The 262,463-nt window shown below is 40.0% G+C and overlaps 3 protein-coding genes and 221 non-coding genes across 225 annotated transcripts; 218 read left to right on the forward strand and 6 right to left on the reverse strand.

The window, feature by feature from the left end:
• Positions 1-16,384: 16,384 nt before the first annotated feature.
• Positions 16,385-17,800, reverse strand: LOC149944895 (uncharacterized). Its single transcript, XM_090176386.1, has 8 exons — positions 17,750-17,800; positions 17,658-17,694; positions 17,197-17,329; positions 17,097-17,131; positions 16,945-17,027; positions 16,821-16,883; positions 16,560-16,761; positions 16,385-16,500 (listed from the first exon to the last, which is right to left on the reverse strand). Coding segments are annotated over exons 2-8 (633 nt in total). The 5' UTR covers positions 17,659-17,694; positions 17,750-17,800.
• An 8,463-nt stretch (positions 17,801-26,263) lies between these two features.
• dysc (whirlin protein dyschronic) lies at positions 26,264-51,959 on the reverse strand. 2 transcript variants are annotated; one of them, XM_090175618.1, is made up of 20 exons: positions 51,861-51,959; positions 50,494-50,607; positions 49,516-49,858; positions 48,365-48,605; positions 47,734-47,898; positions 46,289-46,504; positions 44,590-44,766; positions 40,911-41,036; positions 40,156-40,436; positions 38,827-39,094; positions 38,397-38,492; positions 35,347-35,406; positions 35,075-35,285; positions 33,261-33,437; positions 31,293-31,456; positions 30,980-31,228; positions 30,186-30,359; positions 28,485-28,613; positions 27,570-27,872; positions 26,264-27,027 (listed from the first exon to the last, which is right to left on the reverse strand). In XM_090175618.1, exons 3-19 carry the CDS (start codon positions 49,806-49,808, stop codon positions 27,654-27,656), a joined length of 3,246 nt encoding a protein of 1,081 aa, XP_090031744.1. In that variant the 5' UTR covers positions 49,809-49,858; positions 50,494-50,607; positions 51,861-51,959; the 3' UTR covers positions 26,264-27,027; positions 27,570-27,653. The 2 variants fall into 2 exon arrangements, with proteins under 2 accessions (XP_090031744.1, XP_090031745.1); XM_090175619.1 differs by lacking the exons at positions 49,516-49,858; positions 50,494-50,607; positions 51,861-51,959 and adding an exon at positions 48,844-48,891.
• A 358-nt stretch (positions 51,960-52,317) lies between these two features.
• Positions 52,318-52,389, forward strand: TRNAE-CUC (transfer RNA glutamic acid (anticodon CUC)). Its single transcript has one exon. It is a non-coding gene; the product is annotated as a tRNA-Glu (tRNA).
• A 23,159-nt stretch (positions 52,390-75,548) lies between these two features.
• TRNAE-UUC (transfer RNA glutamic acid (anticodon UUC)) lies at positions 75,549-75,620 on the reverse strand. Its single transcript has one exon. It is a non-coding gene; the product is annotated as a tRNA-Glu (tRNA).
• A 113-nt stretch (positions 75,621-75,733) lies between these two features.
• Positions 75,734-75,805, reverse strand: TRNAE-UUC (transfer RNA glutamic acid (anticodon UUC)). Its single transcript has one exon. It is a non-coding gene; the product is annotated as a tRNA-Glu (tRNA).
• A 301-nt stretch (positions 75,806-76,106) lies between these two features.
• On the reverse strand, positions 76,107-76,178 carry TRNAE-UUC (transfer RNA glutamic acid (anticodon UUC)). The gene has a single exon. It is a non-coding gene; the product is annotated as a tRNA-Glu (tRNA).
• A 1,326-nt stretch (positions 76,179-77,504) lies between these two features.
• TRNAE-UUC (transfer RNA glutamic acid (anticodon UUC)) lies at positions 77,505-77,576 on the forward strand. The gene has a single exon. It is a non-coding gene; the product is annotated as a tRNA-Glu (tRNA).
• Positions 77,577-77,689: 113 nt separating this feature from the next.
• On the forward strand, positions 77,690-77,761 carry TRNAE-UUC (transfer RNA glutamic acid (anticodon UUC)). Its single transcript has one exon. It is a non-coding gene; the product is annotated as a tRNA-Glu (tRNA).
• A 113-nt stretch (positions 77,762-77,874) lies between these two features.
• Positions 77,875-77,946, forward strand: TRNAE-UUC (transfer RNA glutamic acid (anticodon UUC)). Its single transcript has one exon. It is a non-coding gene; the product is annotated as a tRNA-Glu (tRNA).
• Positions 77,947-78,061: 115 nt separating this feature from the next.
• TRNAE-UUC (transfer RNA glutamic acid (anticodon UUC)) lies at positions 78,062-78,133 on the forward strand. The gene has a single exon. It is a non-coding gene; the product is annotated as a tRNA-Glu (tRNA).
• Positions 78,134-78,597: 464 nt separating this feature from the next.
• TRNAE-UUC (transfer RNA glutamic acid (anticodon UUC)) lies at positions 78,598-78,669 on the forward strand. The gene has a single exon. It is a non-coding gene; the product is annotated as a tRNA-Glu (tRNA).
• Positions 78,670-78,950: 281 nt separating this feature from the next.
• Positions 78,951-79,022, forward strand: TRNAE-UUC (transfer RNA glutamic acid (anticodon UUC)). The gene has a single exon. It is a non-coding gene; the product is annotated as a tRNA-Glu (tRNA).
• A 467-nt stretch (positions 79,023-79,489) lies between these two features.
• Positions 79,490-79,561, forward strand: TRNAE-UUC (transfer RNA glutamic acid (anticodon UUC)). The gene has a single exon. It is a non-coding gene; the product is annotated as a tRNA-Glu (tRNA).
• A 114-nt stretch (positions 79,562-79,675) lies between these two features.
• TRNAE-UUC (transfer RNA glutamic acid (anticodon UUC)) lies at positions 79,676-79,747 on the forward strand. The gene has a single exon. It is a non-coding gene; the product is annotated as a tRNA-Glu (tRNA).
• Positions 79,748-80,046: 299 nt separating this feature from the next.
• Positions 80,047-80,118, forward strand: TRNAE-UUC (transfer RNA glutamic acid (anticodon UUC)). The gene has a single exon. It is a non-coding gene; the product is annotated as a tRNA-Glu (tRNA).
• Positions 80,119-80,583: 465 nt separating this feature from the next.
• On the forward strand, positions 80,584-80,655 carry TRNAE-UUC (transfer RNA glutamic acid (anticodon UUC)). The gene has a single exon. It is a non-coding gene; the product is annotated as a tRNA-Glu (tRNA).
• An 818-nt stretch (positions 80,656-81,473) lies between these two features.
• TRNAE-UUC (transfer RNA glutamic acid (anticodon UUC)) lies at positions 81,474-81,545 on the forward strand. Its single transcript has one exon. It is a non-coding gene; the product is annotated as a tRNA-Glu (tRNA).
• A 650-nt stretch (positions 81,546-82,195) lies between these two features.
• Positions 82,196-82,267, forward strand: TRNAE-UUC (transfer RNA glutamic acid (anticodon UUC)). Its single transcript has one exon. It is a non-coding gene; the product is annotated as a tRNA-Glu (tRNA).
• A 301-nt stretch (positions 82,268-82,568) lies between these two features.
• On the forward strand, positions 82,569-82,640 carry TRNAE-UUC (transfer RNA glutamic acid (anticodon UUC)). Its single transcript has one exon. It is a non-coding gene; the product is annotated as a tRNA-Glu (tRNA).
• A 114-nt stretch (positions 82,641-82,754) lies between these two features.
• Positions 82,755-82,826, forward strand: TRNAE-UUC (transfer RNA glutamic acid (anticodon UUC)). The gene has a single exon. It is a non-coding gene; the product is annotated as a tRNA-Glu (tRNA).
• A 114-nt stretch (positions 82,827-82,940) lies between these two features.
• Positions 82,941-83,012, forward strand: TRNAE-UUC (transfer RNA glutamic acid (anticodon UUC)). Its single transcript has one exon. It is a non-coding gene; the product is annotated as a tRNA-Glu (tRNA).
• Positions 83,013-83,127: 115 nt separating this feature from the next.
• Positions 83,128-83,199, forward strand: TRNAE-UUC (transfer RNA glutamic acid (anticodon UUC)). Its single transcript has one exon. It is a non-coding gene; the product is annotated as a tRNA-Glu (tRNA).
• Positions 83,200-83,311: 112 nt separating this feature from the next.
• Positions 83,312-83,383, forward strand: TRNAE-UUC (transfer RNA glutamic acid (anticodon UUC)). Its single transcript has one exon. It is a non-coding gene; the product is annotated as a tRNA-Glu (tRNA).
• Positions 83,384-83,848: 465 nt separating this feature from the next.
• Positions 83,849-83,920, forward strand: TRNAE-UUC (transfer RNA glutamic acid (anticodon UUC)). Its single transcript has one exon. It is a non-coding gene; the product is annotated as a tRNA-Glu (tRNA).
• An 818-nt stretch (positions 83,921-84,738) lies between these two features.
• Positions 84,739-84,810, forward strand: TRNAE-UUC (transfer RNA glutamic acid (anticodon UUC)). The gene has a single exon. It is a non-coding gene; the product is annotated as a tRNA-Glu (tRNA).
• Positions 84,811-85,460: 650 nt separating this feature from the next.
• On the forward strand, positions 85,461-85,532 carry TRNAE-UUC (transfer RNA glutamic acid (anticodon UUC)). The gene has a single exon. It is a non-coding gene; the product is annotated as a tRNA-Glu (tRNA).
• Positions 85,533-85,834: 302 nt separating this feature from the next.
• TRNAE-UUC (transfer RNA glutamic acid (anticodon UUC)) lies at positions 85,835-85,906 on the forward strand. Its single transcript has one exon. It is a non-coding gene; the product is annotated as a tRNA-Glu (tRNA).
• A 650-nt stretch (positions 85,907-86,556) lies between these two features.
• Positions 86,557-86,628, forward strand: TRNAE-CUC (transfer RNA glutamic acid (anticodon CUC)). Its single transcript has one exon. It is a non-coding gene; the product is annotated as a tRNA-Glu (tRNA).
• Positions 86,629-86,926: 298 nt separating this feature from the next.
• On the forward strand, positions 86,927-86,998 carry TRNAE-CUC (transfer RNA glutamic acid (anticodon CUC)). Its single transcript has one exon. It is a non-coding gene; the product is annotated as a tRNA-Glu (tRNA).
• Positions 86,999-87,113: 115 nt separating this feature from the next.
• On the forward strand, positions 87,114-87,185 carry TRNAE-UUC (transfer RNA glutamic acid (anticodon UUC)). Its single transcript has one exon. It is a non-coding gene; the product is annotated as a tRNA-Glu (tRNA).
• A 116-nt stretch (positions 87,186-87,301) lies between these two features.
• Positions 87,302-87,373, forward strand: TRNAE-UUC (transfer RNA glutamic acid (anticodon UUC)). The gene has a single exon. It is a non-coding gene; the product is annotated as a tRNA-Glu (tRNA).
• Positions 87,374-87,671: 298 nt separating this feature from the next.
• TRNAE-UUC (transfer RNA glutamic acid (anticodon UUC)) lies at positions 87,672-87,743 on the forward strand. The gene has a single exon. It is a non-coding gene; the product is annotated as a tRNA-Glu (tRNA).
• A 114-nt stretch (positions 87,744-87,857) lies between these two features.
• On the forward strand, positions 87,858-87,929 carry TRNAE-UUC (transfer RNA glutamic acid (anticodon UUC)). Its single transcript has one exon. It is a non-coding gene; the product is annotated as a tRNA-Glu (tRNA).
• Positions 87,930-93,495: 5,566 nt separating this feature from the next.
• TRNAE-UUC (transfer RNA glutamic acid (anticodon UUC)) lies at positions 93,496-93,567 on the forward strand. The gene has a single exon. It is a non-coding gene; the product is annotated as a tRNA-Glu (tRNA).
• Positions 93,568-93,679: 112 nt separating this feature from the next.
• On the forward strand, positions 93,680-93,751 carry TRNAD-AUC (transfer RNA aspartic acid (anticodon AUC)). Its single transcript has one exon. It is a non-coding gene; the product is annotated as a tRNA-Asp (tRNA).
• Positions 93,752-94,051: 300 nt separating this feature from the next.
• Positions 94,052-94,123, forward strand: TRNAE-UUC (transfer RNA glutamic acid (anticodon UUC)). Its single transcript has one exon. It is a non-coding gene; the product is annotated as a tRNA-Glu (tRNA).
• Positions 94,124-94,798: 675 nt separating this feature from the next.
• On the forward strand, positions 94,799-94,870 carry TRNAE-UUC (transfer RNA glutamic acid (anticodon UUC)). The gene has a single exon. It is a non-coding gene; the product is annotated as a tRNA-Glu (tRNA).
• Positions 94,871-95,501: 631 nt separating this feature from the next.
• Positions 95,502-95,573, forward strand: TRNAE-UUC (transfer RNA glutamic acid (anticodon UUC)). The gene has a single exon. It is a non-coding gene; the product is annotated as a tRNA-Glu (tRNA).
• A 670-nt stretch (positions 95,574-96,243) lies between these two features.
• Positions 96,244-96,315, forward strand: TRNAE-UUC (transfer RNA glutamic acid (anticodon UUC)). Its single transcript has one exon. It is a non-coding gene; the product is annotated as a tRNA-Glu (tRNA).
• An 834-nt stretch (positions 96,316-97,149) lies between these two features.
• TRNAE-UUC (transfer RNA glutamic acid (anticodon UUC)) lies at positions 97,150-97,221 on the forward strand. The gene has a single exon. It is a non-coding gene; the product is annotated as a tRNA-Glu (tRNA).
• A 484-nt stretch (positions 97,222-97,705) lies between these two features.
• TRNAE-UUC (transfer RNA glutamic acid (anticodon UUC)) lies at positions 97,706-97,777 on the forward strand. The gene has a single exon. It is a non-coding gene; the product is annotated as a tRNA-Glu (tRNA).
• Positions 97,778-98,452: 675 nt separating this feature from the next.
• Positions 98,453-98,524, forward strand: TRNAE-UUC (transfer RNA glutamic acid (anticodon UUC)). The gene has a single exon. It is a non-coding gene; the product is annotated as a tRNA-Glu (tRNA).
• Positions 98,525-98,969: 445 nt separating this feature from the next.
• On the forward strand, positions 98,970-99,041 carry TRNAE-UUC (transfer RNA glutamic acid (anticodon UUC)). The gene has a single exon. It is a non-coding gene; the product is annotated as a tRNA-Glu (tRNA).
• A 1,041-nt stretch (positions 99,042-100,082) lies between these two features.
• On the forward strand, positions 100,083-100,154 carry TRNAE-UUC (transfer RNA glutamic acid (anticodon UUC)). Its single transcript has one exon. It is a non-coding gene; the product is annotated as a tRNA-Glu (tRNA).
• A 114-nt stretch (positions 100,155-100,268) lies between these two features.
• Positions 100,269-100,340, forward strand: TRNAE-UUC (transfer RNA glutamic acid (anticodon UUC)). Its single transcript has one exon. It is a non-coding gene; the product is annotated as a tRNA-Glu (tRNA).
• Positions 100,341-101,199: 859 nt separating this feature from the next.
• Positions 101,200-101,271, forward strand: TRNAE-UUC (transfer RNA glutamic acid (anticodon UUC)). Its single transcript has one exon. It is a non-coding gene; the product is annotated as a tRNA-Glu (tRNA).
• A 631-nt stretch (positions 101,272-101,902) lies between these two features.
• TRNAE-UUC (transfer RNA glutamic acid (anticodon UUC)) lies at positions 101,903-101,974 on the forward strand. The gene has a single exon. It is a non-coding gene; the product is annotated as a tRNA-Glu (tRNA).
• Positions 101,975-102,461: 487 nt separating this feature from the next.
• On the forward strand, positions 102,462-102,533 carry TRNAE-UUC (transfer RNA glutamic acid (anticodon UUC)). The gene has a single exon. It is a non-coding gene; the product is annotated as a tRNA-Glu (tRNA).
• A 112-nt stretch (positions 102,534-102,645) lies between these two features.
• TRNAE-UUC (transfer RNA glutamic acid (anticodon UUC)) lies at positions 102,646-102,717 on the forward strand. The gene has a single exon. It is a non-coding gene; the product is annotated as a tRNA-Glu (tRNA).
• A 652-nt stretch (positions 102,718-103,369) lies between these two features.
• On the forward strand, positions 103,370-103,441 carry TRNAE-UUC (transfer RNA glutamic acid (anticodon UUC)). The gene has a single exon. It is a non-coding gene; the product is annotated as a tRNA-Glu (tRNA).
• A 299-nt stretch (positions 103,442-103,740) lies between these two features.
• TRNAE-UUC (transfer RNA glutamic acid (anticodon UUC)) lies at positions 103,741-103,812 on the forward strand. The gene has a single exon. It is a non-coding gene; the product is annotated as a tRNA-Glu (tRNA).
• Positions 103,813-103,927: 115 nt separating this feature from the next.
• Positions 103,928-103,999, forward strand: TRNAE-UUC (transfer RNA glutamic acid (anticodon UUC)). The gene has a single exon. It is a non-coding gene; the product is annotated as a tRNA-Glu (tRNA).
• Positions 104,000-104,114: 115 nt separating this feature from the next.
• On the forward strand, positions 104,115-104,186 carry TRNAE-UUC (transfer RNA glutamic acid (anticodon UUC)). The gene has a single exon. It is a non-coding gene; the product is annotated as a tRNA-Glu (tRNA).
• Positions 104,187-104,818: 632 nt separating this feature from the next.
• TRNAE-UUC (transfer RNA glutamic acid (anticodon UUC)) lies at positions 104,819-104,890 on the forward strand. Its single transcript has one exon. It is a non-coding gene; the product is annotated as a tRNA-Glu (tRNA).
• Positions 104,891-105,356: 466 nt separating this feature from the next.
• On the forward strand, positions 105,357-105,428 carry TRNAE-UUC (transfer RNA glutamic acid (anticodon UUC)). Its single transcript has one exon. It is a non-coding gene; the product is annotated as a tRNA-Glu (tRNA).
• A 485-nt stretch (positions 105,429-105,913) lies between these two features.
• Positions 105,914-105,985, forward strand: TRNAE-UUC (transfer RNA glutamic acid (anticodon UUC)). The gene has a single exon. It is a non-coding gene; the product is annotated as a tRNA-Glu (tRNA).
• Positions 105,986-106,100: 115 nt separating this feature from the next.
• Positions 106,101-106,172, forward strand: TRNAE-UUC (transfer RNA glutamic acid (anticodon UUC)). The gene has a single exon. It is a non-coding gene; the product is annotated as a tRNA-Glu (tRNA).
• A 115-nt stretch (positions 106,173-106,287) lies between these two features.
• Positions 106,288-106,359, forward strand: TRNAE-UUC (transfer RNA glutamic acid (anticodon UUC)). Its single transcript has one exon. It is a non-coding gene; the product is annotated as a tRNA-Glu (tRNA).
• Positions 106,360-106,472: 113 nt separating this feature from the next.
• Positions 106,473-106,544, forward strand: TRNAE-UUC (transfer RNA glutamic acid (anticodon UUC)). The gene has a single exon. It is a non-coding gene; the product is annotated as a tRNA-Glu (tRNA).
• Positions 106,545-106,659: 115 nt separating this feature from the next.
• On the forward strand, positions 106,660-106,731 carry TRNAE-UUC (transfer RNA glutamic acid (anticodon UUC)). Its single transcript has one exon. It is a non-coding gene; the product is annotated as a tRNA-Glu (tRNA).
• Positions 106,732-107,027: 296 nt separating this feature from the next.
• On the forward strand, positions 107,028-107,099 carry TRNAE-UUC (transfer RNA glutamic acid (anticodon UUC)). The gene has a single exon. It is a non-coding gene; the product is annotated as a tRNA-Glu (tRNA).
• Positions 107,100-107,397: 298 nt separating this feature from the next.
• TRNAE-UUC (transfer RNA glutamic acid (anticodon UUC)) lies at positions 107,398-107,469 on the forward strand. The gene has a single exon. It is a non-coding gene; the product is annotated as a tRNA-Glu (tRNA).
• Positions 107,470-108,307: 838 nt separating this feature from the next.
• TRNAE-UUC (transfer RNA glutamic acid (anticodon UUC)) lies at positions 108,308-108,379 on the forward strand. Its single transcript has one exon. It is a non-coding gene; the product is annotated as a tRNA-Glu (tRNA).
• Positions 108,380-108,494: 115 nt separating this feature from the next.
• Positions 108,495-108,566, forward strand: TRNAE-UUC (transfer RNA glutamic acid (anticodon UUC)). Its single transcript has one exon. It is a non-coding gene; the product is annotated as a tRNA-Glu (tRNA).
• A 296-nt stretch (positions 108,567-108,862) lies between these two features.
• TRNAE-UUC (transfer RNA glutamic acid (anticodon UUC)) lies at positions 108,863-108,934 on the forward strand. The gene has a single exon. It is a non-coding gene; the product is annotated as a tRNA-Glu (tRNA).
• Positions 108,935-109,232: 298 nt separating this feature from the next.
• TRNAE-UUC (transfer RNA glutamic acid (anticodon UUC)) lies at positions 109,233-109,304 on the forward strand. The gene has a single exon. It is a non-coding gene; the product is annotated as a tRNA-Glu (tRNA).
• Positions 109,305-110,515: 1,211 nt separating this feature from the next.
• Positions 110,516-110,587, forward strand: TRNAE-UUC (transfer RNA glutamic acid (anticodon UUC)). The gene has a single exon. It is a non-coding gene; the product is annotated as a tRNA-Glu (tRNA).
• A 115-nt stretch (positions 110,588-110,702) lies between these two features.
• Positions 110,703-110,774, forward strand: TRNAE-UUC (transfer RNA glutamic acid (anticodon UUC)). Its single transcript has one exon. It is a non-coding gene; the product is annotated as a tRNA-Glu (tRNA).
• Positions 110,775-110,887: 113 nt separating this feature from the next.
• On the forward strand, positions 110,888-110,959 carry TRNAE-UUC (transfer RNA glutamic acid (anticodon UUC)). Its single transcript has one exon. It is a non-coding gene; the product is annotated as a tRNA-Glu (tRNA).
• A 465-nt stretch (positions 110,960-111,424) lies between these two features.
• Positions 111,425-111,496, forward strand: TRNAE-UUC (transfer RNA glutamic acid (anticodon UUC)). Its single transcript has one exon. It is a non-coding gene; the product is annotated as a tRNA-Glu (tRNA).
• Positions 111,497-111,793: 297 nt separating this feature from the next.
• Positions 111,794-111,865, forward strand: TRNAE-UUC (transfer RNA glutamic acid (anticodon UUC)). Its single transcript has one exon. It is a non-coding gene; the product is annotated as a tRNA-Glu (tRNA).
• Positions 111,866-112,164: 299 nt separating this feature from the next.
• On the forward strand, positions 112,165-112,236 carry TRNAE-UUC (transfer RNA glutamic acid (anticodon UUC)). The gene has a single exon. It is a non-coding gene; the product is annotated as a tRNA-Glu (tRNA).
• A 675-nt stretch (positions 112,237-112,911) lies between these two features.
• On the forward strand, positions 112,912-112,983 carry TRNAE-UUC (transfer RNA glutamic acid (anticodon UUC)). Its single transcript has one exon. It is a non-coding gene; the product is annotated as a tRNA-Glu (tRNA).
• A 631-nt stretch (positions 112,984-113,614) lies between these two features.
• Positions 113,615-113,686, forward strand: TRNAE-UUC (transfer RNA glutamic acid (anticodon UUC)). Its single transcript has one exon. It is a non-coding gene; the product is annotated as a tRNA-Glu (tRNA).
• A 487-nt stretch (positions 113,687-114,173) lies between these two features.
• On the forward strand, positions 114,174-114,245 carry TRNAE-UUC (transfer RNA glutamic acid (anticodon UUC)). The gene has a single exon. It is a non-coding gene; the product is annotated as a tRNA-Glu (tRNA).
• A 112-nt stretch (positions 114,246-114,357) lies between these two features.
• On the forward strand, positions 114,358-114,429 carry TRNAE-UUC (transfer RNA glutamic acid (anticodon UUC)). Its single transcript has one exon. It is a non-coding gene; the product is annotated as a tRNA-Glu (tRNA).
• A 652-nt stretch (positions 114,430-115,081) lies between these two features.
• TRNAE-UUC (transfer RNA glutamic acid (anticodon UUC)) lies at positions 115,082-115,153 on the forward strand. The gene has a single exon. It is a non-coding gene; the product is annotated as a tRNA-Glu (tRNA).
• Positions 115,154-116,714: 1,561 nt separating this feature from the next.
• TRNAE-UUC (transfer RNA glutamic acid (anticodon UUC)) lies at positions 116,715-116,786 on the forward strand. The gene has a single exon. It is a non-coding gene; the product is annotated as a tRNA-Glu (tRNA).
• Positions 116,787-117,252: 466 nt separating this feature from the next.
• Positions 117,253-117,324, forward strand: TRNAE-UUC (transfer RNA glutamic acid (anticodon UUC)). The gene has a single exon. It is a non-coding gene; the product is annotated as a tRNA-Glu (tRNA).
• Positions 117,325-117,809: 485 nt separating this feature from the next.
• On the forward strand, positions 117,810-117,881 carry TRNAE-UUC (transfer RNA glutamic acid (anticodon UUC)). The gene has a single exon. It is a non-coding gene; the product is annotated as a tRNA-Glu (tRNA).
• Positions 117,882-118,183: 302 nt separating this feature from the next.
• Positions 118,184-118,255, forward strand: TRNAE-UUC (transfer RNA glutamic acid (anticodon UUC)). Its single transcript has one exon. It is a non-coding gene; the product is annotated as a tRNA-Glu (tRNA).
• A 113-nt stretch (positions 118,256-118,368) lies between these two features.
• On the forward strand, positions 118,369-118,440 carry TRNAE-UUC (transfer RNA glutamic acid (anticodon UUC)). Its single transcript has one exon. It is a non-coding gene; the product is annotated as a tRNA-Glu (tRNA).
• A 115-nt stretch (positions 118,441-118,555) lies between these two features.
• Positions 118,556-118,627, forward strand: TRNAE-UUC (transfer RNA glutamic acid (anticodon UUC)). Its single transcript has one exon. It is a non-coding gene; the product is annotated as a tRNA-Glu (tRNA).
• A 112-nt stretch (positions 118,628-118,739) lies between these two features.
• TRNAE-UUC (transfer RNA glutamic acid (anticodon UUC)) lies at positions 118,740-118,811 on the forward strand. Its single transcript has one exon. It is a non-coding gene; the product is annotated as a tRNA-Glu (tRNA).
• A 298-nt stretch (positions 118,812-119,109) lies between these two features.
• TRNAE-UUC (transfer RNA glutamic acid (anticodon UUC)) lies at positions 119,110-119,181 on the forward strand. Its single transcript has one exon. It is a non-coding gene; the product is annotated as a tRNA-Glu (tRNA).
• A 1,211-nt stretch (positions 119,182-120,392) lies between these two features.
• TRNAE-UUC (transfer RNA glutamic acid (anticodon UUC)) lies at positions 120,393-120,464 on the forward strand. The gene has a single exon. It is a non-coding gene; the product is annotated as a tRNA-Glu (tRNA).
• Positions 120,465-120,579: 115 nt separating this feature from the next.
• TRNAE-UUC (transfer RNA glutamic acid (anticodon UUC)) lies at positions 120,580-120,651 on the forward strand. Its single transcript has one exon. It is a non-coding gene; the product is annotated as a tRNA-Glu (tRNA).
• Positions 120,652-120,764: 113 nt separating this feature from the next.
• Positions 120,765-120,836, forward strand: TRNAE-UUC (transfer RNA glutamic acid (anticodon UUC)). Its single transcript has one exon. It is a non-coding gene; the product is annotated as a tRNA-Glu (tRNA).
• Positions 120,837-120,949: 113 nt separating this feature from the next.
• TRNAE-UUC (transfer RNA glutamic acid (anticodon UUC)) lies at positions 120,950-121,021 on the forward strand. Its single transcript has one exon. It is a non-coding gene; the product is annotated as a tRNA-Glu (tRNA).
• A 115-nt stretch (positions 121,022-121,136) lies between these two features.
• Positions 121,137-121,208, forward strand: TRNAE-UUC (transfer RNA glutamic acid (anticodon UUC)). Its single transcript has one exon. It is a non-coding gene; the product is annotated as a tRNA-Glu (tRNA).
• A 1,020-nt stretch (positions 121,209-122,228) lies between these two features.
• Positions 122,229-122,300, forward strand: TRNAE-UUC (transfer RNA glutamic acid (anticodon UUC)). Its single transcript has one exon. It is a non-coding gene; the product is annotated as a tRNA-Glu (tRNA).
• Positions 122,301-124,047: 1,747 nt separating this feature from the next.
• TRNAE-UUC (transfer RNA glutamic acid (anticodon UUC)) lies at positions 124,048-124,119 on the forward strand. Its single transcript has one exon. It is a non-coding gene; the product is annotated as a tRNA-Glu (tRNA).
• A 115-nt stretch (positions 124,120-124,234) lies between these two features.
• Positions 124,235-124,306, forward strand: TRNAE-UUC (transfer RNA glutamic acid (anticodon UUC)). Its single transcript has one exon. It is a non-coding gene; the product is annotated as a tRNA-Glu (tRNA).
• A 113-nt stretch (positions 124,307-124,419) lies between these two features.
• On the forward strand, positions 124,420-124,491 carry TRNAE-UUC (transfer RNA glutamic acid (anticodon UUC)). Its single transcript has one exon. It is a non-coding gene; the product is annotated as a tRNA-Glu (tRNA).
• Positions 124,492-124,604: 113 nt separating this feature from the next.
• TRNAE-UUC (transfer RNA glutamic acid (anticodon UUC)) lies at positions 124,605-124,676 on the forward strand. Its single transcript has one exon. It is a non-coding gene; the product is annotated as a tRNA-Glu (tRNA).
• Positions 124,677-124,791: 115 nt separating this feature from the next.
• TRNAV-UAC (transfer RNA valine (anticodon UAC)) lies at positions 124,792-124,863 on the forward strand. Its single transcript has one exon. It is a non-coding gene; the product is annotated as a tRNA-Val (tRNA).
• Positions 124,864-125,159: 296 nt separating this feature from the next.
• Positions 125,160-125,231, forward strand: TRNAE-UUC (transfer RNA glutamic acid (anticodon UUC)). Its single transcript has one exon. It is a non-coding gene; the product is annotated as a tRNA-Glu (tRNA).
• A 113-nt stretch (positions 125,232-125,344) lies between these two features.
• On the forward strand, positions 125,345-125,416 carry TRNAE-UUC (transfer RNA glutamic acid (anticodon UUC)). Its single transcript has one exon. It is a non-coding gene; the product is annotated as a tRNA-Glu (tRNA).
• Positions 125,417-125,529: 113 nt separating this feature from the next.
• On the forward strand, positions 125,530-125,601 carry TRNAE-UUC (transfer RNA glutamic acid (anticodon UUC)). Its single transcript has one exon. It is a non-coding gene; the product is annotated as a tRNA-Glu (tRNA).
• Positions 125,602-126,086: 485 nt separating this feature from the next.
• Positions 126,087-126,158, forward strand: TRNAE-UUC (transfer RNA glutamic acid (anticodon UUC)). The gene has a single exon. It is a non-coding gene; the product is annotated as a tRNA-Glu (tRNA).
• Positions 126,159-126,809: 651 nt separating this feature from the next.
• Positions 126,810-126,881, forward strand: TRNAE-UUC (transfer RNA glutamic acid (anticodon UUC)). The gene has a single exon. It is a non-coding gene; the product is annotated as a tRNA-Glu (tRNA).
• Positions 126,882-127,736: 855 nt separating this feature from the next.
• TRNAE-UUC (transfer RNA glutamic acid (anticodon UUC)) lies at positions 127,737-127,808 on the forward strand. Its single transcript has one exon. It is a non-coding gene; the product is annotated as a tRNA-Glu (tRNA).
• Positions 127,809-127,923: 115 nt separating this feature from the next.
• On the forward strand, positions 127,924-127,995 carry TRNAE-UUC (transfer RNA glutamic acid (anticodon UUC)). The gene has a single exon. It is a non-coding gene; the product is annotated as a tRNA-Glu (tRNA).
• Positions 127,996-128,479: 484 nt separating this feature from the next.
• TRNAE-UUC (transfer RNA glutamic acid (anticodon UUC)) lies at positions 128,480-128,551 on the forward strand. Its single transcript has one exon. It is a non-coding gene; the product is annotated as a tRNA-Glu (tRNA).
• A 1,027-nt stretch (positions 128,552-129,578) lies between these two features.
• Positions 129,579-129,650, forward strand: TRNAE-UUC (transfer RNA glutamic acid (anticodon UUC)). The gene has a single exon. It is a non-coding gene; the product is annotated as a tRNA-Glu (tRNA).
• A 714-nt stretch (positions 129,651-130,364) lies between these two features.
• On the forward strand, positions 130,365-130,436 carry TRNAE-UUC (transfer RNA glutamic acid (anticodon UUC)). Its single transcript has one exon. It is a non-coding gene; the product is annotated as a tRNA-Glu (tRNA).
• Positions 130,437-130,551: 115 nt separating this feature from the next.
• Positions 130,552-130,623, forward strand: TRNAE-UUC (transfer RNA glutamic acid (anticodon UUC)). The gene has a single exon. It is a non-coding gene; the product is annotated as a tRNA-Glu (tRNA).
• Positions 130,624-131,798: 1,175 nt separating this feature from the next.
• On the forward strand, positions 131,799-131,870 carry TRNAE-UUC (transfer RNA glutamic acid (anticodon UUC)). The gene has a single exon. It is a non-coding gene; the product is annotated as a tRNA-Glu (tRNA).
• Positions 131,871-132,354: 484 nt separating this feature from the next.
• On the forward strand, positions 132,355-132,426 carry TRNAE-UUC (transfer RNA glutamic acid (anticodon UUC)). Its single transcript has one exon. It is a non-coding gene; the product is annotated as a tRNA-Glu (tRNA).
• Positions 132,427-132,725: 299 nt separating this feature from the next.
• Positions 132,726-132,797, forward strand: TRNAE-UUC (transfer RNA glutamic acid (anticodon UUC)). Its single transcript has one exon. It is a non-coding gene; the product is annotated as a tRNA-Glu (tRNA).
• A 300-nt stretch (positions 132,798-133,097) lies between these two features.
• On the forward strand, positions 133,098-133,169 carry TRNAE-UUC (transfer RNA glutamic acid (anticodon UUC)). The gene has a single exon. It is a non-coding gene; the product is annotated as a tRNA-Glu (tRNA).
• An 841-nt stretch (positions 133,170-134,010) lies between these two features.
• On the forward strand, positions 134,011-134,082 carry TRNAE-UUC (transfer RNA glutamic acid (anticodon UUC)). Its single transcript has one exon. It is a non-coding gene; the product is annotated as a tRNA-Glu (tRNA).
• A 113-nt stretch (positions 134,083-134,195) lies between these two features.
• Positions 134,196-134,267, forward strand: TRNAE-UUC (transfer RNA glutamic acid (anticodon UUC)). The gene has a single exon. It is a non-coding gene; the product is annotated as a tRNA-Glu (tRNA).
• An 855-nt stretch (positions 134,268-135,122) lies between these two features.
• TRNAE-UUC (transfer RNA glutamic acid (anticodon UUC)) lies at positions 135,123-135,194 on the forward strand. Its single transcript has one exon. It is a non-coding gene; the product is annotated as a tRNA-Glu (tRNA).
• Positions 135,195-135,494: 300 nt separating this feature from the next.
• Positions 135,495-135,566, forward strand: TRNAE-UUC (transfer RNA glutamic acid (anticodon UUC)). The gene has a single exon. It is a non-coding gene; the product is annotated as a tRNA-Glu (tRNA).
• A 114-nt stretch (positions 135,567-135,680) lies between these two features.
• TRNAE-UUC (transfer RNA glutamic acid (anticodon UUC)) lies at positions 135,681-135,752 on the forward strand. Its single transcript has one exon. It is a non-coding gene; the product is annotated as a tRNA-Glu (tRNA).
• Positions 135,753-135,867: 115 nt separating this feature from the next.
• TRNAE-UUC (transfer RNA glutamic acid (anticodon UUC)) lies at positions 135,868-135,939 on the forward strand. The gene has a single exon. It is a non-coding gene; the product is annotated as a tRNA-Glu (tRNA).
• A 468-nt stretch (positions 135,940-136,407) lies between these two features.
• TRNAE-UUC (transfer RNA glutamic acid (anticodon UUC)) lies at positions 136,408-136,479 on the forward strand. The gene has a single exon. It is a non-coding gene; the product is annotated as a tRNA-Glu (tRNA).
• An 856-nt stretch (positions 136,480-137,335) lies between these two features.
• Positions 137,336-137,407, forward strand: TRNAE-UUC (transfer RNA glutamic acid (anticodon UUC)). The gene has a single exon. It is a non-coding gene; the product is annotated as a tRNA-Glu (tRNA).
• A 114-nt stretch (positions 137,408-137,521) lies between these two features.
• On the forward strand, positions 137,522-137,593 carry TRNAE-UUC (transfer RNA glutamic acid (anticodon UUC)). The gene has a single exon. It is a non-coding gene; the product is annotated as a tRNA-Glu (tRNA).
• A 114-nt stretch (positions 137,594-137,707) lies between these two features.
• Positions 137,708-137,779, forward strand: TRNAE-UUC (transfer RNA glutamic acid (anticodon UUC)). The gene has a single exon. It is a non-coding gene; the product is annotated as a tRNA-Glu (tRNA).
• Positions 137,780-138,447: 668 nt separating this feature from the next.
• On the forward strand, positions 138,448-138,519 carry TRNAE-UUC (transfer RNA glutamic acid (anticodon UUC)). The gene has a single exon. It is a non-coding gene; the product is annotated as a tRNA-Glu (tRNA).
• Positions 138,520-138,817: 298 nt separating this feature from the next.
• Positions 138,818-138,889, forward strand: TRNAE-UUC (transfer RNA glutamic acid (anticodon UUC)). The gene has a single exon. It is a non-coding gene; the product is annotated as a tRNA-Glu (tRNA).
• Positions 138,890-140,490: 1,601 nt separating this feature from the next.
• On the forward strand, positions 140,491-140,562 carry TRNAE-UUC (transfer RNA glutamic acid (anticodon UUC)). Its single transcript has one exon. It is a non-coding gene; the product is annotated as a tRNA-Glu (tRNA).
• Positions 140,563-142,534: 1,972 nt separating this feature from the next.
• On the forward strand, positions 142,535-142,606 carry TRNAE-UUC (transfer RNA glutamic acid (anticodon UUC)). The gene has a single exon. It is a non-coding gene; the product is annotated as a tRNA-Glu (tRNA).
• Positions 142,607-142,720: 114 nt separating this feature from the next.
• Positions 142,721-142,792, forward strand: TRNAE-UUC (transfer RNA glutamic acid (anticodon UUC)). Its single transcript has one exon. It is a non-coding gene; the product is annotated as a tRNA-Glu (tRNA).
• Positions 142,793-142,906: 114 nt separating this feature from the next.
• On the forward strand, positions 142,907-142,978 carry TRNAE-UUC (transfer RNA glutamic acid (anticodon UUC)). The gene has a single exon. It is a non-coding gene; the product is annotated as a tRNA-Glu (tRNA).
• A 1,231-nt stretch (positions 142,979-144,209) lies between these two features.
• Positions 144,210-144,281, forward strand: TRNAE-UUC (transfer RNA glutamic acid (anticodon UUC)). The gene has a single exon. It is a non-coding gene; the product is annotated as a tRNA-Glu (tRNA).
• A 113-nt stretch (positions 144,282-144,394) lies between these two features.
• Positions 144,395-144,466, forward strand: TRNAE-UUC (transfer RNA glutamic acid (anticodon UUC)). Its single transcript has one exon. It is a non-coding gene; the product is annotated as a tRNA-Glu (tRNA).
• A 299-nt stretch (positions 144,467-144,765) lies between these two features.
• On the forward strand, positions 144,766-144,837 carry TRNAE-UUC (transfer RNA glutamic acid (anticodon UUC)). The gene has a single exon. It is a non-coding gene; the product is annotated as a tRNA-Glu (tRNA).
• Positions 144,838-145,138: 301 nt separating this feature from the next.
• On the forward strand, positions 145,139-145,210 carry TRNAE-UUC (transfer RNA glutamic acid (anticodon UUC)). Its single transcript has one exon. It is a non-coding gene; the product is annotated as a tRNA-Glu (tRNA).
• Positions 145,211-145,512: 302 nt separating this feature from the next.
• On the forward strand, positions 145,513-145,584 carry TRNAE-UUC (transfer RNA glutamic acid (anticodon UUC)). The gene has a single exon. It is a non-coding gene; the product is annotated as a tRNA-Glu (tRNA).
• A 112-nt stretch (positions 145,585-145,696) lies between these two features.
• TRNAE-UUC (transfer RNA glutamic acid (anticodon UUC)) lies at positions 145,697-145,768 on the forward strand. The gene has a single exon. It is a non-coding gene; the product is annotated as a tRNA-Glu (tRNA).
• Positions 145,769-146,067: 299 nt separating this feature from the next.
• TRNAE-UUC (transfer RNA glutamic acid (anticodon UUC)) lies at positions 146,068-146,139 on the forward strand. The gene has a single exon. It is a non-coding gene; the product is annotated as a tRNA-Glu (tRNA).
• A 114-nt stretch (positions 146,140-146,253) lies between these two features.
• On the forward strand, positions 146,254-146,325 carry TRNAV-UAC (transfer RNA valine (anticodon UAC)). Its single transcript has one exon. It is a non-coding gene; the product is annotated as a tRNA-Val (tRNA).
• Positions 146,326-146,439: 114 nt separating this feature from the next.
• Positions 146,440-146,511, forward strand: TRNAE-UUC (transfer RNA glutamic acid (anticodon UUC)). Its single transcript has one exon. It is a non-coding gene; the product is annotated as a tRNA-Glu (tRNA).
• Positions 146,512-146,812: 301 nt separating this feature from the next.
• TRNAE-UUC (transfer RNA glutamic acid (anticodon UUC)) lies at positions 146,813-146,884 on the forward strand. The gene has a single exon. It is a non-coding gene; the product is annotated as a tRNA-Glu (tRNA).
• A 300-nt stretch (positions 146,885-147,184) lies between these two features.
• Positions 147,185-147,256, forward strand: TRNAE-UUC (transfer RNA glutamic acid (anticodon UUC)). The gene has a single exon. It is a non-coding gene; the product is annotated as a tRNA-Glu (tRNA).
• A 302-nt stretch (positions 147,257-147,558) lies between these two features.
• TRNAE-UUC (transfer RNA glutamic acid (anticodon UUC)) lies at positions 147,559-147,630 on the forward strand. The gene has a single exon. It is a non-coding gene; the product is annotated as a tRNA-Glu (tRNA).
• A 300-nt stretch (positions 147,631-147,930) lies between these two features.
• TRNAE-UUC (transfer RNA glutamic acid (anticodon UUC)) lies at positions 147,931-148,002 on the forward strand. The gene has a single exon. It is a non-coding gene; the product is annotated as a tRNA-Glu (tRNA).
• A 113-nt stretch (positions 148,003-148,115) lies between these two features.
• TRNAE-UUC (transfer RNA glutamic acid (anticodon UUC)) lies at positions 148,116-148,187 on the forward strand. Its single transcript has one exon. It is a non-coding gene; the product is annotated as a tRNA-Glu (tRNA).
• Positions 148,188-148,858: 671 nt separating this feature from the next.
• On the forward strand, positions 148,859-148,930 carry TRNAE-UUC (transfer RNA glutamic acid (anticodon UUC)). The gene has a single exon. It is a non-coding gene; the product is annotated as a tRNA-Glu (tRNA).
• A 489-nt stretch (positions 148,931-149,419) lies between these two features.
• On the forward strand, positions 149,420-149,491 carry TRNAE-UUC (transfer RNA glutamic acid (anticodon UUC)). The gene has a single exon. It is a non-coding gene; the product is annotated as a tRNA-Glu (tRNA).
• A 299-nt stretch (positions 149,492-149,790) lies between these two features.
• Positions 149,791-149,862, forward strand: TRNAE-UUC (transfer RNA glutamic acid (anticodon UUC)). Its single transcript has one exon. It is a non-coding gene; the product is annotated as a tRNA-Glu (tRNA).
• A 303-nt stretch (positions 149,863-150,165) lies between these two features.
• On the forward strand, positions 150,166-150,237 carry TRNAE-UUC (transfer RNA glutamic acid (anticodon UUC)). Its single transcript has one exon. It is a non-coding gene; the product is annotated as a tRNA-Glu (tRNA).
• A 280-nt stretch (positions 150,238-150,517) lies between these two features.
• On the forward strand, positions 150,518-150,589 carry TRNAE-UUC (transfer RNA glutamic acid (anticodon UUC)). The gene has a single exon. It is a non-coding gene; the product is annotated as a tRNA-Glu (tRNA).
• Positions 150,590-151,078: 489 nt separating this feature from the next.
• TRNAE-UUC (transfer RNA glutamic acid (anticodon UUC)) lies at positions 151,079-151,150 on the forward strand. The gene has a single exon. It is a non-coding gene; the product is annotated as a tRNA-Glu (tRNA).
• A 299-nt stretch (positions 151,151-151,449) lies between these two features.
• Positions 151,450-151,521, forward strand: TRNAE-UUC (transfer RNA glutamic acid (anticodon UUC)). Its single transcript has one exon. It is a non-coding gene; the product is annotated as a tRNA-Glu (tRNA).
• A 303-nt stretch (positions 151,522-151,824) lies between these two features.
• On the forward strand, positions 151,825-151,896 carry TRNAE-UUC (transfer RNA glutamic acid (anticodon UUC)). The gene has a single exon. It is a non-coding gene; the product is annotated as a tRNA-Glu (tRNA).
• A 1,209-nt stretch (positions 151,897-153,105) lies between these two features.
• Positions 153,106-153,177, forward strand: TRNAE-UUC (transfer RNA glutamic acid (anticodon UUC)). The gene has a single exon. It is a non-coding gene; the product is annotated as a tRNA-Glu (tRNA).
• A 114-nt stretch (positions 153,178-153,291) lies between these two features.
• Positions 153,292-153,363, forward strand: TRNAE-UUC (transfer RNA glutamic acid (anticodon UUC)). The gene has a single exon. It is a non-coding gene; the product is annotated as a tRNA-Glu (tRNA).
• Positions 153,364-153,476: 113 nt separating this feature from the next.
• TRNAE-UUC (transfer RNA glutamic acid (anticodon UUC)) lies at positions 153,477-153,548 on the forward strand. The gene has a single exon. It is a non-coding gene; the product is annotated as a tRNA-Glu (tRNA).
• Positions 153,549-154,012: 464 nt separating this feature from the next.
• On the forward strand, positions 154,013-154,084 carry TRNAE-UUC (transfer RNA glutamic acid (anticodon UUC)). Its single transcript has one exon. It is a non-coding gene; the product is annotated as a tRNA-Glu (tRNA).
• A 114-nt stretch (positions 154,085-154,198) lies between these two features.
• On the forward strand, positions 154,199-154,270 carry TRNAE-UUC (transfer RNA glutamic acid (anticodon UUC)). Its single transcript has one exon. It is a non-coding gene; the product is annotated as a tRNA-Glu (tRNA).
• Positions 154,271-154,384: 114 nt separating this feature from the next.
• Positions 154,385-154,456, forward strand: TRNAE-UUC (transfer RNA glutamic acid (anticodon UUC)). The gene has a single exon. It is a non-coding gene; the product is annotated as a tRNA-Glu (tRNA).
• Positions 154,457-154,569: 113 nt separating this feature from the next.
• Positions 154,570-154,641, forward strand: TRNAE-UUC (transfer RNA glutamic acid (anticodon UUC)). The gene has a single exon. It is a non-coding gene; the product is annotated as a tRNA-Glu (tRNA).
• Positions 154,642-155,291: 650 nt separating this feature from the next.
• TRNAE-UUC (transfer RNA glutamic acid (anticodon UUC)) lies at positions 155,292-155,363 on the forward strand. Its single transcript has one exon. It is a non-coding gene; the product is annotated as a tRNA-Glu (tRNA).
• A 669-nt stretch (positions 155,364-156,032) lies between these two features.
• Positions 156,033-156,104, forward strand: TRNAV-UAC (transfer RNA valine (anticodon UAC)). The gene has a single exon. It is a non-coding gene; the product is annotated as a tRNA-Val (tRNA).
• A 279-nt stretch (positions 156,105-156,383) lies between these two features.
• On the forward strand, positions 156,384-156,455 carry TRNAE-UUC (transfer RNA glutamic acid (anticodon UUC)). Its single transcript has one exon. It is a non-coding gene; the product is annotated as a tRNA-Glu (tRNA).
• Positions 156,456-156,754: 299 nt separating this feature from the next.
• TRNAE-UUC (transfer RNA glutamic acid (anticodon UUC)) lies at positions 156,755-156,826 on the forward strand. The gene has a single exon. It is a non-coding gene; the product is annotated as a tRNA-Glu (tRNA).
• Positions 156,827-157,494: 668 nt separating this feature from the next.
• Positions 157,495-157,566, forward strand: TRNAE-UUC (transfer RNA glutamic acid (anticodon UUC)). Its single transcript has one exon. It is a non-coding gene; the product is annotated as a tRNA-Glu (tRNA).
• Positions 157,567-158,963: 1,397 nt separating this feature from the next.
• Positions 158,964-159,035, forward strand: TRNAE-UUC (transfer RNA glutamic acid (anticodon UUC)). The gene has a single exon. It is a non-coding gene; the product is annotated as a tRNA-Glu (tRNA).
• Positions 159,036-159,336: 301 nt separating this feature from the next.
• On the forward strand, positions 159,337-159,408 carry TRNAE-UUC (transfer RNA glutamic acid (anticodon UUC)). The gene has a single exon. It is a non-coding gene; the product is annotated as a tRNA-Glu (tRNA).
• A 113-nt stretch (positions 159,409-159,521) lies between these two features.
• Positions 159,522-159,593, forward strand: TRNAE-UUC (transfer RNA glutamic acid (anticodon UUC)). The gene has a single exon. It is a non-coding gene; the product is annotated as a tRNA-Glu (tRNA).
• Positions 159,594-160,781: 1,188 nt separating this feature from the next.
• On the forward strand, positions 160,782-160,853 carry TRNAE-UUC (transfer RNA glutamic acid (anticodon UUC)). Its single transcript has one exon. It is a non-coding gene; the product is annotated as a tRNA-Glu (tRNA).
• Positions 160,854-162,784: 1,931 nt separating this feature from the next.
• Positions 162,785-162,856, forward strand: TRNAE-UUC (transfer RNA glutamic acid (anticodon UUC)). Its single transcript has one exon. It is a non-coding gene; the product is annotated as a tRNA-Glu (tRNA).
• A 114-nt stretch (positions 162,857-162,970) lies between these two features.
• Positions 162,971-163,042, forward strand: TRNAE-UUC (transfer RNA glutamic acid (anticodon UUC)). The gene has a single exon. It is a non-coding gene; the product is annotated as a tRNA-Glu (tRNA).
• A 280-nt stretch (positions 163,043-163,322) lies between these two features.
• TRNAE-UUC (transfer RNA glutamic acid (anticodon UUC)) lies at positions 163,323-163,394 on the forward strand. Its single transcript has one exon. It is a non-coding gene; the product is annotated as a tRNA-Glu (tRNA).
• A 113-nt stretch (positions 163,395-163,507) lies between these two features.
• TRNAE-UUC (transfer RNA glutamic acid (anticodon UUC)) lies at positions 163,508-163,579 on the forward strand. Its single transcript has one exon. It is a non-coding gene; the product is annotated as a tRNA-Glu (tRNA).
• Positions 163,580-166,998: 3,419 nt separating this feature from the next.
• TRNAE-UUC (transfer RNA glutamic acid (anticodon UUC)) lies at positions 166,999-167,070 on the forward strand. Its single transcript has one exon. It is a non-coding gene; the product is annotated as a tRNA-Glu (tRNA).
• A 113-nt stretch (positions 167,071-167,183) lies between these two features.
• On the forward strand, positions 167,184-167,255 carry TRNAE-UUC (transfer RNA glutamic acid (anticodon UUC)). Its single transcript has one exon. It is a non-coding gene; the product is annotated as a tRNA-Glu (tRNA).
• A 300-nt stretch (positions 167,256-167,555) lies between these two features.
• Positions 167,556-167,627, forward strand: TRNAE-UUC (transfer RNA glutamic acid (anticodon UUC)). The gene has a single exon. It is a non-coding gene; the product is annotated as a tRNA-Glu (tRNA).
• A 115-nt stretch (positions 167,628-167,742) lies between these two features.
• Positions 167,743-167,814, forward strand: TRNAE-UUC (transfer RNA glutamic acid (anticodon UUC)). The gene has a single exon. It is a non-coding gene; the product is annotated as a tRNA-Glu (tRNA).
• Positions 167,815-169,732: 1,918 nt separating this feature from the next.
• On the forward strand, positions 169,733-169,804 carry TRNAE-UUC (transfer RNA glutamic acid (anticodon UUC)). The gene has a single exon. It is a non-coding gene; the product is annotated as a tRNA-Glu (tRNA).
• Positions 169,805-170,085: 281 nt separating this feature from the next.
• Positions 170,086-170,157, forward strand: TRNAE-UUC (transfer RNA glutamic acid (anticodon UUC)). The gene has a single exon. It is a non-coding gene; the product is annotated as a tRNA-Glu (tRNA).
• Positions 170,158-170,642: 485 nt separating this feature from the next.
• Positions 170,643-170,714, forward strand: TRNAE-UUC (transfer RNA glutamic acid (anticodon UUC)). The gene has a single exon. It is a non-coding gene; the product is annotated as a tRNA-Glu (tRNA).
• A 676-nt stretch (positions 170,715-171,390) lies between these two features.
• On the forward strand, positions 171,391-171,462 carry TRNAE-UUC (transfer RNA glutamic acid (anticodon UUC)). The gene has a single exon. It is a non-coding gene; the product is annotated as a tRNA-Glu (tRNA).
• Positions 171,463-172,879: 1,417 nt separating this feature from the next.
• On the forward strand, positions 172,880-172,951 carry TRNAE-UUC (transfer RNA glutamic acid (anticodon UUC)). Its single transcript has one exon. It is a non-coding gene; the product is annotated as a tRNA-Glu (tRNA).
• Positions 172,952-174,184: 1,233 nt separating this feature from the next.
• TRNAE-UUC (transfer RNA glutamic acid (anticodon UUC)) lies at positions 174,185-174,256 on the forward strand. The gene has a single exon. It is a non-coding gene; the product is annotated as a tRNA-Glu (tRNA).
• A 1,397-nt stretch (positions 174,257-175,653) lies between these two features.
• On the forward strand, positions 175,654-175,725 carry TRNAE-UUC (transfer RNA glutamic acid (anticodon UUC)). Its single transcript has one exon. It is a non-coding gene; the product is annotated as a tRNA-Glu (tRNA).
• A 1,397-nt stretch (positions 175,726-177,122) lies between these two features.
• On the forward strand, positions 177,123-177,194 carry TRNAE-UUC (transfer RNA glutamic acid (anticodon UUC)). Its single transcript has one exon. It is a non-coding gene; the product is annotated as a tRNA-Glu (tRNA).
• Positions 177,195-177,475: 281 nt separating this feature from the next.
• TRNAE-UUC (transfer RNA glutamic acid (anticodon UUC)) lies at positions 177,476-177,547 on the forward strand. The gene has a single exon. It is a non-coding gene; the product is annotated as a tRNA-Glu (tRNA).
• A 485-nt stretch (positions 177,548-178,032) lies between these two features.
• On the forward strand, positions 178,033-178,104 carry TRNAE-UUC (transfer RNA glutamic acid (anticodon UUC)). The gene has a single exon. It is a non-coding gene; the product is annotated as a tRNA-Glu (tRNA).
• A 676-nt stretch (positions 178,105-178,780) lies between these two features.
• TRNAE-UUC (transfer RNA glutamic acid (anticodon UUC)) lies at positions 178,781-178,852 on the forward strand. Its single transcript has one exon. It is a non-coding gene; the product is annotated as a tRNA-Glu (tRNA).
• Positions 178,853-180,269: 1,417 nt separating this feature from the next.
• TRNAE-UUC (transfer RNA glutamic acid (anticodon UUC)) lies at positions 180,270-180,341 on the forward strand. The gene has a single exon. It is a non-coding gene; the product is annotated as a tRNA-Glu (tRNA).
• A 114-nt stretch (positions 180,342-180,455) lies between these two features.
• Positions 180,456-180,527, forward strand: TRNAE-UUC (transfer RNA glutamic acid (anticodon UUC)). Its single transcript has one exon. It is a non-coding gene; the product is annotated as a tRNA-Glu (tRNA).
• Positions 180,528-180,640: 113 nt separating this feature from the next.
• TRNAE-UUC (transfer RNA glutamic acid (anticodon UUC)) lies at positions 180,641-180,712 on the forward strand. The gene has a single exon. It is a non-coding gene; the product is annotated as a tRNA-Glu (tRNA).
• An 859-nt stretch (positions 180,713-181,571) lies between these two features.
• TRNAE-UUC (transfer RNA glutamic acid (anticodon UUC)) lies at positions 181,572-181,643 on the forward strand. The gene has a single exon. It is a non-coding gene; the product is annotated as a tRNA-Glu (tRNA).
• A 113-nt stretch (positions 181,644-181,756) lies between these two features.
• On the forward strand, positions 181,757-181,828 carry TRNAE-UUC (transfer RNA glutamic acid (anticodon UUC)). Its single transcript has one exon. It is a non-coding gene; the product is annotated as a tRNA-Glu (tRNA).
• A 6,007-nt stretch (positions 181,829-187,835) lies between these two features.
• On the forward strand, positions 187,836-187,907 carry TRNAE-UUC (transfer RNA glutamic acid (anticodon UUC)). The gene has a single exon. It is a non-coding gene; the product is annotated as a tRNA-Glu (tRNA).
• Positions 187,908-188,931: 1,024 nt separating this feature from the next.
• On the forward strand, positions 188,932-189,003 carry TRNAE-UUC (transfer RNA glutamic acid (anticodon UUC)). The gene has a single exon. It is a non-coding gene; the product is annotated as a tRNA-Glu (tRNA).
• A 488-nt stretch (positions 189,004-189,491) lies between these two features.
• On the forward strand, positions 189,492-189,563 carry TRNAE-UUC (transfer RNA glutamic acid (anticodon UUC)). The gene has a single exon. It is a non-coding gene; the product is annotated as a tRNA-Glu (tRNA).
• A 113-nt stretch (positions 189,564-189,676) lies between these two features.
• TRNAE-UUC (transfer RNA glutamic acid (anticodon UUC)) lies at positions 189,677-189,748 on the forward strand. Its single transcript has one exon. It is a non-coding gene; the product is annotated as a tRNA-Glu (tRNA).
• A 298-nt stretch (positions 189,749-190,046) lies between these two features.
• TRNAE-CUC (transfer RNA glutamic acid (anticodon CUC)) lies at positions 190,047-190,118 on the forward strand. The gene has a single exon. It is a non-coding gene; the product is annotated as a tRNA-Glu (tRNA).
• Positions 190,119-191,696: 1,578 nt separating this feature from the next.
• Positions 191,697-191,768, forward strand: TRNAE-UUC (transfer RNA glutamic acid (anticodon UUC)). Its single transcript has one exon. It is a non-coding gene; the product is annotated as a tRNA-Glu (tRNA).
• A 1,210-nt stretch (positions 191,769-192,978) lies between these two features.
• Positions 192,979-193,050, forward strand: TRNAE-UUC (transfer RNA glutamic acid (anticodon UUC)). The gene has a single exon. It is a non-coding gene; the product is annotated as a tRNA-Glu (tRNA).
• A 488-nt stretch (positions 193,051-193,538) lies between these two features.
• TRNAE-UUC (transfer RNA glutamic acid (anticodon UUC)) lies at positions 193,539-193,610 on the forward strand. Its single transcript has one exon. It is a non-coding gene; the product is annotated as a tRNA-Glu (tRNA).
• Positions 193,611-194,093: 483 nt separating this feature from the next.
• Positions 194,094-194,165, forward strand: TRNAE-CUC (transfer RNA glutamic acid (anticodon CUC)). The gene has a single exon. It is a non-coding gene; the product is annotated as a tRNA-Glu (tRNA).
• Positions 194,166-194,278: 113 nt separating this feature from the next.
• On the forward strand, positions 194,279-194,350 carry TRNAE-UUC (transfer RNA glutamic acid (anticodon UUC)). Its single transcript has one exon. It is a non-coding gene; the product is annotated as a tRNA-Glu (tRNA).
• Positions 194,351-194,837: 487 nt separating this feature from the next.
• On the forward strand, positions 194,838-194,909 carry TRNAE-UUC (transfer RNA glutamic acid (anticodon UUC)). The gene has a single exon. It is a non-coding gene; the product is annotated as a tRNA-Glu (tRNA).
• Positions 194,910-195,952: 1,043 nt separating this feature from the next.
• Positions 195,953-196,024, forward strand: TRNAE-UUC (transfer RNA glutamic acid (anticodon UUC)). Its single transcript has one exon. It is a non-coding gene; the product is annotated as a tRNA-Glu (tRNA).
• Positions 196,025-196,137: 113 nt separating this feature from the next.
• TRNAE-UUC (transfer RNA glutamic acid (anticodon UUC)) lies at positions 196,138-196,209 on the forward strand. The gene has a single exon. It is a non-coding gene; the product is annotated as a tRNA-Glu (tRNA).
• A 115-nt stretch (positions 196,210-196,324) lies between these two features.
• On the forward strand, positions 196,325-196,396 carry TRNAE-CUC (transfer RNA glutamic acid (anticodon CUC)). Its single transcript has one exon. It is a non-coding gene; the product is annotated as a tRNA-Glu (tRNA).
• Positions 196,397-196,696: 300 nt separating this feature from the next.
• Positions 196,697-196,768, forward strand: TRNAE-UUC (transfer RNA glutamic acid (anticodon UUC)). The gene has a single exon. It is a non-coding gene; the product is annotated as a tRNA-Glu (tRNA).
• A 485-nt stretch (positions 196,769-197,253) lies between these two features.
• On the forward strand, positions 197,254-197,325 carry TRNAE-UUC (transfer RNA glutamic acid (anticodon UUC)). Its single transcript has one exon. It is a non-coding gene; the product is annotated as a tRNA-Glu (tRNA).
• A 114-nt stretch (positions 197,326-197,439) lies between these two features.
• TRNAE-UUC (transfer RNA glutamic acid (anticodon UUC)) lies at positions 197,440-197,511 on the forward strand. The gene has a single exon. It is a non-coding gene; the product is annotated as a tRNA-Glu (tRNA).
• Positions 197,512-197,625: 114 nt separating this feature from the next.
• TRNAE-UUC (transfer RNA glutamic acid (anticodon UUC)) lies at positions 197,626-197,697 on the forward strand. The gene has a single exon. It is a non-coding gene; the product is annotated as a tRNA-Glu (tRNA).
• A 113-nt stretch (positions 197,698-197,810) lies between these two features.
• Positions 197,811-197,882, forward strand: TRNAE-UUC (transfer RNA glutamic acid (anticodon UUC)). The gene has a single exon. It is a non-coding gene; the product is annotated as a tRNA-Glu (tRNA).
• A 669-nt stretch (positions 197,883-198,551) lies between these two features.
• On the forward strand, positions 198,552-198,623 carry TRNAQ-UUG (transfer RNA glutamine (anticodon UUG)). Its single transcript has one exon. It is a non-coding gene; the product is annotated as a tRNA-Gln (tRNA).
• A 112-nt stretch (positions 198,624-198,735) lies between these two features.
• Positions 198,736-198,807, forward strand: TRNAQ-UUG (transfer RNA glutamine (anticodon UUG)). The gene has a single exon. It is a non-coding gene; the product is annotated as a tRNA-Gln (tRNA).
• Positions 198,808-199,104: 297 nt separating this feature from the next.
• TRNAE-UUC (transfer RNA glutamic acid (anticodon UUC)) lies at positions 199,105-199,176 on the forward strand. The gene has a single exon. It is a non-coding gene; the product is annotated as a tRNA-Glu (tRNA).
• A 486-nt stretch (positions 199,177-199,662) lies between these two features.
• Positions 199,663-199,734, forward strand: TRNAE-UUC (transfer RNA glutamic acid (anticodon UUC)). Its single transcript has one exon. It is a non-coding gene; the product is annotated as a tRNA-Glu (tRNA).
• A 114-nt stretch (positions 199,735-199,848) lies between these two features.
• On the forward strand, positions 199,849-199,920 carry TRNAQ-UUG (transfer RNA glutamine (anticodon UUG)). Its single transcript has one exon. It is a non-coding gene; the product is annotated as a tRNA-Gln (tRNA).
• Positions 199,921-200,960: 1,040 nt separating this feature from the next.
• Positions 200,961-201,032, forward strand: TRNAE-UUC (transfer RNA glutamic acid (anticodon UUC)). Its single transcript has one exon. It is a non-coding gene; the product is annotated as a tRNA-Glu (tRNA).
• A 1,234-nt stretch (positions 201,033-202,266) lies between these two features.
• TRNAE-UUC (transfer RNA glutamic acid (anticodon UUC)) lies at positions 202,267-202,338 on the forward strand. The gene has a single exon. It is a non-coding gene; the product is annotated as a tRNA-Glu (tRNA).
• A 1,049-nt stretch (positions 202,339-203,387) lies between these two features.
• Positions 203,388-203,459, forward strand: TRNAE-UUC (transfer RNA glutamic acid (anticodon UUC)). The gene has a single exon. It is a non-coding gene; the product is annotated as a tRNA-Glu (tRNA).
• Positions 203,460-203,573: 114 nt separating this feature from the next.
• TRNAE-UUC (transfer RNA glutamic acid (anticodon UUC)) lies at positions 203,574-203,645 on the forward strand. Its single transcript has one exon. It is a non-coding gene; the product is annotated as a tRNA-Glu (tRNA).
• Positions 203,646-203,943: 298 nt separating this feature from the next.
• Positions 203,944-204,015, forward strand: TRNAE-UUC (transfer RNA glutamic acid (anticodon UUC)). Its single transcript has one exon. It is a non-coding gene; the product is annotated as a tRNA-Glu (tRNA).
• A 671-nt stretch (positions 204,016-204,686) lies between these two features.
• On the forward strand, positions 204,687-204,758 carry TRNAE-UUC (transfer RNA glutamic acid (anticodon UUC)). The gene has a single exon. It is a non-coding gene; the product is annotated as a tRNA-Glu (tRNA).
• A 485-nt stretch (positions 204,759-205,243) lies between these two features.
• Positions 205,244-205,315, forward strand: TRNAE-UUC (transfer RNA glutamic acid (anticodon UUC)). Its single transcript has one exon. It is a non-coding gene; the product is annotated as a tRNA-Glu (tRNA).
• A 485-nt stretch (positions 205,316-205,800) lies between these two features.
• TRNAE-UUC (transfer RNA glutamic acid (anticodon UUC)) lies at positions 205,801-205,872 on the forward strand. The gene has a single exon. It is a non-coding gene; the product is annotated as a tRNA-Glu (tRNA).
• Positions 205,873-206,170: 298 nt separating this feature from the next.
• TRNAE-UUC (transfer RNA glutamic acid (anticodon UUC)) lies at positions 206,171-206,242 on the forward strand. Its single transcript has one exon. It is a non-coding gene; the product is annotated as a tRNA-Glu (tRNA).
• Positions 206,243-206,913: 671 nt separating this feature from the next.
• On the forward strand, positions 206,914-206,985 carry TRNAE-UUC (transfer RNA glutamic acid (anticodon UUC)). The gene has a single exon. It is a non-coding gene; the product is annotated as a tRNA-Glu (tRNA).
• Positions 206,986-242,221: 35,236 nt separating this feature from the next.
• On the reverse strand, positions 242,222-243,047 carry LOC149945118 (uncharacterized). Its single transcript, XM_090176388.1, has 5 exons — positions 243,028-243,047; positions 242,897-242,966; positions 242,537-242,837; positions 242,297-242,479; positions 242,222-242,236 (listed from the first exon to the last, which is right to left on the reverse strand). The coding sequence occupies exons 3-5, from the start codon at positions 242,711-242,713 to the stop codon at positions 242,222-242,224; spliced, it is 375 nt and encodes a 124-aa protein (XP_090032514.1). The 5' UTR covers positions 242,714-242,837; positions 242,897-242,966; positions 243,028-243,047.
• Between the last annotated feature and the right edge of the window lie 19,416 nt (positions 243,048-262,463).

Genomic DNA, 262,463 nt, shown 5'->3' on the forward strand with positions numbered 1-262,463 from the left:
ATGACTTTGAAACCAAAGAATTTTCTTGTTAATTTCTCATTGTACGAACATTTTCTATTTAAAATTGTTACATCTTAGTTTTAATTATAATTTTAACAAACGAGTACAATTGACAAATTGTTTCTTCTATTAAAAATTCTGGATCATTTATTTTCATTAATTTTGTGACTATGGGATGTTGAAACGATATTGTACTGGCACAAAGTCTTATACAGATTTTCGATACATAACATTTCTGAAAACTTCGATGGATATAATTTATTTAAAAATTGGTAATTTTGAACGAAATCAATTAAACATGCTGCTTTATCTTTTTTTGTACTCGAGATATATTCTCGGCTGCCAAACGCACAAAGGATAGATGGGGGAAAGATTATAAAAGTGAATTTTGAATTGTAATATTTTTTACTGATTTAACAACACTCGAGCATTCCCTTGACATTTTTAATCTTGTTACGGCAAAATAAGTATTGCTTGAAATTATTCTAATTTATCATCCTTTATCATTTTGTAAATATCTCTCTAGGAACTTTTAATTTGGGTTTTAAGTTTGTGAACTATTACTGCGCTGGTTTCTTTGACAGGTAATTTCAATTTGCCTTCAGTCGATACCCGCAGTAAAATAAAACAAATTACTAAAGATAATTAAATCATTGGCAATTTGGAAATTACAGAAATATATAAACTAGGAAATTATTTTAACAAAATCATATATTGGTATTTTATTAAAATAAATTTGTGTACTGTTTCTCATGGGTAAAATTAACTGTACCTGAAGTGAAATAATTCAAGTTTTTATTAAATGGTGGTGGTATTCCTCTCTGTAGGACTACATTTTCCTCAAAATATTTTTGTGCAAATTTGTTTCCTCCTCGTCAATTTCCTGTTGGTGTGTTAATTGTGTATATATTATAAATATAAAAATTTTTGTTAATAATTAAAGGTGCTTATAAAAAAATCGAACATTTTATTTGCAAACAATGTGAGAGATATGACAAAATGTGCAGTTCGATGTGACTGTCAGTGCCCATGTTTCCCTATCATAGTTGTGAAAATGCAAATGTAAGAAAGATTTTTAAATACAGTAATTAAAATGTTATGCTTCATAATATGTTAATTTACTATCAGTTCCATAAATAAATTATTATTGCTCCTCAGACAATTATGATTTTTCAATTTTTTTAATGATTATTTTGAGAAAAATAAATCATATTTTCCCAAAACAAATTGAAACAATCATAATTGGCAGTTTCACTATTATCTTAAAGGGAATACAACCTCTAGTATTCTTGTCACCCTCTAATATTGGGTGCTCCCTCTTATGGCTTATGACATTTGGGATCTTACATAAAGAATGTGTTAGAGATTATATTCCCTTTAATTAAAAATTGATTACTACATCTTAGCTTTACATGAACTGATGAACTAACTACAAGTCCATGTTCTGCTACTAGAGTGTGAAACGTTTCCAGCGCCAGGTTAATAAATTAACAGAAAACATCACGAGAGGTATTTGTGAGATACTAGCTGAAGCTTACATGAGCTGGCAGTGTAAAGGATACAGCAAAATTAGGTTTTTAAATCAGAAAATAGAGGGATAATGTTTTATTGTTAATTAGATTTCTTCAAACTAGGTGAAGTGAACTACAGCGGCCTCATTGAATTTTATATTAATTTAGGTGGCGCCTGATTGACCTTGTCACGTAGATGCCGAGGTTATTTTTTATTTTGACCGCAAATTATTATTTACTTTTTTAATTTTAAAAATTTCTCATTTTCATTGAATTTTATTTTAATTTTGGTTGCGCCTGATAGACCTTGTATTGGAGTTTTAAATCCAATGTTAATCAGCAGAGCTACCCTACACTAACTAACTAATGAAACTAGTAAGAAATCATAACGTAGTAATTTAAAATGACAAACGTTTATTAAGAATGAATATTTTACAAGATGAACGACATATTAGGAGTGACGATAATAATAAACGCTGTAAGCGAATATATATACACATAAGGTTAAAAAATAGTAATATAAGATTAGTGATTAAAAATATATCTTATTTACAATAAACATTTTTTTAACCTATTAAAAAAACTAAACGAGAAAAGCCGATAACGATTTTTATCTTCAACACTCGCCCTCGTTGACGACTTTCTCGTACTGTCGTAAACTGAGATTCTGACGGTGGCGGGTGAAGACTTCTTTAGGTAGTGGCTTAGTGAAATGTCGGCCAGCTGTTCTTCACTCGGGACATACATAACGTCGATGACGCCCTCTTCGACCAGTTCACGAATGTAGTACTGACGAATACTGATATGTTTCGTTCGGCGATGAAACTCAGGATTTCTGATGAGTTTAATGGCCCCTGCATTGTCGACTCGGAGTACGGGTACATCATCGTCTACGTTGAGACCCAGGAAAGACTTGATTCGTTCAATCCAGACGACATCTTTCGCCGCTTCAGTGGCAGCTACCAGTTCAGCCTCCGTGGTTGACAAAGCAACAGATTGTTGCTTTCTGCTCGCCCAAGTAACTGGAGTTGAGCCAATTAGGCATACGATCCCAGACGTTGAACGTCTTGTTTTCTCACAACCACCGTAATCAGCGTCGCTGTAGGGGATGGTTGTCATGGAATTCTCGGACTTGAATAAGAGACCCAGTGATTTGGTCCCTCTGAGATAACGAAAAAATTCGTTTAACTCCATTCCAGTCAGCGACCTTTGGATTCGCCATTGCTTGGGACGCTCGATTGACTGCGTATTCGATGTCAGGTCGTGTTCCTGTCGCTGCGTATCTGAGACTTCCAATGGCCGAGGCATATATGGTCGTTGACTCGAAACTCTCCTGACTTTGGTTGGTCGTGTCTGGACTGCCGATAGGAGTGCTCACTGGTTTACAGTCTTGCATGTTGAACCTTTCAAGAACCTTCTCGATGTAGGCGCTTTGGTGTAAGAGTACGGAGCCGTCGCTTAACTGATCGATTTTCCGACCAGGCGGAGGATCGACCATCTCGTAGACATCGTGTTTCTTCATTGCTGAGAGCTCGTCTGCCATTGCCTCCTGCCATTCTGTGGACTCGTTACTGGAACGTGCTTCGCTGGCAGTCTGTGGTAATGTGTCGCAGATCAGGAAGGCTTTATTTGTAGGATGACAGGTATGACACGACTGAACTTTCTTGAGAGTTGAGCGATCTCTGAGTACCGGACCACTCTTCTCAGAGCGGTTGTCTGACATTTCGTCAGAGACTGTTGCCTCATTGTGTCCGGTAGCCACGTCTTCCGACGCTTCGACGGATTTGGTTGTCTCGTCGTTTGAGTAGTCGGCAGCTCTGGTTGGCATGCCCGATGGTGCATTAGTGGCTCTGGCTGGTCCGTCTTTTGATGAGTTGGTGGCTCTGGTTGGTCGGTTTTCGCAAACGAAATCGTCGGTCAATTGCTCGCCCTGGCTGGACAACTCCTCAGAGACAGGAATCCAGGAATCAGGAACGCACGTCTCGGGATTGAATTTGACATCTCGAGATCTTAGTACGTCGTCCAGCTCTGGAACATAAACTCGATATCCGTCTGCATTGTCTTCATAGCCAACAAGGAAACCTTTATACGCCTTCCGAGACAGCTTCTTCCGCTTCTCTTTGGTTATGTGGACAAAGCACTCAGTGCCAAAGACACGCAGATGCTGGATCGATGGATTTGACTTCCCCGTCCATAACTCGTATGGGGTCTTCCCAGTAATGCAAGTCGGAGCTGTTCTATTCAGGACATAGACAGTCGTGTTTACCGCTTCAGCCCAGAGTTTCGGTGGTAGGTCTGATCTGGAGTGCAACATGGCTCGTACGGATTCCATAATTGTCCTGTTCTCTCTTTCAGCAACCCCGTTTTGTTCTGGCGTATATGGCATTGACTTGCGATGGTTGAGACCTTCTTTGGAAGTCCAACGATGAAACTCTTCATTGACATATTCGGTTCCATTGTCAGTGATCAGCTCTTGTACTGTGTGGTTTCGGGTTCGACAGAAAGCAAGGAATTCTTTGAAACAGTCAATGACTTCGGATTTCTTCGTTATGAAGAATACGGCTCGAATACTGGAATACTCGTCTTTGAATAGGACGTAATATCTCTTCCCCTTCATGGACGGGGTCGGTGATGGTCCCCAGAGATCTGAGTGAATCCTTTCACCCGGTTTCGTTGCCTTTTCCAGCCGAGTGCCGAAGCTGTGCCTGGTCATCTTGCCGTAGATGCACCCTTCACAGAGCTTATCAGAGCTCTGGTTGAGGACTGCATATCCGAGTCTTCTCAAGGTTGCTGCTACATGACGTTTATCCTGATGACCCATCCGCTCGTGCCAGACTTGTAAATCTGCTTTTCGGTCATTTCGAGGATCTGCTGCGATGTAAGCTGATTGGGATGGCTGCTTGACCATGACGTCCAGACGATACAAGTTCTCGACCCTACCAGGGACACAGAGGTTTCTCTTACCCCCGAGGACTTCATAGAGACCACAAGAATTTGCTGTAACTTTGAACTCCAGATTCTTGTTTCTCTTCATGGCGCTTTTTAATGAGAAAACGTTGCAGGCGAAATCTGGAATGTGCCAGACATTGTGGACGACATCTTGATATAGTTTCTTTCCGATCCGGAACTGAAACTTGATGTGTCCTTCACCATCCGCTGTTAGGGCTCGGTGTCGGTAAACTTTTAACCGTAACTAAGACACAAACGAATTTTTTCGAAAAATATTTCTTTGAATAAAAATGTTGTTAATATTTTTCGATCAATTTTATTCGTATAATTTGATTAATACGTATATTTTTTTAAATAAAGTTATCTTTTGATGTAATTATTAGCAAATATGTTCAATAGTTTTTTTCTTAGTTCAACTATTATCCAATAATCTAAAATTCACCTAAGGTTTTTTTTTCAACCAAAAAATTAAATTATTCTATCACTTTTTGGCCAAAACTTTATTTGATTATCTTCCGTGAGTTTTTCATTATTTATAGATGGTAATATTTAAAAAAATCATATTTATCAATTACCGGAAAAAAAAATCTTTAGACTTTTGGTTTCTTATCGTACTAAAAAAAACCATTTTTAAAACTTATGCGCAAGGTAGTTGAAATAAATATTTCACGTTTAATTGTTGCGATTAACCATGGCTGAAACGTATGGGGCGCCAAACCGGAAAAAACTAAATAACATTTCTAGAAATATTTTAACACTTCTAGGAATATTTTAACACTTCTAGTATAGGAATATTTTCAAACTCTAGGAATATTTTCAAACTCTAGGAATATTTTCAAACTCTAGGAATATTTTCAAACTCTAGGAATATTTTCAAACTCTAGGAATATTTTCAAACTCTAGGAATATTTTCAAACTCTAGGGATGGTTCTTGTACCATTGATGGAATGGTTCTTGTACCGTTGATGGGATGGTTCTTGTACCATTGATGGGATGGTATTTGTACCATTGATGGGATGGTTCGTGTACCGTTGATGGGATGGTTCTTGTACCATTGATGGGATGGTATTTGTACCATTGATGGGATGGTTCTTGTACCGTTGATGGGATGGTTCTTGTACCATTGATGGGATGGTATTTGTACCATTGATGGGATGGTTCTTGTACCATTGATGGGATGGTTCTTGTACCGTTGATGGGATGGTTCTTGTACCATTGATGGGATGGTACTTGTACCATTGCAGGGATGGTTCTTGTACCGTTGATGGAGAGGTACTTGTACCGTTGATGATAAGCCTCCACTGAAAGATCTAGTGTCCGAATCTGCATCCTTCAATTGAACTCGGATGCTTGAGCTCTACGTGTTCTCGCCTCAAGAAAATTTATGGTCAACGGTACAAGTACCACTCCATCAACGGTACAAGTACCATCCCATCATAGCTAGCCTTTACAGTGTTCACACTCAACTCTCCGATTGGAAACTACAAGCGCTGCTTTCTCTCCCGCGTTTTGCCGAAAAATATATTATGTCCGTAAAATATGTAGGAAACGTCTCTCTTAAAATAACTAGGAAACGCTTTAAAATATATAGGATTTTTAAAATTGATAGGTAATTTTAAAATATTCCTAGAGTTTGAAAATATTTCTAGAGTTTGAAAATATTCCTAGAAGTTTGAAAATATTCCTAGAATTGTTAAAATATTCCTAGAAATGTTATTTAGTTTTTCCGGTTTGGCGCCCCATATATAAGCCAATAAATAATATAACAATAATTACCAGCGGCAACTTTTAGGAGTGTATACAGTAGCGTAACTAGGAACTCCGGGGCCCCCCTTGAAAAACGACTCGGGGTCTTTTTAAAAAGCATCAATTTCAATCATAAACGTTTGGGGGCCCCCTAGTTCACGGGGGTCCCCCCGCGCCGCGAGGTCTGCGGGGGCGCTATTTACGCCACTGAGTGTATATCGTATAGCTTTGCTGTGTGCAACCGACACCTGTTTTCTTTGAAGGACTATGAAGAACTCCTTTCTACGTGTAACTTATTTGTCTACGACAACGTCTGCTACTGTTGACATTATCTATACGCACACTATGGAAGTTAAGCGTAGAAAAAATTAACTTGGGAGAAAATGAGTAAACTTGTAAGACTATAACTCCTATATTTATTCACCCTACACGTTTACTAGTCCTTACTTATGTTGTCTATTAAGGAAGTAAAATTTCCATAGCTTACTAAAAGGATATTATTTCAGAAGTGGAGAAAGAAACGTAATTAGCCTTTTCAGTTTACATAGAGCCACATAGTGGCAAATGCGAGAAGCTCATGAAATGCTGGATTTTCGTCTGCTAAGCAGACAATTTTTCCATAAAGCGTCTGCTTAGCAGATGAAAATCCAGCAGTTTATGAGCTTCTTGCATTTGCCACTACGTGGCTCTATGTAAACTGAAAAGGCTGATTATTGAAAGTGCGATACTTGTACCCGGGTGCTTGTAAGGACTGGTCACTCAATCGCGTTGTGGGGGCATTGAGGACCAAAAATGCCCGTCTCACTGAAACGTCGCTCCGTATTTTAGTAAACTGCGCAAACGACACAGGTTATATTGCGCTCTGGCCAGATGTCTGTAGACTTCCGCGGCCCAGATTAGAAAGGGAATTTTATGACCAACTTTATCCATTTTGTTAAAATAAAATGTATTTCACCGTTTCATTAGTCAGCATTGACACTTCAGTTTATTTCGTGATTTATCTATCCATCCTTTTCGGAATTAAGTGTAAGATACTAGCAGCACCAGATGAAAACATAGTTATATTATTTGCTAAACCATGGTTTTTATTATAAAAATAGATAAAGTAGTTGACTATTATCCATGGGTAGACTAATACGAGTTTTCCATTAGTGTTTTATTACATTTTAGTCGAGGCACATCGCAACCGGAACAACAAATATGATTGATTAACGAAGAAATATGGTCTATATTTCCAGAAAAAAACTATTTGCTTTTTTTCGGTAAATATTTAATTCGTAAACATTTCGAAGAGTTATAATTTGATCTTATTTCTCTTAAAAAAAACAAGTGTGTACAAATTTATTTAAATAAAAGTTCATATCGGCTTCATGATAAAAAAATACATTCGGGGAAAGTAAGGCGGCGGTGAATTTATTGCGATCAAGATAATGTTTTTTTTTCAAACTATATAATTAGTTGATAAACAAACTCGAGATTTTACCGTTAAATTATCTGGAAGTTTTCCGATTAATCATGGTTAACTGAATTTACCGGTTGAAACGATCAGAAAAATCCGAGCCCTATCCGCTGTCATCTGCATTTTGTTTCCGATCTGGAGAGTTGCTAGTGTAGCAAACCTTCGGGAATTCAGGAACTTCGTGGCGTCGTTCGTAATATGCTGTGTAGCACCCGAATCAAAGTACCAGGCTTCTTCAGATGATGAACGTGCCACGAGACCATCAGCTGCAATCAGACCCCCAATGCTTGCGTGGTTGCTGTCGTCATTACACGTCTTTCTAGAGGCTCGTTTCTGTCCCCGACAGTCTTCAGCAATGTGACCAAGCTTCCGGCAATTAGTACATTTTTGCTTACGTCTTACGGTTTTCTTCTCATTTGAGGTGCCAGAGTAACTTCCGTTACTGCGTTTTACCATAAGACCAGAAGAATCTCCAAACGCGTCACCCTCTCGAGTTGCACGGCCGATTAACAGACGTTCTAATTCTGCGACAGTCTGTTTCTCTGTAGGCATCGTATCCCAAAGCATACCAAATTCTCGGTATTCGTCCTGCGGTAGGGACTCGAAAATACATGCAATAAGGATGCAATCGTCGAACGTTACGTCCTTTTCTGTCTTTGCCGTTGACAAGATATCTGTCCAGAGAGAGCACATCTGGGCCATGTGGGTGGCCATGTCGACGTCCGGTGACTTCGTAGTTCGCATGAGCTGCGCCAGAAGCTTTCGAAGACGATTTGAAGACTTCTGCTCGAAGATTTCGAGCAGCTTGTCCCACATTTCCTTTGGTGTCTCGCAATTGGTAATCATGTTTTGGACCCTCTTGGATAAGGTTGACCAGAGGATACCACGGACCGTGCTGAACGCCACTCGGTACTTCTTCTTGTTTGAAGTGTATTCAGACTTCTCTGCTGCTGTTGCTCCAGGTACCGGTTCCGTAGGTTCAATCCATTCGCCAGTAAGAATCTCGTATACGTCTCGAACGGTAGGAATGTCGACGATTTGTCTTTTCCAACTCCTCCAATTCTATTATCCTCCTTGGTTCCGTTACTATAGCGGGAGATAGGTGACGTCATTCTCTCCGGTGACATTAAATTCTTGGCAGAACCGCTCTTTGAGCTCTGGGGCGTGATTCTACTCTTATCGTTAGGAGTTAACGAAAGAAAATTTTCGTTGGCTCCATTGAAATTATATTAGCTAACGAATAATTATTTTCGTTAAGTAGCTAACGATAAGAGTAGAATCACGCCCCTGATTGGCTGAGATCTGGCTTCGTCTGCCACGGCGTTTGGGCCATTTGCCAGTTACACGGCAGCATTCTAGTTACCTATGAGATTTCTATGTGTCACGTAGATGCCCAGGGTATTTTTTTTATTTTGGCCGCAAATGATAATTTAATTTTTTAATGTAATTTTAAAAATTCCTCATTTTTGGGCATTTTCACGTGTTTCGTTGTACTTATTTCCGTCGTGTGTTCGTCGACACCACAGTTTCGATGTCCTAATAATTTCCAAGTGATATTCCCGTACTTTATAAAATCAATTACAGTTTTTGTTCATTTTCTAGGTGTTTTGTGTTTTTGGACAGCAAAGTGATATTCCCGTACTTTATAAAATCAATTACAGGTTTTGTTCATTTTCTAGGTGTTTTGTATTTTTGGGCCACAAACGCTTTTTTCTGGTTGATATTAAAAGTATATACTTGATGCGTAAGGCTTGGTACTGTCCTCTAGGTCGCGTTATACATGGTCCATCGTTTTTTTAGTATGGGGTTGAGGAGGCGCCGCGTGCCCCCAGCGCTTGAGCGAAGTGAGTGCGCGGCGCCGTCAGGCGCCAATACGGGGAATTTAGTAACGTGTTTTGGAAGCAAACCTGTTCTCATTTTTGTTACTATTTAAGTTGATACGATTTCACTAATTACGATGACACAGGGCCGTAGCCAGGACATCGATATAGAGCGGGCGAACCATATTTTAGGAGGGGCGAATTGTCCCAAAAGGGGGCGTCGGAGTTGAGTTGTAGAAAAGGCTAGGTCGGGCGAAAGAGATCCCCCCCCCCTGGCTACGGGCCTGCGATGACACTAGGTACGATTACAGAAGGCCCACTAACGCTTACTGGATATTTCACACCATGGAGGAATAGTAGAGGAGGGGAAAGGAAAGAAGGCGCTAAATCCGACAGCGTAGTGCCAGTTCGAGGCGGGGGGGAAAGGGGGGAAAGTCGAGGTAGACTTTTTAAAAGAATTCAAACCCTAACCGGTAGATGGCGCCATGATCGCGCTGCCTTTGTTGGAATGTATGAATAGATAAAAGTCTACCTCGACATACCCCCCCGTTTCTACATCCCCCTTTACGCGATTTCTGAAGAGGAATGTCAGTGCTTAGCCCAATCAGAACTATCAATACCACTCCAGGGCTATTCCTCTATGTTCACACGTACCTTCGTCAACGCCAAAGACTATATAAGCGGTAGCTTATATAGTCTTTGGTCAACGCATTCGCGGGCGTCTCTCAAACTTTGGAGAAGACGGTGGGTTAGCGAGGGGAGGGGGAGACAATTTAGTGGGACAAGCTTCACGGCGCGTGCGCGAGATTTCAAAAATAATTTAAATAACGGCAGTTTGAAATTTGAATCCGGTTTTCGGCTTCGTGTGGAATCATTGTAAGCTATTACTTATTAACTAAACGGTATAATACGGTACAATAATGTTATAAAATGGGAAGAGTCAAACATTGTTTATAGCCAAATTTTTCTTTGTTTTCACAATTTGTCACCGAAAGTTGATTCCAGCCACTGAAACTCATATCTAAAACAATAAATAATTAATACTTACGTAAATAATAATAACCATAATATCTGGTACGTAAAAACTCCAAACAATAATAACTTATATACAAGAGAGAATAACATAGGGTAATAATCCACCACGTGGAGAAACACGTGCGCCCTCCCAAAGCTTGTCCCACCAAATTGCGAAAAATCGACAGATGGCGCGGTAAGCAATTCCAAAGTTTGGTGGAAAACCGAGAGTGAAATATCCAGTAAGTGTTAGCTTTTATTATTCATCCAAGCTGGAATGGTCTTAATGGACGGATTTTGAAATGACGTTTTAGCGCGCGACACTACAGGTACATGTCTTGGGCACACAGCCTTCTTTGCGTGCTTTTTTGAGGTATTTTCACGCGCAAAATGAATTTTATAAGCCGTCAATTGACCCTATATTCTCCAACAAATAGTGAACACAGTGCAGGGAAGTGGAACCAAATACAGTTTCCAACCATTTTTTGCAGATAAATTTAGGAATTAACAGGTGGCAGATCCAAATACATATTGATTTACAGAAAAAAAAACATTGAAGCATGACACTAAAAATTAAGAAGTTTACTCTCAGACATAGCTGCATGGGCTTGATGCCTTAAAATATGTGTAAAAACCATGAACCTAGCGGGTTCCTTAAAACATGATTTACAATTTATATCCCAAAATCAAAGTTTTTGGTGTGAAAGAAATCTTTCACCCTTAAACGTCTAGGATCTCTTTATATTGGCTGTTTTAATGTGGTGTGATTGTGTGGAAAAATGATTTTCTTCTGTTGTTATTTTGCGAGAATATTTTTACAAGCTAGCCAAAAAATGTCAACAAATCCAACTGAGGGCTTCATAGAAATTGATTAGATTCTGAGCCAGAGGATTCCATTTTATTGTATTAATGATACGATAAATGTATTATTTTTAATGTTCTAATTATGTCTGAAACAGGGAATAAAATAGTGGGCAGTTCTGGCATTTTTGGGCAGTTCTAAAATAAGATTTGGGCAGTGCTATATTTATTGTTAATTTATCGCAATTATTATGTAGATATTGTTAATTTTTAACAAGATGAACTAATTTCAAGGTTCCAACTGCTCTTATACCCCTGTAGCACAAAGAATCGATTTCAGGTCGAACTTTGGTCAAAAAGGCGCTTTTGGGTCTTGGTCTAAATACCGACTCTAAAAGTCCCAAACGTTTTTTTGAGATAAGTATGTTTTTGTTAGCTTTTAAAGTCGGTATGGTGACCTAATATTTTGTAGCACTTGCCGACTCTAAAAGTCTTAAACGTTTTTGAGATTCCGCGTAAGTACGTTTTTGGTCGCTTTTCAAGTCGGTATGGCGACCTAACATTTTGTACCACTTGCCGACTCTAAAAGTTTTATCATTGGAACTATTTACAGTCCGAACGCCGATGTTAAATTGTAATAGCTGTCTTGAATTGAAAAAGACATGACACATTTATAGCCCGACCAACGACCGACATATATCCGACATTTTATTTGCCAATTACTTTTTTCTAAACCCCAAGAAAATATAGAACTCCATACCCTAGAGGAGCTTTCCGATTGACGGAAATAAATTCATAGTTTCACTACCGTTCATGGGACTACACCAACTAAATATATAGCTAATTTATTAAGCTATATTTACAACTTTACGTGGTCAAATTTCAGTCAGGTAAAATATCAAAAAGGAAGTCTGCCAGACGCCATTAGGCAGTCAGTCTAGCGCCTTTTGGAAGTCAGCTCTGGGTCAAACATTTAAGGTCGATCGACCAGTTTACGCCTAGGACATTTCGACTCTGAAAAGTCTAATTGGTCGGCCAACCTTGCTGTCTGGAGGTATTTTCGACGTTGGGCTGACCCGTTTGTGCTACAGGGATTATGTTTTTGGGGTTTACTTTGTATATAGAGGTTCGCTTGCCATTATTTTTTTGGGCAGTTCTAAAAAATCATTATTTTAGCCCCTGGTCTGAGACAAATTTTTTAAATTTTCTTTGTGCAATTGAAGCAGAGGCAAGCTCAAAAACCCTTCAACTAAAATTGTAGGGTGAGCTACTGGGAAGGATGTTCCAGCCTTCCCAGTAGCTAGCTTAAAGGAAATCAAATCAACCATCTCTTTCAGAAACAAAATTTTAACGTATTTTAATGACTAGTACTTTTTATTTTTATTATTTTTGTTGTGTAACTTAATTAAATTATATGGACTCTATTGAAAACCAGTTTGTACTGAATGGATGATTTGACTTTAGTACTCCAAGACTAGTGTAAAAGTTAGTTCTAGTAATTATTTAGAAAAAACCCACCAATTTCTTTTGTACACTAGAAAACTCATTTAATTTCCCTTAAAGAGGTGCGTAACATGTTTGGCGATGGCGATTACGCCGCCGTTCTCAAACGCGTATAACAAATCGAATGAATTTGAATTCATCGTTGTGTTTTTTTCTAAATAATTACTATAACTGAATGGATGATACGAATAAAGCACTTATTTATTTATTTAAGTGCGACTCTCCCAGGTTATAAGTTTTCTTGATGGTTAAATGGCTAATGGTTACTTTGTTAGAAAAATAACTACGCTTAAATTACGAAAACTATTAAACAGTTTATTTAACAACTTTACAATAGTAATGTTTTTTAAATTTATGTTGTAGAAAATCTCACAATGATATTTTTTTCACAGTATATACCTACACATATAAACATTTTCAATAAAAACTTTTCACATTTTAATTTGCTACTAGTAACATCACAAAGATCCCAATATTGGAGATTGGTTGGGGCTTACTAATTGTTTAATTCCCTCTTCTGACACCATGTTTCGTTATTTATATGTTACCTTAAATAATATGAAAGTAATCCACAGCAAAGGTTTTAATGTTAATGATTGAAATTTACCAGACTCATACCACATTGGTGAAATTTTCCCCAAAGTAAGGTTGCAATTAAATATTACTATAGCTACACAGTTATTGCTATTTAGTATTAGAATAAATTTTTTGATACCTCTTATTTAAAACACCGCAGGGCATATGAAAAAGTTTCTTAAGGGATAAAATATTTTAAACTCGTATGTAAACAATAGTTATATTTAAGCTAGAGGTAATTGTTTTAATATAATTACCATCATGTAGCAATAAGTGAATTAAACAATTCGCTACCTCATTTTACACTGTAAACTTGTAGTCGAAATCACTAAAAATAACAGTGTTTCGTATAAACCTAACACTATCTATTGCAGAGAAACAGGACTGAACTGTAGCCCAATTAAAATTATCTGCTATTTGAAATTGTTTTGACTAATGCAACAAAATAACACTTTCCTTACTTACTTTGGGATACATTTTATCATTACCTTCGAAAGTTTCTTAACACTTTGCTACCCTATAAGATGATATAGGAACCATTTGAAAACCATAACTAAAAGTTGATTTTATTAGCTGGAAACTGTTGCCATCAACGTCACTGTCTAGCTTTAACAAGTCTATACGAGCGCGATATAGAATCGAGAGAGATCTCGAATTTTACCCTGCTCATGTAAATTGCACATGCCAAGAATATTCTAAGAAAGCTCTGTCTTCTGACGTAAGAACAACATTTTAACAAGTTGGCTTAGGCCACAAGTTATTTATAAAATTATAAATATATATATTGCCTCAAAATAAAATAATTCTAACACATTTAAGTTAAATTAGGTATTATTTAAAAATACTGTTTTGGAAAACATGGATTTATGAAGTAATATTATGCTGAACAAAATTTAATGTGGTTGAGAGACAAGTCAATTAATTTAAAGTTATTTTAATTAAATATTGGGCAGTAAAGCGGATAAATCAATAATTGTCCATCAAGGCAGTTATTGATTATGCTTCACAAATGTATTTAAGGACCTAAATAAGTTAAAGCATACTAATTTGAGTCTTAAAAGAATTGATTCACTTGACAGACTTCATACAATCTATAATAATTATACTATACATAGTAACAAATACATTTTATAATTATGGTACTTATTAGTTTCATACGAATATTTAAATACATTCCATTACAAACACGTATTTTTTTACATATATAAATAAATACCCTTTGATAGGGCCCTAAAACAGTTTTCTTTGATATTTAACCATTATAAACTATCACATCAACATTCATGTTCAACACTTACAGATTCTATAAACACTTATAACAGATTTATATATATAAAATACTATATCTATGCTCATTAGATTGTGTAAATTTTACTCTCTAATCTTAAGTGTATATGTAACAACTCTTGCCAAATTTATCACTTTTTTAGGGTATTTGAAAACTTAAAAATACACAGAATAAAATGGAAAATAACACTACAAAAAAATCACAAATATTGAGATGTTTGATCTTGAATCTTGTCTAAAACAAAATATTTTTACATTTCAACATTCAAAATTACCTTCCTTTGCCATTCCATTTTGCTGGCGGAATTGACTTGGGGTTGATGCAAAGTTGTTTTATTGCCGCCAATTAGTTGACGTAGTTCATGCCAAAATTACTAATTACTACAACTTGCTTTGTATCATCCCCAGAATGGTTGCTCTGGTTTTGGTTTACCTGGTCACCCGATAATAAACTACCCCTTACCAAAAAATAAGCTGGTTTTTTAAACTAGTTGCCCACTTATTTACCATCACAATACAAGTTAATATGCTCCATGTTAATAGCTAGTTTTAACCTTGTATTTGTCTCAAACGACATGTTAATACTATGTACATACAATCTTCATAACCAGGTTCATACCAAATTGATTTTCGCAAAAATTAAATAGCTTTAACAGCTGTTGGAAACTAGGTCACTACCGATGTATTACCAGGCTTGTTCCAATCAGAAACTAGGTCGGTACCTCTATAATACCAGCTGTTTCCATATTGAAACTAGGTGACAAACCCATGTAATACCAGGTTAGTTCCAATTGGAAACTAGGTCACTATCCATTTAAGACCAGGTTTGTTCCCTTCGGAAACTAGGTCACTACCCATTTAAGACCAGGTTTGTTCCATTCAGAAACTAGGTCAGTACCGATGTATTACCAGGCTTGTTCCGTTTGGAAACTAGGTCACTACCCATGGAAGACTAGGTTTATTCCATTTGGAAACTAGGTCACTACCCATTTAAGACCAGGTTTGTTTCATTCAGAAACTAGGTCACTACCGATGTATTACCAGGCTTGTTCCGTTTGGAAACTAGGTCACTACCCATGGAAGACCAGGTTTATTCCGTTTGGAAACTAGGTACCAACCCATTTAAGACCAGGTTTGTTCCATTCAGAACCTAGGTTACTACCAATGTATTACCAGGCTTGTTCCATTTGGAAACTAGGTCACTACCCAATTAAGACCAGGCTTGTTCCGTTTGGAGACTAGGTCACTACCCATTTAAGACCAGGTTTGTTTCATTCAGAAACTAGGTCACTACCGATGTATTACCAGGCTTGTTCCGTTTGGAAACTAGGTCACTACCCATGGAAGACCAGGTTTATTCCATTTGGAAACTAGGTCCCAACCCATTTAAGACCAGGTTTGCTCCATTCAGAACCTAGGTTACTACCGATGTATTACCAGGCTTGTTCCATTTGGAAACTAGGTCACTACCCAATTAAGACCAGGCTTGTTCCGTTTGGAGACTAGGTCCCAACCCATTTAAGACCAGGTTTGTTCCATTCAGAACCTAGGTTACTACCGATGTATTACCAGGCTTGTTCCATTTGGAAACTAGGTCACTACCCAATTAAGACCAGGCTTGTTCCGTTTGGAGACTAGGTCACTACCTATTTAAGACCAGGTTTGCCCACAACCCCACATTAGCTTATTCAATTAATAATTAAAGTACTGTTGCTAGGTTAGACAGTTTTATTTTTCTTTAAATATCTTCTAACTGAAGCACACTTTTCATTAATGATACATGTAACTTTTTCTAAAGTAAGTTCCATGTCATTACATTTTCTTCTGACGTAAACTAAAAAATTACATATTTATTTATCTGTGTACGTTGCAGGTTGTTATATAAAATTATACCTGTAACTGCCTGCAAAAGTTGTTTTGGTATCCCTTTGTTGCCCCTCTTGCCCTGGGCGGTCATATTGCTCAACTCTTCTGAGGTGAAAAGCGTTGTCAATATTATTCGAATAACTTTTCCAGGGTCGTCATTAGGAGTCAGGTCAAAGATAGCTTTTTCTTTATCTTTGACTCTGACTCCTAATCCCTGAACTAATTCCACCTGCAAAAATTAATTAAGGTTAGTAAAATGCCTCCATATTGACAAGTTTCCTTAAATACCAAAACTGCAGGACTGTCTGTAATTTTAAATTTTGGTGTGTCTACATCTAGCTTTCTAACAGCCTGTAAATTTACGTAAAGGTATATATATTAATTACATTGACTATATTGTATGAAAACTAACCGTAGACTGTTGACCACAGGAGCCAGGGTTTCCTTTCAAACAATCAACCAAAAGTTCTAGAAACTCCATTTTGGATGGAGTAGCTAAAAGTACAAAATGAGTAAATATTTAGTACATGCATAATATATAAATCAAATTGCTTATTCGCAAACCCAATTCCTTCAGTCGTTGAAACTTAGTGGTAAAACTACGGAAGAAAAAACTTTTAGGGATAATTAAAAAATATCTAAGAATTAGGTTTAAATAAAATACTTCAATCCATCAGATGATGATTCATCACAATTAACATTTCTTCCTGGACCTTCTAGTTGATCAGGTGCTATTCCATCTCCAACTTCTGCTTGATCAGGCGCTATTTTGTCTCTAGCTCCTGCTTGATCAGGCACTAAACATTTTGGAACCAATATTTAATGGTCTCGATTATAAATAGCTTAGAGGGCTCTCTGCCAAATATAGATTGCCAGTGGAAAACAAAAAAATCTTGACGAAAGCTCTTCGCTTAAAATAAAAGTGAAGCGATGTTGGGGTGCAGCTATTACTTTTTAATGAGGCATTATTAAATACTAACTCTGACCCTAATGTTTGGGGTTAAGTCTACCACAACCCTGATATAATTTGGACCTCATACAAACACCAGTAGAGGTTGAGCCAGCAAGTTAAAGAAAAATGATTTTAGATATACCTTCTGTCGTTGGTTTTGAGTTAATACTTACTAACTCCTTTACAGCTACTTTCAGCTGTTTAGGCCTCCTAAAAAATATAATTAGCATGTAATATTAATTTTCATACCTTAAGTCATATTTACCTGTTACTGATATCTTCTATCTGATTATTACCGAAGACGTACTGAGAGGTGTTACTGTAGAAAAAAATTTTAAGTTTCTTATTCTTATAAGATAACATATCAGTCATTTACCCAGCCCTGTCCTCTAAATTTTGTGGATACGCTACTCCTGCACCTGGTTCCTGAAGAAACTGAAAGCATTTGGCTTGTAATTAAACTTGTATTTATTAAAAAATTGACTTACATCTGATTGATGGTCTGCCAGGACCATTTGCGTTTCCCGTATTAAATCACCAAATGTCGTTTGCTGACCTAGGGATCCGCCAACAGCATGAATTGGCTCTATGTAAAAGTTCGAACCATTATGGAAATTGTTAGTATCTGCACCAGTTATCTCTAATGGAACACTATAGTTGTCGAGTGGCTGGGCATCAGAGTATCCATCATTGATGTTATCTTTCTCGATTTGTTCGGGGATATATGTCGAGTTTTCTTTGTTTGGTGGTTCGGCAAACTTCTCTGGTGTTGAGACACTCGAGGTTTGACTAATGCAATTTTGTGAGGTGCTCGATCCATTTTCCGCATTAGCTTTTGCTGGTGGAGAAACTAACTCCCATGGGTTTTGTAGCCTTTCAACAGCCAGGCAGCTTTTAATTGTGGTGTTATTTTTGGCTGCTTTTATTACTTTTGCTGTAATTTTTTGTTTTTTAGCCATTTTCTTTTTTTCAACCTTATTTTTCCTTTTTGTAGTGTTTGTTGGCTCTACAACAGTTGGTAGTGCAAGAGCAGACAGTTCAATTTTTTTTGTGTAACTAATTTGCAAATTTTCCAAAAGTGGACGGTCTGAAAGTTTGATAGTTATATTAAATTTTGGATGTATAAGTATTTTAACCATAGAACAATTTAAGTTTATCAAGCACCGCTAACTCAATCATAAATGGCAACGCTCATGTCGGAAAATGTTGAAACCAACATGAGCGAACACACGCTAGGTCAATTTTGTTCCAAGGCATGCAGTACTAGCTTTACAAAATTTAATTCAACGCTAAGCTTGGAATGTGAAAGATAACCGCATTAAATTGTTCAGAATATTTCTCAAACTCTGTCAGTAATGTAAAACTTACCAGGGTCAATTTTGATTATTGTGGCCTGGTAACGCTGGTTCTTCCATTGCACTTCGCACACTTTTCCATCAATTCTATCTTCTAGCCTAATTTTTGATATTGGGACAATGCTTGTTTTTACCTCTTTATGCCAAAAAACCAAGGCCATTAAATTCTTTTGTTTAGTTATTGCCAGATTGTTCCTTTCACAACTACTATTCAATAGAGTTTTCAGTTCTTCATCTGTAATATCAATTGACATTTTTACCCTCAGCAGCCTCTGTCAGCAGATATAAATTGAATATAAAATGGAGACCGATAGGATTAGGACGCGCGTTTTTCAAGACAATGAAACTAATGCTTTCACAAGGTTGTGCAATACCAAGGAAACACGTTGGTAGTGTAGGGCTGCCAGATCTAGAAAAAGTGTATTTTTCATTATATTTTTCAGATCTGTAATGCCATAAAATTGTAAACTTTTGAGTACTATGAGGCGTATTCCACAATTTTATTAACCTTTTTTGGTTAATTTTGGTAGTATATTTTAATGGTTGTCCATTTTTATGGCACTGGGTTTTGGTTCATTTTCCATAAATCTATGGACTGGCAACCTCCATTATTTAAACCCCACCGTTTTTTCTTAACTTGCCGATTTGCTGTATTATATATTTGAGATAAAAATTTGGTTTTACCATGAAAATTTCCAACAGAATAAAAAGGTGTCCAAGTTATAAAGATGGAAATATTTCAAGAGCCACGCGTTATCGTATGATTTCAAAGTTAAAAGCCCAAATGGGTACAAAGCTTAATCTGCCTAAAACAAAGAAAGCGCCTGGTAATAACATTACTGATTTTATTTTTAGCCTAATTTTACTAAGACTTTTTCCCATAACTATAGTATTAACTGAAGCTGAAGAACATGCTCTAAGAGAGCCTATGGAGCAGGTGTACCACAAAAGAGATAATGAGAATGAAAGACATGTTATTGAGGTGCCGATAGCTAATGAGATGCAAGAGCAAGGTGGAGTCGAGTCACCGAGCGACAGTGAAGGAGGAGATTCACCGAGCGACAGTGAAAGAGGAGAGTCACTGAGCGACAGTGAAGGAGGAGATTCACCGAGCGACAGTGAAAGAGGAGAGTCACCGAGCGACAGTGAAGGAGGAGAGTCACCGAGTGACAGTGAAGGAGGAGAGTCACCGAGCGACAGTGAAGGAGGCGAGTCACAGAGCGACAGTGATGAAGAATCCGACGATGAACCCACTGATATTTTTTTAAATAATGAGGCTGGACCAATATACAATGGTGCTTTATTAACGCTAGTTGAAAGTGTATTGGCCATTTTTCTCTTTGCCTCAAGGCATTCATTAACTAACGAAGCAATAGGAGACCTTCTATTGTTAATTAAAATGCATTGCCCAAACCCAAATATATGCATAAAATCCCTCTATCATTTCAAAAAGTACTTTGAACATTATAATCCTTCAATGAAGCACCATAAGTTCTGTGCCAAATGTTTACATGAGTCAGTTAATAACCAAAAAAATTGTGAAAATTGTGCTGAAGATTTGAGTATTGATAATAATGTTTGCCACCAAATGGACCTATCAATAAAACACCAACTGAGGGCAATGATGAAAAGACCTAATTTCTATAATTTGCTGCAGACACGATTCGATGAGGTTGAAACTGGAAACATAAATAGCATTTTCAATGGATCTTTGTATAAAAAATATTATGACAACAATGGATTCCTTTCAAATCCAAATAGTATTTCATTTACTTGGAATACGGATGGTGTGCAGTTATTCAACTCATCAAAAAAAAGCATGTGGCCATTATATCTTTCCGTAAACGAGCTTCCTTATAAGGAGAGAATTCAACAAAAAAATGTTATTGTGGCAGCAGTTTGGATTGGTATGACGCAACCGGTTATAAATTGTTTTTTTACTCCATTGAACCAAGCTATCAAGAAGCTTTCTCAAGGTTTTCAAGTAACTTCGCCAGATCGAAATGAACCCTTTATTATTCGCAGTATGGTGCTTTGTGGCACTTGTGATGCACCGGCGAAAGCTAAAGCATTAAACATAGTTCAATTTAATGGAGTCCATGGCTGCTGTACATGCACCCAAAGAGGTGAAACGTTTTTTATTACAGAAACATCTCATGTCCAAGTATACCCATTCCAACATGCCATAAATGAACGTACCCATGATGAAACTATAGTTCTAGGGATCGAAGCAAACACTTTGGGTAGGCCTCTCTTAGGTGTTAAAGGCCCCACAATTTTAAGTAAAATAGTTCCTGATATCATTAAATGCACATCAGTAGACGCTATGCATGCTGTATTTTTAGGAGTAATGAGGAAACTTCTTTCTCTCTTGTTAGACAGCCAGTTCTCAGCGTTTCCATACTCACTAAATAACATTAGGGCATTAATTGATCAAAGACTACTTTCTATTCATCCACCGTCATTTGTTGAACGTCTCCCACGTTCAACCCTAGATTTAGCTTATTGGAAAGCTTCGGAATACAAGTTCTTTTTATTGTATTATTCTGTACCAATATTGCACGACATATGGCCACAAGTGTTTTTCCAACATCATTTACTTTTGGTCTACGCAATGTTTATTCTATGGAAGTTTGGTGCAACAATCGATGAATTACAAACAGCCAAATCACTGTTAATAGAATATGTTTCAAGCTTTGAGCAACTGTATAGTAGAAGAAATATGTCATCCAACATTCATGGGTTACTACATTTGGCTGACACATATTCTACCTTGGGTCCAATTATTGAAACTTCATGTTTCCAATTTGAAAATTTAAATGGGAAACTTACAAAAATGTTTCATGGAACACAATCGATTCACAAACAGATTGCATCATCGGTATCTGCTTTTGTAAGCATCCCAATTTGGTATGAAAAATTAACAGTGGGCTCAAATGCTCAAACCTTTTGTAAAAAAATGATGGAAAAGGGGAAGAAACATAAATTGTGTGATCAAATTGCTGAAAATGTGACAGTTGTCGGTCTTGCTAAAAGGGTTGAAAACCTACCATTTTATGTACGACAATCATTACTTGCACATATGGATATTATCAACACTTGTTATGTTTTCAAGCGACTTAAAATTAAAAATATTGTTTTTGAAAGTGAACAATATACAAGATGTAAAAAACGAAACACAATGTATATCAAGTGTTGTTTGCAAAATGAAAATATATATGGAAAAATCAAATATTTTGTTAAGCACATTCCTAGATGTACATGCCCAGCAAATTGCACATGCGTAATTACGTATTATGCCATTATTCAAATTTTTAAAATGTCGACTCCATTTCAAAGTGGCCCACTTAGGGAAAGGTATTTTATTCGTCACATAAGAAAAATTGATAGGGAATTGCGAATCCATGCATTCAATATTGCTAACAACTGTTTTTTGCCTTGTTTTTTTGTTACTCCTGAAAGAGAAGGAACAATGTTTTTAGTTGAGCCTGCTAATTTAGTAGAAGCAAACTGATAATTGTAATAACTGAAAAAGTAGTAAATTATCTTCAATTTAATTAATTGTCATTCATTATTTTGTAATCAATTGCCATTGCTTATTTCTATCTTAATCAATTAACCATTATTTTGTAATACAGCTAGACGAGCTAGACATGTATGATAATTTTCCCAGAAATAAAGATTGAAACTAATAAAGCATGTATCTTAATTATTAATAAAATAAGGTAGATCTCTCTACACTGATTACGCCAAATACCTTAACAACATCTTGACCAGGTAGAAACTCTGTTATCACCTTATAATTGAGTAATAGATTGTGTTTTGCACCTTTGGCTGTATTAGAGTTTAATAAGAAGAAACATGGGATTGACCTGGTACTTTTGGTTTGAAATTCTCCAGGTGTAAACTACCTTAACCAGTTTAAAACCAAATTACTACCATGTTAAAATCAACAAGAAAAACATGGGGGTGACCTGGTCCTTTTGGTTTGAAAATCTCCAGGTGTAAACTACTTTAGCCAGTTAAAAACCACATAATAACCATGTTATAATCAACAAGAAAAACATGGGGGTTACCTCGTACTTTTGGTTTGAAAATCTCCAGGTGTAAACTACTTTAGCCAGTTTATAACCACATTATTACCAGGTTAAAACCAGGTAGATTATGACCATAAATCTTAAGTCAGCTTTATACCAGGCTAGTACCAATTTATAAAACGTTAAAAATAACAGGCTAGGTTGTACCAGGTTTATACTATTAAAAAAACATCTTATTTTAAGAAAACCAGGTGAAACCCACACTAAAACCAGCTTATTTTTTGGTAAGGGACCTCTGTCATTCCCACCAGCAAGGTTTCAGTGCCCCTTTAAATTCCTTTATTAATCATTTAAAAAAACACTCGTCTGACTTTAATTTGTTAGGTGTTTTTACTCTTAATATTTTGTCCATCATGATTTTTTTAAATATTCAAATAATTTTGTTGCCTCAAGTTGCCCATTTAAAGTAACACAAATAATTTCTTAATAATGTGTAGTTTTTTTTAAACACCTTAGGCCAAAGTTATCATTCTATTCCAATTTATTTGTGGCTACATGTATATTTTTTTGCTGTAATCCAAATACTTTGTTTGTGTAATTGTTAGCAACACAATTAAAATAAGTATGATACTTGTAGTTTTTAATTTTGAAAGGTTTTAAATATCAATAAATGAAATTCCATCCCCTGAACTATAGTTGATGAAGTCATTGGCCCTGTTTAATTGATATGATTCGGTATCACTTTGAAGAACACAAGTGTCATACTTATTGCTATTATTTTACTTAGTTAAGTAGATTAATATTATTTCAGTTGTAGATCTAGCACACTGAAATAGAAACACAATTTTCTTTATCCAAATTAATAAATTAATTATTCTCCTAGTTTAAGTCTGTAATATCAATTTCCTACAGAGAATGGTTTCAGTGACAGCTACTGCCTACTTTGAAATTTTGAACATTAACCATCAAGCTTAGGATGTTAACTTTTCACTTCGAATTTTTTCGAGCATAAAACAAGTGTTCAAAAAACTAAAATTAGGGACTACAACCACAAAAAATACTGCTATTGCCAACATGTTTTTTTTTCTTTTTTTGCAAATTTGCATATTTCCTCTACCTCAAAAGACTTAAGATCAGAGAGTTAGTTCATACAACACTCATATTACTTGCCTGAGATAAACTATCATTCAAGTATATTTGGTGTTAATTTATAACTTTAAATCCACATACCTATCAACGTATAACCATAAAACGACATTTCTGTTATGATTTAACAAAGAGGCACATTTGATATAAGAAACTAGCTCTATATAAATGTAATTTTTCTTTTAAAACAATAGGATGCTTTTGGATCATCAACAATTCTATTTTGAAAAGGAACAATTATCATGAGTGAACAGTTCATGTATATATAAAATGCACTGCGTGTATTTTCATATTTTTCAGGATTGTCAGATTTTTTTGCCAATCTTTGGGGGATGTACATAGATTTCTGGATAAGTCCATAAATCTGGCACAACGTTTACATCAAAATTACTAAATATACAACAAAGACTTACTTTCAGACTCACTTTGATATTCGTAGCGATACAACTATGTTTACCATAAATTTTGGGGGGAAAATACCTACAATATTATTTGAGTGATGGAAATGAATACAGGAAAAACAATTTCCAAGATTACGCATTCTCATACACAAAAATACAATTTAGATAGCAGTACACATAAGCAAGTTTCAATACTCATAGCATCATCCACTGACAATGTAATGACATTTTGAAGTGTCAACAACTTCATTAACACCCATGTCTGTAGGCTGAGCTTCAATATCCTTAGTCTTCTATCAAACCATTTGTTTCAATCAAAAGTAGGTGGAAATATTTGCACAATTTTTTTTTTTTTACATTTGGTCAACGAAAATTTTACTTTAGATGAACCAATGAACACACCACTGCCACTATTTTTTTTTTAATTTTCAGAAAAAATGCTGATTGAATTTAGCCAGAAACTGCACCTTGACAGGCAAGTTGAAGCAAATTGTTTCAAACCTATAGACTCATTAAGTCTTTAAAAGCAATTGCCAACCCCTCTCATCACATTGAATTAAATCTATAGAATAAAGTTAAAGTTAAGTTTTATGTCTCATTATACTATGTGGAATTTGTGCAAATGTATATTTATATTTGTTGGAGCGCATTTAATTCAATGTGCTTAACAAGTTGCTTATCACTCACTGTTCCAACAGAGTTGGACACAGGGGCAAGTCCCTCTTGAAACAAATTTGTAAGTGGAACTCTTTTATTTGCAGTTGTGTATACCTCCAAAACAAAATCCTGGCTTAGCTACTGCAATCAACTGAATTTGTAATTGTTCCACGAACAAAGGCCCATGTTCATGAAAAAGGAACAACGGGTAAATTTCAATGTTAAAAAATAAAAGCACACATTGAAAAAATGGTAAGGCCATGCATGTTCAGGCATACAAGTGGGAACTTACCACTCTACTTTGGGTAAAAAAATAAAGAACCTAAAATTTAACTCCGTTACAATTAATGCATAATCAATTCAATAGCACATTCTTAATTTTGCATAAAACCCTAAACCCCCGTAAGAGCTTGTTCATCATCAAATCATCCTTGTAAAAATCAGATGCCATCTGCATATTCAACAAGAAGTGGGAATAGTATCCTGTACTACCTCTGACGATGTGGTATAAATTATTTTAGAAAATCAAGCTGTTTTACATAAAATATTTTTTCTCTAGGCACTCAGCTCGTTGGTGAACCCATCATTGACTTTTGATGTGTGCTTTTTTTGCTTTATCTCATGTGGCTGTTGCGTATTTCTTTGCGCAAGACATTATACATATGTTTATAATATACACTTTACTGCCAAGATATGTTGATGCTGATCATTGAAACTGGCTTATTGTACAATAATTTCTATTCAGTAAATTTTAAATAATATTTTTCAGAAAGCAGGAATATATACTGGTATTTGGAATGTTTATCTTCCATATGTTCCTATGGTAAGAGTCTGTGAATATTTGAAGTACTAGTTACTCTAACAAGGAGACAACCCGAGGTGATAATCACCGATTTTGTTCAAAGTCAGGTATAATGTACACCTCCATGTAACTTGAAAAACCTGCAAGGGAAACGTTGCGACAGGCTTTCGTTTTGCCATGGCAACCGAAAACGTTTTTGACAACATGATTTTGAATTATTTCCATTGAAAATAACATGGGACTCTGAAGGATTACAGGGTCCCCCAATTGTCCAAATTGCATTTAAACTTGATCAAATAAAATTTTTAAAATCAATTTAAAATTTTTTTAACGTTTTTGAAATTTTCTAATTTTTTCACTTTTTAAAAGGTTACCCAGGGGGGACCCTTAAAATCCTTTAGATTCCCATGTTATTTTCAATGGAAAAATCCCAAATCATGTTGTCAAAAACGTTTTCGGTTGCTATGGCAAAACGAAAGCCCGTCGCAACTTTTCCCTTGCAGGTTTATTAAGGTACATGGAGGTGTATGCTATACCCGAGTTTGAACAAAATCGGTGATTATCACCTCGGGTCGTCTCCTTGTAAGTAGTATTATGAGGTAAATATTTCACTTAAAAAAGTTTTTCAGTTCAGTTAAAATTTTCAATCGGTGAATACTTTTCGCCTGTTCTCAGACTAAAGGGGTACTCTTTTAACACTAAAATGAACTATTAGCCTGTTTCGGGGTTGAGAATTCCTCTACACCATAAACTATTCGTATGTTCCAGATTTTACAGGTTTTTAGGGCTACTCTTTTTACTCCTTCTGAAAGGTGGTGTAAAGAGAGTAAACTGATAAAATCATCTGCTTATCTTCTAAAATGACTCAAGCTATTGGCCACCACAGAATCTGAGTATAATGACTCTTTTTAAACTACCCCGAAATACCAGAACAAGCGAAAAGTATACATGAATAGTATCAACTTTATCATGGATTTATTAGTAAATTTTTGAATAAAGAAAATACATTTGGAAGAGATGGATTAAAGGTAATCAATTAAAATTAGTGGAAAGTTCCCCTGAGATGGAGGAAGACATATCTGTCCAGATAACATTCCCAGTACGTTCTATGCATTCCTGCAGAAAATGAATGCTACCAAAAGTTCCTTTAAATAAATGATTGTTAATTAATAAACTATAAAATAATCGCTGATCAATCTTAAGCTACCCAATATTTCATAGTATTCAAGGAACCAGATATTACCAAGTACTGGTAACTAGCATTATTTAGTTGATAAAAACTTGAAACCCTATAGTTCTTCTCATACAGCTTCAGGGGGGGGGGCATGGGGGCTTTGGAGCTGCACCTGGTACAAGTATCCAATTTATAAAAGTAATAATCATCAAGGCTACTACCCAAGTCATCTGGTGACTTATAATGCCTTTAAACAGGTGGCCGGGTTACACTAGCTGATATGAAGGGTAGACCCGTTTTAATTAAATAAAACAATTCTCAATACCTTGATATTTTCAATTTTACCCAATTACATGTTATCATTACTCATTTCTAGCTGAAATTGGCTGGCCCGGCCCATAATAAAATTCAAATTTGAAATTATTAACAGTACTATTTAAAACTAATTAATTTAAGAATAAATTAATTAAAATTCGATCATTAGTGCCAGCCTAGGACTAATAATAATAATACCTTAACCTCTTTGTACTTCTCCAAAACTGACAAATATTTAAGCTCATTAAATGTGCAGGCCAAAGTTTTCATGGTCTTTTTCATTTAATCGAACAGAAGGCAAGATGAACGCCTTAAATCCAACAGAGTTCTAGCTTTTTCTGTGACGAGGAATTCTACCTGGTCTCTTTCACTCCCATAAAATGAATCTGCGATAAATTTTGCAGCATCTTCATGTCGCTTACGGTTCATCTTTATACCATCCACTTCTAAAATTATGTGGCCGACCTTTAATCCTCCAGCTTCAAATGCTGCACCACTTGCCTGAAAATAAAATATGATTGCCCTTACCAAAAAATAAGTGGTCTTGTAACTTTTTAAGTTGGTTTTAAGTTGGTATTTGGAACAAATGCCAACTAAATACCAACTAAAAACCTACTTAAAAACCACTTTACACCAACTTAAAACCAACTAAAAGCTTTCTTAATAAAGACCACTTAAAACCAACTTAAAACTTACTTAAAAAGACCTCTTAATAAAGACCACTTAAAGCCAACTTATAACCTACTTAAAAATTATAAGTAATTATCTGACCACTAAAAACCAAATTAAAACCAACTTCAAAAAATGAGCCAACTTAAAAACAACTTATTACCTCTTTAAATAGTTTATTAAAATATGCTGGGAACTTGAACCTACTTAAAACCAACTTAAATGTGAAAACCTACTAAATACCAACTAAAAACCAACTTAAAACCAACTAAATACCAACTAAAAACCAACTTATTTTTTGGTAAGGGTGGACCGTTTGTAATTAATTTGGTCTAGAAATAGCCCTGCACTGCCATTTTGTAATCATCATGAGAATATATGAGCCTTGACGAGATTTAACTCAACGTGTTAATAGGGAGCTAAAACTCTATTAAATCAACTTACGTGTATACTTATAATTCGGGGAAGTGGTTGGGTGGTATTCGCTCCTCCTTCAATAGCAATCCCTAGTAATGGGCGTGATTTTTTAACAATCACTCTAAAATTGTTTCCTTCTGGAACTGTTCTGTGACCCTAAAAAAAAAGTTTAAATATGAATACCATCATAAGTAACATATTATCAATAAGTATGACACTTCCTATTGTTTAAATATGTGACTGACATTCTAGCCAAGCTCTGACTTGAACTTGCACTCTAACTGAGTAGCATGTTATCATCCTGGGTAGTAGTAAGTTTCCGTTTCACCATATTTAGACACTAGGGTACTCAGCACTGCATTTTAGTACAATTTTATTTAAACTATCTATTAAAACCATTAGATAAATTTTTAAGTACAAAAAGCTTTAAAAGGGATGACCAAGGCCTAGAAGGCATATTAGTCTTACATTGAGGTTTTGCTAATTTTGACTTGACATGAATAGAAGATTAAAATCTAACTTGTTTACAAATGGAGATACCCCTTACCAAAAAATAAGTGGTCTAAGAACTCTTTAAGTTGGTTTTAAGTTTGTATTTGAGACAAATACCAACTAAAAACCTACTTAAAAACAACTTAACACCAACTTAAAACCAACTAAAAACAACTTAACACCAACTTAAAACCAACTAAAAACTTACTTAAAATGTTACTTAATAAAGACCACTTAAAGCCAACTTAAAACCAACTTAAAAAATAATATGTAATTTTCTGACCACTAAAAACCAACTAAATACCAACTTAAAGAAAAAGGCATTTTCCCACCAACTTAACTAGTTTACTGAAATATGCTGACCACTTAAAACCAACTTAATATCAACTTAAATGTGAATACCAAATACATTTTTACATTATAAGGTGGATTCTTAGTGATTGAACTTTTTTCAATCGTGTATTTCATATTTTTTATTGCAACTTAATTTTAATTTACTGCAAATAGTAGTAGGAACCCACTTGGAAATCAGCTATGCTGAAGAGGATATCCCAAATAAAGAATTTATAACTTGAATTTTCATATTTTTTAATATTCTGAAGAATCCAAACATATAATAATATTTAATCTACATGCCTAGAACGTTGGCAAGAAACCGCCTTTATAAACACTGTAGAGATCACTTTTATTTGAAAAAGGCTTTACTGACAACTAACAACTTAAAGCGCAACATGGTCCTTTTATCCACTGTTGTGTTTGAATATTATTTTTGGGAGCTCAAGTTTACTTTTTACTAGTATTGACGGATATTTTGTAATTTAAACTGATAATGTATCCAGAATGGATGCTTTCTTTAAATTAGCCCTTAGATCATTGATGTGAAAATAAACCGTAAGCCATACTGATGGTTAACAGTAATAGAAAGTGTAGGGAGCTGTTGCCACGCATGGCATGAAGGGCTTGCCACCCCCATCCTATGCCCCCTTTACATTTACTAAGATTTTGTTATACACACAACTTCCAAGTTGCATTGCTCTTTAAGTGGTAATTTGCCTCTAAGTGCTATTGATTGAAGTACCACTTTAAAACTAATAAAGTATAATGTTCTATATGGATAGAATGATTACAACATCTTTAAAAAATTAGAGTAAAGGTACAAATCGATACACCATCTGGTTATACTCAATTTTACATATTAATAACAATGGAAATTTAACAGTTGCTAAATTGACTTACCGGCAACCGTACAGAAGAGCTTCTATGTTGTTGAGGTTGCGACATGTGACTTTTGTCAGTATGCAAATTCTGGGAAGTGGTATAAGTAGAATCAAGAGAATTCTTAAATCTTCGAGATTCAGTTCGAGGAGAATTTATTGTGTGAGGATCTGGTAATGACCTATGTCTTCGTACCTATGTTAATATTTAGAAAGGTTTAAGAAGGGCATTCTCTAGCTTTAATTAATGCTAAAAAATCTTACATAGTTTAATCTGTGTAAGGTTTTTTAGGCATCTTCTACAGTATGACCCTCCACAGGGAGTATTGAGAAAATTAACGAATCTCAGCCATAAATTAACATTAAAATGGAGGAAAATTTAAAAGCGTTTAACATCTCAACTGGAATACAAATACATTTGTGTAAAATTGATGCATTGTCTCAAAATGAAGTAATGTAAACTAAAATTAAATAATTTTTAAAATTACTGGGTTGCTTTTTTGATTATTATTATCATTTTGATACTTTTTTGTACTTCAAAAAAGGTAAGACATGTTTCATACATTAGCCAATTTTTGTTGTATCACATTTTTTTTTACTAAAAGAGTTCCACCAGCCTAGTAAGACAAAAACACGTGCCCCTCCAAAAGCTGTCCAAGGAAAGAGAACCAAGAGAAATCACAGTAATACACGATAAATTTGTGTGGTCTAAGAACCATAGCCTATTGAGGTTAGATACAGAAACTAACTAAGTTGGACAGGGTTGAATCCCCTATCGTGGCTGGTGGAACGAACCCTTTAAAGTGTAAAACATACCAATGGATGAGTAGGAGAGGGAATTTGAAGCCAAGAATTGTCTTCATTTCCTGCCCCATTATTATCAACTGATGCAGATTCTTCAGTAAATGATTCGTTGCAAACTGGAAGACCAGAATTCAAATGATGATCCATTTCTGGCACTACATTTGATACTCCTTTTTCGTTGCTTAAGATCACAGAAGGTGGCATTAAAGAAGGCACAGCAATGGGAACTGGAAGAGGCGCTGGCAGACAAGGACTTTCTTCCTATTGTAATGATTAAATAAAACTGTTTAGCTAAAAGTTATCCTAAAAAATGAGGAGACCATACCCTGGTATGAACCTGATCATCAAATGTAACAGTAGGTACATCTGGTCCTAAAACCTGACCATTATCTCCAGTGTAGTCTGGTCCATCTTGAAATGGAACTTCACTTCCTATGCTCCATCGTCTATCCTCAACTCCTGAGCCCCAAGTTACAGTATTTTGATTTCCTAATTTAAAAAAAAAACATAAATTACAAATAAAAAAATATAATATTTGAACTAGCTTGTGGTGATAATGGCAAAAGCTTATCAAAGAGTAAGTACGAATGGGTATGAGAAAGAATAAAACTAGGATGTCTCTTGCGACCCAATACAAAAGCAAAGGATACTGTTTAACCAGGGTAACAGATCAGGATGACAATTAACTTTACTCCCTAAGCCACTAGTGTTAGTAGCACACTCTGATTTTACAAAACGTGAAATGAAAAATAGTTTGTCAAAAGGGGAAATATACTGAGACTAGCCTACATGGTATAACAAATTGCCTTGAATGTGCAATTGAGTTCAAAGAAATAGCTCTAGCTGTTTTTCTGGATATTGACCCTTACCAAAAAAAAAGTTGGATTTCAGTTTGTATTTAGTTTGTATACACATTATTAGTTGATATTGAGTTGGTATTAAGTAGGCTCAAGTTGTCAGCATATTTCAAGTTACTATTAAAGGGGTAATAAGTTGTTATTCAGTTGGTAGGAAAGTACTGCTTTTGCTAAGTTTGTAATTAGTTGGTTTTTAGTAGTCAGGAAATTACATAATATTTTTAAGTTGCTTTTAAGTAGTTAAATGTAAATGTTGATTCTGGTTTAGTAGGAAATAAGTTGATTAATAAAGATGATTTAAGTTATTTTTTAGTAGGCATTTGTCCCAAATACAAACTGAAAACCAAGTTGAAATACAAGTTGTCCTAAGTGGTTTTTAGCCAACTTATTTTTTGGTAAGGGGAGGGGGCTTAATTGAGTTGCTCTCCCTCTCTAAGAGCAGTATCACATTGGTTACGGGCCTACTCTTAGGTAGGCATCAATGCTCGGTAGGCATCAATGCTCAATAGGCATCTCGATCTATGTGGAGGGCATGCCTTGAAGAGGAGGAGACTTCCTCTCATGTCATTTGTGTCTGTGATTTTTATGCGGTTTGAAGGTTTGAGCATGTTGGAAGGCACAGGTTAGAAATGAGAGCTCTTTCCACAATCTCACTTCCAAGATGGGGCTTTTTCAGGACTAAATGGCCAGGTTAAAATGCGTAGGAGTGGTGGCAAGCCCTTCATGCCACGCGAGCCAACAGCTCTCTACACTTACTATTAAAATTAATCTTATTAGGTTTTTATGGAAAGGGGATACCAAAGAACTCGGAGGAAAACTTCTTTAACCAGTGGGGAGAGAACTGGCCAACTCAACACAGAAGGAATTGTTCCGAGTTTTCACCCAGTACCACAAGCTGGGATCGAACCAGGCTAGCCACCCAACCTATTTCATTTTTATCAACTTAACCCCAAATATTAATGCACTTTCATGGACTACACTTAAAATACAAGTTTGAAAAAGTATATATTAACTGGTTGATTGTTTAAAGAACCTATATTATTAGCGACTGCACATTCAATTTGCTCTGGTGCCTGGCTCCAACCCCATTCTCTCTATAATCAAGGTGGCTGGTATGCATAAAAATTCCACCTACTGACATTGTAACTAGTGAAATTGTACATACTGACATAAAACCATTAAACTTAAACACAAAAAATATTTTAATTTTTGGGGGATACATATTAGCACAATGGTTAGGTGGGCCCAGCCACACAACCCTACTAATAATAATAAATACACAAATTTTGAGCTGGGATGCATTGTACACGCATTTGTGGTTTGATGAGCAAATTGAGAAGTTTGAAAACCAAGTTTATTATTATTTTTGTTATTATTATATTTTAACAACTACCAGTATACAAATGAGTGACGTAAAAATTACTGGACAAACTAACCATAGTTTTGTCTTTTATCATCATGGCTACCACCTTCTCCTCCACTACTGTGTCTCCTAAGCATAGTTCTTCTTTTGGCAGTGGCAGCATTGGTTACCATCCTTGACCCTGTAGCTCTTAAATCAAAAGAATGGCGTGGGCCACAATAAGATGGCTTCCAGTTATTACTTAATGTTCCTAAACAAAATATAATTTAATGCATACTTTCGCAAACTTTCATAATTCAAGACTGAGAATTTTCCATGGAAAAAAACGTTTGTTTGGTAGAGGCGTAGCAATTTTTTCAATTGGGTCCCCATCCCCTCCAAACCAAAAACCTGGCTAAGCAACTTGGTACTGGATTTTGATTATCATTAGCATGAATGTAAAATGTGAAATAATTCAGGTTGATGGCACTACCCCTCTAAAACAATGTAATCCAACTCATGATGTTAAATTTTAGCCACATAGACATATATATTTTCATGTATTCTTTTGCGCTGAATGAATCCTTAACAGACATTATATACTCTTCAACGTATATATGGTCGAGGTAAAAGTGATCACCCCCTATTATTACCCCAAATATTATTATAATAAAATATTTGATGAACGGATATTGAAATATACTTATTTATACATTTTGTATATTTTCAATATTAATTTAAATTAAATTTAGTTTTAAAAAACATTTAGTTGAAAAAACGTTATACTCTAGCTTCTACTTGCCCAAAGAAATGTTCTGTAACTTTTTTCCTAACTGGCAAACTGGTTTCATATTTTGGTATTTTGTAGTCTGCGTAATTTTTTGTCTGCTGGGAAAATTTTGTATTTGTGATAATAATTTGAGGTTTTCAAAATTTAGAATGGAATTTGCAGTGTGGAGTAAGTATGATCAATTAATCAATGTTAAATTTTGGTAAAGTAATTTATGGTTTATAAGACAACTTTTTATAATTTTCTTGATGGAAACTTACTAAAAAGGAAAGGTTAATCTTTAGCTAGCTATTTAAGTATCTGAGTACTTTGGTTTAAAAATAAAGCTTTATTATTTATTTATTAAGTGTGATCAGTTAAATTAAATAATTAATATTTAAATAACTATTTTTTTATACTAAATTTGATTGCGTAGTTGTTTTGGATAAAGTAATCATATTAATGGTACCAATTCTTAAGAGGGTGCTATTTATAGTTTAGGAGTAATTTCAAGTAAACTCCCAAAAAAAAATTTTGATCACACTTACTTACATTGACCATAACTAAAAATCAATTTATTTTAGGTTAGTTTCATGAAAGAAATTAGCGTTGTCTATAATTGAGAAGCTGGAACAACAAATTGTATTATTATTAGTTTGTTGGTGATTCATACTCTATCCTTGTCTCTAAATTCTTAGATCACCTTCTAATTGTATGTGTACAGATTATAGAATCTCTTGTAGGATTCTTAAAATAATATGGATGGCAAAATCCCACAGTTTAATGACAATTTTTATTACCGACCATTGCTCTTAATATTTAAGGTTACGACACTGCAACACTCGCTGTATGAATATGTATTGTTTCTACTTATGACAATTTAAGTTATCAAAGGGCTTCAAGTGTTCCACCGGCTGAGTAATAGAAACATGCCCCATAGTCAGTCTGAATTTTAGTTTCGATAACACCTATTAAAAGAGAATGGCCCTGTATTTTGCATTATCTAACTATCCTATTTCACAGCCTGGTGGAACCCTGCATGTGTTCACTCCTCGGTTTTTGTCAGTGTGTGGCAAAATAAATTTGGGTCAACACAGACTAGCGGATGAAGTTGAACATAAAAAGGGTAGCCACTATACCCGACTTCAAATTCCCATTGCGTCCAATTCCTGTTATTCCATTTGCCAGATCAACACCACTATCTTCACTTGGGGTGTTTAGATCATTACGATCACCTCTCATCAAAAATTCAGGAGTCTTTTCTTCGTGCATACCAGTATTGTGAAAGTGTGACTCAGAAACATGACCAGGAGAATGGTGGAATTTTCTCAGACTTGATCGAGGCGATTTCTAAAAAACAATCTTACTCAATGATTTTTAAATATAATAGTTCAAACTTCGTAATACTTACACACGGTGAAACAGATTGATCAGCAATGTCCTCAGCAACATACTTCACAGCTTCTTTGCTCTAAGAAAGAATACAAATGTGCTTAATTCACAAAATAAAAATGAAAATATGAAACCTTAAAACTAGGGAAGTGGGGACAATACTTTTTGGTACCAGTTCGGAATCGATATCGAATAACAGTTAAATTTCCAATGATAGTTCAGTTTGGTTATCGGTTCATGGAAACTTTGAAAATTCTTATCGGTTTCAATTTTGAGAAATTTCGGTTTCTTAATAGATTAATAGTTTATTTTCGAATACAAATAGATTAATCGTTTTTATTAGGAAACTAAACAATTAGATAACCTAAAAAAGAAAATTGGTTAATTGATAAAGCCTTAGATATTGTCTAGTATTTGCTATTAAAAAAAAATTACCATAACTTTTAAAATTGAACAAATATTTATTATTAACTAACCCTGCTCACTATCTTTATTCAAACAATTAACTGACTTTTGTTTTGTAAAACTACAATAAATTCATGCGATCCAATTCTGTACTCTGTCTGCACGGAACTAACCAGAGTGTTAGAGAGGAGAAAGTAAAACTAGAACTTCTCTTTGAAAGCTGGCTGCTTCTCTCCATCAAAGCAAGTGGCTTCCCCCCTCTAATCGGCTCAGAAAGCAGCTGCCCAATGTGTTTTCAAAAACATCTGACATCACTTTGGATAGGCTCCTTCTTTAACTCTCTGCTCCCAACCTATCCCCCAACAATTTGCAGTTGGAAAAGTGGCTTTAGGTGTTAAAATAACTTCAATACTCTATTTTTTTTATTCAGATATATAGTAGAAAATTCAAATAATCGATAAGACAATCCAACCAAATAAAAAATAATAATTTTCAAGTAATAAATCAATAACCAAAATTATAAAATACTTCAAAAAAAGTATCTGAAAATTAACCGAACCGATAAGTCTTGGCGAACCCTTATCCGCACATCCCTACTTAAACCTTAAATAAAAGTATAACTAATAAAGTATAGATCCTGTAACCCTTACCAAAAAATAAGTTGGATTTCAGTTTGTATACAAATTATTAGTTGATATTAACTTGGTATTAAGTAAGCTCAAGTTGTCAGCATATTTCAAGTTACTAGTTGAAGGGGTAATAAGTTGTTATTCAGTTGGTAGGAAAATACTTCTTTTGCTAAGTTTGTAATTAGTTGGTTTTTAGTAGTCAGTAAGTTAAATATTATTTTTAAGTTGGTTTTAAGTAGTTAAATGTAAAAGTTGATTCTGGTTTAGTTGGAAATAAGTTGATTAATAAAGACGATTTAAGTTATTTTTTAGTAGGCATTTGTCCCAAATACAAACTGAAAACCAAGTTGAAATACAAGTTGTCGTAAGTGGTTTTTAGCCAACTTATTTTTTGGTAAGGGAAAGGTTATTACATCTAATATTTATGGGAAATAATTTCGATTTTAGAACTGAAATTATATTATATTCTCGGATATCTTTAGGGATGCACAGGTGTATAGTCCATATATCAGCCAACCATAAATATAGGCCGATATTAACAAAGTTACCTATCATAATAGTACTGTATACGTTAAAATCATTAAAAAAGACAGTTCAGTGCACTTTCATATCATTTTATTATAATTTTTCATTAAAAATGTTTGCAAGAGCACATCCGAATATGTTTCTTGTAAGTTTGCGGCAGTTTATCAAGAATTTTCTTATTTTTAAAAGTTTTCATGGAAATATTTTTTTAACGATATTAGAAAAATAGGTAAATATGTCGGTGCATCCCTAGATATGTTCGAAGCAAATTTTTACTAACACTATTCCAAAACATGATGGGCAATTAACCAATTTTAAAATTGATATAAGATGAATAGATGGAATTGGTTTTATTTTGTTAAATATTAGTTTGAGTTTATTTTCAATATAGGCCCTAATTACTTAAAAAAACTACATTAAAGTTTTAAGTCCCATTTAAACTATTTCGGAAATATTTACACATCCTAGTTTAAGCCGTTTTTATATTACCTACTAGGATTTAGTATTTCCCAAATAAAAACTTGGTTTTACAGTGACTTCAGAGAAAAATCCTTTGAACTTTTTTATTTTACCTCATTTGATAATTTATTAATTATGCCTATGAAATATTTGGAGTGCAAGCTAATATTTATTTTACTACCAAATGATGTTGAAGCTAATATTTGAAATGAACTATTCAGGTTTCAAAAGAGTATTTCTGAATTTCTAAAGAAACCTAGCCCTTGCATTAATCAACATTTTTAATGTCCATTCATGTTGACATGTCTCATGTTTTGTGTATTTTATACCATGTAAATGTTTGTTTTATAATCTTTTACCACCAATGCTAGCTCATACAAATATAGATTAGTGTCTTGTTGAACAGTGTGAAATAAGCAGTAATATTTTTCTAAGTATTGTAAAAACTTTTCTTTTCTAGTATGTTTAATAATACTTCTAATAAATAAAGGGTTCCACCAGCCATGATACTTCCCTGCCCCACAAATTAGGATGTTATCTTCGGTATTTCCCACCAAAGGAGAATGGTGCTGCATACCAGACTGTATCCATGTCCAGCCTTTAAATCACTATTGTGCATATGGTGGTTGGCAACTCTGCCAGGAGAGAGGCAGTAGCAGAGAGAAAACAGTGATACTGGCAGAAGTTGAAGGGTGAAGTTTATCAAAGCCAGAACATGGCTACTTAATTGCTATTCTACACCAATGACCTCGACAATTGTGATCTCAAGAGTTAGTTGGTTCTCATTTAAAGCCTAAGCCAATGATAGTTTAAGTTTATGGGTTATTGTGTAGCTATAAAAGTTGAGTCCCTAGTCAACTGTGCTGGAGCTACGTCACAAGGCCAAATAGGTGTACTTCGTCCTTGGACAGGTTTGGGAAAGCACACGTGTAACTCCCCCTTATGAGGCTGTTGGAACCCTTTAAGCAAATGGGTCTATGTAACCGGCCTTGATTGTATTATAGCGCACAATACACTTGGCAGAATTATAGTAAATTTTACATCATCTCACTTTCATGGCTTGGACTTCCCTCCGATAAATTAATTCATCAAACTTGTCAAGATCTTCAGGTCTGATTAAATTTCTGATTTCTGTCATCAAGGTGTACTGCACATAAAAAATGTTAAGGATATTAATATATTAAGCTACAATGGTACAATATAAAACAAATCAAAGATTTTGTGAAGCATGTTTGATGGGCATTTTATAGATTCAGGGGCGTGTCTATGTTTTTACAAGAGTGGGGGCAAAAACAATATGCCTAAAACGAAATTTAAAAAAAAACGAAATATTTTAGTTCCAAAACTTTTTAATTTAATGTTTTACACACAAAACCATGACATACTTGTGCCAAGAAAACCAAACACAAGGATGTCGCATGTTCAGTCAAACTATCAGGTTGACTAAACATGCGACACTGTAAGTATACTGAGTGACTTACTTTTTCAGGTGTTTCTAAGAGTTCCAGCAACACTGCAACAAAGGCATCAATGGTCATAGATTTAGTTTCATATTCGTTGTGGTAGTAAGAAAGAGTAAGAAGTTCTCCTTGGCTTAAAAGCTGAGCAGCTTTAGCATCAACTCTTTGCTCTGCTAAGATACTTTCTTCTGATTCTTGTGTAGCTGATGCTGCATTTTGAGGAACTACTTTGTCTAAAATACTATCACTGCACTCAAGTTTCTTTCGTGAGCTACTATGTCTTGATAACCTATAACCAAGTAAATAATAAGTGGGGTCACAAAATCCTCCAGTTTTCAATTCATAACAAGAAAAAATATGAAAAAAAAAAATTAATATATCCGAAGGATTGTCTGTCTGCAAAAGACATCAGTACCCTTCGATCGCCTTAAAGCACCTACACTTTGTAAATTGTTCTAAACATAAAAAGTGAGTGAATCGCACTATGAATATATGTCCACTCTTCCAGCCTGAGATGCAGAGGTCCCTATGGTTTAACTCCGTGGTACTCCTACGGTTTACATTTAATTTAATTTTTTCATTAATAGAGAAAATAAAACAAATTAAACACGTGAAATTGGTAACCATAGTGATCGGTATTCAAAATGGCAAGCGACAATATAAGACACTTTTATAAAAACCCAGGTGGCTCGATTTTCTTTGCGGGTGCCAATACACACCCTTCAAGCGTTATACTTGTAGTGTATTAAGCTTGCAGATTGTCTCTTTGTGTTTCGAATTGTGTCATACAATCGTGGATCAACTCTCACACTAAGAATTGTACAATCAACTCAACTAGCTGGGGGCTTAGAGGAAGGACGGACTTCCCAGCTTTAATTAGGAAATTAGGTAAACTTGCTCTGTATTTCGATGTTTGTGATACAGAGATATACACTCTTTTATATCCTTATTTGTGACAGCTGCCATTTTATTACAGGTCTGATTTCAAATAGTGCAAGCAAGGCCGCTTCACGCGGTCAAGTGCACGCGACGTCTCGAGCTGATGAGCACGTGCAGGCGCCCTTGCCTGTACTATTTTAAATTAGGCCTGTAGTGAAATGGCCGACTTCGTAAAAGAGTGTATAGTTCTCAAAGAAGTTTTGGTTGGAGATTGGCTAATACTTATATTATATAATTATATTTAAATAAAAGAAAGCGAGGTCAACACAAAATATTGGCCAATAGAACAATCAGATAAGAACAACAAGACAAACATTTGCTACTCAAATTATTTGTGAACTAGGGCGCAATAAACGCCATCAATATGTTATTAAGAAAAATTAAGTTTATACAAAGTAAGTTAACACACACCTGTTAGGGTTATTTTCTAATAGTGATGTGAACTGGTTCCCAATATTTGATAAAGGATTGAAGGAAGAGTTATTAGTTGGTGAAAGGTTTTTTGGTGTTAGAGAGGAAGTAGTAGCAACAGTAACTCCAGATTTGTCCGCAGAGACAAAAGATTGAGGTACTTTACCAAGTGGGCGAATAACAATTCTCATTTTAGGACTATGCTGAAGAGTTTCTGCCGCATCTTGGTGGCTAATATTTCGAAAATCAACATCATTCACAGATAAAATTTGGTCACCCACCTAAAAACATTTCACATTCATTACATTAAAGTAAAGAAACAGTCATAATAAGTTAACATGGGCAAAGGTTTAATCTATTTTGTAATTAGTGTTATACTTTCAATTATTTTTAATTGCTTAAAAGATTTGACCTCTAAAATGTTCTTCAAGTAGAGGCTATTTACAAATACTTAACACAATATAGCGGAAGTGGTTTGTAAAAGCATTAGTAAATGTTACACATCATACAGTTTTACAATTTAACCTAAATTGTTTACATTTATTTGTTAATTTGATTTTAAGGTTCATGGCACTATTATAATTGAGGGCGGGATTGAGTGCTGAATGGCCAGATATAAAATATTATAAACCTATCGCTTTTACAGAGTGAAATGATACATTTAAGTATTCATTATGTTAAAAAAATTCAAGCTTTTAGCAATAATTTTACTTGTGACCTTGACTTAATGAGTATCACAATCCAATGAAATTTACCTGCAGTCCAGCTTTTTCAGCCACAGAGTGTCGCTCAATTGCAGATATAAAAATTCCAAGTCCATACTCGGAGCCTCCTTTAATGGTTAATCCAAAACATTCACCTTTTCGAACCTCAAAACCGACCTGTTTGAGAAAAATGTAAATAAAACGAGAATGTGTCACTCTAAAAAATTATACAGAGAATAGGACTATTGGTCTAATGATGCTGCCGATACTTTATCTAGCGCCAAACTGCCTCTACCAAAAAAAGTTGTTCGCAATGCCACAAAGGTATTTTATTTTTTAAGTAAATGTAAATTTCATTTTCTTCTGCAAAAACATGTAATAAAGGTTTAAGAAAGGAGAGGAAATCTATTTCGGATAAGAACGTCATGAACTCGAGGGCGTGTTCTTTGGGTCCAGATGACGAATGTGGTTTTTACATGATGGAGCACAATCCCATTTCAGTCGAGATGTAAGACCTCACCTGGATGTGACATTCCCCTTGAGGTGGATAGGACGAAGTGGACCAGTTGTGTGGCTGGCCCGATCTCCCAATTGAAACCTGTGCGTTTGTTTTATCTGGGGTCATTTGAAAGACTTAAAGGGGCTCCAAAGTTCGGTGGCAAAATGTGTGTAAAGTCAGTAAAGTGCGAAATTTACGGTTAACTCTGCCCGCCTCTGCCAAGGCCGAGTGAGGGGTTGGGGGGAAGGAAAAGCATGCTCAATTTTCTTTTTTTTTGCCACCGAACTTTGGAGCCCCTTTAAGTCTTTCAAATGACCCCAGATAAAACAAACGCACAGGTTTCAACCTACTTTTACCCTTTCTCGCCATAAACTAAATAATAAGAAAATGGACACTTCTCTTAATCCGCTAAAATGTTTGGATTGGCCAGAACTCAGCTCCTCCCATGACCATGGCACGAGATTTCATGCGCCGAGACATCCAAAAAAAGAAAATAAAACCAGAAGTTAGACATCCGACGACTTTAGCCTGGGAGGCTGGTTTTTTCTCATAGGCCTGGGAGGCTAGAGTTTTATAAAAATAAGTTTGAACAAGACTTCGTTTCCGTTCATCAAGTTTAAAAAGAGTATTAACTTAAAAAGAGACAAATCTGTCCAAATCGGGAAAGTGCGAAACTCTTCATCGAAGTCATCGTCCACCATCACCTTCTATCTACTAACCTACACCTGTGGCCAAACTTTTCACTAATCTACGTTTTTCCGCTTCCGGAGGAGTGCATCGGTGTATGGTACCCAACGAAGAGATAAGTACTTTCGTCTAATACATGGCTGGGCTTTAGCGAAAATAAGGGCAGAACTCGTCACAAAACGGTGGCAGTGGCAAACAATTCCTATTAGAGACCAAGGTTTTTAATTGAATTTATTTAGTGTAGGGGAAAAATATGTATTTAGTGGGAGGGTAGCTTGAAGATATTTGGGGCAGGAATAGATTGGGGATTGAAAGTGTACGGTTTTGATAAAGGAGTCAAGAATTCCTAGTGTATATTTTCCTGTATTGTAATGGTGTATTCATTTGACCATTGGCACGATAATTCTTGCGAATAAATTTTAAACGTTAACCTGGACCCAGAACAATTATTTTGATTCACAGGAGCTCTCCTTCCGCATGTTTTATTTTTAAATGTTACAGCTATCTAGAGAACCCCTAGGAAGAATTTAAAGTACGATAAATATAGCGTAACAAAAGGTGCCAATATGATTTTGAAAACATAAACAACATCCCATGATGCACAAACTCCAAATTATAAGTATGCTGAGCCTAGAAATTACATATCCACACCAAAGTCTAAGGAAGACTGAAATAAGCAAGTTGTGCTTGGCTCAAATAGAAGTATACTTACCACTTTTGCTCTATTTAACAACCTTAATAAGTGTGTTTATACACAATTAGACCAGTTTCTAGATGAAAATTACAAACACTCCGAGATAATTTATTTTTTAGATTGCACAAATCCATTTTCTGGCAAGTTAATTTTCAAATAGAACATAGCCCTTTTTTGCGGTTCGGCTTCTATTCAATGTAGATTAAGCTCCTCCTGCTTCCTTAGCACCATAGCAATGGTACCTTATTATACATATAATATCCTGGCTCAAGGAGCTCATCACCATTAGATGATGATTAGAGATAATAGCAAAAGTAAAAATTGAGATAAAGTCTAATACTATCGCCTCGACCTGTGACATCTTATTTGAGAGGTAAAAAATTCTTGGCTTTGTTGATGCCTTCCCCCTTGCCACTTTTCAGGAACATTAAGTGTATCGATGTACTCTGCCGCGGTAAAAATAGTTCGCTTTAAAACACACAGATATCAAACTATCGCTTGCAATAATTTCATAATTCATTGTTGTAATTTGATTTGTTTATTTTCAAATATCCCACCATTAACAGCCAATCATCGATAGTGAAGTTACACTTTTTACCGGTGATTAAAAATTTGGGCTGTTTGCTATTTTTGTATTTGGCTTGCTCTCACGCGGAATGTCACGCTGTTCACGAGTGTTATAAATAATGTACTTATGTTTTATTTTAGTTATATTAAATCAGTTATATTGTTTGTAACGGATCCGGTCACCGGATGGCGTCCGGGTCCGTTACAGTGAACCCTCCTATTTTTTATACAAACATTTTTTAGTTATTTTCGCTATCAGCCGCTAGAGGTATAGCAGTCTAGCGTGGGCAGTATAAATGTCCTGCGCCACGGGATTTTATTGTCTCTTTCTCCTTGTCTCGCCCGGAGATGGTTGCCCATGAGGATTCCGGGTCAACGTTTTGTATCCCCTCGTTGGTATGTTTTTAATCTTTGCCCTAAGAATTTCCTTCTGTATTATAAAGATTTCCCCGAGATATATTATGGCTGAACGAGGTAGTTCCGATGTTATTGTAAGTGTGATTATATTTCTGAATATTGAACCTGTTTTTGACTGAATCAACTCCTGTGGTGATTTTCACTTATAAGACTGGCTTAGCCCGAACCTTAACTTGTAACCGCTTACCCTAATCGTGTTACATCCTTAATGGGATACTATTTGGGAAGGCGAAATGGTTACATGTTTATTGAGCTATGATTGTTTTATTGCCATAATTTGGGTAACAATTTTTCAAAATAAAGTATATAAAGTAATATGATTGAACCTAAAATACGACATTTTAAATACAATAATACGACTTTTTTCGTGGTTTTTAATTAGTTGACATTCAATTTTATAGCTAGGAAAGGAACATATTAATTGGTTTCATGAAAAATGACTAGCCAAAGGTTAAATATTGAAGAATTATGAAGTGATTTTTTCGAACTGGATGTAACCTCTAAAGCTATTGGCGAGTAGTTGTTGAGGGATGGAAGTCTTCACTTAATTAAAATCTTTAAAAGAGGTCTAAACAAAACCAAGTGCGAAGTAAAATACTAGGCTAGCGTTTCTGAAACAGAAGCGGATGATTAGAGACGTCGAAAGTGAGGACCGAAACAATGTGTCCCAAAATTCCTCGGAATGCACTACTTTTTGCGGGAAAATATATCTACTAAAGTGCTTTTCTATTGGTGGAAAAGACCACATGATCGATAGCTCTTTAAAAAGGATGTACGTCAAGCATGGTCCATGGAAGGTAAAATCTGAAGGCACTATAAGACTTTATCTCAATATTTTCTTTTGATAATAGTACAAATTGTATTACCACTTTTACGCAGCTCTCATTTGACTTTTTTGACTTCTTCCACGCAGCATGATGACTAAAACTGAGATGACGATCATGTTTTGAAGGTGAATGAATTGAATCACTGTGATCAAAAGATGACCCAACTGGAGACGTGTCATTAGATCCATATTTAAGAACTTCAGAATCAGCAATTTCCTAATATCATATAAAATAATGGAGGTATTTAAAAGGTGATGAGAGCTACTGGAGAGAGAACTATATAAAAAGGGGAAGAAGCTATAAGAACCTATGTTTTTTCTAGAAAATATGGTGATAGGAATAAAATTGTGCAGTTTCTAGAGGGCTAAAATTTCTTTTTAAGAAAGAAAATTCATTTCCTTTTACAATCAAAATTTCTTAATTTATTGCTACATGGTCAGTTTAGGATAACGGAAGTAAAAGTCTAACGTTTCATAAAAAAATTCACAAACTGCTGTCATGGTAACCAGAAAACGTGATCAGGCAGCAATAAAATTCAATTGTGTAAGGAAGGGTGTTAATTTTCTTCCTTAAAAGCAAAGGTTAGTCCCATCATCCCATGTATGGATAGCTAAGTCAATTTAATTTTCCCAAGTAAAGTTTTGATCAAAAACTGTTAAAGTATTGTACAAATCACGAAAACCAAGTCTACATTAAGTTGCCTACAAATCACGAAAAGCTAGCCTAAATTGAGTCTTCTACTAATCACCAAAGTGAGTCTAAATTTAATCTTAAAAAAAGTGACCAACAGTGGGTCTTAAAACCAATAAAAAAAGTGGGTCTAAATTGAGTCTCAAATAAGCTCAAAAAAAAGAAGTCTATATCAAGTCTTACATAAATCTTAAAAATTGAGTCTAAAGCAAATCTTATTTTAAGTTGTTTTTAATACATCTAAATCAGTCTTAATACATTCAAGTATATTTTAAGTTTGGTTTTTGAACTGAGGTTGACTTATTCAGGACCATAGGACTATTAAGGCCCCCCCTAAGTTTGAAACGAGTGGGATTTTAACGTTAGGCTAATGACTGGCCAAACTGGCAACATGAATCCATCTGGTGGTGAAAAACTGAAACTTATACACAAATCCCCCAAATGCATTTTACCAGATGGTAAGAGGTAGTATAGGTGGTAGGGGCTTAAAAATTCTAAAGACCCTCTACCAGATGCGTATGTCTAGCAAATTTTGATACACTAGAATGAGTACATTTAGAGTTATTAGCCCTTCAACGTGGTCTCTGGTACATTATTTTTATCACAAACTTCTTGTTTTGTCTATAATTCCTCGACTTGTTATTCATCAAATTAGGTATGGTCAAAGCTGTTTAGACTTAAAATAAGACATGGAACACTTTTCATATCGTTAATGGTTCTCGAGATAAATTTTGAATGACCTTGAAGACATCGTTCAAGGTCATGCAAATTTCCATTGTCAAGATACAACCTGAAATTTCAAATTCGTAGTTAAAACACATTTTTAGTTATTAGCACTGGATTGTTTTTTTACACCTTGTATAATAGAGCAAATTTTATTTCAGCAGTCAAACGAGTGCAATATGGTCAGTTAACTTAAGAGTGGCTAGCTCTCAGTTAGCCCTGGTTAAGAGCTAGTGATTAGCTAATTGGTAGTAGCTATCTAAGCTATATTATCTCCTTTTATTAGGTATTATAATTGTAAATTGATCTAGAGAGCTTATTATACCTGTTGTAAGTACTTGGGATTCGGAGGTGATGCGGGTCTCCCAGTAGGGTCAATCCAGTAATGATGCATTGAATGCGCACCCGGGGAGGGAGAGTTTGTTGATGGTCTGTGTATTGTAGTGCTTCCTGATAAGTATGGCGGCAAAGTTACTGGAATGTTTTGAAATGGACTTGGTGGTAGAACAGTCAATTGTATAGTTTTATTGGAATGAAGAATCTGAAAAGTAGCATTTGTCTAATAAAAACTCTTCTCCGCTAAGAACATTTCACCAATTAATGTTAAAATAAAGCTTTGCAATAACTGAAGAGCAAAACGGAACAATCCTGAATCCAGTGGCGATAATAAGGACCCCACAGGCCCTGCAATGCAGGACCGCCACAGGGCTTCAGGGGGCCCCTAAATTCCTATCAAATAATATGCTAGATACCAAAACCCAGAAAAGAGTTTCGCGGTGGGCTAGGTTGTCTTTGCTGCTCCACTGCCTGAACCTAAACTAATGTAAACAGCAATTAGTTCAGTTTTAGTTCCTCACTCTTCATCTAATAGAATGGTTACAATGCGGATGCTTCTTTGCATTCCATATTGAGAAATGACCAAAAGTTAAAAATGGCAAAAAACTTGAGTAAGTTAAAAAAACTCAAATCTCAACCTGAAACTTGACCGGTACCATAAGTGGATAATAAACATAAGTATGGCAAAGAACAAATTCGGTTAATGATAGCCTGTCGGGGAGTGATTGCGAGATAGGAAGTTTCCGAACAGAAAACTCGTTCCTTCCTACTCTTTAAATTTGCAAAATAGTTGGTTAGTTTGATGGCGAGAAATACGAGCGTACACGAGTTTAGGTTTGAAATTCGAAAAAAAATATCTTCAGAAATGGAGCCAGTGTTTATAATAGTTATGTTTATCTTCCGATTCAATAATTCATCATTATTTTTGAAATCATTTCAATTTTTAATAGTCCTTGGCTGATCCGTATAAAAAGCTGCCAGGGGACTGGCGGCAATTTTCCGGGCTTCCTCCAAATACTAGGAGCAGTTCGTGGACAGTTATCAGTCCGTCGGTACATAACGGTTTACGTTGTCATAGGCGAAACAGACTATCATTAAAAATTTGCATTGAATAGGAAGTGTCATACTTATGTTTATTATACACTTATGCTTAAACTTATAGAAGAATATCATAGGATTACACTATACAAAAAAGTTTTACAGCAATTATATACCCTATCAGAAAGAAATATTAATACTAAGTCTGCCTGGCATAACTTGCAGTTGGGCCAACTAAGACCAATATCCCACTGACGTGTTTATTTATTGGACTGGAGAGGGAGTTGAGATTTGTTTCTTGGCTTAAGAAATAAATATTTAAAATGGTATGTATGATATTAAAATAAGTTACCAGTATTATAAGTCTAATTGATAATTGCATTTTCTACACCATACCTCTAAGGCTTCATCAAGGCTAACATCAAGGAATGATAAATGGTTAGCCGCAAGTATCTGGTCGCCTCTTTTGAGACCAGCTTTATCAGCAGCACTTCCTCGCTCAACCCGGTGTACGTATATGCCTCCCAACCTGCTTTTTCTTCTACTAGCTGAGCTTCCAACCTAAAAGTGTGGAGTACCACTTTTAAAGGTAATAAAAAAGAGTATACAATCTTACGAGAGTAGTATCCATACAGGCCATTAAAACATGTACCTTTGCAGACTCAACGTACGGATTTCCTGGCAAACCAATACACTTCATCACGGCTTAACACAATAATAATAATAATAATGATCAGCTAAGCTAATACCATAGGCCTAAGTCAACTAGTGACTTGTAAAGCCAATTACCAGTGGCCGGGTTACCCACAGTATTATTCCAAGTATCGATGGTTGGTATGACGAAATTACAATGAATAACCAATATTTTTTAGCTGAAAGCATAAGAAAAACAGATTTTTTCAAGTATTTTGGAAAATCAGCGGAAGCCTCCGAAGGTATATTTCATGGGAGAAGGATACTTCTCTCATTAGATACATATCATATTTCAGATAGTAATTAATAATTAATTAATTATTAATAATAATACCTTGATTGTGAATCCCAAAGAATCTTTTTCTGGTAAAGATCTACGAATGGTCAACTTTCTGATGAGCATATTTTCATTCTGGTTCAAATCTTCGGATGGAATATCATCAGAATGTCCCATCAAGCAATCCATTTCTTCGTAAGAGCCCAATCCATTAGGTGAAGTCTCATTACTGAATTTATAACTTGAATGCCGACTAGGTGAGGCCTTCGGCTTGAAAGTTGGCAGAGGAGATGATGACCTTAAAAAAAGCATCACAGAAAAGTTTATATTTTAATAGCAACATATTCTTAGAGCAAAGAGAACAACCCACACAAGAAAAAGAAATTAACTAACGAGCTTGAAAAAATCTATAAATTTTAATTCCAACCCCTCAAAGCCAACTGAATTTTCATCTGTTACCAGGAATAATTTTTATTTATTTTGTATCAAAAATTGCCTGGTACAACTTTTGGTTATTCCAAATATTTTCAGCTTACCATGAGTGTCTGTTATGTCGATTAAACTAAGCCATGACACTTTTTAGAGTTTTCCATTGGGCTGCTCCGAGTGGTCTAGGATCTCCCCGAAAAACGAAACGTATTCCATTAGGGAAAAAGGAGCGGCTCTGAGACGGATTCACGTTATCCATTGACCCTGTTGCTCCCTCGTGGATTGATCTGAGGTACCCCGTCTCTCGAGACAGAGCGAAATTTTCAGATTGCTCGTATCGCCAATGGAATACGAACTTCAAAACACTTTTGTTTGACTTTCAGGAGATAGCAGACGTTACCCCTCTCTCTTAAAAATTTGTATTACATTGGGAGCAATTTAGATCAGTCCTCCGATCTAGAGCGATGACATAGGAGACAAAATCGGGTCACTCTCGGAGTGGTTTCAAATAGTGTATCGTTATATGCAAAATATTTATGCACCGAATAAAAACCATGGCCTGAGATTCCGCATTTTAACCAGAATGAAAACCACTCGTTTTACATGGCTTGATACCAACAAAGATAGTATTAATTTTTATTACTATCTCAATGGCCAAAAAAGATATGAGAGTTAAGTTACATAATAGACGTAAACTATGTTAAAATAGCCTAAGGCCAGGAAATTTGCCCACAGCCTCGGAATAAAATTTAAACCCATGTTAAAAAGATACTACAAACCTAAATCTAGTCCCACCATCAGAGATCTCATCATTATACACGGTTTGTTGGTAACTTGCTAAGGTAGTAGATGCCAATGCAGGCTGTAGAGCATTCAAGGATCTTCCATTTAGATCAGGCAAAAGTTGAGATGACGATGCTGATGACGAAAGTGAGGTTCTACGATAAGATCTATCATAAATACTATCAGAGCTCGGCACTTTTAAGTACGTTCTGTCACTACGTATAGGCCTTCTTTCTCCATGTGTTTGAATTAGGCCATGCTTTGTAGCATGCCCCATTTCATTCCACATGTTGTTCGCTCAATGATGGTAGTGATGATGATGATTAAATGACGATGAATCTACAAAAATTATATAGAATTATATCGTTAGGCATGATTAAACTCTAAAAATAAAATATGGGGAAACACTAGTGCTCGAAATGGACTCAAAACGTACCGGAACGCAGATCCGTTTAAATTTTTCCTCATATCATTCTGGTTTGTATAGATTATTTTTTAATGCACAGCTCCCGCTTTTCAGTATAAACGGAAGTTTTGAAAGAAAACACGTTCCATTTCGAGCACTGGGAAGCACATAATAACACAAATTTAAAAATTGAGATTGGAATATTGAAAAGAACTTTTCACATAATTCTGAAAAGCCACCAATACAGAGGCTTCCTCGATAGCACATGGCTAATCCTTGTTTCATAAAAATCCAACAATGTAAATAAGAATTAGTATTCATACATGATCAGAAAAATTCTAAGCGAGGGGTTTGCAAGTAGTTAGCCTAAAAAAAAAGGTCATACCACTTCAGCAAAACTAAGTGCAAATGTAAACAATTTTAATGAGACTTTATGTATATACACTGATTAAAGTTCTCAATTTTTAATATTTATGGCATTAAGTGGAAAATAGGTTTCTTCAAAGGATTCGACTGATATTCATTTGCTTCAGAGTTATTTAACTATAGAAAAACAAATTTAACTTACACTTTTACTACTGTTTGCATCTACAGCATGATGTTTACTTTAAGACATTTCTTAGTTGATAGTTGAATTTCATTTTATGCTTGAACTCTTACAAAAATATAGAAAATGATGTAGCTAAAAAATGAAAAAAATATAAAATTGAAAAGGCAATGTGTTTGAAAAACTGCAGTTTCAAGCATTCTAAGCAGTTTTCCTAGTTTCTCTTTACGAGATGATTTGAAATAGGAATATTAACTATATCTTTGAAACAAAGGATACTTCATAGTTTAAACGTAAAAGTTACATTGAATCATGACATTTCTCTATTTATAGAGAGAAACTACTCTGTAAGAACTAAGCATCTAGAGATGCATTTGCTACTTTCTGTCGTTTATGACATATGTAATAACATCTCCGTTGAAACATTTTCAATGAGATCTTGTTTCACACAAACATAGAATAAATGGACTAAACAGGTTCATACGGTTATGGTTATATTTCTTGTTTATTCGAAACATATATTTCTTTATAAGACCAATCAAAAAAGAAAAAAACAGGGTAAAGGTAAACGTGTTATCACAATATCAACCCACTAGATAAACTTGGCATATCAAAGACACTAGCATGAAAAATTTAACTTGCATTCCGACACCGTTATAATGTGGGGCTTCCCTAATTTCCACTTCACATCTAAAATGTTGATGTACATGTATAGTGTATTTTCTTATGAACTTAACTTACATCCTTTGAACTAGGTGTCATTACAGAAAAATACTTTTTCGCATACTTATGAGTTACTATATTACATACACCAATAACTTTCAGTAACATTGACAAATTTTTTACGCATGCATCCAAATAAGGTTAAAAATGTATTAAAGTTAAAGCTACAAGATAGCAATAGTCCCACTCAAAATATATTTCTATGTGGAACAAAAACCATCCCTCGTTTACTCCACTGGTCATTATTGCCAGGTAGCCATCTAATGGCCCTCGATTTAATGAGAAAAAATATATGGATATTTTAATTTTTTAGTTAGTCAGTGTTTTATGGTGATACACAGCCTTAAGTTACTTACTAAGTAGACCTATAAACATTTTGTAATCAAAGTGTACTAATAGGTTTCGTAAAAACGGATTTCTTCAGGTTCTTGATTTGGTCAGCCACCGAAAATAACTGTTTTATTTTAATATAGGGGGGAAAATCATTGCATTAGCAAAGTTAGAAAATTAGGACTATCACTGTTCACCAGACAGAGCACCCTTTCAATTTAAAAACAGCTAATAATTTAAAATCCAAGTAAAAACATAACATGGCAAAACTTTATGTTAAAAGGATAATGAGTAAACCAACAACCCCAAAACATTAAAATTTCCTGAGTAATTACCATTGAAATTTCCATATTCAACACTACCATTTTTAATTTTCTAAGCCTTTGTTTGTCAAACGAAAAAATTGAGAAGATAATTATGCGACTAGTCCAACAGAAGATACTGAGATCCGGGGACAGTAAAGGTAGACGTTGAGGTATCTGGTATATTCTACGGTACCGTTCGCAACCTAAGCCTATTGGAAACGTTTGGTCCAAAGATTTATATTAAAGAGGACTATTTGCTTCAAATTGAAATTTAGCTATATAGTGATATTTTTAAAATTGGTTAAAATATCCTAAATTCACAAACCTATATAGTTTTATGGGAACTTTATTAACAAAAAGGCTATAAGCCAAACAAAAAGGGAGCGTAATTTTAAATTTCGTTTTCCTTTCAGTCTGTGTACGTGCGCACATGCGCATAACTTAAAGTACATAGTACTTATATTTGATTATGAAGAGGCGTGTATATTCCGATATGGTCTAGTGGCTAGGATATCTGGCTCTCACCCAGAAGGCCCGGGTTCGATTCCCGGTATCGGAGATTTATTTATGTTAATTTAAACTTTTTTACCGAGTTTATCCACGTTTTTAATGCTGTATCGTAAAGGTGTAAACAGAAAATCAAATTTCGTGAATATTCTTTTTTAATGCAAAGTTGATTAAATAGATGTCTGCAGTGGCTTAAGTGCAGCGATTGAAAAATCGAAATTTGCTTCATCTTCCTCCCAATATAACAAAACTCGATTCCCGATATTGGGCTAGCTTCTCTTATTCATAATTTTGAATTATCTAATTTAATTGTATTTGCCATTTATACCTCAATTACATAGATGGCAGCATAGGCTTCTTTCAACGCGCAAAATTTGACTGATATTTGATATTTACATACAGCGTTTTCAGGGCCGGCTTGGTGTTTTGCGGGGCCGGGTTCGAAATATACTTGCGGGGCTCTCGACTTTCGGATTTCATAACCCCTATAGCTTTACCCTCCAGTTTACACACCCCCGTTTTACCCCCCGTCGTTTTATTGATCAAATATTGCACTATTTTAAGTTTCTAACATTGGGAGACATTAATTTTATTTTTCATAGTTCATTTACAGTTGTAACAGTTACTTGTTACCTTTACCCTTTAAAATGACATCTAGATCTTTTGGCAGAAAAATCTTTTATTACGCCATCAAACTCTAAGGGTTTCGCCACTTTATTTTCGATTGACAATAAGGTTAATGATGACAGTCTCTCTTGCCTTATAGTTGATCTTAGATAGTTTTTAATTAATTTCAATTTTGAAAAAGATCTTTCTACTGAGGCTACTGAAACTGGAGTGGTCAACAAAATTTTCAAAGCTATTGCAATATTGGGGTACAACCATGTTATTTTTAGTTATATAATTTGAAGTATCAATAGCTGTCAAGACTGTTACAGGAATAACATTTTTAAACAACTGAAACTCTTCAAATAATTCTTCTCTGTCTACATCGTCAATTAACGTCGTTTCAAGATTTTTACAAGAATTTTGTAGATGTTCTTCCGAAATGTTTTTTATTGCACCCCCTCCATATAAGAAGCCAAATACATCTTTGTGCTCTCTGTACAGTTTAAATCTATTTTAAATGGCGGATAACGCATTATCAACTAATTTTAAAAAATAATTCGTTTTAAATTGAGCCTCATCATTGTAAACTGTTTCATCGGGACCTTCATAACTAAACATTTTTTTTTCGTGTCCTAACTTCCCTAAAAATGGTTGTATATCCAATTCAACGATAATTTAAAAAAAAATTACAATTTCTGCTAAAATGTTTAGTCGCTACGTCCATTGTCACTTTTTGGTTTTGCTGACTATATTAACTTTGGTCAACATTTCGTACCAAATAATCAAACTAACGATGAAATCAAAAGACGTAAGTTCTTGAAATAAACCCTGAGCCTCGATCCAAATTTTCACATCTGAAGCTCTTTCTGAAATCTCGCTTAGGGCTTTTAAAAAAGCCGGAATTTGAAATCTAACAGCTCTAACCTGGCCACTACCCTCCTACGCATTGTAACCCGGCCACCTGGATAGATGGCTTTAAAAGTCACTTGTTGACTTAGGCCTAAGGTGGTGCCTTGGGTATTAGCCTAGCTGATTATTATTATTATTGATTGGTGACAAAGTTACGCGTTCGAACGATGATTCAATCGCGCACACCCGATGACTGAACGAAGTTCTCTCTTAATTCTTCGTTAACCCTACAGATTTCGTTGCTTATAAATGTGCTTTTTTCGAAAAATTTTGAAGGCGCATCCTTCTATTTATCGGCAATTTCTTCATGCTTTCTTTTCTGCGCCGCTCGTATACTTTCTTCCCATATATTGGATATTGGAAATAGACATTGGACACCTGCATTTTTGTTACCTTATCTTTAACTGGGTTTTCCAGGAATTTCCCGTTAAATGCTTGAAAGTGTGAAAAACCGAGCGGGGGGCCCGCTGGCCCACTACGCTGCGGGGCCGGTTTATTACAAAAATAGTCACCCGCTTCGTTTAATGGTTTCTTAGAAATTTTAGATGCATAATAAAATAGGTGAAAGGGTCCCACAATTTATTTGAAAATGAAAAAAAAAATGGTCGTCAAAATTAAATAGAACTCCAAAAGGTTCTTTAAAATATGGATTTATTGAAAATTTCAATGGTTTTAATTTTGGTTGTTAGAGTATATTACGTTTCCTTAATGGTTTATGCCAAAAGTGTGACAATCCCTGTACTCTCGTATGCTCGACTCGAGATCGACCACATAAAAGACTATTTATTGTCGCCCTTTCTGGCTCATTTTTTAGTCTATGGTATTGTATCATAGGTAGATGGCGATAGCATCTCCATAGAACGACGATAAATCATAAAATACTAGGGATGTTAATTTTCCGCAAATCGGAAAAATAACAAGTTGGCAAGCCAAAATATACCTCTCCTCGGAAGAATGGTCCCTAGTGGTATTAATTTCTCGACACGACCCCCAAAGATATCTCCGCAATTCAGAGTTATTTACGAAAAACGTATTATCGGTTCAAACCCTGCCCGGTATAAAATTTTAATTTTAATTTAAATAATTGAGACGAAACAATCGAGTTTAATTTATTCAGAATATTATGAATTAAGTAGTTACAACAGCGAGTTAGACTTACTAAAACAATGCACAATTGAATTTAACCCTTTTTACAGTACATGTTTATCAGTTGAATATAATACTAAGCAAATTTTAATGAAAGAAATATCTACAGATGGTATTTGTATTTTCTCGCTTACGAAATACTTGCCGCATCTTTAAGGCTCATTTTATTTCAACGCTCGTAGACTTCCAGTTGACGTTGTGACACATACCGCATGAAAAAGACCAATGCCGTCCAATTTCCAATATCATATAATGACTCGCACACCCAGGAAATCATTGACTGCGTTAGAAATCGTAGATATCCAAATATCCACACCAAATATATTTACAAGAAGCAAAAACCTTACCACCAACAAAGCACAGAGAGCCACTTGACTAACCGCCAGCTCTTAAAGCAATTAACGTTAAATTATCTCCTTTGAATTAACACAACTATATATAGGTCGTTAATAATACCCGTAAATAAATACCAAAAAAAACTAACAAAGTGGACCACCCACAGGGTCTACCCTTTAACCCTCTAATCTCGGCTAACTGCGCTAAAACAAGATTAAACCTTTAAAATTTCATTCGTAAAAAAACCAGATTAGGCCTTCATAAATTCATTAATAAAAAAAGACTTTATTACCTATTATGCTTACGATGCGTGTCTTAATTTCATTGAACTTAAGAAGTTATCGGTGGTTCTGTGGTAGAGCGCTCGACTGCCAAGCCGAATGGCCTGGGTTCGAAACCTGGGTGACGCATTTGTTTTTAATTAATAGAGAAACGCTAAATTAGAATTTCTTCGATGCAATAATTTCAATTTCAATTCTATTTCAATTAAACCAAAATTTCGTACTCTATTAAATACGCTTCCGATAAAGCTGAAGGTCTAATTTTCAATGAATCGTAACAAGTGTCGGTGGTTCTGTGGTAGAACGTCCGCCTGTCAAGCAGGAGGTTTCGGGTTCAAATCCCGCCCGATGCGATCGCAAATTGATACTAAGACGAATACCGTGTACAACTGGTGGAAACCCTGCCATTGGACGTTGAGAGGTAGCATTACACTCAGCACTCGGTCCGTCCCAAAGTCATTATTAAGAAATTGGAGAGAAAACTTCATACAAACACAACAGACTCAACGTGCACAACCATCAGAACACAAACTCAACACTCACAACCTACGCATAAACATTACAAAAACGTCATGACGGTGAGCGAAAAAACACCAACCAAACCGCAAATTAATTCGTTAACGCTCACCTTCACACGGTGGTTTTGCCAACCCTTCGAGGAACTGCGTACGCAGTGATTACACTTTGCACCGAAAATGCGAACGCGTTCGCAGGCCTGACAGACCCACAGACCCACATACAGACACGGTGGTTGTATAACCCCTCCTAGGGGACTTTGTCCCCTCGGAGAGGTAAAAATTTGAAACATAAATTACCTTTTAAGGGTTTTTAATGTTTTTAACTTTTTATCGATATAAAATGTCTAATATCAGTAAACATACTACAAAACATTAATAGCGTTACATTGTTAATCAGTTTAAACTAGTCTAGAGGTTTCGTTTTACTTTAAGATTCGACAAAATGAGGCGAAAATACCGCTTTATTTCAATTTGCAAACAATATATTAGACTAATCATGGAATGAAAACTTTTTTTTATTTTTTTCGGAAAAATACGGAAAATTTTCCGACTTACAACACTATAAAATACGCTAGCTTTGACCAGTGCTACTTACAAGTTAGTTCCTCCGTTCCTCACTACTTGGCGTTAATTCTTTGTTTTAACTTCTTCCCTCCCAACTTGTACTTCGTTCGTAACTTTCATTACGAAATAGGTCCGATTGACACACTTTTGGTAATTATGTCACTTTTGATTATATTAAATACACTGTATACTACTTTAAAATATCTAATATATAAGTTTCTATAAAACGCCTGGCAATCTTCGTACGCTACTAGAGTTACATTTACTCTGTTCACTTCGGTGAGTTCAGTTTACAGACTACAATGGCACACGATATGAGAAGAATGTTTCGTGAAGCCGAAGTGTGGTGCACTCTCGTAATCCAAAGCGTCTGGGAGGGAGATAATGAGAATGACCGCTAGAGGACGACCACCAATTACCGAACTGGTGGTTGTTATACTTCCGCCACCGGTATCCCTTCCTTATCCCCAAATCTAACCCCGTTTGCGTGGCCCTGACATATATCTCGAACTTGATTAATTGCATAGCGGTATAGTGGAATATTGTCATATCTACGCTAAAAACGTTTCTCTAGACACCGTGCTCTTCGCTCTTGACTAATGGATCTTTAACATGGAAATTTACAGTCTCTGTGGAGCTATTTATTAACGTTAAATATAACTTTAAAAAGATTTTGGTAATAAATGAAAGCGGAAAAGATTTAATTGACCGCACCTGACGAGAAGATCTGCGCACGCTTATGAAATAGAGACCCCGGGAGGGCAAAGAGCGGTTGAAATGTCTTGAAGCTGACCGTTGTTTCCCTTTCGTTTCAAAAGGAAATCCTTTTTTTTACCTCTCCGAGGGGACATAGTCCTCTAGGAGGGGTATTGCAATCACCGTGTCTAAGAGGGTGTGTGTGTCTGTCTGTCTGGGCTGCGTAAACAGTTTCTTAGAATAAGGGAAAAGGTTTTTCCAAAAACACTCTCTTCGTGTCATTGGGTGTATTACAATTTTCTTTTGCGAATTGTGATTTTACGCGAAGAATCTTCGACGTTTGATACGGACCAATTGCTGACGGTAATGATTAACATCTCAACGTACAAATGGCAGTGTTTCCCCCAATTGTTTACGGTATCAATTTGCGATCGCATCGGGCAGGATTCGAACCAGAGCCCTCCTGCATGACAGGCGAGTGTTCTACTACAGAACCACCGATACATTAAGCGGAAGAGTATATTAATAGTTTTTAAAGTCTACATTTTTTAACGTTTTAAAATTTAAAGGTCAAATCTTGTTTTAGCGCAGTCAGCAGATAAGATGGTTAAAGGGTTAGTTTTTTGTAATTTATTTAGTTTTTTCAGTCGTGTATTTTTTATCTATTGTGTGTTTAGCGTATTTTGTTTTTAAGCGAAATGCTTCATTTATGAAGAAAATTTCGAGCTGTATACATCGTGCCCTTACATTTATGTTGGTCTGGTTTTTAACTGGGTCGTCATTACGACGGATTAAGATGTTTAATGCAGTTCGTCAATTGGGTTTGTTTGTTTTTTTTTTAAAGAGCCCTAACTATTCCGTCTACCGTCATTTATTGTACGTTTTAAGCTGGTTTCACACTCGACGGAAAATGAGCAGCGTAAAGTTGAACGTTAGCGGTATATCGAATGGGAATCAATTTTCAGCTCGGCGTTTATTATCGTCTTTCCGTCATATTTTCGGTCGAGTGAGAAACCAGCTTTGCCGTGTATTGCTAACGGTAAGGCTTTTTTTCGTTTTCCTTTCACACAGTTTTTTCAACTTTCCGTGTTTGGGTTTATTTATTCTTGATTTCGAAGTATTCGGATTAACTTGTTTCTTGGTTGAATATTCTTTTATATTTTTCTATTGGTTATTTTTGTTCTTGTTTCGTACGTCTAACTCGCTGTTGTAACTACTTAATGTATATTATTCTGAATAAATTAAACTCGGTTGTTTCGTTTCAATTATTTTAATTAAAATTAAAATTTTATACCGGGTGGGATTGAACCGGGATTACGTTTTTAGTAAATAACTCTGAATTGCGGAGATATCTTTACGGGTCATCTCGAGAAATTAATACCACTATAGGGACAATTCTTCCGAGGAGACGTAAATATGACTTGCCAACTTGTTTAATTTTTCTCGTGTCCAAATTCCCGTCTACGGTCTACCATTTTTGTTTCGCGGTTTTTGTGTACAGTTAGATCGGCTCAGCGGCGTTTAAAGATGGTGAAAGAATTGAGGGGACGAAGAAGCATTTTCTCCTACGAGGTAAGTAATTTCCTTCAAATCAAAATTTTTAAAATCAACGACACTAGGGCTAAACAAGCAGAAACTATAGTTGGTCTTGAACTTATTTTAATACTGTGCGAAATAAAGTACCGTCGATTTTCAAACTTTTAAAAGGGACTTGGCAAGTTGGCAGCATGACGTCACACCTTTTGCTATGGCCGCCATGCTTGTTATCTTTTTTTTCTTCAATTGAAAAAAGCAAAGGTGACCTACGTCATGCTGCCAAGTCCCTATTAATAATTTATGCACAAATAGCCGCAACCAATTTTTACCTCTCCGAGGGTACAAAGTCCCCTAGGAGGGGTTATACAACCACCGTGTCTGTCTGTCTGTGGGTCTGTCTGTCAGGCCGGCGAACGCGTTCACATTTTCGGGGAAAAGGGTAATCATTGCGTACGCATTATCTCGAAATTCGCGTTCGCAATTGCTTGGAATTAGGGCACGAAGTCGAAAGATTGGCAAAACCACCGTGTGACGGTGAGCGTTAACGGATAAATTTGCGGCTGGGTTGGGTTTGGTTGTTGCTTTTCGTTAACGCTCACCGTCGTGGCAGTTTTAAATCAGTTTGATTGGATATTTTTTTGTAATGTTTATGTGTTGGGTGGGAATGTTGAGTTTGTGTTATGACGGTTGTGTTTGTTGTGTTTGTGTTTGTGTTTTGATGCTCTTGGACCTTTGAAAGCATCCGCATTGCCTGGTTTACATGCAATATCTGGCTCAGATGTTACTGGTTGTTTTGCGGGTAAAGCAAAAACACCTTTTGGAATAAGTTTCTAATGGCCGAAAATAATGTCTGGTAAGCATTGGCACTTATTGGACATGGACCTAATACATCGGAACAAGTAGTTTGTGGAGGAGAAAAATTAATTCGCTAGTCTGTTTACTCCAATTAAAACCAAGTATCTACAAAAACTAGTCTCGCAGAACTTCGATGGTGGTTTTTCTCTAAGAAGAGTACCCAAGGAGAAACGCTTCCCCCAACTCTTGGCGCTCTGATGCCAGCTATTCGTCGAGCTCACTTTCAAAGCGTGGAATGGGGAAAAGATCACCTGCAACAACCGAATTCGCCTCCAGCTTCAGAAAACGGAGCCTATAAGCCAATGCTTTGCGATTTACCATGTGCTCCTGAACAAGTCCTGAATTTCGTCAAATGCAATTGCCAGCGTGGACATTGTAGGCCTCCTAGCAAATGTACAAGTATGTGTTGCACTTAAATGTGTATGTGTGGAGCGGATGAAGAAAAATGTGATAATGACTTTGTTGAAAATGATAATGTAGAATGCGATTCAAGTGGCACTGAAGACAGCGATTTGGATATGTAAAACAATTCATTCAAGATATATTCATATATTACAAGAATTATCAAAATTTAACATTAAAGCTCTATTTTAAAATTAAAACGATTTTCTTATTAGGCGAAAATTATTCGTTTATCCCGGGAAATTATTCGCGTCCCAATTTTACTCGAAATACTCTACACCGTAAACTATTGGTAGAGTTTCGCTGTATTTGGGACTTTTGGTGCTACACCTTTTACCCCTCCTCGGTAGTAGGGACACCACCTTAGGCCTAAGTCATCATGCGACGTTTGAAGCCCTTAATACAGGTGGCCGGGTTACAATGCGTAGGAGGGTGGTGGCAAGTCCTGCATGCCACGAGATCGAGCCAACAGCTCCCTACACTAACTATTACCGTTAACCTAGACAAGTTTTTATGGAAGGGAAACCGAACAACTCGGGGGAAAACCCCTTAAACCAGTGGGGAGAGAACTCGCAAACTCAACGCAGAAGGAGTCGTTCCGAGTTTGCACCCAGTGACACAAGCTGGGATCGAACCCGGCTCCTCTGGCTGCGAGGCGAAAGTGCTAACCACTCCGCCACCCCACCTGTAATCTGCTCCGACTAATTCGGCTGCTACAATGGAAGCGTCTAGCGATAACTAAAACACGGAAGTGTTTCACGAATTTAATGATCAGAGACCAACTATTAATTTTTTCCAAAGACTGTTAATGGTTTTATTTACATTGAAAACAATAATCATCTTATCATTGGAGAGGGTAATACGTTTTGCTTAGCAGTTTTTCTGAATTATTGTTAAGGGGATAGTAATTCCAACTTAGATGGAGAAACCTATATTGTTCCGATTACCACGACTGATATCAATGAATTACCCGTTGAGGTTAAAGGTTTTATTTTGGCCATCAAAAGACAACCTTTTGAGTTCCTGCTTTCAATGGCCAAAATTTATCCATGAAACTGATTCATCGAAACGGATTGATAAGCTTTCGAATACGCGAAGCTTAACATGAAAAAAGGTTTTAAACTCTTAAGAGGTATAATTTTTAACTACATTTGCTTCGTAATTTAAAAAAATCATACTAAATTTTGCGGGAAATTATAAAAATTGTATCAATTATTTCGTTTTCTTCCTCAGGTGATAAATATGAGCTTAAAAATTCCATTAACGTGTCAAGTTCCGCCACTTTGGTTTTAAAAATGATCCCCGAAATTGTACTTTTACGAATCATTCGATTGAACGTTTTAGGGTACACTCTGACGTCATTTTCGAAATTCAATTTACACCTTTTGCCCTATGCTGTATACCCCGGATAAACGAATAATTTTCGGATACTACTTCTAAACGTTATAATTTCATTTAAGCCCCTTAAATACCTCACACGACATATTTTTGGAAATATTAACGAAGTTCAATGAGGGCGGGCGGGGTTGGTGGCGAAATATGTTACATATAAAGCTAAATTTCTTAAAGATAGGTCAAACCGGCATTAACATATTTATGAGTTAATATAAATAAATTTATTTAATCATAGAATCTAAAATAAACTAAAAGTTGAAAAAATCATTGAGGTGGGTTAGCGTCCACCTGTCGCTTCCCACGAACTAGTACCATCAACATTCTGATTAGGCTCATTTTTCCGAAGAAAATGATACCAGACACAGTATTCTATCATCAAAACGATAACTTTTTTTTAAATATAACCACACTGACTATTAAGCATATAAAAATACAAATAGTTAAATAATCATCGCAAAATTTATGGAAATTTTCTTAAGAAAAGATACTACACCTTATAATACAAATATTCATAATTCCCCGGGAAATAACGGGTATCCCGGCTAGTATAGTAATATATGTAAAATATTCTTTCTATAATTTTTTCAAAAAGCAATGAATCTGAAAAGTTTAAATTTTAAAGGGGCTCCAAAGTTCGGTGGCAAAAAAGAAAAGAAAATTGAGCATGCTTTTCCTTCCCCCCAACCCCTCACTCGGCCTTGGCAGAGGCGGGCAGAGTTAACCGTAAATTTCGCACTTTACTGACTTTACACACATTTTGCCATCGAAATTCGGAGACCCTTTAAATGGAAATTCTATTTACTGTGGGGGCGGGGGGATAATTGAAGAAATTCCAGGGGACTCGAGGGAGAATGCTTGCCATGGGGCAGGGGCGTAGCTAAGGGTTGTTTGGGGAGGGGGGGGAGCTATCCCCACCAACTTTTTGGATAGTTGGAAAATCGCAGTTGACTTGGCGAAACCCTCCTTGACTAGAGTTGGCAAACGTTCATATCCTTACCTTCTGAGACCATTCGCTACGCGCCTGCCTAGGGGCCCTTTTCGATCTTTGCGGGGCCCCAAGATCTGTCGCTACGCCACTGTAGATGGCGTGAGAGGTGGGAAATAATTGACTGGTAAAAATTTCACCCCTCAGTACCTTGCTAAATGTATGAAATACTAGACAATTCAAAATGAGATAGAAGAAAACTAAACCCTACAAATTCTTACTTGAGGGAAATCTATCCTACATTAATGAAGAGGAAATAAGAAAATTCTATGGCATTTTTATCTAGGATACTACAAAATTCTAGAGATGTGCAAATACCATTTTTAGGGGATCGAATCGAATATCAAATATTTTTTTCAAGGCACGTCAAATACCAAATCGAATATTTATAAAGTCAAATAATAAAAAGTTACTTCAACCTTACTCCCAGTTTTTAGTTTATTTTGAATTTGGTTTACGTTTTAGTTTTACTTTGTTATTTTAGAAAATTCCATAACAAAGAAAACGCGAATAATCTAGCCAATAGGCGCTAGAATAAACAGCTTCTGCCTTTCGCTAAGAAGTTTTAATACACACGGTATGAATAATGGACGTGCAAGTTACTCTTTATATGGTCCTTGCCGCAGTGGCTTAAAGAGAGGTGCCAGAAATAAGCACTAGTTCGGAAATTTCACAGCGTTCTCCTCTGATGGCCTTGAAACTCAACAAATTCGATAAAGACCCGCTGTTATTCGACCAGTTTGCAAACTATTTGTAAATACCAAATACTTTTTCCTATCTTTTCGAATATTCGACTATTTGGTCAAGAAAAACGAATATTCGCGAACTTTTCCAAGTGCTATTCGATTCGACGAATCGAATATTCGATCGAATTATTTGGTCTAACCAAATATTTTGCACACCCTACAAAATTCACTTTTTTCCTGGACACAAAACATTGCTTTACTCGATTAAGGACAAACAAATTACATTTTTGTCTATTCCAGTAGGCATATCTTTTTAGATTTAAATACTCCAAATTATAAACTTAATTAAATAAAGTTAATTGGTTTAATGTTATCGATGTAAGATTGAATGGCGAAATAAAAAATATATGATTAAAAACTGATCATGATTAACTAGATTTAATCATGATTAAAAAGATTAGCTTATGATTAAGCCGATTTAATCTTGATTAAATCAAGATTATAATATTTAATCTTGAGTAAGTCGGATTAAAAATTTAATCATGATTAACTTTATTTAATACATTTAACATTGGCACTGTGACTGCGCAGAAACGACTTCTTAGACGCTAAATTCACATAACACCGTTCTTGTCAAGAACGAGCTCAGAAATATTTTTGTAATTGACAGTATAGCTGTAAAAACAGTAAAAATAATAATATCGGAGGCATTTTTTCCGAAGTTAAATCTTAAAGTTACTAGACTATAGAAAATCATCCGCAAAAACGAGCTACGACTGTTTTTTACACACAATCCTTAGGGATTTGTGTGTATTACGATCACCTACTGTGTAGCCGCCGCCGCTGCTGCTGCCGCCGCCGCTGCCGTACACACGATTGCTCGCGGTACGTTAGTGGTACAAAGGCGATTGATATCTCAATCGGTAGGCACTATTATAGCCTCGACGGGATTTTCGTAATTTTTGGGATCGGAGCCCGAGAAGTGGGTCATTTGCCACCAGGTAACTCGAAAAACTTGGTTTTTATAACAATTAATTTAAATGAACGTGTTCGCGTTTCGCCACCTTATTTCCAAAACCAGGGAACTCGGAAAACTTGGTTTTTATAAAAATTAATTTAAATGAACGTGTGCGCGTTTCGCCCCCTTATTTCCAAAACCAGGTAACTCGAAAAACTGGTTTTTATAAAAATTAATTTAAATGAACGTGTTCGCGTTTCGCCACCTTATTTCCAAAACCAGGTAACTCGAAAAACTTGGTTTTTATAAAAATTAATTTAAATGAACGTGTTTTCGTTTCGCTACCTTATTTCCAAAACCAGGTAACTCGAAACGCTTGGTTTTTATACAAATTAATTTAAATGAACGTGTTCGCGTATCGCCACCTTATTTCCAAAACCAGGTAATTCGAAAAACTTGTTCGCTACCTTATTTCCAAAACCAGGTAATTCGAAAAACTTGTTCGCTACCTTATTTCCAAAACCAGGTAATTCGAAAAACTTGTTCGCTACCTTATTTCCAAAACCAGGTAACTCGAAAAACTTGGTTTTTAAAAAATTAATTTACATTAAAGTGTTCGCGTTTCACCACCTTATTTTCAAAACCAGGTAACTCGAATAATTCTTTTCCCATAACATTCCTCTTGGGTTTATTAAGTTAATACATCAGTGGGATTGTGTGTACTTAAATGTCCGTGACATCTTGTTAACGTAACCCTAACTTTATCAGGCCCGGCGTTAGAACGTGCGGGGCCCTAAGCAACAAGATTGGCCGGGCCCCCTCTCCCTCCAAGAATGTATTTATTTATATTTAGGAAGAATGAACATTTTTAATTGAGATTACATTGAGCCTCTTTCCCACTTGTATCGCGACTTGGGGTTGAGTATAAATAAATACATTCTTGTCCATACTAAATGGATAAAATTAATTTAATTTATTTCACGATAACTCACAATTTTTAGTTATGTTTTATTTTTTTTTAAATATTTTACTTCACAATAAAATAGTAATATAGATGCAAAATCTGAAATGAATTCAGAATAGTCCAAATCGTTCGCAACAGCATTCTCAATTGACAAAATTGTTAAGTTTGTGAGACGTTCTTGTAGCATACATGTACATGTAGTTGATCGGGTGTAGGTTTTAATCAGTTTTAGCTTAGAAAAACTTCTTTCTCCAGAAGTAACAGTAACGGGTAAAGTTAAAAGTATTCAAAGCTTATTTATAGTTAAGAATAGCAAAAACTGAATGGTGTAATTGGAGATCGTTACAGGTATTAAGGAACTTAATAGTTGCAGCTCTTCAGCGAGCATAACCGTAAATATCCCTATTATCCCCATTTGTAAGCTTTTTTTTCTTTTTGTAACTCTTGAAATTTATAAAGAAACCCAAACAACTGATGAAGAATTGGGATTTGTTCAAAGCGGCTCTCCATTGCCATACCAAATATCTGGTGGAAATAATTAACGCGAAATTTTTTTCGAGCGTCAACAATTACTACATCGTCACCTTCACAGGTAAATTGTGTTTTTCTTTTGGGCAATCTCGTCACTTTGAAAACGGGGTCCACTTCTAAGTCCGTGGCTATTTCCTTTGCATTTGTTCATGCAGTTTCTGTAGGACTTCAAACATTTGCAAGTATTTTCCACCCTGGTAATAGCAGTGGCTAGATCGACTGAGCTATTTTGTAATTCTTTGCTGAAATAATTACACAGGAATAATATGTCGTATCGAAAAACTATTGAAACGATGAAGTTGCACAATGATTCTGCCTCACTTCGAGCTATTGGATCACTAGTTTGCTCCGCAACTTCATAAATTTCGGCTGCTTTATATCGCACTGCCTTTACACTTTCCACGCGATTTTCCCAACGTGTTTCACAAAGTGGTCGCACTGAATTATTTCCAACAAACTTAGAAAATATAGCCCAGGGCTTTATTGAAGCGGAAATTAATACATAGATTCGTTGTATCACACCGAACAACGTCATTGCGTCAGGGCTTGTTTTCGCCATATCACATAGAAGCACTTTGTAGCTATGACATGCGCAAGGGGTCAAAAAGCAATGGGATTTATTTGTAAAAGACGTGCTTGTACACCGGACTTGTACCCCTTTATATATGACCCGTTGTCCTAGCCTTGGTGCCGAATATCTGCAACATCTAAATCTAATCGTATCAATTCCAATAACAATACATCCAACTATTAGCAACAAACACAACACGGTCAGCACCCCACACAAGGAGTACGCAACCCGTCAAAAATCGTTCATTTTCTTGCGTACAGTTTTCATTGGTTAGACGCTTTAGCGCCTGCTGCCGTCGGAAAGGGAAAATTCGGAAATTGTCTTCCCCCTTTCAGCGTAAAGGTTCGTCCAATGAAATTTGCACACAACTCGGCGTTAGCGTGCTTAAAGGCTAGCTGCGTTCTCCTTGTGTTTGTTGCTCCTAGCATGAAATTTCTGAAGTGCTCATGAATTACTTCAGCATGTTTTTCTAATGGGTTTGCAAATCGAATTGTCAATGACATCTGTTCTCGGTGACTTTCGTCCGGAGTGCAATCAAGAATTATTTCACTACTTTCACTCGTTCTACAATAGTTTAACTCACCTCACTTTCTTTCCCAGCCTTTTTCAAGGCTAATAAGCTATTGTAGCTTAATTTTCCAAACAGCCTTTTTCAAGGCTAATAAGCTATTTGTAGCTTAATTTTCCAAACAGCCTTTTTCAAGGCTAATAAGCTATTGTAGCTTAATATTCCAAACAGCCTTTTTCAAGGCTAATAAGCTATTTGTAGCTTAATTTTCCAAACAGCCTTTTTCAAGGCTAATAAGCTATTGTAGCTTAATATTCCAAACAGCCTTTTTCAAGGCTAATAAGCTATTGTAGCTTAATTTTCCAAACAGCCCTTTTCAAGGCTAATAAGCTATTGTAGCTTAATTTTCCAAACAGCCTTTTTCAAGGCTAATAAGCTATTGTAGCTTAATTTTCCAAACAGCCTTTTTCAAGGCTAATAAGCTATTTGTAGCTTAATTTTCCAAACAGCCTTTTTCAAGGCTAATAAGCTATTGTAGCTTAATTTTCCAAACAGCCCTTTTCAAGGCTAATAAGCTATGTGTAGCTTAATTTTCTAAACAGCATTTTTCAAGGCTAATAAGCTATTTGTAGCTTAATTTTCCAAACAGCCTTTTTCAAAGCTAATTTGCTATTTATAGCTGATTTTCCCACTGCCTTTTTGAAACCTAATTAGCATATACATATACTATAGCTCTGCTTTATCCAAACAGTCTTTTCGAGACTACTAAGCTATTACAAGCTTCGTTTAGAATAGGTGTTAAATTAAGTTTTAAAATATGAGCACCCGAAAGTGTTTATCTGGGGCCCAAAAACGCCAGAAGCGCAAGAGAGAAGATGGTGTTGTAAGTAGTCAGAAAGGCGCAATGGAACGTTTTTTGAAATCGTCAGGCAAGAGTCATAATGATAGTCCCGGGGAAAGCTTGGGAAATAAAGAGGGTTTAGAATTCGAAGGTGGTAATATTTCTGAGGTTCTTCCAAACGTCAGTTCTGCTTTAGACATTGCACTAAGTAATGAAGCCGAAATTATTAGAAACCCTACTATATCTGCCGATGTGCAAGATTTAACTAATTTAACAGAAGTGCGCTTACACGAATTGGATATTAGTTTAGATAAAGATTGCCTTCCAGTTCAGCCTAAACTCAATCCTTTTCCTAAAACTTTAATGGGTGGTAAAAATCGTGGTTTCATTTCTTCTTGGTACGACAAATATCGAATGCTTGAGTATTCAGTTGCAAAAAATACAGTTTACTGCTTTTGTTGCCGTCATTTTCTAGGCAGTAGAAATACTGGATTTGTGAACGGATTTTCGGATTGGAAAAATATGGCGAAAAAATTCGAAGAACATTTCACTTCGAATAAATCTTCCCACCAACTAGCCTATAGAATGTATTTAGACTACACTGAATTAAAATCTCGTGGATCAATAGCGTGTCAGGTTAATGGCCACCATAGACTTGACGTAATTAGAAATAGAGAGGTATTATCTGCACACGTGGAAGTCATAATGTTATGTTCTCAACAAGATTTAGCACTTCAGGGGAATACATCTGCCGATAAAATTGGAAACAGAGGAAATTTAATTGAAATTTTAGAACTTCTGAAAAGAAAATGTCCTGATTTGAAAGCCAAATGCGAGAGTATGCCCAATAATGCAAAATATATTCACAGCACTGTACAAAATGAAATAATTGACATTTGTGCAAATTTAGTAAGGAAAATGATTGTCGAAGAGGTCATCGAATCCGGTGGGTTTTACTCTGTCATTGCCGATGAAACCCGAGACAATGCAGGGGTGGAGCTGCTAAGCGTTTGTATTCGATATACTAGAATAGAAATAGGTGTCGTAGAAAGATTTCTAGGTTTCACTGATTTACATAAGTTCGATTCTGAGAATATCAGCTTGGCAATTATAAATCTTTTGACAGAGGGTGGTTTAAAAATGGAGAATTGCGTTGGACAGACATATGACGGGGCAAGTGTAATGAGCGGACACGTAAAAGGAGTGAGGGTGAAAGTAGAAGAGGCAGTAGGCGGACATTGTCCGTACGTGCATTGCTACGCGCACCGCTTAAATTTAGTTTTGGTTGACTGTTGCTCCAAAATATTGGCAGTTAGGGAACTACGTAGCCATATACAATTTTCAAAGCAATTCGGTTATTAGAAGCGAATATTTTGAAAACTCCCAAAAAGATCTGGGCTATGAAATACTTAAAATGCCACAAAGCTGCACACTCGGTGGTGGAGTAAAAAAAAAAGGTGTTAGTTATTTCGTAGTTTTAACGTTAGAGAATCTAATTGAAAACGGAAAACCAGAGGAAGCTGCTGAGTGTCGTGGGTATATATCCCAATTACATAACTTTAACAACTTAATATTAATTGTCGCACTAGACGAAGTATTATGCGTAACGAATTCCCTGTCGGAATACTTGCAAAGTTCGGAAATTATTTTAACGGAAGCCGTTGCCATTTGCCAAGCTACCGTTAAGACCTTAGAAGAATGTAGGAACTCGGAACGTTTTGATTTAATTTGGGTAGAAGCTACTAAAATCGCAGAATCTGCTTTTATTGCAATACCTGATCGTAACAGCGAACCAATAGCTTTACGGAAACGTAAAATAATCCCTAACAAGAGATTAAAACATAGTGTGGTAACGAGTACAACAGGGAAACGGAAGCAAAAACCCTGATTGACCAGTTGAGGTCCACCTATTTCGAATTAGTTGATAAATTTATTTCAGAAATGAAAATTCGACTATTGGAAAACTCTGGCTTATTCAAAGGTATAATGGCGTCTGACCCTAACTCGGAAAACTTTCTTAACGAAAACGATATCGTAACCTATTGTAACACTTATAATCGGTTTCAATTCGACCTGAATTCGTTAAAAAGCCAAATTAAAATAGCCAGAAATGTAACTATCCCCAAGAAATTTACCAGCGTAATCGACTGCTTCCACTATTTAATTAAAATGGCAAGTGGGTTCCCAATTTTTAAATATAAGGAGAAGCTCCGATACCGGGAATCGAACCTGGGCCTTCTGGGTGAAAGCCAGATATCCTAGCCACTAGACCATATGGGATGAAAGGATCTGCGACTCTCTCGCCAATGCGCGCGTTTATAAGGCATGAAAACATGGTTTTTTCAAAAATCGAGATATGGAAAATATAACCAATTTTTAAATATAAGGAGAAGCTCCGATACCGGGAATCGAACCCGGGCCTTCTGGGTGAAAGCCAGATATCCTTTTTTTTTATTAAGACCAAAAGTATTATTTACATTTAAAAAACTTTTAAATAAAACAAAACTCAAGCAGTTATGAAAAATCGAAACACAATAAAACTTTTGACACCAAATAATCAAGCAGTCATAACATTAGCATTGAATAAATTCACTTAAAAAGTCCCAATAAAATATTTTTTAACACAGTACAATTCTGAGAGGTATCCGGCTTTAAAAGTTTCAATTGGTTAATAGTTTCTTCGCGAACACATGCTTTAATACGACTTGTTAGCACCGGAACCCGTGTTATTTTCCCGACACTTTTCAAATTACGACTCCGCCATATTTCGTCTTTAAGGACCGCGGAAAGCAATTTCGCCACCGACCAGAAAATTGGAGGTCTCTTAATGGTGGACGGAACAATCGAAAAAACGATAAACTGGGCACGAGGCTCAGATATAAAACCGAAAATTGAAACTGGGAGCTTTAAAATTGTGATAAAAAGCCAGGTCCACCACTCCTGAACTACGGGACACGTTACAAAAAGATGACTGACTGTTTCGCACCGAGAATTACAAAATAAACACATATTGTCCGCGACAAGACCAGCATGGAGTAACCGTTCTTTGATCGGAAATGCTTGGTGGATGAGACGAAAGTTAATGTCCGCGTACCGCGTGGCCATTAGAGGGCAGGACACTTTTCCCCAATGCACTTGCACAAGTGGCGCGGAGAAAAAACCTCTCCAACGTTCTTCGCCTCGAGACTCCATGGAACACGCTTGCTTTACCAAAGAACGGTAAAAGTCGGATGATTTGAGCTCGCTGAAAACGACAGCCTCTTCTTTAGAGTTGATGACCCGAACCAATTCGGAAACCGGTGGCTCATGAACCAGAATATCCAAAGAATCCACAAAATGAGCCCAGGCCGGTGGAATGAGCCGCAACATCTTATGATAGAGCGAAAGTATTGACCGGTCCAGTAAACGCGGTCGAACCGATGAAACCATGTCCAAGATGACGGTATGAGGGAGGAAACCTGGGATGACCTCATACGTTATATCTCTCACGAGAACGAGCCCCGCGCGCGCGAAAGTAGCTCTCTCTTGCGCCGACGCGGAAAAACCGGTAACTCGCGGGTTCAGAAAAATCGCCTCAAAGACAGGATTCGCGTGCGGTAAAACAGTCCATTCATTGGCGACAAGTAATCTGTTCCACGCGCTAACAATACTGCGATACCGGGGAACCATCCTTGGTAATAGTTTCTGGTCGAACTGAAGCCGAAAGACTTGAAAGCCAATGCCCTCATAACCGCCATAAAAGGAGAGCAAAAACCGTGAGACGTCCTTCATCGCGGAATCAGAGGAGTCGCCGATAAAGCCTTTAATTTCTTTTAAACGGAACGCGAGGTTTTTCAGCTGGAAATCGACGAGGACGTACCCCCCTTCAGATTTCGGACGAATTAATGTTTGGTAATCCACGTGACGCATGCCAGGACCCCAAATAAAATCCATCACCGCCGTTTTAAATCTTTGTGCCCAGGCTAATGGCAAATCTACCGAGCTCAGAGTATGCCAAAGCGTGGAAGCCGCCAGCACGTTAATGACGACAATTTTGCCCGTTAACGTAAGACGACGTTGTTTCCACGAACGTAAAGTGCCGGTGAACTTGTCCATTCGGGGGTTCCAGTTAAGACGGAGCAATTCTTGACCATCGTTCGTTAAATAAATCCCCAAAATCTTCAGTGGGTCGCCACTTATGGACACCCCAGAGATCACCATCGGAAGGCGATTGCGATACGACCCAAGCCACTGCGCCTGACATTTCTTTACGTTTAATTTGGCTCCGGACGCTCGACCATACCGCTCGTATTCATGAATAGCCTCGACCATACCATCAGTTGAACTGGTTAGAATCGTATTATCGTCCATGTGCGCAAACAGCAAAGGTAAGTGGCCGGTACCAAACATCGGGAGCCGTGGAATAGCCGGATTGCGCAACAGCGCAGCGAAAAGTGGTTCTGTTGAAAGGATATAGAGGAGGGGACTAAGCGGGCAACCCTGGCAAACTGAACGGCGCAGGGGAAAAAAATCCGTCAAAAAGCCATTGACCCGGACACATGACTTGGCGTGGACTAGAAAGGCTTGAATCCATTTGAGGAAAAAAGCACCAAAGCCCATACTGCGAAGCACTTCAAACAAAAAGGACCAGTCCACTTGATCAAATGCCTTCTCCAAATCCAGTTTTAACAAAACTCCTGGTGCGTTTGTTGCCGATACAAGGTCAGACGCATCCAGCAAGAAGCGAGGCGTCTGCGATATGTCCCGGCCTCTCACCGCTCCCGTCTGGCATGGAGAAATTATATCCGGCAAAAGAGGTGCCAGCCTATTAGCAAAGACCTTCGCGAGTATTTTATAGTCTACATTGAGCAGCGATATAGGACGCCAAGACGCCAAAAAAGTGAGATCGCCGGACTTAGGGACAAGCAAAATCAGACCCTCAGTCATTGTACGGGGCAGTACACCATCCCGAGCAATCGTGGCCAAAACCCGAAGAAAACCTTCCTTGACTAAAGGCAAGAGAAATGACCAAAACTCGACTGTGAAGCCATCGCGGCCAGGGCTTTTCCCCCGCTTCATTGATTTTAAGGCCGTAACAATCTCCGACCAGACAATGGTATTGTCCAGGCTCCGCCGTTTGTCCTCTGATACTCTTCCCTGTACCAAGGAAGAAAAAATCCCGCCAGCTACGGGATCTACCGGTGCCTTAGCATAGAGCCTCGCATAGTATTCAAAAATATTCTGACGAATAGCGGTACCGTCGCGGGTGATCTCGCCACTGGACAATGTAAGCGACTGAATCGTTTTTTTCCTCTGCCGAAAATTTTCGAGGCGCAAAAAAAAAGCAGTAGGTTTTTCGTCGGCTAAAAGGTGCTGGGCTTTCGCACGAACTGCGGCACCAACGAACTCATGGGCGGTAACTTGAGAAAGGGATTCCGTCAAAGCAATAAGTTTGGTTTCTTCATCAACTGACAAATTCCGACGAGCAAGGTAAGCATTAATCTCTATTTGCAATTTGGTTTTATGCGCGCGACGATGCGAGGCCAAATGTTTGGAGTAAAAAATAGCGTAATCACGCAAAGATATTTTCAAATCTTCATACCACCGAAAAATATATTCCCGGTAGTCAAGTGAGGTTTGGCTTCGTTCCACTATACGAGTACAACCAGTGAGAAAGTTATCATTCTCCAACAAAGAGGAATTAAAAGCCCAAGTTCCCGGCCCTCTCGGAGAACCAGACAGATCATTTGCACTATGAGGGCTTTATGATCAGAAAAAGGAGAAACCATGTAAGTGCAACGAGATAAAAGAGCTAGTTCGGGCCGCCGAACGAAAAAGTAGTCTATTCGGGAGAATAAATATCGCCCAAAAACAAATCCAGCCCGCGAATATTCAAATTGCGAAGGATGGTAGTGACGCCAAACATCGACCAATGAAAGTTCGCCAGACATGGTTGGTAACGAATAATGCGGGTCCCGGCGAAAATTTGCCGGGCGCCGGTCCATTGAAGGGTTCATGACATCATTTAGATCGCCAAAAATAAAAGGCCGATGAAGCGTACTACAAATATTGGCGATTTCTTTAAAAAAGGTCGAACGGGAGGCTGCGTAAACATTAATATAGTCGATACAGGTATCATCTATTTCCAATGAGGTCAATAAAAAACGCCCCGTATTTTTATGTACCACCCGGCGGGGTAAGACGTCTATTCCTGGCCGTATTAAAGTTGCAACACCGCAAAAACCTCCATTATTTAAATCCAGGTCAATAAAAACTTTACCTCTAAAATACGTTTTAAAAATAGCTACATGTTCCGGGAGCCAGTGGGTTTCTTGTAAAAAAACGAGATCATAGTCCTTTATAAAAGCTATTACATGTTCCATTTTCGTCTTATCACGCAATCCATTAACATTTAGCGATAAAAAACGTAACGCCATATTAATTATGCCATGTTGTGATCTTCCAAAACTCCATCAGACTGCTGCCCTCCAGACCCCATGGGGTCAGAGTCGTCACCAGGAGGCAAATTGGGCGTAGAGGCAAGCTTACCGGTCAGGCGGGAGGACTTAAGAATAGAGGAACTCTTTCGGCGATACGGAAACGAAATGACGTCACCGTCGTCCGTTGAATGATGACGCTTGCTGTTAGGCCTACCGCTCTGTTTAAATTTAGAAGAACGATTAATTATCGCAGCATCCGGTTTACTAACACCCACGTCAGCCGTATCCTGTGGCGCAACGCCCTCAGCCTTATCAGCGGAATTATCATTACCAGCCCGCTGAGGACAATTACGAACGGTGTGGCCCTGTTGCTCGCAACCGAAACAAACAAACTTAGGACAGTCCTTGTATATGTGATCGGAAGCCAAACACCCGTTACAGACCCGGCCTTGGCGATCATGCTGGACTTCGTAAAAGGACTCCACCCCCATCATGTCCTTAAGTTTAATGCGATAGGGAAGTGACGAAACCCCTTCCGGTAACGCCACCTTCACACGTCGAACTCCCGTGTAAATATTCTTCTTATTATTCGCCCATACGATCTCTCCCTTTAAATCACAGCCCATACTACGCAATTTCTCCATCAAAGCCTCGTCAGCAACAAATTCCGGTAAACCAAAAAAAGAGGCTACCACTACCTTAACAGCAACATTCGACACGGCATAGACTTCTTCATTAATATCAATTCCCTGCAAAACGCAGTCCTCGGCGTCCTTGACAGTGACGAACGTAACAAAAAAACCTCCTGTAGTTGAAACAACCGACGAGATGGCCTCCAACCCAAAAGCCAGGTGGATCGCCGTAATAACATCATCTTCTGTTATATCTTGGTTAGCGCAGGTTAAAAAGTTAGAGCGTTTAAAAATATCCATCCTGGATTTCAGACGAAAACCCAGGAGGGCAAGGAAACCGAAAAAAAAACTGCGCGGATTAGTAAATTATGAATTAAGCAAACAAATTGTAAGAAAAATAACCGAAACTAAGGCTTAGCGAGCAGGCGAGGAGAGCAAAAAAAACGAACCGCACTCTCCCAAAAACCAAACGCGAATCGAAGCCAGATATCCTAGCCACTAGACCATATCGGATGAACGCAATTTCTACTCTCTCGCCAATGGGCGCGCTTATAAGGCATGAAAACACCGTTTACCTTGCAAGTTAAGTCAATAAATGACCTCAACAGCTTCTGAATTGGTTTGCCCACCCGTGTATCCTGAGGGTGGGCGGTGGCCTCTCTTTAACATAGGATGGCAATTTATATATCCAACGATAAGAAATCACAAAGCCTCAAAAGCTTTGTATTAGTTTGCCTACCTGTGTCTACTAAGGGTGTATGGCTTTGCCCGTTCGAATACACTGATGTGGAACTAATATTACGGCCTGGGCCGACTTGTTAAGAATCGTGATAAGGAAAATATAACCAATTTTTAAATATAAGGAGAAGCTCCGATACCGGGAATCGAACCCGGGCCTTCTGGGTGAAAGCCAGATATCCTAGCCACTAGACCATATCGGATGAACGCAATTTCTACTCTCTCGCCAATGGGCGCGCTTATAAGGCATAAAAACACCGTTTTTTTAAGAATCGTGATAAGGAAAATATAACCAATTTTTAAATATGAGGAGAAGCTCCGATACCGGGAATCGAACCCGGGCCTTCTGGGTGAAAGCCAGATATCCTAGCCACTAGACCATATCGGATAAACACAATTTCTACTCTCTCGCCAATGCGCGCGCTTATAAGGCATGAAAACACGGTTTTTTTTTAAGAATCGAGATAAGGAAAATATAACCAAATTTTATATATGAGGAGAAGCTCCGATACCGGGAATAGAACCCGGGCCCTCTGGGTGAAAGCCAGATATCCAAGCCACTAGACCATATCGGATGAACGCAATTTCTACTCTCTCGCCAATGCGCGCGCTTATAAGGCATGAAAACACGGTTTTTTTTAAGAATCGAAATAAGGAAAATATAACCAATTTTTAAAGATAAGGAGAAGCTCCGATACCGGGAATCGAACCCGGGCCTTCTGGGTGAAAGCCAGATATCCTAGCCACTAGACCATATCGGATGAACGCAATTTCTACTCTCTCGCCAATGCGCGCGCTTATAAGGCATGAAAACACCTTTTTTTTTAAGAATCGTGATATGGAAAATATAACCAATTTTTAAATATGAGGGGCTGTCTTCGCTTCCTTATCGCTTACGGGTATCCGATGCTCTCGGTCGGGAGAAGTTTTACGCTGTGAAGCATGATTCCCAAATCAAGGTGTGCAACAAATTTTATTCTATCGATCATATATATCGTCAGTGTCCGGAATTCAAGTGTTTCCAGTGCCGGGATTGTCCTCTAAGGCCCCGGAAGGCGCCCCATGATTTTGAAGCGGAGTCTGGCGGTGGGGATGACGGTGAAGCGATGGTCGTCGATCCTGCTTCAGTCGCTATTCCTCAAATTCTCCGGTCCGGGCCGGTAGCGGTGAGTCTTCAGTCGTCGGTGCCGGTCTCAAGTCTGATCCGCGTCGGAGTGCTAAGCATTCGTTGTCGTCTAGTGATGGTGATTTCGGTAAGGAGTTGTCTTCTAATTCTGGCTCTGCTTCGAAAGTTTCCAAGGTTCCCGTTGCGATGCGTCTGTACCCTTTCGAGGGTCATCGCCGGCCTGCTTGGTGGCCTAAGGAGGTAGTGTGGCCTCCATCTTCGGAGAACGAATTTTATGCTCGGGCGTGTCGGTATCAGGGGCAGGCTAATACCAGTCATCTGTATAGGGACTATGTGATCCCGGACGATTACGACTTTAAAATGTGAGACTTGCCTATTTCCTCAGGTATCTCGGTAGTTGCTTTTCTTGTACGGATTATCGTTGTTCATTTGATTTATAGGCCATTTTGTTTCTGCCAATTTTTGTTTTTTTAGTTATTGCAGTACTTGTTTTTGCCTGCTGTTACTGCTACTATTTTGCCTTTTCTGCTTTTTCCTAAATTTTTCGGTTGTCGATAAATATTAATATCCGTTTCGTTTTTTATTTCCAATGTTCATTATTATCTCGGTTATGTTGTTACTTTACCCGCCATGCCAAAGGTCACGTTGCGATCATTGTACCCTTTCTAACCGTGGTAATTAAGTATTTTTTTTGGTTTTTTGTACTATTATTTAATTTTTTTGTTAATTCATGTTATTTATTTCGATTGTCTATACCATACACTACCAGTGTACTTTTAATGAAATAATTAAAAAAATATATATCTGGCTTTCACCCAGAAGGCCCGGGTTCAATTCCCGGTATCGGAGCTTCTCCTTATATTTAAAAATTGGTTATATTTTCCTTATTTCGACCCTTAAAAAACGGTGTTTTCATGCCTTATAAGCGCGCCCATTGGCGAGAGAGTAGAAATGGCGTTCATCCGATATGGTCTAGTGGCTAGGATATCTGGCTTTCACCCAGAAGGCCCGGGTTCAATACCCGGTATCGGAGCTTCTCCTCATATTTAACAATTGGTTATATTTTCCTTATTTCGACCCTTAAAAAAACGGTATTTTCATACCTTATAAGCGCGCGCATTGGCGAGAGAGTAGAAATTGTGTTTATCCGATATGGTCTAGTGGCTAGGATATCTGGCTTTCACCCAGAAGGCCCGGGTTCAATTCCCGGTATCGGAGCTTCTCCTTATATTTAAAAATTGGTTATATTTTCCTTATCTCGATTCTTAAAAAAACGGTGTTTTCATGCCTTATAAGCGCGCCCATTGGCGAGAGAGTAGAAATGGCGTTCATCCGATATGGTCTAGTGGCTAGGATATCTGGCTTTCACCCAGAAGGCCCGGGTTCGATTCCCGGTATCGGAGCTTCTCCTCATATTTAAAAATTGGTTATATTTTCCTTATCTCGATTCTTAAAAAAAACCGTGTTTTTCATGCCTTATAAGGGCGCGCATTGGCGAGAGAGTAGAAATTGCGTTCGTCCGATATGGTCTAGTGGCTAGGATATCTGGCTTTCACCCGGAAGGCCCGGGTTCGATTCCCGGTATCGGAGCTTCTCCTCATATTTAAAAATTGGTTATATTTTCCTTATTTCGACTCTTAAAAAAACCGTGTTTTCATGCCTTATAAGCGCGCGTATGCCGAAAGAGTAGAACTTGCGTTCATCCGATATGGTCTAGTGGCTAGGATATCTGGTTTTCACGCAGAAGGCCCGGGTTCAATTCCCGGTATCGGAGCTTCTCCTTATATTTAAAAATTGGTTATATTTTCCTTATTTCGACTCTTAAAAAAACCGTGTTTTCATGCCTTATAAGCGCGCGCATTGCCGAGAGAGTAGAAATTGCGTTCATCCGATATGGTCTAGTGGCCCAGAAGGCCCGGCTTCGATTCCCGGTATCGGAGCTTCTCCTCATATTTAAAAATTGGTTATATTTTCCTTATCTCGATTCTTAAAAAAAACCGTGTTTTCATGCCTTATAAGCGCGCGCATTGGCGAGAGAGTAGAGATTGCGTTCATCCGATATGGTCTAGCGGCTAGGATATCTGGCTTTCACCCAGAAGGCCCGGGTTCGATTCCCGGTATCGGAGCTTCTCCTCATATTTAAAAATTGGTTATATTTTCCTTATTTCGACTCTTAAAAAAACCGTGTTTTCATGCCTTTTAAGCGCGCGCATTGCCGAGAGAGTAGAAATTGCGTTCATCCGATATGGTCTAGTGGCCCAGAAGGCCCGGCTTCGATTCCCGGTATCGGAGCTTCTCCTCATATTTAAAAATTGGTTATATTTTCCTTATATCGATTCTTAAAAAAAAACCGTGTTTTCATGCCTTATAAGCGCGCGCATTGGCGAGAGAGTAGAGATTGCGTTCATCCGATATGGTCTAGCGGCTAGGATATCTGGCTTTCACCCAGAAGGCCCGGGTTCGATTCCCGGTATCGGAGCTTCTCCTCATATTTATAAATTGGTTATATTTTCCTTATTTCGACTCTTAGAAAAACCGTGTTTTCATGCCTTTTAAGCGCGCGCATTGCCGAGAGAGTAGAAATTGCGTTCATCCGATATGGTCTAGTGGCCCAGAAGGCCCGGCTTCGATTCCCGGTATCGGAGCTTCTCCTCATATTTAAAAATTGGTTATATTTTCCTTATATCGATTCTTAAAAAAAAACCGTGTTTTCATAACTTATAAGCGCGCGCTTTGCCGAGAGAGTAGAAATTGCGTTCATCCGATATGGACTAGTGGCTAGGATATCTGGCTTTCACCCAGAAGGCCCGGGTTCGATTCCCGGTATCGGAGCTTCTCCTCATATTTAAAAATTGGTTATATTTTCCTTATCTCGATTCTTAAAAAAAACCGTGTTTTCATGCCTTATAAGCGCGCGCTTTGCCGAGAGAGTAGAAATTGCGTTCATCCGATATGGTCTAGTGGCAAGGATATCTGGCTTTCACCCAGAAGGCCCGGGTTCGATTCCCGGTATCGGAGCTTCTCCTCATATTTAAAAATTGGTTATATTTTCCTTATCTCGATTCTTAAAAAAAACCGTGTTTTCATGCCTTATAAGCGCGCGCTTTGCCGAGAGAGTAGAAATTGCGTTCATCCGATATGGTCTAGTGGCAAGGATATCTGGCTTTCACCCAGAAGGCCCGGGTTCGATTCCCGGTATCGGAGCTTCTCCTAATATTTAAAAATTGGTTATATTTTCCTTATCTCGATTCTTAAAGAAAAACCGTGTTTTCATGCCTTATAAGCGCGCGCTTTGCCGAGAGAGTAGAAATTGCGTTCATCCGATATGGTCTAGTGGCTAGGATATCTGGCTTTCACCCAGAAGGCCCGGGTTTGATTCCCGGTATCGGAGCTTCTCTTTATATTTAAAAATTGGTTATACTTTCCTTATTTCGACTCTTAAAAAAACCTTGTTTTCATGCCTTATAAGCGCGCGTATGCCGAGAGAGTAGAAAATTCGTTCATCCGATATGGTCTAGTGGCTAGGATATCTGGCTTTCACCCAGAAGGCCCGGGTTCGATTCCCGGTATCGGAGCTTCTCCTCATATTTAAAAATTGGTTATATTTTCCTTATTTCGACTCTAAGAAAAACCGTGTTTTCATGCCTTATAAGCGCGCGCATTGCCGAGAGAGTAGAAATTGCGTTCATCCGATATGGTCTAGTGGCCCAGAAGGCCCGGCTTCGATTCCCGGTATCGGAGCTTCTCCTCATATTTAAAAATTGGTTATATTTTCCTTATCTCGATTCTTAAAGAAAAACCGTGTTTTCATGCCTTATAAGCGCGCGCTTTGCCGAGAGAGTAGAAATTGCGTTCATCCGATATGGTCTAGTGGCTAGGATATCTGGCTTTCACCCAGAAGGCCCGGGTTTGATTCACGGTATCGGAGCTTCTCCTTATATTTAAAAATTGGTTATATTTTCCTTATTTCGACTCTTAAAAAAACCTTGTTTTCATGCCTTATAAGCGCGCGTATGCCGAGAGAGTAGAAAATTCGTTCATCCGATATGGTCTAGTGGCTAGGATATCTGGCTTTCACCCAGAAGGCCCGGGTTCGATTCCCGGTATCGGAGCTTCTCCTCATATTTAAAAATTGGTTATATTTTCCTTATTTCGACTCTTAGAAAAACCGTGTTTTCATGCCTTATAAGCGCGCGCATTGCCGAGAGAGTAGAAATTGCGTTCATCCGATATGGTCTAGTGGCCCAGAAGGCCCGGCTTCGATTCCCGGTATCGGAGCTTCTCCTCATATTTAAAAATTGGTTATATTTTCCTTATCTCGATTCTTAAAAAAAACCGTGTTTTCATGCCTTATAAGCGCGCGCATTGGCGAGAGAGTAGGAATTGCGTTCATCCGATATGGTCTAGCGGCTAGGATATCTGGCTTTCACCCAGAAGGCCCGGGTTCCATTCCCGGTATCGGAGCTTCTCCTCATATTTAAAAATTGGTTATATTTTCCTTATCTCGATTCTTAAAAAAAACCGTGTTTTCATGCCTTATAAGCGCGCGCATTGCCGAGAGAGTAGAAATTGCGTTCATCCGATATGGTCTAGTGGCCCAGAAGGCCCGGCTTCGATTCCCGGTATCGGAGCTTCTCCTCATATTTAAAAATTGGTTATATTTTCCTTATCTCGATTCTTAAAGAAAAACCGTGTTTTCATGCCTTATAAGCGCGCGCTTTGCCGAGAGAGTAGAAATTGCGTTCATCCGATATGGTCTAGTGGCTAGGATATCTGGCTTTCACCCAGAAGGCCCGGGTTTGATTCACGGTATCGGAGCTTCTCCTTATATTTAAAAATTGGTTATATTTTCCTTATTTCGACTCTTAAAAAAACCTTGTTTTCATGCCTTATAAGCGCGCGTATGCCGAGAGAGTAGAAAATTCGTTCATCCGATATGGTCTAGTGGCTAGGATATCTGGCTTTCACCCAGAAGGCCCGGGTTCGATTCCCGGTATCGGAGCTTCTCCTCATATTTAAAAATTGGTTATATTTTCCTTATTTCGACTCTTAGAAAAACCGTGTTTTCATGCCTTATAAGCGCGCGCATTGCCGAGAGAGTAGAAATTGCGTTCATCCGATATGGTCTAGTGGCCCAGAAGGCCCGGCTTCGATTCCCGGTATCGGAGCTTCTCCTCATATTTAAAAATTGGTTATATTTTCCTTATCTCGATTCTTAAAAAAAACCGTGTTTTCATGCCTTATAAGCGCGCGCATTGGCGAGAGAGTAGGAATTGCGTTCATCCGATATGGTCTAGCGGCTAGGATATCTGGCTTTCACCCAGAAGGCCCGGGTTCCATTCCCGGTATCGGAGCTTCTCCTCATATTTAAAAATTGGTTATATTTTCCTTATCTCGATTCTTAAAAAAAACCGTGTTTTCATGCCTTATAAGCGCGCGCTTTGCCGAGAGAGTAGAAATTGCGTTCATCCGATATGGTCTAGTGGCTAGGATATCTGGCTTTCACCCAGAAGGCCCGGGTTCGATTCCATGTATCGGAGGTTCTCCTCATATTTAAAAATTGGTTATATTTTCCTTATTTCGACTCTTAAAAAAACCGTGTTTTCATGCCTTATAAGCGCGCGTAAACCGAAAGAGTAGAAAATGCGTTCATCCGATATGGTCTAGTGGCTAGGATATCTGGCTTTCACCCAGAAGGCCCGGGTTCGATTCCCGGTATCGGAGCTTCTCCTCATATTTAAAAATTGGTTATATTTTCCTGATCTCGATTCTTAAAAAAAAACCGTGTTTTTATGCCTTATAAGCGCGCGCATTGGCGAGAGAGTAGAAATTGCGTTCATCTGATATGGGCTACTGGCTAGGATATCCGGCTTTCACCCAGAAGCCCGGTTTCGATTCATGGTATCGGAGCTTCTCCTCATATTTAAAAATTGGTTATATTTTCCTTATATCGATTCTTAAAAAAAAACCGTGTTTTCATGCCTTATAAGCGCGCGCATTGGCGAGAGAGTAGAGATTGCGTTCATCCGATATGGTCTAGCGGCTAGGATATCTGGCTTTCACCCAGAAGGCCCGGGTTCGATTCCCGGTATCGGAGCTTCTCCTCATATTTAAAAATTGGTTATATTTTCCTTATCTCGATTCTTAAAAAAAACCGTGTTTTCATGCCTTATAAGCGCGCGCTTTGCCGAGAGAGTAGAAGTTGCGTTCATCCGATATGGTCTAGTGGCAAGGATATCTGGCTTTCACCCAGAAGGCCCGGGTTCGATTCCCGGTATCGGAGCTTCTCCTCATATTTAAAAATTGGTTATATTTTCCTTATCTCGATTCTTAAAAAAAACCGTGTTTTCATGCCTTATAAGCGCGCGCTTTGCCGAGAGAGTAGAAATTGCGTTCATCCGATATGGTCTAGTGGCAAGGATATCTGGCTTTCACCCAGAAGGCCCGGGTTCGATTCCCGGTATCGGAGCTTCTCCTCATATTTAAAAATTGGTTATATTTTCCTTATCTCGATTCTTAAAGAAAAACCGTGTTTTCATGCCTTATAAGCGCGCGCTTTGCCGAGAGAGTAGAAATTGCGTTCATCCGATATGGTCTAGTGGCTAGGATATCTGGCTTTCACCCAGAAGGCCCGGGTTTGATTCCCGGTATCGGAGCTTCTCCTTATATTTAAAAATTGGTTATATTTTCCTTATTTCGACTCTTAAAAAAACCTTGTTTTCATGCCTTATAAGCGCGCGTATGCCGAGAGAGTAGAAAATTCGTTCATCCGATATGGTCTAGTGGCTAGGATATCTGGCTTTCACCCAGAAGGCCCGGGTTCGATTCCCGGTATCGGAGCTTCTCCTCATATTTAAAAATTGGTTATATTTTCCTTATTTCGACTCTTAGAAAAACCGTGTTTTCATGCCTTATAAGCGTGCGCATTGCCGAGAGAGTAGAAATTGCGTTCATCCGATATGGTCTAGTGGCCCAGAAGGCCCGGCTTCGATTCCCGGTATCGGAGCTTCTCCTCATATTTAAAAATTGGTTATATTTTCCTTATCTCGATTCTTAAAGAAAAACCGTGTTTTCATGCCTTATAAGCGCGCGCTTTGCCGAGAGAGTAGAAATTGCGTTCATCCGATATGGTCTAGTGGCTAGGATATCTGGCTTTCACCCAGAAGGCCCGGGTTTGATTCACGGTATCGGAGCTTCTCCTTATATTTAAAAATTGGTTATATTTTCCTTATTTCGACTCTTAAAAAAACCTTGTTTTCATGCCTTATAAGCGCGCGTATGCCGAGAGAGTAGAAAATTCGTTCATCCGATATGGTCTAGTGGCTAGGATATCTGGCTTTCACCCAGAAGGCCCGGGTTCGATTCCCGGTATCGGAGCTTCTCCTCATATTTAAAAATTGGTTATATTTTCCTTATTTCGACTCTTAGAAAAACCGTGTTTTCATGCCTTATAAGCGCGCGCATTGCCGAGAGAGTAGAAATTGCGTTCATCCGATATGGTCTAGTGGCCCAGAAGGCCCGGCTTCGATTCCCGGTATCGGAGCTTCTCCTCATATTTAAAAATTGGTTATATTTTCCTTATCTCGATTCTTAAAAAAAACCGTGTTTTCATGCCTTATAAGCGCGCGCATTGGCGAGAGAGTAGGAATTGCGTTCATCCGATATGGTCTAGCGGCTAGGATATCTGGCTTTCACCCAGAAGGCCCGGGTTCCATTCCCGGTATCGGAGCTTCTCCTCATATTTAAAAATTGGTTATATTTTCCTTATCTCGATTCTTAAAAAAAACCGTGTTTTCATGCCTTATAAGCGCGCGCATTGCCGAGAGAGTAGAAATTGCGTTCATCCGATATGGTCTAGTGGCCCAGAAGGCCCGGCTTCGATTCCCGGTATCGGAGCTTCTCCTCATATTTAAAAATTGGTTATATTTTCCTTATCTCGATTCTTAAAGAAAAACCGTGTTTTCATGCCTTATAAGCGCGCGCTTTGCCGAGAGAGTAGAAATTGCGTTCATCCGATATGGTCTAGTGGCTAGGATATCTGGCTTTCACCCAGAAGGCCCGGGTTTGATTCACGGTATCGGAGCTTCTCCTTATATTTAAAAATTGGTTATATTTTCCTTATTTCGACTCTTAAAAAAACCTTGTTTTCATGCCTTATAAGCGCGCGTATGCCGAGAGAGTAGAAAATTCGTTCATCCGATATGGTCTAGTGGCTAGGATATCTGGCTTTCACCCAGAAGGCCCGGGTTCGATTCCCGGTATCGGAGCTTCTCCTCATATTTAAAAATTGGTTATATTTTCCTTATTTCGACTCTTAGAAAAACCGTGTTTTCATGCCTTATAAGCGCGCGCATTGCCGAGAGAGTAGAAATTGCGTTCATCCGATATGGTCTAGTGGCCCAGAAGGCCCGGCTTCGATTCCCGGTATCGGAGCTTCTCCTCATATTTAAAAATTGGTTATATTTTCCTTATCTCGATTCTTAAAAAAAACCGTGTTTTCATGCCTTATAAGCGCGCGCATTGGCGAGAGAGTAGGAATTGCGTTCATCCGATATGGTCTAGCGGCTAGGATATCTGGCTTTCACCCAGAAGGCCCGGGTTCCATTCCCGGTATCGGAGCTTCTCCTCATATTTAAAAATTGGTTATATTTTCCTTATCTCGATTCTTAAAAAAAACCGTGTTTTCATGCCTTATAAGCGCGCGCTTTGCCGAGAGAGTAGAAATTGCGTTCATCCGATATGGTCTAGTGGCTAGGATATCTGGCTTTCACCCAGAAGGCCCGGGTTCGATTCCATGTATCGGAGGTTCTCCTCATATTTAAAAATTGGTTATATTTTCCTTATTTCGACTCTTAAAAAAACCGTGTTTTCATGCCTTATAAGCGCGCGTAAACCGAAAGAGTAGAAAATGCGTTCATCCGATATGGTCTAGTGGCTAGGATATCTGGCTTTCACCCAGAAGGCCCGGGTTCGATTCCCGGTATCGGAGCTTCTCCTCATATTTAAAAATTGGTTATATTTTCCTGATCTCGATTCTTAAAAAAAAACCGTGTTTTTATGCCTTATAAGCGCGCGCATTGGCGAGAGAGTAGAAATTGCGTTCATCTGATATGGGCTACTGGCTAGGATATCCGGCTTTCACCCAGAAGCCCGGTTTCGATTCATGGTATCGGAGCTTCTCCTCATATTTAAAAATTGGCTATATTTTCCTTATCTCGATTCTTAAAAAAAAACCGTGTTTTTCATGCCTTATAAGCGCGCGCATTGGCGAGAGAGTAGAAATTGCGTTCATCCGATATGGTCTAGTGGCTAGGATATCTGGCTTTCACCCAGAAGGCCCGGGTTCGATTCCCGGTATCGGAGCTTCTCCTCATATTTAAAAATTGGTTATATTTTCCTTATTTCGACTCTTAGAAAAACCGTGTTTTCATGCCTTATAAGCGCGCGCATTGCCGAGAGAGTAGAAATTGCGTTCATCCGATATGGTCTAGTGGCCCAGAAGGCCCGGCTTCGATTCCCGGTATCGGAGCTTCTCCTCATATTTAAAAATTGGTTATATTTTCCTTATCTCGATTCTTAAAAAAAACCGTGTTTTCATGCCTTATAAGCGCGCGCATTGGCGAGAGAGTAGGAATTGCGTTCATCCGATATGGTCTAGCGGCTAGGATATCTGGCTTTCACCCAGAAGGCCCGGGTTCCATTCCCGGTATCGGAGCTTCTCCTCATATTTAAAAATTGGTTATATTTTCCTTATCTCGATTCTTAAAAAAAACCGTGTTTTCATGCCTTATAAGCGCGCGCTTTGCCGAGAGAGTAGAAATTGCGTTCATCCGATATGGTCTAGTGGCTAGGATATCTTGCTTTCACCCAGAAGGCCCGGGTTCGATTCCATGTATCGGAGGTTCTCCTCATATTTAAAAATTGGTTATATGTTCCTTATTTCGACTCTTAAAAAAACCGTGTTTTCATGCCTTATAAGCGCGCGTAAACCGAAAGAGTAGAAAATGCGTTCATCCGGTATGGTCTAGTGGCTAGGATATCTGGCTCTCACCCAGAAGGCCCGGGTTCCATTCCCGGTATCGGAGCTTCTCCTCATATTTAAAAATTGGTTATATTTTCCTTATCTCGATTCTTAAAAAAAACCGTGTTTTCATGCCTTATAAGCGCGCGCTTTGCCGAGAGAGTAGAAATTGCGTTCATCCGATATGGTCTAGTGGCTAGGATATCTTGCTTTCACCCAGAAGGCCCGGGTTCGATTCCATGTATCGGAGGTTCTCCTCATATTTAAAAATTGGTTATATGTTCCTTATTTCGACTCTTAAAAAAACCGTGTTTTCATGCCTTATAAGCGCGCGTAAACCGAAAGAGTAGAAAATGCGTTCATCCGGTATGGTCTAGTGGCTAGGATATCTGGCTCTCACCCAGAAGGCCCGGGTTCGATTCCCGGTATCGGAGCTTCTCCTCATATTTAAAAATTGGCTATATTTTCCTTATCTCGATTCTTAAAAAAAACCGTGTTTTTCATGCCTTATAAACGCGCGCATTGGCGAGAGAGTAGAAATTGCGTTCATCCGATATGGTCTAGTGGCTAGGATATCTGGCTTTCACCCAGAAGGTCCGGGTTCGATTCCCGGTATCGGAGCTTCTCCTCATATTTAAAAATTGGTTATATTTTCCTTATCTCGATTCTTAAAAAAAAAACCGTGTTTTCATGCCTTATAAGCGCGCGCATTGGCGAGAGAGTAGAAATCGCGTTCATCCGATATGGTCTAGTGGCTAGGATATCTGGCTTTCACCCAGAAGGCCCGGGTTCGATTCCCGGTATCGGAGCTTCTCCTTATATTTAATAATTGGTTATATTTTCGTTATTTCGACTCTTAAAAAAACCGTGTTTTCATGCCTTATAAGCGCGCGCATTGGCGAGAGAGTAGTAATTGCGTTCATCCGATATGGTCTAGTGGAGAGGATATCTGGCTTTCACCCAGAAGGCCCGGGCTCGATTCCCGGTATCGGAGCTTCTCCTCATATTTAAAAATTGGTTATATTTTCCTTATCTCGATTCTTAAAAAAACCGTGTTTTCATGCCGTATAAGAGCGCGCATTGGCGAGAGAGTAGAAATTGTGTTCATCCGATATGGTCTAGTGGCTAGGATATCTGGCTTTCACCCAGAAGGCCCGGGTTCGATTCCCGGTATCGGATCTTCTCCTCATATTTAAAAATTGGTTATATTTTCCTTATCTCGATTCTTAAAAAAAACCGTGTTTTCATGCTTTATAAGCGCGCGCATTGGCGAGAGAGTAGGAATTGCGTTCATCCGATATGGTCTAGTGGCTAGGATATCTGGCTTTCACCCAGAAGGCCCGGGTTCGATTCCCGGTATCGGAGCTTCTCCTCATATTTAAAAATTGGTTACATTTTCCTTATCTCGATTCTTAAATAAAACCGTGTTTTCATGCCTTATAAGCGCGCGCATTGGCGAGAGAGTAGAAATTGCGTTCATCCGATATGGTCTAGTGGCTAGGATATCTTGCTGGGTCTCGCTTGAGCTTTTGTAGAGTGCGGTTGCCGATTTTTCCGCTCCGTTTTTCTAGACTCTTCCTGCGTTTAAGCCTAGGCTTAGTGTTTTTTTAATTTTATTTAGTATTCTATAAGCCCAGTTTATTGAGTTGTTAATTAATTTTTAATCTTTGACCCTGCATTGCAGGGTCTTTAACCCCTTTAACTAATTAAAATTATGGAAGTTTTAAGACGGCCGTTAATTTGGTAGAAGATGATTTGAAAGCGCATTTTGGTTTGGATTCATATTCGTCAGTGGTCGCTACTTTGGGTGGCTTTTTTGTCACATTTATAACATTGGAAGATGCGGATACTTGCGTTGAACATGGTATGGAGATTGGAGGCGTTGAATGTGTCGTTGCAAAGGTTGGGAGCCGCGAGGTTTTGATGACGTTATCTGGTCTACCGGAATTTGTCACTGATGAAGCGGTGAAAGATAAGTTTGTCAGCATGAAATGCGAGGTAAAGTCTGACGTGATGTGGGCGCGGGAAAATGGAAAATATTACGGTCAACGGTCGATAAAAGTGTCTTTACCGGAGGGCGTGTCAAGTTTACCTTATACTATTCGTATTCGTGATGTCTTGGGTTTTGAAACTAATTACCGTCTCCGCCACGACCGTCAGGCCAAGGTCTGTAACAAATGTTTTTCCACATCTCATTTATATCGCCAATGCCCCGATTTTCGTTGTCGAAAGTGCGACCTTCAAGGTCACGGAATCCGTCAATGTCCGGATTGGGAGAAGGGCACCCAAGGCCAGCCTGCTCAAGTCAACGAAAAAGTGGGCCACGCTATTGTTCATGAATTGCCGATGGATCAGGGGGAAGCGGTGAATCCACAACTTCCACCCGACGTGGATGCGGTTACTCCTAAAGAAATGCCTGATAAAGAAACCTCCCCAAATTTATCGTTAAGCGCAGCTAAGAGACCGATTTCTACTTCCACTGGTAGTGATGATGGTGTCCGCCACACTGGTAATTTGTCTTTGTCCGCTTCGACTAGTAAATCGTCATATTCTAAAAGGCTCCGTGACAATAAAACTTTTGAGAAGGCCATAGCTATCAGGCGTTTTGGTTCGTGGGAAAAGCTTCGGATGGAGGCTCCAGAGAACGGGGATCAGTTGGCGGCGACGGAGAAAGTGGATGGTGGTGGGACCTAAGTCACTATGATGCGTTTGGCCAGTTGTAATATTCGTGGACTGCGGGATGATCAGAAGATTTTAGAGTTTTTGGAACTTAGTAAGCCGTATGACATTATTTGCCTTCAGGAGACGCATTGGTTAGCGGAGCACGCGCATCGGTTTCAGTCTCTATGGCGTGGTCAAGTATTTTTTGACAATGATTCGACGACCGGATTTCGCGGCGTGGCAACGCTTGTTCGGCCGGGTTTGTCTGCTATCGCTTCACGCGTGATCGTCAGTAATGAGGGACGGTTCGTTATTGTGTCGCTTAACTTCGATGATGTGTCGATAGATATTGTTAACGCGTATTTACCTAATGACGCGAATGATCGGGTTCCTTTTTACGCGCGGCTCCGAAATGAGGTTTCTCGTTTGCAGCGTCCAGTAGTCGTGGGAGATTTTAATGATGTCGTTAGTCGCACCCGGGACCGTTATCCTATTCCGCTGGCAGCATCTCGTTTACGCCCTACAGAACTCTTCCACTTCATAAGCTCGCTCCATCTCGTTGATGTCTGGAGGGTCACGCATCCCCACGTGTTTGACTGGTCATGGGCTGGTTATGTTTTCGGGAAGTATGTACAATCGCGTATCGATTATATTTTTGTCCCCGAGTCGGAACGTAAAAATGTCCAGATTTGTCAAATTCTGCCGTGTTCGCTATCGGATCACAAACTTGTGGAACTGCGTTTTCATCTCGACGGGATAGCCATAGGACCTGGTACGTGGTCTTTCAACGCAAGCTTTCTCGAATCGGATTCGTATCGTGACGCTGTGAGTCGCATTATTCGTCGTAGTCGTACTTGGCCGGAATTCTCCACGTCGGTCATTGCCTGGTACGAGAGGTTGAAGACTTCGTTGCGTGATCACGCTATGTTTTTTGGAAAATTACAAGCTACGCGTTGTCGCGAGCGTCGTACTGCGTTACGGTTAGCGGTAGACCAAGCTCATGTTGATTTCCGTAATGGTCTCATTGACGCGTCGGAGTTGACTTCTAAGATCGACGATCTTAATTTCTTTGATCGGAATTCCCTCCGGGGGGCCGTGATCCGTTCCAATCAATTGTGGCGGACGGACGGTGAACAGCTGACAGCCTATTTTTTACGCTTAGAAAAGTATCGCCAATGTAAGAAAAATGTACGGTATATCTATTCCGCGTCGCGCACTCTACTAGTAGATCCGTCGGATGTTCGTCATAGAATTTTCGAGCATTTTAGCGATATGTACAGAAGTCAACCTGTCAATCGCTTTTCGGTGGAGGAATACGCGGCGCATCTTCCAACTCGGTTATCGGACGACGCAAGTGCTATCTGTGATAGCCCGGTGACTTGGACGGATGTTACGTTAACCCTGGGGCAGCTTCCCAGTGGTAAGAGTCCAGGGAAGGATGGACTTACCAATGAATTTTGGAAATTCGTTCTTCCGCAAATTAAGGTTGAGTTTCTGGCGCTGATCTCTTTTTGCCAGGCGGAGGGTTGCTTGCCTCCAAGTATGAAAGAAGGTATGATCGTGCTGCTGCCTAAGAGCGGCGACTTACGCTACGTTTCAAACTGGCGTCCCATCACGCTCCTCAATGCTGATTATAAGATTCTCGCGAAGATCCAGGCGATGCGGCTTTCGGCGGTTTTGCCGACGATAATTTCGGATCGTCAGACCGGCGCGATTAAAGGTCGTGGGGCAATAAGTACCCCTTCACTTTTACTTGACACTATCGATTACCTTCAAGGTGTAGACTCTGGTGGCATCCTGTTGAAGTTGGACTTGTCCAAAGCGTTCGATTGCGTGTCTTGGCCGTATCTCTTTGCTGTCTTGCGGGCTTTTGGATTCGGGCCAACTTTTTGTGGGTGGATTCAAACGTTTCTCATCGGTAGCAGGTCATGTTTGAAGATTAATGGCTATCTAACCGATTTTTTCCAACTCGGACGCTCGGTTCGTCAGGGTTGTCCGCTTAGCCCCCTTCTTTACGTTCTAACATCCGAAGCCTTAGTTTTCGCGTTGGAGCGTCGACGGTCTATTGTCCGAGTTTCGTGGCCGGGCATCCATTCGGCTCCTCTTTTGCGCATTCACGTTGACGACAATACGGTAGTCGTTCGCGACCGGCAGTCGGTGGAGGAGGTTGTTGCTGAATATAACCGCTTTTCGGAAGGTTCGGGCGCAGTTTTAAATTTGGCCAAGTGTCGCGGTTTATGGCTTGGCTCAGATCGTTCCAATGTCCCTGAAGTAATATCAGGGATAACTATTTCTTCGGATCCGCTAGAGGTTCTTGGCGTCTATGTTGGTTCGTCTCACAATGATACTCTGGAACTTAATTGGTCTTCGCGTTTAGAAAAATTTAAAAAAGTTTTACGAACTTGGCAAGCGCGGCATTTAACGGTTACCGGCAAAGTTATTTTAGTTAACACTTTGGCTATGTCCATTTTGTGGCATACTCTTCGATCGGTTCCGTTTCCTGACCGTTACGCGGCGGAGTTCCGCAAAGTGGCGTTGGCGTTCATCTGGGGTTCTAAGGCCCATAAGGTTTCGTACGATACTCTTACTCGCCTTAAGCGTTTGGGTGGCTATGGACTGATTGATTTGAAATGGAAAACGTGCGCGTTCCGTTTGAAGGAGTTGCAGGCGATTCTGTGCGCGGATTGTCCTTCTTGGCAGAGAGATCTTGCCGTGGCACTCTTGAATCCTTTTGACGGTACTTCCAGCCCCGGAATTAATGTTTTACGGTGCCAGTTAACTCAGCCGTTATTAAGTCGTCTTTCTCCGCGTTATCGCGAAATGTGGATTGCCTGGCAGACATTTCTCACTTCGCAGAATTTACGTCTACAGATGGCGGCCGATCCGTTCCACGAGCCGGTGTTTTATAGTCAGCGTGTTGATCTATCTACTCTGACTTCGCGGTCACGGCTTCCGTTTCTTTCGCATGGCCTACTATGTCTCCGCGATTTTTGTTACGAAGTCATACCTGGTTTTCTTCCAGAGGACAGTGTATTGGAACTATGCGATATTGATGCCTCGATGCAGCGGGCTCTGGATGTCAAACGCGTTTATTCCGTTATTAAAGAATCTTTGCCGAAATATTTTTTCGACCGCGTGTACGCTTCTTCGTCGCGGGTTCCAGTCGAGAACGCAATACGTGTTTTTTCCAAAGACAACACCGAATTCGATTATTTGGCGGCCTCGGCTAAAGAACTATATCAGCGCTACCTTTCGGTTCGAAATTACGAGTCATCCGGTGAGCTTCAGTGGCGGGAATATTTAGGAGGTCCCTTACCGAAACCAGGATGGAGTTGGTTAAAAGGACGAGTTTTAAGTCCCGAACAACGCGATAATAATTTAAGAATTGTTCATCACGCGCTATTTCTTAACAAACGTATTCATTTGTTCGATCCGCAGATCTCTCCCATGTGTACTTTTTGTAAAAACGCAGAAGAAACATTATCACATATATTATTTGGGTGTAGCATTGTTGAGGCCTGGTGGTCATGGCTATTTAATGATAAACTTGGTTTAAAAGTCGATTATTTTACCAATCCCGGCTTTGTTCGAAATTGTTTTATTGTTTTTCAAGGTAAATGCCCGATATCTTTAAATTGTCACGAGTTAAAAATAATACATTTCATGGTATCTCTTTTAAAGTATCTTATTCTGGACTGCCGTTCCTTTTCTAATTTCAATCAAAACATACCTCTCGTAGTAGTTCAACATAGATTTTATGCAAAAATTAAATGCGAAATACGTAAAACCATTAAAATTTTTAAAGATAAAGATAAAGAATTTACTAACATGTTGTCAAAACTATTTTATGAACTCTAATTTAACAGTGTCAATAGTCTTTAAAAAGCACTCCAGTCTGTTTTAAGGGGTTAACTATTGTTCTTTAATTGCATTCATATATATATATATATATATATATATATATATATATATAGCATTCCAAGAGTTGTTTTTGGGTTAGAATTCCTGTATTTTTATGACTGTTGTTATTCTTTTGTTAATATTGGTCTCGCAACTTTTGTAATATACACTAAATTTGTATTTTTTAATGATATAATTAAAAAAAATATATCTTGCTTTCACCCAGAAGGCCCGGGTTCGATTCCCGGTATCGTAGCTTCTCCTCATATTTAAAAATTGGTTATATTTTCCTTATCTCGATTCCTAAAAAAAACCGTGTTTTCATGCCTTATAAGCGCGCGCTTTGCCGAGAGAGTAGAAATTGCGTTCATCCGATATGGTCTAGTGGCTAGGATATCTGGCTTTCACCCAGAAGGCCCGGGTTCAATTCCCGGTATCGGAGCTTCTCCTTATATTTAAAAATTGGTTATATTTTCGTTATTTCGACTCTTAAAAAAACCGTGTTTTCATGCCTTATAAGCGCGCGCTTTGCCGAGAGAGTAAAATTGCGTTCATGCGATATGGTCTAGTGGCTAGGATATCTGGCTATCACCGAGAAGACCCGGGTTCGATTCCCGGTATCGGAGCTTCTCCTCATATTTATAAATTGGTTATATTTTCCTTATTTCGACCCTTAAAAAAAATGGTATTTTCATGCCTTATAAGCGCGCGCATTGGCGAGAGAGTAGAAGTTGTGTTAATCCGATATATTCTAGTGGCTAGGATATCTGGCTTTCATCCAGAAGGCCTGGGTTCGATTCCCGGTATCGGAGCTTCTCCTTATGTTTAGAAATTGGTTATATTTTCGTTATCTCGATTCTTAAAAAAAACCGTGTTTTCATGCCTCATAAGCGCGCGCATTGGCGAGAGAGTAGAAATTGCTATCATCCGATATGGTCTAGTGGCTAGGATATCTGGCTTTCACCCAGAAGGCCCGGGTTCGATTCCCGGTATCGGAGCTTCTCCTTATGTTTAAAAATTGGTTATATTTTCGTTATCTCGATTCTTAAAAAAAACCGTGTTTTCATGCCTCATAAGCGCGCGCATTGGCGAGAGAGTAGAAATTGCTATAATCCGATATGGTCTAGTGGCTAGAATATCTGGCTTTCACCCAGCAGGCCCGAGTTCGATTCCCGGTATCGGAGCTTCTCCTCATTTTTAAAATTTGGTTATATTTTTCTTATCTCGATTCTTAAAAAAAAACGGCGTTTTTATGCCTTATAAGCGCGCGCATTGGCGAGAGAGTAGAAATTGCGTTCATCCGATATGGTCTAGTGGCTTGGATATCTGGCTTTCACCCAGAGGGCCCGGGTTCTATTCCCGGTATCAGAGCTTCTCCTCATAGTTAAAATTTGGTTATATTTTTGTTATCTCGATTCTTAAAAAAAAACCGAGTTTTCATGCCTTATAAGCGCGCGCATTGGCGATAGAGTAGAAATTGCGTTCATCCGATATGGTCTAGTGGCTTGGATATCTGGCTTTCACCCAGAGGGTCCGGGTTCTATTTCCGGTATCGGAGCTTCTCCTCATATTTAAAATTTGTTTATATTTTCCTTATCTCGATTTTTAAAAAAAAAACGTGTTTTCATGCCTTATAAGCGCGCGCATTGGCGAGAGAGTAGCAATTGTGTTTATCCGATATGGTCTAGTGGCTAGGATATCTGGCTTTCACCCAGAAGGCCCGGGTTCGATTCCCGGTATCGGAGCTTCTCCGCATATTTAAAAATTGGTTATATTTTCCTTATTTCGACTCTTAAAAAAACCGTGTTTTCATGCCTTATAAGCGCGCGCATTGCCGAGAGAACAGAAATTGCGTTCATCCGATATGGTCTAGTGGCCCAGAAGGCCCGGCTTCGATTCCCGGTATCGGAGCTTCTCCTCATATTTAAAAATTGGTTATATTTTCCTTATTTCGACTCTTAAAAAAACCGTGTTTTCATGCCTTATAAGCGCGCGCATTGCCGAGAGAACAGAAATTGCGTTCATCCGATATGGTCTAGTGGCCCAGAAGGCCCGGCTTCGATTCCCGGTATCGGAGCTTCTCCTCATATTTAAAAATTGGTTATATTTTCCTTATTTCGACTCTTAAAAAAACCGTGTTTTCATGCCTTATAAGCGCGCGCTTTGCCGAGAGAGTAGAAATTGCGTTCATCCGATATGGTCTAGTGGCTAGGATATCTGGCTTTCACCCAGAAGGCGCGGGTTCGATTCCATGTATTGGAGGTTCTCCTCATATTTAAAAATTGGTTATATTTTCCTTATTTCGACTCTTAAAAAAACCCGTGTTTTCATGCCTTATAAGCGCGCGCATTGGCGAGAGAGTAGAAATTGCGTTCATCCGATATGGTCTAGTGGCTAGGATATCTGGCTTTCACCCAGAAGGCCCGGGTTCGATTCCCGGTATTGGAGCTTCTCCTCATATTTAAAAATTGGTTATATTTTCCTTATTTCGACCCTTAAAAAAAACGGTATTTTAATGCCTTATAAGCGCGCGCATTGGCGAGAGAGTAGAAATAGTGTTTATCCGATATGGTCTAGAGGCTAGGATATCTGGCTTTCACCCAGCAGGCCCGAGTTCGATTCCCGGTATCGGAGCTTCTCCTCATATTTAAAATTTGGTTATATTTTCCTAATCTCGATTCTTAAAAAAAACGGTGTTTTCATGCCTTATAACCGCGAACATTGGTGAGAGAGTAGAAATCGCGTTCATCCGATATGGTCTAGTGGCTAGGATATCTGGCTTTCACCCAGCAGACCCGGGTTCGATTCCCGGTATCGTAGCTTCTCCTCATATTTAAAAATTGGTTATATTTTCCTTATCTCGATTCCTAAAAAAAACCGTGTTTTCATGCCTTATAAGCGCGCGCTTTGCCGAGAGAGTAGAAATTGCGTTCATCCGATATGGTCTAGTGGCTAGGATATCTGGCTTTCACCCAGAAGGCCCGGGTTCGATTCCATGTGTAGGAGGTTCTCCTCATATTTAAAAATTGGTTATATTTTCCTTATTTCGACTCTTAAAAAAACCGTGTTTTCATGCCTTATAAGCGCGCGTATGCCGAAAGAGTAGAACTTGCGTTCATCCGATATGGTCTAGTGGCTAGGATATCTGGTTTTCACCCAGAAGGCCCGGGTTCAATTCCCGGTATCGGAGCTTCTCCTTATATTTAAAAATTGGTTATATTTTCCTTATTTCGACTCTTAAAAAAAACCGTGTTTTCATGCCTTATAAGCGCGCGCATTGCCGAGAGAGTAGAAATTGCGTTCATCCGATATGGTCTAGTGGCCCAGAAGGCCCGGCTTCGATTCCCGGTATCGGAGCTTCTCCTCATATTTAAAAATTGGTTATTTTTCCTTATTTCGACTCTTAAAAAAAACCGTGTTTTCATGCCTTATAAGCGCGCGCATTGCCGAGAGAGTAGAAATTGCGTTCATCCGATATGTTCTAGCGGCTAGGATATCTGGCTTTCACCCAGAAGGCCCGGGTTCGATTCCCGGTATCGGAGCTTCTCCTTATATTTAAAAATTGGTTATATTTTCGTTATTTCGACTCTTAAAAAAACCGTGTTTTCATGCCTCATAAGCGCGCGCATTGGCGAGAGAGTAGAAATTGCTATCATCCGATATGGTCTAGTGGCTAGGATATCTGGCTTTCACCCAGAAGGCCCGGGTTCGTTTCCCGGTATCGGAGCTTCTCCTTATATTTAAAAATTGGTTATATTTTCGTTATTTCGACTCTTAAAAAAACCGTGTTTTCATGCCTCATAAGCGCGCGCATTGGCGAGAGAGTAGAAATTGCGTTCATCCGATATGGTCTAGTGGCTAGGATATCTGGCTTTCACCCAGAAGGCCCGGGTTCGATTCCATGTGTAGGAGGTTCTCCTCATATTTAAAAATTGGTTATATTTTCCTTATTTCGACTCTTAAAAAAACCGTGTTTTCATGCCTTATAAGCGCGCGTATGCCGAAAGAGTAGAACTTGCGTTCATCCGATATGGTCTAGTGGCTAGGATATCTGGTTTTCACCCAGAAGGCCCGGGTTCAATTCCCGGTATCGGAGCTTCTCCTTATATTTAAAAATTGGTTATATTTTCGTTATTTCGACTCTTAAAAAAAAAGTGTTTTCATGCCTTATAAGCGCGCGCTTTGCCGAGAGAGTAAAATTGCGTTCATGCGATATGGTCTTGTGGCTAGGATATCTGGCTATCACCGAGAAGACCCGGGTTCGATTCCCGGTATCGGAGCTTCTCCTCATATTTATAAATTGGTTATATTTTCCTTATTTCGACCCTTAAAAAAAATGGTATTTTCATGCCTTATAAGCGCGCGCATTGGCGAGAGAGTAGAAGTTGTGTTAATCCGATATATTCTAGTGGCTAGGATATCTGGCTTTCATCCAGAAGGCCTGGGTTCGATTCCCGGTATCGGAGCTTCTCCTTATGTTTAGAAATTGGTTATATTTTCGTTATCTCGATTCTTAAAAAAAACCGTGTTTTCATGCCTCATAAGCGCGCGCATTGGCGAGAGAGTAGAAATTGCTATCATCCGATATGGTCTAGTGGCTAGGATATCTGGCTTTCACCCAGAAGGCCCGGGTTCGATTCCCGGTATCGGAGCTTCTCCTTATGTTTAAAAATTGGTTATATTTTCGTTATCTCGATTCTTAAAAAAAACCGTGTTTTCATGCCTCATAAGCGCGCGCATTGGCGAGAGAGTAGAAATTGCTATAATCCGATATGGTCTAGTGGCTAGAATATCTGGCTTTCACCCAGCAGGCCCGAGTTCGATTCCCGGTATCGGAGCTTCTCCTCATTTTTAAAATTTGGTTATATTTTTCTTATCTCGATTCTTAAAAAAAAACGGCGTTTTTATGCCTTATAAGCGCGCGCATTGGCGAGAGAGTAGAAATTGCGTTCATCCGATATGGTCTAGTGGCTTGGATATCTGGCTTTCACCCAGAGGGCCCGGGTTCTATTCCCGGTATCAGAGCTTCTCCTCATAGTTAAAATTTGGTTATATTTTTGTTATCTCGATTCTTAAAAAAAAACCGTGTTTTCATGCCTTATAAGCGCGCGCATTGGCGATAGAGTAGAAATTGCGTTCATCCGATATGGTCTAGTGGCTTGGATATCTGGCTTTCACCCAGAGGGTCCGGGTTCTATTTCCGGTATCGGAGCTTCTCCTCATATTTAAAATTTGTTTATATTTTCCTTATCTCGATTTTTAAAAAAAAAACGTGTTTTCATGCCTTATAAGCGCGCGCATTGGCGAGAGAGTAGCAATTGTGTTTATCCGATATGGTCTAGTGGCTAGGATATCTGGCTTTCACCCAGAAGGCCCGGGTTCGATTCCCGGTATCGGAGCTTCTCCGCATATTTAAAAATTGGTTATATTTTCCTTATTTCGACTCTTAAAAAAACCGTGTTTTCATGCCTTATAAGCGCGCGCATTGCCGAGAGAACAGAAATTGCGTTCATCCGATATGGTCTAGTGGCCCAGAAGGCCCGGCTTCGATTCCCGGTATCGGAGCTTCTCCTCATATTTAAAAATTGGTTATATTTTCCTTATTTCGACTCTTAAAAAAACCGTGTTTTCATGCCTTATAAGCGCGCGCATTGCCGAGAGAACAGAAATTGCGTTCATCCGATATGGTCTAGTGGCCCAGAAGGCCCGGCTTCGATTCCCGGTATCGGAGCTTCTCCTCATATTTAAAAATTGGTTATATTTTCCTTATTTCGACTCTTAAAAAAACCGTGTTTTCATGCCTTATAAGCGCGCGCATTGGCGAGAGAGTAGAAATTGCGTTCATCCGATATGGTCTAGTGGCTAGGATATCTGGCTTTCACCCAGAAGGCCCGGGTTCGATTCCCGGTATTGGAGCTTCTCCTCATATTTAAAAATTGGTTATATTTTCCTTATTTCGACCCTTAAAAAAAACGGTATTTTAATGCCTTATAAGCGCGCGCATTGGCGAGAGAGTAGAAATAGTGTTTATCCGATATGGTCTAGAGGCTAGGATATCTGGCTTTCACCCAGCAGGCCCGAGTTCGATTCCCGGTATCGGAGCTTCTCCTCATATTTAAAATTTGGTTATATTTTCCTTATCTCGATTCTTAAAAAAAACGGTGTTTTCATGCCTTATAACCGCGAACATTGGTGAGAGAGTAGAAATCGCGTTCATCCGATATGGTCTATTGGCTAGGATATCTGGCTTTCACCCAGAAGACCCGGGTTCGATTCCCGGTATCGTAGCTTCTCCTCATATTTAAAAATTGGTTATATTTTCCTTATCTCGATTCCTAAAAAAAACCGTGTTTTCATGCCTTATAAGCGCGCGCTTTGCCGAGAGAGTAGAAATTGCGTTCATCCGATATGGTCTAGTGGCTAGGATATCTGGCTTTCACCCAGAAGGCCCGGGTTCGATTCCATGTGTAGGAGGTTCTCCTCATATTTAAAAATTGGTTATATTTTCCTTATTTCGACTCTTAAAAAAACCGTGTTTTCATGCCTTATAAGCGCGCGTATGCCGAAAGAGTAGAACTTGCGTTCATCCGATATGGACTAGTGGCTAGGATATCTGGTTTTCACCCAGAAGGCCCGGGTTCAATTCCCGGTATCGGAGCTTCTCCTTATATTTAAAAATTGGTTATATATTCCTTATTTCGACTCTTAAAAAAAACCGTGTTTTCATGCCTTATAAGCGCGCGCATTGCCGAGAGAGTAGAAATTGCGTTCATCCGATATGTTCTAGCGGCTAGGATATCTGGCTTTCACCCAGAAGGCCCGGGTTCGATTCCCGGTATCGGAGCTTCTCCTTATATTTAAAAATTGGTTATATTTTCGTTATTTCGACTCTTAAAAAAACCGTGTTTTCATGCCTCATAAGCGCGCGCATTGGCGAGAGAGTAGAAATTGCTATCATCCGATATGGTCTAGTGGCTAGGATATCTGGCTTTCACCCAGAAGGCCCGGGTTCGATTCCCGGTATCGGAGCTTCTCCTTATGTTTAAAAATTGGTTATATTTTCGTTATCTCGATTCTTAAAAAAAACCGTGTTTTCATGCCTCATAAGCGCGCGCATTGGCGAGAGAGTAGAAATTGCTATAATCCGATATGGTCTAGTGGCTAGGATATCTGGCTTTCACCCAGAAGGCCCGGGTTCGATTCCCGGTATCGGAGCTTCTCCTCATATTTAAAAATTGGTAATTTTTCCTTATCTCGATTCTTAAAAAAAACCGTGTTTTCATGCCTTATAAGCGCGCGCATTGGCGAGAGAGTAGAAATTGCGTTCATCCGATATGTTCTAGCGGCTAGGATATCTGGCTTTCACCCAGAAGGCCCGGGTTCGATTCCCGGTATCGGAGCTTCTCCTTATGTTTAAAAATTGGTTATATTTTCGTTATCTCGATTCTTAAAAAAAACCGTGTTTTCATGCCTCATAAGCGCGCGCATTGGCGAGAGAGTAGAAATTGCTATAATCCGATATGGTCTAGTGGCTAGAATATCTGGCTTTCACCCAGCAGGCCCGAGTTCGATTCCCGGTATCGGAGCTTCTCCTCATTTTTAAAATTTGGTTATATTTTTCTTATCTCGATTCTTAAAAAAAACGGCGTTTTTATGCCTTATAAGCGCGCGCATTGGCGAGAGAGTAGAAATTGCGTTCATCCGATATGGTCTAGTGGCTTGGATATCTGGCTTTCACCCAGAGGGCCCGGGTTCTATTCCCGGTATCAGAGCTTCTCCTCATAGTTAAAATTTGGTTATATTTTCCTTATCTCGATTCTTAAAAAAAAACCGTGTTTTCATGCCTTATAAGCGCGCGCATTGGCGATAGAGTAGAAATTGCGTTCATCCGATATGGTCTAGTGGCTTGGATATCTGGCTTTCACCCAGAGGGCCCGGGTTCTATTTCCGGTATCGGAGCTTCTCCTCATATTTAAAATTTGTTTATATTTTCCTTATCTCGATTTTTAAAAAAAAACCGTGTTTTCATGCCTTATAAGCGCGCGCATTGGCGAGAGAGTAGAAATTGTATTTATCCGATATGGTCTAGTGGCTAGGATATCTGGCTTTCACCCAGAAGGCCCGGGTTCGATTCCCGGTATCGGAGCTTCTCCTCATATTTAAAAATTGGTTATATTTTCCTTATTTCGACTCTTAAAAAAACCGTGTTTTCATGCCTTATAAGCACGCGCATTGCCGAGAGAACAGAAATTGCGTTCATCCGATATGGTCTAGTGGCCCAGAAGGCCCGGCTTCGATTCCCGGTATCGGAGCTTCTCCTCATATTTAAAAATTGGTTATATTTTCCTTATTTCGACTCTTAAAAAAACCGTGTTTTCATGCCTTATAAGCGCGCGCATTGCCGAGAGAACAGAAATTGCGTTCATCCGATATGGTCTAGTGGCCCAGAAGGCCCGGCTTCGATTCCCGGTATCGGAGCTTCTCCTCATATTTAAAAATTGGTTATATTTTCCTTATTTCGACTCTTAAAAAAACCGTGTTTTCATGTTTTATAAGCGCGCGCTTTACCGAGAGAGTAGAAATTGCGTTCATCCGATATGGTCTAGTGGCTAGGATATCTGGCTTTCACCCAGAAGGCGCGGGTTCGATTCCATGTATTGGAGGTTCTCCTCATATTTAAAAATTGAATATATTTTCCTTATTTCGACTCTTAAAAAAACCCGTGTTTTCATGCCTTATAAGCGCGCGCATTGGCGAGAGAGTAGAAATTGCGTTCATCCGATATGGTCTAGTGGCTAGGATATCTGGCTTTCACCCAGAAGGCCCGGGTTCGATTCCCGGTATCGGAGCTTCTCCTCATATTTAAAAATTGGTTATATTTTCCTAATTTCGACCCTTAAAAAAAACGGTATTTTAATGCCTTATAAGCGCGCGCATTGGCGAGAGAGTAGAAATAGTGTTTATCCGATATGGTCTAGTGGCTAGGATATCTGGCTTTCACCCAGCAGGCCCGAGTTCGATTCCCGGTATCGGAGCTTCTCCTCATATTTAAAATTTGGTTATATTTTCCTTATCTCGATTCTTAAAAAAAACGGTGTTTTCATGCCTTATAACCGCGAGCATTGGCGAGAGAGTAGAAATTGCATTCATCCGATATGTTCTAGTGGCAAGGATATCTGGCTTTCACCCAGAAGGCCCGGGTTCGATTCCCGGTATCGGAGCTTCTCCTCATATTTAAAAATTGGTTATATTTTCCTTATCTCGATTCTTAAAGAAAAACCGTGTTTTCATGCCTTATAAGCGCGCGCTTTGCCGAGAGAGTAGAAATTGCGTTCATCCGATATGGTCTAGTGGCTAGGATATCTGGCTTTCACCCAGAAGGCCCGGGTTTGATTCCCGGTATCGGAGCTTCTCCTTATATTTAAAAATTGGTTATATTTTCCTTATTTCGACTCTTAAAAAAACCTTGTTTTCATGCCTTATAAGCGCGCGTATGCCGAGAGAGTAGAAAATTCGTTCATCCGATATGGTCTAGTGGCTAGGATATCTGGCTTTCACCCAGAAGGCCCGGGTTCGATTCCCGGTATCGGAGCTTCTCCTTATATTTAAAAATTGGTTATATTTTCCTTATTTCGACTCTTAGAAAAACCGTGTTTTCATGCCTTATAAGCGCGCGCATTGCCGAGAGAGTAGAAATTGCGTTCATCCGATATGGTCTAGTGGCCCAGAAGGCCCGGCTTCGATTCCCGGTATCGGAGCTTCTCCTCATATTTAAAAATTGGTTATATTTTCCTTATCTCGATTTTTAAAAAAAAACCGTGTTTTCATGCCTTATAAGCGCGCGCATTGGCGAGAGAGTAGAAATTGTGTTTATCCGATATGGTCTAGTGGCTAGGATATCTGGCTTTCACCCAGAAGGCCCGGGTTCGATTCCATGTGTAGGAGGTTCTCCTCATATTTAAAATTTGGTTATATTTTCCTTATCTCGATTCTTAAAAAAAACGGTGTTTTCATGCCTTATAACCGCGAGCATTGGCGAGAGAGTAGAAATTGCATTCATCCGATATGTTCTAGTGGCTAGGATATCTTGCTTTCACCCAGAAGGCCCGGGTTCGATTCCCGGTATCGGAGCTTCTCCTCATATTTAAAAATTGGTTATATTTTCCTTATTTCGACTCTTAAAAAAACGGTGTATTCATGCCTTATAAGCGCGCGCATTGGTGAGAGAGTAGAAATCGCGTTCATCCGATATGGTCTAGTGGCTAGGATATCTGGCTTTCACCCAGAAGGCCCGGGTTCGATTCCCGGTATCGGAGCTTCTCCTCATATTTAAAAATTGGGTATATTTTCCTTATTTCAACCCTTAAAAAAAACGGTGTTTTCATGCCTTATAACCGCGAGCATTGGCGAGAGAGTAGAAATTGCATTCATCCGATATGTTCTAGTGGCTAGGATATCTTGCTTTCACCCAGAAGGCCCGGGTTCGATTCCCGGTATCGGAGCTTCTCCTCATATTTAAAAATTGGTTATATTTTCCTTATTTCGACTCTTAAAAAAACGGTGTATTCATGCCTTATAAGCGCGCGCATTGGCGAGAGAGTAGAAATTGCGTTCATCCGATATGGTCTAGTGGCTAGGATATCTGGCTTTCACCCAGAAGGCCCGGGTTCGATTCCCGGTATCGGAGCTTCTCCACATATTTAAAATTTGGTTATATTTTCCTTATCTCGATTCTTAGAAAAAACCGTTGTTTTCATGCCTTATAAGCGCGCGCATTGGTGAGAGAGTAGAAATTGCGTTCATCCGATATGGTCTAGTGGCTAGGATATCTGGCTTTCACCCAGAAGGCCCGGGTTCGATTCCCGGTATCGGAGCTTCTCCTCATATTTAAAAAAATTGGGTATATTTTCCTTATTTCAACCCTTAAAAAAACCGTGTTTTCATGACTTATAAGCGCGCGCTTTGCCGAGAGAGTAGAAATTGCGTTCATCCGATATGGTCTAGTGGCTAGGATATCTGGCTTTCACCTAGAAGGCCCGGGTTCGATTCCCGGTATCGGAGCTTCTCCTTATGTTTAGAAATTGGTTATATTTTCCTTATTTCGACTCTTAAAAAAAAACCGTGTTTTCATGCCTTATAAGCGCGCGCATTGGCGATAGAGTAGAAATTGCGTTCATCCGATATGGTCTAGTGGCTTGGATATCTGGCTTTCACCCAGAGGGCCCGGGTTCTATTTCCGGTATCGGAGCTTCTCCTCATATTTAAAATTTGTTTATATTTTCCTTATCTCGACTCTTAAAAAAACCGTGTTTTCATGCCTTATAAGCGCGCGCATTGCCGAGAGAACAGAAATTGCGTTCATCCGATATGGTCTAGTGGCCCAGAAGGCCCGGCTTCGATTCCCGGTATCGGAGCTTCTCCTCATATTTAAAAATTGGTTATATTTTCCTTATTTCGACTCTTAAAAAAACCGTGTTTTCATGCCTTATAAGCGCGCGCATTGCCGAAAGAACAGAAATTGCGTTCATCCGATATGGTCTAGTGGCCCAGAAGGCCCGGCTTCGATTCCCGGTATCGGAGCTTCTCCTCATATTTAAAAATTGGTTATATTTTCCTTATTTCGACTCTTAAAAAACCCGTGTTTTCATGCCTTATAAGCGCGCGCATTGGCGAGAGAGTAGAAATTGCGTTCATCCGATATGGTCTAGTGGCTAGGATATCTGGCTTTCACCCAGAAGGCCCGGGTTCGATTCCCGGTATCGGAGCTTCTCCTTATGTTTAGAAATTGGTTATATTTTCGTTATCTCGATTCTTAAAAAAAACCGTGTTTTCATGCCTCATAAGCGCGCGCATTGGCGAGAGAGTAGAAATTGCTATCATCCGATATGGTCTAGTGGCCCAGAAGGCCCGGCTTCGATTGCCGGTATCGGAGCTTCTCCTCATATTTAAAAATTGGTTATATTTTCCTTATTTCGACTCTTAAAAAAACCGTGTTTTCATGTTTTATAAGCGCGCGCTTTGCCGAGAGAGTAGAAATTGCGTTCATCCGATATGGTCTAGTGGCTAGGATATCTGGCTTTCACCCAGAAGGCGCGGGTTCGATTCCATGTATTGGAGGTTCTCCTCATATTTCAAAATTGGTTATATTTTCCTTATTTCGACTCTTAAAAAAACCCGTGTTTTCATGCCTTATAAGCGCGCGCATTGGCGAGAGAGTAGAAATTGCGTTCATCCGATATGGTCTAGTGGCTAGGATATCTGGCTTTCACCCAGAAGGCCCGGGTTCGATTCCCGGTATCGGAGCTTCTCCTCATATTTAAAAATTGGTTATATTTTCCTTATTTCGACCCTTAAAAAAAACGGTATTTTAATGCCTTATAAGCGCGCGCATTGGCGAGAGAGTAGAAGTAGTGTTTATCCGATATGGTCTAGTGGCTAGGATATCTGGCTTTCACCCAGCAGGCCCGAGTTCGATTCCCGGTATCGGAGCTTCTCCTCATATTTAAAATTTGGTTATATTTTCCTTATCTCGATTCTTAAAAAAAACAGTGTTTTCATGCCTTATAACCGCGAGCATTGGCGAGAGAGTAGAAATTGCATTCATCCGATATGTTCTAGTGGCTAGGATATCTTGCTTTCACCCAGAAGGCCCGGGTTCGATTCCCGGTATCGGAGCTTCTCCTCATATTTAAAAATTGGTTATATTTTCCTTATTTCGACTCTTAAAAAAACGGTGTATTCATGCCTTATAAGCGCGCGCATTGGCGAGAGAGTAGAAATTGCGTTCATCCGATATGGTCTAGTGGCTAGGATATCTGGCTTTCACCCAGAAGGCCCGGGTTCGATTCCCGGTATCGGAGCTTCTCCACATATTTAAAATTTGGTTATATTTTCCTTATCTCGATTCTTAGAAAAAACCGTTGTTTTCATGCCTTATAAGCGCGCGCATTGGTGAGAGAGTAGAAATTGCGTTCATCCGATATGGTCTAGTGGCTAGGATATCTGGCTTTCACCCAGAAGGCCCGGGTTCGATTCCCGGTATCGGAGCTTCTCCTCATATTTAAAAAAATTGGGTATATTTTCCTTATTTCAACCCTTAAAAAAACCGTGTTTTCATGACTTATAAGCGCGCGCTTTGCCGAGAGAGTAGAAATTGCGTTCATCCGATATGGTCTAGTGGCTAGGATATCTGGCTTTCACCTAGAAGGCCCGGGTTCGATTCCCGGTATCGGAGCTTCTCCTTATGTTTAGAAATTGGTTATATTTTCCTTATTTCGACTCTTAAAAAAACGGTGTATTCATGCCTTATAAGCGCGCGCATTGGCGAGAGAGTAGAAATTGCGTTCATCCGATATGGTCTAGTGGCTAGGATATCTGGCTTTCACCCAGAAGGCCCGGGTTCGATTCCCGGTATCGGAGCTTCTCCACATATTTAAAATTTGGTTATATTTTCCTTATCTCGGTTCTTAGAAAAAACCGTTGTTTTCATGCCTTATAAGCGCGCGCATTGGTGAGAGAGTAGAAATTGCGTTCATCCGATATGGTCTAGTGGCTAGGATATCTGGCTTTCACCCAGAAGGCCCGGGTTCGATTCCCGGTATCGGAGCTTCTCCTCATATTTAAAAATTGGGTATATTTTCCTTATTTCAACCCTTAAAAAAACGGTATTTTCTTCCTTATAAGCGCGCGCATTGGCGAGAGAGTAGAAATTTCGTTCATCCGATATGGTCTAGTGGCTAGGATATATTGCTTTCACCCAGAAGGCCCGGGTTCGATTCCTGGTGTCGGAGATTCTCCTCATATTTAAAAATTGGTTATATTTTCCTTATTTCGACTCTTAAAAAAACCATGTTTTCATGCCTTATAAGCGCGCGTATGCCGAGAGAGTAGAGATTTCGTTCATCCGATATGGTCTAGTGGCTAGGATATCTGGCTTTCACCCAGAAGGCCCGGGTTCGATTCCCGGTATCGGAGATTCTCCTCATATTTAAAAATTGGTTATATTTTCCTTATTTCGACTCTTAAAAAAACCGTGTTTTCATGCTTTATAACCGCGAGCATTGGCGAGAGAGTAGAAATTGCGTTCATCCGATATGTTCTAGTGGCTAGGATATCTTGCTTTCACCCAGAAGGCCCGGGTTCGATTCCCGGTATCGAAGCTTCTCCTCATATTTAAAAATTGGTTATATTTTCTTTATTTCGACTCTTAAAAAAACGGTGTATTCATGCCTTATAAGCGCGCGCATTGGCGAGAGAGTAGAAATTGCGTTCATCCGATATGGTCTAGTGGCTAGGATATCTGGCTTTCACCCAGAAGGCCCGGGTTCGATTCCCGGTATCGGAGCTTCTCCACATATTTAAAATTTGGTTATATTTTCCTTATCTCGATTCTTAGAAAAAACCGTTGTTTTCATGCCTTATAAGCGCGCGCATTGGTGAGAGAGTAGAAATTGCGGTCATCCGATATGGTCTAGTGGCTAGGATATCTTGCTTTCACCCAGAAGGCCCGGGTTCGATTCCCGGTATCGGAGCTTCTCCTCATATTTAAAAATTGGGTATATTTTCCTTATTTCGACCCTTAAAAAACGGTATTTTCATGCCTTATAAGCGCGCGCATTGCCGAGAGAGTAGAAATTGCGTTCATCCGATATGGTCTAGTGGCCCAGAAGGCCCGGCTTCGATTCCCGGTATCGGAGCTTCTCCTCATATTTAAAAATTGGTTATATTTTCCTTATCTCGATTTTTAAAAAAAAACCGTGTTTTCATGCCTTATAAGCGCGCGCATTGGCGAGAGAGTAGAAATTGTGTTTATCCGATATGGTCTAGTGGCTAGGATATCTGGCTTTCACCCAGAAGGCCCGGGTTCGATTCCATGTGTAGGAGGTTCTCCTCATATTTAAAATTTGGTTATATTTTCCTTATCTCGATTCTTAAAAAAAACGGTGTTTTCATGCCTTATAACCGCGAGCATTGGCGAGAGAGTAGAAATTGCATTAATCCGATATGTTCTAGTGGCTAGGATATCTTGCTTTCACCCAGAAGGCCCGGGTTCGATTCCCGGTATTGGAGCTTCTCCTCATATTTAAAAATTGGGTATATTTTCCTTATTTCGACTCTTAAAAAAACGGTGTATTCATGCCTTATAAGCGCGCGCATTGGCGAGAGAGTAGAAATTGCGTTCATCCGATATGGTCTAGTGGCTAGGATATCTGGCTTTCACCCAGAAGGCCCGGGTTCGATTCCCGGTATCGGAGCTTCTCCACATATTTAAAATTTGGTTATATTTTCCTTATCTCGGTTCTTAGAAAAAACCGTTGTTTTCATGCCTTATAAGCGCGCGCATTGGTGAGAGAGTAGAAATTGCGTTCATCCGATATGGTCTAGTGGCTAGGATATCTGGCTTTCACCCAGAAGGCCCGGGTTCGATTCCCGGTATCGGAGCTTCTCCTCATATTTAAAAATTGGGTATATTTTCCTTATTTCAACCCTTAAAAAAACGGTATTTTCTTCCTTATAAGCGCGCGCATTGGCGAGAGAGTAGAAATTTCGTTCATCCGATATGGTCTAGTGGCTAGGATATATTGCTTTCACCCAGAAGGCCCGGGTTCGATTCCTGGTGTCGGAGATTCTCCTCATATTTAAAAATTGGTTATATTTTCCTTATTTCGACTCTTAAAAAAACCATGTTTTCATGCCTTATAAGCGCGCGTATGCCGAGAGAGTAGAGATTTCGTTCATTCGATATGGTCTAGTGGCTAGGATATCTGGCTTTCACCCAGAAGGCCCGGGTTCGATTCCCGGTATCGGAGATTCTCCTCATATTTAAAAATTGGTTATATTTTCCTTATTTCGACTCTTAAAAAAACCGTGTTTTCATGCTTTATAACCGCGAGCATTGGCGAGAGAGTAGAAATTGCGTTCATCCGATATGTTCTAGTGGCTAGGATATCTTGCTTTCACCCAGAAGGCCCGGGTTCGATTCCCGGTATCGAAGCTTCTCCTCATATTTAAAAATTGGTTATATTTTCTTTATTTCGACTCTTAAAAAAACGGTGTATTCATGCCTTATAAGCGCGCGCATTGGCGAGAGAGTAGAAATTGCGTTCATCCGATATGGTCTAGTGGCTAGGATATCTGGCTTTCACCCAGAAGGCCCGGGTTCGATTCCCGGTATCGGAGCTTCTCCACATATTTAAAATTTGGTTATATTTTCCTTATCTCGATTCTTAGAAAAAACCGTTGTTTTCATGCCTTATAAGCGCGCGCATTGGTGAGAGAGTAGAAATTGCGGTCATCCGATATGGTCTAGTGGCTAGGATATCTTGCTTTCACCCAGAAGGCCCGGGTTCGATTCCCGGTATCGGAGCTTCTCCTCATATTTAAAAATTGGGTATATTTTCCTTATTTCGACCCTTAAAAAACGGTATTTTCATGCCTTATAAGCGCGCGCATTGCCGAGAGAGTAGAAATTGCGTTCATCCGATATGGTCTAGTGGCCCAGAAGGCCCGGCTTCGATTCCCGGTATCGGAGCTTCTCCTCATATTTAAAAATTGGTTATATTTTCCTTATCTCGATTTTTAAAAAAAAACCGTGTTTTCATGCCTTATAAGCGCGCGCATTGGCGAGAGAGTAGAAATTGTGTTTATCCGATATGGTCTAGTGGCTAGGATATCTGGCTTTCACCCAGAAGGCCCGGGTTCGATTCCATGTGTAGGAGGTTCTCCTCATATTTAAAATTTGGTTATATTTTCCTTATCTCGATTCTTAAAAAAAACGGTGTTTTCATGCCTTATAACCGCGAGCATTGGCGAGAGAGTAGAAATTGCATTAATCCGATATGTTCTAGTGGCTAGGATATCTTGCTTTCACCCAGAAGGCCCGGGTTCGATTCCCGGTATTGGAGCTTCTCCTCATATTTAAAAATTGGGTATATTTTCCTTATTTCAACCCTTAAAAAAAACGGTATTTTAATGCGTTATAAGCGCGCGCATTGGCGAGAGAGTAGAAATAGTGTTTATCCGATATGGTCTAGTGGCTAGGATATCTGGCTTTCACCCAGCAGGCCCGAGTTCGATTCCCGGTATCGGAGCTTCTCCTCATATTTAAAATTTGGTTATATTTTCCTTATCTCGATTCTTAAAAAAAAACGGTGTTTTCATGCCTTATAACCGCGAGCATTGGCGAGAGAGTAGAAATTGCATTAATCCGATATGTTCTAGTGGCTAGGATATCTTGCTTTCACCCAGAAGGCCCGGGTTCGATTCCCGGTATCGGAGCTTCTCCTCATATTTAAAAATTGGTTATATTTTCCTTATTTCGACTCTTAAAAAAACGGTGTATTCATGCCTTATAAGCGCGCGCATTGGTGAGAGAGTAGAAATCGCGTTCATCCGATATGGTCTAGTGGCTAGGATATCTGGCTTTCACCCAGAAGGCCCGGGTTCGATTCCCGGTATCGGAGCTTCTCCACATATTTAAAATTTGGTTATATTTTCCTTATCTCGATTCTTAGAAAAAACCGTTGTTTTCATGCCTTATAAGCGCGCGCATTGGTGAGAGAGTAGAAATCGCGTTCATCCGATATGGTCTAGTGGCTAGGATATCTGGCTTTCACCCAGAAGGCCCGGGTTCGATTCCCGGTATCGGAGCTTCTCCTCATATTTAAAAATTAGGTATATTTTCCTTATTTCAACCCTTAAAAAAACCGTGTTTTCATGACTTATAAGCGCGCGCTTTGCCGAGAGAGTAGAAATTGCGTTCATCCGATATGGTCTAGTGGCTAGGATATCTGGTTTTCACCCAGAAGGCCCGGGTTCAATTCCCGGTATCGGAGCTTCTCCTTATATTTAAAAATTGGTTATATTTTCCTTATTTCGACTCTTAAAAAAAACCGTGTTTTCATGCCTTATAAGCGCGCGCATTGCCGAGAGAGTAGAAATTGCGTTCATCCGATATGGTCTAGTGGCCCAGAAGGCCCGGCTTCGATTCCCGGTATCGGAGCTTCTCCTCATATTTAAAAATTGGTTATTTTTCCTTATTTCGACTCTTAAAAAAAACCGTGTTTTCATGCCTTATAAGCGCGCGCATTGCCGAGAGAGTAGAAATTGCGTTCATCCGATATGTTCTAGCGGCTAGGATATCTGGCTTTCACCCAGAAGGCCCGGGTTCGATTCCCGGTATCGGAGCTTCTCCTTATATTTAAAAATTGGTTATATTTTCGTTATTTCGACTCTTAAAAAAACCGTGTTTTCATGCCTCATAAGCGCGCGCATTGGCGAGAGAGTAGAAATTGCTATCATCCGATATGGTCTAGTGGCTAGGATATCTGGCTTTCACCCAGAAGGCCCGGGTTCGATTCCCGGTATCGGAGCTTCTCCTTATATTTAAAAATTGGTTATATTTTCGTTATTTCGACTCTTAAAAAAACCGTGTTTTCATGCCTCATAAGCGCGCGCATTGGCGAGAGAGTAGAAATTGCGTTCATCCGATATGGTCTAGTGGCTAGGATATCTGGCTTTCACCCAGAAGGCCCGGGTTCGATTCCATGTGTAGGAGGTTCTCCTCATATTTAAAAATTGGTTATATTTTCCTTATTTCGACTCTTAAAAAAACCGTGTTTTCATGCCTTATAAGCGCGCGTATGCCGAAAGAGTAGAACTTGCGTTCATCCGATATGGTCTAGTGGCTAGGATATCTGGTTTTCACCCAGAAGGCCCGGGTTCAATTCCCGGTATCGGAGCTTCTCCTCATATTTATAAATTGGTTATATTTTCCTTATTTCGACCCTTAAAAAAAATGGTATTTTCATGCCTTATAAGCGCGCGCATTGGCGAGAGAGTAGAAGTTGTGTTAATCCGATATATTCTAGTGGCTAGGATATCTGGCTTTCATCCAGAAGGCCTGGGTTCGATTCCCGGTATCGGAGCTTCTCCTTATATTTAAAAATTGGTTATATTTTCGTTATTTCGACTCTTAAAAAAACCGTGTTTTCATGCCTCATAAGCGCGCGCATTGGCGAGAGAGTAGAAATTGCTATCATCCGATATGGTCTAGTGGCTAGGATATCTGGCTTTCACCCAGAAGGCCCGGGTTCGATTCCCGGTATCGGAGCTTCTCCTTATGTTTAAAAATTGGTTATATTTTCGTTATCTCGATTCTTAAAAAAAACCGTGTTTTCATGCCTCATAAGCGCGCGCATTGGCGAGAGAGTAGAAATTGCTATAATCCGATATGGTCTAGTGGCTAGAATATCTGGCTTTCACCCAGCAGGCCCGAGTTCGATTCCCGGTATCGGAGCTTCTCCTCATTTTTAAAATTTGGTTATATTTTTCTTATCTCGATTCTTAAAAAAAAACGGCGTTTTTATGCCTTATAAGCGCGCGCATTGGCGAGAGAGTAGAAATTGCGTTCATCCGATATGGTCTAGTGGCTTGGATATCTGGCTTTCACCCAGAGGGCCCGGGTTCTATTCCCGGTATCAGAGCTTCTCCTCATAGTTAAAATTTGGTTATATTTTTGTTATCTCGATTCTTAAAAAAAAACCGTGTTTTCATGCCTTATAAGCGCGCGCATTGGCGATAGAGTAGAAATTGCGTTCATCCGATATGGTCTAGTGGCTTGGATATCTGGCTTTCACCCAGAGGGTCCGGGTTCTATTTCCGGTATCGGAGCTTCTCCTCATATTTAAAATTTGTTTATATTTTCCTTATCTCGATTTTTAAAAAAAAAACGTGTTTTCATGCCTTATAAGCGCGCGCATTGGCGAGAGAGTAGCAATTGTGTTTATCCGATATGGTCTAGTGGCTAGGATATCTGGCTTTCACCCAGAAGGCCCGGGTTCGATTCCCGGTATCGGAGCTTCTCCGCATATTTAAAAATTGGTTATATTTTCCTTATTTCGACTCTTAAAAAAACCGTGTTTTCATGCCTTATAAGCGCGCGCATTGCCGAGAGAACAGAAATTGCGTTCATCCGATATGGTCTAGTGGCCCAGAAGGCCCGGCTTCGATTCCCGGTATCGGAGCTTCTCCTCATATTTAAAAATTGGTTATATTTTCCTTATTTCGACTCTTAAAAAAACCGTGTTTTCATGCCTTATAAGCGCGCGCATTGCCGAGAGAACAGAAATTGCGTTCATCCGATATGGTCTAGTGGCCCAGAAGGCCCGGCTTCGATTCCCGGTATCGGAGCTTCTCCTCATATTTAAAAATTGGTTATATTTTCCTTATTTCGACTCTTAAAAAAACCGTGTTTTCATGCCTTATAAGCGCGCGCATTGGCGAGAGAGTAGAAATTGCGTTCATCCGATATGGTCTAGTGGCTAGGATATCTGGCTTTCACCCAGAAGGCGCGGGTTCGATTCCATGTATTGGAGGTTCTCCTCATATTTAAAAATTGAATATATTTTCCTTATTTCGACTCTTAAAAAAACCCGTGTTTTCATGCCTTATAAGCGCGCGCATTGGCGAGAGAGTAGAAATTGCGTTCATCCGATATGGTCTAGTGGCTAGGATATCTGGCTTTCACCCAGAAGGCCCGGGTTCGATTCCCGGTATCGGAGCTTCTCCTCATATTTAAAAATTGGTTATATTTTCCTAATTTCGACCCTTAAAAAAAACGGTATTTTAATGCCTTATAAGCGCGCGCATTGGCGAGAGAGTAGAAATAGTGTTTATCCGATATGGTCTAGTGGCTAGGATATCTGGCTTTCACCCAGCAGGCCCGAGTTCGATTCCCGGTATCGGAGCTTCTCCTCATATTTAAAATTTGGTTATATTTTCCTTATCTCGATTCTTAAAAAAAACGGTGTTTTCATGCCTTATAACCGCGAGCATTGGCGAGAGAGTAGAAATTGCATTCATCCGATATGTTCTAGTGGCAAGGATATCTGGCTTTCACCCAGAAGGCCCGGGTTCGATTCCCGGTATCGGAGCTTCTCCTCATATTTAAAAATTGGTTATATTTTCCTTATCTCGATTCTTAAAGAAAAACCGTGTTTTCATGCCTTATAAGCGCGCGCTTTGCCGAGAGAGTAGAAATTGCGTTCATCCGATATGGTCTAGTGGCTAGGATATCTGGCTTTCACCCAGAAGGCCCGGGTTTGATTCCCGGTATCGGAGCTTCTCCTTATATTTAAAAATTGGTTATATTTTCCTTATTTCGACTCTTAAAAAAACCTTGTTTTCATGCCTTATAAGCGCGCGTATGCCGAGAGAGTAGAAAATTCGTTCATCCGATATGGTCTAGTGGCTAGGATATCTGGCTTTCACCCAGAAGGCCCGGGTTCGATTCCCGGTATCGGAGCTTCTCCTCATATTTAAAAATTGGTTATATTTTCCTTATTTCGACTCTTAGAAAAACCGTGTTTTCATGCCTTATAAGCGCGCACATTGCCGAGAGAGTAGAAATTGCGTTCATCCGATATGGTCTAGTGGCCCAGAAGGCCCGGCTTCGATTCCCGGTATCGGAGCTTCTCCTCATATTTAAAAATTGGTTATATTTTCCTTATCTCGATTTTTAAAAAAAAACCGTGTTTTCATGCCTTATAAGCGCGCGCATTGGCGAGAGAGTAGAAATTGTGTTTATCCGATATGGTCTAGTGGCTAGGATATCTGGCTTTCACCCAGAAGGCCCGGGTTCGATTCCATGTGTAGGAGGTTCTCCTCATATTTAAAATTTGGTTATATTTTCCTTATCTCGATTCTTAAAAAAAACGGTGTTTTCATGCCTTATAACCGCGAGCATTGGCGAGAGAGTAGAAATTGCATTCATCCGATATGTTCTAGTGGCTAGGATATCTTGCTTTCACCCAGAAGGCCCGGGTTCGATTCCCGGTATCGGAGCTTCTCCTCATATTTAAAAATTGGTTATATTTTCCTTATTTCGACTCTTAAAAAAACGGTGTATTCATGCCTTATAAGCGCGCGCATTGGTGAGAGAGTAGAAATCGCGTTCATCCGATATGGTCTAGTGGCTAGGATATCTGGCTTTCACCCAGAAGGCCCGGGTTCGATTCCCGGTATCGGAGCTTCTCCTCATATTTAAAAATTGGGTATATTTTCCTTATTTCAACCCTTAAAAAAAACGGTATTTTAATGCCTTATAAGCGCGCGCATTGGCGAGAGAGTAGAAATAGTGTTTATCCGATATGGTCTAGTGGCTAGGATATCTGGCTTTCTCCCAGCAGGCCCGAGTTCGATTCCCGGTATCGGAGCTTCTCCTCATATTTAAAAATTAGGTATATTTTCCTTATTTCAACCCTTAAAAAAACCGTGTTTTCATGACTTATAAGCGCGCGCTTTGCCGAGAGAGTAGAAGTTGTGTTAATCCGATATATTCTAGCGGCTAGGATATCTGGCTTTCACCCAGAAGGCCCGGGTTCGATTCCCGGTATCGGAGCTTCTCCTTATGTTTAAAAATTGGTTATATTTTCGTTATCTCGATTCTTAAAAAAAACCGTGTTTTCATGCCTCATAAGCGCGCGCATTGGCGAAAGAGTAGAAATTGCTATAATCCGATATGGTCTAGTGGCTAGAATATCTGGCTTTCACCCAGCAGGCCCGAGTTCGATTCCCGGTATCGGAGCTTCTCCTCATTTTTAAAATTTGGTTATATTTTTCTTATCTCGATTCTTAAAAAAAACGGCGTTTTTATGCCTTATAAGCGCGCGCATTGGCGAGAGAGTAGAAATTGCGTTCATCCGATATGGTCTAGTGGCTTGGATATCTGGCTTTCACCCAGAGGGCCCGGGTTCTATTCCCGGTATCAGAACTTCTCCTCATAGTTAAAATTTGGTTATATTTTCCTTATCTCGATTCTTAAAAAAAAACCGTGTTTTCATGCCTTATAAGCGCGCGCATTGGCGATAGAGTAGAAATTGCGTTCATCCGATATGGTCTAGTGGCTTGGATATCTGGCTTTCACCCAGAGGGCCCGGGTTCTATTTCCGGTATCGGAGCTTCTCCTCATATTTAAAATTTGTTTATATTTTCCTTATCTCGACTCTTAAAAAAACCGTGTTTTCATGCCTTATAAGCGCGCGCATTGCCGAGAGAACAGAAATTGCGTTCATCCGATATGGTCTAGTGGCCCAGAAGGCCCGGCTTCGATTCCCGGTATCGGAGCTTCTCCTCATATTTAAAAATTGGTTATATTTTCCTTATTTCGACTCTTAAAAAAACCGTGTTTTCATGCCTTATAAGCGCGCGCATTGCCGAAAGAACAGAAATTGCGTTCATCCGATATGGTCTAGTGGCCCAGAAGGCCCGGCTTCGATTCCCGGTATCGGAGCTTCTCCTCATATTTAAAAATTGGTTATATTTTCCTTATTTCGACTCTTAAAAAAACCGTGTTTTCATGTTTTATAAGCGCGCGCTTTGCCGAGAGAGTAGAAATTGCGTTCATCCGATATGGTCTAGTGGCTAGGATATCTGGCTTTCACCCAGAAGGCGCGGGTTCGATTCCATGTATTGGAGGTTCTCCTCATATTTCAAAATTGGTTATATTTTCCTTATTTCGACTCTTAAAAAAACCCGTGTTTTCATGCCTTATAAGCGCGCGCATTGGCGAGAGAGTAGAAATTGCGTTCATCCGATATGGTCTAGTGGCTAGGATATCTGGCTTTCACCCAGAAGGCCCGGGTTCGATTCCCGGTATCGGAGCTTCTCCTTATGTTTAGAAATTGGTTATATTTTCGTTATCTCGATTCTTAAAAAAAACCGTGTTTTCATGCCTCATAAGCGCGCGCATTGGCGAGAGAGTAGAAATTGCTATCATCCGATATGGTCTAGTGGCCCAGAAGGCCCGGCTTCGATTCCCGGTATCGGAGCTTCTCCTCATATTTAAAAATTGGTTATATTTTCCTTATTTCGACTCTTAAAAAAACCGTGTTTTCATGTTTTATAAGCGCGCGCTTTGCCGAGAGAGTAGAAATTGCGTTCATCCGATATGGTCTAGTGGCTAGGATATCTGGCTTTCACCCAGAAGGCGCGGGTTCGATTCCATGTATTGGAGGTTCTCCTCATATTTCAAAATTGGTTATATTTTCCTTATTTCGACTCTTAAAAAAACCCGTGTTTTCATGCCTTATAAGCGCGCGCATTGGCGAGAGAGTAGAAATTGCGTTCATCCGATATGGTCTAGTGGCTAGGATATCTGGCTTTCACCCAGAAGGCCCGGGTTCGATTCCCGGTATCGGAGCTTCTCCTCATATTTAAAAATTGGTTATATTTTCCTTATTTCGACCCTTAAAAAAAACGGTATTTTAATGCCTTATAAGCGCGCGCATTGGCGAGAGAGTAGAAATAGTGTTTATCCGATATGGTCTAGTGGCTAGGATATCTGGCTTTCACCCAGCAGGCCCGAGTTCGATTCCCGGTATCGGAGCTTCTCCTCATATTTAAAATTTGGTTATATTTTCCTTATCTCGATTCTTAAAAAAAACGGTGTTTTCATGCCTTATAACCGCGAGCATTGGCGAGAGAGTAGAAATTGCATTCATCCGATATGTTCTAGTGGCTAGGATATCTTGCTTTCACCCAGAAGGCGCGGGTTCGATTCCCGGTATCGGAGCTTCTCCTCATATTTAAAAATTGGTTATATTTTCCTTATTTCGACTCTTAAAAAAACGGTGTATTCATGCCTTATAAGCGCGCGCATTGGCGAGAGAGTAGAAATTGCGTTCATCCGATATGGTCTAGTGGCTAGGATATCTGGCTTTCACCCAGAAGGCCCGGGTTCGATTCCCGGTATCGGAGCTTCTCCACATATTTAAAATTTGGTTATATTTTCCTTATCTCGATTCTTAGAAAAAACCGTTGTTTTCATGCCTTATAAGCGCGCGCATTGGTGAGAGAGTAGAAATTGCGTTCATCCGATATGGTCTAGTGGCTAGGATATCTGGCTTTCACCCAGAAGGCACGGGTTCGATTCCCGGTATCGGAGCTTCTCCTCATATTTAAAAAAATTGGGTATATTTTCCTTATTTCAACCCTTAAAAAAACCGTGTTTTCATGACTTATAAGCGCGCGCTTTGCCGAGAGAGTAGAAATTGCGTTCATCCGATATGGTCTAGTGGCTAGGATATCTGGCTTTCACCTAGAAGGCCCGGGTTCGATTCCCGGTATCGGAGCTTCTCCTTATGTTTAGAAATTGGTTATATTTTCCTTATTTCGACTCTTAAAAAAACGGTGTATTCATGCCTTATAAGCGCGCGCATTGGCGAGAGAGTAGAAATTGCGTTCATCCGATATGGTCTAGTGGCTAGGATATCTGGCTTTCACCCAGAAGGCCCGGGTTCGATTCCCGGTATCGGAGCTTCTCCACATATTTAAAATTTGGTTATATTTTCCTTATCTCGGTTCTTAGAAAAAACCGTTGTTTTCATGCCTTATAAGCGCGCGCATTGGTGAGAGAGTAGAAATTGCGTTCATCCGATATGGTCTAGTGGCTAGGATATCTGGCTTTCACCCAGAAGGCCCGGGTTCGATTCCCGGTATCGGAGCTTCTCCTCATATTTAAAAATTGGTTATATTTTCCTTATTTCGACTCTTAAAAAAACCATGTTTTCATGCCTTATAAGCGCGCGTATGCCGAGAGAGTAGAGGTTTCGTTCATCCGATATGGTCTAGTGGCTAGGATATCTGGCTTTCACCCAGAAGGCCCGGGTTCGATTCCCGGTATCGAAGCTTCTCCTCATATTTAAAAATTGGTTATATTTTCCTTATTTCGACTCTTAAAAAAACCGTGTTTTCATGCTTTATAACCGCGAGCATTGGCGAGAGAGTAGAAATTGCGTTCATCCGATATGTTCTAGTGGCTAGGATATCTTGCTTTCACCCAGAAGGCCCGGGTTTGATTCCCGGTATCGAAGCTTCTCCTCATATTTAAAAATTGGTTATATTTTCTTTATTTCGACTCTTAAAAAAACGGTGTATTCATGCCTTATAAGCGCGCGCATTGGCGAGAGAGTAGAAATTGCGTTCATCCGATATGGTCTAGTGGCTAGGATATCTGGCTTTCACCCAGAAGGCCCGGGTTCGATTCCCGGTATCGGAGCTTCTCCACATATTTAAAATTTGGTTATATTTTCCTTATCTCGATTCTTAGAAAAAACCGTTGTTTTCATGCCTTATAAGCGCGCGCATTGGTGAGAGAGTAGAAATTGCGGTCATCCGATATGGTCTAGTGGCTAGGATATCTTGCTTTCACCCAGAAGGCCCGGGTTCGATTCCCGGTATCGGAGCTTCTCCTCATATTTAAAAATTGGGTATATTTTCCTTATTTCGACCCTTAAAAAACGGTATTTTCATGCCTTATAAGCGCGCGCATTGCCGAGAGAGTAGAAATTGCGTTCATCCGATATGGTCTAGTGGCCCAGAAGGCCCGGCTTCGATTCCCGGTATCGGAGCTTCTCCTCATATTTAAAAATTGGTTATATTTTCCTTATCTCGATTTTTAAAAAAAAACCGTGTTTTCATGCCTTATAAGCGCGCGCATTGGCGAGAGAGTAGAAATTGTGTTTATCCGATATGGTCTAGTGGCTAGGATATCTGGCTTTCACCCAGAAGGCCCGGGTTCGATTCCATGTGTAGGAGGTTCTCCTCATATTTAAAATTTGGTTATATTTTCCTTATCTCGATTCTTAAAAAAAACGGTGTTTTCATGCCTTATAACCGCGAGCATTGGCGAGAGAGTAGAAATTGCATTAATCCGATATGTTCTATTGGCTAGGATATCTTGCTTTCACCCAGAAGGCCCGGGTTCGATTCCCGGTATCGGAGCTTCTCCTCATATTTAAAAATTGGGTATATTTTCCTTATTTCAACCCTTAAAAAAAACGGTATTTTAATGCCTTATAAGCGCGCGCATTGGCGAGAGAGTAGAAATAGTGTTTATCCGATATGGTCTAGTGGCTAGGATATCTGGCTTTCACCCAGCAGGCCCGAGTTCGATTCCCGGTATCGGAGCTTCTCCTCATATTTAAAATTTGGTTATATTTTCCTTATCTCGATTCTTAAAAAAAAACGGTGTTTTCATGCCTTATAACCGCGAGCATTGGCGAGAGAGTAGAAATTGCATTAATCCGATATGTTCTAGTGGCTAGGATATCTTGCTTTCACCCAGAAGGCCCGGGTTCGATTCCCGGTATCGGAGCTTCTCCTCATATTTAAAAATTGGTTATATTTTCCTTATTTCGACTCTTAAAAAAACGGTGTATTCATGCCTTATAAGCGCGCGCATTGGTGAGAGAGTAGAAATCGCGTTCATCCGATATGGTCTAGTGGCTAGGATATCTGGCTTTCACCCAGAAGGCCCGGGTTCGATTCCCGGTATCGGAGCTTCTCCACATATTTAAAATTTGGTTATATTTTCCTTATCTCGATTCTTAGAAAAAACCGTTGTTTTCATGCCTTATAAGCGCGCGCATTGGTGAGAGAGTAGAAATCGCGTTCATCCGATATGGTCTAGTGGCTAGGATATCTGGCTTTCACCCAGAAGGCCCGGGTTCGATTCCCGGTATCGGAGCTTCTCCTCATATTTAAAAATTAGGTATATTTTCCTTATTTCAACCCTTAAAAAAACCGTGTTTTCATGACTTATAAGCGCGCGCTTTGCCGAGAGAGTAGAAATTGCGTTCATCCGATATGGTCTAGTGGCTAGGATATCTGGCTTTCACCTAGAAGGCCCGGGTTCGATTCCCGGTATCGGAGCTTCTCCTTATGTTTAGAAATTGGTTATATTTTCCTTATTTCGACTCTTAAAAAAACGGTGTATTCATGCCTTATAAGCGCGCGCATTGGCGAGAGAGTAGAAATTGCGTTCATCCGATATGGTCTAGTGGCTAGGATATCTGGCTTTCACCCAGAAGGCCCGGGTTCGATTCCCGGTATCGGAGCTTCTCCACATATTTAAAATTTGGTTATATTTTCCTTATCTCGATTCTTAGAAAAAACCGTTGTTTTCATGCCTTATAAGCGCGCGCATTGGTGAGAGAGTAGAAATTGCGTTCATCCGATATGGTCTAGTGGCTAGGATATCTGGCTTTCACCCAGAAGGCCCGGGTTCGATTCCCGGTATCGGAGCTTCTCCTCATATTTAAAAATTGGGTATATTTTCCTTATTTCAACCCTTAAAAAAACGGTATTTTCATGCCTTATAAGCGCGCGCATTGGCGAGAGAGTAGAAATTGCGTTCATCCGATATGGTCTAGTGGCTAGGATATATTGCTTTCACCCAGAAGGCCCGGGTTCGATTCCCGGTATCGGAGCTTCTCCTCATATTTAAAAATTGGTTATATTTTCCTTATTTCGACTCTTAAAAAAACCTTGTTTTCATGCCTTATAAGCGCGCGTATGCCGAGAGAGTAGAGATTTCGTTCATCCGATATGGTCTAGTGGCTAGGATATCTGGCTTTCACCCAAAAGGCCCGGGTTCGATTCCCGGTATCGGAGCTTCTCCTCATATTTAAAAATTGGTTATATTTTCCTTATTTCGACTCTTAAAAAAACCGTGTTTTCATGCCTTATAAGCGCGCGCATTGCCGAGAGAGTAGAAATTGCGTTCATCCGATATGGTCTAGTGGCCCAGAAGGCCCGGCTTCGATTCCCGGTATCGGAGCTTCTCCTCATATTTAAAAATTGGTTATTTTTCCTTATCTCGATTCTTAAAAAAAACCGTGTTTTCATGCCTTATAAGCGCGCGCATTGGCGAGAGAGTAGAAATTGCGTTCATCCGATATGTTCTAGCGGCTAGGATATCTGGCTTTCACCCAGAAGACCCGGGTTCGATTCCCGGTATCGGAGCTTCTCCTCATATTTATAAATTGGTTATATTTTCCTTATTTCGACCCTTAAAAAAAATGGTATTTTCATGCCTTATAAGCGCGCGCATTGGCGAGAGAGTAGAAGTTGTGTTAATCCGATATATTCTAGTGGCTAGGATATCTGGCTTTCATCCAGAAGGCCTGGGTTCGATTCCCGGTATCGGAGCTTCTCCTTATGTTTAGAAATTGGTTATATTTTCGTTATCTCGATTCTTAAAAAAAACCGTGTTTTCATGCCTCATAAGCGCGCGCATTGGCGAGAGAGTAGAAATTGCTATCATCCGATATGGTCTAGCGGCTAGGATATCTGGCTTTCACCCAGAAGGCCCGGGTTCGATTCCCGGTATCGGAGCTTCTCCTTATGTTTAAAAATTGGTTATATTTTCGTTATCTCGATTCTTAAAAAAAACCGTGTTTTCATGCCTCATAAGCGCGCGCATTGGCGAAAGAGTAGAAATTGCTATAATCCGATATGGTCTAGTGGCTAGAATATCTGGCTTTCACCCAGCAGGCCCGAGTTCGATTCCCGGTATCGGAGCTTCTCCTCATTTTTAAAATTTGGTTATGTTTTTCTTATCTCGATTCTTAAAAAAAACGGCGTTTTTATGCCTTATAAGCGCGCGCATTGGCGAGAGAGTAGCAATTGCGTTCATCCGATATGGTCTAGTGGCTTGGATATCTGGCTTTCACCCAGAGGGCCCGGGTTCTATTCCCGGTATCAGAGCTTCTCCTCATAGTTAAAATTTGGTTATATTTTCCTTATCTCGATTCTTAAAAAAAAACCGTGTTTTCATGCCTTATAAGCGCGCGCATTGGCGATAGAGTAGAAATTGCGTTCATCCGATATGGTCTAGTGGCTTGGATATCTGGCTTTCACCCAGAGGGCCCGGGTTCTATTTCCGGTATCGGAGCTTCTCCTCATATTTAAAATTTGTTTATATTTTCCTTATCTCGACTCTTAAAAAAACCGTGTTTTCATGCCTTATAAGCGCGCGCATTGCCGAGAGAACAGAAATTGCGTTCATCCGATATGGTCTAGTGGCCCAGAAGGCCCGGCTTCGATTCCCGGTATCGGAGCTTCTCCTCATATTTAAAAATTGGTTATATTTTCCTTATTTCGACTCTTAAAAAAACCGTGTTTTCATGCCTTATAAGCGCGCGCATTGCCGAAAGAACAGAAATTGCGTTCATCCGATATGGTCTAGTGGCCCAGAAGGCCCGGCTTCGATTCCCGGTATCGGAGCTTCTCCTCATATTTAAAAATTGGTTATATTTTCCTTATTTCGACTCTTAAAAAAACCGTGTTTTCATGTTTTATAAGCGCGCGCTTTGCCGAGAGAGTAGAAATTGCGTTCATCCGATATGGTCTAGTGGCTAGGATATCTGGCTTTCACCCAGAAGGCGCGGGTTCGATTCCATGTATTGGAGGTTCTCCTCATATTTCAAAATTGGTTATATTTTCCTTATTTCGACTCTTAAAAAAACCCGTGTTTTCATGCCTTATAAGCGCGCGCATTGGCGAGAGAGTAGAAATTGCGTTCATCCGATATGGTCTAGTGGCTAGGATATCTGGCTTTCACCCAGAAGGCCCAGGTTTTATTCCCGGTATCGGAGCTTCTCCTCATATTTAAAAATTGGTTATATTTTCCTTATTTCGACCCTTAAAAAAAACGGTATTTTAATGCCTTATAAGCGCGCGCATTGGCGAGAGAGTAAAAATAGTGTTTATCCGATATGGTCTAGTGGCTAGGATATCTGGCTTTCACCCAGCAGGCCCGAGTTCGATTCCCGGTATCGGAGCTTCTCCTCATATTTAAAATTTGGTTATATTTTCCTTATCTCGATTCTTAAAAAAAACGGTGTTTTCATGCCTTATAACCGCGAGCATTGGCGAGAGAGTAGAAATTGCATTCATCCGATATGTTCTAGTGGCTAGGATATCTTGCTTTCACCCAGAAGGCCCGGGTTCGATTCCCGGTAGCGGAGCTTCTCCTCATATTTAAAAATTGGTTATATTTTCCTTATTTCGACTCTTAAAAAAACGGTGTATTCATGCCTTATAAGCGCGCGCATTGGCGAGAGAGTAGAAATTGCGTTCATCCGATATGGTCTAGTGGCTAGGATATCTGGCTTTCACCCAGAAGGCCCGGGTTCGATTCCCGGTATCGGAGCTTCTCCACATATTTAAAATTTGGTTATATTTTCCTTATCTCGATTCTTAGAAAAAACCGTTGTTTTCATGCCTTATAAGCGCGCGCATTGGTGAGAGAGTAGAAATTGCGTTCATCCGATATGGTCTAGTGGCTAGGATATCTGGCTTTCACCCAGAAGGCCCGGGTTCGATTCCCGGTATCGGAGCTTCTCCTCATATTTAAAAATTGGGTATATTTTCCTTATTTCAACCCTTAAAAAAACCGTGTTTTCATGACTTATAAGCGCGCGCTTTGCCGAGAGAGTAGAAATTGCGTTCATCCGATATGGTCTAGTGGCTAGGATATCTGGCTTTCACCTAGAAGGCCCGGGTTCGATTCCCGGTATCGGAGCTTCTCCTTATGTTTAGAAATTGGTTATATTTTCCTTATTTCGACTCTTAAAAAAACGGTGTATTCATGCCTTATAAGCGCGCGCATTGGCGAGAGAGTAGAAATTGCGTTCATCCGATATGGTCTAGTGGCTAGGATATCTGGCTTTCACCCAGAAGGCCCGGGTTCGATTCCCGGTATCGGAGCTTCTCCACATATTTAAAATTTGGTTATATTTTCCTTATCTCGGTTCTTAGAAAAAACCGTTGTTTTCATGCCTTATAAGCGCGCGCATTGGTGAGAGAGTAGAAATTGCGTTCATCCGATATGGTCTAGTGGCTAGGATATCTGGCTTACACCCAGAAGGCCCGGGTTCGATTCCCGGTATCGGAGCTTCTCCTCATATTTAAAAATTGGGTATATTTTCCTTATTTCAACCCTTAAAAAAACGGTATTTTCTTCCTTATAAGCGCGCGCATTGGCGAGAGAGTAGAAATTTCGTTCATCCGATATGGTCTAGTGGCTAGGATATATTGCTTTCACCCAGAAGGCCCGGGTTCGATTCCTGGTATCGGAGATTCTCCTCATATTTAAAAATTGGTTATATTTTCCTTATTTCGACTCTTAAAAAAACCATGTTTTCATGCCTTATAAGCGCGCGTATGCCGAGAGAGTAGAGATTTCGTTCATCCGATATGGTCTAGTGGCTAGGATATCTGGCTTTCACCCAGAAGGCCCGGGTTCGATTCCCGGTATCGGAGATTCTCCTCATATTTAAAAATTGGTTATATTTTCCTTATTTCGACTCTTAAAAAAACGGTGTATTCATGCCTTATAAGCGCGCGCATTGGCGAGAGAGTAGAAATTGCGTTCATCCGATATGGTCTAGTGGCTAGGATATCTGGCTTTCACCCAGAAGGCCCGGGTTCGATTCCCGGTATCGAAGCTTCTCCTCATATTTAAAAATTGGTTATATTTTCCTTATTTCGACTCTTAAAAAAACGGTGTATTCATGCCTTATAAGCGCGCGCATTGGCGAGAGAGTAGAAATTGCGTTCATCCGATATGGTCTAGTGGCTAGGATATCTGGCTTTCACCCAGAAGGCCCGGGTTCGATTCCCGGTATCGGAGCTTCTCCACATATTTAAAATTTGGTTATATTTTCCTTATCTCGATTCTTAGAAAAAACCGTTGTTTTCATGCCTTATAAGCGCGCGCATTGGTGAGAGAGTAGAAATTGCGGTCATCCGATATGGTCTAGTGGCTAGGATATCTTGCTTTCACCCAGAAGGCTAGGGTTCGATTCCCGGTATCGGAGCTTCTCCTCATATTTAAAAATTGGGTATATTTTCCTTATTTCGACCCTTAAAAAACGGTATTTTCATGCCTTATAAGCGCGCGCATTGGCGAGAGAGTCGAAATTGCGTTCATCCGATATGGTCTAGTGGCAAAGATATCTTGCTTTCACCCAGAAGGCCCGGGTTCGATTCCCGGTATCGGAGCTTCTCCTCATATTTAAAAATTTGTTGTATTTTCCTTATTTCGACTCTTAAAAAAACCGTTGTTTTCATGCCTTATAAGCGCGCGCATTGGTGAGAGAGTAGAAATTGCGGTCATCCGATATGGTCTAGTGGCTAGGATATCTGGCTTTCACCCAGAAGGCCCGGGTTCGATTCCCGGTATCGGAGCTTCTCCTCATATTTAAAAATTGGGTATATTTTCCTTATTTCGACCCTTAAAAAAACCGTGTTTTCATGCCTTATAAGCGCGCGCATTGCCGAGAGAGTAGAAATTGCGTTCATCCGATATGGTCTAGTGGCCCAGAAGGCCCGGCTTCGATTCCCGGTATCGGAGCTTCTCCTCATATTTAAAAATTGGTTATATTTTTCTTATCTCGATTCTTAAAAAAACCGTGTTTTCATGCCTTATAAGCGCGCGCATTGGCGAGAGAGTAGAAATTGCGTTCATCCAATATGGTCTAGCGGCTAGGATATCTGGCTTTCACCTAGAAGGTCCGGGTTCGATTCCCGGTATCGGAGCTTCTCCTCATATTTAAAAATTGGTTATATTTTCCTTATTTCGACCCTTAAAAAAAATGGTATTTTCATGCCTTATAAGCGCGCGCATTGTTGAGAGAGTAGAAGTTGTGTTAATCCGATATGTTCTAGTGGCTAGGATATCTGGCTTTCATCCAGAAGGCCCGGGTTCGATTCCCGGTATCGGAGCTTCTCCTTATGTTTAGAAATTGGTTATATTTTCGTTATCTCGATTCTGAAAAAAAACCGTGTTTTCATGCCTCATAAGCGCGCGCATTGGCGAGAGAGTAGAACTTGCGTTCATCCGATATGGTCTAGTGGCTAGGATATCTGGCTTTCACCTAGAAGGCCCGGGTTCGATTCCCGGTATCGGAGCTTCTCCTCATATTTAAAAATTGGTTATATTTTCGTTATTTCGACTCTTAAAAAAACCGTGTTTTCATGCCTTATAAGCGCGCGCTTTGCCGAGAGAGTAGAAGTTGCGTTCATCCGATATGGTCTAGTGGCTAGGATATCTGGCTTTCACCCAGAAGGCCCGGGTTCGATTCATTGTATCGGAGCTTCTCCTCATATTTAAAAATTGGTTATATTTTCGTTATTTCGACTCTTAAAAAAACCGTGTTTTCATGCCTTATAAGCGCGCGCTTTGCCGAGAGAGTAGAAATTGCGTTCATCCGATATGGTCTAGTGGCTTGGATATCTGGCGTTCACCCAGAGGGCCCGGGTTCGATTCCCGGTATCGGAGCTTCTCCTTATATTTAAAAATTGGTTATATTTTCGTTATTTCGACTCTTAAAAAAACCGTGTTTTCATGCCTTATAAGCACGCGCTTTGCCGAGAGAGTAGAAATTGCGTTCATCCGATATGGTCTAGTGGCTAGGATATCTGGCTTTCACCTAGAAGGTCCGGGTTCGATTCCCGGTATCGGAGCTTCTCCTCATATTTAAAAATTGGTTATATTTTCCTTATTTCGACCCTTAAAAAAAATGGTATTTTCATGCCTTATAAGCGCGCGCATTGGCGAGAGAGTAGAAGTTGTGTTAATCCGATATGTTCTAGTGGCTAGGATATCTGGCTTTCATCCAGAAGGCCCGGGTTCGATTCCCGGTATCGGAGCTTCTCCTTATGTTTAGAAATTGGTTATATTTTCGTTATCTCGATTCTTAAAAAAAACCGTGTTTTCATGCCTCATAAGCGCGCGCATTGGCGAGAGAGTAGAAATTGCGTTCATCCGATATGGTCTAGTGGCTAGGATATCTGGCTTTCACCCAGAAGGCCCGGGTTCGATTCCCGGTATCGGAGCTTCTCCTTAGGTTTAGAAATTGGTTATATTTTCGTTATCTCGATTCTTAAAAAAAAACCGTGTTTTCATGCCTCATAAGCGCGCGCATTGGCGAGAGAGTAGGAATTGCGTTTATCCGATATGGTCTAGCGGCTAGGATATCTGGCTTTCACCCAGAAGGCCCGGGTTCGATTCCCGGTATCGGAGCTTCTCCTTATATTTAAAAATTGGTTATATTTTCGTTATTTCGACTCTTAAAAAACCGTGTTTTCATGCCTTATAAGCGCGCGCTTTGCCGAGAGAGTAGAAATTGCGTTCATCCGATATGGTTTAGTGGCTAGGATATCTGGCTTTCACCTAGAAGGCCCGGGTTCGATTCCCGGTATCGGAGCTTCTCCTCATATTTAAAAATTGGTTATATTTTCCTTATTTCGACCCTTAAAAAAAATGGTATTTTCATGCCTTATAAGCGCGCGCATTGGCGAGAGAGTAGAAGTTGTGTTAATCCGATATGTTCTAGTGGCTAGGATATCTGGCTTTCATCCAGAAGGCCCGGGTTCGATTCCCGGTATCGGAGCTTCTCCTTATGTTTAGAAATTGGTTATATTTTCGTTATCTCGATTCTGAAAAAAAACCGTGTTTTCATGCCTCATAAGCGCGCGCATTGGCGAGAGAGTAGAAATCGCGTTCATCCGATATGGTCTAGTGGCTAGGATATCTGGCTTTCACCCAGAAGGCCCGGGTTCGATTCCCGGTATCGGAGCTTCTCCTTATGTTTAAAAATTGTTTATATTTTCGTTATCTCGATTCTTAAAAAAAAACCGTGTTTTCATGCCTCATAAGCGCGCGTATTGGCGAGAGAGTAGAAATAGTGTTTATCCGATATGGTCTAGTGGCTAGGATATCTGGCTTTCACCCAGCAGGCCCGAGTTCGATTCCCGGTATCGGAGCTTCTCCTCATTTTTAAAATTTGGTTATATTTTTCTTATCTCGATTCTTAAAAAAAACGGCGTTTTCATGCCTTATAAGCGCGCGCATTGGCGAGAGAGTAGAAATTGCGTTCATCTGATATGGTCTAGTGGCTTGGATATCTGGCGTTCACCCAGAGGGCCCGGGTTCTATTCCCGGTATAGGAGCTTCTCCTCATATTTAAAATTTGGTTATATTTTCCTTATCTCGATTCTTAAAAAAAAACCGTGTTTTCATGCCTTATAAGCGCGCGCATTGGCGAGAGAGTAAAAATTGCGTTCATCCGATATGGTCTAGTGGCTTGGATATCTGGCTTTCACCCAGAGGGCCCGGGTTCTATTCCCGGTATCGGAGCTTCTCCTCATATTTAAAATTTGGTTATATTTTCCTTATATCGATTCTTAAAAAAAAAACGTGTTTTCATGCCTTATAAGCGCGCGCATTGGCGAGAGAGTAGAAATTGTGTATATCCGATATGGTCTAGTGGCTAGGATATCTGGCTTTCACCCAGAAGGCCCGGGTTCGATTCCCGGTATAGGAGCTTCTCCTCATATTTAAAAATTGGTTATATTTTCGTTATTTCGACTCTTAAAAAAACCGTGTTTTCATGCCTTATAAGCGCGCGCATTGCCGAGAGAGTAGAAATTGCGTTCATCCGATATGGTCTAGTGGCCCAGAAGGCCCGGCTTCGATTCTCGGTATCGGAGCTTCTGCTCATATTTAAAAATTGGTTATATTTTCCTTATCTCGATTCTTAAAAAAAACCGTGTTTTCATGCCTTATAAGCGCGCGCATTGGCGAGAGAGTAGAAATTGCGTTCATCCGATATGGTCTAGCGGCTAGGATATCTGGCTTTCACCCAGAAGGCCCGGGTTCGATTCCCGGTATCGGAGCTTCTCCTTATATTTAAAAATTGGTTATATTTTCGTTATTTCGACTCTTAAAAAAACCACTCCCACTGTCCCTATCTAGTGGTGTGATGGGGTCACTGGAGCCTGTGGGGGGCTCCATACACGGCTCTCAAGGTCATGTGATCGGGGCGCTGGGTCACTGGAACCTCATGGGTGTTCCACACTCGTCATTCTGTGACCTACTAAGGAGGGTAGTTTGCAGTGGAAGAGGAAGCCACTCTAGTCCTCAGCTGTGCGAGGGTGGGTCTCGGGCAGCCCATGGTGTCGCCTTTTGTTGGGCCGTGATGAGGGCGTTTGTTTGCTATATGTGAGGCGGTCAAAATGGCTGTCTCACTGGCCGAACGTTGTTTCGCAAAGCGCACTTTTGTCCGGGGCTGGTTGTTTTGGTGGCCGCTGTAGTGCTTAAGGCGGAGCAGCGGGGTACAAATACATATACTTATATATCTTAAAAAAACCGTGTTTTCATGCCTTATAAGCGCGCGCTTTGCCGAGAGAGTAGAAGTTGCGTTCATCCGATATGGTCTAGTGGCTAGGATATCTGGCTTTCACCCAGAAGGCCCGGGTTCGATTCATTGTATCGGAGCTTCTCCTCATATTTAAAAATTGGTTATATTTTCGTTATTTCGACTCTTAAAAAAACCGTGTTTTCATGCCTTATAAGCGCGCGCTTTGCCGAGAGAGTAGAAGTTGCGTTCATCCGATATGGTCTAGTGGCTAGGATATCTGGCTTTCACCCAGAAGGCCCGGGTTCGATTCCCGGTATCGGAGCTTCTCCTCATATTTAACAATTGGTTATATTTTCCTTATTTCGACCCTTAAAAAAACGGTATTTTCATGCCTTATAAGCGCGCGCATTGGCGAGAGAGAGTAGAAATTGTGTTTATCCGATATGGTCTAGTGGCTAGGATATCTGGCTTTCACCCAGAAGGCCCGGGTTCGATTCCCGGTATCGGAGCTTCTCCTCATTTTTAAAATTTGGTTATATTTTTCTTATCTCGATTCTTAAAAAAAACGGCGTTTTCATGCCTTATAAGCGCGCGCATTGGCGAGAGAGTAGAAATTGCGTTCATCCGATATGGTCTAGTGGCTTGGATATCTGGCGTTCACCCAGAGGGCCCGGGTTCTATTCCCATTATAGGAGCTTCTCCTCATATTTAAAATTTGGTTATATTTTCCTTATCTCGATTCTTAAAAAAAAACCGTGTTTTCATGCCTTATAAGCGCGCGCATTGGCGAGAGAGTAAAAATTGCGTTCATCCGATATGGTCTAGTGGCTTGGATATCTGGCTTTCACCCAGAGGGCCCGGGTTCTATTCCCGGTATCGGAGCTTCTCCTCATATTTAAAATTTGGTTATATTTTCCTTATATCGATTCTTAAAAAAAAACCGTGTGTTCATGCCTTATAAGCGCGCGTATTGCCGAGAGAGTAGAAATTGCGTTCATCCGATATGGTCTAGTGGCCCAGAAGGCCCGGCTTCGATTTTCGGTATCGGAGCTTCTCCTCATATTTAAAAATTGGTTATATTTTCCTTATCTCGATTCTTAAAAAAAACCGTGTTTTCATGCCTTATAAGCGCGCGCATTGGCGAGAGAGTAGAAATTGCGTTCATCCGATATGGTCTAGTGGCTTGGATATCTGGCTTTCACCCAGAGGGCCCGGGTTTTATTCCCGGTATCGGAGCTTCTCCTCATATTTAAAATCTGGTTATATTTTCCTTATATCGATTCTTAAAAAAAAACCGTGTTTTCATGCCTTATAAGCGCGCGCATTGGCGAGAGAGTAGAAATTGTGTTTATCCGATATGGTCTAGTGGCCCAGAAGGCCCGGCTTCGATTCTCGGTATCGGAGCTTCTCCTCATATTTAAAAATTGGTTATATTTTCCTTATTTCGACTCTTAAAAAAACCGTGTTTTCATGCCTTATAAGCGCGCGCATTGCCGAGAGAGTAGAAATTGCGTTCATCCGATATGGTCTAGTGGCCCAGAAGGCCCGGCTTCGATTCTCGGTATCGGAGCTTCTCCTCATATTTAAAAATTGGTTATATTTTCCTTATCTCGATTCTTAAAAAAAACCGTGTTTTCATGCCTTATAAGCGCGCGCATTGGCGAGAGAGTAGAAATTGCGTTCATCCGATATGGTCTAGCGGCTAGGATATCTGGCTTTCACCCAGAAGGCCCGGGTTCGATTCCCGGTATCGGAGCTTCTCCTCATATTTAAAAATTGGTTATATTTTCCTTATCTCGATTCTTAAAAAAAACCGTGTTTTCATGCCTTATAAGCGCGCGCTTTGCCGAGAGAGTAGAAATTGCGTTCATCCGATATGGTCTAGTAGCTAGGATATCTGGCTTTCACCCAGAAGCACCGGGTTCGATTCCCGGTATCGGAGCTTCTCCTTATATTTAAAAATTGGTTATATTTTCGTTATTTCGACTCTTAAAAAAACCGTGTTTTCATGCCTTATAAGCGCGCGCTTTGCCGAGAGAGTAGAAATTGCGTTCATCCGATATGGTCTAGTAACTAGGATATCTGGCTTTCACCTAGAAGGCCCGGGTTCGATTCCCGGTATCGGAGCTTCTCCTTATATTTAAAAATTGGTTATATTTTCGTTATTTCGACTCTTAAAAAAACCGTGTTTTCATACCTTATAAGCGCGCGCTTTGCCGAGAGAGTAGAAGTTGCATTCATCCGATATGGTCTAGTGGCTAGGATATCTGGTTTTCATCCAGAAGGCCCGGGTTCGATTCCCGGTATCGGACCTTCTCCTTATGTTTAGAAATTGGTTATATTTTCGTTATCTCGATTCTTAAAAAAAACCGTGTTTTCATGCCTCATAAGCGCGCGCATTGGCGAGAGAGTAGGAATTGCGTTTATCCGATATGGTCTAGCGGCTAGGATATCTGGCTTTCACCCAGAAGGCTCGGGTTCGATTCCCGGTATCGGAGCTTCTCCTTATATTTAAAAATTGGTTATATTTTCGTTATTTCGACTCTTAAAAAAACCGTGTTTTCATGCCTTATAAGCGCGCGCTTTGCCGAGAGAGTAGAAATTGCGTTTATCCGATATGGTCTAGTGGCTAGGATATCTGGCTTTCACCTAGAAGGCCCGGGTTCGATTCCCGGTATCGGAGCTTCTCCTCATATTTAAAAATTGGTTATATTTTCCTTATTTCGACCCTTAAAAAAAATGGTATTTTCATGCCTTATAAGCGCGCGCATTGGCGAGAGAGTAGAAATTGTGTTAATCCGATATGTTCTAGTGGCTAGGATATCTGGCTTTCATCCAGAAGGCCCGGGTTCGATTCCCGGTATTGGAGCTTCTCCTTATGTTTAGAAATTGGTTATATTTTCGTTATCTCGATTCTTAAAAAAAACCGTGTTTTCATGCCTCATAAGCGCGCGCATTGGCGAGAGAGTAGAAATTGCGTTCATCCGATATGGTCTAGTGGCTAGGATATCTGGCTTTCACCCAGAAGGCCCGGGTTCAATTCCCGGTATCGGAGCTTCTCCTTATGTTTAAAAATTGGTTATATTTTCGTTATCTCGATTCTTAAAAAAAACCGTGTTTTCATGCCTTATAAGCGCGCGCATTGGCGAGAGAGTAAAAATTGCGTTCATCCGATATGGTCTAGTGGCTTGGATATCTGGCTTTCACCCAGAACGCCCGGGTTCGATTCCCGGTATCGGAGCTTCTCCTCATATTTAAAATTTGGTTATATTTTCCTTATATCGATTCTTAAAAAAAAACCGTGTTTTCATGCCTTATAAGCGCGCGCATTGGCGAGAGAGTAGAAATTGTGTTTATCCGATATGGTCTAGTGGCTAGGATATTTGGCTTTCACCCAGAAGGCCCGGGTTCGATTCCCGGTATCGGACCTTCTCCTCATATTTAAAAATTGGTTATATTTTCCTTATTTCGACTCTTAAAAAAACCGTGTTTTCATGCCTTATAAGCGCGCGCATTGCCGAGAGAGTAGAAATTGCGTTCATCCGATATGGTCTAGTGGCCCAGAAGGCCCGGCTTCGATTCTCGGTATCGGAGCTTCTCCTCATATTTAAAAATTGGTTATATTTTCCTTATCTCGATTCTTAAAAAAAAACCGTGTTTTCATGCCTTATAAGCGCGCGCATTGGCGAGAGAGTAGAAATTGCGTTCATCCGATATGGTCTAGTGGCTTGGATATCTGGCTTTCACCCAGAGGGCCCGGGTTCTATTCCCGGTATCGGAGCTTCTCCTCAGATTGAAAATTTGGTTATATTTTCCTTATATCGATTCTTAAAAAAAAACCGTGTTTTCATGCCTTATAAGCGCGCGCATTGGCGAGAGAGTAGAAATTGTGTTTATCCGATATGGTCTAGTGGCTAGGATATCTGGCTTTCACCCAGAAGGCCCGGGTTCGATTCCCGGTATCGGAGCTTCTCCTTATATTTAAAAATTGGTTATATTTTCGTTATTTCGACTCTTAAAAAAACCGTGTTTTCATACCTTATAAGCGCGCGCTTTGCCGAGAGAGTAGAAGTTGCATTCATCCGATATGGTCTAGTGGCTAGGATATCTGGCTTTCATCCAGAAGGCCCGGGTTCGATTCCCGGTATCGGACCTTCTCCTTATGTTTAGAAATTGGTTATATTTTCGTTATCTCGATTCTTAAAAAAAACCGTGTTTTCATGCCTAATAAGCGCGCGCATTGGCGAGAGAGTAGAAATTGCGTTTATCCGATATGGTCTAGCGGCTAGGATATCTGGCTTTCACCCAGAAGGCTCGGGTTCGATTCCCGGTATCGGAGCTTCTCCTTATATTTAAAAATTGGTTATATTTTCGTTATTTCGACTCTTAAAAAAACCGTGTTTTCATGCCTTATAAGCGCGCGCTTTGCCGAGAGAGTAGAAATTGCGTTCATCCGATATGGTCTAGTGGCTAGGATATCTGGCTTTCACCTGGAAGGCCCGGGTTCGATTCCCGGTATCGGAGCTTCTCCTCATATTTAAAAATTGGTTATATTTTCCTTATTTCGACCCTTAAAAAAATGGTATTTTCATGCCTTATAAGCGCGCGCATTGGCGAGAGAGTAGAAATTGTGTTAATCCGATATGTTCTAGTGGCTAGGATATCTGGCTTTCATCCAGAAGGCCCGGATTCGATTCCCGGTATTGGAGCCTCTCCTTATGTTTAGAAATTGGTTATATTTTCGTTATCTCGATTCTTAAAAAAAACCGTGTTTTCATGCCTCATAAGCGCGCGCATTGGCGAGAGAGTAGAAATTGCGTTCATCCGATATGGTCTAGTGGCTAGGATATCTGGCTTTCACCCAGAAGGCCCGGGTTGATTCCCGGTATCGGAGCTTCTCCTTATGTTTAAAAATTGGTTATATTTTCGTTATCTCGATTCTTAAAAAAAAACGTGTTTTCATGCCTCATAAGCGCGCGCATTGGCGAGAGAGTAAAAATTGCGTTCATCCGATATGGTCTAGTGGCTTGGATATCTGGCTTTCACCCAGAAGGCCCGGGTTCGATTCCCGGTATCGGAGCTTCTTATCATATTTAAAAATTGGTTATATTTTCCTTATTTCGACTCTTAAAAAAACCCGTGTTTTCATGCCTTATAAGCGCGCGCATTGGCGAGAGAGTAGAAATTGCGTTCATCCGATATGGTCTAGTGGCTAGGATATCTGGCTTTCACCCAGACGGCGCGGGTTCGATTCCATGTATTGGAGGTTCTCCTCATATTTAAAAATTGGTTATATTTTCCTTATTTCGACTCTTAAAAAAACCCGTGTTTTCATGCCTTATAAGCGCGCGCATTGGCGAGAGAGTAGAAATTGCGTTCATCCGATATGGTCTAGTGGCTAGGATATCTGGCTTTCACCCAGAAGGCCCGGGTTCGATTCCCGGTATCGGAGCTTCTCCTTATGTTTAAAAATTGGTTATATTTTCGTTATCTCGATTCTTAAAAAAAACCGTGTTTTCATGCCTTATAAGCGCGCGCATTGGCGAGAGAGTAAAAATTGCGTTCATCCGATATGGTCTAGTGGCTTGGATATCTGGCTTTCACCCAGAAGGCCCGGGTTCGATTCCCGGTATCGGAGCTTCTCCTCATATTTAAAATTTGGTTATATTTTCCTTATATCGATTCTTAAAAAAAAACCGTGTTTTCATGCCTTATAAGCGCGCGCATTGGCGAGAGAGTAGAAATTGTGTTTATCCGATATGGTCTAGTGGCTAGGATATTTGGCTTTCACCCAGAAGGCCCGGGTTCGATTCCCGGTATCGGAGCTTCTCCTCATATTTAAAAATTGGTTATATTTTCCTTATTTCGACTCTTAAAAAAACCGTGTTTTCATGCCTTATAAGCGCGCGCATTGCCGAGAGAGTAGAAATTGCGTTCATCCGATATGGTCTAGTGGCCCAGAAGGCCCGGCTTCGATTCTCGGTATCGGAGCTTCTCCTCATATTTAAAAATTGGTTATATTTTCCTTATCTCGATTCTTAAAAAAAAACCGTGTTTTCATGCCTTATAAGCGCGCGCATTGGCGAGAGAGTAGAAATTGCGTTCATCCGATATGGTCTAGTGGCTTGGATATCTGGCTTTCACCCAGAGGGCCCGGGTTCTATTCCCGGTATCGGAGCTTCTCCTCATATTTAAAATTTGGTTATATTTTCCTTATATCGATTCTTAAAAAAAAACCGTGTTTTCATGCCTTATAAGCGCGCGCATTGGCGAGAGAGTAGAAATTGTGTTTATCCGATATGGTCTAGTGGCTAGGATATCTGGCTTTCACCCAGAAGGCCCGGGTTCGATTCCCGGTATCGGAGCTTCTCCTTATATTTAAAAATTGGTTATATTTTCGTTATTTCGACTCTTAAAAAAACCGTGTTTTCATACCTTATAAGCGCGCGCTTTGCCGAGAGAGTAGAAGTTGCATTCATCCGATATGGTCTAGTGGCTAGGATATCTGGCTTTCATCCAGAAGGCCCGGGTTTGATTCCCGGTATCGGACCTTCTCCTTATGTTTAGAAATTGGTTATATTTTCCTTATATCGATTCTTTAAAAAAAACCGTGTTTTCATGCCTTATAAGCGCGCGCATTGGCGAGAGAGTAGAAATTGTGTTTATCCGATATGGTCTAGTGGCTAGGATATCTGGCTTTCACCCAGAAGGCTCGGGTTCGATTCCCGGTATCGGAGCTTCTCCTTATATTTAAAAATTGGTTATATTTTCGTTATTTCGACTCTTAAAAAAACCGTGTTTTCATGCCTTATAAGCGCGCGCTTTGCCGAGAGAGTAGAAATTGCGTTCATCCGATATGGTCTAGTGGCTAGGATATCTGGCTTTCACCTGGAAGGCCCGGGTTCGATTCCCGGTATCGGAGCTTCTCCTCATATTTAAAAATTGGTTATATTTTCCTTATTTCGACCCTTAAAAAAATGGTATTTTCATGCCTTATAAGCGCGCGCATTGGCGAGAGAGTAGAAATTGTGTTAATCCGATATGTTCTAGTGGCTAGGATATCTGGCTTTCATCCAGAAGGCCCGGGTTCGATTCCCGGTATTGGAGCCTCTCCTTATGTTTAGAAATTGGTTATATTTTCGTTATCTCGATTCTTAAAAAAAACCGTGTTTTCATGCCTCATAAGCGCGCGCATTGGCGAGAGAGTAGAAATTGCGTTCATCCGATATGGTCTAGTGGCTAGGATATCTGGCTTTCACCCAGAAGGCCCGGGTTCGATTCCCGGTATCGGAGCTTCTCCTTATGTTTAAAAATTGGTTATATTTTCGTTATCTCGATTCTTAAAAAAAAACGTGTTTTCATGCCTTATAAGCGCGCGCATTGGCGAGAGAGTAAAAATTGCGTTCATCCGATATGGTCTAGTGGCTTGGATATCTGGCTTTCACCCAGAAGGCCCGGGTTCGATTCCCGGTATCGGAGCTTCTCCTCATATTTAAAAATTGGTTATATTTTCCTTATTTCGACCCTTAAAAAAAATGGTATTTTCATGCCTTATAAGCGCGCGCATTGGCGAGAGAGTAGAAATTGCGTTCATCCGATATGGTCTAGCGGCTAGGATATCTGGCTTTCACCCAGAAGGCCCGGGTTCGATTCCCGGTATCGGAGCTTCTCCTCATATTTAAAAATTGGTTATATTTTCCTTATCTCGATTCTTAAAAAAAACCGTGTTTTCATGCCTTATAAGCGCGCGCTTTGCCGAGAGAGTAGAAATTGCGTTCATCCGATATGGTCTAGTGGCTAGGTTATCTGGCTTTCACCCAGAAGGCCCGGGTTCGATTCCCGGTATCGGAGCTTCTCCTTATATTTAAAAATTGGTTATATTTTCGTTATTTCGACTCTTAAAAAAACCGTGTTTTCATGCCTTATAAGCGCGCGCTTTGCCGAGAGAGTAGAAATTGCGTTCATCCGATATGGTCTAGTGGCTAGGATATCTGGCTTTCACCCAGACGGCGCGGGTTCGATTCCATGTATTGGAGGTTCTCCTCATATTTAAAAATTGGTTATATTTTCCTTATTTCGACTCTTAAAAAAACCGTGTTTTCATGCCTTATAAGCGCGCGTATGCCGAAAGAGTAGAAATTGCGTTCATCCGATATGGTCTAGTGGCTGGGATATCTGGCTTTCACCCAGAAGGCCCGGGTTCGATTCCCGGTATCGGAGCTTCTCCTCATATTTAAAAATTGGTTATATTTTCCTTATTTCGACCCTTAAAAAAACGGTATTTTAATGCCTTATCAGCGCGTGCATTGGAGAGAGAGAAGAAATAGTGTTTATCCGATATGGTCTAGTGGCTAGGATATCTGGCTTTCACCCAGAAGGCCCGGGTTCGATTCCCGGTATCGGAGCTTCTCCTCATATTTAAAAATTGGTTATATTTCCCTTATTTCGACTCTTAAAAAACCGTGTTTTCATGCCTTATAAGCGCGCGCTTTGCCGAGAGAGTAGAAATTGCGTTCATCCGATATGGTCTAGTGGCTAGGATATCTGGCTTTCACCCAGACGGCGCGGGTTCGATTCCATGTATTGGAGGTTCTCCTCATATTTAAAAATTGGTTATATTTTCCTTATTTCGACTCTTAAAAAAACCCGTGTTTTCATGCCTTATAAGCGCGCGCATTGGCGAGAGAGTAGAAATTGCGTTCATCCGATATGGTCTAGTGGCTAGGATATCTGGCTTTCACCCAGAAGGCCCGGGTTCGATTCCCGGTATCGGAGCTTCTCCTCATATTTAACAATTGGTTATATTTTCCTTATTTCGACCCTTAAAAAAACGGTATTTTCATGCCTTATAAGCGCGCGCATTGGCGAGAGAGTAGAAATAGGGTTTATCCGATATGGTCTATTGGCTAGGATATCTGGCTTTCACCCAGAAGGCCCGGGTTCGATTCCCGGTATCGGAGCTTCTCCTCATATTTAAAAATTGGGTATATTTTCCTTATTTCGACCCTTAAAAAACGGTATTTTCATGCCTTATAAGCGCGCGCATTGGCGAGAGAGTAGAAACTGCGTTTATCCGATATGGTCTAGTGGCTAGGATATCTGGCTTTCACCCAGAAGGCCCAGGGCTCGATTCCCGGTATCGGAGCTTCTCCTTATATTTAAAAATTGGTTATATTTTCCTTATCTCGATTCTTAAAAAAAAACCGGTGTTTTCATGCCTTATAAGCGCGCGCATTGGCGAGAGAGTAGGAATTGCGTTCATCCGATATGGTCTAGTGGCTAGGATATCTGGCTTTCACCCAGACGGCGCGGGTTCGATTCCATGTATTGGAGGTTCTCCTCATATTTAAAAATTGGTTATATTTTCCTTATTTCGACTCTTAAAAAAACCGTGTTTTCATGCCTTATAAGCGCGCGTATGCCGAAAGAGTAGAAATTGCGTTCATCCGATATGGTCTAGTGGCTGGGATATCTGGCTTTCACCCAGAAGGCCCGGGTTCGATTCCCGGTATCGGAGCTTCTCCTCTTATTTAAAAATTGGTTATATTTTCCTTATTTCGACCCTTAAAAAAACGGTATTTTAATGCCTTATAAGCGCGTGCATTGGCGAGAGAGTAGAAATAGTGTTTATCCGATATGGTCTAGTGGCTAGGATATCTGGCGTTCACCCAGAGGGCCCGGGTTCTATTCCCGGTATAGGAGCTTCTCCTCATATTTAAAATTTGGTTATATTTTCCTTATCTCGATTCTTAAAAAAAAACCGTGTTTTCATGCCTTATAAGCGCGCGCATTGGCGAGAGAGTAGAAATTGCGTTCATCCGATATGGTCTAGTGGCTTGGATATCTGGCTTTCACCCAGAGGGCCCGGGTTCTATTCCCGGTATCGGAGCTTCTCCTCATATTTAAAATTTGGTTATATTTTCCTTATATCGATTCTTTAAAAAAAACCGTGTTTTCATGCCTTATAAGCGCGCGCATTGGCGAGAGAGTAGAAATTGTGTTTATCCGATATGGTCTAGTGGCTAGGATATCTGGCTTTCATCCAGAAGGCCCGGGTTTGATTCCCGGTATCGGACCTTCTCCTTATGTTTAGAAATTGGTTATATTTTCCTTATATCGATTCTTTAAAAAAAACCGTGTTTTCATGCCTTATAAGCGCGCGCATTGGCGAGAGAGTAGAAATTGTGTTTATCCGATATGGTCTAGTGGCTAGGATATCTGGCTTTCACCCAGAAGGCTCGGGTTCGATTCCCGGTATCGGAGCTTCTCCTTATATTTAAAAATTGGTTATATTTTCGTTATTTCGACTCTTAAAAAAACCGTGTTTTCATGCCTTATAAGCGCGCGCTTTGCCGAGAGAGTAGAAATTGCGTTCATCCGATATGGTCTAGTGGCTAGGATATCTGGCTTTCACCCAGAAGGCCCGGGTTCGATTCCCGGTATCGGAGCTTCTCCTCATATTTAACAATTGGTTATATTTTCCTTATTTCGACCCTTAAAAAAACGGTATTTTCATGCCTTATAAGCGCGCGCATTGGCGAGAGAGTAGAAATAGGGTTTATCCGATATGGTCTATTGGCTAGGATATCTGGCTTTCACCCAGAAGGCCCGGGTTCGATTCCCGGTATCGGAGCTTCTCCTCATATTTAAAAATTGGGTATATTTTCCTTATTTCGACCCTTAAAAAACGGTATTTTCATGCCTTATAAGCGCGCGCATTGGCGAGAGAGTAGAAACTGCGTTTATCCGATATGGTCTAGTGGCTAGGATATCTGGCTTTCACCCAGAAGGCCCAGGGCTCGATTCCCGGTATCGGAGCTTCTCCTTATATTTAAAAATTGGTTATATTTTCCTTATCTCGATTCTTAAAAAAAAACCGGTGTTTTCATGCCTTATAAGCGCGCGCATTGGCGAGAGAGTAGGAATTGCGTTCATCCGATATGGTCTAGTGGCTAGGATATCTGGCTTTCACCCAGACGGCGCGGGTTCGATTCCATGTATTGGAGGTTCTCCTCATATTTAAAAATTGGTTATATTTTCCTTATTTCGACTCTTAAAAAAACCGTGTTTTCATGCCTTATAAGCGCGCGTATGCCGAAAGAGTAGAAATTGCGTTCATCCGATATGGTCTAGTGGCTGGGATATCTGGCTTTCACCCAGAAGGCCCGGGTTCGATTCCCGGTATCGGAGCTTCTCCTCTTATTTAAAAATTGGTTATATTTTCCTTATTTCGACCCTTAAAAAAACGGTATTTTAATGCCTTATAAGCGCGTGCATTGGCGAGAGAGTAGAAATAGTGTTTATCCGATATGGTCTAGTGGCTAGGATATCTGGCGTTCACCCAGAGGGCCCGGGTTCTATTCCCGGTATAGGAGCTTCTCCTCATATTTAAAATTTGGTTATATTTTCCTTATCTCGATTCTTAAAAAAAAACCGTGTTTTCATGCCTTATAAGCGCGCGCATTGGCGAGAGAGTAGAAATTGCGTTCATCCGATATGGTCTAGTGGCTTGGATATCTGGCTTTCACCCAGAGGGCCCGGGTTCTATTCCCGGTATCGGAGCTTCTCCTCATATTTAAAATTTGGTTATATTTTCCTTATATCGATTCTTTAAAAAAAACCGTGTTTTCATGCCTTATAAGCGCGCGCATTGGCGAGAGAGTAGAAATTGTGTTTATCCGATATGGTCTAGTGGCTAGGATATCTGGCTTTCATCCAGAAGGCCCGGGTTTGATTCCCGGTATCGGACCTTCTCCTTATGTTTAGAAATTGGTTATATTTTCCTTATATCGATTCTTTAAAAAAAACCGTGTTTTCATGCCTTATAAGCGCGCGCATTGGCGAGAGAGTAGAAATTGTGTTTATCCGATATGGTCTAGTGGCTAGGATATCTGGCTTTCACCCAGAAGGCTCGGGTTCGATTCCCGGTATCGGAGCTTCTCCTTATATTTAAAAATTGGTTATATTTTCGTTATTTCGACTCTTAAAAAAACCGTGTTTTCATGCCTTATAAGCGCGCGCTTTGCCGAGAGAGTAGAAATTGCGTTCATCCGATATGGTCTAGTGGCTAGGATATCTGGCTTTCACCTGGAAGGCCCGGGTTCGATTCCCGGTATCGGAGCTTCTCCTCATATTTAAAAATTGGTTATATTTTCCTTATTTCGACCCTTAAAAAAATGGTATTTTCATGCCTTATAAGCGCGCGCATTGGCGAGAGAGTAGAAATTGTGTTAATCCGATATGTTCTAGTGGCTAGGATATCTGGCTTTCATCCAGAAGGCCCGGGTTCGATTCCCGGTATTGGAGCCTCTCCTTATGTTTAGAAATTGGTTATATTTTCGTTATCTCGATTCTTAAAAAAAACCGTGTTTTCATGCCTCATAAGCGCGCGCATTGGCGAGAGAGTAGAAATTGCGTTCATCCGATATGGTCTAGTGGCTAGGATATCTGGCTTTCACCCAGAAGGCCCGGGTTCGATTCCCGGTATCGGAGCTTCTCCTTATGTTTAAAAATTGGTTATATTTTCGTTATCTCGATTCTTAAAAAAAAACGTGTTTTCATGCCTTATAAGCGCGCGCATTGGCGAGAGAGTAAAAATTGCGTTCATCCGATATGGTCTAGTGGCTTGGATATCTGGCTTTCACCCAGAAGGCCCGGGTTCGATTCCCGGTATCGGAGCTTCTCCTCATATTTAAAAATTGGTTATATTTTCCTTATTTCGACCCTTAAAAAAAATGGTATTTTCATGCCTTATAAGCGCGCGCATTGGCGAGAGAGTAGAAATTGCGTTCATCCGATATGGTCTAGTGGCTAGGATATCTGGCTTTCACCCAGAAGGCCCGGGTTCGATTCCCGGTATCGGAGCTTCTCCTCATATTTAAAATTTGGTTATATTTTCCTTATATCGATTCTTAAAAAAAAACCGTGTTTTCATGCCTTATAAGCGCGCGCATTGGCGAGAGAGTAGAAATAGGGTTTATCCGATATGGTCTATTGGCTAGGATATCTGGCTTTCACCCAGAAGGCCCGGGTTCGATTCCCGGTATCGGAGCTTCTCCTCATATTTAAAAATTGGGTATATTTTCCTTATTTCGACCCTTAAAAAACGGTATTTTCATGCCTTATAAGCGCGCGCATTGGCGAGAGAGTAGAAACTGCGTTTATCCGATATGGTCTAGTGGCTAGGATATCTGGCTTTCACCCAGAAGGCCCAGGGCTCGATTCCCGGTATCGGAGCTTCTCCTTATATTTAAAAATTGGTTATATTTTCCTTATCTCGATTCTTAAAAAAAAACCGGTGTTTTCATGCCTTATAAGCGCGCGCATTGGCGAGAGAGTAGGAATTGCGTTCATCCGATATGGTCTAGTGGCTAGGATATCTGGCTTTCACCCAGACGGCGCGGGTTCGATTCCATGTATTGGAGGTTCTCCTCATATTTAAAAATTGGTTATATTTTCCTTATTTCGACTCTTAAAAAAACCGTGTTTTCATGCCTTATAAGCGCGCGTATGCCGAAAGAGTAGAAATTGCGTTCATCCGATATGGTCTAGTGGCTGGGATATCTGGCTTTCACCCAGAAGGCCCGGGTTCGATTCCCGGTATCGGAGCTTCTCCTCTTATTTAAAAATTGGTTATATTTTCCTTATTTCGACCCTAAAAAAAACGGTATTTTAATGCCTTATAAGCGCGTGCATTGGCGAGAGAGTAGAAATAGTGTTTATCCGATATGGTCTAGTGGCTAGGATATCTGGCGTTCACCCAGAGGGCCCGGGTTCTATTCCCGGTATAGGAGCTTCTCCTCATATTTAAAATTTGGTTATATTTTCCTTATCTCGATTCTTAAAAAAAAACCGTGTTTTCATGCCTTATAAGCGCGCGCATTGGCGAGAGAGTAGAAATTGCGTTCATCCGATATGGTCTAGTGGCTTGGATATCTGGCTTTCACCCAGAGGGCCCGGGTTCTATTCCCGGTATCGGAGCTTCTCCTCATATTTAAAATTTGGTTATATTTTCCTTATATCGATTCTTAAAAAAAAACCGTGTTTTCATGCCTTATAAGCGCGCGCATTGGCGAGAGAGTAGAAATTGTGTTTATCCGATATGGTCTAGTGGCTAGGATATCTGGCTTTCACCCAGAAGGCCCGGGTTCGATTCCCGGTATCGGAGCTTCTCCTTATATTTAAAAATTGGTTATATTTTCGTTATTTCGACTCTTAAAAAAACCGTGTTTTCATACGTTATAAGCGCGCGCTTTGCCGAGAGAGTAGAAGTTGCGTTCATCCGATATGGTCTAGTGGCTAGGATATCTGGCTTTCATCCAGAAGGCCCGGGTTCGATTCCCGGTATCGGAGCTTCTCCTTATGTTTAGAAATTGGTTATATTTTCGTTATCTCGATTCTTAAAAAAAACCGTGTTTTCATGCCTCATAAGCGCGCGCATTGGCGAGAGAGTAGAAATTGCGTTTATCCGATATTGTCTAGCGGCTATGATATCTGGCTTTCACCCAGAAGGCTCGGGTTCGATTCCCGGTATCGGAGCTTCTCCTTATATTTAAAAATTGGTTATATTTTCGTTATTTCGACTCTTAAAAAAACCGTGTTTTCATGCCTTATAAGCGCGCGCTTTGCCGAGAGAGTAGAAATTGCGTTCATCCGATATGGTCTAGTGGCTAGGATATCTGGCTTTCACCTAGAAGGCCCGGGTTCGATTCCCGGTATCGGAGCTTCTCCTCATATTTAAAAATTGGTTATATTTTCCTTATTTCGACCCTTAAAAAAAATGGTATTTTCATGCCTTATAAGCGCGCGCATTGGCGAGAGAGTAGAAATTGTGTTTATCCGATATGTTCTAGTGGCTAGGATATCTGGCTTTCATCCAGAAGGCCCGGGTTCGATTCCCGGTATCGGAGCTTCTCCTTATGTTTAGAAATTGGTTATATTTTCGTTATCTCGATTCTTAAAAAAAAACCGTGTTTTCATGCCTCATAAGCGCGCGCATTGGCGAGAGAGTAGAAATTGCGTTCATCCGATGTGGTCTAGTGGCTAGGATATCTGGCTTTCACCCAGAAGGCCCGGGTTCGATTCCCGGTATCGGAGCTTCTCCTTATATTTAAAAATTGGTTATATTTTCGTTATCTCGATTCTTAAAAAAAAACCGTGTTTTCATGCCTTATAAGCGCGCGCATTGGCGAGAGAGTAAAAATTGCGTTCATCCGATATGGTCTAGTGGCTTGGATATCTGGCTTTCACCCAGAGGGCCCGGGTTCTATTCCCGGTATCGGAGCTTCTCCTCATATTTAAAATTTGGTTATATTTTCCTTATATCGATTATTAAAAAAAAACCGTGTTTTCATGCCTTATAAGCGCGCGCATTGGCGAGAGAGTAGAAATTGTGTTTATCCGATATGGTCTAGTGGCTAGGATATCTGGCTTTCACCCAGAAGGCCCGGGTTCGATTCCCGGTATCGGAGCTTCTCCTTATATTTAAAAATTGGTTATATTTTCGTTATTTCGACTCTAAAAAAACCGTGTTTTCATACCTTATAAGCGCGCGCTTTGCCGAGAGAGTAGAAGTTGCGTTCATCCGATATGGTCTAGTGGCTAGGATATCTGGCTTTCATCCAGAAGGCCCGGGTTCGATTCCCGGTATCGGAGCTTCTCCTTATGTTTAGAAATTGGTTATATTTTCGTTATCTCGATTCTTAAAAAAAACCGTGTTTTCATGCCTCATAAGCGCGCGCATTGGCGAGAGAGTAGAAATTGCGTTTATCCGATATTGTCTAGCGGCTAGGATATCTGGCTTTCACCCAGAAGGCTCGGGTTCGATTCCCGGTATCGGAGCTTCTCCTTATATTTAAAAATTGGTTATATTTTCGTTATTTCGACTCTTAAAAAAACCGTGTTTTCATGCCTTATAAGCGCGCGCTTTGCCGAGAGAGTAGAAATTGCGTTCATCCGATATGGTCTAGTGGCTAGGATATCTGGCTTTCACCTAGAAGGCCCGGGTTCGATTCCCGGTATCGGAGCTTCTCCTCATATTTAAAAATTGGTTATATTTTCCTTATTTCGACCCTTAAGAAAAATGGTATTTTCATGCCTTATAAGCGCGCGCATTGGCGAGAGAGTAGATATTGTGTTAATCCGATATGTTCTAGTGGCTAGGATATCTGGCTTACATCCAGAAGGCCCGGGTTCGATTCCCGGTATCGGAGCTTCTCCTTATGTTTAGAAATTGGTTATATTTTCGTTATCTCGATTCTTAAAAAAAACCGTGTTTTCATGCCTCATAAGCGCGCGCATTGGCGAGAGAGTAGAAATTGCGTTCATCCGATATGGTCTAGTGGCTAGGATATCTGGCTTTCACCCAGAAGGCCCGGGTTCGATTCCCGGTATCGGAGCTTCTCCTTATATTTAAAAATTGGTTATATTTTCCTTATTTCGACCCTTAAGAAAAATGGTATTTTCATGCCTTATAAGCGCGCGCATTGGCGAGAGAGTAGAAATTGCGTTCATCCGATATGGTCTAGTGGCTAGGATATCTGGCTTTCACCAAGAAGGCCCGGGTTCGATTCCCGGTATCGGAGCTTCTCCTCATATTTAAAATTTGGTTATATTTTCCTTATATCGATTATTAAAAAAAAACCGTGTTTTCATGCCTTATAAGCGCGCGCATTGGCGAGAGAGTAGAAATTGTGTTTATCCGATATGGTCTAGTGGCTAGGATATTTGGCTTTCACCCAGAAGACCCGGGTTCGATTCCCGGTATCGGAGCTTCTCCTCATATTTAAAAATTGGTTATATTTTCCTTATTTCGACTCTTAAAAAAACCCGTGTTTTCATGCCTTATAAGCGCGCGCATTGGCGAGAGAGTAGAAATTGTGTTTATCCGATATGGTCTAGTGGCTAGGATATTTGGCTTTCACCCAGAAGACCCGGGTTCGATTTCCGGTATCGGAGCTTCTCCTCATATTTAAAAATTGGTTATATTTTCCTTATTTCGACCCTTAAGAAAAATGGTATTTTCATGCCTTATAAGCGCGCGCATTGGCGAGAGAGTAGAAATTGCGTTCATCCGATATGGTCTAGTGGCTAGGATATCTGGCTTTCACCCAGAAGGCCCGGGTTCGATTCCCGGTATCGGAGCTTCTCCTTATATTTAAAAATTGGTTATATTTTCGTTATCTCGATTCTTAAAAAAAAACCGTGTTTTCATGCCTTATAAGCGCGCGCATTGGCGAGAGAGTAAAAATTGCGTTCATCCGATATAGTCTAGTGGCTTGGATATCTGGCTTTCACCCAGAGGGCCCGGGTTCTATTCCCGGTATCGGAGCTTCTCCTCATATTTAAAATTTGGTTATATTTTCCTTATATCGATTATTAAAAAAAAACCGTGTTTTCATGCCTTATAAGCGCGCGCATTGGCGAGAGAGTAGAAATTGTGTTTATCCGATATGGTCTAGTGGCTAGGATATTTGGCTTTCACCCAGAAGACCCGGGTTCGATTCCCGGTATCGGAGCTTCTCCTCATATTTAAAAATTGGTTATATTTTCCTTATTTCGACTCTTAAAAAAACCCGTGTTTTCATGCCTTATAAGCGCGCGCATTGGCGAGAGAGTAGAAATTGCGTTCATCCGATATGGTCTAGTGGCTAGGATATCTGGCTTTCACCCAGACGGCGCGGGTTCGATTCCATGTATTGGAGGTTCTCCTCATATTTAAAAATTTGTTATATTTTCCTTATTTCGACTCTTAAAAAAACCCGTGTTTTCATGCCTTATAAGCGCGCGCATTGGCGAGAGAGTAGAAATTGCGTTCATCCGATATGGTCTAGTGGCTAGGATATCTGGCTTTCACCCAGAAGGCCCGGGTTCGATTCCCGGTATCGGAGCTTCTCCTCATATTTAACAATTGGTTATATTTTCCTTATTTCGACCCTTAAAAAAACGGTATTTTCATTCCTTATAAGCGCGCGCATTGGCGAGAGAGTAGAAATTGTGTTTATCCGATATGGTCTAGTGGCTAGGATATCTGGCTTTCACCCAGAAGGCCCGGGTTCGATTCCCGGTATCGGAGCTTCTCCTTATATTTAAAAATTGGTTATATTTTCCTTATCTCGATTCTTAAAAAAAAAACCGTGTTTTCATGCCTTATAAGCGCGCGTATGCCGAAAGAGTAGAAATTGCGTTCATCCGATGTGGTCTAGTGGCTGGGATATCTGGCTTTCACCCAGAAGGCCCGGGTTCGATTCCCGGTATCGGAGCTTCTCCTCATATTTAAAAATTGGTTATATTTTCCTTATTTCGACCCTTAAAAAAACGGTATTTTAATGCCTTATAAGCGCGTGCATTGGCGAGAGAGTAGAAGTTGTGTTAATCCGATATGTTCTAGTGGCTAGGATATCTGGCTTTCATCCAGAAGGCCCGGGTTCGATTCCCGGTATCGGAGCTTCTCCTTATATTTAAAAATTGGTTATATTTTCGTTAATTCGACTCTTAAAAAAACCGTGTTTTCATGCCTTATAAGCGCGCGCTTTGCCGAGAGAGTAGAAATTGCGTTCATCCGATATGGTCTAGTGACTAGGATATCTGGCTTTCACCTAGAAGGCCCGGGTTCGATTCCCGGTATCGGAGCTTCTCCTCATATTTAAAAATTGGTTATATTTTCCTTATTTCGATTCTTAAAAATAACCGTGTTTTCATGCCTCATAAGCGCGCGCATTGGCGAGAGAGTAGAAATTGCGTTCATCCGATATGGTCTAGTGGCTAGGATATCTGGCTTTCACCCAGAAGGCCCGGGTTCGATTCCCGGTATCGGAACTTCTCCTTATGTTTAAAAATTGGTTATATTTTCGTTATCTCGATTCTTAAAAAAAAAACCGTGTTTTCATGCCTCATAAGCGCGCGCATTGGCGAGAGAGTAGAAGTTGTGTTAATCCGATGTGGTCTAGTGGCTGGGATATCTGGCTTTCACCCAGAAGGCCCGGGTTCGATTCCCGGTATCGGAGCTTCTCCTCATATTTAAAAATTGGTTATATTTTCCTTATTTCGACCCTTAAAAAAACGGTATTTTAATGCCTTATAAGCGCGTGCATTGGCGAGAGAGTAGAAGTTGTGTTAATCCGATATGTTCTAGTGGCTAGGATATCTGGCTTTCATCCAGAAGGCCCGGGTTCGATTCCCGGTATCGGAGCTTCTCCTTATATTTAAAAATTGGTTATATTTTCGTTATCTCGATTCTTAAAAAAAAAACCGTGTTTTCATACCTCATAAGCGCGCGCATTGGCGAGAGAGTAGAAATTGCGTTCATCCGATATGGTCTAGTGGCTAGGATATCTGGCTTTCACCTAGAAGGCCCGGGTTCGATTCCCGGTATCGGAGCTTCTCCTCATATTTAAAAATTGGTTATATTTTCCTTATTTCGACCCTTAAAAAAATGGTATTTTCATGCCTTATAAGCGCGCGCATTGGCGAGAGAGTAGAAGTTGTGTTAATCCGAAATGTTCTAGTGGCTAGGATATCTGGCTTTCATCCAGAAGGCCCGGGTTCGATTCCCGGTATCGGAGCTTCTCCTTATGTTTAGAAATTGGTTATATTTTCGTTATCTCGATTCTTAAAAATAACCGTGTTTTCATGCCTCATAAGCGCGCGCATTGGCGAGAGAGTAGAAATTGCGTTCATCCGATATGGTCTAGTGGCTAGGATATCTGGCTTTCACCCAGAAGGCCCGGGTTCGATTCCCGGTATCGGAACTTCTCCTTATGTTTAAAAATTGGTTATATTTTCGTTATCTCGATTCTTAAAAAAAAAACCGTGTTTTCATGCCTCATAAGCGCGCGCATTGGCGAGAGAGTAGAAGTTGTGTTAATCCGATATGTTCTAGTGGCTAGGATATCTGGCTTTCATCCAGAAGGCCCGGGTTCGATTCCCGGTATCGGAGCTTCTCCTCATATTTAAAATTTGGTTATATTTTCCTTATATCGATTCTTAAAAAAAAACCGTGTTTTCATGCCTTATAAGCGCGCGCATTGGCGAGAGAGTAGAAATTGTGTTTATCCGATATGGTCTAGTGGCTAGGATATTTGGCTTTCACCCAGAAGGCCCGGGTTCGATTCCCGGTATCGGAGCTTCTCCTCATATTTAAAAATTGGTTATATTTTCCTTATTTCGACTCTTAAAAAAACCGTGTTTTCATGCCTTATAAGCGCGCGCATTGCCGAGAGAGTAGAAATTGCGTTCATCCGATATGGTCTAGTGGCCCAGAAGGCCCGGCTTCGATTCTCGGTATCGGAGCTTCTCCTCATATTTAAAAATTGGTTATATTTTCCTTATTTCGATTCTTAAAAATAACCGTGTTTTCATGCCTCATAAGCGCGCGCATTGGCGAGAGAGTAGAACTTGCGTTCATCCGATATGGTCTAGTGGCTAGGATATCTGGCTTTCACCCAGAAGGCCCGGGTTCGATTCCCGGTATCGGAACTTCTCCTTATGTTTAAAAATTGGTTATATTTTCGTTATCTCGATTCTTAAAAAAAAAACCGTGTTTTCATGCCTCATAAGCGCGCGCATTGGCGAGAGAGTAGAAGTTGTGTTAATCCGATGTGGTCTAGTGGCTGGGATATCTGGCTTTCACCCAGAAGGCCCGGGTTCGATTCCCGGTATCGGAGCTTCTCCTCATATTTAAAAATTGGTTATATTTTCCTTATTTCGACCCTTAAAAAAACGGTATTTTAATGCCTTATAAGCGCGTGCATTGGCGAGAGAGTAGAAGTTGTGTTAATCCGATATGTTCTAGTGGCTAGGATATCTGGCTTTCATCCAGAAGGCCCGGGTTCGATTCCCGGTATCGGAGCTTCTCCTTATATTTAAAAATTGGTTATATTTTCGTTATCTCGATTCTTAAAAAAAAAACCGTGTTTTCATACCTCATAAGCGCGCGCATTGGCGAGAGAGTAGAAATTGCGTTCATCCGATATGGTCTAGTGGCTAGGATATCTGGCTTTCACCTAGAAGGCCCGGGTTCGATTCCCGGTATCGGAGCTTCTCCTCATATTTAAAAATTGGTTATATTTTCCTTATTTCGACCCTTAAAAAAATGGTATTTTCATGCCTTATAAGCGCGCGCATTGGCGAGAGAGTAGAAGTTGTGTTAATCCGAAATGTTCTAGTGGCTAGGATATCTGGCTTTCATCCAGAAGGCCCGGGTTCGATTCCCGGTATCGGAGCTTCTCCTTATGTTTAGAAATTGGTTATATTTTCGTTATCTCGATTCTTAAAAATAACCGTGTTTTCATGCCTCATAAGCGCGCGCATTGGCGAGAGAGTAGAAATTGCGTTCATCCGATATGGTCTAGTGGCTAGGATATCTGGCTTTCACCCAGAAGGCCCGGGTTCGATTCCCGGTATCGGAACTTCTCCTTATGTTTAAAAATTGGTTATATTTTCGTTATCTCGATTCTTAAAAAAAAAACCGTGTTTTCATGCCTCATAAGCGCGCGCATTGGCGAGAGAGTAGAAGTTGTGTTAATCCGATATGTTCTAGTGGCTAGGATATCTGGCTTTCATCCAGAAGGCCCGGGTTCGATTCCCGGTATCGGAGCTTCTCCTCATATTTAAAATTTGGTTATATTTTCCTTATATCGATTCTTAAAAAAAAACCGTGTTTTCATGCCTTATAAGCGCGCGCATTGGCGAGAGAGTAGAAATTGTGTTTATCCGATATGGTCTAGTGGCTAGGATATTTGGCTTTCACCCAGAAGGCCCGGGTTCGATTCCCGGTATCGGAGCTTCTCCTCATATTTAAAAATTGGTTATATTTTCCTTATTTCGACTCTTAAAAAAACCGTGTTTTCATGCCTTATAAGCGCGCGCATTGCCGAGAGAGTAGAAATTGCGTTCATCCGATATGGTCTAGTGGCCCAGAAGGCCCGGCTTCGATTCTCGGTATCGGAGCTTCTCCTCATATTTAAAAATTGGTTATATTTTCCTTATCTCGATTCTTAAAAAAAAACCGTGTTTTCATGCCTTATAAGCGCGCGCATTGGCGAGAGAGTAGAAAATGCGTTCATCCGATATGGGCTAGTGGCTTGGATATCTGGCTTTCACCCAGAGGGCCCGGGTTCTATTCCCGGTATCGGAGCTTCTCCTCATATTTAAAATTTGGTTTTATTTTCCTTATATCGATTCTTAAAAAAAAACCGTGTTTTCATGCCTTATAAGCGCGCGCATTGGCGAGAGAGTAGAAATTGTGTTTATCCGATATGGTCTAGTGGCTAGGATATCTGGCTTTCATCCAGAAGGCCCGGTTCGATTCCCGGTATCGGACCTTCTCCTCATATTTAAAAATTGGTTATATTTTCCTTATCTCGATTCTTAAAAAAAACCGTGTTTTCATGCCTCATAAGCGCGCGCATTGGCGAGAGAGTAGAAATTGCGTTTATCCGATATGGTCTAGCGGCTAGGATATCTGGCTTTCACCCAGAGGGCCCGGGTTCTATTCCCGGTATCGGACCTTCTCCTTATGTTTAGAAATTGGTTATATTTTCGTTATCTCGATTCTTAAAAAAAACCGTGTTTTCATGCCTTATAAGCGCGCGCATTGGCGAGAGAGTAGAAATTGTGTTTATCCGATATGGTCTAGTGGCTAGGATATCTGGCTTTCATCCAGAAGGCCCGGTTCGATTCCCGGTATCGGACCTTCTCCTTATGTTTAGAAATTGGTTATATTTTCGTTATCTCGATTCTTAAAAAAAACCGTGTTTTCATGCCTCATAAGCGCGCGCATTGGCGAGAGAGTAGAAATTGCGTTTATCCGATATGGTCTAGCGGCTAGGATATCTGGCTTTCACCCAGAAGGCTCGGGTTCGATTCCCGGTATCGGAGCTTCTCCTTATATATAAAAATTGGTTATATTTTCGTTATTTCGACTCTTAAAAAAACCGTGTTTTCATGCCTTATAAGCGCGCGCTTTGCCGAGAGAGTAGAAATTGCGTTCATCCGATATGGTCTAGTGGCTAGGATATCTGGCTTTCACCTAGAAGGCCCGGGTTCGATTCCCGGTATCGGAGCTTCTCCTCATATTTAAAAATTGGTTATATTTTCCTTATTTCGACCCTTAAAAAAACCCGTGTTTTCATGCCTTATAAGCGCGCGCATTGGCGAGAGAGTAGAAATTGCGTTCATCCGATATGGTCTAGTGGCTAGGATATCTGGCTTTCACCCAGAAGGCCCGGGTTCGATTCCCGGTATCGGAGCTTCTCCTCATATTTAACAATTGGTTATATTTTCCTTATTTCGACCCTTAACAAAACGGTATTTTCATGCCTTATAAGCGTGCGCATTGGCGAGAGAGTAGAAATTGTGTTTATCCGATATGGTCTAGTGGCTAGGATATCTGGCTTTCACCCAGAAGGCCCGGGTTCGATTCCCGGTATCGGAGCTTCTACTCATATTTAAAAATTGGTTATATTTTCCTTATTTCGACCCTTAAAAAAACGGTATTTTAATGCCTTATAAGCGCGTGCATTGGCGAGAGAGTAGAAATAGTGTTTATCCGATATGGTCTAGTGGCTAGGATATCTGGGTTTCACCCAGAAGGCCCGGGTTCGATTCCCGGTATCGGAGCTTCTCCTCATATTTAAAAATTGGTTATATTTTCCTTATTTCGACTCTTAAAAAAACCGTGTTTTCATGCCTTATAAGCGCGCGCATTGCCGAGAGAGTAGAAATTGCGTTCATCCGATATGGTCTAGTGGCCCAGAAGGCCCGGTTCGATTCCCGGTATCGGAGCTTCTCCTCATATTTAAAAATTGGTTATATTTTCCTTATCTCGATTCTTAAAAAAAACCGTGTTTTCATGCCTTATAAGCGCGCGCATTGGCGAGAGAGTAGAAATTGCGTTCATCCGATATGGTCTAGCGGCTAGGATATCTGGCTTTCACCCAGAAGGCCCGGGTTCGATTCCCGGTATCGGAGCTTCTCCTCATATTTAAAAATTGGTTATATTTTCCTTATCTCGATTCTTAAAAAAAACCGTGTTTTCATGCCTTATAAGCGCGCGCTTTGCCGAGAGAGTAGAAATTGCGTTCATCCGATATGGTCTAGTGGCTAGGATATCTGGCTTTCACCCAGACGGCCCGGGTTCGATTCCCGGTATCGGAGCTTCTCCTCATATTTAAAAATTGGTTATATTTTCCTTATCTCGACTCTTAAAAAAACCCGTGTTTTCATGCCTTATAAGCGCGCGCATTGGCGAGAGAGTAGAAATTGCGTTCATCCGATATGGTCTAGTGGCTAGGATATCTGGCTTTCACCCAGAAGGCCCGGGTTCGATTCCCGGTATCGGAGCTTCTCCTCATATTTAACAATTGGTTATATTTTCCTTATTTCGACCCTTAACAAAACGGTATTTTCATGCCTTATAAGCGCGCGCATTGGCGAGAGAGTAGAAATTGTGTTTATCCGATATGGTCTAGTGGCTAGGATATTTGGCTTTCACCCAGAAGGCCCGGGTTCGATTCCCGGTATCGGAGCTTCTCATTATATTTAAAAATTGGTTATATTTTCCTTATCTCGATTCTTAAAAAAAAACCTTGTTTTCATGCCTTATAAGCGCGCGTATGCCGAAAGAGTAGAAATTGCGTTCATCCGATATGGTCTAGTGGCTGGGATATCTGGCTTTCACCCAGAAGGCCCGGGTTCGATTCCCGGTATCGGAGCTTCTACTCATATTTAAAAATTGGTTATATTTTCCTTATTTCGACCCTTAAAAAAACGGTATTTTAATGCCTTATAAGCGCGTGCATTGGCGAGAGAGTAGAAATAGTGTTTATCCGATATGGTCTAGTGGCTAGGATATCTGGGTTTCACCCAGAAGGCCCGGGTTCGATTCCCGGTATCGGAGCTTCTCCTCATATTTAAAAATTGGTTATATTTTCCTTATTTCGACTCTTAAAAAAACCGTGTTTTCATGCCTTATAAGCGCGCGCATTGCCGAGAGAGTAGAAATTGCGTTCATCCGATATGGTCTAGTGGCCCAGAAGGCCCGGTTCGATTCCCGGTATCGGAGCTTCTCCTCATATTTAAAAATTGGTTATATTTTCCTTATCTCGATTCTTAAAAAAAACCGTGTTTTCATGCCTTATAAGCGCGCGCATTGGCGAGAGAGTAGAAATTGCGTTCATCCGATATGGTCTAGCGGCTAGGATATCTGGCTTTCACCCAGAAGGCCCGGGTTCGATTCCCGGTATCGGAGCTTCTCCTCATATTTAAAAATTGGTTATATTTTCCTTATCTCGATTCTTAAAAAAAACCGTGTTTTCATGCCTTATAAGCGCGCGCTTTGCCGAGAGAGTAGAAATTGCGTTCATCCGATATGGTCTAGTGGCTAGGTTATCTGGCTTTCACCCAGAAGGCCCGGGTTCGATTCCCGGTATCGGAGCTTCTCCTTATATTTAAAAATTGGTTATATTTTCGTTATTTCGACTCTTAAAAAAAACCGTGTTTTCATGCCTTATAAGCGCGCGCTTTGCCGAGAGAGTAGAAATTGCGTTCATCCGATATGGTCTAGTGGCTAGGATATCTGGCTTTCACCCAGACGGCGCGGGTTCGATTCCATGTATTGGAGGTTCTCCTCATATTTAAAAATTGGTTATATTTTCCTTATTTCGACTCTTAAAAAAACCGTGTTTTCATGCCTTATAAGCGCGCGTATGCCGAAAGAGTAGAAATTGCGTTCATCCGATATGGTCTAGTGGCTGGGATATCTGGCTTTCACCCAGAAGGCCCGGGTTCGATTCCCGGTATCGGAGCTTCTCCTCATATTTAAAAATTGGTTATATTTTCCTTATTTCGACCCTTAAAAAAACGGTATTTTAATGCCTTATAAGCGCGTGCATTGGCGAGAGAGAAGAAATTGTGTTTATCCGATATGGTCTAGTGGCTAGGATATCTGGCTTACACCCAGAAGGCCCGGGTTCGATTCCCGGTATCGGAGCTTCTCCTCATATTTAAAAATTGGTTATATTTCCCTTATTTCGACTCTTAAAAAAACCGTGTTTTCATGCCTTATAAGCGCGCGCATTGCCGAGAGAGTAGAAATTGCGTTCATCCGATATGGTCTAGTGGCCCAGAAGGCCCGGTTCGATTCCCGGTATCGGAGCTTCTCCTCATATTTAAAAATTGGTTATATTTTCCTTATCTCGATTCTTAAAAAAAACCGTGTTTTCATGCCTTATAAGCGCGCGCATTGGCGAGAGAGTAGAAATTGCGTTCATCCGATATGGTCTAGTGGCTAGGATATCTGGCTTTCACCCAGAAGGCCCGGGTTCGATTCCCGGTATCGGAGCTTCTCCTTATATTTAAAAATTGGTTATATTTTCGTTATTTCGACTCTTAAAAAAACCGTGTTTTCATGCATTATAAGCGCGCGCTTTGCCGAGAGAGTAGAAATTGCGTTCATCCGATATGGTCTAGTGGCTAGGATATCTGGCTTTCACCCAGACGGCGCGGGTTCGATTCCATGTATTGGAGGTTCTCCTCATATTTAAAAATTGGTTATATTTTCCTTATTTCGACTCTTAAAAAAACCCGTGTTTTCATGCCTTATAAGCGCGCGCATTGGCGAGAGAGTAGAAATTGCGTTCATCCGATATGGTCTAGCGGCTAGGATATCTGGCTTTCACCCAGAAGGCCCGGGTTCGATTCCCGGTATCGGAGCTTCTCCTCATATTTAAAAATTGGTTATATTTTCCTTATCTCGATTCTTAAAAAAAACCGTGTTTTCATGCCTTATAAGCGCGCGCTTTGCCGAGAGAGTAGAAATTGCGTTCATCCGATATGGTCTAGTGGCTAGGTTATCTGGCTTTCACCCAGAAGGCCCGGGTTCGATTCCCGGTATCGGAGCTTCTCCTTATATTTAAAAATTGGTTATATTTTCGTTATTTCGACTCTTAAAAAAACCGTGTTTTCATGCCTTATAAGCGCGCGCTTTGCCGAGAGAGTAGAAATTGCGTTCATCCGATATGGTCTAGTGGCTAGGATATCTGGCTTTCACCCAGACGGCGCGGGTTCGATTCCATGTATTGGAGGTTCTCCTCATATTTAAAAATTGGTTATATTTTCCTTATTTCGACTCTTAAAAAAACCGTGTTTTCATGCCTTATAAGCGCGCGTATGCCGAAAGAGTAGATATTGCGTTCATCCGATATGGTCTAGTGGCTGGGATATCTGGCTTTCACCCAGAAGGCCCGGGTTCGATTCCCGGTATCGGAGCTTCTCCTCATATTTAAAAATTGGTTATATTTTCCTTATTTCGACCCTTAAAAAAACGGTATTTTAATGCCTTATAAGCGCGTGCATTGGCGAGAGAGAAGAAATAGTGTTTATCCGATATGGTCTAGTGGTTAGGATATCTGGCTTTCACCCAGAAGGCCCGGGTTCGATTCCCGGTATCGGAGCTTCTCCTCATATTTAAAAATTGGTTATATTTCCCTTATTTCGACTCTTAAAAAAACCGTGTTTTCATGCCTTATAAGCGCGCGCATTGCCGAGAGAGTAGAAATTGCGTTCATCCGATATGGTCTAGTGGCCCAGAAGGCCCGGTTCGATTCCCGGTATCGGAGCTTCTCCTCATATTTAAAAATTGGTTATATTTTCCTTATCTCGATTCTTAAAAAAAACCGTGTTTTCATGCCTTATAAGCTAGCGCATTGGCGAGAGAGTAGAAATTGCGTTCATCCGATATGGTCTAGTGGCTAGGATATCTGGCTTTCACCCAGAAGGCCCAGGGCTCGATTCCCGGTATCGGAGCTTCTCCTTATATTTAAAAATTTGTTATATTTTCCTTATCTCGATTCTTAAAAAAAAACCGGTGTTTTCATGCCTTATAAGCGCGCGTATGCCGAAAGAGTAGAAATTGCGTTCATCCGATATGGTCTAGTGGCTGGGATATCTGGCTTTCACCCAGAAGGCCCGGGTTCGATTCCATGTATTGGAGGTTCTCCTCATATTTAAAAATTGGTTATATTTTCCTTATTTCGACTCTTAAAAAAACCGTGTTTTCATGCCTTATAAGCGCGCGTATGCCGAAAGAGTAGAAATTGCGTTCATCCGATATGGTCTAGTGGCTGGGATATCTGGCTTTCACCCAGAAGGCCCGGGTTCGATTCCCGGTATCGGAACTTCTCCTCATATTTAAAAATTGGTTATATTTTCCTTATTTCGACCCTTAAAAAAACGGTATTTTAATGCCTTATAAGCGGGTGCATTGGCGAGAGAGTAGAAATAGTGTTTATCCGATATGGTCTAGTGGCTAGGATATCTGGCGTTCACCCAGAGGGCCCGGGTTCTATTCCCGGTATAGGAGCTTCTCCTCATATTTAAAATTTGGTTATATTTTCCTTATCTCGATTCTTAAAAAAAAACCGTGTTTTCATGCCTTATAAGCGCGCGCATTGGCGAGAGAGTAGAAATTGCGTGCATCCGATATGGTCTAGTGGCTTGGATATCTGGCGTTCACCCAGAGGGCCCGGGTTCTATTCCCGGTATAGGAGCTTCTCCTCATATTTAAAATTTGGTTATATTCTCCTTATCTCGATTCTTAAAAAAAACCGTGTTTTCATGCCTTATAAGCGCGCGCATTGGCGAGAGAGTAAAAATTGCGTTCATCCGATATGGTCTAGTGGCTTGGATATCTGGCTTTCACCCAGAGGGCCCGAGTTCTATTCCCGGTATCGGAGCTTCTCCTCATATTTAAAATTTGGTTATATTTTCATTATATCGATTCTTTAAAAAAAAACCGTGTTTTCATGCCTTATAAGCGCGCGCATTGGCGAGAGAATAGAAATTGTGTTTATCCGATATGGTCTAGTGGCTAGGATATCTGGCTTTCACCCAGAAGGCCCGGGTTCGATTCCCGGTATCGGAGCTTCTCCTTATATTTAAAAATTGGTTATATTTTCCTTATCTCGATTCTTAAAAAAAAAACCGTGTTTTCATGCCTTATAAGCGCGCGTATGCCGAAAGAGTAGAAATTGCGTTCATCCGATATGGTCTAGTGGCTGGGATATCTGGCTTTCACCCAGAAGGCCCGGGTTCGATTCCCGGTATCGGAGCTTCTCCTCATATTTAAAAATTGGTTATATTTTCCTTATTTCGACTCTTAAAAAAACCCGTGTTTTCATGCCTTATAAGCGCGCGCATTGGCGAGAGAGTAGAAATTGCGTTTATCCGATATGGTCTAGTGGCTAGGATATCTGGCTTTCACCCAGAAGGCCCGGGTTCGATTCCCGGTATCGGAGCTTCTCCTCATATTTAAAAATTGGTTATATTTTCCTTATTTCGACTCTTAAAAAAACCGTGTTTTCATGCCTTATAAGCGCGCGCATTGCCGAGAGAGTAGAAATTGCGTTCATCCGATATGGTCTAGCGGCTAGGATATCTGGCTTTCACCCAGAAGGCCCGGGTTCGATTCCCGGTATCGGAGCTTCTCCTCATATTTAAAAATTGGTTATATTTTCCTTATCTCGATTCTTAAAAAAAACCGTGTTTTCATGCCTTATAAGCTCGCGCTTTGCCGAGAGAGTAGAAATTGCGTTCATTCGATATGGTCTAGTGGCTAGGATATCTGGCTTTCACCCAGACGGCGCGGGTTCGATTCCATGTATTGGAGGTTCTCCTCATATTTAAAAATTGGTTATATTTTCCTTATTTCGACTCTTAAAAAAACCGTGTTTTCATGCCTTATAAGCGCGCGTATGCCGAAAGAGTAGAAATTGCGTTCATCCGATATGGTCTAGTGGCTAGGATATCTGGCTTTCACCCAGAAGGCCCGGGTTCGTGTCCCGGTATCGGAGCTTCTCCTCATATTTAAAAATTGGTTATATTTCCCTTATTTCGACTCTTAAAAAAACCGTGTTTTCATGCCTTATAAGCGCGCGCATTGCCGAGAGAGTAGAAATTGCGTTCATCCGATATGGTCTAGTGGCCCAGAAGGCCCGGTTCGATTCCCGGTATCGGAGCTTCTCCTCATATTTAAAAATTGGTTATATTTTCCTTATCTCGATTCTTAAAAAAAAACCGTGTTTTCATGCCTTATAAGCGCGCGCATTGGCGAGAGAGTAGAAATTGCGTTCATCCGATATGGTCTAGTGGCTAGGATATCTGGCTTTCACCTAGAAGTCCCGGGTTCGATTCCCGGTATCGGAGCTTCTCCTCATATTTAAAAATTGGTTATATTTTCCTTATTTCGACCCTTAAAAAAAATGGTATTTTCATGCCTTATAAGCACGCGCATTGGCGAGAGAGTAGAAGTTGTGTTAATCCGATATGTTCTAGTGGCTAGGATATCTGGCTTTCATCCAGAAGGCCCGCGTTCGATTCCCGTTATCGGAGCTTCTCCTTATGTTTAGAAATTGGTTATATTTTCGTTATCTCGATTCTTAAAAAAAACCGTGTTTTCATGCCTCATAAGCGCGCGCATTGGCGAGAGAGTAGGAATTGCGTTCATCCGATATGGTCTAGTGGCCCAGAAGGCCCGGTTCGATTCCCGGTATCGGAGCTTCTCCTCATATTTAAAAATTGGTTATATTTTCCTTATCTCGATTCTTAAAAAAAACCGTGTTTTCATGCCTTATAAGCGCGCGCATTGGCGAGAGAGTAGAAATTGCGTTCATCCGATATGGTCTAGTGGCTAGGATATCTGGCTTTCACCCAGAAGGCCCGGGTTCGATTCCCGGTATCGGAGCTTCTCCTCATATATAAAATTTGGTTATATTTTCATTATCTCGATTCTTAAAAAAAACGGTGTTTTCATGCTTTATAAGCGCGCGCATTGGCGAGAGAATAGAAATTGTGTTTATCCGATATGGTCTAGTGGCCCAGAAGGCCCGGCTTCGATTCTCGGTATCGGAGCTTCTCCTCATATTTAAAAATTTGTTATATTTTCCTTATTTCGACTCTTAAAAAAACCGTGTTTTCATGCCTTATAAGCGCGCGCATTGCCGAGAGAGTAGAAATTGCGTTCATCCGATATGGTCTAGTGGCCCAGAAGGCCAGGCTTCGATTCTCGGTATCGGAGCTTCTCCTCATATTTAAAAATTGGTTATATTTTCCTTATCTCGATTCTTAAAAAAAACCGTGTTTTCATGCCTTATAAGCGCGCGCTTTGCCGAGAGAGTAGAAATTGCGTTCATCCGATATGGTCTAGTAGCTAGGATATCTGGCTTTCACCCAGAAGGCCCGGGTTCGATTCCCGGTATCGGAGCTTCTCCTTATATTTAAAAATTGGTTATATTTTCGTTATTTCGACTCTTAAGAAAACCGTGTTTTTATGCCTTATAAGCGCGCGCTTTGCCGAGAGAGTAGAAGTTGCGTTCATCCGATATGGTCTAGTGGCTAGGATATCTGGCTTTCACCCAGAAGGCCCAGGTTCGATTCATTGTATCGGAGCTTCTCCTCATATTTAAAAATTGGTTATATTTTCCTTATTTCGACTCTTAAAAAAACCGTGTTTTCATGCCTTATAAGCGCGAGCTTTGCCCAGAAAGTAGAAATTGCGTTCATCCGATATGGTGTAGTGGCTAGGATATCTGGCTTTCACCCAGACGGCGCGGGTTCGATTCCATGTATTGGAGGTTCTCCTCATATTTAAATATTGGTTATATTATCCTTATTTCGACTCTTAAAAAAACCCGTGTTTTCATGCCTTATAAGCGCGCGCATTGGCGAGAGAGTAGAAATTGCGTTCATCCGATATGGTCTAGCGGCTAGGATATCTAGCTTTCACCCAGAAGGCCCGGGTTCGATTCCCGGTATCGGAGCTTCTCCTCATATTTAAAAATTGGTTATATTTTCCTTATCTCGATTCTTAAAAAAAACCGTGTTTTCATACCTTATAAGCGCGCGCATTGGCGAGAGAGTAGAAATTGTGTTTATCCGATATGGTCTAGTGGCTAGGATATCTGGCTTTCACCCAGAAGGCCCGGGTTCGATTGCCGGTATCGGAGCTTCTCCTTATATTTAAAAATTGGTTATATTTTCCTTATCTCGATTCTTAAAAAAAAAGGGTTTTTTCATGCCTTATAAGCGCGCGCATTGGCGAGAGAGTAAGAATTGCGTTCATCCGATATGGTCTAGTGGCTAGGATATCTGGCTTTCACCAAGACGGCGCGGGTTCGATTCCATGTATTGGAGGTTCTCCTCATATTTAAAAATTGGTTATATTTTCCTTATTTCGACTCTTAAAAAAACCGTGTTTTCATGCCTTATAAGCGCGCGTATGCCGAAAGAGTAGAAATTGCGTTCATCCGATATGGTCTAGTGGCTGGGATATCTGGCTTTCACCCAGAAGGCCTGGGTTCGATTCCCGGTATCGGAGCTTCTCCTCATATTTAAAAATTGGTTATAGTTTTCTTATCTCGATTCTTAAAAAAACCGTGTTTTCTAGCCTTATAAGCGCGCGCATTGGCGAGAGAGTAGGAATTGCGTTCATCCGATATGGTCTAGCGGCTAGGATATCTGGCTTTCACCCAGAAGGCCCGGGTTCGATTTCCGGTATCGGAGCTTCTCCTTATGTTTAGAAATTGGTTATATTTTCGTTATCTCGATTCTTAAAAAAAACCGTGTTTTCATGCCTCATAAGCGCGCGCATTGGCGAGAGAGTAGAAACTGCGTTCATCCGATATGGTCTAGTGGCTAGGATATCTGGCTTTCACCCAGAAGGCCCGGGTTCGATTCCCGGTATCGGAGCTTCTCCTTATGTTTAGAAATTGGTTATATTTTCGTTATCTCGATTCTTAAAAAAAACCGTGTTTTCATGCCTCATAAGCGCGCGCATTGGCGAGAGAGTAGAAATTGCGTTTATCCGATATGGTCTAGCGGCTAGGATATCTGGCTTTCACCCAGAAGGCCCGGGTTCGATTCCCGGTATCGGAGCTTCTCCTTATATTTAAAAATTGGTTATATTTTCGTTATTTCGATTCTTAAAAAAAGCCGTGTTTTCATGCCTTATAAGCGCGCGCATTGGCGAGAGAGTAGGAATTGCGTTCATCCGATATGGTCTAGTGGCCCAGAAGGCCCGGTTCGATTCCCGGTATCGGAGCTTCTCCTCATATTTAAAAATTGGTTATATTTTCCTTATCTCGATTCTTAAAAAAAACCGTGTTTTCATGCCTTATAAGCGCGCGCATTGGCGAGAGAGTAGAAATTGCGTTCATCCGATATGGTCTAGTGGCTAGGATATCTGGCTTTCACCCAGAAGGCCCGGGTTCGATTCCCGGTATCGGAGCTTCTCCTTATATTTAAAAATTGGTTATATTTTCGTTATTTCGACTCTTAAAAAAACCGTGTTTTCATGCATTATAAGCGCGCGCTTTGCCGAGAGAGTAGAAATTGCGTTCATCCGATATGGTCTAGTGGCTAGGATATCTGGCTTTCACCCAGAAGGCCCGGGTTCGATTCCCGGTATCGGAGCTTCTCCTCATATTTAACAATTGGTTATATTTTCCTTATTTCGACCCTTAAAAAAACGGTATTTTCATGCCTTATAAGCGCGCGCATTGGCGAGAGAGTAGAAATTGTGTTTATCCAATATGGTCTATTGGCTAGGATATCTGGCTTTCACCCAGAAGGCCCGGGTTCGATTCCCGGTATCGGAGCTTCTCCTCATATTTAAAAAATGGGTATATTTTCCTTATTTCGACCCTTAAAAAACGGTATTTTCATGCCTTATAAGCGCGCGCATTGGCGAGAGAGTAGAAACTGCGTTTATCCGATATGGTCTAGTGGCTAGGATATCTGGCTTTCACCCAGAAGGCCCAGGGCTCGATTCCCGGTATCGGAGCTTCTCCTTATATTTAAAAATTGGTTATATTTTCCTTATCTCGATTCTTAAAAAAAAACCGGTGTTTTCATGCCTTATAAGCGCGCGTATGCCGAAAGAGTAGAAATTGCGTTCATCCGATATGGTCTAGTGGCTGGGATATCTGGCTTTCACCCAGAAGGCCCGGGTTCGATTCCATGTATTGGAGGTTCTCCTCATATTTAAAAATTGGTTATATTTTCCTTATTTCGACTCTTAAAAAAACCGTGTTTTCATGCCTTATAAGCGCGCGTATGCCGAAAGAGTAGAAATTGCGTTCATCCGATATGGTCTAGTGGCTGGGATATCTGGCTTTCACCCAGAAGGCCCGGGTTCGATTCCCGGTATCGGAGCTTCTCCTCATATTTAAAAATTGGTTATATTTTCCTTATTTCGACCCTTAAAAAAACGGTATTTTAATGCCTTATAAGCGCGTGCATTGGCGAGAGAGTAGAAATAGCGTTTATCCGATATGGTCTAGTGGCTAGGATATCTGGCGTTCACCCAGAGGGCCCGGGTTCTATTCCCGGTATAGGAGCTTCTCCTCATATTTAAAATTTGGTTATATTTTCCTTATCTCGATTCTTAAAAAAAAACCGTGTTTTCATGCCTTATAAGCGCGCGCATTGGCGAGAGAGTAGAAATTGCGTGCATCCGATATGGTCTAGTGGCTTGGATATCTGGCGTTCACCCAGAGGGCCCGGGTTCTATTCCCGGTATAGGAGCTTCTCCTCATATTTAAAATTTGGTTATATTCTCCTTATCTCGATTCTTAAAAAAAAAACCGTGTTTTCATGCCTTATAAGCGCGCGCATTGGCGAGAGAGTAAAAATTGCGTTCATCCGATATGGTCTAGTGGCTTGGATATCTGGCTTTCACCAAGAGGGCCCGAGTTCTATTCCCGGTATCGGAGCTTCTCCTCATATTTAAAATTTGGTTATATTTTCCTTATATCGATTCTTAAAAAAAAACCGTGTTTTCATGCCTTATAAGCGCGCGCATTGGCGAGAGAATAGAAATTGTGTTTATCCGATATGGTCTAGTGGCCCAGAAGGCCCGGCTTCGATTCTCGGTATCGGAGCTTCTCCTCATATTTAAAAATTTGTTATATTTTCCTTATTTCGACTCTTAAAAAAACCGTGTTTTCATGCCTTATAAGCGCGCGCATTGCCGAGAGAGTAGAAATTGCGTTCATCCGATATGGTCTAGTGGCCCAGAAGGCCCGGCTTCGATTCTCGGTATCGGAGCTTCTCCTCATATTTAAAAATTGGTTATATTTTCCTTATCTCGATTCTTAAAAAAAACCGTGTTTTCATGCCTTATAAGCGCGCGCTTTGCCGAGAGAGTAGAAATTGCGTTCATCCGATATGGTCTAGTAGCTAGGATATCTGGCTTTCACCCAGAAGGCCCGGGTTCGATTCCCGGTATCGGAGCTTCTCCTTATATTTAAAAATTGGTTATATTTTCGTTATTTCGACTCTTAAAAAAACCGTGTTTTCATGCCTTATAAGCGCGCGCTTTGCCGAGAGAGTAGAAGTTGCGTTCATCCGATATGGTCTAGTGGCTAGGATATCTGGCTTTCACCCAGAAGGCCCAGGTTCGATTCATTGTATCGGAGCTTCTCCTCATATTTAAAAATTGGTTATATTTTCCTTATTTCGACTCTTAAAAAAACCGTGTTTTCATGCCTTATAAGCGCGAGCTTTGCCCAGAAAGTAGAAATTGCGTTCATCCGATATGGTCTAGTGGCTAGGATATCTGGCTTTCACCCAGACGGCGCGGATTCGATTCCATGTATTGGAGGTTCTCCTCATATTTAAAAATTGGTTATATTATCCTTATTTCGACTCTTAAAAAAACCCGTGTTTTCATGCCTTATAAGCGCGCGCATTGGCGAGAGAGTAGAAATTGCGTTCATCCGATATGGTCTAGCGGCTAGGATATCTAGCTTTCACCCAGAAGGCCCGGGTTCGATTCCCGGTATCGGAGCTTCTCCTCATATTTAAAAATTGGTTATATTTTCCTTATCTCGATTCTTAAAAAAAACCGTGTTTTCATACCTTATAAGCGCGCGCATTGGCGAGAGAGTAGAAATTGTGTTTATCCGATATGGTCTAGTGGCTAGGATATCTGGCTTTCACCAGGAAGGCCCGGGTTCGATTGCCGGTATCGGAGCTTCTCCTTATATTTAAAAATTGGTTATATTTTCCTTATCTCGATTCTTAAAAAAAAAGGGTTTTTTCATGCCTTATAAGCGCGCGCATTGGCGAGAGAGTAAGAATTGCGTTCATCCGATATGGTCTAGTGGCTAGGATATCTGGCTTTCACCAAGACGGCGCGGGTTCGATTCCATGTATTGGAGGTTCTCCTCATATTTAAAAATTGGTTATATTTTCCTTATTTCGACTCTTAAAAAAACCGTGTTTTCATGCCTTATAAGCGCGCGTATGCCGAAAGAGTAGAAATTGCGTTCATCCGATATGGTCTAGTGGCTGGGATATCTGGCTTTCACCCAGAAGGCCTGGGTTCGATTCCCGGTATCGGAGCTTCTCCTCATATTTAAAAATTGGTTATATTTTTCTTATCTCGATTCTTAAAAAAACCGTGTTTTCTAGCCTTATAAGCGCGCGCATTGGCGAGAGAGTAGGAATTGCGTTCATCCGATATGGTCTAGCGGCTAGGATATCTGGCTTTCACCCAGAAGGCCCGGGTTCGATTTCCGGTATCGGAGCTTCTCCTTATGTTTAGAAATTGGTTATATTTTCGTTATCTCGATTCTTAAAAAAAACCGTGTTTTCATGCCTCATAAGCGCGCGCATTGGCGAGAGAGTAGAAACTGCGTTCATCCGATATGGTCTAGTGGCTAGGATATCTGGCTTTCACCCAGAAGGCCCGGTTTGGATTCCCGGTATCGGAGCTTCTCCTTATGTTTAGAAATTGGTTATATTTTCGTTATCTCGATTCTTAAAAAAAACCGTGTTTTCATGCCTCATAAGCGCGCGCATTGGCGAGAGAGTAGAAATTGCGTTTATCCGATATGGTCTAGCGGCTAGGATATCTGGCTTTCACCCAGAAGGCCCGGGTTCGATTCCCGGTATCGGAGCTTCTCCTTATATTTAAAAATTGGTTATATTTTCGTTATTTCGACTCTTAAAAAAACCGTGTTTTCATGCCTTATAAGCGCGCGCTTTGCCGAGAGAGTAGAAATTGCGTTCATCCGATATGGTCTAGTGGCTAGGATATCTGGCTTTCACCTAGAAGGCCCGGGTTCGATTCCCGGTATCGGAGCTTCTCCTCATATTTAAAAATTGGTTATATTTTCCTTATTTCGACCCTTAAAAAAAATGGTATTTTCATGCCTTATAAGTGCGCGCATTGGCGAGAGAGTAGAAGTTGTGTTAATCCGATATGTTCTAGTGGCTAGGATATCTGGCTTTCATCCAGAAGGCCCGGGTTCGATTCCCGGTATCGGAGCTTCTCCTTATGTTTAGAAATTGGTTATATTTTCGTTATCTCGATTCTTAAAAATAACCGTGTTTTCATGCCTCATAAGCGCGCGCATTGGCGAGAGAGTAGAAATTGCGTTCATCCGATATGGTCTAGTGGCTAGGATATTTGGCTTTCATCCAGAAGGCCCGGGTTCGATTCCCGGTATCGGAGCTTCTCCTTATGTTTAGAAATTGGTTATATTTTCCTTATATCGATTCTTAAAAAAAAACCGTGTTTTCATGCCTTATAAGCGCGCGCATTGGCGAGAGAGTAGAAATTGTGTTTATCCGATATGGTCTAGTGGCTAGGATATTTGGCTTTCACCCAGAAGGCCCGGGTTCGATTCCCGGTATCGGAGCTTCTCCTCATATTTAAAAATTGGTTATATTTTCCTTATTTCGACTCTTAAAAAAACCGTGTTTTCATGCCTTATAAGCGCGCGCATTGCCGAGAGAGTAGAAATTGCGTTCATCCGATATGGTCTAGTGGCCCAGAAGGCCCGGCTTCGATTCTCGGTATCGGAGCTTCTCCTCATATTTAAAAATTGGTTATATTTTCCTTATCTCGATTCTTAAAAAAAACCGTGTTTTCATGCCTTATAAGCGCGCGCATTGGCGAGAGAGTAGAAATTGCGTTCATCCGATATGGTCTAGTGGCTTGGATATCTGGCTTTCACCCAGAGGGCCCGGGTTCTATTCCCGGTATCGGAGCTTCTCCTCATATTTAAAATTTGGTTATATTTTCCTTATATCGATTCTTAAAAAAAAACCGTGTTTTCATGCCTTATAAGCGCGCGCATTGGCGAGAGAGTAAAAATTGCGTTCATCCGATATGGTCTAGTGGCTTGGATATCTGGCTTTCACCCAGAGGGCCCGAGTTCTATTCCCGGTATCGGAGCTTCTCCTCATATTTAAAATTTGGTTATATTTTCCTTATATCGATTCTTAAAAAAAAACCGTGTTTTCATGCCTTATAAGCGCGCGCATTGGCGAGAGAATAGAAATTGTGTTTATCCGATATGGTCTAGTGGCCCAGAAGGCCCGGCTTCGATTCTCGGTATCGGAGCTTCTCCTCATATTTAAAAATTTGTTATATTTTCCTTATTTCGACTCTTAAAAAAACCGTGTTTTCATGCCTTATAAGCGCGCGCATTGCCGAGAGAGTAGAAATTGCGTTCATCCGATATGGTCTAGTGGCCCAGAAGGCCCGGCTTCGATTCTCGGTATCGGAGCTTCTCCTCATATTTAAAAATTGGTTATATTTTCCTTCTCTCGATTCTTAAAAAAAACCGTGTTTTCATGCCTTATAAGCGCGCGCTTTGCCGAGAGAGTAGAAATTGCGTTCATCCGATATGGTCTAGTAGCTAGGATATCTGGCTTTCACCCAGAAGGCCCGGGTTCGATTCCCGGTATCGGAGCTTCTCCTTATATTTAAAAATTGGTTATATTTTCGTTATTTCGACTCTTAAAAAAACCGTGTTTTCATGCCTTATAAGCGCGCGCTTTGCCGAGAGAGTAGAAGGTGTGTTCATCCGATATGGTCTAGTGGCTAGGATATCTGGCTTTCACCCAGAAGGCCCAGGTTCGATTCATTGTATCGGAGCTTCTCCTCATATTTAAAAATTGGTTATATTTTCCTTATTTCGACTCTTAAAAAAACCGTGTTTTCATGCCTTATAAGCGCGAGCTTTGCCCAGAAAGTAGAAATTGCGTTCATCCGATATGGTCTAGTGGCTAGGATATCTGGCTTTCACCCAGACGGCGCGGGTTCGATTCCATGTATTGGAGGTTCTCCTCATATTTAAAAATTGGTTATATTATCCTTATTTCGACTCTTAAAAAAACCCGTGTTTTCATGCCTTATAAGCGCGCGCATTGGCGAGAGAGTAGAAGTTGTGTTAATCCGATATGTTCTAGTGGCTAGGATATCTGGCTTTCATCCAGAAGGCCCGGGTTCGATTCCCGGTATCGGAGCTTCTCCTTATGTTTAGAAATTGGTTATATTTTCGTTATCTCGATTCTTAAAAAAAACCGTGTTTTCATGCCTCATAAGCGCGCGCATTGGCGAGAGAGTAGAAATTGCGTTCATCCGATATGGTCTAGTGGCTAGGATATCTGGCTTTCACCCAGAAGGCCCAGGGCTCGATTCCCGGTATTGGAGCTTCTCCTTATATTTAAAAATTGGTTATATTTTCCTTATCTCGATTCTTAAAAAAAAACCGGTGTTTTCATGCCTTATAAGCGCGCGCATTGGCGAGAGAGTAGTAATTGCGTTCATCCGATATGGTCTAGCGGCTAGGATATCTGGCTTTCACCCAGAAGGCCCGGGTTCGATTCCCGGTATCGGAGCTTCTCCTCATATTTAAAAATTGGTTATATTTTCCTTATCTCGATTCTTAAAAAAAACCGTGTTTTCATGCCTTATAAGCGCGCGCATTGCCGAGAGAGTAGAAAGTGCGTTCATCCGATATGGTCTAGTGGCCCAGAAGGCCCGGCTTCGATTCTCGGTATCGGAGCTTCTCCTTATATTTAAAAATTGGTTATATTTTCCTTATCTCGATTCTTAAAAAAAACCGTGTTTTCATGCCTTATAAGCGCGCGCATTGGCGAGAGAGTAGAAATTGCGTTCATCCGATATGGTCTAGCGGCTAGGATATCTGGCTTTCACCCAGAAGGCCCGGGTTCGATTCCCGGTATCGGAGCTTCTCCTCATATTTAAAAATTGGTTATATTTTCCTTATCTCGATTCTTAAAAAAAACCGTGTTTTCATGCCTTATAAGCGCGCGCTTTGCCGAGAGAGTAGAAATTGCGTTCATCCGATATGGTCTAGTGGCTAGGATATCTGGCTTTCACCCAGAAGGCCCGGGTTCGATTCATTGTATCGGAGCTTCTCCTCATATTTAAAAATTGGTTATATTTTCCTTATTTCGACTCTTAAAAAAACCGTGTTTTCATGCCTTATAAGCGCGCGCTTTGCCGAGAAAGTAGAAATTGCGTTCATCCGATATGGTCTAGTGGCTAGGATATCTGGCTTTCACCCAGACGGCGCGGGTTCGATTCCATGTATTGGAGGTTCTCCTCATATTTAAAAATTGGTTATATTTTCCTTATTTCGACTCTTAAAAAAACCCGTGTTTTCATGCCTTATAAGCGCGCGCTTTGCCGAGAGAGTAGAAATTGCGTTCATCCGATATGGTCTAGTGGCTAGGATATCTGGCTTTCACCTAGAAGGCCCGGGTTCGATTCCCGGTATCGGAGCTTCTTCTCATATTTAAAAATTGGTTATATTTTCCTTATTTCGACCCTTAAAAAAAATGGTATTTTCATGCCTTATAAGCGCGCGCATTGGCGAGAGAGTAGAAGTTGTGTTAATCCGATATGTTCTAGTGGCTAGGATATCTGGCTTTCATCCAGAAGACCCGGGTTCGATTCCCGGTATCGGAGCTTCTCCTTATGTTTAGAAATTGGTTATATTTTCGTTTTCTCGATTCTTAAAAAAAAACCGTGTTTTCATGCCTCATAAGCGCGCGCATTGGCGAGAGAGTAGAAGTTGTGTTAATCCGATATGTTCTAGTGGCTAGGATATCTTGCTTTCATCCAGAAGGCCCGGGTTCGATTCCCGGTATCGGAGCTTCTCCTTATGTTTAGAAATTGGTTATATTTTCGTTATCTCGATTCTTAAAAAAAACGGTATTTTCATGCCTTATAAGCGCGCGCATTGGCGAGAGAGTAGAAACTGCGTTTATCCGATATGGTCTAGTGGCTAGGATATCTGGCTTTCACCCAGAAGGCCCAGGGCTCGATTCCCGGTATTGGAGCTTCTCCTTATATTTAAAAATTGGTTATATTTTCCTTATCTCGATTCTTAAAAAAAAACCGGTGTTTTCATGCCTTATAAGCGCGCGCATTGGCGAGAGAGTAGTAATTGCGTTCATCCGATATGGTCTAGTGGCTAGGATATCTGGCTTTCACCTAGAAGGCCCGGGTTCGATTCCCGGTATCGGAGCTTCTTCTCATATTTAAAAATTGGTTATATTTTCCTTATTTCGACCCTTAAAAAAAATGGTATTTTCATGCCTTATAAGCGCGCGCATTGGCGAGAGAGTAGAAGTTGTGTTAATCCGATATGTTCTAGTGGCTAGGATATCTGGCTTTCATCCAGAAGACCCGGGTTCGATTCCCGGTATCGGAGCTTCTCCTTATGTTTAGAAATTGGTTATATTTTCGTTATCTCGATTCTTAAAAAAAAACCGTGTTTTCATGCCTCATAAGCGCGCGCATTGGCGAGAGAGTAGAAGTTGTGTTAATCCGATATGTTCTAGTGGCTAGGATATCTTGCTTTCATCCAGAAGGCCCGGGTTCGATTCCCGGTATCGGAGCTTCTCCTTATGTTTAGAAATTGGTTATATTTTCGTTATCTCGATTCTTAAAAAAAACGGTATTTTCATGCCTTATAAGCGCGCGCATTGGCGAGAGAGTAGAAACTGCGTTTATCCGATATGGTCTAGTGGCTAGGATATCTGGCTTTCACCCAGAAGGCCCAGGGCTCGATTCCCGGTATTGGAGCTTCTCCTCATATTTAAAAATTGGTTATATTTTCCTTATCTCGATTCTTAAAAAAAACCGTGTTTTCATGCCTTATAAGCGCGCGCATTGGCGAGAGAGTAGAAATTGCGTTCATTCGATATGGTCTAGCGGCTAGGATATCTGGCTTTCACCCAGAAGGCCCGGGTTCGATTCCCGGTATCGGAGCTTCTCCTTATGTTTAGAAATTGGTTATATTTTCGTTATCTCGATTCTTAAAAAAAACCGTGTTTTCATGCCTCATAAGCGCGCGCATTGGCGAGAGAGTAGAAATTGCGTTCATCCGATATGGTCTAGCGGCTAGGATATCTGGCTTTCACCCAGAAGGCCCGGCTTCGATTCCCGGTATCGGAGCTTCTCCTTATATTTAAAAATTGGTTATATTTTCGTTATTTCGACTCTTAAAAAAACCGTGTTTTCATGCCTTATAAGCGCGCGCTTTGCCGAGAGAGTAGAAATTGCGTTCATCCGATATGGTCTAGTGGCTAGGATATCTGGCTTTCACCTAGACGGCCCGGGTTCGATTCCCGGTATCGCAGCTTCTCCTCATATTTAAAAATTGGTTATATTTTCCTTATTTCGACCCTTAAAAAAAATGGTATTTTCATGCCTTATAAGCGCGCGCATTGGCGAGAGAGTAGAAGTTCTGTTAATCCGATATGTTCTAGTGGCTAGGATATCTGGCTTTCATCCAGAAGGCCCGGGTTCGATTCCCGGTATCGGAGCTTCTCCTTATGTTTAGAAATTGGTTATATTTTCGTTATCTCGATTCTTAAAAAAAACCGTGTTTTCATGCCTCATAAGCGCGCGCATTGGCGAGAGAGTAGAAATTGCGTTCATCCGATATGGTCTAGTGGCTAGGATATCTGGCTTTCACCCAGAAGGCCCGGGTTCGATTCCCGGTATCGGAGCTTCTCCTTATGTTTAAAAATTGGTTATATTTTCGTTATCTCGATTCTTAAAAAAAAAACCGTGTTTTCATGCCTCATAAGCGCGCGCATTGGCGAGAGAGTAGAAATAGTGTTTAACCGATATGGTCTAGTGGCTAGGATATCTGGCTTTCACCCAGCAGGCCCGAGTTCGATTCCCGGTATCGGAGCTACTCCTCATTTTTAAAATTTGGTTATATTTTTCTTATCTCGATTCTTAAAAAAAACGGCGTTTTCATGCCTTATAAGGGCGCGCATTGGCGAGAGAGTAGAAATTGGGTTCATCCGATATGGTCTAGTGGCTTGGATATCTGGCGTTCACCCAGAGGGCCCGGGTTCTATTCCCGGTATAGGAGCTTCTCCTCATATTTAAAATTTGGTTATATTTTCCTTATCTCGATTCTTAAAAAAAAACCGTGTTTTCTTGCCTTATAAGCGCGCGTATGCCGAAAGAGTAGAAATTGCGTTCATCCGATATGGTCTAGAGGCTGGGATATCTGGCTTTCACCCAGAAGGCCCGCGTTCGATTCCCGGTATCGGAGCTTCTCCTCATATTTAAAAATTGGTTATATTTTTCTTATCTCGATTCTTAAAAAAACCGTGTTTTCATGCCTTATAAGCACGCCCTTTGCCGAGAGAGTAGAAATTGCGTTCATCCGATATGGTCTAGTGGCTAGGATAGCTGGCTTTCACCTAGAAGGCCCGGGTACGATTCCCGGTATCGGAGCTTCTCCTCATATTTAAAAATTGTTTATATTTTCCTTATTTCGACCCTTAAAAAAAAACGTGTTTTCATGCCTTATAAGCGCGCGCATTGGCGAGAGAGTAGAAATTGCGTTCATCCGATATGGTCTAGCGGCTAGGATATCTGGCTTTCACCCAGAAGGCCCGGGTACGATTCCCGGTATAGGAGCTTCTCCTCATATTTAAAATTTGGTTATATTTTCCTTATCTCGATTCTTAAAAAAAAACCGTGTTTTCATGCCTTATAAGCGCGCGCATTGGCGAGATAGTAAAAATTGCGTTCATCCGATATGGTCTAGTGGCTTGGATATCTGGCTTTCACCCAGAGGGCCCGGGTTCTATTCCCGGTATCGGAGCTTCTCCTCATATTTAAAATTTGGTTATATTTTCCTTATATCGATTCTTAAAAAAAAACCGTGTTTTCATGCCTTATAAGCGCGCGCATTGGCGAGAGAGTAGAAATTGTGTTTATCCGATATGGTCTAGTGGCTAGGATATCTGGCTTTCACCCAGAAGGCCCGGGTTCGATTCCCGGTATCGGAGCTTCTCCTCATATTTAAAAATTGGTTATATTTTCCTTATTTCGACTCTTAAAAAAACCGTGTTTTCATGCCTTATAAGCGCGCGCATTGCCGAGAGAGTAGAAATTGCGTTCATCCGATATGGTCTAGTGGCCCAGAAGGCCCGGCTTCGATTCTCGGTATCGGAGCTTCTCCTCATATTTAAAAATTGGTTATATTTTCCTTATCTCGATTCTTAAAAAAAACCGTGTTTTCATGCCTTATAAGCGCGCGCATTGGCGAGAGAGTAGAAATTGCGTTCATTCGATATGGTCTAGCGGCTAGGATATCTGGCTTTCACCCAGAAGGCCCGGGTTCGATTCCCGGTATCGGAGCTTCTCCTTATATTTAAAAATTGGTTATATTTTCGTTATTTCGACTCTTAAAAAAACCGTGTTTTCATGCCTTATAAGCGCGCGCTTTGCCGAGAGAGTAGAAGTTGCGTTCATCCGATATGGTCTAGTGGCTAGGATCCCTGGCTTTCACCCAGAAGGCCCGGCTTCGATTCTCGGTATCGGAGCTTCTCCTCATATTTAAAAATTGGTTATATTTTCCTTATCTCGATTCTTAAAAAAAACCGTGTTTTCATGCCTTATAAGCGCGCGCATTGGCGAGAGAGTAGAAATTGCGTTCATTCGATATGGTCTAGCGGCTAGGATATCTGGCTTTCACCCAGAAGGCCCGGGTTCGATTCCCGGTATCGGAGCTTCTCCTTATATTTAAAAATTGGTTATATTTTCGTTATTTCGACTCTTAAAAAAACCGTGTTTTCATGCCTTATAAGCGCGAGCTTTGCCCAGAAAGTAGAAATTGCGTTCATCCGATATGGTCTAGTGGCTAGGATATCTGGCTTTCACCCAGACGGCGCGGGTTCGATTCCATGTATTGGAGGTTCTCCTCATATTTAAAAATTGGTTATATTATCCTTATTTCGACTCTTAAAAAAACCCGTGTTTTCATGCCTTATAAGCGCGCGCATTGGCGAGAGAGTAGAAGTTGTGTTAATCCGATATGTTCTAGTGGCTAGGATATCTGGCTTTCATCCAGAAGGCCCGGGTTCGATTCCCGGTATCGGAGCTTCTCCTTATGTTTAGAAATTGGTTATATTTTCGTTATCTCGATTCTTAAAAAAAACCGTGTTTTCATGCCTCATAAGCGCGCGCATTGGCGAGAGAGTAGAAATTGCGTTCATCCGATATGGTCTAGTGGCTAGGATATCTGGCTTTCACCCAGAAGGCCCAGGGCTCGATTCCCGGTATTGGAGCTTCTCCTTATATTTAAAAATTGGTTATATTTTCCTTATCTCGATTCTTAAAAAAAAACCGGTGTTTTCATGCCTTATAAGCGCGCGCATTGGCGAGAGAGTAGTAATTGCGTTCATCCGATATGGTCTAGCGGCTAGGATATCTGGCTTTCACCCAGAAGGCCCGGGTTCGATTCCCGGTATCGGAGCTTCTCCTCATATTTAAAAATTGGTTATATTTTCCTTATTTCGACTCTTAAAAAAACCGTGTTTTCATGCCTTATAAGCGCGCGCATTGCCGAGAGAGTAGAAATTGCGTTCATCCGATATGGTCTAGTGGCCCAGAAGGCCCGGCTTCGATTCTCGGTATCGGAGCTTCTCCTCATATTTAAAAATTGGTTATATTTTCCTTATCTCGATTCTTAAAAAAAACCGTGTTTTCATGCCTTATAAGCGCGCGCATTGGCGAGAGAGTAGAAATTGCGTTCATTCGATATGGTCTAGCGGCTAGGATATCTGGCTTTCACCCAGAAGGCCCGGGTTCGATTCCCGGTATCGGAGCTTCTCCTTATATTTAAAAATTGGTTATATTTTCGTTATTTCGACTCTTAAAAAAACCGTGTTTTCATGCCTTATAAGCGCGCGCTTTGCCGAGAGAGTAGAAGTTGCGTTCATCCGATATGGTCTAGTGGCTAGGATCCCTGGCTTTCACCCAGAAGGCCCGGCTTCGATTCTCGGTATCGGAGCTTCTCCTCATATTTAAAAATTGGTTATATTTTCCTTATCTCGATTCTTAAAAAAAACCGTGTTTTCATGCCTTATAAGCGCGCGCATTGGCGAGAGAGTAGAAATTGCGTTCATTCGATATGGTCTAGCGGCTAGGATATCTGGCTTTCACCCAGAAGGCCCGGGTTCGATTCCCGGTATCGGAGCTTCTCCTTATATTTAAAAATTGGTTATATTTTCGTTATTTCGACTCTTAAAAAAACCGTGTTTTCATGCCTTATAAGCGCGAGCTTTGCCCAGAAAGTAGAAATTGCGTTCATCCGATATGGTCTAGTGGCTAGGATATCTGGCTTTCACCCAGACGGCGCGGGTTCGATTCCATGTATTGGAGGTTCTCCTCATATTTAAAAATTGGTTATATTATCCTTATTTCGACTCTTAAAAAAACCCGTGTTTTCATGCCTTATAAGCGCGCGCATTGGCGAGAGAGTAGAAGTTGTGTTAATCCGATATGTTCTAGTGGCTAGGATATCTGGCTTTCATCCAGAAGGCCCGGGTTCGATTCCCGGTATCGGAGCTTCTCCTTATGTTTAGAAATTGGTTATATTTTCGTTATCTCGATTCTTAAAAAAAACCGTGTTTTCATGCCTCATAAGCGCGCGCATTGGCGAGAGAGTAGAAATTGCGTTCATCCGATATGGTCTAGTGGCTAGGATATCTGGCTTTCACCCAGAAGGCCCAGGGCTCGATTCCCGGTATTGGAGCTTCTCCTTATATTTAAAAATTGGTTATATTTTCCTTATCTCGATTCTTAAAAAAAAACCGGTGTTTTCATGCCTTATAAGCGCGCGCATTGGCGAGAGAGTAGTAATTGCGTTCATCCGATATGGTCTAGCGGCTAGGATATCTGGCTTTCACCCAGAAGGCCCGGGTTCGATTCCCGGTATCGGAGCTTCTCCTCATATTTAAAAATTGGTTATATTTTCCTTATCTCGATTCTTAAAAAAAACCGTGTTTTCATGCCTTATAAGCGCGCGCATTGCCGAGAGAGTAGAAAGTGCGTTCATCCGATATGGTCTAGTGGCCCAGAAGGCCCGGCTTCGATTCTCGGTATCGGAGCTTCTCCTTATATTTAAAAATTGGTTATATTTTCCTTATCTCGATTCTTAAAAAAAACCGTGTTTTCATGCCTTATAAGCGCGCGCATTGGCGAGAGAGTAGAAATTGCGTTCATCCGATATGGTCTAGCGGCTAGGATATCTGGCTTTCACCCAGAAGGCCCGGGTTCGATTCCCGGTATCGGAGCTTCTCCTCATATTTAAAAATTGGTTATATTTTCCTTATCTCGATTCTTAAAAAAAACCGTGTTTTCATGCCTTATAAGCGCGCGCTTTGCCGAGAGAGTAGAAATTGCGTTCATCCGATATGGTCTAGTGGCTAGGATATCTGGCTTTCACCCAGAAGGCCCGGGTTCGATTCATTGTATCGGAGCTTCTCCTCATATTTAAAAATTGGTTATATTTTCCTTATTTCGACTCTTAAAAAAACCGTGTTTTCATGCCTTATAAGCGCGCGCTTTGCCGAGAAAGTAGAAATTGCGTTCATCCGATATGGTCTAGTGGCTAGGATATCTGGCTTTCACCCAGACGGCGCGGGTTCGATTCCATGTATTGGAGGTTCTCCTCATATTTAAAAATTGGTTATATTTTCCTTATTTCGACTCTTAAAAAAACCCGTGTTTTCATGCCTTATAAGCGCGCGCTTTGCCGAGAGAGTAGAAATTGCGTTCATCCGATATGGTCTAGTGGCTAGGATATCTGGCTTTCACCTAGAAGGCCCGGGTTCGATTCCCGGTATCGGAGCTTCTTCTCATATTTAAAAATTGGTTATATTTTCCTTATTTCGACCCTTAAAAAAAATGGTATTTTCATGCCTTATAAGCGCGCGCATTGGCGAGAGAGTAGAAGTTGTGTTAATCCGATATGTTCTAGTGGCTAGGATATCTGGCTTTCATCCAGAAGACCCGGGTTCGATTCCCGGTATCGGAGCTTCTCCTTATGTTTAGAAATTGGTTATATTTTCGTTATCTCGATTCTTAAAAAAAAACCGTGTTTTCATGCCTCATAAGCGCGCGCATTGGCGAGAGAGTAGAAGTTGTGTTAATCCGATATGTTCTAGTGGCTAGGATATCTTGCTTTCATCCAGAAGGCCCGGGTTCGATTCCCGGTATCGGAGCTTCTCCTTATGTTTAGAAATTGGTTATATTTTCGTTATCTCGATTCTTAAAAAAAACGGTATTTTCATGCCTTATAAGCGCGCGCATTGGCGAGAGAGTAGAAACTGCGTTTATCCGATATGGTCTAGTGGCTAGGATATCTGGCTTTCACCCAGAAGGCCCAGGGCTCGATTCCCGGTATTGGAGCTTCTCCTTATATTTAAAAATTGGTTATATTTTCCTTATCTCGATTCTTAAAAAAAAACCGGTGTTTTCATGCCTTATAAGCGCGCGCATTGGCGAGAGAGTAGTAATTGCGTTCATCCGATATGGTCTAGTGGCTAGGATATCTGGCTTTCACCTAGAAGGCCCGGGTTCGATTCCCGGTATCGGAGCTTCTTCTCATATTTAAAAATTGGTTATATTTTCCTTATTTCGACCCTTAAAAAAAATGGTATTTTCATGCCTTATAAGCGCGCGCATTGGCGAGAGAGTAGAAGTTGTGTTAATCCGATATGTTCTAGTGGCTAGGATATCTGGCTTTCATCCAGAAGACCCGGGTTCGATTCCCGGTATCGGAGCTTCTCCTTATGTTTAGAAATTGGTTATATTTTCGTTATCTCGATTCTTAAAAAAAAACCGTGTTTTCATGCCTCATAAGCGCGCGCATTGGCGAGAGAGTAGAAGTTGTGTTAATCCGATATGTTCTAGTGGCTAGGATATCTTGCTTTCATCCAGAAGGCCCGGGTTCGATTCCCGGTATCGGAGCTTCTCCTTATGTTTAGAAATTGGTTATATTTTCGTTATCTCGATTCTTAAAAAAAACGGTATTTTCATGCCTTATAAGCGCGCGCATTGGCGAGAGAGTAGAAACTGCGTTTATCCGATATGGTCTAGTGGCTAGGATATCTGGCTTTCACCCAGAAGGCCCAGGGCTCGATTCCCGGTATTGGAGCTTCTCCTCATATTTAAAAATTGGTTATATTTTCCTTATCTCGATTCTTAAAAAAAACCGTGTTTTCATGCCTTATAAGCGCGCGCATTGGCGAGAGAGTAGAAATTGCGTTCATTCGATATGGTCTAGCGGCTAGGATATCTGGCTTTCACCCAGAAGGCCCGGGTTCGATTCCCGGTATCGGAGCTTCTCCTTATGTTTAGAAATTGGTTATATTTTCGTTATCTCGATTCTTAAAAAAAACCGTGTTTTCATGCCTCATAAGCGCGCGCATTGGCGAGAGGGTAGAAATTGCGTTCATCCGATATGGTCTAGCGGCTAGGATATCTGGCTTTCACCCAGAAGGCCCGGCTTCGATTCCCGGTATCGGAGCTTCTCCTTATATTTAAAAATTGGTTATATTTTCGTTATTTCGACTCTTAAAAAAACCGTGTTTTCATGCCTTATAAGCGCGCGCTTTGCCGAGAGAGTAGAAATTGCGTTCATCCGATATGGTCTAGTGGCTAGGATATCTGGCTTTCACCTAGACGGCCCGGGTTCGATTCCCGGTATCGCAGCTTCTCCTCATATTTAAAAATTGGTTATATTTTCCTTATTTCGACCCTTAAAAAAAATGGTATTTTCATGCCTTATAAGCGCGCGCATTGGCGAGAGAGTAGAAGTTCTGTTAATCCGATATGTTCTAGTGGCTAGGATATCTGGCTTTCATCCAGAAGGCCCGGGTTCGATTCCCGGTATCGGAGCTTCTCCTTATGTTTAGAAATTGGTTATATTTTCGTTATCTCGATTCTTAAAAAAAACCGTGTTTTCATGCCTCATAAGCGCGCGCATTGGCGAGAGAGTAGAAATTGCGTTCATCCGATATGGTCTAGTGGCTAGGATATCTGGCTTTCACCCAGAAGGCCCGGGTTCGATTCCCGGTATCGGAGCTTCTCCTCATATTTAAAAATTGGTTATATTTTCCTTATTTCGACTCTTAAAAAAACCCGTGTTTTCATGCCTTATAAGCGCGCGCATTGGCGAGAGAGTAGAAATTGCGTTCATCCGATATGGTCTAGTGGCTAGGATATCTGGCTTTCACCCAGAAGGCCCGGGTTCGATTCCCGGTATCGGAGCTTCTCCTCATGTTTAACAATTGGTTATATTTTCCTTATTTCGACCGTTAAAAAAACGGTATTTTCATGCCTTATAAGCGCGCGCATTGGCGAGAGAGTAGAAATTGTGTTTATCCGATATGGTCTAGTGGCTAGGATGTCTGGCTTTCACCCAGAAGGCCCGGGTTCGATTCCCGGTATCGGAGCTTCTCCTTATATTTAAAAATTGGTTATATTTTCCTTATCTCGATTCTTAAAAAAAACGGTGTTTTCATGACTTATAAGCGCGCGCATTGGCGAGAGAGTAGGAATTGCGTTCATCCGATATGGTCTAGTGGCTAGGATATCTGGCTTTCACCCAGACGGCGCGGGTTCGATTCCATGTATTGGAGGTTCTCCTCATATTTAAAAATTGGTTATATTTTCGTTATTTCGACTTTAAAAAAAACCGTGTTTTCATGCCTTATAAGCACGCCCTTTGCCGAGAGAGTAGAAATTGCGTTCATCCGATATGGTCTAGTGGCTAGGATAGCTGGCTTTCACCTAGAAGGCCCGGGTACGATTCCCGGTATCGGAGCTTCTCCTCATATTTAAAAATTGGTTATATTTTCCTTATTTCGACCCTTAAAAAAAACCGTGTTTTCATGCGTTATAAGCGCGCGCATTGGCGAGAGAGTAGAAATTGCGTTCATCCGATATGGTCTAGCGGCTATTATATCTGGCTTTCACCCAGAAGGCCCGGGTACGATTCCCGGTATAGGAGCTTCTCCTCATATTTAAAATTTGGTTATATTTTCCTTATCTCGATTCTTAAAAAAAAACCGTGTTTTCATGCCTTATAAGCGCGCGCATTGGCGAGAGAGTAAAAATTGCGTTCATCCGATATGGTCTAGTGGCTTGGATATCTGGCTTTCACCCAGAGGGCCCGGGTTCTATTCCCGGTATCGGAGCTTCTCCTCATATTTAAAATTTGGTTATATTTTCCTTATATCGATTCTTAAAAAAAAACCGTGTTTTCATGCCTTATAAGCGCGCGCATTGGCGAGAGAGTAGAAATTGCGTTCATCCGATATGGTCTAGTGGCTAGGATATCTGGCTTTCACCCAGAAAGCCCGGGTTCGATTCCCGGTATCGGAGCTTCTCCTCATATTTAACAATTGGTTATATTTTCCTTATTTCGACCGTTAAAAAAACGGTATTTTCATGCCTTATAAGCGCGCGCATTGGCGAGAGAGTAGAAATTGTGTTTATCCGATATGGTCTAGTGGCTAGGATGTCTGGCTTTCACCCAGAAGGCCCGGGTTCGATTCCCGGTATCGGAGCTTCTCCTCATATTTAACAATTGGTTATATTTTCCTTATTTCGACCGTTAAAAAAACGGTATTTTCATGCCTTATAAGCGCGCGCTTTGCCGAGAGAGTAGAAGTTGCGTTCATCCGATATGGTCTAGTGGCTAGGATCCCTGGCTTTCACCCAGAAGGCCCGGTTTCGATTCATTGTATCGGAGCTTCTCCTCATATTTAAAAATTGGTTATATTTTCCTTATTTCGACTCTTAAAAAAACCGTGTTTTCATGCCTTATAAGCGTGCGCTTTGCCGAGAAAGTAGAAATTGCGTTCATCCGATATGGTCTAGTGGCTAGGATATCTGGCTTTCACCCAGACGGCGCGGGTTCGATTCCCGGTATCGGAGCTTCTCCTTATATTTAAAAATTGGTTATATTTTCCTTATCTCGATTCTTAAAAAAAACGGTGTTTTCATGACTTATAAGCGCGCGCATTGGCGAGAGAGTAGAAATTGCGTTCATCCGATATGGTCTAGTGGCTAGGATATCTGGCTTTCACCCAGACGGCGCGGGTTCGATTCCATGTATTGGAGGTTCCCCTCATATTTAAAAATTGGTTATATTTTCCTTATTTCGACTCTTAAAAAAACCGTGTTTTCATGCCTTATAAGCGCGCGTATGCCGAAAGAGTAGAAATTGCGTTCATTCGATATGGTCTAGTGGCTGGGATATCTGGCTTTCACCCAGAAGGCCCGGGTTCGATTCCCGGTATCGGAGCTTCTCCTCATATTTTAAATTTGGTTATATTTTCCTTATATCGATTCTTAAAAAAAAAACCGTGTTTTCATGCCTTATAAGCGCCCGCATTGGCGAGAGAGTAGAAATTGTGTTTATCCGATATGGTCTAGTGGCTAGGATATCTGGCCTTCACCCAGAAGGCCCGGGTTCGATTCCCGGTATCGAAGCTTCTCCTCATATTTAAAAATTGGTTATATTTTCATTATTTCGACTCTTAAAAAAACCGATATGTATGGCAATTGCGAGTAGAGTAATTGAATGGCGTGTCAGCAACGAGGAAACATGCAGTGATCACAAATACATTTTCTTTGAAATTGGTGATCTTGTCCTGGAGAATGATTCGAATGCAATTCGTGTCAAGGATATCGATCTTGAAAGGTTACAAGATATTATCGTGCCTGACTTGGAGAGGTTGATGGAGTCTCCACTCAACAATGAGGTTGAGGTCGAGGCATGCGCGGTGGAGATTAATAATCTCATTATTGAGCGTTCAAAAGAATGTTCAAGGTTGCGTAAGAATAAGGGGCACAAGTCCACTCCCTGGTGGACGAGCGAACTCAGTGAGAAGAGGAAGGAGTTACGAACGCTCAGGAGGAGGTTCCAAAGAACCAGGGACCATGCAGCCCGGGAGGCGCTAAAGGTCGAGTACCGTCGTGAGTCAAAAAGCTATAAAGCACTTATAGCGGACTCAAAGCTTAAGTCCTGGCAGGATTTCTGCACTAGGGTTTCAAGGGAGGATCCTTTCTCCCTACCCTATAAGTTGGCCACAAAGAAGGTCAAATGTAAGAATGCATTAAATTGCATCAAGAAACCGAATGGTTCTTTGACCTCAGGTATTGATGGATACTCTTTTTAAAGAGGACTCCTTAAATGATGATGAGGAGGTTCATACGACAATAAGGGAGTCATTGCACGAAGACTTCATGAGTCAGAATGATGAGCCATTTACGAGTGATGAGGTCTTGGAGACTATCAACTCTTTTAAGAAGGGCAAGGCTCCTGGTGAGGATGGTATCACCATCGAGCTCTTCAAGATATTTTTCTTAGCTTGCCCAGCGTTGTTTGTCAGGCTTTTCAACACTTGCCTCAGTATGGGATACTTCCCAAAACTTTGGAAGGTTGCTAAGTTAGTTTTTCTTTATAAAGAAGGCAGAGACAGGCAGGACGCTAAGGCCTACAGGCCAATCTCGCTTCTTCCGGTGGTAGGGAAGGTGCTTGATAAGCTGTTGTCAAGAAGGTTGTATTACTTTCTCCACAGCAACAAATTGCTTAGCGATAAGCAATTTGGGTTTAGACATAGTCGATCCACGACTCACTGTCTAACCAATATGGTGAACCAAATCAGGGATAACAAAGAAAATAATTGTCACACCAGTCTGATATCTCTAGATATCGAGGGTGCTTTTGACAATGTGTGGATTCCAGGAATCCTACACGGTTTAAGGAACTTTAAGTGTCCGAAGAACATATATGAGACATATGTTAACTATCTGAAGGATAGAGTTGCAGTGGTGAGGGCAGGTAGTACCTGTGTACGGAGAGTACTGACCCGCGGCTGCCCTCAGGGTTCATGCAGTGGACCTCTGCTATTCAATGTGGTTATGGATAGCGCACTGAGGATTGAGTATCCAGAGGATTCTCTAATCCAAGCCTTCGCGGATGACTTGCAGTCATTATTTTGGGGCACGTCCAGGCGTGCTCTCGAAACCACGGGTAAGGTGATCGTGGATAAATTGACTAAGTGGAGCCAAGTCTATAAGCTGAGTTTTTCCATTAAAAAGTCGGCGGCTATCACCTTCGCCGCAAAATCCATAATGAAAAGGCTCCCAATCTATAAGATGGGAGCCGTCAACATTGCAAATGTTGACAAGTTGAAAGTTGTCGGTGTCACCATCGACAGCAAGCTTTCCTTTCTTCCTCATCTCGAAGAAGTAAGTGTCCGGGTGACGAAGCTGGTGCAAAGCATTGCTTGTTTTGCAAAGGTTGAGTGGGGCCTCGACCATAAAGCGTTAAGGACTATCTACAATGGGTGTATTGTGAGAGTAGTGGCTTACGCTTGCGGTGCTTGGTGGAAGAGCACGCAAAATAGTGTGATGGTGAGGAAGTTGAGCTCAATTCAGAGAATTGCGGCCCTTCGTATTACTTGTGCTTACCGGACTGTCTCGAGCGATGCGCTGCGGATCCTTGCTGGTATTCAACCGTTAGACCTGGTGGTGAGTCAGGAAGCTGCTGTGTTCAGGTCCTTTTCTTTTAGGGAAGACAGTAAGCATTGTGGGGTGGAGTTACGTGGTGGTAACTACCTCTACCCAGGCGACCCATGGGAGGACCACCCAGCGGTCAGTAGCAGTATAAACATCACAGAGCAACTACCCAATGGCAATGGGATAGAGGTGTTTACTGACGGTTCGTTATCCGGTCGGGGTGCCGGAGTGGCATTTGCTGTGTACAGAGATGGTGTGGAAGTGTACAATGAGGTCACTCGCATTAATGGTAAGGTGGATGCGTTTTATCTTGAGCTGTTAGCAATACACGAGGGTATTTGCTGGTTAAGGACGCATGGTCAACGTCCTGGTGATGGTGCAACGGTTTTTACAGATTGTCTTTTTGCTATTAACGCATTAAGCAATCATAAAAACAATCATGGTTTATGCCATGATATCCGTAAGGTGTTAAAACGGATGGAGACTCAAGTCAACTTTACTTGGATAAAGTCGCACACTGGGTGTGTAGGGAATGAAAGGGCTGACTTTCTTGCAAAATCAGCAACCGATCTTCCCGAGGAGAAGGAGATGAAGCCAACTAAGTTGGTGATTAAAAGGTGGCTCAATGAGGTGACGACTCAAAGGTGGCAGGAGTCATGGGATGAGAGTGAGAAGGGAAAGGTAACTAAGAGGTACTTTCCTAAGGTCAATGGTAGCTTCAACACGAATTACTATTTGACGCAAATCCTAAGTGGACATGGTAAGTTCCCACTCTACCTGTTCAACTTGGGTCATATTGCATCGCCCAAATGCATATGCGGTGCTCTGGAAGCAGACTCAGAGCACTATGTTCGTAATTGTCCTAGAACGAACCATTTGTTAAGGAGACCAATCCGCGAGAATGGTCTCCACAATCTGGATAACGAAACGATCAACGATCTTGAACGCGTAATGCGTTATATCGTTGTGAATTTTGACGAACTCACGAGTGAGTCGTGAGTAGGAGATGCAGGTATACGGGTGTATACCGTTGTGTGTATGTGGTTTAGGAAGCATTTCCTATCTTTGTATACAGGTCGACGGCTCGGCCGGGATAGATGATGAGTAACCCCTGTAATGCTTTGGCGGTGCACGGGGTATATAAATACAACAATCTGATGTCTTAAAAAAACCGTGTTTTCATGCCTTATAAGCGCGCGCATTGCCGAGAGAGTAGAAATTGCGTTCATACGATATGGTCTAGTGGCCCAGAAGGCCCGGCTTCGATTCTCGGTATCGGAGCTTCTCCTCATATTTAAAAATTGGTTATATTTTCCTTACCTCGATTCTTAAAAAAAACCGTGTTTTCATGCCTTATAAGCGCGCGCATTGGCGAGAGAGTAGAAATTGCGTTCATCCGATATGGTCTAGCAACTAGGATATCTGGCTTTCACCCAGAAGGCCCGGGTTCGATTCCCGGTATCGGAGCTTCTCCTCATATTTAAAAATTGGTTATATTTTCCTTATTTCGACTCTTAAAAAAACCGTGTTTTCATGCCTTATAAGCGCGCGCTTTGCCGAGAAAGTAGAAATTGCGTTCATCCGATATGGTCTAGTGGCTAGGATATCTGGCTTTCACCCAGACGGCGCGGGTTCGATTCCATGTATTGGAGGTTCTCCTCATATTTAAAAATTGGTTATATTTTCCTTATTTCGACTCTTAAAAAAACCCGTGTTTTCATGCCTTATAAGCGCGCGCATTGGCGAGAGAGTAGAAATTGCGTTCATCCGATATGGTCTAGTGGCTAGGATATCTGGCTTTCACCCAGAAGGCCAGGGTTCGATTCCCGGTATCGGAGCTTCTCCTCATATTTAACAATTGGTTATATTTTCCTTATCTCGATTCTTAAAAAAAAACGGTGTTTTCATGCCTTATAAGCGCGCGCATTGGCGAGAGAGTAGGAATTGCGTTCATCCGATATGGTCTAGTGGCTAGGATATCTGGCTTTCACCCAGACGGCACGGGTTCGATTCCATGTATTGGAGGTGCTCCTCATATTTAAAAATTGGTTATATTTTCCTTATTTCGACTCTTAAAAAAACCGTGTTTTCATGCCTTATAAGCGCGCGTATGCCGAAAGAGTAGAAATTGCGTTCATCCGATATGGTCTAGTGGCTGGGATATCTGGCTTTCACCCAGAAGGCCCGGGTTCGATTCCCGGTATCGGAGCTTCTCCTCATATTTAAAAATTGGTTATATTTTCCTTATTTCGACTCTTAAAAAAACCGTGTTTTCATGCCTTATAAGCGCGCGCATTGCCGAGAGAGTAGAAATTGCGTTCATCCGATATGGTCTAGTGGCCCAGAAGGCCCGGGTTCGATTCCTGGTATCGGAGCTTCTCCTCATATTTAAAAATTGGTTATATTTTCTTTATCTCGATTCTTAAAAAAAACCGTGTTTTCATGCCTTATAAGCGCGCGCTTTGCCGAGAGAGTAGAAATTGCGTTCATCCGATATGGTCTAGTGGCTAGGATATCTGGCTTTCACCCAGAAGGCCCGGGTTCGATTCATTGTATCGGAGCTTCTCCTCATATTTAAAAATTGGTTATATTTTCCTTATTTCGACTCTTAAAAAAACCGTGTTTTCATGCCTTATAAGCGCGCGCTTTGCCGAGAGAGTAGAAATTGCGTTCATCCGATATGGTCTAGTGGCTAGGATATCTGGCTTTCACCCAGACGGCGCGGGTTCGATTCCATGTATTGGAGGTTCTCCTCATATTTAAAAATTGGTTATATTTTCCTTATTTCGACTCTTAAAAAAACCCGTGTTTTCATGCCTTATAAGCGCGCGCATTGGCGAGAGAGTAGAAATTGCGTTCATCCGATATGGTCTAGTGGCTAGGATATCTGGCTTTCACCCAGCAGGCCCGGGTTCGATTCCCGGTATCGGAGCTTCTCCTCATATTTAACAATTGGTTATATTTTCCTTATTTCGACCCTTAAAAAAACGGTATTTTCATGCCTTATAAGCGCGCGCATTGGCGAGAGAGTAGAAATTGTGTTTATCCGATATGGTCTAGTGGCTAGGATATCTGGCTTTCACCCAGAAGGCCCGGGTTCGATTCCCGGTATCGGAGCTTCTCCTCATATTTAAAAAATGGGTATATTTTCCTTATTTCGACCCTTAAAAAAACGGTATTTTCATGCCTTATAAGCGCGCGCATTGGCGAGAGAGTAGAAATTGCGTTTATCCGATATGGTCTAGTGGCTAGGATATCTGGCTTTCACCCAGAAGGCCCAGGGCTCGATTCCCGGTATCGGAGTTTCTCCTTATATTTAAAAATTGGTTATATTTTCCTTATCTCGATTCTTAAAAAAAAACCGGTGTTTTCATGCCTTATAAGCGCGCGCATTGGCGAGAGAGTAGGGATTGCGTTCATCCGATATGGTCTAGTGGCTAGGATATCTGGCTTTCACCCAGAAGGCCCTTGTTCGATTCCCGGTATCGGAGCTTCTCCTTATATTTAAAAATTGGTTATATTTTCGTTATTTCGACTCTTAAAAAAACCGTGTTTTCATGCCTTATAAGCGCGCGCATTGCCGAGAGAGTAGAAATTGCGTTCATCCGATATGGTCTAGTGGCCCAGAAGGCCCGGTTCGATTCCCGGTATCGGAGCTTCTCCTCATATTTAAAAATTGGTTATATTTTCCTTATCTCGATTCTTAAAAAAAACCGTGTTTTCATGCCTTATAAGCGCGCGCTTTGCCGAGAGAGTAGAAATTGCGTTCATCCGATATGGTCTAGTGGCTAGGATATCTGGCTTTCACCCAGAAGGCCCGGTTTCGATTCATTGTATCGGAGCTTCTCCTCATATTTAAAAATTGGTTATATTTTCCTTATTTCGACTCTTAAAAAAACCGTGTTTTCATGCCTTATAAGCGCGCGCTTTGCCGAGAGAGTAGAAATTGCGTTCATCCGATATGGTCTAGTGGCTAGGATATCTGGCTTTCACCCAGACGGCGCGGGTTCGATTCCATGTATTGGAGGTTCTCCTCATATTTAAAAATTGGTTATATTTTCCTTATTTCGACTCTTAAAAAAACCCGTGTTTTCATGCCTTATAAGCGCGCGCATTGGCGAGAGAGTAGAAATTGCGTTCATCCGATATGGTCTAGTGGCTAGGATATCTGGCTTTCACCCAGAAGGCCCGGGTTCGATTCCCGGTATCGGAGCTTCTCCTCATATTTAAAAATTGGGTATATTTTCCTTATTTCGACCCTTAAAAAAACGGTATTTTCATGCCTTATAAGCGCGCGCATTGGCGAGAGAGTAGAAATTGCGTTTATCCGATATGGTCTAGTGGCTAGGATATCTGGCTTTCACCCAGAAGGCCCAGGGCTCGATTCCCGGTATCGGAGCTTCTCCTTATATTTAAAAATTGGTTATATTTTCCTTATCTCGATTCTTAAAAAAAAACCGGTGTTTTCATGCCTTATAAGCGCGCGCATTGGCGAGAGAGTAGGGATTACGTTCATCCGATATGGTCTAGTGGCAAGGATATCTGGCTTTCACCCAGAAGGCCCGGGTTCGATTCATTGTATCGGAGCTTCTCCTCATATTTAAAAATTGGTTATATTTTCCTTATTTCGACTCTTAAAAAAACCCGTGTTTTCATGCCTTATAAGCGCGCGCATTGGCGAGAGAGTAGAAATTGTGTTTATCCGATATGGTCTAGTGGCTAGGATATCTGGCTTTCACCCAGAAGGCCCGGGTTCGATTCCCGGTATCGGAGCTTCTCCTCATATTTAACAATTGGTTATATTTTCCTTATTTCGACCCTTAAAAAAACGGTATTTTCATGCCTTATAAGCGCGCGCATTGGCGAGAGAGTAGAAATTGTGTTTATCCGATATGGTCTAGTGGCTAGGATATCTGGCTTTCACCCAGAAGGCCCGGGTTCGATTCCCGGTATCGGAGCTTCTCCTCATATTTAAAAATTGGGTATATTTTCCTTATTTCGACCCTTAAAAAAACGGTATTTTCATGCCTTATAAGCGCGCGCATTGGCGAGAGAGTAGAAATTGCGTTTATCCGATATGGTCTAGTGGCTAGGATATCTGGCTTTCACCTAGAAGGCCCGGGCTCGATTCCCGGTATCGGAGCTTCTCCTCATATTAAAAAATTGGTTATATTTTCCTTATTTCGACTCTTAAAAAAACGGTGTATTCATGCCTTATAAGCGCGCGCATTGGCGAGAGAGTAGAAATTGCGTTCATCCGATATGGTCTAGTGGCTAGGATATCTGGCTCTCACCCAGAAGGCCCGGGTTCGATTCCCGGTATCGGAGCTTCTCCTAATATTTAAAATTGGGTTATATTTTCCTTATTTCGACTCTTAAAAAAACGGTGTATTCATGCCTTATAAGCGCGCGCATTGGCGAGAGAGTAGAAATTGCGTTCATCCGATATGGTCTAGTGGCTAGGATATCTGGCTTTCACCCAGACGGCGCGGGTTCGATTCCATGTATTGGAGGTTCTCCTCATATTTAAAAATTGGTTATATTTTCCTTATTTCGACTCTTAAAAAAACCCGTGTTTTCATGCCTTATAAGCGCGCGCATTGGCGAGAGAGTAGAAATTGCGTTCATCCGATATGGTCTAGTGGCTAGGATATCTGGCTTTCACCCAGAAGGCCAGGGTTCGATTCCCGGTATCGGAGCTTCTCCTCATATTTAACAATTGGTTATATTTTCCTTATCTCGATTCTTAAAAAAAAACGGTGTTTTCATGCCTTATAAGCGCGCGCATTGGCGAGAGAGTAGGAATTGCGTTCATCCGATATGGTCTAGTGGCTAGGATATCTGGCTTTCACCCAGACGGCACGGGTTCGATTCCATGTATTGGAGGTGCTCCTCATATTTAAAAATTGGTTATATTTTCCTTATTTCGACTCTTAAAAAAACCGTGTTTTCATGCCTTATAAGCGCGCGTATGCCGAAAGAGTAGAAATTGCGTTCATCCGATATGGTCTAGTGGCTGGGATATCTGGCTTTCACCCAGAAGGCCCGGGTTCGATTCCCGGTATCGGAGCTTCTCCTCATATTTAAAAATTGGTTATATTTTCCTTATTTCGACTCTTAAAAAAACCGTGTTTTCATGCCTTATAAGCGCGCGCATTGCCGAGAGAGTAGAAATTGCGTTCATCCGATATGGTCTAGTGGCCCAGAAGGCCCGGGTTCGATTCCTGGTATCGGAGCTTCTCCTCATATTTAAAAATTGGTTATATTTTCTTTATCTCGATTCTTAAAAAAAACCGTGTTTTCATGCCTTATAAGCGCGCGCTTTGCCGAGAGAGTAGAAATTGCGTTCATCCGATATGGTCTAGTGGCTAGGATATCTGGCTTTCACCCAGAAGGCCCGGGTTCGATTCATTGTATCGGAGCTTCTCCTCATATTTAAAAATTGGTTATATTTTCCTTATTTCGACTCTTAAAAAAACCGTGTTTTCATGCCTTATAAGCGCGCGCTTTGCCGAGAGAGTAGAAATTGCGTTCATCCGATATGGTCTAGTGGCTAGGATATCTGGCTTTCACCCAGACGGCGCGGGTTCAATTCCATGTATTGGAGGTTCTCCTCATATTTAAAAATTGGTTATATTTTCCTTATTTCGACTCTTAAAAAAACCCGTGTTTTCATGCCTTATAAGCGCGCGCATTGGCGAGAGAGTAGAAATTGCGTTCATCCGATATGGTCTAGTGGCTAGGATATCTGGCTTTCACCCAGCAGGCCCGGGTTCGATTCCCGGTATCGGAGCTTCTCCTCATATTTAACAATTGGTTATATTTTCCTTATTTCGACCCTTAAAAAAACGGTATTTTCATGCCTTATAAGCGCGCGCATTGGCGAGAGAGTAGAAATTGTGTTTATCCGATATGGTCTAGTGGCTAGGATATCTGGCTTTCACCCAGAAGGCCCGGGTTCGATTCCCGGTATCGGAGCTTCTCCTCATATTTAAAAAATGGGTATATTTTCCTTATTTCGACCCTTAAAAAAACGGTATTTTCATGCCTTATAAGCGCGCGCATTGGCGAGAGAGTAGAAATTGCGTTTATCCGATATGGTCTAGTGGCTAGGATATCTGGCTTTCACCCAGAAGGCCCAGGGCTCGATTCCCGGTATCGGAGTTTCTCCTTATATTTAAAAATTGGTTATATTTTCCTTATCTCGATTCTTAAAAAAAAACCGGTGTTTTCATGCCTTATAAGCGCGCGCATTGGCGAGAGAGTAGGGATTGCGTTCATCCGATATGGTCTAGTGGCTAGGATATCTGGCTTTCACCCAGAAGGCCCTTGTTCGATTCCCGGTATCGGAGCTTCTCCTTATATTTAAAAATTGGTTATATTTTCGTTATTTCGACTCTTAAAAAAACCGTGTTTTCATGCCTTATAAGCGCGCGCATTGCCGAGAGAGTAGAAATTGCGTTCATCCGATATGGTCTAGTGGCCCAGAAGGCCCGGTTCGATTCCCGGTATCCGAGCTTCTCCTCATATTTAAAAATTGGTTATATTTTCCTTATCTCGATTCTTAAAAAAAACCGTGTTTTCATGCCTTATAAGCGCGCGCATTGGCGAGAGAGTAGAAATTGCGTTCATCCGATATGGTCTAGCGGCTAGGATATCTGGCTTTCACCCAGAAGGCCCGGGTTCGATTCCTGGTATCGGAGCTTCTCCTCATATTTAAAAATTGGTTATATTTTCCTTATCTCGATTCTTAAAAAAAACCGTGTTTTCATGCCTTATAAGCGCGCGCTTTGCCGAGAGAGTAGAAATTGCGTTCATCCGATATGGTCTAGTGGCTAGGATATCTGGCTTTCACCCAGAAGGCCCGGGTTCGATTCATTGTATCGGAGCTTCTCCTCATATTTAAAAATTGGTTATATTTTCCTTATTTCGACTCTTAAAAAAACCGTGTTTTCATGCCTTATAAGCGCGCGCTTTGCCGAGAGAGTAGAAATTGCGTTCATCCGATATGGTCTAGTGGCTAGGATATCTGGCTTTCACCCAGACGGCGCGGGTTCGATTCCATGTATTGGAGGTTCTCCTCATATTTAAAAATTGGTTATATTTTCCTTATTTCGACTCTTAAAAAAACCCGTGTTTTCATGCCTTATAAGCGCGCGCATTGGCGAGAGAGTAGAAATTGCGTTCATCCGATATGGTCTAGTGGCTAGGATATCTGGCTTTCACCCAGAAGGCCCGGGTTCGATTCCCGGTATCGGAGCTTCTACTCATATTTAAAAATTGGGTATATTTTCCTTATTTCGACCCTTAAAAAAACGGTATTTTCATGCCTTATAAGCGCGCGCATTGGCGAGAGAGTAGAAATTGCGTTTATCCGATATGGTCTAGTGGCTAGGATATCTGGCTTTCACCCAGAAGGCCCAGGGCTCGATTCCCGGTATCGGAGCTTCTCCTTATATTTAAAAATTGGTTATATTTTCCTTATCTCGATTCTTAAAAAAAAACCGGTGTTTTCATGCCTTATAAGCGCGCGCATTGGCGAGAGAGTAGGGATTGCGTTCATCCGATATGGTCTAGTGGCAAGGATATCTGGCTTTCACCCAGAAGGCCCGGGTTCGATTCATTGTATCGGAGCTTCTCCTCATATTTAAAAATTGGTTATATTTTCCTTATTTCGACTCTTAAAAAAACCCGTGTTTTCATGCCTTATAAGCGCGCGCATTGGCGAGAGAGTAGAAATTGTGTTTATCCGATATGGTCTAGTGGCTAGGATATCTGGCTTTCACCCAGAAGGCCCGGGTTCGATTCCCGGTATCGGAGCTTCTCCTCATATTTAACAATTGGTTATATTTTCCTTATTTCGACCCTTAAAAAAACGGTATTTTCATGCCTTATAAGCGCGCGCATTGGCGAGAGAGTAGAAATTGTGTTTATCCGATTTGGTCTAGTGGCTAGGATATCTGGCTTTCACCCAGAAGGCCCGGGTTCGATTCCCGGTATCGGAGCTTCTCCTCATATTTAAAAATTGGGTATATTTTCCTTATTTCGACCCTTAAAAAAACGGTATTTTCATGCCTTATAAGCGCGCGCATTGGCGAGAGAGTAGAAATTGCGTTTATCCGATATGGTCTAGTGGCTAGGATATCTGGCTTTCACCTAGAAGGCCCGGGCTCGATTCCCGGTATCGGAGCTTCTCCTCATATTAAAAAATTGGTTATATTTTCCTTATTTCGACTCTTAAAAAAACGGTGTATTCATGCCTTATAAGCGCGCGCATTGGCGAGAGAGTAGAAATTGCGTTCATCCGATATGGTCTAGTGGCTAGGATATCTGGCTCTCACCCAGAAGGCCCGGGTTCGATTCCCGGTATCGGAGCTTCTCCTAATATTTAAAATTGGGTTATATTTTCCTTATTTCGACTCTTAAAAAAACGGTGTATTCATGCCTTATAAGCGCGCGCATTGGCGAGAGAGTAGAAATTACGTTCATCCGATATGGTCTAGTGGCTAGGATATCTGGCTTTCACCCAGAAGGCCCGGGTTCGATTCCCGGTATCGGAGCTTCTCCACATATTTAAAATTTGGTTATATTTTCCTTATCTCGATTCTTAGAAAAAACCGTTGTTTTCATGCCTTATAAGCGCGCGCATTGGTGAGAGAGTAGAAACTGCGTTCATCCGATATGGTCTAGTGGCTAGGATATCTGACTTTCACCAAGCAGGTCCGGGTTCCATTCCCGGTATCGGAGCTTCTCCTCATTTTTAAAATTTGGTTATATTTTTCTTATCTCGATTCTTAAAAAAAACGGTGTTTTCATGCCTTATAAGCGCGCGCATTGGCGAGAGAGTAGAAATTGCGTTCATCCGATATGGTTTAGTGGCTAGGATATCTGGCTCTCTCACAGAAGGCCCGGTTTCCATTCCCGATATCGGAGATTCTCCTTATGTTTAAAAATTGGTTATATTTTCCTTATCTCGATTCTTAAAAAAAACCGTGTTTTCATGCCTTATAAGCGCGCGCATTGGTGAGAGAGTAAAAATAGCGTTCATCCGATATGGTCTAGTGGCTAGGATATCTGGCTTTCACCCAGAAGGCCCGGGTTCGATTCCCGGTATCGGAGCTTCTCCTTATGTTTAAAAATTTGTTATATTTTCCTTATCTCGATTCTTAAAAAAAAACCGTGTTTTCATGCCTTATAAGCGAGCGCATTGGCGGTAGAGTAGAAATTGCGGTCAGCCGATATGGTGTAGTGGCTAGGATATCTGGCTTTCACCCAGAAGGCCCGGGTTCGATTCCCGGTATCGGAGCTTCTCCTTATGTTTAAAAATTGGTTATATTTTCCTTATTTCGACCCTTAAAAAAACGGTATTTTCATGCCTTATAAGCGCGCGCATTGGCAAGGGAGTAGAAATTGCGTTCATCCGATATGGTCTAGTGGCTAGGATATCTGGCTTTCACCCAGAAGGCCCGGGTTCGATTCCCGATATCGGAGCTTCTCCTTATGTTTAAAAATTGGTTATATTTTCCTTATCTCGATTCTTAAAAAAAACCGTGTTTTCATGCCTTATAAGCGCGCGCATTGGTGAGAGAGTAGAAATAGCGTTCATCCGATATGGTCTATTGGCTAGGATATCTGGCTTTCACCCAGAAGGCCCGGGTTCGATTCCCGGTATCGGAGCTTCTCCTTATGTTTAAAAATTTGTTATATTTTCCTTATTTCGACCCTTAAAAAAACGGTATTTTCATGCCTTATAAGCGCGCGCATTGGCGAGAGAGTAGAAATTGTGTATATCCGATATGGTCTAGTGGCTAGGATATCGGGCTTTCACCCAGAAGGTCCGGGTTCCATTCCCGGTATCGGAGCTTCTCCTCATATTTAAAAATTGGTTATATTTTCCTTATCTCGATTCTTAAAAAAAACCGTGTTTTCATGCCTTATAAGCGCGCGCATTGGTGAGAGAGTAGAAATTGCGTTCATCCGATATGGTCTAGTGGCTAGGATATCTGGCTTTCACCCAGAAGGCCCGGGTGCGATTCCTGATATCGGAGCTTCTCCTTATGTTTAAAAATTGGTTATATTTACCTTATCTCGATTCTTAAAAAAAACCGTGTTTTCATGCCTTATAAGCGCGCGCATTGGTGAGAGAGTAGAAATAGCGTTCATCCGATATGGTCTAGTGGCTAGGATATCTGGCTTTCACCCAGAAGGCCTGGGTTCGATTCCCGGTATCGGAGCTTCACCTTATGTTTAAAAATTTGTTATATTTTCCTTATCTCGACTCTTAAAAAAACGGTGTATTCATGCCTTATAAGCGCGCGCATTGGCGAGAGAGTAGAAATGACGTTCATCCGATATGGTCTAGTGGCTAGGATATCTGGCTTTCACCCAGAAGGCCCGGGTTCGATTCCCGGTATCGGAGCTTCTCCTCATATTTAAAAATTGGGTATATTTTCCTTATCTCGATTCTTAGAAAAAACCGTTGTTTTCATGCCTTATAAGCGCGCGCATTGGTGAGAGAGTAGAAACTGCGTTCATCCGATATGGTCTAGTGGCTAGGATATCTGGCTCTCACCCAGAAGGCCCGGGTTCCATTCCCGGTATCGGAGCTTCTCCTCATATTTAAAAATTGGTTATATTTTCCTTATCTCGATTCTTAAAAAAAACCGTGTTTTCATGCCTTATAAGCGCGCGCATTGGTGAGAGAGTAGAAATTGCGTTCATCCGATATGGTCTAGTGGCTAGGATATCTGGCTTTCACCCAGAAGGCCCGGGTGCGATTCCTGATATCGGAGCTTCTCCTTATGTTTAAAAATTGGTTATATTTTCCTTATCTCGATTCTTAAAAAAAACCGTGTTTTCATGCCTTATAAGCGCGCGCATTGGTGAGAGAGTAGAAATAACGTTCATCCGATATGGTCTAGTGGCTAGGATATCTGGCTTTCACCCAGAAGGCCCGGGTTCGATTCCCGGTATCGGAGCTTCACCTTATGTTTAAAAATTTGTTATATTTTCCTTATCTCGATTCTAAAAAAAAAACCGTGTTTTCATGCCTTATAAGCGCGCGCATTGGCGTGAGAGTAGAAATTGCGGTCATCCGATATGGTGTAGTGGCTAGGATATCTGGCTTTCACCCAGAAGGCCCGGGTTCGATTCCCGGTATCGGAGCTTCTCCTCATATTTAACAATTGGTTATATTTTCTTTATTTCGACCCTTAAAAAAACGGTATTTTCATGCCTTATAAGCGCGCGCATTGGCGAGAGAGTAGAAATTGTGTATATCCGATATGGTCTAGTGGCTAGGATATCTGGCTTTCACCCAGAAGGCCTTGGTTCGATTCCCGGTATCGGAGCTTCTCCTTATGTTTAAAAATTGGTTATATTTTCCTTATTTCGACCCTTAAAAAAACGGTATTTTCATGCCTTATAAGCGCGCGCATTGGCGAGGGAGTAGAAATTGCGTTCATCCGATATGGTCTAGTGGCTAGGATATCTGGCTTTCACCCAGAAGGCCCGGGTTCGATTCCCGGTATCGGAGCTTCTCCTCATATTTAAAATTTGGTTATATTTATCTTATCTCGATTCTTAAAAAAAACCGTGTTTTCATGCCTTATAAGCGCGCGCATTGGCGAGAGAGTAGAAATTGCGTTCATCCGATATGGTCTAGTGGCTAGGATATCTGGCTTTCACCCAGAAGGCCCGGGTTCGATTCCCGGTATCGGAGCTTCTCCTCATATATAAAATTTGGTTATATGTTCCTTATCTCGATTCTTAAAAAAAGCGGTGTTTTCATGCTTTATAACCGCCAGCATTGGCGAGAGAGTAAAAATTGTGTTTATCCGATATGGTCTAGTGGCTAGGATATCTGGCTTTCACTCAGAAGGCCCGGGTTCGATTCCCGGTATCGGAGCTTCTACTCATATTTAAAAATTGGGTATATTTTCCTTATTTCGACCCTTAAAAAAACGGTATTTTCATGCCTTATAAGCGCGCGCATTGGCGAGACAGTAGAAATTGCGGTCATCCGATATGGTCTAGTGGCTAGGATATCTGGCTTTCACCCAGAAGGCCCGGGTTCGATTCCCGGTATCGGAGCTTTTCCTCATATATAAAAATTGGTTATATTTTCCTTATTTCGAACCTTAAAAAAACGGTATTTTCATTCCTTATAAACGCGCGCATTGGCGAGAGAGTAGAAATAGTGTTTATCCGATATGGTCTAGTGGCTAGGATATCTGGCTTTCACCCAGAAGGCCCGGGCTCGATTCCCGGTATCGGAGCTTCTCCTTATATTTAAAAATTGGTTATATTTTCCTTATCTCGATTCTAAAAAAAAACCGGTGTTTTCATGCCTTATAAGCGCGCGTATGCCGAAAGAGTAGAAATTGCGTTCATCCGATATGGTCTAGTGGCTGGGATATCTGGCTTTCACCCAGAAGGCCCGGGTTCGGTTCCCGGTATCGGAGCTTCTCCTTATATTTAAAAATTAGTTATATTTTCGTTATTTCGACTCTTAAAAAAACCGTGTTTTCATGCCTTATAAGCGCGCGCTTTGCCGAGGGAGTAGAGATTGCGTTCATCCGATATGGTCTAGTGGCTAGGATATCTGGCTTTCACCCAGAATGCGCGGGTTCGATTCCATGTATCGGAGCTTCTCCTCATATTTAAAATTTGGTTATATTTTCCTTATCTCGATACTTAAAAAAACGGTGTTTTCATGCCTTATAAGCGCGCGCATTGGCGAGAGAATAGAAATTGCGTTCATCCGATATGGTCTAGTGGCTAGGATATCTGGCTTTGACCCAGAAGGCCCGGGTTCGATTCCATGTATCGGAGGTTCTCCTCATATTTAAAAATTGGTTATATTTTCCTTATTTCGACTCTTAAAAAAATCGTGTTTTCATGCCTTATAAGCGCGCGTATGCCGAAAGAGTAGAAAATGCGTTCATCCGATATGGTCTAGTGGCTAGGATATCTGGCTTTGACCCAGAAGGCCCGGGTTCGATTCCATGTATCGGAGGTTCTCCTCATATTTAAAAATTGGTTATATTTTCCTTATTTCGACTCTTAAAAAAACCGTGTTTTCATGCCTTATAAGCGCGCGTATGCCGAAAGAGTAGAGAATGCCTTCATCCGATATGGTTTAATGGCTGGGATATCTGGCTTTCACCCAGAAGGCCCGGGTTCGATTCCCGGTATCGGAGCTTCTCCTCATATTTAAAAATTGGTTATATTTTCCTTATTTCGACTCTTAAAAAAACGGTGTATTCATGCCTTATAAGCGCGCGCATTGGCGAGAGAGTAGAAATTGCGTTCATCCGATATGGTCTAGTGGCTAGGATATCTGGCTTTCACCCAGAAGGCCCGGGTTCGATTCCCGGTATCGGAGCTTCTCCACATATTTAAAATTTGGTTATATTTTCCTTATCTCGATTCTTAGAAAAAACCGTTGTTTTCATGCCTTATAAGCGCGCGCATTGGTGAGAGAGTAGAAATTGCGTTCATCCGATATGGTCTAGTGGCTAGGATATCTGGCTTTCACCCAGAATGCGCGGGTTCGATTCCATGTATCGGAGCTTCTCCTCATATTTAAAATTTGGTTATATTTTCCTTTACTCGATTCTTAAAAAAAACGGTGTTTTCATGCATTATAACCGCGAGCATTGGCGAGAGAGTAGTAATTGTGTTTATCCGATATGGTCTAGTGGCTAGGATATCTGGCTTTCACCCAGAAGGCCCGGGTTCGGTTCCCGGTATCGGAGCTTCTCCTCATATTTAAAAATTGGGTATATTTTCCTTATTTCGACCCTTAAAAAAACGGTATTTTCATGCCTTATAAGCGCGCGCATTGGCGAGACAGTAGAAATTGCGTTCATCCGATATGGTCTAGTGGCTAGGATATCTGGCTTTCACCCAGAAGGCCCGGGTTCGATTCCCGGTATCGGAGCTTCTCCTCATATTTAAAATTTGGTTATATTTTCCTTATCTCGATTCTTAAAAAAAACCGTGTTTTCATGCCTTATAAGCGCGCGCATTGGCGAGAGAATAGAAATTGCGTTCATCCGATATGGTCTAGTGGCTAGGATATCTGGCTTTGACCCAGAAGGCCCGGGTTCGATTCCATGTATCGGAGGTTCTCCTCATATTTAAAAATTGGTTATATTTTCCTTATTTCGACTCTTAAAAAAATCGTGTTTTCATGCCTTATAAGCGCGCGTATGCCGAAAGAGTAGAAAATGCGTTCATCCGATATGGTCTAATGGCTGGGATATCTGGCTTTCACCCAGAAGGCCCGGGTTCGATTCCCGGTATCGGAGCTTCTCCTTTTATTTAAAAATTGGTTATATTTTCGTTATTTCGACTCTTAAAAAAACCGTGTTTTCATGCCTTATAAGCGCGCGCTTTGCCGAGAGAGTAGAAATTGCGTTCATCCGATATGGTCTAGTGGCTAGGATATCTGGCTTTCACCCAGAAGGCCCGGGTTCGATTCATTGTATCGGAGCTTCTCCTCATATTTAAAAATTGGTTATATTTTCATTATTTCGACTCTTAAAAAAACCGTGTTTTCATGCCTTATAAGCGCGCGTATGCCGAAAGAGTAGAAATTGCGTTCATCCGATATGGTCTAGTGGCTAGGATATACGGCTTTCACCCAGAAGGCCCGGGTTCGATTCCCGGTATCGGAGCTTCTCCTCATATTTAAAATTTGGTTATATTTTCCTTATCTCGATTCTTAAAAATAAACCGTGTTTTCATGCCTTATAAGCGCGCGCATTGGCGAGAGAGTAGAGATTGCGTTCATCCGATATGGTCTAGTGGCTAGGATATCTGGCTTTCACCCAAAGGACCCGGGTTCGATTCCCGGTATCGGAGCTTCTCCTCATATTTAAAAATTGGTTATATTTTCCTTATTTCGATTCTTAAAAAAAACCGTGTTTTCATGCCTTATAAGCGCGCGCATTGGCGAGAGAGTAGAAACTACGTTCATCCGATATGGTCTAGTGGCTTGGATATCTGGCTTTCACCCAGAGGGCCCGGGTTCTATTCCCGGTATCGGAGCTTCTCCTCATATTTAAAATTTGGTTATATTTTCCTTATCTCGATTCTTAAAAAAAACCGTGTTTTCATGCCTTATAAGCGCGCGCATTGGCGAGAGAGTAGAAGTTGTGTTTATCCGATATGGTCTAGTGGCTAGGATATCTGGCTTTCACCCTGAAGGCCCGGGTTCGATTCCCGGTATCGGAGCTTCTCCTCATATTTAAAAATTGGTTATATTTTCCTTATTTCAACCCTTAAAAAAAAATGGTATTTTCATGCCTTATAAGCGCGCGCATTGGCGAGAGAGTAGAAATTGTGTTAATCCGATATGGTCTAGTGGCTAGGATATCTGGCTTTCACCCAGAAGGTCCGGGTTTGATTCCCGGTGTCGGAGCTTCTCCTTATGTTTAAAAATTGGTTATATTTTCGTTATCTCGATTCTTAAAAAAAACCGTGTTTTCATGCCTCATAAGCGCGCGCATTGGCGAGAGAGTAGAAGTTGCGTTCATCCGATATGGTCTAGTGGCTAGGATATCTGGCTTTCACCCAGAAGGCCCGGGTTCGATTCCCGGTATCGCAGCTTCTCCTCATATTTAGCAATTTGGTTATATTTTCCTTATCTCGATTCTTAAAAATAAACCGTGTTTTCATGCCTTATAAGCGCGCGCATTGGCGAGAGAGTAGAGATTGCGTTCATCCGATATGGTCTAGTGACTAGGATATCTGGCTTTCACCCAAAGGACCCGGGTTCGATTCCCGGTATCGGAGCTTCTCCTCATATTTAAAAATTGGTTATATTTTCCTTATTTCGATTCTTAAAAGAACCGTGTTTTCATGCCTTATAAGCGCGCGCATTGGCGAGAGAGTAGAAACTGCGTTCATCCGATATCGTCTAGTGGCTTGGATATCTGGCTTTCACCCAGAGGGCCCGGGTTCTATTCCCGGTATCGGAGCTTCTCCTCATATTTAAAAATTGGTTATATTTTCCTTATTTCAACCCTAAAAAAAAAAATGGTATTTTCATGCCTTATAAGCGCGCGCATTGGCGAGAGAGTAGAAATTGTGTTAATCCGATATGGTCTAGTGGCTAGGATATCTGGCTTTCACCCAGAAGGTTCGGGTTTGATTCCCGGTGTCGGAGCTTCTCCTTATGTTTAAAAATTGGTTATATTTTCGTTATCTCGATTCTTAAAAAAAACCGTGTTTTCATGCCTCATAAGCGCGCGCATTGGCGAGAGAGTAGAAGTTGCGTTCATCCGATATGGTCTGGTGGCTAGGATATCTGGCTTTCACCCAGCAGGCCCGAGTTCGATTCCCGGTATCGGAGCTTCTCCTCATATTTAAAATTTGGTTATATTTTCCTTATCTCGATTCTTAAAAAAAACCGTGTTTTCATGCCTTATAAGCGCGCGCATTGGCGAGAGAGTAGAAATTGCGTTCATCCGATATGGTCTAGTGGCTAGGATATCTGGCTTTCACCCAGAAGGCCCGGGTTCGATTCCCGGTATTGGAGCTTCTCCTCATATATAAAATTTTGTTATATTTTCCTTATCTCGATTCTTAAAAAAAAACCGTGTTTTCATGCCTTATAAGCGCGCGCATTGGCGAGAGAGTAGAAATTGCGTTCATCCGATATGGTCTAGTGGCTAGGATATCTGGCTTTCACCCAGAAGGCCCGGGTTTGATTCCCGGTGTCGGAGCTTCTCCTTATGTTTAAAAATTGGTTATATTTTCGTTATCTCGATTCTTAAAAAAAACCGTGTTTTCATGTCTCATAAGCGCGCGCATTGGCGAGAGAGTAGAAGTTGCGTTCATCCGATATGGTCTAGTGGCTAGGATATCTGGCTTTCACCCAGAAGGCCCGGGTTCGATTCCCGGTATCGCAGCTTCTCCTCATATTTAGCAATTTGGTTATATTTTCCTTATCTCGATTCTTAAAAATAAACCGTGTTTTCATGCCTTATAAGCGCGCGCATTGGCGAGAGAGTAGAGATTGCGTTCATCCGATATGGTCTAGTGGCTAGGATATCTGGCTTTCACCCAAAGGACCCGGGTTCGATTCCCGGTATCGGAACTTCTCCTCATATTTAAAAATTGGTTATATTTTCCTTATTTCGATTCTTAAAAAAAACCGTGTTTTCATGCCTTATAAGCGCGCGCATTGGCGAGAGAGTAGAAACTGCGTTCATCCGATATCGTCTAGTGGCTTGGATATCTGGCTTTCACCCAGAGGGCCCGGGTTCGATTCCCGGTATCGGAGCTTCTCCTCATATTTAAAAATTGGTTATATTTTCCTTATTTCAACCCTAAAAAAAAAAATGGTATTTTCATGCCTTATAAGCGCGCGCATTGGCGAGAGAGTAGAAATTGTGTTAATCCGATATGGTCTAGTGGCTAGGATATCTGGCTTTCACCCAGAAGGTTCGGGTTTGATTCCCGGTGTCGGAGCTTCTCCTTATGTTTAAAAATTGGTTATATTTTCGTTATCTCGATTCTTAAAAAAAACCGTGTTTTCATGCCTCATAAGCGCGCGCATTGGCGAGAGAGTAGAAATTGCGTTCATCCGATATGGTCTAGTGGCTAGGATATCTGGCTTTCACCCAGAAGGCCCGGGTTCGATTCCCGGTATTGGAGCTTCTCCTCATATATAAAATTTTGTTATATTTTCCTTATCTCGATTCTTAAAAAAAACCGTGTTTTCATGCCTCATAAGCGCGCGCATTGGCGAGAGAGTAGAAGTTGCGTTCATCCGATATGGTCTAGTGGCTAGGATATCTGGCTTTCACCCAGAAGGCCCGGGTTCGATTCCCGGTATCGGAGCTTCTCCTCATATTTAAAACTTGGTTATATTTTCCTTATTTCGACCCTTAAAAAACGGTATTTTAATGCCTTATAAGCGCGCGCATTGGCGAGAGAGTAGAAATAGTGTTTATCCGATATGGTCTGGTGGCTAGGATATCTGGCTTTCACCCAGCAGGCCCGAGTTCGATTCCCGGTATCGGAGCTTCTCCTCATATTTAAAATTTGGTTATATTTTCCTTATCTCGATTCTTAAAAAAAACCGTGTTTTCATGTCTTATAAGCGCGCGCATTGGCGAGAGAGTAGAAATTGTGTTTATCCGATATGGTCTAGTGGCTAGGATATCTGGCTTTCACCCTGAAGGCCCGGGTTCGATTCCCGGTATCGGAGCTTCTCCTCATATTTAAAAATTGGTTATATTTTCCTTATTTCAACCCTAAAAAAAAAATGGTATTTTCATGCCTTATAAGCGCGCGCATTGGCGAGAGAGTAGAAATTGTGTTAATCCGATATGGTCTAGTGGCTAGGATATCTGGCTTTCACCCAGAAGGTCCGGGTTTGATTCCCGGTGTCGGAGCTTCTCCTTATGTTTAAAAATTGGTTATATTTTCGTTATCTCGATTCTTAAAAAAAACCGTGTTTTCATGCCTCATAAGCGCGCGCATTGGCGAGAGAGTAGAAGTTGCGTTCATCCGATATGGTCTAGTGGCTAGGATATCTGGCTTTCACCCAGAAGGCCCGGGTTCGATTCCCGGTATCTTAGCTTCTCCTCATATTTAAAACTTGGTTATATTTTCCTTATTTCGACCCTTAAAAAACGGTATTTTAATGCCTTATAAGCGCGCGCATTGGCGAGAGAGTAGAAATAGTGTTTATCCGATATGGTCTGGTGGCTAGGATATCTGGCTTTCACCCAGCAGGCCCGAGTTCGATTCCCGGTATCGGAGCTTCTCCTCATATTTAAAATTTGGTTATATTTTCCTTATCTCGATTCTTAAAAAAAACCGTGTTTTCATGCCTTATAAGCGCGCGCATTGGCGAGAGAGTAGAAATTGCGTTCATCCGATATGGTCTAGTGGCTAGGATATCTGGCTTTCACCCAGAACGCCCGGGTTCGATTCCCGGTATCGGAGCTTCTCCTCATATATAAAATTTGGTTATATTTTCATTATCTCGATTCTTAAAAAAAACGGTGTTTTCATGCTTTATAACCGCGAGCATTGGCGAGAGAGTAGAAATTGTGTTTATCCGATATGGTCTGGTGGCTAGGATATCTGGCTTTCACCCAGCAGGCCCGAGTTCGATTCCCGGTATCGGAGCTTCTCCTCATATTTAAAACTTGGTTATATTTTCCTTATTTCGACCCTTAAAAAACGATATTTTAATGCCTTATAAGCGCGCGCATTGGCGAGAGAGTAGAAATAGTGTTTATCCGATATGGTCTGGTGGCTAGGATATCTGGCTTTCACCCAGCAGGCCCGAGTTCGATTCCCGGTATCGGAGCTTCTCCTCATATTTAAAATTTGGTTATATTTTCCTTATCTCGATTCTTAAAAAAAAACCGTGTTTTCATGCCTTATAAGCGCGCGCATTGGCGAGAGAGTAGAAATTGCGTTCATCCGATATGGTCTAGTGGCTAGGATATCTGGCTTTCACCCAGAAGGCCCGGGTTCGATTCCCGGTATCGGAGCTTCTCCTCATATATAAAATTTGGTTATATTTTCATTATCTCGATTCTTAAAAAAAACGGTGTTTTCATGCTTTATAACCGCGAGCATTGGCGAGAGAGTAGAAACAGTGTTTATCCGATATGGTCTGGTGGCTAGGATATCTGGCTTTCACCCAGCAGGCCCGAGTTCGATTCCCGGTATCGGAGCTTCTCCTCATATTTAAAATTTGGTTATATTTTCCTTATCTCGATTCTTAAAAAAACCGTGTTTTCATGCCTTATAAGCGCGCGCATTGGCGAGAGAGTAGAAATTGCGTTCATCCGATATGGTCTAGTGGCTAGGATATCTGGCTTTCACCCAGAAGGCCCGGGTTTGATTCCCGGTGTCGGAGCTTCTCCTTATGTTTAAAAATTGGTTATATTTTCGTTATCTCGATTCTTAAAAAAAACCGTGTTTTCATGCCTCATAAGCGCGCGCATTGGCGAGAGAGTAGAAGTGGCGTTCATCCGATATGGTCTAGTGGCTAGGATATCTGGCTTTCACCCAGAAGGCCCGGGTTCGATTCCCGGTATCGGAGCTTCTCCTCATATTTAAAACTTGGTTATATTTTCCTTATTTCGACCCTTAAAAAACGGTATTTTAATGCCTTATAAGCGCGCGCATTGGCGAGAGAGTAGAAATAGTGTTTATCCGATATGGTCTGGTGGCTAGGATATCTGGCTTCCACCCAGCAGGCCCGAGTTCGATTCCCGGTATCGGAGCTTCTCCTCATATTTAAAATTTGGTTATATTTTCCTTATCTCGATTCTTAAAAAAAACCGTGTTTTCATGCCTTATAAGCGCGCGCATTGGCGAGAGAGTAGAAATTGCGTTCATCCGATATGGTCTAGTGGCTAGGATATCTGGCTTTCACCCAGAAGGCCCGGGTTCGATTCCCGGTATCGGAGCTTCTCCTCATATATAAAATTTGGTTATATTTTCATTATCTCGATTCTTAAAAAAAACGGTGTTTTCATGCTTTATAACCGCGAGCATTGGCGAGAGAGTAGAAATTGCGTTCATCCGATATGGTCTAGTGGCTAGGATATCTGGCTTTCACCCAGCAGGCCCGAGTTCGATTCCCGGTATCGGAGCTTCTCCTCATATTTAAAACTTGGTTATATTTTCCTTATTTCGACCCTTAAAAAACGGTATTTTAATGCCTTATAAGCGCGCGCATTGGCGAGAGAGTAGAAATAGTGTTTATCCGATATGGTCTGGTGGCTAGGATATCTGGCTTTCACCCAGCAGGCCCGAGTTCGATTCCCGGTATCGGAGCTTCTCCTCATATTTAAAATTTGGTTATATTTTCCTTATCTCGATTCTTAAAAAAAACCGTGTTTTCATGCCTTATAAGCGCGCGCATTGGCGAGAGAGTAGAATTTGCGTTCATCCGATATGGTCTAGTGGCTAGGATATCTGGCTTTCACCCAGAAGGCCCGTGTTCGATTCCCGGTATTGGAGCTTCTCCTCATATATAAAATTTTGTTATATTTTCCTTATCTCGATTCTTAAAAAAAAACCGTGTTTTCATGCCTTATAAGCGCGCGCATTGGCGAGAGAGTAGAAATTGCGTTCATCCGATATGGTCTAGTGGCTAGGATATCTGGCTTTCACCCAGAAGGCCCGGGTTCGATTCCCGGTATCGGAGCTTCTCCTTATATTTAAAAATTGGTTATATTTTCCTTATCTCGATTCTTAGTAAAACGGTGTTTTCATGCCTTATAAGCGCGCGCATTGGCGAGAGAGTAGCACCTCCGTTCAGCCGATATAGTCTAGTGGCTAGGATATCTAGTTTTCTCCCAGAAGTCCCGGGTTCGGTCCCTGGTATCGCCAAATATTCGCCATTGCTTTTCCACCCCCATATCTAAAAAACCACAATGCAAAAGGGAAAAAAAATTATCGATTTTCTTTACGGTTATAAACATTTTTTATTCAATCTATGATAATATAAAAGAAATTACTAGCTATATAAGCCTAAAAAATATATTACGGAAAAAGGCCAGGTTTAATTTAAAGTGCTTTTGTCATCTGAAGATATTTGTCCCCTGTTTATTTTATTGTTTATTTTATTTATGCTTTCTTTTGCTCCCTCTGCTTTTCTGTAATTCGCCGCATATATAAATTGTTTTTTAAATTTAAATTTATATTTTTTTAAAATATCTCTTAATCGAGTGTTAAACTCTTTTTTAGCTTTTGTTTTGGTTTTTCTTTTATTGTTTTGTTATTTACTACATTGTTCTATTTGAAATTTAATATCGATTTTTTAAGATAGTTAATAAATAATAATAATATAAAAAAGGGCTATAAGTCGCTGTTGACTTGACCCTTCACAACATTGTTTCACAAAAAATCATGATAATAAACTGATTTGATTTGATTTGATTTGAAGTTCAAGATGCTACTCACTCGAAGCTTCGGTAACCCCAGCGAACTCGTCCAGAAATACAGGCATTGCAGCAATCCACTTGGCTAGAGCTGCGTTAGTAAAACCTCTTCCATGTATTAGACCTCCTAGAGGTTTCATGGAACGCATGAGATTCTGCTCAATAACCATATCTGTCCACGTGCCGCACCAAAACGTATTTGTACGGTTAATTGTAAACAGCCCTTTTTCTTTAAAATTATCGTAGTCTTTGGAATTCATTTTCTGTCGCAGCTTCTCTAACGGATTTAAATACAGAAGACTTGACTTCGCATAGTTTAGGTGACCACTAGATTAAAAAAATGGAATCATCTGAGTAATGCAATCGACATGAAGGTCCCAATTTCCACTTTGTTCTGCGAAAATAAAAAGCTGAACTATTTCAACCATTTCCCAATACATTAACCACAACTTTTTCGTTTTCCCAGAATTTCGAAGATGTTCGAAGGTTTCTCGAAAATCTTTATGAAGTTTACATACGAATTCTTTTTCAACAATGTTCTTTGTTGGATCATTGCAAATATTTTCGAAATCAAATTGTTTTGTCGAGTCCCAATTTATATTTGCGCTTTTGAAAATTAACTGAGAGAACGCTACTAGTGTCAAAATGGGCTCGCTCGTAATGCTCTTGAATACGCGTGCCCTGAAATCATATGTGTTTGGCATAAACCCTTTGCTAAGCTTCTTCCAGTCCACTAGAGGTCATAAAGTTGCCTATGGAGCCAAGGAAAGACATTAAGATGTGAAAACCTCCAAGTCGAACGGTAACATCTGATATTGGATCGTTAGTATCGGCGGATTCCACCATTGTCACTGCTTTTAAGAAAAACGGTTGGTCAAACGTTACCAAGCAATGTTCCTGATTTTTATTCGTAGCTAGATTCTTAGCACGTAGAAGTGCTGATTAGATCGTATTTAAGTTACCTGGATCTAAATTTATGAAAGGTAGGGGTACCACTCTCGATTTTGAAAAACCAGTATCTACATGTACCCGTTCCAAGATGCAATGATTCGAATTTGATACCCCGTAAGATTCCATGATTCTGGTATGATTCAATGATTCGAATTTGATACCCTGTAAGATTCCATGATTCTGGTAGGATTCAATGATTCGAATTTGATAACCTGTAAGATTCCATGATTCTGGTATGATTCCAGATTCCTGTGATGATTCAATGATTCGAATTTGATACCCTGTAAGATTAAATGATTCTGGAATGATTAAATATTCCTGAATTGATTCAATGATTCGAATTTGATACCCTGTAAGATTCCATGATTCTGATATGATTCCGTATTCCCGAGATGATTCAATGATTCGAATTTGATACCCTGTAAAATTCCATGATTCTGATATGATTCCTTATTCCCGAGATGATTCAATGATTCGAATTTGATAACCCGTAAGATTCCATGTTTCTGGTATGAGGTTAACGGTGAATAGTTAGTGTAGGGAGCTGTTGGCTCGCGTGGCTTGCAGGGCTTTCCACCACCCTCCTACGCATTTTAACCCGGTCACCTGAATTGAAGGCTTTAAAAGTCGCTCGCTGACTTAGGCCTGAGGTGGTGCCTTGGGTATTAGCCTAGCTGATTATTTATTTATTTATTATTCCTGAGATGATTCAATGATTCGAATTTGATACCCCGTAAGATTCCACGATTCTGGTTTGATTCCAGATTCCTGAGAATATTCAATGATTCGAATTTGATAAGCCCCTGTAAGATTCCATGATTCTGGTACGATTCCAGACTCCTGAGAAAATTGGGCTTAATAAACGATACTTTCATTTTAATATAATTTTTGCATCGTTTGCTCATATTTTGATAAGTTTATTTAAGAAAAAACGTTCTTACGAGGCTCGTATTGGTCACGAATACTCGAAAGATCAAATGTCAGGCAATAAACTTATTCAAGGCTTCCGTGACAATGCTTACTAGAATGACTTCTTCGTGACCAGAATTATTCCTAATCAATAATACAAAATGACTGTCGAAAATATTTTTTTGAGAAAGCTTAAGCTGTCAGCGAAAAACTCAAACACCAGAAGTTAGCGCCGTTACGCCACCTAGACTTGTTTCAGTCGCGAATAGAACTCCGTACCCAAGATTCGAATTCTGAGAGCTTTCTGGTTGACGGTTTGGTAACGAAGCGTTGAGTAAACGCTATTGACTACGCGTGACGGTACGAGGTTTATATTATATTTGATGAGTGTTTTTTTCATATAAATCGAGAGAAAGATCTTTTCAAATTGAAATGGGCCAAAGATCACAGTCTGACATTATTGCCCAGTAGTTAAAGTCACAGTCGAAAATGCTCTCGTAACTTAATTTTAAATTGTCCAATACTAAAAAGCTATATTTTGGGACTCTTTTCGGTCAAGTCACAGTGTGATTTTGTTGTCAAGGCCGTCATTTTTGCTGGTCATATTCCACGTGTAATATAATTTGTATTTAGTAAGCGGTTTTTGACAATTCCAGTAAGGTCGTTTTTCGCCACGTAATCGCCAACGTTTTTACGAAAGCGGGGGCAAACACCATATTATAAGCGCAACCTTGTTAAATAGGCTGCGTCCGAAAAAATGCCGAGATAAGAAACAAAACACTAAGTTGTCGCATATTTAGTCAATATATCAGGTTGATTAAAATTGCGACACCGTAAGAGTCCGTCCGTGGCAAATAAGTATACTGCCAATTGTGAGTGAAATATAACTCTGCGGAAAGTCAGCCCTGAGAAAAAGTAGTGAGGGCAGCAAGTCGCCCCCGCTGCCCCCCTGGTTGGCATGCCCCTGTTAACGGCATTTGCTAGAGCTTTAATTGGGATATTCAACCATGTCAGTGCCGCACCGTTTTAAATAACCATAGGGGGGTTTTCATCCCTCAAATGAAAATTTGACTTAATAGGCTCCGAATGTGACCCCGCTAAACATTAAATTATCTTCAACAGTACTTGATGGAGATTTAATTGGTGTGTCTTTCTACCGGAATAAGTTCAAAGACGTCGAAGATATGACTTTGTAGTAATTAACCAGTCAACCCATACTGGGTGGAATCACTTTTATTAAGTATAAGCGAGTTTGAACTTCCACTTTTAAATTCTTGAGTGATGACAATGATGTATGTTATGACGACGCTACTGAGCTGAAAAGAGACAAAAGGAATTTGAATCGGTTATATTACGTGAATTCTGATACTACAGTCGCAATGCAAGCTAGCAGCGTCGCCACTCTAGTTCGCGAAATGCATTATGGATGTTCGCTTGCTCTAACAATGACGTTACCAAACTATCTAAAGGGCATAAAAATATTTCAAGGTGCATAGGATCGTTTGAAAACTTCTGGTAGAATTTCAGGCATACCCAGAGTGGGCAACTCGCCGAGCTCACTCGCGTGAAAGATTTGGGGTTGTCAAAGTCAGCTCTTTCACTTTTATCGATTTTTAAAACTATTAAAAGATAGCGGTAAATTAGAATTTAAATTTAATTTAATGACTTTACTGCAGAGCGTGGTGCCATCTATTAACGGCAAAAGAGGCTAAAATATACTTTTTGGACCCAATTCAAATTTCCCGCCAAGAATAAGAGTGAAAGTAGTGACGTTGACCAATCCCACTCTTTGGGGAAGAGTGCATTCCACGAGTGACAAAAATGAGTGGGAAAGAGTGAACATTTTAATTTACTAATTGTATTTGCGAACTATCTTGTACATGTTATAACTAGATTAAAAACCTAGAAACCACTATTGTACAATATTTTTTTAAATAAAAAAAACTACACTATGGCCGTTTCGACGCCAAAACGGCCGTAGTGTATTTTTTATTTATATTTTTTTTTATTATTCAACAGTGGTTCCTATGTTTTTAATCTGATTTTCATTTAGTTGAACTCTCACTCTTGAATGAGAGTGAATCTCTAAAAGTCACAACCGATTTTGCCCATGTCTGGGCATACCATCCCGCTTCGCACAACAAGTGATTCTGTAGCCTCACACCCAAAATACAAATGATTGGGACCGTATCAGTAAAAAAAGCTTGCTATGCCAACACTCATTAATTTCGTGATTTTACTAGACGGCGACTTAGTCTGTGCAACTTGTCTATTACGCGTAATAGGCGTGGCTTACGTTTAAAATTGATGAATGAGTTATAACGAATAAATCCAAACAAGAGAATCCCAATGATCCAGTTAAATGAGAAATTGCTGCCAGAAGCTTTGATTTGAAATTGGTGTGTGAATTAAGGAAAACTGTAGTTGATAAAGCCAGAAGTATATAAAATAACGCTTACGAGAGAAATGTCCAGTTAGCCCATTCAAATGAAGCGCGTAACATTGAAGCGAGTAACATTTGGCTGTATCGGGATACTTATCTCGTAATTATGTTTATATACTTATGATAAAACTTGCCAAGTTTCTCCTATCGTTGTCCATCGGCAGCATTGCGATTCCGAACAAGGTAACCTTGGGCTTCGAAGCCTAAGAGATGAAAAAGGATGCTTTCAACAAAATCCTTCTATAAAGAGGTCAGCGCACTCTTGGTAATTTTATGGAACTCGTTTGTCAGATTTAGTAGTGGCTCACTCCTGTAATCCCAGGCGTCCGGGAGGCAGAGTTTGTGGAAGGCCGTGTGAGGACGACCACTAATCCCCCAACGGGTGGTTGTCATACTTCCGCCACGGGTGTCCCAACCCTATCCCCAAGTATCCCCCCGTTGGCGTGGCCGTAACACATATCTCGCACCTGATTAATCAAATGGACAAGCGGCAGTGGCGCCGATCCCATGGGGGCGGCGGGGCCGAAGCCCCCATTGGGAAAAATCAATTAGGGGCAGAGCCCCCATTGGTAAAACCGCCGATGTTAAAGGCCATTTACTTTTAAGCAAGAAAGTGTTGCCAGCAGCCTCATTCCAAGTTTATTAGTGAGCTTCGGCCCCCATTGGGAAAAAAAGCGCCACTGACAAGCGGACTGTATTGTCCCATCCGTCACAATGGCTCATAACGAGCTTCCAAAAAAAAAAAAATATTTGGTCTTAAATTTTTGTAATAATATCAAGAATGTATTTATTTATACCTAGGGAGAATGTTTATGTCGAGACGGTTTTTAACCTTTCTCTCAATCCACCCGTTAATCCCCCAGTACGCTCCTCCTCTTAAAATAAAATGAATAGTCCCGGTATTTCATTGGCTGCTTAAAATTTACGTCACCTAACGCGATGGTAATCAAACGCCGGTGACGTTTTGTCTTTCACCCCGCGCGAGACGGGGGAAAGGCGTTCAACGTGCCCGGCGATTCTTCCTAAATATAAATAAATACATTCTTGATAATATCCTAATATTTAAATAAAGTAATAATTAAAATTATATTATGAATTAGATGGCGCAACGTAGTGTACAGACTTTCAGTCTACCATAATCTCGGACGAGCAGCTACATGTAAATCGCCAAACGTTATCCATGATGGCTGACCAATAATATTGGCGTTTTAAGGCACGTGACGGCTGACAAATCAAATTATCGTCGTCTGTTGTTTCGTCTGCAGCTGTGTTTTTTATCTGTCTGAACAGTCTGATTTTTCGGCTGATACCAGTAATTTGACAGAGAAAGTTATTAAAATTATATTGTAGTGATTTCTTAAATTTTAAATAAAGTGGGTACACGCAACTTGTTTTCGTTTCTTGAGTAACATACATGGGTAGAATTTCATAAGTCATGGATTTCCCACCACGTTCGTACCATTTCCATAAAATATATGGTGCAATTTAAATTTTCCCTTTCATCGTTATCACACATATGCCGCGTTAAGATTGTTCTGAGAGCCGCAGAGGGGAAGTGAGCCCGTTTTCTGTCCTTTGCGTGGTCGATTACTTTCATTACAAGTGGGAACCAGTCAGATTACCCTTTTAGCACCTGTGAAAACCTTAAATACTGTATAAATTAAATATAAAAAGGAAAATGAATAAGCCTTGGCTAAATTGCATAAGAATAATTATTTAAATCACATGGGTTTATAAACATTAATAATACAAAAATGTATTATATTTATTATTAATATAAAAAGATTTAATTAATATTTTACCTTTTAATACGCTGTTTTGATAAATAACCAGGGCCAGTTCGGCGACCAACCTCCTCTCGGCTCTGCAGTCTGCACGCTAAAAACAATAGCTACAAACAGCGCGAAAATGCCTTAAATTTAAAATCATTGACAAGGAAGAGCGCCTCTAACGGCAAGTACCAGCGAACAAAAAATTTCAGAAATAAAAATCGAAAGGGTCGCGTGCACAGGCTTTTATTAATATCGTAGGCTCCGACTAAACTAAGATCTTTATTGCTGATGATGTCTTCTGTAAGGTTGTTGTTTTGTGCTTTACTTTGATTTCAACATCGATTAAGCATTCAATACCAATTTCCTGAACATCTCTAAACTTTTCATATGAAGTGTACTGAGATGGCTGATTTTTAGACTTGTCCTCGACATTTCAACTTGAAAATATAGTTAAAAACCTTTAAAATATGAAATTAAATCTCCTAAGAAGCTAAGCCTGAGTTTGGAAAGTTCCCAAAATACAAATATGAATAAAACGTTCGCCCGAATTTCTACTAGGGTGCTAGTGTCGCGGGTACTGTTTATAAAAAAAAACCGATTTGAATTGAACAATGTGATTGGCTCGCTGGTATAGGGTATTAAGAGGGAGGCTGGCGAAGTTCGAAGTTTTCAGCAAGCCTATGGTAGAAGCTAGCCTTGGAGGACTCTTGAGGCAGGCTCTTTTTGTACCATGTCTCTGGGTTTAACTTGACATTTGGACTTGGTTAAACATCAACTGTTACAGCGGCGTAGGAACCCCCTCCTGGAATTTTGCCTGGGGGGCAACCCATGTAAATGCCCCCCCCCCCCGCCCTGGAAATTGCTTTTATTCATACCATAGTCCATCGGGCGGGGACGTCGTACCTTGGTCAAAATCCAAAAATATACATAATATCATTTAGTATTTTAGTAGCCTACTAAGTCTACTTACTTTTCGTACAATTATTTCAAACATAACTTAGACAATATGGGAGTTTTAAGTCTTTTTTCGTGATATACTTTTTCATATGTGTCGGGTACCCGGTTTTACTACTAATATCAACACTATTATGTAAAAAAACGGTTTCATGCATAAGTTTTGCTATTTGTGCGATAATGTTTCCCGCTTCAATGAGGCGGCAAAATTATCGCACAAATAACCTCACCTTCGCGTAGCAATACAGGTTGCCAACCCCTTTAAATCGGCCAGTTTTAATTAATTGGAGTCGTGAATAGGGTTTAGCGTCGGTACACCAGCGCCACCGCAACATCGCACTGTTCTCGTAATATTTTTAAATAAAACAGACCTGTCTCTCCATAGACAGTATATATCCCTTAGGGATTTATACTGTCTATGGTCTCTCCTCTGAACCTTGGGAACTACCAAAATTGCGTGTTTTGCACGACCTTTATCTTGCAACCTACGATTTCTTCAGTTGGTTTCGCGCCACGGCTTTGCCCAGGCATGGGCCAAATAATGGAATGAATAGATAAAAAGTGATGACGGAATTTACATTAGATAATTAACATTTAATCCTCAAACAGGTTCGGAAAATGTTTTTTTCTTTTTTTTAATTTATTAATAATTTATTTTTAAACATCATTGTATTCGATAAATGTTTACTACCAAAAGCATGTGTGACGTTGCGAGACCTCATATTGATATTCTTTAGTCGTGCCATCTTCGTTTTAAACGTTTCTACTTGAATTTTTTATTGCCCCAAAAAATGCCATAGAAATTTCAGATATATTATTATTATATTTCATTCATTCTATTTAGTTGTATTGTCTGATGCAAATTTTAACTAAGTAAAAATGTGTTCGATTGTACCTGTTTTTAAACATATGTTCATCATTTCTTGTAGCAAACACACAACAATGATGTTAAAAATTAACTTAAAAAAAGAAAAAACACATTTTCAGAACCTGTTTGAGGATTAAATGTCAATTATCTGATGTAAATTCCGTCATCACTCGTTATCTATTCATTCCACGGCGCTGCGGTTGGTCTCATTCGATTCAGCACTTAGTAGTATGTAAGATGAATACATTGTGGTCGTCCGGGGAGAGCTTTGTTAGACACGTGTGGTGGTTTAAATGAATATTTTCGAACTTTTTGAAAAAAACACCATTTATGGTTCGCACATGTTTCGTTATAGCTCGGAAACTATTCATCCTACGGAATTGCGGTTGGTCTCATTCGATTCGGCACAAAATAATACGTACGATCTGAAAGTATGGTTGGTCCTGACCAAATGGTTGATATACCTTTTCAACATTTAGTGAAATTCCGAAAAAAAACCTTTGTTTAGTGTACTTTTGGTCATACCTCCGAAACTATTAGTCCCAGCGATCCGCGGCGTGTCTCATTCGACTCAACGTTAAAACATACTACGGAAACGATACGCAACTTGACCGGATTGCTAAATTTAACATTTGGGGATTTTTTTTTCATATTGGAGAAAAAACCACGCGATTCAGTACAAATTCGGCCATAAATCGGAAACGGTTCACTTTACGGGCATGTGGTTGATCGCATTCGACTCAGGGTGAAGTGTACCATCGGGAACAACACCAAACACGGCTCAATTCGGTGAAAGCAAATTTAGGGGGCAACTGCCTCCTCCTGCCCCCCTTGCAATAATATCTTTTTAAATAGAACTACCAAATTGAAGAAATCACTACAATATAATTTTAATAACTTACTCTGGCAAATTACTATTAACAGCCAAAAAAATCAGAATGTTCAGACAGATAAAAAATACAGCTGCAGACAAAACAGCAGACAACGATAAGTTTGCCTCACTATTTTGATTTGCCAGCCGACACGTACCTTGAATCGCCAATATTATTGGTCAGCCATCATGGAAAACATTCGGCGATTTAGCTGCTCGTAATCTAGGCGATAAAAATTTTATTAGTTCCACTCCTTTTCAACCCTGAATACGTTGGTGGGGCTTTCCACAAATTATGTAACGCTAAAATTCGGCTTTTACTAAATCCTCTCCGCCACGTAAAAAAGAGTAACAAAATTTGGAAAGACCCCCACCCTTAAATTACGTTACAGATGCCCCGACCCTACCTGAATTATAATAGCACCATAAACCTAGAAAACCAATCATACTATTTTCAATGAGAAGTACAATTATTAAATGGTAATTGTAAGTTAAAATAATTCATAACTTTGGTTCCGGTTAGGTAACAATCAATTGACACCCTCTTCATCTTTCCTGTAACATTTAAGAAGACCAGAAGTATACAGTATATTTTCTGGAGATAAGTATTCACCTACCTATCCTGTTGATGTTATTCGCTTGAAACATGTACCGTTGCAGGTTTCGGTTGATATTTCAAAAAACGTTCTGGGAAGAAAACATAGTGATCGTCAAACGGTCAAAGACCGTCATATATTGATTTTCTAATACTATTTCATCCGGGAAATATGGTTTATCAATAGGGAGCGAGCGATTGACGTGCAGCGCCTCTCGTGGCGAGCTCGCGCGTAACTTGCTTAAAAGTTTTTCCCCGCCCCCATTGAAATTAATGTAAAGTTGGTGATAGTTAAACGTTAATTAACCTACCAAATGATGTAAGAAATATTCCACTGACAATTTTTCCCGTTAATATGAACTTAAAGGTAATATAAAATCGCCTTGAAAAATCGTTTATTGCTTTATAACATTCAAAAATAATATTTTTAACGAGCCATGTAGATAATCGAACATCTGCTCGTCTAGGTAAAGTTTGCGTTGTCAACGCGCATATTAGATAGCAAAATGATATTTTAGAAAGTAGGTTGTAATTGACGGATTTTGTAATGACGTTTTAGCGCGCGACACTCCCGGTATATGTCTTGGGCACACAGCTTTCTTTGCGTGCTTTTTTGACCATAACATGTAGAAGTATTTTCACGCGCAAAATGAATTTTAAAAGCCGTCAATTCGGAACGATATTAATACTTTTCGCGAATTTGGTCATCAATGAATTATAAATATGACTTGAAATAAGTTTCAAAGTTTAATTAAAAGCTAGTTTCATAACGTTTCATCCATTGGTTCGTTCAGAATTACTCTTTAAAGTAGACTAAAATTTGAAGGCGATGAATCTTGCCCAGTCTTAAGCCTCGGTTTAATCTACCGCGTATTTTGAAAAGGAAAAAACCGATTACTATCGTTAAATCTTGGATTAATAATATGATATTTTTAATCCAAGGTTAAATGATGGCGAACGCTAATTATAATACGAAACAAATAACGAAATACGTGGAATTTTTGGCGTTAAATGGGCTAAGAACGTTTTTCCGTTTCAAAATACGCGGTAGATTTAACCGTGGCTTAAGACTGAGCAAAATCACCGCCTTTCATTTGCTTTCTAATACGCGCGGTTGACAACGCAAACTTTACCTAGAAGAGTAGATGTTCGGTTATCTACATGGTGCGGGAAAAATATAATTTTTGAATGTTATAAAGCGATAAACGATTTTTCAAGACTATTTAATATTACATTTAAGTTCATATAAACGGGAAAAATTGTCAGTGGAATATTTCTTATATCATTTGGTAGTTTAATTAACGTTTAATTATCGCCAACTTTACATTAATTTCAATGGGGGCGGGGAAATTTTTTTTAACCAAGTTACGGGCGAGCTCGCCACGAGAGGCGCTGCGTGTTATTTTAATTTGAAACCGACAAAGCCTATAGGCATAAAAACTTGTTGACGTTAACGGTAATAGTGAAGGGCTCGCCGCCACCCTCCTCCGCTTTGAATTCACTTGGACCTGAAGTGATCCCTCGGGTATTATCCTAGCTGATTATTGTTATTATTAATAAATATCCATACGCAGTGTAATTTTTACATTTTCCAACTTTAAGCGAAGTATGACAACCACTATTTAGCGGGAACTTCGTGTTCTAAGGAATCCGTGTAAGGTACATGTTTCATTTTAATGGTCTAGAGGGATTCTTCTCTCGAAAAAGATATTTTCTATACTTCTGGTAAAGCTTGCCCCTTCTGAGTTACGTAATTTGTGAAAGGCCCTGTGACGGAAGGGTTGGTATTCGTTATACACCAGACACGTGTCGGTGCGCTGACTACTCTACCCAAAGATCCTGCTTCTGTACAAGATAATGACAGTAAAAACTGACTGCTTTGGCGACGGAAGCGGCCGAAAAGAGAGTAACAGCTTGGTAAAAGAACACGCCAATGGCCCACGAAAAGAGCACCATGGTCTGGATAGTTTCCATCGAGACGCATATGACCTGATAGATCTGGAAGCAGAGAACGGGAGTATGCAAGAAAAGAACGGACGAGAGGTAGAACTTGAAGACACCGTCAAGGATTTCGACCAACTTCGTGGCGTGAAAGTGAATCCTCAATAGTCTCGTCAGTTGAGAGAACGACCCTAGTTGGTAATTGAGGTAGTCGAAGTTTTGGTTGATGCCGCTGTCCACCGTGTTGAACAAAACCCGAACGACGGCGCAGTGCGACAGGAACCACGACCAACTTAGCGTCGATGCCGAAGAAGTGAAGAAGGCGCAAACCAAGTTGAATACCAACCAGAAACAGGTCCAGAAACTTCGTTCCAGGTTAGAGAAAACCACAACGGACAGGGCGATTTGGCTGCCCGTGAAGGTGAACACCAAGAAGATGGATACACGAAGGATTCTGATCTGGAAAAGGAACGACATTAACTAGGTTCTTCATGCTTGTTTGGTCCCACCATAATTTTATTATAACGTTCCCAGCGTTGCCAGACGTACTATAATCATCGTATATGTCGATAATTTCAAGCTAATTTTCGAGGCGTACCTATAATTTTAACTGCGTACTATATAGTACAGCATTTTCGATAATTCCGCCGAGATGTACTATAATTTTCAAATAGATGACACTGACGTCTTCGAAGTGACTTTTGATATATAATTTAGTGAGATTTTTATGTAAGCTAGTTTAAAAGTGATATTTAAACCAAATTGGTTCACAGTTCCTAATTCGAAAATAACAAATAAATAAATATTTCATTATAAATTTCTTGTTTCATGCAAACTTATTTATTTCAATAGGCCGAACTTTACTTTTAAGCTTTTACGGTATTAAAAATCAAGGTATCTCGTATAGAAAAGTACTGAACCCCAACTACGCGCTAATAATCAGTAAAAAATTCAAATTTAGCGCCAATTCCCGTTTTCGTAATTTCCTCGTCTTATTACGATAATTTGATTTTCGAGACCTGGCAACGCTAAATGTTCGGAAGTGTGTCAGTACCCCATCTTATCCGTGTAAAATATTTACTGAGAGCTACTTCGAGAATGTTAAACCCCACTGGTTTAAGGGGTTTTCCCCCGAGTTCTTCGGTTTCCCCTTCCATAAAAACTTGACTAGGTTAACGGTAATAGTTAGTGTAGGGAACTGTTGGCTCGATCTCGTGGCATGCAGGGCTTGCCACCACCCTCCTACGCATTGTAACCCGGCCACCTGAATTAAGGGCTTCAAAAGTCGCATGATGACTTAGGCCTAAGGTGGTGCCTTGGGTATTAGCCTAGCTGATTATTATTATTATTAAAAAATGTAGATGAACTTGAGAGCCTGCATTAGCCGGGGGGAAATTTAGACCTTAACCAATAAAGCGAGATCTAGAAGAGGGGTTTGAAATTTATATTAGTTTGGTCTGAAATTAGAATTATTTGTTTTTCTAGAGATACAAATTTTCATCGCTAGGGGCGTTTCTCTTTTCAGGTATGACGTTAGATCCCTACGTGGATATCAGTATTTAATTCGGCTAATTGGAACATTACAATACACTGATGGTTTCACCATGTGTAACATAATCACTCGTAAGTATGCCATAACGATATTATCTGTATTGACACCTTTTTCAAGGAATTACGAAATTACGTAACTTTCAACAAATGACGACATTCGCGTCATCAACATTAAAGATAGCAACTAAAATTTTCAAAGCTTTTGGCATTATATGTATAGACAAAAAATCTAGAGTGCCCACCGAAAACGTTTTTCGACACCGTAGATTGTGGCTTTACATTATTTATCGCGGTAACGCCATTACAACCACTTTTCCTGTAACGTAGAAATTAAGTTTCATTTGTATAAAATCTACGAAACATATGAATTTGTGTTTCTTTTAAAGCCGAATTTTTATTCTAAGAAACATCGGTTAATTTAATTTTCGAAGTTTTTTTCTAATAACTCAGTAGATATTTACTCCCTTTCCGCCAAAAAGTTTGAATTAAAGCTATCTAGAGTCAATAACGCAGCTTTGTAATTGAACTTCTAAGCTAGGTGTTTGTTTCGCTGCCAGTAATTTGGGAATCAATATCATTAGGGCTTTCGGGAGGGAATGTAATGAAGTCCTTCTAGATTCTGGATTTCGCCCCCCCCCCGCTCTATTTTGTTCTTTCGTATACAAATAAGATATACATTATCTACTTCTGGTGTCATTGAATATCCTCTACGGAGATATTACGAGTGATTATTTTACAAATTAGAACGCAAATAACGGTTATAAAACAACTTGTTGACGACGAATCTTTCGAACGAATGCCATTCGCTGCTCGTTACTCAGAGACGACATGATGTTATTGAAGATCTCCCGCAGCTGAGGACGAAACGTGTCTTGGTTAATGCCGGCGACAAAGTTGATGGTCGCCGAGGTGACGCACAACAGGTTGAAGCCCAGGGAGGAGACGCGGTTAAAAGTTCCGGCTCCACCGATGACGAAGTAGATGTTTCCAAACTTGCTGATGCCGATGTCCTCGGTGAAGGCAGCGCTGACCGCCATCCTCCCCAAATGTATCCAAAGAAGGGTCAAGACCCCGGTATGATAGAACCGTTCCCAGGAGGCGCGCTCCTTCCAGGTAGGGCTGTAAAAGGTTGACAAGCCGAAATAGGTCAATGTCCTGGTAGTTGGTCTTAGCAGATCGTCTAGTTGAATTTTGGGGGACGTGGGAGATACCATGTCTTAACGGCCAAAAGAATTCCGAACTTGTATGAAACGACTTCCGAATGTTAATCGTCGTGGCTAATTCGAAGATCGCGTGATTAATTGGATATAATTTTATTGTCCAATTTCAATTACCTTTTGGCAACAGTTCCGTAGTACGGAAACGTAAATGTCATATTCATTTGAACAACACATTATGAGGACAATAGACCGGAATAGCATTAGACCATTGACTGGAAGAATAATGGAAAGCGCGGACATCAATCCATCTTGCGACCACGGAACTTTTAAATGGATCGACACGGCGTAGATACAAATATTTGCTTTGGGCGGCAGCTCTTTCGAGATCGTAAAAATCGAGATAAACAGGATGTCACAGACATTTAAGTACACACAATCCCCGCAATGTTTTAAGTATATCTTACATATTATAGCTTAATTCCAAAAATATTAACTACTATGTACCCTGAACTTGTAGCGTATTAGGGCCTTAGACTCTCGTAGCGACCCTTGCGAAAATCAGCTTTATCTCCTCACTCACCTCTTTCTCTCCTCACCAGTGCTTCCACTTTGAGGGAATTTTTCCCTTTTTAGGGATTTTCCGACCTAAAAAGGGATTTTATTTTGGAAGAGCGAAAAAGGGAAAATTAAGGGATTTTTCGAAAATAATGGATTTTGGGAATTTTCCTAATTTTCCCTAGAAATATTTTGGTCTAGTACTTGAAATACCACGCCTCTACCTTTATTGGAATCCAAGAATGAAATTAACGGGGATTCGGAAGTGTGTCAGAGATTTTCAAATCTTTTTAAGAATTTTTTTTTCTTTATATAAGGTCTAAAAATTATAAATTTTATTGTTTTGGTTAAAAAAAATGTGAAATTGATAAAAAGGGATTTATTAGAACCGACAGAGGGAGAAATTAGATTGTCCAAGTGGAAGCTCTGCTCCTCACTCACCTCTTTCTCTCCTCACTCATTCGCTGATGATCTTACTTATTTAATTAAGTTACACATGCTAACACTCAATTTGACATTTTAGACTATACCCTGTTAATAAACAATCAGAGTGCCCTATATGTGAGCAGTCCATTGCAACTAATAGTGAAATTCTTCACCAATTATTACATGGTGGTCGCTATTAGCAGACATCTTTTACGCTCGGGCTTTCGTTGAATTCCAACGTTAAGATATATCAAAATTCAAAATTTTGGCCAGAGATTCCAACAGTAGACCGGTTTCGCCCTTTTGGGGCCAGAGTTCCTTCACAGTACTGACGAGTCCCAAAAGGGCGAAACCGGTCTACTCTTTGAATCTCTGGCTTAAATTTTGACTTTTGATATATACCCTGTTATGTTCCTTGTGATAAGGACGCGCGAAGCGATGTTTCGCCTTTTGGCGGCTTGGATGGATTGCACCAGAGGGAAACTCCCCTTAGAGACTTTACAATGTTGAAATATGCGGGGTTTAAATTCGTATACGCTGTCCCAAAAACCATACTTCAAATAAAAATTAAGTTACGAAATTTCAAATCTGGGTTATATTTAGCCACAGATTTTCAAAAATATAACTTTCATGAAAATCGAGATTAATTTAAGGAACGTTATGTAGAGTTTTACGCGAAAATGGGGGTCCCGTAAGATATCCCAAACAGCTTACTTAAAATAAAATTTACCGATATAACCAAAGATATAAGTAGCAATTATGGTCCTGAACAAACATGGGCAAAAGATGCGATTGCTTAGATGTAAATAATCACGTTCAAAAAGTAAGCCAAAAAAGGTTGGTGTCCGTTTGCTTAATAAAATACAAGCTAAGAAACAATATTTTTGTTGTTTGTTTGCTGAGCGTATTACACATCGATTTCTTAAAATATCACCAAATCAACTAAAGAGAATTTATCAGCGAGCGAGCTAAATCTATGCTACACAAATCCCGCTCTCTCCTCGTTCACTCTCTCTCTTTAGTGAGAGAGCTTTCTCTAAACGTGGAGATGCCGCGATCACCGGTGGGCCAAATTGTGAGTACTAAATAAACAGTGAGAATTCATGTGTCGAAACTTTGCTTCTTTTAAATAGAGTTATTAAAGACGGTGAGTTGAACCGACGGATCTCTATGTGAGCAATCTCAATCTAATCTAAACGAATCCCGCTCTCTCCTCGTTCGCTCTCTCTTCAGTGAGCGAGCTTTCTCTAAACGTGGAGATGCCGCGATCACTGGTAACCACTTACGGCGCGACGAACGAGTCTTTCGCGAACGAAGAGGATTTTCGCTCCCTTTGATCGCTCTCGGCGCAAAGAGAGCACGCGCCCGAAAACCTTACCGTCGCGTTCGCATTGAGCTGATTTTTTATTGAACGATGGGGCCTTCTCTTTCGCTTCCATCTTTCCAATTAAATTCAGTTTTCAAAATAAAGAGTTTTATGGGACCTCGGCCTTGACACGGTGCACGAAGACAATTTCGAGGTTTGACGGTTAATGGGCCATCTACTTGGGGTTTTCGGAATTAATTTTTTATTCTTTTTACGATAGTATTAACCTTTAAAATTTCCTAGAAAAACATTTCATATAGTTTTGAAATCGACCTTGAAAATTAGGTTTGGCGGTTAAAGCGCCATCTACTGGGATTTTTAGAGAAAAATTGCTTTTGGGGTGCTGTTATGTCAACCCCCTGAGAGGAGAACGGTACTGCAACTTCTACCTCCAATATCGGACCTTCTTACGAGTTCTTTTATTTCATTTGGAAACCGATTGTTCAATTAAATTGTTGTTAAAAAGTCTTAAGCTATCTCAATTGGGCAGGCAGTTTAAAAAAATAGGTTAGGATCATTTTTAACACCCTATATTTAAATTAATTGTTGACTAAGATTATTGAAAATATCATGAAGGTAGTTATTTGTTGCCTAACATTAAATACACATTTAGCTTCAACATTTACTAGGGCGTCACAAAACCCCAACGGGTATTTTTGACAAAAACCTGAGCGGAACGAGCTAGCGACAATATAAATAATTCAAATATTGAACACACATTTAAATAAATTAAGATAATAACTTTTATTTTTATGACATACATATCATAGTAGTTTCAGCCTCTCCAGTTCTTTTTTTTAAAGCTAGCCCGGTCTTACTATTGACTTTCAAAAGTCGTTCTACGTTAAATCCGGGATCGAAAATTATGCCGTCCAATATTTTTACGCGCGAAACGGCAACGCATGCCATGCCGAGAGCGAATTCGTTGGGTCCGAGATCAACAACTGCTTGCTCAAGTGTTAAGCCCTGGGAACGATGAATGCTGATTGCCAGGGCCGGATTAAGACTTTATGGGGCCGTAGGCCCAAGTTAATTTTGTTGCCCCCCTTCAAAAGCGAGCGAAGCGAGCTAGGCGCTTCCTCAATTTATAATTGAGAAATGGAAGGAAAATTCATTTTGCTGCCAGATTTAGTATGTCGTCAGGGGCTAGATGGCAGTCCGTCAGAGAATGTGACAATCAAACGTTTTTGGTTCATAGGGGTGGACGCATTTACTAAAATCACTCCGGAAAATATTTTGTGAAAAGCAAATGATTAAAGTTTTGTACTTTTATTTTTTTCGAACCCTCTTGGTGCCCCTTGTAGGCTTGGTGCCCTAGGCCCAGGCCTATTCGGCCTATTGGTTAATCCGGCCCTGCTGATTGCGTAACCAAGTTGCAAGTTGCAGTGGGAATTGCTTACGAGTACAAGTGGCCGCCCCCTTTTTAAACGAAACGGTGACTGGTGGGATCGGTATCAGATTGTTGTATAACGACGGACCTGAGTATGTTGGAAAATTTACAAGCACACAAAGTGGCAACTCGTTTAAATACTCGCGAGTATCGGTGGAAATATAGATAATTCAATGACTTTGCCTATAGTACCATCCCAGCAAACACAAATCGTCCCTGGGACGTCCCAGCATGGTCCATAGAGCCCAGCTTGGTCCCGTCCAAAATTCGTCCTACGGGACGAATATGGGACGTCCCATTTTAGTCCTCGTAGTACCAATTTCGCGACATCCGATATTCAGCCCAATCGACGTCGCATGGATCTCCACTATTCGTCCGAAATTTTTCGTCCATCAATGCTATCTAGAGGCGCGTTTATCAGCAATTAATTTTAATTTGTTTCACCTGTATTTGTATTTGAGCTGATAATGATTAATGAACCACCAAATATTAATTTTATTAAGAATATTATTATTTAAATTTACGAGTTTATTTAACGTGAATTAATGAAATTACGTGTTAAATCAAAATTACTTAATTATTTAATTAATTTTATCTGTTCTTAATTTTTAAATTCTTTTTATATTATTATTTTCTTAATTTTTATTTCCATTATTTTAATTTGATGAATTATTTCTACAATCACAGCCAATTACTGCGAAAAAGCTGATCTAAGTTGGCCGAGCTAAATTAAAGTCCTTTTAAAATATCTGGTAGCCCAGTTTGTAGTTTCTTTTGTACGACGCCATTACTCGATAATTTGGAATCGGTCGAGTCCACAATGCGTTCTACACAAACGAGTACTCGAAACGAGTTCGAGTCGAGTACTCGGCTATTATATCATGTGATAAACACTAATATCAAAAAATTTGCGCCCAAAAACTGATTGTTATAATACTACTTTTCCATAATTTATCCTGAAAACTTCGATTGGGTACATAAGAATTTGAGCCAACCAATGAGAAAAATCCAAATATCCGCTCCAATCCCATGGACCAATGATCAATTTCTAATCCATTACCCTATAGTGTGCTCTATGGTCTATAGTGAGACTAGCTCTCGTTACATGGTTTAGCAGGCGCGAAGGAAGAATTGACACACTTTTGATTTTTATGTATCTTTTGCTACTTCTACTACTGTGCCACTGGGAACGTAATTTTATTAGAGTTTAGGTGGAGTGATAAGGTTTAGTTTTCCATCCTCGAGTTTAACATTTATTATAATACACAATAATAACCCCCCAAATAACCCCAACACTTTTAAACACTTAACACATCTCCCTGACAATTATTATCTTAAATACGATAACCCGAAATAAAAGCATGAAACATTCTACAATAAAACTATATAGGGCTTGTTGAAAAAATGGAAACCTTTCACCTGTACCGTACGCTACAAGTGTTTCGTTTTAACCAGGTAGCTGTTTTTTGACATATTAAGGCTTAGCAAAAACACCACGTTCTGTTTAGAGCCTTTTTACTTCTTTGAAGATGTTTTATTGAAGTGCCAATTCAAAATTTTGGTCTTTTAATTACTCTAAATTTTTCGACTGCTCATATTTTAAAAAATAATTTTCTGGTTAATCTTTTTATTGGTTTAGATAATAATCTTACAATTTTAATTTATCTTTAACTAGGTGCGATTAAATTTCTTAATCGTCTCGTTATTAACTCATGCTGGTTCTGTAGGACTATTCACGAGCTCGAGCCAGCCATATTGGCTCCCGAGCTTATTGGCTTTAAGTGGGTATTACCTTACTTACCCCCCCCTGCACGAATTAAAAGGTCAGTCTGTAAAGCAGCGCCTCTGTCAAGTGTGGGAGAAAGTTAATCCCAGCCCCAATACCGCGAGAGGTGATCCCCCCACTTTAAATCACTGTTTATTTTGACCTTCCTTCTCTCCACCAATAACCTTGTTGTTTTTACTTTTTAGCGACATAAAGCCTGAGAAAAAGCTTCCCCACTCTCCTAAGTTATGTGGCAATATTACATGCACAGTACGTTTCGTTCGGTTTTTACTATACCAAGCTCGAGCCGAGCCAAACCTCAGTTCGGCTCGAGTCGAGCCGCTGCTTTTGCTAGTCAAATCAAGCCGAGCTATCAAAAAGCTCGCACAGCTCAGCTCGTGAACAGTCCTAAACGAAAGAAGAGAAAAGAGTAATTTCAGGACATCATTTGACTGACGATAATGATGTAGGAGAAGATAGCAGCAGCCATCTGAAATTAGGGAAGAAGAAAAGTAACGCATCTACTAAGTTAATGGGGAACAAAGTGGAGTGGAGAAAACTAGGGCGCAGAATCTTAACCGTTACACTAGGGGAAAATGTGGCAATATCTATTTCCAAGAAAGCCCGCCAAGGCACTACTAGCTCCAGTGTCATGGTGTAACTTCAACAGGTTCTGCCTCGTAGATTTCCCCACGCTACTTTTGTTGTCTTTCTAATTGGATCTTACAGATATGTTTAAAGAGTGCGACATGACAACCATGTTGAAAAACGTGAAACCAGGAGAATCGTCATATGCTAAACCTGACACGAGCTACGAGTATTTTCTTTTTAGGTTCATATTCTAAATGGTCATTAAGGAAACTGTACAAGAAACTCAATGTATCATTACCGATAATTTGTCTTCCATTCTGGGAGAAAGCAGACAACAACCATAGAGTTTTGATTTCATCTGTTGAGCCTTCAAGGATATACGCGATGCAATGAACCAAAGATTATCTGTGATTTTTTAAAATAAACTCGGACTTTGACAACTTACCGTGCTGGGGATAGCGGCCGCGGCGAACAGCAAACTAAACTGGTACGCGAACAGAGTGATTGTCCATAAGATGGCAACGACCCTCGTGATGGTTTCCAATGGAACCCAGACAGCCTGGAAGAAAAGGTAGCAAAACAGCGGAGTATGGAAAGTGATAACTACACCCAAGTAGAATTTCATGAAGCAATCCATTTCTCGGCACAGACTAGCGACCCGATAATGTCTGCGCATGGCGTCAATTACTTTGGAGACGGACTGAATCCGGAAAAGGTGGGGGTCGAAGTACTGGTCCATTTCTTTGTTGATGTTCTGGAACTTGGTCTTAACAATGAACGCGAAGGTCAGGAACCATTGCAATGAAAACGACGAAATAGCAGAGTTGTAAATGCCGGAAATGCAGTTTAAGACGAACCAGATGTAGGACAAAACGGTGCTCTTGGATTGTTTTAGAGTGAGGACGTAGAGCCATGTCTGAGTACAGATGAACATTATGATACAAATGGCGGTGACTACCATCAAGATTTTCTGTAATGATAGAAACAAGTTACAAATTGCCATTGATGACGCCGCGTATTTGACCGTTAATTTAACTTGTATTTTGATAACGCTGGCGGACCATTCCTCCTCGTTGGCGTCTCCGGAGTCTCTCTGCATTTCTTCGAATCGTTGGTGCAGTCTTTCGTAGAACGCGCAGCATTTGAGAGAGAAAACGAAGAACAGAGTGGATAATAAAGCGCAAACGGCGGGGTAAATGACCGAGGTGACGACATTGACTGTCGGTGACCCTTTGAAGATAGTGAAATAATTGCCCCACATATCCGAGGATGTATGTTGGCCACCCAGATAAGACAGAGGCAATCGCAGGAAACACAACCACTGAAGCACCATCGCAAAGACTTGATAAAGGCTTAGAAGGACCTGGCTACCTCCGTTGTCTTGGCAGCACTTGGGAATCGACACGCCGAAGAATCGAAACGTGGTCATGGATATCGCGAGCAAGTTGCAAATGTGGTAAGTTACTTTATAATTTTGAGAACGTTTCGCCATTTGAGAAGAGTTTCGAAGATTTTGTAAACGGTACATTGGGTAGAACACGTTCGTAACGCTCCTGGTACCTCTCATTTTGGGATCAAGTTTATGTATCAAAAACTTTGGTATGACACGTAAATCAGAAAAGAAAACATGAGAAGTAAATACTATGGTCAATATTTAATGATTAGAAGCCGGAATACATACCTCTTCTTGGAATGCTTATCGCGGCAGATTTTCGTCTCGATGTGGCTGACGTTTTTTTTGACGTCACTATGTTAACTTAACAAACAACAACGAGAGAGGGGAGCGCGCGCAAAGGGGATTTGTTCACTCGCAGTCGGGGCAAAAGCCTTCACAGTGATCTTACCATACGCGATACTGCACGATAAGCATTCCAAGCAGAGGTATGGATTCCTGTTAGAAGATAAGTAGTATTTTATTTGAAGTATCGATTTCAGCCTATCATGCAGGGTAATAAAAATGTCCTTTAAATCAACCAGAGCATGGCGGTAATTACTAGGTTTGCTCAGGGACAATTCGCTATGTACAGTAATATATATCCCTCTACAAACGGTGGTTTGAACGTTTCTATTTGGTAATATAGGTCCACCCCCGCTTTTGACACAAACGGAAAGGCTGAATGCTTGAATGTCATGGCAACGCGATTTGTTTCTACCATCAAATTTCGAATTCATATTTCTTTATAATTTTAACCTGTTTTGAGACTAAAGTTATATCATTTTAATTTAATTTAAACTATTCGTCTCCTACAAGTATAGCGCAGCTCCAAACTCGACTATTAAAAGCGTTCTTTACGCAAAAAAAAACACTAATTACGTAAAGTAGTAAATATAATAAATTTTAAAATGTAGGCTCTAGAGGGCACCAGTCAATTTCCCAGGTTTGAGAAACTACTTCATGGTTCCAATATTTTATATTGTCATAGTTCTTAATTTCTTCTTTGGGTAAAACCTTGAATGAAATGTCTTAATTTTAAGGTAACGTAATTTAAGGAGGTGGGGTCTCTAAAATTGTGACTTTTCGTTTCGAGGGAAAACGGGGTTGAAAAGTTGGATTGGTTTTACGTTTCATAATTTGTGAACCACCCTTAAGCAGAGCTGTAAGTGTCCAAAGTCATAGAAAATAGCGCTTAGTATTGGAACCTTCTCATTCGGTAGAAATATTAGAGATCACATCCCCAACTTTTAATTTTTAAGAACAGAAAGTGTAACCCAAATATTCCAAATCTCACCGCCGAACACAGGCGAATTGTTGCATTTAGGGTATAAAGTGTGCACTCATAACTTACGAAAAGTATTTGCGACTCTAGGTGGCGTTACGGCGCTAGCTTCTCCCATAATCTTGCGTCTGCTACAGACAAATTAAAAAGTCACAAGAACGTTTTTATTAAATAAACTTATCAAAATGTAAGCCAACAATGCAAAAAATATATTAAAATCCAAGTATCATTTTTAGAGTCAAATTTACTAATAACGACGAGGAAATACTAATAGCGTCTGCTTTAGCTTCTACATATCGATCTAGGTTTCAATGGCGAACCAACGGGTGCGTAGCGGTAGTTTTCGGTCGCGAATAAAAAATTATTTCCTGGTATGAGACCGATTTTGCGGTAGGACATTTCTGAAATTTCTCTTTCCTAAAATCAAATTCAATAATAGTAATATGGATCTGACTTTTGGTCCATTGAAATTAATAAAGCTTCATCCAGTAAAACTAGTCACCTAAATCGGTCGGCGGCGGCATAACAAAACATGTTCAAGGAAATCGCCAAGAAGAAATATATCCGAGAGGCAGAACCCACAAGTTATTTTTTATATAGTACTCGTTGAAATAATTGAAACTGTCCCTTGTTAAATATATAATTTTTATTTTAAATTTTTTGCTATAAGGGAATATAACCTCAGGTATTTGGTATGGAGCACCAACGTTTCCCATTCTGGCCGCTCATGCCTTTGGCTTTGGAAATGTTTGCCGCCACTGTACAGGGTAATTTAAAAAATTGAAGGGGTTTTCCATAAAGATTGCTTTGCAGGTTATATTCCTTTAATTTCCATCCCCAATTTCCCAGTTTGTCAATGACACTCTAAAAATTGACTTGTGGGGTTCGGGTGTCCCTGGTGGTTTTCCCCATACGTTTTTTACCTGTCTATTATTGGAATTGTCAAAAAACGATAACTAACTGCCAACTGTTAAACCGAAAGAAGTCATATAAGTTTTAATATAAATATAATCAAAAAATAATAACTTAGTTTCATTTTTTATTTTATATTGTCAAGAGCAGGAATACATGAGGCTTTCACTTCTCTGTCATTCTCAAGATCTGCGATTAAAGCTCGTCAGATATCTGATGGTTGGTTGAGCAACATAACCAGAGACTTAAAGACCCATCAAAAAATACGAGATAAAACTTGTCAAAGGATACAAGGTCTAGTACACAGTAATTTTCGAGAAATCGATAAAAGCTATTAAATTAAAGCGACATTGCTTTTTTTGTTATGGCAATGTTTGTCTAATCGAACCTTGATCTTAATTAGTCACAAATGGTCCAGAAGGTTTTTGGATGATGCTATTAAGCAAAGATTAAACAACATACAAAATTTAACTTACGAAAAGGTGAAAGTGAAGTGCAGGTTTCACGGAAAACACTGGTAGAGATTTTCGCAATAACGAAAACTACAGTTTTAAAATTGAGTTTCGCATGATTTTCGAATAACCAAATTGATTTTCGGCATTTGAAAATCATTAGCCAATACCAAAAGATTTAAAAAAAAGGTATTGTGAAGTTTTTTCAACCCTATTTTGCGATTTTTTAAAATGTTGTGATGTGTATGGGCATTTAATGTCACTTTGATAAGCATATTGGTGGGCAACAAAGGTGGCGCTGGGCAGAATCTGTTCAAACTGAACCGTAACATTGATAAAAAAAAGAAGAATGTGGCAGGGTCTGATTCAAAGGAAGTCCGCCTAGCTTCAGTGTCACTGTGCAGATTTAGTAGGTTCTGCCACGTAGATTTCCCCACACCACTTTTTTTTGCTGCGTAGCCTGCGTTTTAACTCTTTCATGAGTTCAAAGATAATATAAAACACCGTACCCAAGATTCGAATTCTGAGAGCTTTCAGGTTGACGGTTTTGTAACGAAGCTTTACCCACTTCCGGCCAATGGCGGTTTTAGTGTGTGCGAGGCCCCTTTTCAGTGTTTAAATCCAAGCTAGCGGCATATTTAAACGAACCTAAGCTACTCCAACAACTTTGTAATAATGTTTGCGATTTAAATGAGAAAAACCTAATGATTATTTCTGTAATAAATACTTTTTTTATAGTATTTATCACGAGATATTTCGACATTTTACTACCAAAAGTGACAGATCGATTGGTTATTTTTGTTATGCTGAATCATTTTCCGTAAAATTAAAAAAATAAACAATACAAAGAATACTGTTCTTAATACTGATAGACATTGATGACTTCATTTACTATTTTTATATCACAAATATGTCGAACCATGAAGAATTAGATGATCGATGTTTATAGATCTACTTTTCTAGCTTTTTTTCGAAGCAAATTTTTTAATTAAATGACTGTAATTTATTGAACGATAGAAATCATATCCAAACCCGATAATCGTTCTTGAGTTATTGTTGACCACAAGTATGTTTTAATCAGTTTTAATTTAGAAAAGGAACGTTCCGCACTTGCCACGGATACAGGCAATGTAAGCATTATCCGAAGGGCAATTGCCAGGTTCGGAAAAATCTCAACTAAACGATTTGAAATTATATATTCTAATGTTTCAAATGCAGTCATACACCTTTCTACTTCCATACTCAATAAAGAGTTAATTTCGGAGCAAAACTCATCTCCCAAAATGTCATAATTTCCGTTATCCGATTCTCTTAGCGCCATTTCTAAATTTTTACAAATTATGTTCCAATTCCTTAGATGATAAAAAGCTAGTCAGAGGTTTAATTTTGTTTTTATCTCTGTGGCTATTTGTTTGGCCTTAAGTTGGTTTTGATAACCTGGCGCCCCTTATCGCGGTCTCGATGACTCATTTCTAAGTCAAAACTAAAATTAAACTAGTTTTATTAAGACAATAACCTTTCCGCGTCAGTAATCAAAACCATTTGTTGTGAACGGCCGATGGTCTTTGCAATTAACTTATCATGGTAAATTTTAGCTGAGCCAGGGTACACGAAACAAGAAAAAAGAAAAGATTGTTACGTTTAATACTACCTAGCATTAAAAATTTAGGGACTAATAATTTACATCGTAGTATAATTCGTCATCAATTAAATTAATTTATGAAACGGACTGTTTTGTGCGTAAACGATATACATAAAACCATACGTGGATAATAAACATAAGTATGGCACAGAACGAATTCGTTTAATGATAGTCTGTCGTGGAGTGATTGCGAAATAGGAAGTTTCCGAACAGGAAACTCGTTCCTTCTTATTCTTTCCGTTGGCAAAATAGTTGGTTAGTTTGATGGCGAGAAATAAGAGCGTACACGCGTTTATTATTTTTCAAAAGTAAGTGTTATTTACCCATAATTTACACTTTCGAAAGCATTTCAATTTTTAATAGGCCTTGGCTAGTCCGTCGAAAAGGCTGCCGGCGGCGATTTTCCGGGCTTCCTCCAAATACTAGGAGCACTTTGCGGAGAGTTGTCAGTCCGTCGGTACTTAAGGGATTGCTTTGCCATTAGCGAAACAGACTATCATTAAAAAATTTGCATTGGGTGAATAGGAAGTGTCATACTTAGGTTTATTATCCACTTATGATTAAACGGATTAATTTGGTGTAATTCAATTCTTAATAGAACTAATAACTAATTTAACTTAAGATATTTAGTATGGTTAAAATCGAATATCGTTGTCATGTACTCTGCTGCATCGATTTAATTAATAGTAAGTTGTTAAAAACTAATTGCGTAAATAAGCATTTGCAGAATTTGATAGTGTTTTTGCTTTGATTATAAAGCAGAGTACACGACGAGGGTATTGGTTTTTAAACCTAACTAAAACAGACGTGTTTTAGCATATTCTTTTGAACGATGCGCACATAATCTTCTATTATTGCGAGGTCCATAGAACTTTGAAACAAGAAGCCCATAGAATGATAGATGAGCGAGGCCCCTAGAGGCGCGAGGCTCTGTGCTTTGGCACCGGTTGTACCTGCCTGGAACCGCTACTGTTATTTGGAATCTAGTTTACAAGGTTTATATTATCTTTGGGGAGTTTAATACGTTTTTACATATAAATCGATAGAAAGATCTGTTTCAATTTGAAATGGGCCAAAGATCAGTCTGACATTATTGCCCACTAGTTAACGTCACAGTCGAAAATGCTCCCGTAACTTAATTTTAAATTGTCCAATGCTAAAAAAGCTATAGTTTTTAATTCTTTTCGGTCAAGTGTGATTTTTTTTGTCAATGCCGTTAGTGCTTTTTTGATGACTCACTACCAGCTGGTGATATTCCACGTGTAATATAATTTATAGCTAATTAGCGGTTTTTGACAATTCCAATAATGTCGTTTTTCGCCAGGTAATCATAATGTGTCGTGTTTAAATTTCGTAAATTATAAAGTATGGCAATAAAGTCGTCTGTTTTATTGAGGAAGGCTGTTTTTTATTTTAATCCAACGAGATGTAGCAAACGTCAGATCGATACAACGTTTTCCAGTCTGTAGGCTGTTATTGAATTTGTTTTTAGCAAACAAACTAATCAAAAGTGTTCATACTTGTCAATTTGGAATACGCCCACAGCTAATAGGTGTATCACGAATGAATTCATTTCAACTAAGAATATCGAACTGCAGTAGTTAGTCTGACCTCAGTCGCTGGGATGGGAGAGACTTCGTTATAATGACGTTGGTAAATCGCCGCCGCTCAGAAATTGTTTCCCCGAGCTCTTCGGTTTCCCCTTCCATAAAAACTTGTTGAGGTTAAGGGTAATAGTTAATGTAGGGAGCTGTTGACTTGAAGGGCTTGCCACCACCCTCCTACGCATCGTAACCCGTCCACCTGAATTAATGGCTTTAAAAGTCGCTTCCTGACTTAAGCTTAAGGTGGTGCCTTGGGTATTAGCCTAGCTGATTATTATTGTTTCGATGGAAAACGATTTGAACTTGTATAGCTTTCATTACCAATTCAATTATTTAATCTGGATAAAACGAAAGCAGATTTTTTACTATCAGCTGATTTTGTAGCAGTACAGGTATTTTTCTAAGAATTACAAGTAATTTTCTGGACGAGTTAAAACGCACAACCAGTGGCGTAACTAGAAACTCCGGGGTCCCCCCCGCGAAAAACGACTCGGGGGCCCTCTTAAATAGCACTGATTTTAATCATAAAAGTTTGGGGCCCCCCTAGTTTTCACCCCCCACCCCCGCACCGCGGGGTTAGCGGGTGCGCTATTTACGCCACTGCGCACAACTATGCTAATTCCTGTTTACGAAAACGCAGAAAGGCACTGCCCATCCTAGTCCGAAATGGTAGAAAAGGTAATGGTTGAAATCTATACCTTTCACTTGTTCTAGTACCAAAAGTGAACACTTTTTACCCTAAATCAAATTAAGTCATCTGTCTAGCTGCTGAAAACTAACCTAAGCCGATTGGTCAAGGACTCAAGGCAGCTGGCTTGTGGACTTAACTTTCTACTCCTTCTCAAAAGCCAGATTTAAAAAGGAGTAGTCGAATTTTGGTCTTTGGTAAAGTAATAGCTTATGTACACTCTTAAAAAAAAGGTGTTCGACGACACCCTTTAAGGATAATTTGATTGTCCCAAATAAGTCACCTTTGTAGGTTACAAACGCTCTCTTAAAAGAATAGATATACACCCTTTTAACTCCGTAATGGGCTTATGCGCGTGACGTTACACCATTTTAGCTATCCAAAGGGTGTGCCATCACGCCCTTTTTACTCTTTTAAGCGGAAACCGATACACCCTCTTGGCTATCTAAATGGTATATTATTATTCCCTTACTACTCTTAAAAAGGTAAATCATGGCACCCTATTAACCTTGTCAAAGGCGTAACATTACACCCTTTTTATTCTGAAAAGGGCGTGACGTTACACCATCTTAGCTCTCCAAAGGGTGTGACATTACACCCTTTTATTCTGCAAAGGGCGTAACGTTACACCATTTTAGCTCTCCAAAGGGTGTAGCATCACGCCCTTTTTACTCTTTTAAGCGTAATCCAATACACCCTCTTTACAACCTAAATGGTATATTATTACTCCCTTACTAATCTTAAAAAGGTATATCATGACACCCTATTAACCCTGTAAAAGGCGTAATATTACACCCTTTTTACTCTGAAAAGGGCGTGACGTTACACCATCTTAGCTCTCCAAAGGGTGTATTATTACACCCTTTTTACTCTTTTAAGCGGAAACCGATACACCCTCTTGGCTATCTAAATGGTATATTATTATTCCCTTACTACTCTTAAAAAGGTAAATCATGGCACCCTATTAACCTTGTCAAAGGCGTAACATTACACCCTTTTTATTCTGAAAAGGGCGTGACGTTACACCATCTTAGCTCTCCAAAGGGTGTAACATTACACCCTTTTATTCTGCAAAGGGCGTAACGTTACACCATTTTAGCTCTCCAAAGGGTGTAGCATCACGCCCTTTTTACTCTTTTAAGCGTAATCCAATACACCCTCTTTACAACCTAAATGGTATATTATTACTCCCTTACTAATCTTAAAAAGGTATATCATGACACCCTATTAACCCTGTAAAAGGCGTAATATTACACCCTTTTTACTCTGAAAAGGGCGTGACGTTACACCATCTTAGCTCTCCAAAGGGTGTATTATTACACCCTTTTTACTCTTTTAAGCGGAAACCGATACACCCTCTTGGCTATCTAAATGGTATATTATTATTCCCTTACTACTCTTAAAAAGGTAAATCATGGCACCCTATTAACCTTGTCAAAGGCGTAACATTACACCCTTTTTATTCTGAAAAGGGCGTGACGTTACACCATCTTAGCTCTCCAAAGGGTGTAACATTACACCCTTTTATTCTGCAAAGGGCGTAACGTTACACCATTTTAGCTCTCCAAAGGGTGTAGCATCACGCCCTTTTTACTCTTTTAAGCGTAATCCAATACACCCTCTTTACAACCTAAATGGTATATTATTACTCCCTTACTAATCTTAAAAAGGTATATCATGACACCCTATTAACCCTGTAAAAGGCGTAATATTACACCCTTTTTACTCTGAAAAGGGCGTGACGTTACACCATCTTAGCTCTCCAAAGGGTGTATTATTACACCCTTTTTACTCTTTTAAGCGGAAACCGATACACCCTCTTGGCTATCTAAATGGTATATTATTATTCCCTTACTACTCTTAAAAAGGTAAATCATGGCACCCTATTAACCGTGTCAAAGGCGTAACATTACACCCTTTTTATTCTGAAAAGGGCGTGACGTTACACCATCTTAACTCTCCAAAGGGTGTAACATTACACCCTTTTTACTCTTTTAAGCGGAAACCGATACACCCTCTTGGCTATCTAAATGGTATATTATTATTCCCTTACTACTCTTAAAAAGGTAAATCATGGCACCCTATTAACCGTGTCAAAGGCGTAACATTACACCCTTTTTATTCTGAAAAGGGCGTGACGTTACACCATCTTAACTCTCCAAAGGGTGTAACATTACACCCTTTTTACTCTTTTAAGCGGAAACCGATACACCCTCTTGGCTATCTAAATGGTATATTATTATTCCCTTACTACTCTTAAAAAGGTAAATCATGGCACCCTATTAACCTTGTCAAAGGCGTAACATTACACCCTTTTTATTCTGAAAAGGGCGTGACGTTACACCATCTTAGCTCTCCAAAGGGTGTAACATTACACCCTTTTATTCTGCAAAGGGCGTAACGTTACACCATTTTAGCTCTACAAAGGGTGTACCATCACCCCCTTTTTACTCTTTTAAGCGTAATCCAATACACCCTCTTTACAACCTAAATGGTATATTATTACTCCCTTACTAATCTTAAAAAGGTATATCATGACACCCTATTAACCCTGTAAAAGGCGTAATATTACACCCTTTTTACTCTGAAAAGGGCGTGACGTTACACCATCTTAGCTCTCCAAAGGGTGTATTATTACACCCTTTTTACTCTTTTAAGCGGAAACCGATACACCCTCTTGGCTATCTAAATGGTATATTATTATTCCCTTACTACTCTTAAAAAGGTAAATCATGGCACCCTATTAACCTTGTCAAAGGCGTAACATTACACCCTTTTTATTCTGAAAAGGGCGTGACGTTACACCATCTTAGCTCTCCAAAGGGTGTAACATTACACCCTTTTATTCTGCAAAGGGCGTAACGTTACACCATTTTAGCTCTACAAAGGGTGTACCATCACCCCCTTTTTACTCTTTTAAGCGTAATCCAATACACCCTCTTTACAACCTAAATGGTATATTATTACTCCCTTACTAATCTTAAAAAGGTATATCATGACACCCTATTAACCCTGTAAAAGGCGTAATATTACACCCTTTTTACTCTGAAAAGGGCGTGACGTTACACCATCTTAGCTCTCCAAAGGGTGTATTATTACACCCTTTTTACTCTTTTAAGCGGAAACCGATACACCCTCTTGGCTATCTAAATGGTATATTATTATTCCCTTACTACTCTTAAAAAGGTAAATCATGGCACCCTATTAACCTTGTCAAAGGCGTAACATTACACCCTTTTTATTCTGAAAAGGGCGTGACGTTACACCATCTTAGCTCTCCAAAGGGTGTAACATTACACCCTTTTATTCTGCAAAGGGCGTAACGTTACACCATTTTAGCTCTACAAAGGGTGTACCATCACGCCCTTTTTACTCTTTTAAGCGTAATCCAATACACCCTCTTTACAACCTAAATGGTATATTATTACTCCCTTACTAATCTTAAAAAGGTATATCATGACACCCTATTAACCCTGTAAAAGGCGTAATATTACACCCTTTTTACTCTGAAAAGGGCGTGACGTTACACCATCTTAGCTCTCCAAAGGGTGTATTATTACACCCTTTTTACTCTTTTAAGCGGAAACCGATACACCCTCTTGGCTATCTAAATGGTATATTATTATTCCCTTACTACTCTTAAAAAGGTAAATCATGGCACCCTATTAACCGTGTCAAAGGCGTAACATTACACCCTTTTTATTCTGAAAAGGGCGTGACGTTACACCATCTTAACTCTCCAAAGGGTGTAACATTACACCCTTTTTACTCTTTTAAGCGGAAACCGATACACCCTCTTGGCTATCTAAATGGTATATTATTATTCCCTTACTACTCTTAAAAAGGTAAATCATGGCACCCTATTAACCTTGTCAAAGGCGTAACATTACACCCTTTTTATTCTGAAAAGGGCGTGACGTTACACCATCTTAGCTCTCCAAAGGGTGTAACATTACACCCTTTTATTCTGCAAAGGGCGTAACGTTACACCATTTTAGCTCTACAAAGGGTGTACCATCACGCCCTTTTTACTCTTTTAAGCGTAATCCAATACACCCTCTTTACTACCTAAATGGTATATTATTACTCCCTTACTAATCTTAAAAAGGTATATCATGACACCCTATTAACCCTGTAAAAGGCGTAATATTACACCCTTTTTACTCTGAAAAGGGCGTGACGTTACACCATCTTAGCTCTCCAAAGGGTGTATTATTACACCCTTTTTACTCTTTTAAGCGGAAACCGATACACCCTCTTGGCTATCTAAATGGTATATTATTATTCCCTTACTACTCTTAAAAAGGTAAATCATGGCACCCTATTAACCTTGTCAAAGGCGTAACATTACACCCTTTTTATTCTGAAAAGGGCGTGACGTTACACCATCTTAGCTCTCCAAAGGGTGTAACATTACACCCTTTTATTCTGCAAAGGGCGTAACGTTACACCATTTTAGCTCTACAAAGGGTGTACCATCACGCCCTTTTTACTCTTTTAAGCGTAATCCAATACACCCTCTTTACAACCTAAATGGTATATTATTACTCCCTTACTAATCTTAAAAAGGTATATCATGACACCCTATTAACCCTGTAAAAGGCGTAATATTACACCCTTTTTACTCTGAAAAGGGCGTGACGTTACACCATCTTAGCTCTCCAAAGGGTGTATTATTACACCCTTTTTACTCTTTTAAGCGGAAACCGATACACCCTCTTGGCTATCTAAATGGTATATTATTATTCCCTTACTACTCTTAAAAAGGTAAATCATGGCACCCTATTAACCGTGTCAAAGGCGTAACATTACACCCTTTTTATTCTGAAAAGGGCGTGACGTTACACCATCTTAACTCTCCAAAGGGTGTAACATTACACCCTTTTTACTCTTTTAAGCGGAAACCGATACACCCTCTTGGCTATCTAAATGGTATATTATTATTCCCTTACTACTCTTAAAAAGGTAAATCATGGCACCCTATTAACCTTGTCAAAGGCGTAACATTACACCCTTTTTATTCTGAAAAGGGCGTGACGTTACACCATCTTAGCTCTCCAAAGGGTGTAACATTACACCCTTTTATTCTGCAAAGGGCGTAACGTTACACCATTTTAGCTCTACAAAGGGTGTACCATCACGCCCTTTTTACTCTTTTAAGCGTAATCCAATACACCCTCTTTACTACCTAAATGGTATATTATTACTCCCTTACTAATCTTAAAAAGGTATATCATGACACCCTATTAACCCTGTAAAAGGCGTAATATTACACCCTTTTTACTCTGAAAAGGGCGTGACGTTACACCATCTTAGCTCTCCAAAGGGTGTATTATTACACCCTTTTTACTTTTTAAAGCGGAATCTGATACACCCTCTTTACCATCTAAATGGTATATTATTACTCCCTTACTACTCTTGAAAAGGTATATCATGACACCCTATTAACCATGTAAAAGTCGTAATATTACACCCCCATCTACCCTTTAAAAGGCCTGGTATTACACCCTTTTTACTCTGTGAAAGGTGTACCCTTACACTTTATCACTCCCTTAGATGAAAACTATTTCACCCCCAATAGAACTAATTGAAGAAACTAAAATTACGCCTCTTAGATCTATGTATAAACAAAAATGTTTATTTTTCACTTTTTACCTAGTTGGAAATTTTAACAGTTCTAAATTTAACAAAAATAATTTTCAAATTACATGTTTTACATTTAAGAAAATTAATTTTCAAATTACATCATTATATAACGTCTTAAATTTCCAAATCTAAACGGCCCGTCGTTTAACATTTTTATTTTTAAATACACCTTTTAATTTTAATATGACATCATTCACATTCTGGCTTGGTAAAGTTCGTTCCATTTCAAGAAATAAATTTTCTATAATACTTAAAGTTTTACATAATGGATGGGTGTAACCAATTTGAAACACCCAATATGTTCCAAACCATATACAAATTGCAGTTATTAAATCATTAGTTTCCAGGAACATTTCTTTATCAAAATGTATAAAATACCTGTTGGAATGCAACAATTCATTACCTTTGAAAACTATCACAGGTTCTATGGGTATTTGCTTTTCATTTTTTTTGCTAAAGAAAATTCTGTTATGGGTTTCTTTAACGAGTGAAGGCAGTAGCACCAAAGCGGCTACCATTTTTCTTGCTGTAATGAAGGTAATATTATTCGAGTACTGATAACATTAAAATATTTTTTAAATTACTTTTTCTTGCATGCTCATCTTTCTCTGAATTTAGTTCTGACATTAATTTGGTTTTTAATTCTTTTGTGCTTGCTGGTGCTTGACTAAAGATATTGTCAGAATACTCTTTTAATGAGTTGCGCAGCTTCTTCTCGATATCAATATCGGTTACCCTTTCAATTTCTAGAAGAAACTAAAAAAGGGTTAAATTCTAAAATGCTAATTAATCAAAAATTAATTAACCTGGTTAACATCTTGTAGGGCAAGTGTTGGAATGCCATTTTTAACTTTATTGCTTCTGTCCTTGAATGTCTTGTCCATTTTGCTGTTTAAAATTCGTCTATCAGGTACAATTTTTTTTAGCTCTTCTCTCATTCGTTTCTGATGGGCCTGAATGCTTATGGCATCTTCATAAACCATTGAGTTCTGAAAAAGATTTTTCTTAAAAAAATTGCTAACCCGACACATCAGAAAATAACACACATCAACACTATCGGAACTGTCAATTTCCTCATTTCTTTTGCTAGATGCGATGTATTTTTCACAATTCCTGCCACTATCAGCATTATTCTCAATATCGTCTTGTGTTTTGTTGATGTTATTGTCCTCCACCGAGTTTTCTATATCCTTTGCTGGTTTTTTCAGTAGTTTTAGTTTCATCTGTTTTCTTAGATTTTGCAGATTTTCTCGAAAAGATGTTCCTTTTTTCCTCAACTTCTGGATTTTTTTTCATTTTCCGCCTTGTGTTTTTGAATTTATTTTTTAACTTTTTTGAGAAATTTTTCTGCATGGATACATGAAAAATTATAAGTGAATCAGAAAAAGTGGGAAAAATTAACTTACGGTTGAGTCTCCAAAATAGGGATATTCTTGTACTAATTTTTCTGCAATGACTCCATACGAAGGAATATATCTGTAAGAAATATTTACGTATAACATAAGGCCCCAAAGTTTACTTAAAATAAATAGCTTACATAGAGTAGTTATCAATGAGATGATGGTAAATGATATTTACTATTGCTGATCTAATGTTATCTTTCTCATTTTCATCAGCTATTTTATATTTTTCTTCATCCAAGAAATATTTAGGTAACTCCGGTAGTTTGTAAAGTACAGAAAATTTTGACCTAGTTAACTTTTCAGCAACTCCTATTTGCATTTTGTTACTAGTAACGACACTGAAATATTACAAATAATAAAGTTTTAGTAGAATTAGGGCAACATTTCCAAAATATTTATTTACCAGCAATCTAACTCTTCATCTGATATTTCTCTAGTTTTATCCTAAAAAATAGGTTTGGTTTTCAGATTATATCTTAAGTTAAAAAACCATTATTTAAATTGTAAGATTAATTTGATTAAATTTAGATTTTTTAATTAAATATTTTCATTTTCATATTATAACTAGGTAGTCTCTAGCAACCCGATAATGAAGCGAAGAAATGTACTGTCAAAGAAGTTTCGCTCGCTTCCATAATTTACATACCTGTGAGCTAACATCAGATTTACTGAAATTCTGTTCTTGTTCATCTTTACGAAATTTCTTTTTTGCATTACCATAGTCATTTGAATTTTTTCTCTGAAATTTATTTTATTAATATTATTTAGGACTATCAAAACCATAAACTTTATATATTCTGAACCCTCTTCCACAACTTACCACAACTCAGTGGCGTACCTAGGGTGGGGCGGAGGGGGCGGTCCGCCCCGGGCGGCATTTTCTAGGGGGCGGCATTTTTCATTCAAGAAAAAACATTGGTGTTTTTAGTAACGGCGTTTAGACGGTTTAGTCTTTTCTCGTAGTGAGACCGTTGTTACTAGCTTATTGTTCATTTGGACAAAATGAATGCAAATTCTTAGTATTTTTCTACTTTTGCTGTAATGCAGGACACATCAACATTTTGGAAATTGGAAGGGGCGACCAATTCATTATCCGCCCCGGGCGTCAAAGGGTCTAGGTACGCCACTGCCACAACTTTAATAATCATTTTATCAGTTATGATAGCATCTTCATCCAAATCAATATCCATAGAAAAATCTTTATCATAGGACTATCAAAAATGTAAAATAATTTTATTAATTAACCACATTTACACTTTTCAAATATGTTATAAAAAGAATTTAAATATAATTTCAGTATTTGACATTTTACTGGGATATAAATTATACCTTTGCCTGTGATTTATATTATTAGTAAGATGAGTGAGTTAAAAGGTGAGATTGCATAATTACATTAAATTAAAAATAAATATTTGAGTACATAAAGCCAAAATGGTTTTTAAGATTTGCGTTGTTTCACTGATTTGGAGTTTTTGTAAGCAGACATGGCTAAATCGTATTTATAAAATAAAATTTCACTGAAAGATCTCATAATTAAGTAATTAAATCTTCATATGAGTCAGAAGGTGAGATTGCATAATTACATTAAATTCTAAATAAATTTTTCAGTACATTAAGCCAAAATGGTTTTTAAGATTTGCATTGCTTGGGGTAAAAGATCTCTGAAATTTTATGGTTAGCTTTTAATAATTTTGGGGTAAAAGATCTCTGAAATTATAATTAAATCTCATATTTCAATAATCTGTTTTACCTGAAAGACAATGTTTTTCAAATCCAAGTCTTCGTACTTTTGATCTTTCGAAATTGTTTCCTTTAGAATTTCTAATGTAGAGTTTTCTTTATCACAATCTCTTTGGATCTTTAATTTCCTTTTACTCGCACCTACACACACGATAACCATTAGGCTTAGAGCAAAAATTCCAATTAGAAATTATAATTTAAAAATTAAGTTATTAATACATAAAATGTGACGAAGAACAATTTTCTAATTGGAATTTTTGCTTAAGCCTAATGGTTCTTGAGATAATTTTACAATGACCTTGAAGACATGGTGCAAGGTCATACAATTTTCGGAATATTAAAATATCCTACCATGATGCGATTGTCTAGCAAATTTTGATAATGTAGCACGACTTGTTTTGGAGTTATTAGCGCTGTCTTGCAATTTTCCCTTTTACGCCCTTTGTGATTTTGGTTAAATTGTTCTCGACTTACTATTGGTCGAATCCGATATTGTTTACATTATATAGGCATAAAACGTGACGGGGAACACATTTCTAATTGGAACCAACTTTCTAACACTTACGGTTCTCGAGATAGTTTTTGAATGACCTTGACGACATGGCTCAATGTCATCGAGGTTATTCTTCTTTGGCCCCCTGCACAAGCTACGTAACATAAAAAAATTAAATTCCTAGAGAAAACGGTTTCTGAGATATTCCGCCTGGATTGTTCTTTAGTAGACACCCTGTATATCGTTCCCAAAAAAACTACAAAGAGTTCCGAAATATTAATTTTCTTTAAACCTTAGTCATTATCGCGCAGTCCGGCCCGTCCGCTCCAAAAACACAATTTTTATCTTTCGTGTTTGGCGGTTTATCTATTAATTTCCTAGGAAAAAATTTTATTTATAGTAGATTTCATTGCTGTTTTGTATTTTATTTGTTTTGCAGTTAGCTATTGGTTGGGCAAAAAATAATATTTCAATATTTGCCAACATGTTTTTATGTAAGTGAACTTTTCTAATTTAAGAAGGATAACGGCAAAGAACTATTAGGATATCTAAGGTATCGTATTACGTTTTGTAGTTTCATCATTTCTTAAATAATTTTAAAAATTCAAAATGGATCGAACTGGATTTTTTAAGTGTCCTAAGAATAAATTATTATATTATGCAAGAACTTTAACTCTCTTAGTTGGTCATCTTAAAAAACATGGAAGTGAACCAAATTTTAGTATTCGCTGTGGCATTGGCAATTGTGGTAAGGTGTGCCAAAAAACAGAAAGTTTTCGGAAACATACATATAGGAAACACAGCAATATTCTAAAAGAGAAGGCTATGGTGGAGCAAGGAGGTCAAGAAATGGAGATAAATGAGGATAATTTCCAACCCGTTGAAGAAAATGTCGATGAAGATGTTTGTATGCAACCTAATGAAAATGAAGAAAGAGGTACGAATTTTACAGCTCTAGAAATGCAGGAACTAATAATGAAGCTGTTGTTAAAATACAGAGAATGTCATTTACTTCCTCATAGTGTAATTGAAAACCTTTGTAATGACCTACTAGATTTTTGCCTAGACATTTTATCATCCCATGTTGAAGACGTACGCAAATTACTTCAAAGTAGAGATATTGAAGTCGATAAAAACATACTATCCAAAACAAAATTTAAATACCAAGAATCTTTCGAATCTGTGAACACTAAGTACAAAGTGGCATCATATTGTTCAAGTAATTTAGGAATGATGCAACCTGTTCAGTTCTCCTTCACACATCAAAATGAGCCAAATGCGAAAAAATGCTATTTTCATTACGTTCCTATTTTGAAAGTTTTGCAACATATGTACAGTCAACCCGAAGAAATTTCAAGACATGAAAAGATTAGCACAAACAGTATGCCAGAAATATCGCACTTCAATATGGGTGAAATATCGAAAGATATTATTTCAAAATTTGGACCAGATACTGCACTATTGCAAATATATCTTGATGAGTTTGAGCCCTCTAACCCACTAGGTTCGAAAAGGGGCAAACATAAACTTATTGGTTGTTATTTTTCCCTTTTAAATCGAAAGAATAGATATCGATCCAAACTAAGCGATATTCATTTGGTTTTTTTGGGCCAAATCATGTGATGTCGAAAAATATGGTTGGAATGAAGTTTTTCAACCTCTAGTATTTGATTTAAGTGAACTCGCAAATACTGGAATCTTTATAGAAAATCTAAACAAAACTATTAAAGGGTTTGCCTGTATATTTTCGGGGGATAATTTAGGGCTCCATAAGCTTGGAGGATTTAATCCTGTATTTAGCAGTGGATGAATTTGCCGTTTCTGTATGTTAGATTATTCAGAAATCAGTGAGAAATTAAAGGAGAATGAACTTGTTTTAAGATCAAAAAAGAGACATCTTTATCACTTGCGTTGTTTAGAGCTTGATTCTACTGAGGGGTTAATTTATGGTGTTAGATTAGGCAGTCCTCTATTAAAGCTAAATAATTTTGACGTAACCCAGCAACATCCTGTTGACATAATGCATGATTTGCAAGAAGGAGTCATTCCAAAGATATTGAAATTTTTGTTCAGTCATTTAATTAGAAATGGATTTTTGGATGTAGATATTTTAAATAATAGGATAGCAAATTTCCCTTATGGTAGAGTGGAATCTAATAGGCCACAAACCCAAATAAGAAATGCCTTTCTGGGAAATTCTAATTTAAAGGGCACAGCTAGTGAAATTTTTTGCCTTTTTAGGTTATTGCCATTACTATTAGGAGATATTTGGCCTGAAAATAATGAAGCTTGTGAACTTTATTTGCAATTAAGAGTTATATGTGACTATTTGTTCGCCCCAAAAATGTTTTAGACAAGTTACCCATTTTACAAAACAAAATTGAAAAGTTTTTAGAAAATGTAATACGCGTTTGTGGTCCTAATTTCATGACCCCTAAATTTCATTACATGCTCCACTACACTAGCTGCATTAAAAAATTTGGCCCACTAAGATACATTTCGTGTATCCGTTTTGAGAGTAAACATAATTACTTTAAGGAAATTTGCCAAATCACTAACAATTTTAGAAATATCACCCATACACTATCAAACAGACACCAATTTTACCAGTGCTATAATTGGTTAGCTGAAAAAACACCAGCAGTTGAAAAAACGTCATCTGGAAAACTAGTGAACAAAGATGATTTAGTAGTTGAGTTACAATTTTTATTGAACAATGATATTCCGGATCAACTTTATGCCATGCGATTTGGAAAATATGACACCGTTGAATACTGTGTTGGAAATTGTTTTATATATAGTATAGAAAACTCTGAAATATCCTCTTTTTTTTTAGATCAAATACATATTTTCACTTGAACATGATCTATTACTCTGTGGAATTCTACATAAAAAGCCAATCTTTGTAAAACATTTACACGCTTATAAAGTTTCAGTGTTAGAAGAAATTGATTACACGCGGAAAACCCTAAAGGCAGGAACCGAATTAAATTATCAAATGTTGACAAAATATAAAGTAAACGATAACTTTTATGTTCCTTTAAAATTTGGATGTTTCTAATTGTAATTTTTTTTAAAATTGTGATAAAATATCATTTTTGCAAAAATTAATTAATATGGGGTTTATTCATTCTCATGAGAATTTATAATTAGAAAATTTTAACAATAATTTATTAGGTGAACTTTCCAATAGTTTTAAACATTATATTTAACAATATAAGATACAAACCATTATGAAAACCTTCTTAAATTTAAGCATTGCAAGATAGCACTAAATGATATCTATAACTATAAGTCTTAAAGATTGCCCTTTTATTTATTTATTTATTTATTTGCATGTCATGTTCCTAAAAACTCGAGGACGGTTAGCTCTAGAGCTTTGAAATTTTAACTCACTGTTCAGGGCCTGATTTCCAACTAAACGCGCCTAATTCCAAATACCTGACATGGTTATTAATCTAATTCAATTGTATTATTTTACTCCTTTTATTTTACTCGACTTTGGACTTTCGCCTCTCTTATCTACTTTTCCGGCTGGTCTCGGCTTTCAATTTTTTTTCTCGACTTCCACCCCTTTGCTTCACTTATCTGGCTGTCAATTTTTCGTCTAGACTTCAACCCATTTGCTTCCCTTATCTATACTTCGGATCTTTTTTTTTGTTGGAAAAATGTCGCGTGGTCGCGTCGTTATTTGTTGTAAAACGTCGTCCGGTTTGTTCTTAAGTTCCCTGCGCCTGTCCCGACCTTTAAACTTTTTTAACGGGTTAGTGTGGAATTCGTAAAAAGGGAGTTAGTGTGAAAGAAAGGGACTTCATAGAAGGGGAGGTTTAGTTGGGATTTTTAAGTAGTTGCGTGTTACGTGTGCTACGTTTTTACCACGCGTGTTGCGTTTTTGCTACAGCGTTTACCTTTCTTACGTACAAATCAGATCTCATTCATTAAAACTAAGACCCTGGGCGAAGCCGGGTATTAGAGCTGGTATTAAATAAAACAAAGTTATGATTTAACCATGGACGAAAATAAAGTTATAAAAATAACAAACTATTTTTTTTTAAATAGCTTGTAACCTTCTGCCTGCATTTCATTTATAAATCAGTGTTAAATAAATATTTAAATTTAAGGGTAAAGGGAAAATAAATAATCACAGAAATTAAAATTAAAATAGCATTCATGTCAGAATCACTATGTATTCTGACATGAATATTTTTTCTAACTTTTGTCATTAAAAATTATATTATTCATTATTAAATAAATAAATTATTTGACACACTAACTAATCATTTTGACTTTTTGTTATTATCATAAGTAACATAATAACAATAAGTATGACATTTCATATTGCTTTAATGCTAATTTTCTAACCGAACCTTTTTTCGGCACTGATACTCTCTTCAAGCTGTGACTTGAACTCGCAACTTATCGTTTTGGATGACTACGTTTTGATCAAAATTTAAGCCTAATATCGGAGAGCACGTTCTGGAGTCGTCGCGAGGGGCTTTGGCTTTGTTTTAAAGCCCGCGTGCGAATCATGCGTGATAAAAAAACATGAGCTCGTGGTGCCGGGAAAAACTTTTTTAAATTTTATCATTTTAGCCTAATATTCCGCCTATCTATCGGAAACCAGATATTTCGGCTAAGTGGAAGTCTTGTATATTTTAGACACTAGAGGACTCTGTGCTGCGAAAACATCTTGATTAACTATGAAAATCAGTTTTGTTGTAAATCTCCTTAATTGTCATACTTATTGTTATTATGTTACTTATGTTATGATATATATTTAAAAACATTTAATTTAAATAAATTAATAGTGCATATATATTAATAATTATCGAAACTATTACCCAAAGAACCACACTAGGCAACACCCTATATATACCCTTAAGAGAGTTCTGAAACTCTCATCAAGTGTGGTAAAGGTGTTTACACTCTCTTCACTTCCCTATAAGAGGTATTAACGCCTTTTAGATTCCTTATAAGGAAAATTAACACCGTTTTGACACCCTTTTAACTCCTACGGTCACCCTTTGAATACCCTTTTTATTAAGAGTGTAATGAGACCTGGTTTCACACTGAACATACAATAAGTGGACCCAAAAAAGGAAAATTCTTATAATCCTTGCGCCATTAAAAAGATTACCATGGAAATTAAATAACTTGATCATGTGGCACGAGATAAACTATAGATTTTTAAAGTTAGAAACGCGTGGGGATTCGAGGAATAGGCGCTTCAATAAATGCCGCTCTTTTTTTTTCCCTCTGCGCGCGAGTCACTGAATAAAATAGTCACGTGTTTAAATTAGTTTTATTTGTAAGGCTATAGTTGATAGCTAGTTACGTTAAAATAAAGTCGTAGATTTTGTTAGCGGACATTTTTTTATTTAGTTCATATTCCCTTTAAGGCACAACTCATGATCAGAAACTGTCTTAGGTCAATAGAATAATACCGCGAATTAGATATTACAAAGGCGGCCACTTTGAGAGCAGTTTTTACCCCATGGGATACAATAAGATAAAAATGCCTAAGCCTGGGCGTCATAATTGTTCTGTGTTACCATGGAGGAAACAAACCAGCGCAAAATTATAATAAAATTAAAATTTTAACCTTTCATAGTGTCGCCTTCATTGGTGAGGAACAGTGGCGCTGGCTTTATGACGCCAAAAACTCAAATCATAATTAATTACTAAACTTATTTGCGTAAATGTGTTTATGGATTGAAACATACTGAGACCAGGACCAAGGAAACGCTTGAATTGATCGTGAAACTTGATTGATCTGTCTAGATTCCGAAATGACCAGGAGAGATACCAGGCGCGTTATGGATGTGTTACATCGTCTGCACGATTTACAAGGCACGTTAAAAATGGGGAATGAGTTCAAAAATTATAATGTCACTTACCACATTTGCGATTTGCTTTCGATGTCGATGACCACCTTTCGACTCTTTGGAGTGGCGATTCCCAAATGTTGCGGTTACAAGGGAGGCAACCAGTTCGTTCTCCGCCTTTATCAAGCATTTGTTTTGATCCTTCTCTGGTCGTGTTTCCTGCGTTTGTCTCTGTCCTGTCTAGGCGGACGCCATACAGCCATGGATACTTGGGGCAATTTTTTCGCCATTTTCAAAGAGTCGCCAACAGTCAGTCTCATTACCTCGATCATTTACCCCGGCGTTTGCGCTTTCCTATCCACTCTGTTCTTCGTTTTCTCTCTCAAATGTTGCGGGTTCTACGAAAGACTGCATCAACGATTCGAAGAAATGCAGAGAGACGCCGGCGACGCCGACGAGGAGGAATGGTCAGCCAGCGTTATCAAAATACAAGTTAAATTAACGTAAAAATACGCTTCATCGACGATCTTTAGTAACATGGTTTTTACAATTATAGAAAATCTTTATGATAGTATCCGGTACTTGCATCATAATGTTGATCTGTACTCAAGTATGGCTCAGCGTCCTGACTCTCCAAGAGTCCGAGAGTTCCATTCTGCCGTACATATGGTTTGTCTTGAACTGCGTTACCTCCTTGTACAACGGGGCGATGTGGTCGTTCTCCTTGCAGTGGTTCTTGACATTCGCTTTCATCGTTAAGACCAAGTTCCAGAACGTCAACAAAGAAATAGACCAGTGCTTCGACGCCCACCTTTTACGCATTCATTCTGTGGCCAAAGTACTTGACGCTATGCGCAGACATTATCGTGTCGCGAATTTGTGCAGAGAGATGGACTGTTTTATGAAATTCTACTTGGGTATAGTCATCACCTTCCACACTCCACTGTTTTGCTTTTTCGTCTTCCAGCTGATCTGTGTGCAATTGGAAACTCTGACAAAAGTCATCTCTTACATCTGGACGATTACTTTGTTCTCGCACCAGTTTATATTGTTGATCGCAGCGGCGGCTATCCCCAGTACGGTAAGCTGGTGAAATCGGAGTTCCTTATTAAAATGTGCAGTATTTTTTCTTTTAAGGCTCAACAGATAATTTCAAAGCTCTACGGTTGCTGTCAACTTTCTCTGAGAATGGAAGATAAATTATCGGTAATGGCAATAGAGCAAACAAGGTACACCACATGAATGGAAAGTGGGTCTCGGGCTGGCATGGGTAGGTTTGGCAAAGAAAAACCGGAAATAAGCAAATCAGCATGACCCTGCCATTCAGGACAAACAGTGTTCACTATAAACAGCTACGGTTTCCATTCCTGGGGATGTAAATTCTTTGGGTCAAGTTTCCTTGAAGCCCATTAAAAATATAATACAAAAATAATTTACCCACAGCTCGTGTCTGGTTTAGGAAGAGGCGATAATCCGGGCTTCACGTTCATCAACATGGTTGTTATGTCTCACGCTTCGAACATATCTGTAAGATATTGTCTCAGATAGATTTTTGGTAGTTACATTTCGTTTTCTCTAATTTCAGATGGTGGCTGCAATCTCATCGTACATCATTATCGTCAGTCAGCAGTTGGGCGGCCAATAACAATATCTCTGTGACTATGGGCAAGTTATTACAGGACTGGTAATACTGTACTAAGCCCCATAGAGGATTTCTCTTTAAACTGTCGCGCTATTCGACTTGAACGTCTCCGTGTGTAATTTGCGGGAGTTCAGCGTTTCCAGACGTACGATAATTATCGTACACGTCGATAATTTCGACATCATTTTTGGGACGTACGTTATTTTTAATGATGTACTATATAGAACGCATTTTTCGCTAATTCTGCTCATGCGTACGATAATTTTTTTAATTGGCTGAAAACCAGTTGAAACTGCGATTTTTAAACATAAGTTTTCAATCGGTCGAACTTTAAGTGTTATTAAAATGTTTGATTTCACAAGCTTAACGTCACTATTTCACACACAATTTAAATCTACCGCCAGTTTTCAGGCATACGATAATTGTTTTTGAAATCGAAACTTTTTTGAATGTGGTACGATAATTTGAGTAAATCTAATGTGGCCACCGGGCAGTTATGGTCGTTGTTTTACCCCTGTACGCATTTCAGAGAGAGGAGATTTAAAGGAGATATTTTATGACTTTCATAAACGGAAAAGAGCGTGAGGTGAGATCAGATTTTTTAAACAAAACTAGCGGGAGTGTGCTTGAGGTTAGATTTATTAGCGAAATTCAATGAGAGGAGATGAGATAAAAAGTTAGTTTACGGTGGATAGAGGAGATGGTTTGAGTTTAAAATTTTAGAAACGTGAATGAGGTGGAGTGAGAGTTATCACAAAATTTGGATAAATTCCCATCACTGTATATTACTGTGAGCTAGTAACGGAGTGACGTCACCACAAGAAGAAAATCTCCCCCTAGCGAGGGGCTGTCAAAGGCTAGGTGTGACGCGTTCGCAAGCGGACGCAAAACGGTGACGCAGACCGCAATGCAGTCTGTCTTGTGAATAGCTCTCAGTAAACCTTTTGCATATGAAGAATATTAAGTGTCACACTTATGTAACAATATTAAGTGTCACACTTATGTAACAATATTATACACTTATGAAGTTACTAAGTAAAGATTAGTTGGTGAAAAAAAAAGAACTATATTTATCGGTAACACAGATAAATCTGATAAATATATCAATTTGTGTTTTTAAAGAAACCTCGTATGTTTGTAAAACTTGTATTTGTTAGACTAGCTATTACGGGACGATATTTACAGAGCTTTAGTATTTTGTAGCTGTTTGAAAATATATTACTAAACATTATTATATACATTTTTACGATCATTACAATTGTTGAACAAAACCACCCACATAATGTATTCCTTCTGATGATATATTTTCATAATCGTAATGTGCAATTGGATGCTCCTACTGGTTTATCTTTTCCCAATACAAGATAGAAATTAACTACTACTAGAAATCTAAAAAAGCGGCCGCTATGACATTCACAGTCACATCAGACCAATCAACGAGTCCAGCCTGTAATAATATGGGTATACGACAATTGGTCGAAAACGTTTTCGTTGTACGAAAAGTAGTTGCAACTCTTTTGGGTGAATGGTTATTGGTTGTAGTCAACAAATGGTCGGGACGATGATACGGAGGCGGCGTCAATTGTGTGTACGCGCCATTTTGGTGTACGGTAATTTGGTGTACGACAATTGATAGTAAACGAAAAATGGGTTAACGTTATTTGAGTGTTCGCACCTTTTTGACACTAGGAAAGACGAAAAATGGGAGGACGACTTTTTGGCGAACGATAATTGGGTTAGTGAGGCAATTGGGTTTAGCGATAATTTGTTGTTAAGACAATGGAGAGTACGCGGCAAATTAGTGACCGATAATACGGTGCACAAGACAAATTGGTGAATGTCAGTTGAAGGAATGCGGCAATCGGGTGAGTTACTATTAGTCGAAAGGTAAGTCAAATACAGAAATTTGGTTGTACCAAAAGTGACATGTTTTCCAAAAGTGTGACATTCGGACCTATTTCTTAATGAATGTTAAGACCGAAATACAAGTTGGGAGGGGACAACGGAGGATATACTTTGGGGAGGGTAGGAAGTTAAATCGAAGAAATAACGCCTCGTAGTGAGGAACGGAAGAGCTATTTAGCGCTGGTCAAAGCTATAGTGTATTTCATTGATTTTTGGTCGTTTTATGGAGACGCTATCTCCAGCTACCAACGATGTTATACAAGAGACTAAAGAAACAGTCAGAAAGGGCGACTATAAATAGTCTTTTATGAGGCCAATCTCTAGTCGAACAAAGACTAAATAAAAAAGCCACAAAAATGCGAAATCCTTAAAAACAAATTAAAGTAACCCGCAGGGGTGTTCCTTTTTTATCATTGATCTATTTTATGTGAGTTATCTTTATTTATCTATGAAATATATATTAGTTTTTGTTGTACTTCCCCAGCTTTTTGGAAAAAAACCCTTTTTATTAATTAGTTAAATATTGCAACCCAGTTTTAGTGATCGATAAAAAATGAGAGGGTGGGAATAAGTGAACTTCGAAGCTTTTTTTTAATAATCGAAGATATTATTTTTAGGAGGAAGCTCGTGTAATTTATAGCACTGATATTTCGGGAGAGGAGCACTTGAAGAAACTTTTCGTGAACATTCACACTTACCGGACGCTACGAGAGAAGAAGTTCTCAGAGCGACGAACCAAGTTAAAATGCAAGCTATGATAACGTAAGATTCAACTCAGGTCATTGTGAATAATGCTGTCAACAGCGTCAGCTTGCCCGCCGCTCCTCGATTGCCGCACGTATCTAATATCAAACGAGTAATTGAAAGATATAGACATAGACACCCAGCTGATCTTACTTTTTTGGAGATTCCCGACGAATTAAAGAGAACACGAGATGGTGCAGTGTTTTTGAAACACGACACCGGACCTGGGAATGATAGAATTCTAATATACAACTACTGGAGAACTCTTTCAACTGGTTTGCAGCCGGTACTTTCAAAGTTACACCGAGGCTATTCTATCAGCTCTATACCATTCACACCTACGTAAGACATCAAGGAATACCTTTGATCTACGCATTACTACCAAACAAGCGCCAAGAAACGTACGTTAGACATTTGAACATTATTAAAAGACTAAGAAATTTTCAACCGACGAGTGTCTTATGCGATTTTGAACACGCGGCGCTAAATGCCTTTCGCCAGTGTTTTCCTTTGATTACAGTGCATGGTTGTTTAGTTCACCTGTCTCAAAACGTAAACCGTCGAACCAAAGCCGAAGGACATCAGCAACTCTACGCAAACGATGCAGAATTTGCCTTGCACATTCAAATGCTGCCAGCTCTTTCTTTTGTACCACCCAACCGAGTACTTGAGTATTACGACGAGCTGGTGGGGAGATGTCTTTGTCTCGTGGTGAGATGTCGAAGTCTCGTGGGGAGATGTCGAAGTCTCGTGGGGAGATGTTTTAGTCTCGTGGGGAGATCACGAAGTCTCGTGGGGAGATGACGAAGTCTCGTGGGGAGATGACGAAGTCTCGTGGGGAGATGACGAAGTCTCGTGGGGAGATGACGAAGTCTCGTGGGGAGATGACGAAGTCTCGTGGGGAGATGACGAAGTCTCGTGGGGAGATGACGAAGTCTCGTGGGGAGATGACGAAGTCTCGTGGGGAGATGACGAAGTCTCGTGGGGAGATGACGAAGTCTCGTGGGGAGATGACGAAGTCTCGTGGGGAGATGACGAAGTCTCGTGGGGAGATGACGAAGTCTCGTGGGGAGATGACGAAGTCTCGTGGGGAGATGACGAAGTCTCGTGGGGAGATGACGAAGTCTCGTGGGGAGATGTCTTTGTCTCGTGGGGAGATGTCTTTGTCTCGTGGGGAGATGTCGAAGTCTCGTGGGGAGATGTCTTTGTCTCGTGGGGAGATGTCGAAGTCTCGTGGGGAGATGTCGAAGTCTCGTGGGGAGATGTCGAAGTCTCGTGGGGAGATGTCGAAGTCTCGTGGGGAGATGTCGAAGTCTCGTGGGGAGATGTCGAAGTCTCGTGGGGAGATGTCGAAGTCTCGTGGGGAGATGTCGAAGTCTCGTGGGGAGATGTCGAAGTCTCGTGGGGAGATGTCGAAGTCTCGTGGGGAGATGTCGAAGTCTCGTGGGGAGATGTCGAAGTCTCGTGGGGAGATGTCGAAGTCTCGTGGGGAGATGTCTTTGTCTCGTGGTGAGATGTCTTTGTTTCGTGGGGAGATGTCTTTGTTTCGTGGGGAGATCACGAAGTCTCGTGGGGAGATGACGAAGTCTCGTGGGGAGATGACGAAGTCTCGTGGGGAGATGACGAAGTCTCGTGGGGAGATGTCTTTGTCTCGTGGGGAGATGTCTTTGTCTCGTGGGGAGATGTCTTTGTCTCGTGGGGAGATGTCGAAGTCTCGTGGGGAGATGTTTTAGTCTCGTGGTGAGATGTCGAAGTCTCGTGGGGAGATGTCGAAGTCTCGTGGGGAGATGTTTTAGTCTCGTGGGGAGATGTCTTTGTTTCGTGGGGAGATGTTTTATTGTCTCGTGGGAAGATGTTTTATTGTCTCGTGGAGAAATATATTTTGTCTCGTGGGGAAATATATTTGGTCTCGTGGATAAATATTTTTTGTCTCGTGGATAAATATTTTTTTGTCTCGTGGGGAAATATATTTTGTCTCGTGGGGAAATATATTTTGTCTCGTGAGGAAATATATTTGGTCTCGTGGGGAAATATTTTTTTGTCTCGTGGGGAAATATATTTTGTCTCGTGGGGAAATATTTTTTTGTCTCGTGGGGAAATATATTTTGTCTCGTGGAGAGTTTTTAATCGTTCTGATTTGTAAAATGTGCCGATATAATATATTTGGGCAGTGGCGGACTGGGTTTAGAAATATTGGTTGTCAGATCAGGGGGCCACCATGTGGAACACGTTCTCTTATGTTTAAGAGGAAGGGGCATTCCATGGGAGCCAATATGGCCCACTTGTCATCGAGTAGGCTGAGGGTGTCCACCGCTGTATTTGAGCTTGTTTTCCAAAATATATTTTGTTTATTGACAATTGGTACAATTGGAGGTTTTTTATGACAATATTCAAAGAAGGAGAAACTTAACAAACTTCAAAGTATATACACCAAATAATAAATTAGCTTTAACTGGATATTCCTATATTATTACGCTTTGTAAATAAAATTGATGATCCTTTTTTCTCTGACTCAGATATTAATTAGTATTTTAATATTGTTGCGTTGTCTCCTTTTTCAATGCGTAATATAAAATATAATACTGTAGGACTCGTGAAGAACGCACTAACATTTAAGAGTAAACTAACAATTCAGAGCAGCCAGTCAAATACTAGAACATTTATACATCACTTAACTTCACGCTCGCCATCTATCTGTAATAAATGGAAAATCTTTAAATTCAAGAATAAATACAAGGATGACGTTGTCAAGATCAAGGATGTATTTATTTAAAATTAAGGTGAATAACCAAATCGAGATGATTTCTAGCCTTTCTCTCACGGCTCCCCGTCCCTGCTTTGGGGACCCTGAACCAACACTGTTCTTCAAATTCAGTCTATCCATGGCTCGTCTCAGCTGAACATCGTTAGGGGCCGAACCAATTTATATTTATTCATTTTCAAATTAAATTAGTTTTTTTTTACATTTCTGTCAAGGTACGAGTTCAAAACCAACAATTTTATTATTAAATCGTTATTTGACCTGTCAACTATGTGTGAAAAAATATCCGACCCCATTTGGAGTTTAATATTTCTAGGCTGAAACTTTGAGCAGAAACGTTTAAAAATTTAATTTCAAACTCGATTATGTTTTCCAAAGCACTACTTTCTGATTGGAAGTTAGAATATCTGATCTCCGTGGCAAAACCTTTGTCGTCTGCTAATCTCAGTTTTGGGCCAAGTTTTAAAATAATTCATACTTGAGTTTAACCGGGAAAACTTTTATAAAATAATTTTCAGACTTTTTTCAAGTAGAAATCGATAGAAAGCAAGTTATTTTCCGATTTCAGTATCCCTTTAAAATAAAACAAAATATACTGAAAAATTAGAGTGGGTTGATCATAGAAATCAGAAAGTAACTAGAACGATTTTTGCCATGGTTTACCACGCCCCTAGCGCTTCTAGCACAAAACAGATAAACTGCAATATTCTGTATCCGATCAGTCTGCAGATTATCGATTTTTTTAATAATCTACAGATAACAGTTACCAGTTAGTGCTTATCTGAACAATATTACGTCATTCGATGGGTATCTGTTTTTTAATTTGTATCTGTTTTAAAAATCGGTAACTTTTCAGATAGATAATTCAGATAAAGAAACAGGATCATACCCGATCAGATAAACTAAGGGGCAGATAAGCCACTAACCCCCTTCGATTAAATTAATAAATTGGTCCGGAAAAGTTTGAAACTGGTCATTATCCCACTGCCACGCCCGATTTCTTAACGATTTTAAGAGGCGCCGATAACACGATAATATATTTTTAGGGATGATTGGAATCGTCCAAGGTTTCGTTTGGGGTCGCTGAGTATTCCCTCGCGTCGCCTGGTCCATAGGGCCTGAGGCACATGCGTTTTTAAATATTATATCACCCCTAATATTTACAAAAAAATGGCATCGGTTTGCCCCACTGCCTTAAGTTTCCACTGAACACTACTTTGAAGACAAACGAGGAATAAACACGTGCAGGAGCTCAAAAAATGGCTTAATCCGGCCCTGCAAAACAGGCATTGTCTGCTTACGACTTGCTCAGTCACTAACCGAGTAGATAAAGTATTATCACATATGCCAATTCGACAAAAACCTCCAGTGGCGGATTTAGAATAGAGGCGTAGGGGGTCCCCCCCCCTTGACGCGGGTTTTTCTTAGGCTTTGTATATGACTTGATAATTTGCTATTACACCCATAACATAATAGCGCCCCTATGAGTTTTGTATGTATCCGCTACTGCGGCCCTCAAGGGGTCGGAGTGTGCAATAACTGGTGGCTTTACCGGGGAGTCGGGGTCCGGCTCTTGTAACCCATAAGAGCGGTGGCGCACTGGGAGATGTTAGCTCTGTTTAAATGGTCCTATCTCCAACCTCCGACTTCGGTCAGGTGTGGGCTCGATACTGGGCTTCGGCCCAGGCTAACGGAGAGGGGCCGCGCAACCTGGCCGCCTCGGCGGATAGAGGATCCTGCTGTAGGGCTGCGGGCCTCCGTATGAGGGCACGGCGGACCCATCTCCCGGCCTTTTGGAGTTCCGCCGGGACATCCGGTGCCAGCTGTGCCGGGTTATGTGGGCTGCCGTGTGCCCACCGCTCCCCTTTAGGAGCTCTCTCCAAAGGACTTGGCTCTCTACCTTTCTCGGTAGGGTGTCGGCTGGCGTTGCTAGAGCATCCGTTCTCTATCCCACTGCTGTGCGCGAAGTGGAAAGCTGGTCGACCCATTGCTGCGCCTTCTGCTGGGATGAGCGGCTTGCGTCGAGGGTGCGACCATCAGTAGTGGGGTTCTGCTACCGATGCTGGTTTTGTCACCTGTCCGGGCTTGTGGACGCTGGCGTAGGGCATTCTGATGAGACCATCGGTGTAGTAGGCTGTTTGATCGCTTGGAGCACCGGTATATAAATTCCTGACCACGTGTATCCGCTACTGCAAAAACGTCACGATACTTCAAATTTTTGCTGAATAAAATTTTATTAAAGCTGGAGATTTTTGGTTTATTGGCTTCGCTTTAATATCATCCCCATATAAATCAGAAGGTTCCATTGTCGGAATACTCACCGATTTGACTTTACTAAAACTTAGTGGAGTCCGCCGGGGTCAAACTCTCCCACTAGTTTTGTAACTTGGGGGGGGGGGGGGGGTCAATAACTGGTAAAATGTCAAAAACCTAAGAGTTAAACGACGCGTAAGTGTTAAAGTCAGTATCTAATAGTCTTTTGCAAAATGAAACAAGTCGCTTCAATCACACCCTGGGACCCGGAGTGGATCCCCGTTAGTACGCCGACCAAAGTTTCTGGAAGTAAGTAAAGTACGTCTGAAGAGGCTCCGAGCAGCCGCATTCGAGGGGCAGGCAAAAGGAATATAAGAGGCATCCTCACGCGTGCCACATCGAATACAGGAGTCGGTAGGGCACAGCCGAAAGCAATTAAATAAAGCTATGGTAGGAAGTCTGCCGCATCCGAGCCGTTCGTTACGAATAAAGTATATTGGTAATAGACGGCAGTGGCGTACACAAGGGGGAGGGACACGGTGCACGGCCCCCTCCAGGAAGAAGAAATTATCATATATGTCAGATTTAGCGACGGACGGAAGAACGTTGAAGTTGACTATCTAAACAAGTTTTGGAACTCACCCCCCCCCACTGATAGACGGCGTTACTGCCTAATACGCCATTTTCCAATCGGCTCGTGGTTAATTGTTCCTCATAACGTCGTTGGTAAAAGTCATTTCAGTTCACAGACAGCCACAGTACTATTGCGAAACCGGTCTACTGTTGGATGATCTGGCTTTATACTAATTTTTGATGTTTTTACTCAGAGTTTCGCGCATTGATTTTTAGTTCAAAGACCTATCGGTCCCAATACGTCGCATCCTTTTATAATGTTTCCAAATTTGTTAGGATTTAACTTTATAGCCCCCAATTTTGATGGACGTTTTATTATTATTTTTTTACCAAATAGCAGTCCATCGGTCGTTTGTATCCACTTTTATTCAAATATATATAGGTTTCGTGCGTTGTAGAAATTTTGGGGAGACGTAACGAGGTCTACCAATCGAGTTTGAAATTAAATTTGTAAACTTTTCTGCTCAAAGTTTCAGCCTAGAAATATTAAACTCCAAATGGGGTCGGATATTTTTTCACACATAGTTGACAGGTCAAATAACGATTTAATAATAAAATTGTTGGTTTTGAACTCGTACCTTGACAGAAATGTAAAAAAAAAGTAATTTAATTTGAAAATGAATAAATATACATTTGTTAGGCCCCTAACGATGTTCAGCTGAGACGAGCCATGGATAGACTGAATTTGAAGAACAGTGTTGGTTCAGGGTCCCCAAAGCTAGGACGGGGAGCCGTGAGAGAAAGGCTAGAAATCATCTCGATTTGGTTATTCACCTTAATTTTAAATAAATACATCCTTGATCTTGACAACGTCATCCTTGTATTTATTCTTGAATTTAAAGATTTTCCATTTATTACAGATAGATGGCGAGCGTGAAGTTAAGTGATGTATAAATGTTCTAGTATTTGACTGGCAGCTCTGAATTGTTAGTTTACTCTTAAATGTTAGTGCGTTCTTCACGAGTCCTACAGTATTATATTTTATATTACGCATTGAAAAAGGAGACAACGCAACAATATCTGAGTCGGAGAAAAAAGGATCATCAATTTTATTTACAAAGCGTAATAATATAGGAATATCCAGTTAAAGCTAATTTATTATTATCATTAATATTTCTATAAAATCTAAAAAATATTTTATGAATCTTATAAATTGAATAACATAACATTTGGTGTATATACTTTGAAGTTTGTTAAGTTTCTCCTTCTTTGAATATTGTCATAAAAAACCTCCAATTGTACCAATTGTCAATAAACAAAATATATTTTGGAAAACAAGCTCAAATACAGCGGTGGACACCCTCAGCCTACTCGATGACAAGTGGGCCATATTGGCTCCCATGGAATGCCCCTTCCTCTTAAACATAAGAGAACGTGTTCCACATGGTGGCCCCCTGATCTGACAACCAATATTTCTAAACCCAGTCCGCCACTGCCCAAATATATTATATCGGCACATTTTACAAATCAGAACGATTAAAAACTCTTTTATAAAGGGCCCTTTTGATATCCCGCGGGGGGCCCAAAATTTGTCGTTACGCCTTTCAGTGGGGGCCTTGAAGCCCCAACGGGAT

The sequence above is a fragment of the Leiobunum rupestre genome, chromosome 5 (assembly GCF_980474605.1).
Source record: "Leiobunum rupestre chromosome 5, qqLeiRupe1.1.hap1, whole genome shotgun sequence".
In the NCBI taxonomy this organism is placed as follows: Eukaryota; Metazoa; Arthropoda; class Arachnida; order Opiliones; family Sclerosomatidae; genus Leiobunum; species Leiobunum rupestre.

Bases quoted from the DNA above. Each gene is read 5' to 3' on its own strand.
- dysc (XM_090175618.1), bottom strand. From the start codon at position 49,808: ATGTGGAATGAAATGGGGCATGCTACAAAGCATGGCCTAATTCAAACA. The intron at 46,505-47,733 runs GTATGGTGTAGA...GCTACTTTTCAG, and splicing joins GCCTTGATGAAGCCTTAGAG to ATTCTTCATTCCAATAAAAC. The intron at 39,095-40,155 runs GTGTGTGTTAAC...ACTTGGTTATAG, and splicing joins TTAGAAAATAACCCTAACAG to GTTATCAAGACATAGTAGCT.
- LOC149944895 (XM_090176386.1), bottom strand. The intron at 16,762-16,820 runs GTATTTAAGGAA...TAATTTTTGCAG, and splicing joins CAGACAGTCCTGCAGTTTTG to GTGGAATTAGTTCAGGGATT. The intron at 16,501-16,559 runs GTATAATTTTAT...GTAATTTTTTAG, and splicing joins ACTTTTGCAGGCAGTTACAG to TTTACGTCAGAAGAAAATGT.
- LOC149945118 (XM_090176388.1), bottom strand. From the start codon at position 242,713: ATGAAACTAAAACTACTGAAAAAACCAGCAAAGGATATAGAAAACTCG. The intron at 242,480-242,536 runs GTGTGTTATTTT...AATCTTTTTCAG, and splicing joins ACAGTTCCGATAGTGTTGAT to AACTCAATGGTTTATGAAGA.